Source organism: Podarcis raffonei, chromosome 11 (genome assembly GCF_027172205.1).
Source record: "Podarcis raffonei isolate rPodRaf1 chromosome 11, rPodRaf1.pri, whole genome shotgun sequence".
Lineage (NCBI taxonomy): Eukaryota > Metazoa > Chordata > Lepidosauria > Squamata > Lacertidae > Podarcis > Podarcis raffonei.
In genome coordinates, this window is record NC_070612.1 from 15,209,314 (window position 1) to 15,497,671 (window position 288,358).

At 44.0% G+C, this 288,358-nt stretch overlaps 5 protein-coding genes and 1 long non-coding RNA gene across 28 annotated transcripts; 5 read left to right on the forward strand and 1 right to left on the reverse strand.

The window, feature by feature from the left end:
* Window positions 1-19,242: 19,242 nt before the first annotated feature.
* On the reverse strand, window positions 19,243-82,132 carry ALPK2 (alpha kinase 2). 4 transcript variants are annotated; one of them, XM_053408789.1, is made up of 13 exons: window positions 81,384-82,127; window positions 70,311-70,436; window positions 69,169-69,286; window positions 66,830-68,558; window positions 43,237-46,216; window positions 41,620-41,767; window positions 39,989-40,116; window positions 39,857-39,892; window positions 37,450-37,724; window positions 37,234-37,322; window positions 34,151-34,368; window positions 31,082-31,130; window positions 19,243-20,836 (listed from the first exon to the last, which is right to left on the reverse strand). In XM_053408789.1, the coding sequence occupies exons 2-13, from the start codon at window positions 70,423-70,425 to the stop codon at window positions 20,620-20,622; spliced, it is 6,102 nt and encodes a 2,033-aa protein (XP_053264764.1). In that variant the 5' UTR covers window positions 70,426-70,436; window positions 81,384-82,127; the 3' UTR covers window positions 19,243-20,619. The 4 variants fall into 4 exon arrangements, with proteins under 4 accessions (XP_053264764.1, XP_053264763.1, XP_053264765.1 ...); XM_053408788.1 differs by having other exon boundaries at window positions 70,311-70,441; XM_053408790.1 differs by lacking the exon at window positions 31,082-31,130 and having other exon boundaries at window positions 20,638-20,836; window positions 70,311-70,441.
* Window positions 82,133-88,494: 6,362 nt separating this feature from the next.
* On the forward strand, window positions 88,495-129,264 carry MALT1 (MALT1 paracaspase). 4 transcript variants are annotated; one of them, XM_053408810.1, is made up of 17 exons: window positions 88,495-88,792; window positions 92,283-92,449; window positions 95,983-96,104; window positions 96,926-97,076; window positions 103,044-103,222; window positions 105,318-105,414; window positions 108,219-108,251; window positions 108,638-108,664; window positions 109,683-109,715; window positions 113,721-113,924; window positions 117,818-117,995; window positions 120,364-120,438; window positions 121,318-121,445; window positions 124,254-124,403; window positions 125,746-125,903; window positions 126,080-126,205; window positions 127,634-129,264. In XM_053408810.1, exons 2-17 carry the CDS (start codon window positions 92,359-92,361, stop codon window positions 128,087-128,089), a joined length of 2,208 nt encoding a protein of 735 aa, XP_053264785.1. In that variant the 5' UTR covers window positions 88,495-88,792; window positions 92,283-92,358; the 3' UTR covers window positions 128,090-129,264. The 4 variants fall into 4 exon arrangements, with proteins under 4 accessions (XP_053264785.1, XP_053264783.1, XP_053264782.1 ...); XM_053408807.1 differs by lacking the exon at window positions 88,495-88,792 and adding an exon at window positions 88,900-89,359; XM_053408809.1 differs by lacking the exon at window positions 88,495-88,792 and adding an exon at window positions 89,431-89,661.
* Window positions 129,265-129,266: 2 nt separating this feature from the next.
* On the forward strand, window positions 129,267-203,885 carry LOC128423537 (uncharacterized). The gene is made up of 2 exons (XR_008332790.1): window positions 129,267-130,541; window positions 202,196-203,885. It is a non-coding gene; the product is annotated as an uncharacterized LOC128423537 (long non-coding RNA).
* On the forward strand, window positions 147,901-197,550 carry ZNF532 (zinc finger protein 532). Of its 13 annotated transcripts, XM_053408798.1 has the most exons (11): window positions 151,525-151,795; window positions 152,315-152,442; window positions 154,143-154,207; window positions 169,165-171,531; window positions 183,370-183,551; window positions 184,964-185,140; window positions 188,485-188,647; window positions 191,191-191,469; window positions 194,571-194,683; window positions 196,036-196,183; window positions 196,735-197,550. In XM_053408798.1, exons 4-11 carry the CDS (start codon window positions 169,192-169,194, stop codon window positions 197,227-197,229), a joined length of 3,897 nt encoding a protein of 1,298 aa, XP_053264773.1. In that variant the 5' UTR covers window positions 151,525-151,795; window positions 152,315-152,442; window positions 154,143-154,207; window positions 169,165-169,191; the 3' UTR covers window positions 197,230-197,550. The 13 variants fall into 13 exon arrangements, with proteins under 13 accessions (XP_053264771.1, XP_053264770.1, XP_053264777.1 ...); XM_053408796.1 differs by lacking the exons at window positions 151,525-151,795; window positions 154,143-154,207 and adding an exon at window positions 147,901-148,171; XM_053408797.1 differs by lacking the exons at window positions 151,525-151,795; window positions 154,143-154,207 and adding an exon at window positions 151,247-151,397.
* A 10,000-nt stretch (window positions 203,886-213,885) lies between the features above and the next one.
* LOC128423440 (O-acyltransferase like protein-like) lies at window positions 213,886-220,106 on the forward strand. Of its 2 annotated transcripts, XM_053408564.1 has the most exons (7): window positions 213,886-214,997; window positions 215,107-215,186; window positions 216,354-216,467; window positions 216,990-217,119; window positions 217,522-217,705; window positions 218,240-218,382; window positions 219,395-220,106. In XM_053408564.1, the coding sequence occupies exons 1-7, from the start codon at window positions 214,797-214,799 to the stop codon at window positions 219,515-219,517; spliced, it is 975 nt and encodes a 324-aa protein (XP_053264539.1). In that variant the 5' UTR covers window positions 213,886-214,796; the 3' UTR covers window positions 219,518-220,106. The 2 variants fall into 2 exon arrangements, with proteins under 2 accessions (XP_053264539.1, XP_053264540.1); XM_053408565.1 differs by lacking the exon at window positions 213,886-214,997 and having other exon boundaries at window positions 215,023-215,186.
* A 35,157-nt stretch (window positions 220,107-255,263) lies between these two features.
* SEC11C (SEC11 homolog C, signal peptidase complex subunit) lies at window positions 255,264-269,765 on the forward strand. Of its 4 annotated transcripts, none has more exons than XM_053408104.1 (8): window positions 255,264-255,379; window positions 258,136-258,189; window positions 261,639-261,748; window positions 263,052-263,201; window positions 264,363-264,482; window positions 265,996-266,053; window positions 266,517-266,593; window positions 267,585-269,765. In XM_053408104.1, the coding sequence occupies exons 1-8, from the start codon at window positions 255,344-255,346 to the stop codon at window positions 267,622-267,624; spliced, it is 645 nt and encodes a 214-aa protein (XP_053264079.1). In that variant the 5' UTR covers window positions 255,264-255,343; the 3' UTR covers window positions 267,625-269,765. The 4 variants fall into 4 exon arrangements, with proteins under 4 accessions (XP_053264079.1, XP_053264078.1, XP_053264080.1 ...); XM_053408103.1 differs by having other exon boundaries at window positions 255,289-255,409; XM_053408106.1 differs by lacking the exon at window positions 255,264-255,379 and adding an exon at window positions 256,323-256,341.
* Window positions 269,766-288,358: the final 18,593 nt, after the last annotated feature.

A 288,358-nucleotide genomic window follows, 5' to 3' on the forward strand; every position in this document is an offset into this window, starting at 1 on the left:
GCTTGTTAAAGCACTCTTGAGAATTGTAGCTCTGTTCATGGAATACAGGCCTCCTAACAACCAAATCACCCAGTTCCCAGGATTCTTTAGGGGAAGCCGGGACTGTTTAAAGTGGTATGATACTGCTTTAAATGTATGGTGCAGATGAAGCCTTAGGAAAATCTCTGGAAAAATATCTTTTCACTTAGATTTGGCTGTTAAGGAATCGCTTCTGCAGAACCCCCCATCACTTGACGGGGATTCTGGAGTAAGTTTCAGGCCACACCAGATACCCAGAAAGCCTCGCTATGCCATTTGGATTTAACATGAAATCTAGTGTGTCTCTGCTCTGGGTTGCCTTTCACCTCTGGAGGAGAGGCACATGTCTAAATTCAGCCATGTTGTTCTAATTTTGATCCCACTTCATTATTTACCTTTTCCTTTTAGGATGTCAGGTTTTATATTGTCCTTTTCCGTTCAGCTGTATTTATTCTCCAGTTTATCTCTCATCTCTGGCCCCACTATAATTGCCTCCTCTGCCTGTGCATTCCTCTGGTTCATTGTCGCTAGTTAAAGCTAGTTAAACCTTTTCTTCTGCTCCATGTCCTTGATCTTTTCCTATCCTTTATCCTTTTCTGTGGAACTCTTTATACTCACTGATATTCATCAAACCGCTTATCTTCCACTTAAAAAAAAATGCCTCAAGACTAATTTATTTCAGCTTGTGTGTGTGTGTGTGTGTGTAAAGGGCAGAGCTGTAGCTCAGTGGTGAAGCATCTGCTTTGCTTGCAGAAGTTCCCAAATTTGATCCCCGACATCTGCATGTAGGGCTGGGAAAGAACCCTCCCTAAAACCCAGGAGAGCCACTGGCTCTGTATAAGGCACACTGTTAGTGGTTCAGCAGTAAAACTGCTCACACATTTGCAAAGCTAAGCAGGGTCACATCAAGTTGGATGGGGGACTGCATGTTTAGATTCTTGCATTGTGGGGGTTGTACTAGATGACCCTAGGTGTGCCTTCCATTTCCTGTGAGATAATATGCCTTCTCTTCCAATTCTTAGTTTTTAATTTTTCTTTTTAATTTTATTTCTGTCTAAATTAGGTTGCAATCCCATTGGGCTGGGCCTGTGTTTAATTATTATTATTATTATTATTATTATTATTATTATTGTTATTGTTATTGTTATTGTTATTGTTATTGTTATTATTTTCATTTATACCCCACCCTCCCCAGCCAGGGCAGCTGACACTATTAAAATCACAGTAAAAACATAATGGGGGGACGGGACTGGGACCAATGTTAAATACAGGTTAAAAATGCAATTTAAAATGCAGCCTCATTTTAAAAGTAGCCCATTTCTGCACAATGCCCCATTTGTTTGTTTTTTTAAGTCATTACAACAATAATTGTTCTTTATTAAGGTGAAAAATGATTTACCTCAGTGCTACTCAAAGTGGTGGTTGACAGACAGGTGCCTCTCCGTGAGTCCTTGGCTGCTGGACCGTGGTGATTCCATCATAACCCAGGGTGGGTGGGATGCTTCAAGGACCAGATATGGTACCTGTCCCTGGCACATTGGGGCTGGGGAATTACTAACCCGCCACTTCATAGTTTGAAAAGCACCGATTTGCATGACAACAATAGTCCCTTAATGAAGTGGAAGGTTTGTGGTTGGGTGCACATTTAGATGACTGCGCAGACAGAAAGCTTAGCAGAAAGACAATGCAAGGCCAGGCTCTCTAGACTGCAACTCTGAGCAGCAGAGAACAAGGCCAGAGGGAAGCTCTTCCTCTTAAGAGCCTACTGGATCAGGCCAACTGCCCATCTAGTCCAGCGCCCTGTTCTGACAGTGGCCAGCCAACCAGATGTCTGTGGGAAACCACAAGCAACAACAGATATCCAACTGCCTCCAGCTATGGAGGCAGAGCCAGGGCTTGCCCACCCATGAGGCAAGCTGAGGCAACTGCCTTGGGTGGCAGGATCCACAGGGGCAGCAGATCCAGCCTGCAAGGAATGCATTGCCTGCTGCCGCAGTGGTAGCGATGGCTGTGTCACGCTCCCTTGAGGCCTGATCTGCTGCCTCCTCAGCAGACATTGCTTCATGCTGCGTTGTCTGCAATGGCTTTTCTGTGACTTACATAAATACGTTTACCATTTGTGGTGTGGTTCTCCACACAGCAAACTGAGGAAGTCAACATTGGGGCTAAAACTAGCCATGATGGAGACAGCCACACTTATTGTTCCCTCTCCCTTCTCATCCTTTGCAGCAAGCGCATTACTCTCAGCCTGGTTCCAGTACTTACAAGCAGAGAGAAAAAATGTCTGATATGAGGTAGATAGTGGCAAGGGGAAGCAGCAGAATGGTTAGGGCCCGGCTCTACTGTTAGGCAGGAGTGAGGAGGCTGCCTCAGGTGGCTGATGTTGAAGGTGTGGGGGAGCAGCAGAGAGATGTTGACACTCATGCGGCCTACCCTGTGCCCTCTTAAGTTAGCTCTCAGTTACCCCATCCCCAGAGTTGAAGTAATATTCCACAGCCAGTCTATTCTGGTTCCATAAATGGAATGAGGGTGCCATCTTGTCCTTCTCAGGCAACACAATGCTTTGGGCCAACTCTGTTGGCTCCCCTCAGCTGTGTGCACATTCTGATGGTTGCATCAGATCCCACTAGGCATGTGACTGGGGCTGCCCCTATCACGTCTGGCCCCAGTTTTGGAGGCAGTTCAGTGGATCCACATCCCAGTCAGTTACATCCAGTGCTATCAACATACATGGAGTACAGATCATAGGAAGAAGCCACCTTGCACCAGTTCAGGCTATTTGTCCACTGAACCCAGTATTGCCTTCTCTGATAGGAAGGGGACCTCCAGGTCATTAGCTATGTGATCATTATTTTTTAAAGCAGATTTACCAAAGGGTCTTCTGCATGAATCTCTTCTCTACTCTCAAACTACAGATTCACCCCCAGACCTTTGATTCTGACTTTTCCCCAGTACGTACTATATTGGGTGTGAGTTGGCAAAAGTTCCCCCCGCCCAGTTACACAAAGAGGAAAATGTGTGGTTGGAGCTGAACCCTTGCTGGTGTTTGTAACACAAAGGTTGTCCAGATTGCAAAGAATCGTGTGTCTGTTCCCAATTATCTTTGTTTCAGAAGCATTCCAACAAAAACCAGAAAAAGCCGCCCCCTTCCCACTATGGAATTCTGCTGGCCAAACCTGCTGTATAATAAGGAGAAATTGGCTTTCACTTTCCCCAGCAAGTTTCTCACCTTGACAAGCTTTTCCATTTCATTTCTCGAAGGTTGACAAACACCTCTCTTTTTATTGTTTTCCTTCATTAGGGAAGGAACAAAAAATGGGCACTTAGGAAAATGAAATGCCTGTTCCTTCTGAAAACTAATCATTTTTACAAAATAGCCTTACACCCACAGTGCCACTTTAATCAGGTTAGTTAAATCTTTCTCGCTTTCTCTTCAAAGGGGCTTTTGAAATTAGAGTGAAACACGATTCTGGTGGGGGTGAAGGAGAAAGGGCGGGGGAGCTCTGACACTGATATGTTGTTGTTGTTTAGTCGTTTAGTCGTGTCCGACTCTTCGTGACCCCATGGACCAGAGCACGCCAGGCACTTCTGTCTTCCACTGCCTCCCGCAGTTTGGTCAGACTCATGTTTGTAGCTTCGAGAACACTGTCCAACCATCTCGTCCTCTGTCGTCCCCTTCTCCTTCTGCCCTCAATCTTTCCCACTGATTGGTATACTTATCTCCCACCTTCTGACACCCTTTTCTTTTCCTACTTGCAACAGTGTGCGTCAAGAACCAAGGCTTGACTTCTCCACAAAGCCATGTCAAGAGAAACCCCACAATGCATCTGTGATTTTATGGATCATAACCCACTTTGGTATTAAGACGCAAGAGTTCAACAAGCAAGCAGTTCCTTTAACTTCAAGAAAAAAGCAAGTTCTCTTCCAGGTAACATGAAAGATGCTATTTGTATGCAACATGGTAATGCACAGTATTTTGCCCTGCCTCTTCCCTCCATCCCCCAAAATGGTGGCAAGGGAATGAGCAAGCGTACCCTATAAAGGAGCCAAAATTCTATATACTTCAGGTGTAACAGGTGCCCTAGGAGTTTGCTGCACCAGCTGAGTTTTCAGGGTGTGATGCCACAAACGATGCAATATACTCAACTCAATGCCACAGTTTAGGGCATGTGAAATAATCCAGGCCTGAGTGCCAACTGCGTTTCTGCCACCCTATGTTGAACTAAGGAAGACTTTGAATCAGGCTGGTGCCCGATGTAGGGTTTTAAATCAGCCAATAGTGTGTTGCTGTGACCAGTAAGGTCCTATTGGGTCACGGTCACCAGTCGCATCACCTGAATGGCTGATAGGTCCCATTAGGCATGAACATATCTGTCAGTTTCAGATTATTTTAATTTCTCTCTCTCTTTTTTGTTTGCTACACTTCTATATCAGTTTGTGATGAAATTTCCTCTGCCTTTCTCCAAATATACCCATTTATAGATGCCATTTTCCCCAATGCTTTTTTTTTTTTTTTTTTTTTTGCAAACTGGTGCATCTTTAGGCACATTTTTATCTAATATTTCCATTTCGGAAGACATTATATGGTTGGAAAACTGCGTCACATAATTCGGAAAAGTACCTGACTCATCTTGCTTAGCCACAGGCCCTCCGGGCTGCATTCTGCATCTGTCCCATTACCTACCACAGCCTTTCTCAACCTTGGGTCCCTACATGTTGCTGGACTACAACTCCCATCATCCCTGACCGCTGGTCCTGCTACCTAGGGATGATGGGAGTTGTGGTCCAACAACATCTGGGGACTCAAGGTTGAGAAAGGCTGACCTACTCATTTGGGTTTGGGAACAGGGAATTTAAGGATATTTTCTTCAAAGTGCTTTCAAAGTATCACTGGTTCAGCCCCCCACATCTCTCATTAAAGAACAACCCATCAAAGGCAAGAGAGAGGGCAGGGGTGGATGTTGCCCTAAGTGACATGAGCAACATGTATGGGATCTAAACCAGGGGGATAAATCCTGGATAATCAGCTTGAGATCTAGAGCAGGCTTCCTCAACCTCGGCCCTCCAGGTGTTTTGAGACTACAATTCCCATCATCCCTGACCACTGCTCCTGCTAGCTAGGGATCATGGGAGTTGTAGGCCAAAAAACATATGGAGGGCCGAGGTTGAGGAAGCCTGATCTAGAGCAAAAGAAAGACAAGAGCAGTCCACACTGCAGCATTTTCTTTCTATTGCTCAGTTGGAATATTATCTGTTTCTGAAGCATGATATGTTATAGTTAGGCTGATATAATGGGGAATTATAGTGCAGGGTTGGTTGTTTCTTCCATTGTAAGTTCTATTACTCTGACTTCAGCAATAGCTGTGATTTAACGAGTAAGCTGTGGCTATTTTAGTTTACAACTAAAATGTCATTAAAAAATATTTTAGGGAAAGTGAATGGGCCAGACACTCTACTGTATTGACCAGGATTCTAGAGTCTCCTTCTGCTTCATTTACCATGAGCTACTAGGCTGGGCTCAGCATGGCTAAATTGGTTCCAGCCAAACCACATTTATAGGTTGGAGTCAATTGGTTTATCAACTGTTGACCGTCTAGATTGCCAAGCAGCTTGCATTCACAATGGAAATGATTTCTACCTACAGAATTTATCATGTTCACCTCTTTAAACGTATTCCCTTTCTCTGTTTTATTGTAGGTACCTGTGGTTATAATTTCGGAAATCTAGAGCTGCACGTCTCCCCACTCCTCAGTGCCTCTTTCCTGCTGGAGCTGTGGAGTGTGACAATGGTGTTTGTATCCAATCTGTCAAACGCCATTATCACACTAAATAGCTACTGTTAGATAAGCCATCGGGTTCAGCAGAGGGAAGGAAAAGGAAGAGAATTATTGGAGCAATATATTTTGCGGTGCCAAAATCTCATGCAGTAAATAATACGATCTGCTTTCCTAAAAGTACACATTATGATCCCAGTTGCTTTGCAGAGATGTGTATGACTCATGTTTGTGTTCATGGGATGGAGAGATATTTTAGTGATCAAGCACAAGTGATTATGTACGTTTATTCCTACATTATAACAAACGGCCTACACAACTGTCTTTCTTTCATTTTCGCTCCCCAAAGCAACACTCTAAGTGTTTATTTCACTTATTAACAAGTTAATAGTTATAGCTATTTCAGTCTTGAACAGGAGCTCCATTGTTGTATTGACGTTTGACAAATGAGCCTGAGAATGGAGGCATAATTCCATTTTTGGCGCTCAGCTGTGTACAGCTCAGCTGTATATACAAGTCATCATTTAGTCAAATGCTGAGCGGTATTATTGCCATGTCGTTGTGGGGCTTGGCAGAAAAGCAACCATGATCCTTGTTCATAATTGCTATATAAATATTCCATAGGTGTGTATATTTCACTGAAATCAATGTGAAGTATTTGAAGCACAATGCATAGACAACTTATGCCAGAAACGGAGTCAGAGGTTACTACTTCTTCTCTGCAAAGCATCCATCACCCTGCTCTACTTTGTGATCCATGATGAAAGTAAAAACAGGGTGTTTCACACATTATGCAGCAGCAAAACCAGGTTTGCCACTGAGCATACCCTAAACAGCACTTGCAGCCAATGTTAGCTCTGTGATTCATGTACCTGTATGATAAATGTGTACACTGCTGACATGTAGTCTTTCGTTTTTCCTTTTTTTAGATGTATGCTTAAAGCAAGGGTGGGGGGGCTTGTGGCCAGTGGTTGGGAATCATGGGGGTTGTTGTCCAGTAACATCTGCAGGACTACAGCTTCCCTGTCCCTAGTTTCAGACATCTTAGCTTTACACCCCAAATATATACAGTATTGTGTGAATCAGTCCTCAGCATAGATATCAAAATATTGGTGTGCATTCATTCTGAAATTCTGCCAAAGCAAACACATTCCAACCCTTCTTATTACAGTGGTACCTCAGGTTATGAACTTAATTCGTTCCGGAGGTCTGTTCTTAACCTGAAACCGTTCTTAACATGAGGTACCACTTTAGCTAATGGGGCCTCCCACTGCTGCCGCATTACTGGCGCACAATTTCTGTTCTCATCCTGAGGTAAAGTTCTTAACCTGAGGTACTACTTCCGGGTTATCAGAGTCTGTAACCCGAAGTGTTTGTAACCCGAGGTACCACTGTATCTGTTATGACAATATTGTAGGCCGTAGCTGTTTTAAAGTTCTCAGCTAGGCATCTCTCTTTCTCTCTTCCACCTCCAATGTATTGGGAGCAGCTTCACTATGGTTTTCAGACAGGCACTGTGAAATCAAGGCAATGCCCATGGCCACACCAGCTTAGTTTAAAGCAGGCATCCCCAAACTCGGCCCTCCAGATGTTTTGGGACTACAACTCCCATCATCCCTAGCTAACAGGACCAGTGGTCAGGGATGATGGGAATTGTAGTCCTAAACCATCCGGGGGGCTGAGTCTGGTGATGCCTGGTTTAAAGCTACGGTACAGACACATCCCCTTAGCCTTCAAAGCATGAGAGGATGACCCCTAATGTCCATTCATTTTTCTCTCACTATCTCATGGATGGCCAACTGTGGTGGTGTGTGCAGTATCTGGTTCAACACAACATTTCCCCCTCAAGAAGCTTCCAGAGAAACAGTTGTGAATCCAACAAAGCTCAGCTTACATGACAAGCTTACCATAGCTCCCAAGAACATGTTTAGGAAATAGGAATCCATACTGAAGATGAAGTTGGGCAGAACAAAAACAAATCAGGAGATCAGATTGCAAAGCAGGAGAAAGCGGAGGTATTTTTCACTAAGAGGTGGGGTAGTTTGAAGTCCTCAACCCTGAGCTTGCCAGGACACATCTTTATCATAAAACCAAAACACCTCTTTCCCCTTCAGCCCTCTCCCCTGATATTTATTCTATCTAAGGGGTTAATCACTGCCCCCCGAAGCAGAATTCATAACATGGGGCGGCTGCAGCAGAAGATGAATAATCAAAAATTACTTTTCTAATTGTTCCTTTAATGGATGTCTTTCACCAGTGGATGGAATACCATTGGTGGCTACCCTGTTTCTAGGACCTGGGGGTTTCTTGGGAGATAGTTAAGGGTTCCTCTGGGCGAATCAGAGGCTGATCATAAAAACATTTTCATTACTGACTGTCTTTGGCAATGAGCAGTCACAGGGAAAATGGAGGCATTTGTGGTTTGCATGGGTAATAAGTAGGCTTGACAGACCTTGAATGAGCTTAAGTGTGCCCTAGAATTGTTGATGCAGGAATACACACACACACACACACACACTCCTGGATGGCCAAGACCCAAGTTTGGGGCAAGTACTTTTTGGTGAGGGAACCCCAGCAGAGATTTAAAGTCACAAAAAATGCAGCAAAGTAAAGCATGGAAATATAGGCTGTTAAACTTTTAAAACAGGCCGTTCCAAGGTTCCCCGCTTCCCCCAGCATAGGAAAAGACCTCACATTTGGTAACTTTTTAAAAATGGGCTACTTACAAAATCTTCAGAGCTCAGATTAATGTGCATCAGTCAGAAAACATGCACAAGCAGAAAAACTTAGCTTTGTTACAAAATGGCAGAAGTTCCTAGATTACTGGCTGGTGAGAGTCATATGGCTGAGCTAGACCAACCAGCTCTTGACACGCTGAGTTTCTGGGGTAGACTGGGGGTAGGGAGCATTAGGCTTGATTACCTATTTCCTCCCAAGGTAAGAGGAAGTGACATGGCAGGAAGCCTGGCAGGAAACTTAAGCTATGGTATTAACCCCTTCATGCATTAACTGGACTTAAGCATGTTGGTTATATGAGGCTGGTTATCCCACAAGAATAACCCTCCCAAACCCCTTGCAAGTTCATTGACAGCAGAAGGCTTTAGAAGCTTTGAAATAGTGCATTTGCCAATTCAGATGTGACAAAAAGCCACACGGGCAGGAGAAGAGATTCCTGCCTGCTCTCAAGTCAGGCATTGTTCCTGCAAAATTTACCACACGTATTCATTTTAATTATAGGTGCTGCGTATACTTTCCTTTATTTTGCACTTGAGACTCCAGGTCCGGCCGCCATTAATACATTACTGTTGGCAGTTTTGTCAACACCCCACTGCCTGTCTCGTGTGCAATTTCAGAAGTGTTGTTTTGTTTAATTGACTTCCCTCAAGTCCTTCCCGAAAAGGATGTCCACAGAGCCAATGCTTCTTCCCTTAAAAAAATAATATAAAATGGATCTGGCCTTGAGCCTAGGATGAAAATCAGCACTGCCAGGAATGCCATCTGTCCTATAGTTGCGTTTGCTGTACTTGGGGAGACTGGAGCCCTGTATATTTTCCCATAGCATTGGGAGATGCCTGATGACAATGAATGAGAACTGGAATCTCAGAGCCTTATTCCTCAAGTAATGCAGCTGCCTAGAATAGATCTAATGTAAGAGATGAGGAAAATCCGGCCTACTCAGTGGCGAGTAAGCTACTCTTGGTCATCATGGTGGAGCGACTGAAGCAAGAAACTGATTTCAAAACCAAGAAAGAAGGCCAATTTGAAATCCAGTCTCCAATTTTCAAATCCACATATTTCCTAAACAGGCATGCATACTAATTGGTTGCTATAACAACAGGAAGATGTCTACTTGCCATTCAGTAGAGTCTGTATATGTCGCCGAGGAAAATAACCCCCAAACTCCTGATCCCGCACCCCACGTACATTTTACAACACGCACATGCAACACACATGCACACACATTAAACACGGCCATGTACTAGAAGGCTTAGGTGCCAAGAAATTTCCAGAAGCAAAGATTGGTAGGTTACGGGGCAGAACTCTTTGGGTGACAAAGTCTGCAATTTGTAAAATGAACACATTTGCATGATGTAGCATGTCATATTTATAATGCTTACCCTCAAGAGTAATTTTTTTTTGTCCTGGTTCATTCTCATACATGTTTGATTTGCTTTTTGTATATTTTATATAATTGTTTTAGTGGTTTCAGGTTGTATTTTTATTTCCATGGATATTGCTTGTAAATTGTACATTGGCCATTAGTCAGATGTGATTCCTGCAGTGCAGGAAGTTGGACTAGATCCCTTACAACTCTAAAATTTTATGATATTACTGGGAACATTGTACAACATTAAGGTGGGATCAACAAGCAAGTCAAAGATCAGACCAATGATCAGATAAATACTTCCCCGCCCCTCCATTTTTGTCATCTCTTCATTAATTAATTTATTTACACTTTTTGTGTTAATTCAATATCAGTGTTAATTAGATTATTTTCTTACTGAATGTTATTATATATGTTCTTTTCTTCTTTCTTTATACATATCTCTGCACATATCCATGTGTATATATGGAAATATATTTCCTTTGGCACCCACCTACCAATATATTATTATTTTTTTAATTTCAAAATGTATTGCATTATTTACATGATAATGATAGAAGTTTGGATTTAAAAATAAAATAAAATTTCCTAGCTGCACACTGCTGAGGCACACTCATTAATAATTTCTAGGTATGTAGAATAAACCCAAGTGCTGAAAACAGGATCCATCCAGTGTTTTGTGGCTCACACTGAACAACAAATGCTTTCCCCTACTTTTTTTGTCCTGGATTGTTTAGAACTACCCAGGTTCCAGGTATTAAATGCAAGCATCCTTAGTTGATTTTGCTCAGTAATTATCTCTTTCATTCAGCAGCGAACAGGCAGGTTGGGAGTAAGATTTGCAAAACCAGTGAATATTCTCTTACTGTCACCTATAAGGCCCTCCAATCACCATAAGTTGCACGCCCACATTATTGTATGTACAAGGAACAAAGTATCTAAAAGCTTTAATCACCGTAGTTGCAGGTAATTTAGGGTGTGCTTTTCAAAAAGGCCCCTTTCACAAAAGCTAATGGGAGGAACATCAAGACTGCAACCCCAGCAACCTTTCAGAGCTTGCAGAACGAGCCAAGTGACGAGAGGTTGGTGTGGACTTGCATCAGGTGGGCATGTATTGCTGGATGTGTGTTGTGTGTGCCCAAACTCAAATTTCAGCAGCAAAAACAAGAGGCAAGGAAGCAAGGAAACCCTGAACTTTTTAATTGGAGCTTTGCAAATGCTGAATGGGTGCTTCCAAATTTGGCCAATTTAGCAGGGCACCATAATTGCCGTCCTGCTCTAAGCTGGGGGTAGCTATTATGTTCCATAATGCTGCCATCTCATGTTTCAAAACAACAACTTGGTACATCCAAATACAACATTTAACAAATGTGCCCGACAGTTGCAATACGTCCTGGAGGAAGCCTGCTATTGAGAGATATCTCTGTTGTTTTTAGCTGCATTCAAATCAGCCAATTCATAGGTGGGTAAGTGCATTTTCCTTCCTATTGTAGAGTTGGAAGGGTCTAGTCCAAACCCCTGCAATGCGGGAATCTCAACTAAAGCATCTGTGACAGATGTCCATCCAATCTCCATGAAATGAGAGTCCACCACCTCGAGACCAACTGTCAAAAAGCTCTTACTGTCAGAAAGTTCTTCCTGATGTTTTGTTGGAATCTCCTTTCTTGTTACTTGAATCCATTGGTTTGAGTCCGATCCTCCGGAGCAGGAGAAAGCAAGCTTGTTCCCTCTTCCGTGTGACAGCCCTTGAGATATTTGAAGATGGATATCATATCTCTTCTCAGTCTCCTCTGTTCCAGGCTAAACATACCCAGCTCCTTCGAACGTTCCTCATAAGGCTTGGTTTCCAGACCCTTGGTCATCTTGGTTACCTTCCTCTGCACATGTTCCAGCTTGTCAACATCCTTCTTAAATGGTGGTGCCCAGAACTGGACACAGTATTCCAGGTGTGGTCTGACCAAAGCACTAATATTGCTTCCATTGAACTTGCAGCACTGACGCTCTGTGTTTTAATTTTTAATTTCTTTAAAATGTGCACATACTGGCCACCCAATTTGGAATTTGAAGTGGTGAGTGATAATTGTAAAACCCATAAGATGAGAATGATAACAATTAACACCTAAAAGTAGAATTAAATTAAATCAAATGCAGAGTTTTCCAACATTCAGCTTGCTGGGGGAGCTGAATAATATTTCTGAGCTCTTATTATGCTTTGTATTGGAAACTGTACATATGTGCATGTAAGGTTGATTAGAAAAGGAAGGGGGGATCTTTTTTTTGTACATCTCCTATTATTCGTTCCAATTGTAGGGCTACGTCCTTCAATCTGCCATTTGCTGAAGTTGCCCTTTGGCACGGAGACAAAAGTTTGCACAGAAGCAACCCTGCATTGTCCAGTGCCTTGGCAGATTAGAGGAATATTTGGACAGGATGACTAAAACGTTTGCAAGCCAGAATTGTCTAATTTTCTCTTTGGACTCAGAGAAGCTATTGCAGCGTTTCTGCTTTAAATAAATCATGTGTGCATTTAGTGCCAACTTGGGAGGCTTCAAAAGAGGATGAGAAAAATTCGTGGAGGAGAAAGCTATCAATGGCTACTAGCCACGATGGCTATGCTCTTGTCTCTATATTAGGAGGCTGTCATGTTTCTGAACACCAGTTGCTGGAAATCACAGGATGGGAGAATGCTCTTGTGTGGTGTGGTGTAGTGCTTAAGAGCAGTAGTCTGGTGAACCGAGTTCGATTCCCCGCTCCTCCACATGCAGCTGCTGGGTGACCTTGGGCTAGTCACACTTCTCTGAAGTCTCTCAGCCCCACTCACCTCACAGAGTGTTTGTTGTGGGGGAGGAAGGGAAAGGAGAATGTTAGCCGCTTTGAGACTCCTTAAGTAAAGGTAAAGGGACCCCTGACCATTAGGTCCAGTCGTGACCGACTCTGGGGTGGTGGCGCTCATCTTGCTTTATTGGCTGAGGGAGCCGGCGTACAGCTTCCGGGTCATGTGGCCAGCATGACTAAGCCGCTTCTGGCGAACCAGAGCAGCGCACGGAAACGCTGCTTACCTTCCCCCCGGAGTGGTAACTATTTATCTACTTGCACTTTGACATGCTTTCGAACTGCTAGGTTGGCAGGAGCAGGGACTGAGCAACGGGAGCTCACCCCTTTGCGGGGATTCGAACCGCCGACCTTCTGATCGGCAAGTCCTAGGCTCTGTGGTTTAACCCACAGCGCCACCCGCGTCCCAGGCTCCTTAGGGTAGTGATAAAGCGGGATATCAAATCCAAACTCCTCCTCCTCCTCCTCCTCCTCCTCTTCTTCTTCTTCTTCTTCTTCTTCTCAGGTCCTGCTTCCAAGTTTTCCACAGGCATCTGGTTGGCCACTGTGAGAAGATGCTGGACTAGACGGACCATTGATCGTATCCGTCAGGCTGCTCTTACGGTGTTATGAATTTGTTCCATTAAAAAAATGCCCAGAGAATCTGCTGCTTTGTTCTCTTTGTCTCCTTTCATCTCTGGCCCAACAACATTTGCAAGTTTTTGAAGTACTTACCCAGGTCTACAAATGCTACAGAGACAGTCATATGATGTTTACTTGTTTATACACCACTGGCAATCATCCTTCCATCATACCATATTTGATCAAGGGGAGACAACCATCTGCCTCCAGGATCTAAAATACGGTCCTTTATCTCTGGCAACATTGCCCTTATGTACAATCTTTGTCTTGCTATTTCATGCTTTTGCTTCCATAAAAGCTACTCCATGGGCTGAACTCTTTTTCTCATCTCCAGGTTTCTTCTTCTCTAGTTGTCTTTCCATCTATCCTGTCTTCTCTTTATCTTAAATTTCCCAATCTTTCCCCTTCCTCTTTTTTTATAATATAATTTTTATTATTTTCATTTAAAAACATAAAGTATTACATTATAATAACCATTCTGAAACATTTGCTCTGCCGAGCTCATGACTTCCCTCCCTCCCTTCAGCTGGTTTCCAATTTCTTAATAAATTACATATGCATTTCTACTGTCAGTTTCTGTACTTCAGTACATATCAAGTCCTTCTATTTATCCATGGTCAGATAGCATTTTTATATTGTGTTCAGGCTTAATATCAGTCCTACTAGTGTCTTCACATTTTTGTAACGATCCCTTAAATATTCAATAAATTTACTCCAATCTCTCTGGAATTTCTGGGACGCGGGTGGCGCTGTGGGTAAAAGCCTCAGCACCTAGGGCTTGCCTATCGAAAGGTCGGCGGTTCAAATCCCCGCGGCGGGGTGCGCTCCCGTTGATCGGTCCCAGCGCCTGCCAACCTAGCAGTTCGAAAGCACCTCCGGGTGCAAGTAGATAAACAGGGACCGCTTACTGGCGGGAAGGTAAACGGCGTTCCGTGTGCTGCGCTGGCTCGCCAGATGCAGCTTGTCACGCTGGCCACGTGACCCGGAAGTGTCTCCGGACAGCGCTGGCCCCCGGCCTCTTAAGTGAGATGGGCGCACAACCCTAGAGTCTGTCAAGACTGGCCCGTACGGGCAGGGGTACCTTTACCTTTACCTTTACCTTACTCCAATCTCTCTGGAATTTCTGGTCACTTTGGTTCCGGATCCTCACAGTCAGTTTCGCTAGCTCCGCATAGGCCATCATCTTCATCTGCCACTCCTCAGTCATTGGTAATTCTTGTAATTTTTCACCTTTCAGCTAACAAAATTCTTGCTGCGGTGGTGGCATACGTAAATAGTCTTTGGTCTACTTTTGTAATCTCTTCTCCCATCAACCCAAGCAAAAATGCTTCTATTTTGGGGGGGAAGGTATATTTAAACATCTTTTTTTAGTTCATTATAGACCACTTCCCAAAAAAATTCACCTTATCACAAGTCCACCACATATGGTAAAAATCTCTGTCCTTTTCATTACATTTCCAACATAATTTATTTTTCATCCTATACATTTTGGGCAATTTTACTGGAGTCAAGTACCACCTATACATCATTTTCATTACATTTTCTTTTAAGGCCATACATGCTGTAAATTTTAAATTCTGATTCCATAATTTTGACCACGATTCATACTGGATATTATGCCCAAAGTCGATGGCCCATTTCGCCATTACTTCTCAATCTCTCCTCTTTCTCATCCCTGTTTCTCCTTCATGCTCTCTGCTGGCTCTAATCTTTTCATTTAAACCCTGACTTATCTTGATTCCTTCCGATTTGTCACTGTGGCACTTTATCACGGGAATGCTCTGCCTTCTCCCCAAGATTTGTCCTGTTTCACTGCCATTGATTTTTAACCAAAATTAATTTGTACTCTTTCTAACATTTTTTAACCTATTTCCCCCCTCTTTGATCTTGGCAATTTATCTGTGTTTTTTGTGGTTACCTTCTGCCTCTGTCCCTTGCATGGCTCATATTTTGGGCTTACCTTAGTTGGGGGGCATAGACTGCACTGCTCTATGTAGAGATCTAACCAGCTACACATGTTTGAGAAATATTTAAATGTTGTTGTTCTGTTCTGTTTTAAAGCATTTTTGTTGTACCAATAAGGTTGCAGAGAGCCAGTGTGGTATAGTGATTAAGAGCGATCGACTCGTAATCTGGGGAACCGGGTTCGCATCTCTGCTCCTCCACGTGCAGCTGCTGGGCAAGTCACACTTCTTTGAAGTCTCTCAGCCCCACTCACCTCACAGAGTGTTTGTTGTGGGGGAGGAAGGGAAAGGAGAATGTGAGCCGCTTTGAGACTCCTTAGGGTAGTGATAAAGCGGGATATCAAATCCAAACTCTTCTTCTTCTTCTTCAGTGTTAAATGCCAAGGGATTGTGCTGCGGGAGACTTTCTCTAGTGTCAAAGAAAGAGGAAATATTAGTCAGCTGAGTAAATTTTCCCACCACGTATCTCCCAGAGATCCTCAGGGCAGTCCAGAGCAGCATGTGGGATTGAATTGCTGACAGTGAGACCATGTCAGCTTATAACACCTTTGCTCAGAGACCTGCTGTGGTTGCAGATTTGCTTCAAGGCCAAGGATTTCCTCCATGAAATCTGGGGTGTTAGGGGAGGGGCAGGACCTTTGGTGGGGGACACTTCATGCTCCTCCATCCACAATTGCTTCCTTGCACCCAGCTCTCACCTGTGGCTCCTAGGAGCTGTCAGCATGCGACAGTGGCCACACTCCAGGAATGGCTTCGACTGGCCTGCTAGACCAGGTGAGGTTAGCCGATGGGTCTCAAACCCTCAGTGAGTCAGGGACTTCCCCTGCATGCGAAGACAGGCTCTGGCAGATTGAAAGGACAAGATCAATAGTGGTTCCAATAGTCAAGAAGGTGGTTTCTGCATGTGCTGTAGAGGGAAGTGAGGGGCAGATGGGGCCCGTCAACCTGGGAAGGGAGTCCATCTAGGAGAGGGAAAACTCATCCTAAATTAAGGTTACCATATTTTTTTCAATAACTCCAGGGACACTTTTCAACTTCAATAGGAATGATAGGATTTTGTCAGGGGACTGATTTGTAAATCCGGGGACGTCTGGTAACCTTATCCTAAATCTCCACTGCTTTGCGGGATATCTTCAGATGCAGAAAAGGCTAAGGAGTAAACCCTACAAATCTGGATTGGAGTCCCTAAGACAGTTGGATGGCGCCTTGTATGCCTCTTTCCAGCAACTCCTGCAGTCAAGCTGGTGCCAAACATATTGCTCTGCTTTCCTTTGCACCACACTAGCAAGGCTGAGAGGGGGGTCTTGTTGTCTGGGTAGCCCAGAACCTCCATACACACTGTTCAGGCTTGTGCCCTGGGGAGGTCACATGAAACCCATTACAGTTTGGGACCAGTTTACCTGCAAAATCACCTTACCCCATATATGCCCACTAAAGCACTTTGATCTGCAGAACTGGCAAGTGTTACAGGTGCCACATAATACTTGTTCTGCATTTGAAAGAAACTGTTTTTTTGTTTTTTTTTTGTGGGAGCCCCCAGACTTTGGAACTCCCTGCTGATTGACAAAAAAGTACCTTTGCTGTACACTTTTTGGTGCCTGCTAAAAAAATGATTTGCTTAGGAAAGCCTATCTGAATATATAGTGTGCTGTTTTAATCTGGGTTTTAGCTTATGGTTGATTTTGATTACTTTTCAAAGTTTTACACAGTTGTTTTAAAGTGTGTTTTAAATGATAATTTCATATAACTTTGATTTTTTTGTTTTTGTTTACAATCGAGTGGCATATACATTTTATGAAATAAAATAAATACTTTGTGGAGACTAGATAAAATAACATTGAACTAGGGGGATCCTTTTTAAAAGAAAGAAAAAAGAAACATCCTTTTGTTTGGGAAGTTTGCATGAAATTGATGTGACTCCCTCAAATGCCAAGACGTTCTGAACCAGGTTGATGAGCCCCCACAGCTGGTTTTTTATTATTATTATCCTGCCTGGGAAATGGCTATGGTGCTGCCTATTGTCATGGCAACTGATTGCAGCACTTGTCGATAAAGACACTTGCTAAGATTTTGATTAATGAATCAAACTTGTTCTGCAGCTGACCCACACCTCCCACTGAGGCTTCCTCTCTTAAAATTCTGTCCCAGCAAATTATCCTTTTCGGTTATATGGCAAAAAGGACCAGCTGAAAGGCACAAACAGGAATCTGAAACAGAAATTATTTGTGTATATTTTAGCACATCTGACAGGGATAATTAGTGCACTGAGATGAATCCTATCTCAGTGCAGAGGGCTGGATTAGCGATCTTGAAGGTCCTTTCCAACCGCTGCTTATAGCCATACAAAGCTCTTCTAATAAAAAAGAACCAAATTGCCTCTATGCATAGAGTGCAAGGTCAACAGTGCATTTAGAGCTGCATGTGGAACAATATTCATATGGATTTTAAAAGGAGTTGATTGCTTAGAGCAGGGATGGTGGGGCCTAGTTTTGGTCTCAAATCACAACAGCAGGCTGGCCCTCAATTGAATCAATAATTATGATTAATTCCATTTTTATGAATTGATGCTCACATTACTTTAATGCATTTTGCAGGTCATATTTTGTTTCTGAACGAATGCGTTTGCAGCAAAATTTGAATGGAAATGTGCCAATATTGGGATCCCATAGAAACATATTGCACATGCTGCTTACTTGCTATCCTGTTGAGATGAGCTATTTTGTCAGGTTTGAAGTTGGCACAACTTGCAGTAGCTATTTCAGAGCTGAAGACATAAGAAATAGGACCGGTTTCCTTTGAGGCGCATATGCATCTTACTGCCATCCCTAGTAAACAAGTTTGGGGCTCATGTACTAATTCAAAAACCTGCAAAACCTGTTTCAGACGACTCTGGGGTTGCAGTGCTCATCTTGCTTTACTGGCTGAGGGAGCCGGCATACAGACTCCGGGTCATGTGGCCAGCATGACTAAGCCGCTTCTGGCGAACCAGAGCAGCGCACGGAAACGCCGTTTACCTTCCCGCCAGAGCGGTACCTATTTATCTACTTGCACTTTGTGCTTTTGAACTGCTAGGTTGGCAGGAGCAGGGACCAAGCAACGGGAGCTCACCCCTTTGCGGGGATTCGAACCGCCGACCTTCTGATTGGCAAACCCACAGCACCACCCACGTCCCATTTCAGATATAAGTGTGGGACAAAAAGATGAGCACACTGTCCACAGATAATGCCTTTGCAGCACAACTCCATTAATATAACCCTCCAGACTTGTTTGACACATATTCAATAGGATGACATACTCATAGTATCACAGAATCATAGAAGGGACCATGTGGGTCCTCTAGCCCAACTCTCTGAAATGCAGGGATCTTTTGCCCAACGTGGGACTCAAACCCATAAGCCTGAGATCAAGAGCCCCATGCACTACCAACTGAGCTATCGAGAGAAGTCAATGCTTTCAAGGACATTTAAAGCAGAGGTGGGGCTTTGTAGGCCAGACCTTTATCAGATCCTAGCCTCATGGCCCAAATTTGACAGGTGGTAGAGTCAAAGCCTACCTTCCCTTCCTAATGCACAGGTGGGAATGCGCTGTTTCCCTTTTGTGCACAGGTAGCTGCATCTCCACCTGCCTCACACCAGACTTCACATATGACAGGAAGGTGGGTGTGGTTTCGGGGAAATGTGAACCTCTGGTGGGTCAAGCTCAGCTGGTTAGAGCGTGGTGCTGATGACACTAATTTTGGCCTATGAGCTAGAGGTTCCTCACCCTTGGACTTCAAAGTTTCCTATGAACAGCAGCCAGGCCTTTAGCAGGAAGAAACTGTTGCTGAATTGGTTATCATTAACTGGGGGTTGGGAAGGGTGTTCCTAAAAATGGTTGGCACACTCCTTCACAGCATCAGGCAAATTATCAACATGTTCACAATGCTAAGTCTTGTTTCAGTAGGAATTTAATTGGAGAAAAACATGGAGTATAACAAGCATTATTATTACTGTGCAAATAATTAGGAAACAAAACCATTATTCTAGTACAGTGGTATTGACCTGGAAACTGTCAGTGGGTGAGTGAAATATAGGAAATATCTTAATAGGGCTTCAGATATAATGAAATGAAATACTCCTGCAGACCTACGTACTTTGAAATCCAATGAAAGAAAATGATGTCAGATTTGTAACATCCACTTACACACACACACACAAACACACACACACATTTTGAACAGGCAGTCCCCACCCTTTCCTGCAAGGTTCAAGTCGAGCTTCAATCATGTTTAAAGGCACTAAACCACAGAATACAATTTGCTAGGCTAGGGGTGGGGATTCTTAGGGAAGGACACAGCACTGAGACCTTCAGTCTGATTAACATGGCTCTTATTTCTTTGGTTATACAGTAAGTCTCACAAATACAGCAATAACTCTCTACTCTGCACCATGGAAGCCTTCCCTAACCACTGATGTCACCCACAGACACACACTCCCACAACTCCCACACCCATTTCTCTCTCTCTTTTTCTCACACACTTCTTCATAACAGCCACAGATTAGACAGTTAAAATCATCTAGCAGAGGAAACATGATGCGTTGCTATACAAAAGTCAGTGGAAGGCTAAATTAGGGGTATGTATAAAGGATAAAGACATTGTGGGCTCCACACAGTCCCCAGGTCACCTGGTGAATGCCACTGTGTTGTGTTACATTATATCTTTGACATAACTTATAATACTGAAAACCAGTGCAAAAAAACCCAACAACCCAAATGTCTAAGGCCTGCAGGTGAATCCCTCATATGCTTCATTGCATCCGGCACCTGTTATGCATGTCTGAGAAGCCAGCTTTCGGAAACTTCTAGAAACAGCAGTTCTTCATTTGAGTAAAAAGAGGCAGGCGAAGCAGGTTCACGCATTCCGGAGTGTGTAGCTTTTACCTCACGTGGGTTGAAACGTCCTACATATATTTATATATTTACCTAGCAGCTGAGTTATATGGAAGAAATCTACTAAAAATGCAATTTTCCCAAAAGGCCTAAGTCCTGCACAGCCTTCCAAAAAGAGAGATTGTGCAAATAACCACCACCCCCCAGTCCGTTTAGACAGTCTATGCGAATGGTTATGCTTGGTATTGGGGGTGCTGATCTTTTCAAACGTTCGCGTGTCCTAGACTATCCACTTTCTTCTTGCAGAATGTTGAACGCTCTGAGGGAGCCCCACTGCTGGAGTGTTCGGTTCCAGAAAGTACAATGTGTATTTCTAGAGAGGTCCATTCTACAAAGATGAGAATGAGAAATGTTTCTTTTGGGAGGAAACAAGTTCCTATGTTCTCTTGGCAGTCTGTGTGCTGACCGCAGTTTTCTTTACAGTACTTGAAGTTGGCAGTGCCTTGATTTTGGGGGCTGCTGGCTTCCTCTGCTTCTGACCGCTGGCTTGAAGGGGTTTCAGTCCCAGCATCTCACAGTATTTATTACATAGGTGGAGGACCTTGAACTGTTCAATAAACGAGATGGAGCAGTTACCTTTGAAACCTTTGTACCTGAAGAAGAAGACAGACAGACAGGATTGAAACTTTTTGGTTTCTAAGAGAAATAGGCTACACCTCAATTGCTTTAGCTGAGATTCCTGAATTGCAGGGGGTTGGACTAGATGACCCTCAATGTCCCTTTCAGCTCTACAATTCTATGATTCTATGAAAATGACCAGCTTAACATCTAGCCTCAGCAAAATACAATGGCATGTAGTAAAGGAGATTACAATCGGCACCATCGTCTATAGCAGAGGTAGCTAACCTTTTTGGAGCGCCAAGGGCCACACTGACCCACTGTCAACCCTTGGAGGGCTGTATGTCAAAGTGGGAGTAGACAAAGTGCTAAAGTAGGCATGGCAAGTACTGAAGTTCTCAAGACAGCCTTCCAAAAGACATTAATCCAGTGGGAGAGATTTAAACATGACCTTCATTCTTTCATTGAAATTAAAGGATTTCATGCACTTACACTTGATAAATTGTGTCCTCTGCTTTCGAAAAGAAGGAAAGGTGAAAAAGAGACTCAGGATCCCACCCCCCCACTGTACTTATGCAGAACTGCACAGACAACATGAGGGATTGTTGCTCACATAACCACAAATAATAGTTTGCCTTTCATTAAAAGCAGTATGTATTTATTTATACCTATAAAGGTAAAGGTAAAGATACCCCTGCCCGTACGGGCCAGTCTTGACAGACTCTAGGGTTGTGCGCTCATCTCACTCTATAGGCCGGGAGCCAGCGCTGTCCGCAGACACTTCCGGGTCACGTGGCCAGTGTGACAAGCTGCATCTGGCGAGCCAACGCAGCACACGGAACGCCGTTTACCTTCCCGCCAGTAAGCGGTCCCTATTTATCTACTTGCACCCAGGGGTGCTTTCGAACTGCTAGGTTGGCAGGCGCTGGGACCGAACGACGGGAGCGCACCCCGCCACGGGGATTCGAACCGCCAACCATGCGATCAGCAAGTCCTAGGCGCTGAGGTTTTACCCACAGCGCCACCCTATACCAGTGTTTAACTTTAAATAAATAACTTTACAGATATCTTACAAGAGCTAAACATTCATTTATTCATTCATGTCCTGCCATTCCTCCTGAAGGAGCCCAGTTTGGGAAATCAAAAGTGCATTTGTAAAGCCCCCAGTTCAAACTAAATCATGCTGCAGAATCGCTGCTTGCTCCTTTCTAGTGTTCAACCCAGGTTAGAAAACCTCACCCTGATTATCTCCTTTTTCTTTTCTTCCTCTTTTTTTTTTGGGGGGGGGGGAGTAGTTCAGGTACATTCACCTGACAGAATCAGGGGAAACAGCACAATGATATGAGGGGAACTGTACAAAATATTATCCTGTATCATGACTGAGGGTGCCATATAATCCTTACAGGTTTTTTATGGTGTTAACAACTGCGAGGAATTCTCATCTCTGTTCAGCCTGCCTGCCTGGTTTTAATAAAAATGCTAACAGTTCCCACCCGTCCCCGTGTTTTATTTCCTTGGGTAGGACAGGCCTGTCATTTTGAGCAGCCTTTACTGAATGCAGCTCACCCTAGGAGGTGTCAGTGACAAGGGATCTGCAAATACCCATGCGTGCCCATGGATTCCTCTACCTCCAACCTCAGCCCCAATTATAATAAACAACCTCTTAAACTTTAACATTTTAAAGCAGTGAATACGCCTCCCTTCCATTCTCTTGAACGCCGACTGGAAAGGCTTCAACATCAAAAGTCGTGATTCCTGAGCATCTGTAATCCCGTGCAGTGAAAAGCCACTTAGAAACACATCCTTATGCCAGACCATGATGGAACATGTAATTCCACCCCGGAATTGGAAACGGCTCTTTGACTGATTGCACAGATCTTAATGTTTTTCAAACATACCTTCAGCGTAATGCATTTTATAGGCTCTGCTGCTTTTCTTGCACTCCCACACACGTTTGGTGATGATCTTAGCGATGATGACACTGATGTGAAGCTATTACTGGTGCTGATTGAAAGCCTAAACCATTTTGTGACGCTCCCATCCAGAGCTCGTGAGTCCATAATGCACAGCCACAACCCCCAAAAAAGGCTATTTCAAGAGCTGGAAATGGGGCAGAAGAGGGTGACCAAATAGATCAAGGGGCTTGAGCAACACTCCTCTGCGAAAAATGGTTGCAATGTCTGGCTTCTTTATAGCTCAGGGGGGGAAAGGGAAAAGGGGAGAACACAGCAGAGGTGTACAAAATTAAGCACAGTACAGACAAAACAGATAGAGGGTTCTCCTCTTCCCAACAGATAGAAGGTTCTCCTCTCCCCCCTCATAATGCTAGAACCCAATAGGGTCATCCAACAAAGCCAAATGTTGTGAGATTCAGGATGGACAAAGAGGAATGACTTATTCACTCAGCACACCATTAAATCTGTGGGCATCGCTACCACAAGATACAGTGATGGCCATCAACCAGGTGATTAGGCACATTCCTGCAGGGTAAGGATATCAGTGGTCACGTGCAATGATGGCTGTGTATTATGTCAGGATGGAGGCAGCATATGTACCTTAGAGATGGAGGAGGAACCCACAGATTCCCAATCAGACCCACCCACGCCAACCTATGTCGACCCTTTAGTCCCCCGTAGAATCAGCAGCCATGAGGAAAACCAGCACGGCTTCTATTTTTAAAGAACCTTCCCCACCCGCCATTTTATAATGCTCCATCCACTCAAATCCTGGAGTAGCTGGTGTGCAGGTCTTTGAATCGGAGAAAGCAAGTCCTCATAGAAGGGACAGAGCTCGATGGCATTCCCTTGCTCGAGAGGGAATTCTACAGGGGGAAACATGTTTTTCCCAGAGGGGCAGCTATGTTTGGTCCTTTATGACAAACAGCTGAAATAAGCTGTTTATTACCCCAGGCTTTTGCCATCTAGTCTTTTTTAGCTGCTTCTAAGAGACCATGAGGGACGCAGGTGGCGCTGTGGGTTAAACCACAGAGCCTAGGACTTGCCGATCAGGTCAGCGGTGGTTCGAATCCCTGCGAAGGGGTGAGCTCCTGTTGCTCGGTCCCTGTTCCTGCCAACCTAGCAGTTCGAATGCACATCAAAGTGCAAGTAGATAAATAGGTACCGCTCTGGCGGGAAGGTAAACGCCATTTCTGTGCGCTGCTCTGATTCGCCAGAAGCGCTTAGTCATACTGGCCACATGACCTGGAAGCTGTACGCTGGCTCCCTCGGTCAGTAAAGCGAGCTGAGCACCGCAACCCCAGAGTCGGCCACGACTGTACCTAATGGTCAGGGGTCCCTTTACCTTTTAAGAGACCATTTACCCCCAACCCACTTTTCTGAGTTGGTGGCTCCTTCTTCTACATAACTATTAGAAACAGGAGTTACTGGTGCCAAAGGACCATCAGCGAGGCTCCTGGACTTTCATCACTAATAATTAGCCATAACCTGGCCCAACCCAGGCAAACGTCATTTTGTTTTCACGTTTATGGCGCCAACTCATATTACCTCATGGCAATGAAGCCACGTGGCAGCTTCCCACATGATAAAGGTAATGTCAGGATCCCAGACCATGTGAAAGGAACCTCCTGCCACTCTGCCAGCGATAAACCAGTTTCCCGCAGGGGCAACACTGGTATGAAGAGAAACTGCACAGCAGTTGTCCCATGTATCCTGGGCTTCCAACATTAAATTTCAGGGCAAGCCCTACCATTAGGTAGACTGAGGCAGTTGCCTTTGATGGCCAGTGCAGGAGGCAGGAATTAGTGCAAGGTGCTGGAGGGCAGAATCATGTGTGCCATGCCCTGTGCCCTTAATCTACTGCCCTCAAATGCAGTAGAAAATGCTGCCCTACTGATGGCGCTGTTGTTGTGTTTTTTTAATCAATTGCTGGCTCAGTTAACCACTATATATGGAACAGTGGAGGCAGTCTTGTCCTTCAGCTCAGACAGCAATATGTGTTGAGCCAAGACCTATAGGTGTTGTGAGATGGAGCCATGCTGTAGTGACTCCCATGTGAGAAGATGAGAGGCTATGGCTCCTCCAAAACCATATCAGAAACTCACAGGCCCACATATTGGTTTAGTCACCAAGCCATTGTAACCATGTTAAAAAGGGGTGCCCAGAAACACCAGCCTTTTGTGTCTCTTTTTGTTTTGTTTTTTGGCAAAGGAAAATGTTATTCATCTCCAGCCTTTCACATTCAGCCCAAGTTTTGCTTTAGCACTTGCAAAGCTGTCTGCTGGCCACACTCTACCTTTTGTTTAGGCCTAGCAGAGTGGGCTTGATTAAATATTTGATTAACAAAGGCTAATTTCATTGGCTTAGATTCTCCCTTCCTCCAGAGGACTGAACGGGGATTTTTAAAAAGTTTGTGTGTATGAGAGAGACGCAGAGAGAGTAAAGTGTGCCCTCTACTGAGCTGGAACTATATTGCAAATAATTACTGTAACGAGAACATTGTGACGGGAAACTGACATTACTATTACGATTACGATTGCTATCATCTACTGTGAAGGCTGAAAGCGGGTTATAATAAAAATATAAAACTCATTAATGTTCAAGTCAGCAACTGAGGGAGGAAACCACAAGTAGAAGGATTAACAGAGCAATCTTCTACTCAAATGGTGCCAGGCCAGGAGGAGGTATATGCTGCTCCTATGTGAGCAGGAAGGCCATCCTAGGACACTGTGCTGTCTGAGGTGAAGATCAAGATGGTGCCTCCTCTTCATTCCATGTTCAGAAGCCAACTGGTCTGGCAGGTTAATTCTTATTTCAAGACAGGAGACAGGATAGTGTTCTCCAGTGGGATGGGTTAGGGCCCCAGGACAGGGAGTTGCGTAACATATGCAGCTCTGTTCACCATAAGAGGATGTGGGGCTCAGGAACAACAGCCAGAGGCCTACCACAGCTGCCTCTCATCACCTGCTGCCTGAGGCGGCCATCTCACTCTGCCTAATGGTAGGGCCAGCCCTGGTCAGTGGAATGGATGGATGGGGGGGAAGACACAACCCAGAAAATACAGAGAGAGAGAGAGAGAGAGAGAGAGAGAGAGAGAGAGAGAGAGAGAAGCGTAAAAGCAGCAGAACTCCCTCAGTGTCTGCCTACCAATTCTGTGGAACAGCATCCCTGTTGAGATGTTTTTGCTTTGGCAAGCTTTGCTAGTGGGGTGAAAAGGTCTCTGTTTTAGGTCTTCATTTTGTTCTGTTTTTAAACCTACCCTCAACTGTGGTTTTTTTGTACTATTTTAAACAGTATTTGCAGCTTTATTTTATGGCATGTTTATAAATAGTATTGAGACATATGGGGAAAGTGATTCACAAACTAATAAATAGTAATCAGGAACTGTTTTTGCAAAGATGCCCACATGCCTGCCCACACAAGGAGGGTGCCAATAATAGGATAATAAACACACACACACACACACACACACACCAGCACATATGCTTCCCCACCCTCAACATCTTGCAACATCTTCTTGCAACAAAGTTCAAGGGCCATTCAGGTAGGAAAATACTTTTTTCACAAGCAGTCAAAAGGAGAAGCCAAGACATGCAACAAGGGCAGCCATGGAAACATGTCAATTATCAGCAGCTACCTTTGGTGGCTCTGGTCTGGAAGCAGGAGATGCGAGGTTTAACCTCCCCCACCCCCGGAAGAGGTGGGGAAAATGGCCCCACTCACTTTTTGCATGCCTGGACAAAACACTCTATACTGCAAGTTCCGCAGAGTGGTTGCCTACCCTCTCAGCCACGTATCAGACATATAGGACATTTGCCTTCCCACAACCCTAAGATTCAATCACTGACACCAGGAGGACAAGAGTTGCAGGGGGAGCCAGGTGGAACAGGCTCATGTTTCACATGCAGGAGAACCCAGACTCAAAGCCAAGGTACAACCCTGTACTAATCAAGAGATGAACTCCTTCCCACCATCATTCAGACTCAGTTGACTGGATCAAGAGAGAGACTGCATGGGCCAAAAGCCAGGCTTTTGCAAAGTTCATGCCATGATGCATAAACAAAGGCTACAGTCTCATCATCTGTACCCTGCTCTTAATCTTAAGAGACATGCCACAAAATGAAAATACAACCCCAGAAGCTCAACACTGTACTTGCTAGAGGCTGACTGAGTATTACACAGTAATCAAATAGCCCCAGTTTTTTTATTTTAAAAGTCAACTTCATCCTGTAAGAGCTGCTGAAGCAAGGAACTGTTTGATCAAAAAACTCCAGGACATCTTGCAAGATCTGCAACCAAATTTGGTGCTATTTGGTTTGCAAATTGCTACTTCGAAAATGGTTTCATTCAATTTCTGTTGTGTTTTCATATACAGATACTGTAATGTGAGTGGATTTGTCTCACCAGTATTATTCAAGACATCGGGGACAGGAGAAGATGTGTTTGAAAAGGGCTACAGACGGTGAGAGAACCATCAGCAGAGTAGGTTCCTTTGACATTGTTAAATATGATATGAGAGATAATTTATAGGTTAGGAGAGCAGGGTACTTGTGGCTGATATTCCCCACAGCTTCTTTCCACACAAGTCAGTAAACGTCAAAATCAAGTATTCATTTGGGACAGGTGAATTAGCATAGCAGTCAGCTCCTCAGGGAGGTCTGTTTCTCTTGAGACCAATTTAGAGATCAGAGGTGTGTCACAGAGCTTATTGTGAGAATCCCCACATAGTTGCACCTCATAGGAGGGTCCACAGCCAAGCTCCCAAGTGGAGTCTAAAAATGAAGGTATCTGTGTTGCTTTTATACACAGTGCAAGATATACACCAGTAAGCTTTAGACAATTTTATCCTGGTCAGTATGTGCACTGAATTAAAAATGTTTTTATATACAGTGGTACCTCGGAAGTCAAACAGAATCCGTTCCAGAAGTCCATTCAACTTCCAAAACATTTGGAAACCAAGGTGCGGATTCCGATTGGCTGCAGGAAGTTCCTGCAGCCAATTGGAAGCCACGGAAGTCACATTGGACTTTCAGGTTCCAAAGAAGGTTCGCAAACTGGAACACTCACTTCCGGATTTGTGGCGTTTAGGAGCCAAAACATTCGACTCGCAACGTGTTCAACTGTATGAACATGTAGTAGTTTTTGATTGCTATATATATGCAATTGTTTTAACAGGTTTTTGTTAATATATGCAACATAGGAAATGAAATAAATAATAACATTTAAACCTGAGGAGTTTGCCAAAGCCAAAATCTCACTTGTATTTTTGCAATCCCTCTATTTAAATTTGAATGCATCCTCTGTTCAGTTTGGGACACAGTTTGCATTCCTGTGATGTGAACAATTCTGCCATAAACTTTCTTTAAAACACACACACACAACTGTGGCTAAAATACTGCTGAGAACCAACAGCATTCTTTCCCAGTCAAGTAGTATCTTCCCAGAATTCTTTTCACTGTCTTAGGAAAAGATTAATGGGATTTGGCCATTGCAGGAAATATTGTGCAGAATATTAATCAGTGCGATCTTCTGCAACACATATTGTATGCTCATTAAAAACGTATATCGTCAAAAGGAAGAAAATAAATGGTCATGAATTATTCAAAGTGCTTTGCCTTAATGGCATTTCATAAACCTGTGAACTTACATCAAGACATTAGAGTATCTTTTCCCCCCACTCAAAATCTACCAAGAATACAAGGCAGATGAAAAAAAGGTAATGACCTCAAGAATTAGAAACATTCAAAACTGGAAAAAATATGCACTGGGATAGTGAATTAAGTTTTTTTTAAAAAGATTTCCTTGTTTACTTACTTTAAAAACAAAACAAAAAACCAACAACTTATAACCTACTTAATTTTCATAATAAAGTTAAGTTGGCCAAAAAGAAATCAAAATGTCACAAAAGTATTGAAATATATCGCAACCCTCAATTTGAACACAAAGTCTATATATTAGGAAGCCTGCCAATGGCTCCTAGTTACAATACCTCAGAGGCATTAAGCCCCTCAATACTAGCTGCTGGGAATCACAGGTAGGCAGAGTGCTGTTGTGCTGTGGCTCTCAGTAAGTGAGACTGAGAATGTTATGTATTGAAGTTCTCACCCTGGCCACCAGGAGTATTGTGTATGTAGTTTTCACTCAGGTCCACGTCAGTTATTTTAGGCGGGAAACCCTGGGTTGTTGTTGCTACATTGTTGACAGCCGGCTGCCTATAAAAGCAGGCCGGCTGAGCTGTTTGCTGTTCAGTTTCTGTTCCAGCTTACAAAATAAAGAGCTGCTTTGGAGAAATCAGTGTGTCGTCTGCCATGTCTACTCACTATTCAACAGAGAAGGCCTTCTGCCTGAAGTCTTGGACAGTTGCTGCATTAAGGAGGCCTGCCCCATCCATGAGACAAGGTGAGGCGACTGCCTCAGGCGGCAGGATCCACAGGGGCAGCAGATCTGGCTTCCAAGGAATGCACCACTCAGTGCTGCTGTTGCCACGGTGGCAGCGACAGCTGCGGCACACTCATTGGAGGATGGATCTGTCGTCGTCCCAGCAGCCCCGCCCCCCGCAATGCTGCCTCTGCAGTGACCTCTCAGCAAATAGGAAACACTGTTGATCTCCATACACCCTTGTTCCTGATGTAGATCTTCACACACCCCTTCTTCCCTGGGGGGCATTTGTGGCTTGCTCAGGTGCCAAAATGTATTGGCCCAGCCCTGGCATTAAGTGAGTAATCCTCTCATAAGGAAGAGGTTGCACTACCATCAGATTGGACTCGGGTCTTTGGCTGAATGGCTATCTTCCCTCCTCCTCCATTGCTGTGTACTGTAGTTATGTGATGCAGTTACGTTATTCTGATAATTGGTTGCTTTGTTATGTTATGGTTGTAATTACACTTCTTATTTTATTTTAAATGTCTCTTTGTATCTTGCCCTGGGACCATTTGATGAGCAGCTGGCTATAAATACAAATCCTAATAACTAATAGTAATAAATATATAAACAAACGAGCAAACAAGAGAGACATTAGTCCACCATTACTCTTTTAAAAAATGCAGAATTACATGTTGAAGGCGAGAAAATGGAAAGATCCTCTGAGGAATCATGTTGTTTTGCATTTCAGGTGGCTCCTGGTTTCTAACTACATAGCTGATGGGTTGAATTTTCTTATCCACCCACCTCTGCTTTCACTTGCAAATTAGCATCGTGATTCTCAGTGATTTGCATGATATGGTACTCTGGGCGATTTATATTTAAAGACAAAGCAGACCATTCTGAGTAGACTGCATTACATCAGTGTTTCAGTTTCCTTCCAGCAATGTAAACATTTCCTTTTTCTTTCCTAGTACAGTACATTATTTTATTCTCTCCGCACCCAGCTAGTTTTTCTTGAAGAAAATATTCATAGCTACTATGGATCATTTAAAAATATATTTCCTATCTCCTTTCTTATCTAGAAGAATTTATGTTGAATACATCTTGTCCCCTATTTTACTTTTTTACAGCCTGTATGCAAATTGCTGAACTCTTGGAAGCATATAGAAGATGCATAAACTTTGATGAAGTCTTTTAGGAGTAACCAAAGCAAGGAAAGGATGAAATGAATTTCCCCATGCAACTAGGGTTCTGAATCTTTAGCATAACATGCCACCTCTTGTTTAAATTCATAAAAATGTATTTTTAAAAACCCACCCACACAATTTGTTTTCATAGAATTCCAACAGATCATTTCTTGGTTTAATAGTTTGTTACCTTCGCCCATCGCTTCCCCCTTAATGCTTCCCTTTTATCAAGGAAGCTCTTGATTCACCCTGTGCTGGCTAATGCAGCAAAACTGCATAAAGTATGTGGGTAGAGCTCAGTTTGTGCATTCTGTGCCAGTGCACTGATATTAACTCTAATATTGTGAGCTCTTCATTGGTGAGCCCTGATAATGGATTTGAGCAAAATACTACTACTATATCCTTTGGCTGCTGCTACACACACACACACAAACACACCCCTGTTAGGAAGAATGATGGTTTGTTCCCAGATGGGTTAGGTAGAACATGATATTGTATGGGGGGTGGGGGACAACCAAGAGTGTCTTCAGTGTGTTTATCACTCCCTCTCCTAGAAGCAAACCAATGAGCCTTTTCAAAAGGAAGGTTCCATTAACATTTTATCCACCAGAAGTCAGCAAGAAAGCCCTACTGAAATGCATTTTGCTTTTAAGAGCTGTGGCATAAAATGGATGCTGCGTGCTGCAACCTTCTCTATTAAGTTTGCAATATCACAAGGCTGAGACAACAATGGGGGGAAAACCAGGTCATTAAAAAATGGCGCTGCTTCACTCACCCTTTGGCCTGTGTTGCTATGCCAACGTCGGTTAGTTTCATTCCTACACCTACAAAATAAAACAGCAAGCCGGGATCACACAGGGGTATTTCAGGTATAGAAAAGCTTTATATATTAATGCAGTTTTTGTTGGCTTCACTGGTGATTACAGATGCTATCCATCACACTCTTTGTATATACCGTCACAAATATTTCATTTCTCCAAGGCAGGTTATTCATTCAGCACTGTCATTGAATACAGGTCTACTCTGGAGCATCTCTTCCTCTTACGGCTTATCTACACCTTTTGCCCCACTACTGTGCCTCTTGATGAGCTGCTTCAGCTCAGGAAGACTTTTTGGATCTGACCCTCCACTCTTTGTTCGGTTCTGGCGTCCCAATAAAGATCTGCAGTGGGGATCCTGAATCCGCAAAGATCACAACTCACAGGGTGGAATGCAGTTGAGTATTTATTTATTGCGTTTTTACTCTGCCCTTCCTTCAAGGAGATTCGACTGGGGCATATGGTTCTCTGCCTTCCTCTTTTTGTGTGAGATACCTAGATGAGGGTAAGACACAAGGGAACGGGCCAAGGTCACACAATGATCACTATGGCCAAGTGAGCTCCACAGAACTTCACCTCCTTCTGTTGCGATCACAGAAGTTGTCCCATGCATGGAATGATTCAGTTCAGAATAGTCCAATGTGTGGCTTGAGGGCCACACATGGCCCTCGGCAACATTTGACACGCACAGACCTCACACTGCCTTCCCAAAGCTGGGTAAGGAGGCACTGGGCTTTGGGAAGGAGGCATGAGGACTCTGACAGGGTCCTAGAACCATTCCTCTTCCTTCCCAAAGCCTAGTTGCACTTTCCCAGCTTGGGGAAGAAGGTGGGAGGGCTATAGGACCCTCCCACCTCCTTCCCAAAGCCCAGCACCTCACTTAGGGGGCTATGGGAAGGCAGTGCAAGGAGTGAGGATGTGCATCAAAGTTTGGCCTTGCTCCCCCACCCTCACACGACAAGGCACTGTGCAGCTGCATTTTCCAGGTTGAAAATGGTGGCCCACTTGGTATGAAAAGTTGGACTGTGCTGATTTGGTTGGTCGCAAGCCATTGTGCCCATTGCACCTCGGTGAGGCCTGCTCACAGGCAGAGAGGCACTGAAATCCTGCAGTTCCAACATTGCATTGCTGAAACCTCTTTTTTGCCAAAATGTGACTAGTACAAGACACACTCAGTAATGCAGTTAGGTAATTTTAGACTGTGGACTTAACCATCTCAGAGCAGCCACAACATGGACTGCAGCTGAATGTGGACCAGTCATTGCACGTTGGGGGAATGTGGGCAGGCAAGTGGTTCCAGCCAAGCCCAATCACTGGCAGCAGCTTCAACTCAGCAGTGCCACAGGTGAGAATGGCTCTGTGAGCACACCAAAGAGAGTGCAGGCATTCCCAGGCCAGCCCATTCACTGCCAGTAGCCATAGGAGAGCAGCTCAGTCAACAACTGAAGCAGGAGCTCTCAGCCCAGCCCACTGTGCACAACCCAATTGCTGCCTGCACCAGTAAAACTTCTGCTGTGCTGGCAGAGGGCTTGTTTCCCTTGGGAGTACACCCAGCTGAGCTTGTGTGCCAAAGTCTGAACCTAACAATAAGACCTTGTGAAGTGTAACAGATGAGCTGAAATGAACACTGCACATTTCTTTTTTGAAAAAGAATCTATAATGCTTTCTATCCTCTTTTCAAACCGGTTACCAGCAGTGGAAAAATGTAGGAATTTCTTGCTGCATTTGTTATATTAGTTGAATATAGCACCATTGTGGAAGCTGAATACTTGCCACAGCAGGTAGATAATTCATTTCTTTCCTCTGACAGGAGGTAACACATTCTGAATAAAAAGCACTGCAGCCTTGAGGAGGCTGGAGAAAAGGAAATATCCATAAATCTTTTGACAGGAGTTCTACTTTAGTCAGTGATGTGCTGTACCTGCAGGCATCCAACCTGCAGCAGCTACTGAAGGGGTGACCTGATCGTGGGTTAGTCACACTTTCAGCTTACAAACCTCTACCCAACTTGGGCCCAGGGCAAGAGTCACAGGAAAAACCAGCTGAGCACCAACTGCAACAATAGACTGTGGTGGGGGGGAGGGTTACCAAACTCTTTGTTCTTCCATGTGAACCCAACCAGGAACGTGAAGTGTAGGTGGGTTCCCAGGAGGCAGGACACAGCAAGAACCTTTATTGAACTACATAACTGGGAAACAAGGGACAAAGCAACTGCTTATATACATTCCTGAAAGCCCGGGCCACTCCCACTCCCAACGTGATGGGCTGTCTAAACTTCCAAACTGCGAATCACGTGGGTCACGTGATGTCTGACGCTTATAGAAGCTTCCAGGTTAAACTTAGTTACTGTTCTAAGTGCCACCCTCCATTGAGGGGGGCCTCCTCCCCGCCATACAGAACAGCAAAACACACACACACACACACACAAACACACAAATGGAACCTGCTCTGCTTCTGTGCTGGTCATAGAGCAGAGGAAGCTCTTCCTTTGTAGCTTCAGGCTAACAAAAAAGGAATGCAGTGCTCTATCCCTTCTTTGACACCCAGATGGAATTTCAAGCTTTGGGAAGAATGCCTGAAGGTAGAAGAATTCACTTCCATGCTTGTGCACCCCTAATTTTCATCATACTACACAGTAGCAGCCCAGGTGTTGGGTGGAGCTGCAGAGAGGCCTCCCCAACACCAGCCTTTCTGCAGCTTATTTGGACAGGGCTGGGCAAGTGGCAAGGTCTGAGCTGCATGGATACACTGGTGGAGCAGATCTATCCCTCCCACCAGTGTGGCTATGCAACCCTACCACTGCCATTCCACTCACCCATTGACACCAATGTTGGGAGGATGGCATTACTGATACCGCAGATATGGGGACGGGGCTTTGTCTGTGAGATGAATGGTTTGCCTGACGTCAGCCAGTGAACCTCTGGCTGAAGTGAGGCTTGAACCAGGGACTTCATCGCTCACTTGTCAGCTGCTACACTTCCATCAGCTTGACATCTAACACAGCCATGTAGTGATGAGATGCTCACCTTGCATATCTGTTACAAGCAAGCTGCCACTGGTTCTCTCGTACACCCAGTGCTGAAAGGTGCAGCATTTCTGGCCAGCTTCCGAGTCTCTTCGCAGGAAGTTTATTTCTTTCCCATCCCTGATGGAGTATTTCACGAATTCTCCAATCAGCTCCTCTTCCACGGTCGCATAAGGGACATTGTTCTTGGGCCGATGAACAAGGAAAATAGGAATGATTCTAAAATGAAAACCAATAAATTAGACAATGACACATTATAATCCTAGGCAGCGCTTAAGGCTGCACTCATGAGTCCATGCAGACTGCTGTATTTCTTTCTGTATGTTATCTCTGAGACTGATGGCACATTATAAAATGCTGTCACTCCTGGGGGAACTGCTGTAAGATTTTCAACACGTGTAAAAGGAACACTAAAGGGGCATGAGGGGGAGACCACATCAGGATTATGGTTAAATCAACTACATCTGTGTGGATTTTCCCTTTAAAAAACTACCTCTGCATGGAAATGGAACGGAACTTACCAGTCAACAGATGAAAAACAGAAATGAGCTAGATAAAGGCCATTCCACCCACCCCTAGTTCTTTGTAACATATAGTTTTCAGCTTCGGAAAAGTAGTCTGTGATAACATCGATTTAAAAAAATAAAGAAACATACTCAAGGAAGTGTTTGGAGAGGTCAGGAGGGACACATTTTTAGGAAGAGCTGGAACAGGATTCTTTAGCAAATTACCGCAGCGTTTTTGAGCTGGGTTTCCGCTTGGAAAATCCTTCATAGATATGAGTACAGCTGTTGTGATGTGTAAATAAGAGCCCTAAAGCTATTCCATCATCGCCTCCAGAGCTCAGGCCCAGCACAGTGTGCTCAGATGTGCTGCTCGCATCTTCCCTTTACATTTTCCAGAGGCGACTTCTATTTTTAACTCTGCACTTTCACCTTGTTTGAACCAATATTTTTTTACTGCAGATCTAGAAATGAAGTAGCAGCCCTGCTGAACAGAGAGGGTCGATGCACACAACCAGGACAAACTGTCTCTCTCTTTCTTTGCATTATTGTTGGCATCGGTGTGTCTCAAGAGACAATGGAAGAATGCAAGGGTAAAGTGAAACCGTTGGGAGAGTTACAATGCCTGCTGTGTCGGTGGAGGAATGACATGTTTTATTGCAGATGGAGCAGGTGAAGGCGTCTGCTTTTGCTGTTCCAGGTGCACCATGGCATTTCTTCTCTCTGCGCTCCTCCTAGCATTCTCCTCTGGCTGCTGCTGCTGTGGATACACAACCTCACTGCTGCTTCCAGGAACTACAAGGCAGGGTTGTTGTTGCCAGTCTTCACACCACATTTACAGACATCTTTATAATGCAGAGTTGGTCTGCCAACAGGCCTGGTACCTGAACCCAACTCCCCATAAAGCACATCCTTGGGGATCCTGCCATCTTACATTCTGTGGGCATGAGCAAGTCAGTGTAGCTGTTGCTGAGACAGAAGTGCAAACATGCTGCAAATATGGGCTTGGAAGATCACATCTTTGTGTTATGAGACTCTGTCCTGCCACACATGGCAGGTGCCTATTAAATTTATTTCAGGTTAACCTGCACAATGTATTACGTGTCTCCCCCACTAAGATACTTTTAAATGATTCAGATGCATCTGAAGGAGGTATCTTATATCCTCTTGAAAGAGATGACAAATTTCAGGGATATGCAAGACTCATCCCCAACGTCATGCATGAACAAGAAGGAATTTCAGCGATCACTTCAGGAGGTGGCTATATATGACTATCCTACAGTGGAACAGCAAATCCTTTGAAAAAGATCTGAGGTCATGCTGGTCCAGCATTACAGCATTTAAACGGCGTTTCCTTACCAATGTGAAGGGTTGAGCTGGCGCCCCACAACAAATAATAATAATGATAACGATAATAGTTTGCATTAACAGCAATTTGACTGCTCAAAGTGCTTCAGATACATTGGGTTGTACTCAGCGTAGCACTAAGGAGAATGTTCTGCTGACGCTGCCCCATGGGACAGAGGGCCATGGATGAATGATAATCCAGCTTTTACCTAGGGTTTTAATAGGTCATAAGATTTTATGGTAACTATATCCGTAATGTATTTTTGTCGGTGTCTGTCTTTTGATGTTATGGCCTGTCGGCTACACAAATAAAGTCTATTCTATTCTATTCTGCTGACGCAAAGTTTTCTCTTGCACAATTGAATCTTCACCCCCATGCACCCCCATCTGTTCTGGAGCTCCCCACCAACCCTCCAGAGCAGATTTGGGGGTGACATAGGGCATGCACAGGTAGAGGATTGGGAGGGGAGACCCATTGCACTAGAGATAATTTCTGTGCTAGCATAAATATTTAGTTGAATGCCACCCATTGTTTGTTTCTTGTGTGCATGATGAAAAAAGGATAAGATGACAATCCCTTGCCCTGAAGAGATTTCACCAGAGGTTTTCAACCTTTTTGAGGCCGCGGCTCCCTTGACCAACTACATTATAATGTGGCACCCCTGTGGGGATCAGGAACCTAGTTATGTCACCCCTTGCTTGCAAAGCTGGCAGCTTCTCATCCTTTTTTGAACACCCTCCAATGTCCATTTCCAACAGCAAGGGCTGGTGGACTGGCTGGCTGGGCTCCCTCACCCACTTGCTTGCTTATTCCGAGGCCACCTCAGCTCCTGGCAACCAGCACCTCCTGACCAGCCCCAGAGGCACCATTTGCCTGCGGAGCTTGTAGCCAGGGCTGCTGCAATAAACAGCCACAGAAGCCTTTGGGAGGCAGAGATGCAAGAAGGCATCAGAGGGAGGGAGGGAAGGAAAGAAGGACAGAGGCCAGTATTGCCTGCGGCACCCCTGACTATCATTCAAGGCACCCCAGGGTGCCAAGGCACACTAGTTGAAAACCACTGGCTTACATAATCCAGTATTCAAGGCAGAGGAAATAATAGAAGAAAGAGAGGCTAATTCACTCCTAATTCTCATTCTTGTCCAACAGCATGCATGGAGCTAGGTGTGGATGTTATCCATCACACCATTGTTACGGTTGCAACACACGTTTTATTTTTAAAAAAATGTTACTCACTCAGGCACCTCTCCAAAGCCCTCCAGAGGTTTTGTTTCCGCAGCATATATCTTGGCGTACTCTCTTGCTGTGTTCTGAACATAACATTCCTATATAAAAGAGAATCCAGTGGCATGGCAAGAAAGGAAACAGTTAACACAGTTAACCGTGGCCATAGTTTAAAAGCTTGGATGTCCCCACAGGCCTTGATTACAGAAGGGTACAGCAAGCACTTACCTGCAGTGCCAATTTGTAATTCTTTTTCATGAGTTCATCGTTGTTCCTGGTCCCATATGCAATGGCATTGTGCACTTTCAGAACACAGGGGTGGCCGGGGCCGAACACGGGAACTAAGCCTTGCATGACTTTGCTTCGGAAAGCCTTTCGGTGCACTCCTTCCCCAAAATGCAGCTCTTCGGTTATAATCCTCCCATGCAGGCTGTTGCCGAAATAACTATCACTGATGAAATCTTCCCTGAACATAAGCTCTAAGAATTCAATCTCTTCCAACCCTACAAATATATAAATATGCATAAGACTTCAACGAAGAAACTACATTCTGCTGAGTAAAAAAGTTTATGCGTATGCGCACCAAAGAGAAATCAGCTGGGGGGCGGGGAGGAATCAAACTAGAGGAAGCAAAGGAGACAGAAAGAAGGCTCAGGGGGGGAAATGTATGAGGGCTTCTGGGATTTTTCATGCCCTTCTTAATACTGCAAAATCACATAATTTTTGAAAAGCATTTCTGATAGTGAGAGTTACTATGTAGTGGTTTTTGATATACTGCAAGGTACTGCAAAATGTTAGTACTGATTCTGAGGCTGATTCGTACTACCGACAGATTCGTGGTTGCCATGTATCTCTTCCTCCTGTTGGCCATGTCTTGCTCATGGTATCCACATTTGTTGTTGTTGTTTAGTCGTTTAGTCGTGTCCGACTCTTCGTGACCCCATGGACCAGAGCACGCCAGGCACCTCTGTCCTCCACTACCTCCCGCAGTTTGGTCGGTATCCACATTAAGGTACTGTAATTTTGGCAGTGTGCAAAACTGGTAGATTATGTTCATGGTGAATCAGTCACTTAACCCACATGCCGCAGCAAACAATAATTGGGTGGAACCCCCTAAATCTGTTCCAGAATTTATATGAATAACCTGCTTAACCACCCCAATATCTATAGACCTCCAGGCAGTGCAGTGTTGACATCAACAACCACTATATGACAGCATCCAAAGATAAGAGTTCTTTCTATGATGCTCATGTAGCAAATGAACCCTTTTCAACTTTTCTTCAACTTTAGGGGTATTTTTTTTAGGGAAGCAACAAGTATAGCCATTTACATATATATATAACAGTATATAGCTCTGTAACCTTAATTATATTCTTTTGCTATTTTGTTATTGTAACCTTTTTCTTTTCTTCCTGTTTACTTTAATTCACTGTAATGTTTTCAGTACAAATAAATGACAACTTTAGACTTGGGCAGAAGAGGAATAAACTCTGTGATGAAGGTTGATGTGGAGCTTAAAGCATCTGTGATCATGCATGGAAGCATTCAAGGCTTCAGGTCCTACGTGGATCTTCATTGTTGGAAATGCAGCCTGAACATGCTGTGGGGAAGGCTAATCCTTCTGGCATGTGGTGATGTGGTTGCTGTGTATTCGGGGTCAGGAAATCGGTAGGGAATCTATGGCCCTCCAGATGCTGACAGACCCTTCCATCCCGAACTACATTCTTTACCATTTCTACGACTACCTGGGAGTCCCCTCTTAGCAATTCCATCCATGTATCAAATTCCAATAGCAAAGGCACACAAAGACGCATTTGCAGGTAACGAATGAAAAGCCATGCAACTGTTTTTAAAGGGGACAGAATGATCAATCCTGCTTCTTGAAGAGTCAGAACAACTAACCATCCACTAGACTGAATAAGCTAAAGCTGACTAGCACAATACGTCCAGCAATGATGAAACCTGTTGGCAAAAGTGTTATCTATGTTTAGCACGGGCAAAGCAAAACACATGCTGGTGCGATTAGAGAAATAGCAACATATGGGGAAAGTATTTCTCGTCTCTTAATTCCTTGCCTTTCTCCTTGGGTAGTGTTACATAGCACAAGACTTTGCAAAGGCCACATGTTTGGGCACCGGGAATGCTTGTATCAAAACAGTTCATTGTTATGGTTCCTTTCTCTCAGCAGAGTCCCTGTGGGGCCACTTCAGCTGCTTCAGTTTCAATGGGGCTTTCTGACCCTGCAAGCTAAAGCAGCAACCTTCGCCAAGCGAGTGAGGCAGACCCAGGGAACCATAATGATGGGGAACCTAGGTATAATGTTCCTCTTCAAGACAAAATGTCAAAAGCAGAATGTGGGCTAGGCTCTCAAGGAGTGGCTGATGCGATCAGCGTAGGAGAGCTCAGAATAAGGTGACTCAGTGCTGATGGGAAGACTCTTCATGTATACTCAGACAGACTTTCTTGTACATTACTGCTTCACATATTTCAGGGCAGACATTACAACCATCTCTGTCACTGCGTCCTAACAAGCCCTGGCTCAAATTAGTAACAGCTATGCAGAATATGCCCCAGTACGATTATGACTTGGCACGATTCTCCATAGGTGAACAGGAAGAATTCCATATGGACTTACCTTCAACATCCTGAAGGCTAGAAAGATGTTCCAATACTGCAGAGAGAACAAAAACAACACAGGCAAGGTTTAGACAGTAAAACAGCACCTTTAATTGTGGTTTGTCTTAAGAGACAATATGTTAGAATTTACCTTCAGAGGTCAGGGTAAATTCTGCAGACGCTTTCCCATACATATTCTTCAAGCAGCAGTGGTACAGCCCTTGGTCCTTTTTACCAGCTTGAACTATTGCCAGGGATACTGGAAAGTCATCTCCTGCACTAGAAGAGATGTTAACATTGGAATGTTTGTGTTTTAATACCTTTTCTCCTTAGTTTTTCAGAGGTTTGTGTGATCTCTTTGTCTTCCTTCCCCTCTCCCTCTAGTTCCCCACCCCCATTACTGGAATGTAGGGAAATATGGCCACTGTTATTAGTTATTGCTGCTGGAACAGTAGGCAAGTAAGTGGCTAGGAAGGAGTTATTATTCAGCTCAGATTTAAATCCAAGCTGGGGAAGAACATGGAAGTCATAATACTTGCCTTGATTTTAAAGCAAGCACTATGAGTTGCTGAATCTCATACTTAGCAACATTTCTAACAGATATGGAGTGCCAAATTTGAGTCAGGCCTAAAAGCAAACAAGCATGTAAATAAATGCACATGAATGACCCAATTCCATGTATACATCTGAAGTCACTTGACAGCTATAGGGTACCACACTCACCTATACCACCCACTCCAACAGCATAGGTTTCATATGTTTACAAAATGTGCAAAGGATTTTTTATAGGAGCTATAATCCATAAATGTTCATTTCAAATACATCTACAGGATGCAGTACTTGGTTTTTTTTTAATACTGCTTTTATTGATTTTCAATCAATAAATTTTGAGAAAACAAAACAAGATAAATTTTGAGAAAACAATTGTTACAACAGTAAACCACAAATAACTTGTCCTGATAAAATTACAGGCCATGTGCTGTACTTGTTGAATTTGTTAGTTCTGTTGCCACTGGTTCCATGTGCTCTGTCAATGCTTAGAACGTGTGTTAGAATCCAGGAATCATTTAGGATTAAATCAATCAAGCCCTGCTTCTTTCACTGGTTCTACTGACTAACTGCTCTATGGTACAATAATTTATTGTATCCACAAATTGTAGAGATAATCCACACACACAACCAGTCCTCATCCACCCCTCATTATGTGTACTGCTGCTTGCAGGAGATTCCTACCAATAACTCCTCTTCCTGACAGCAGCACTCCCGTACCTATAGAACTGTGCACATGGCAAGGCTGTTTGTTGCTCAGCCTTTACCAAAAGTGTCATGGGCTTTGAAGACAATAGAACTCAGGATGCAAGAGAGAAACGTGCTAAGAGGAAGGCACGCTCGGCAAATCCACACCACGATCAACTCCCACCCGGAAACCAATGTCCCCACTGTGGAAGGATGTGTGGATCAAGAACTGGCCTCCACAGTCACTTACAGACTCATTGTTAAAACCGTGTTTATGGATGACAATCTTACTCGGCTACGAGTGATCGCCAAAGAAGAAGAAGAAGTGAATGAATGAATGAATGTTACCCAGACAATCTGAAGGTTGTTGAAGTAATCCATTATTACAATATCTCTTCACTAGGTGCAGCTGTCATTTCTCTCCATCCCATGATACCACCAGAGCTTTGGTCATCAAAATTAGCACACTCCCTAACATGCACACTCCCCTCCACCCATCCAAATGGCATTGAAAAGCATGTATGTTTATTGCGTAGCTCTCCTTACCTTCTGTGAACTTGGGCAAGTAGCTTAGAGTCTTTAGTCCATGTAATGGTGGAGTCTTCGTGAATTTCACTAAACTGGCAGCACAATTTGATATTTCCAGAGAGGTCAGGGAACAGTTCAGCTTGGATTTTCTTCACCAGCTTTGGTGCTTGAAGTAAAACACAATTCAGTGAGTGGCTTAAACACATAGTAAAACCTCAGGACCAATTTAGACATTACATGTCTGTTGACATGTCATTCCTGTAAGTTCATTGTACCGCAAATGTAAGAGTTTAAAAATAACAATGATGCATACACCTTGTAGATTGTGAACCATGTAGATTTATTTTGCTTAGGGCTATGGGTTTCTTTTCTGATGAAAAATCAATCAACCTTTTCACTTTACCCTGGAACAGCGTTTCCCAAACTTGGGTCTCCAGCTGTTTTTGGACTACAAGTCCCATCAACCCTAGCTAGCAAGACCAATTGTCAGGGATGATAGGAATTGTAGTTCAAAAGCAGCTGGACATCCAAGTTTGGGAAACACGAGTGAAGCGATTGTAGCAAGCAAATTAATATTCTTCCATAATATTGTTTATTTCTTTATAAATGTTTATTTAAATGTTCTAAGTCAGTGGTGGGTAACCTCTGAGCTTCCTGGTGTTTATTTATTTCCATTTATAAAATCTTTTAAAATATTAGGATGGCGTATGACAACAACTCCCATCGGTGCCAACCAGGATGATGGGATTCATAGTCTAGCAGTACTTGGAGATCCTCTGGTTCCCTAACCCTGTTTTGAGTCCAAACCCTGGCCCTGAAGATGGGAGCCACAGCTTCACACATATGTTCATGTGCCAAACTATCACTAGCCCTGAGTCTAATTAAGCAGCACTGTCCACAATCCAATTAAACCAGAGTGGTTTGATTTAATTCTAAACCACATTTTTTATATTATATTTAATAAAAGGAAGGGCACACAAGATGTAGAGAAAACTAAGCATGTATGCAATAGCTGATTTCTCACAATAACCATTTCATGGGACTGAGACGTCAGATGATAGCAATACTTCTCTTTTGGTAAACAATATTGAATTGGGGAGAGCCCATACTTCAGTGGTACAGCTCATGCTTTGCATATAATAGTTTCTACATTCAATCTCTGGCAGAGGTGCCAGCTTGTGAGGCCGATTAGGGGGGCAATGTCACACACATGACATCACACACGTCTGGCACAGGACATCAAGAGCAACTAGGGGTGGAGCTCAGCATGGTGACCATGGAGACTCAATGGCCACTGGCAGGACTCTGCTTTGACCCTCCTTCCCCTTCATGGCAGTAGGAGGAAAAGGAGGAGCAGCAGCTGGCCACTGGATCCGCACTGTGCTAGGCTCCGCATTTTGCCTCTTTGCTTATGGGACATTGGGGGACCCCGGCCCCTCTCCCTAAAATACTGAGGAGACCAACAAGGGCTAGGCCCCTAGAGCTGGCACCCCTGATCTCTGGCATCTCCACCTACAAAGCAACTCAGAAAGCAAAGACAGGAAAGACCTGTGTCTGGAGCCTAGGAAAATTTCTGCCCAAGGACTGCTGATGTGTAAGGACAATTTAAAAAAATAAATCAGTTTCTAAACTTACCTTTGCTGTCTTTTTTGCAAGGCAGTTTCCGTTGTTCCCTCTTCTCTTCCCTGTGAGTTGGCCCAGCCTCTGTTTTTGAGACTTTTTTGACACAGCTGGCCTGGTTGCAAACATTTTCCTTTGCTTCAAGGCGCGGCTTCTTAATTTGTACCTTTGGTGCCATCTTCTTCTTTACGGTTTCTTGCTTACGCTTCACGTCTTCGGTGCTACTGTGATGTGAGGGTGCCTTGCAGGGTTTGAAGGATTCCTGCGACTTTGTCTTCCCTTCTCCTGCAGTTGCTCCTGAAGTGCATGGCTGAATTTTGACCTGTGGCAGCTGTTCCTGAGAATGATGGCTGTTCTTGGAGGCACAAGGCAAGATGCTGACTAAGTCCCCTATTGCATGCTCTGATGAATTTAGGCTTTGCCTCTCACCATCTGTGAATGCTGTGGCTTGATTGTGACCTATAGATGGAACTACACACTCTCCCACTAATCCCCCTTCAGACACACCAGCTTGCTCACCAGAAAGGACCACGAATGGATGCACAAAGTCTGTAATAGCATGCCAAGAATACATCTGTTCTGAATTAATAAGTGCCCTCATGTAAGGCTCCACTTCCTCTAGGTTACATTCAGTGGGCTTTTGAGTTTCTCCGGCACCCCTTTCACACGGGATTATTTTGGTCTGACTTTCTCTGCCTACATGCTGGTACTCATCCTGTTGTAGTTCACTGTTTTCGTGCCAGGAATGTGTGTGTTCTGAATCGATTAGATTCCTCATATAAGGTTCTACTTCAGTTTCCTCAGGATCATGTGAAATAGACATTTGTCTTTCTCTCTCACACTGGACTGTTTGAGTGTTACTTTTCTCCACCACCCTTTCATACTGATTCTGCCAATGTTCATCCTTATCCTTCTTAACTCTGACTTGCATGGACTCAGTTTGCCTTAGGCTTTCAACTGCCTCTGGTGCATTTGTACCAAACTTTCCTGACACTAGTTCGTTTGTACTACAACCTTCGCATATGCTTTCCTGTAGAATCTGATGCTGAGCACAAATGATTGAATTACCTACCATATGGCTTGCATTTTGATTATCCTGACCTGTACTGTGACACTCATTTCTGGTAATACTTGAAGGCTGAACAGTGTTTAAAGCTGCTGACTTGCAAGGTTCCAATGGAGAACATGCAAAATCCAATCCTAACTCTAAATGGTCAGTAATGCTAGATTTTTTTTCTGATACCGTTTGATGAGAATCTGATGGTGGCATCATATATTTGCATTCTAGGGCAGCTTGCCCTATGCTTGTCCCAAAGTCCCTATTTTCTTCACTCATGTCATTTTCATTGTTCTTGTTTATTTCTAACAGAACTTCAGTGTAGAATCTAACTTTGTATGATGCTGTGAACACTGGTTCTGCTTTGTGCCCCTCTATTTTTTCATTGGCCTCAAGAGCTTTAGGCTCAGTAGCTAAAACTGAACTATGTTCTTCCGTGTGGTAGCTGCAATTCTGTGCATCACATACAGCTTGAACATCTTTACCATTATTGCCTCTCAAAACATGATAAATATCACAATTATTGTCACTTTGAGCTTTCATTTCTGACTCAGTTCCTTTCTCCTGAAATTTCTCTGCAACGCTTTTATCAACCGCCGTAACTGAAAAGTGTTCTTCAGTTCCAAATTGATCATTATTTTTGCCAGAGAAATTACTGGATGAATCCTCTTTCAGTGAAAGCTCAGCAAGATTAGCACACTCTTTTATTCTCGAGTGGCGCAGTGTAACATGAGACTCTTTAGTAGGCATCTCGTCAGCCTGCTTTGCTTTGGGGCCATCTGTACAATGTACAATCTGTTCAATACAAGACAATGGGCTGGGATAATTAGCAGGTAGGCCTTTTAACATTTCTTGGCCACGTTCTAAAGGATCGCCTGGAGCTTCTGTAAGTTTGAATGGAGATTCTACTCTACAAGACTGGAAGCCACCATCAGTCATAATTGTTTCTTCCTGATAAGCAGACATCTGAGCAGATCTATTATGATCAGGCTTTTCCTTTTGGATATGGCTGCTTAATGGATGAACAGATGGCTTTTCTGTTTCGTGTCCAAAGGCAGAGCACAGACACATGGCATCTGTTTCTGCAGGTAGTGCAAGAGAGCTGTTGTCCGTGGTTGTACAGCTACATGCTCCATCTCCTTTTAGCGCACTGCAGTAATCAGTGTGGACTTTCATTACTCCTGCCAATTCTGTGACAAGCTGATTATCTTCTGTTAGATTTCCTGGCACATGCTGCCTAGTGCTTACATCCCTAGCAATGTTCAGCCCTTCAACCTCCTTGGCAGCGTCAGTCCCAGCTGCTGAACTCTCAACTTTGCTGCTTGCGCAAGTGACGTCACAGCCCCAGTCTTCTCCCTCATAAAGAAGCATCTGTAACTGCTCGTGCATGGATGATAAATCAGCATCTCTGACCTCAGGTTCTGCAGCTTCCAAGATTCCCTGGGAATCCGATTTGGACAGATATTGAGCACAGGGAATATCATGGACTGCTTTTACCTCGTTAGACTCACGGGGCTTCCCTCCACAGGCCTTTGCTCTTTCCGTCTGTATATTGGGCACAGACAAAGGAGTCAGAATGTCACATAAGCCTTCTTGCTTAGAAGTGACACTGGGGTGACTTTGTGCTCCAGGCGGCACATTGCGGCTTGCCGTATCGTTCGTGATTGTGAGATGAAGAGTTTGATCCCAGCATGGCTCCCTCTCATTAAGAGTCCCATTGGACACACAAAGGCCAGCAGAGTTTTCCAGCACTGCACTGCCCGTTGGAAATCTGTTTTTGCCACTGACTTTTTCTGACGCTGACTTTCCAGAAGCAGGGCTTCTTACAGGGGAAGATTTGAAAACAAATCTCTCGTCTAATACAGGCTCCGTTATAAATAGTTCCAGATTACCACTGACTGGCACTGTGTTGTCAGAGTCAGCTTCTTGTTGCTGTACCTGGAAGAAATAGGGCGAGGGAAGGAATGAAGAAATAAGACATGTTTATGAATTACGAATTAGGCTACTCAATCAGAAAGCCCAGGTGGGACTGGGCCCCAAAATGATAATACAGTGGTACCTCGGTTTTTGAGTGTCTCGGAAGCCGAACGTTTCGGTTTTCGAACGCCGAAAACTCAGAAGTAATTGCTTCCATTTTCAAATGCGCCTCAGAAGTTGAATGGCTTCTGTGGTGTGTTTTTCAATTTTCTCAATGAAAACTGCAGATGGCCCTTTGCACCTCGGTTGTCGAATGTTTCAGAAGTCGGTCTTCCAGAACAGATTACGTTTGACAACCGAGGTACCACTGTACTCTAATGTGCGACTAACCCCATGATTTATCAACACCCATATTATACCTATTATCCATTCAAGTCAACACGCTAAGGCGTGGTATGTATGAAGTCATGTAGGTTTAACAGGGTTGGCCTTGACTAGGGTGCATGCATAGGGACTGCAAAAATAAGGCCTTTTCAGGCCAACATTTAGCATTTTCAATGGGGGAAATGTAAGCACACACTTTACCTTTCCACTGGAATCAATGAGACATAAAAAAGGTTTAACTTTTGCTAGTTCACGCACCTAGTTTAAAATCTACTATTACTTTAGCCTAAGCCATGCTGAAGTCATATACTGTAAGTGACCAGGGATAGATCAATTGATAATCTTCTTATGCTTTCAAATGATGACTTCATGGAGAAACTCTGGACCAAGTGAATGAACTCACTCACCCTGATCTTGTGATTCCTTGTGGGAATCCCATACCCAGAAGGAGAGGGAAGGTCTAAATCAGGTGTGGGAAACCTCCCCACCCCTGCAGATGTTGTTGAACTACAACTCCCATCAGCCTCAGCAAGCATGGCCAGGGGTGATGGGTGTTGTACAACATCTGCAGTGTTAAATGTTTCCCTCATCTGGTCTACATCTACAAAGCACTGTATGTGGAGAGCATTCCTTTCTTTTGTAGTGACAGGGGAAGCTCTGCTAGGTGAGGTCACATTTCTGCAAATCAGAATCAACATGAGACTCTGGATGAGAGGAGTACTTGTGTGTGCGTTCATGAACCAAAGCATGGCACCTGTTCCTTTTCAACACTGCAGAAGGCAAATGCCCTTTGGGTTGTTAAAGGTGAGATAGCCTAGTTTCTTAGATCAAATTAGTATCCATAGAACATGGGTGGGGAACTTGTAGCCTTTCAGATTCCATCAGTCCCACTCAGCATAGCCAATGGTCAAGGATAATAGGAGCTGGAGTCTAACACCACCTGGAGAACCACAGTTTCCCCATACCTGCTCTATGGCATTCAGTAAAATTAAGGAGCAAATGAAATGTCAATTAAATAAAAAATAAAGCATTTAATGATCAGTAATTCCATTCAGCCACAACAGCTGATAGCTGCAGAACTCCATATGCAGGAACAACGCACTTCTTGGTATCCAATGCTGAAATAACAAGGTAAGACCTTCAGATCAAGTTTATGAGCTTATGGAAGCATATGCTTGGCCACTGGTAGAAGAAATACACTAGGCTAGTTTGTAGTTGGTCTGGTTCAGTAAACCAGTCTTAGTTCTTAGTTCTTATATATACCATTGATTTATAACTCTTACCAGAAGGGACCCCTGGCTATTAAACTTCAGTCAAGAGAGGAACAGCTTTTAAAAAATTTTTCCAAACAGATATAAAACCATGGATCAATTTATAAAGATGATTATTTTTAATCAAATTAAGAGGATTTGGAAACCTGTAATCTAGACTTTGATTTACTGCAGTGATGGTGATCCTATTCCTCTGGTTGCAATACACGTTCCCAAACCTCAGTGTTGCCCACTAAAATATATTTTGGTACATTACTTCACTTGCATTCAGTGAACATAAGCTTATTTTGAAGTCTTAAAGTTCAGTACAATTTAGGGTGTAACTTTATGCACTCTTATGCAATAGCAATTCTCACTAACTTAAATTGGGCTTACTTCTGAGCAGGAACGTATAGGATTGCAGTGCAAGTCAAGTGCTCCTCTGACACTTTTTGCATTGACAGTCACCATTTCAATTTTTAAGATTAGCCTTCTGCAAAATGTCAGCTCCGTTTCTTGTTGCTTGGTACACCCTCTGCCTAAATTGTGCCTAACCTTTTACTAAAATACTTGCTGGGATTTTGCTAACATCATATGATTGGTCTACCCTATACCACATGAGGTGGTAGTGTGAAAAATGAAAAGGGACAGCTGTCTCCAAGTTAGCAGAACTGCTAGATCAAACAGCAGATTGGTAATATGTTCTATAATATATGCTGAGCTCTGTGTTTCTGGCAGTGTCTACCTATATTACTTTAAAAAATGCTAAGTATCATAGTTTCAGTCAGCAAAGTTTCAAAATGTAGAGACAATGCCTTCAGAAGGCTGAGGTTTTGGTGCCATCATGGTTCAGATGAAGAGCAGCAGTTCCTGATTAAGCAGAAAGGATGTGGTCAGCAGAAACCATACATGCTCATCCACCTACCTGCTTCCCATGGTGTCAAGAACATGCTTCTCCCCTGACCTCAGTTATATAACTGAGTTACGTAATTCCTGCCATTATTATTCATCGATGTTATTGTCAAAGCTATGATAAAGAAGTAGAAAAATATTCATCCCTGAACACAGGTGGTAAATGTTGACAAGTGGTCCTGAGAAGCAAGAGTATGAACATACTCAAGGCAACCCTCAGGTTTGTAGAAGTGCAAAAAATCTTCAGCATAAAGAGGGCAACTCCCAACCCCATCAATTTAAAAGGGGACTGAACATGCCCAGCAGGCATGGAATATTTACTGCCGATTGTAAAAGAAAACTGGAAACTGGAATGCACTGCTTGGACTCCTTACAGGTTGTGGCATCTTGAAGGAAGGCATGGCTGGCTAGCAGGATGTCTGAACAAAAGCAGACTATCGGGAAAGTGAGGATACACTGCATCATTAAAAAGGAAACTGAAAGGGAAAAGGCAGCATTTTGGGTCACTGTGCAATCAACTGGATTATTTTCAAAATCTATTTCATCGTGTCTAGCTGTGGCATTTACAAAAACAAGCCTCTTTAGCAGTTAGGCCAGATTTCCACCATCTAGCAAGTGCGCAATTTTATACTAAATTGGCCAGAGTCTAAAAGGGCTGAGTGTGAAATATTTAGCTCTGGCATACCTTTATTTGGGGAAGTCAAATAAATGGTGGAGAAGATGCTCCACCAGTTTATCATCACAAATACAATGCCTTAATTCGTAAGGCGTTTTTTAATACAGGTAGCTTGCACCTTATCTTTATTATACTTGTGCGATCGCAGTTATGTGTAGATGGGGTGGCTAAAAAAGGGGGGGTGGAGGAAACTCACCCTCCATTTGCTTTTCTTCCTGCCCCCTACCACACCTGCAATCACGGGCTTCTTCGGCTTTGGGAAGTAACTGCAAGGGCTCTGGTGGGATCCCAGAGCCCTTGCTCTTCCTTCCCAGAGCTGGGCAAGCAAGGGTGCCAACTCCTGGGAACTGAGCCCTCCAACATCCCAAAAAATCAGGGGGTGGAGAAGGCCAAGCACAGAGCTGAGCACAGCACGGCTTCAGTGGCCAGCTCCTTCTCTTCCTCCTGCCATGGAAGGGAAGAAGGGTTGAAGCAGCCCCTTGCTGGTGGTGGCAGCGGCAGCAACAACAAGAGCTACCGGCCATTGAAGCCACCCTGCTGCCACATTTGGCTTCACCTCCTGGCCCCTCCCAACACCCTGATGTTGTGCATGCAACGTTACCCCCCCCCCATTGCCCTGGCATGTTGATGCCTCTGTGGACAAGCAGCCTTACTCCTTGTAGGAGGGGTGGTTCTAGGGCTGCCTGGTTTTCAGCATTTTTGCATCTACACATTGGCCCTTGTGTAAGAAGCGAGTTACCTGTCTTTGCCTCTGAGGGTATTATTGAAACTGGAGGGCCTCCTATTAGAAGATATGGGAAATTCTGTTCTGCCATTCTCAAACTTGTGAATTTGGTCTAATCTTGGTCTAATCAAGGAGTGAAATTAAGGTTCTCCACAGCTGATAGTTAAGTCAGAACTAAATGTTTCTTTTTTTAAATTCTGTTACTGTTGCTGTTCAATCATGCCTAGGACTGTAGGAATCTCTGCCTAGTGAAGGAAAGGACTCTAAGTTAAAGAGAAAAAATCTTGTTATATTGAGCCTTTCTAGCTCAGATGAAACCAGAGTTATTTATATGAACATTCTTAGTTTGAATAGGTTTAAATCTCTCCTTATTTGCCTCTTTGTCCACCAGAAAGAGTGTCCATGCTGCTACATCTGTATATTCAGTAACTAATCTGTATAGTCCTCCTCCTCCTAGCCAGTTATCACTAAGCAATCTCCTCTGCTGAGAATGAATCAAAAGGGATTTGTGCTTTTGCTCAGAGTCCAGAGGAAAACAGCCTATCCTGTTACAGCTTAATCACACTTGAAATGTGCCTTCTGAATTGAACATGCTTGCAGTATGACTTTTTCCCAACATTGAGGACAGCCTGTTGAAAACACACGGAGTTAATCTGGGAGACTGATCTATTGGGAAACTGAATTACTCAGTCTAATAACATCTTCATCTCATCAAAATAAGAAAAGGGGCACAGGAAGAGATTAGCTGATTGGATTTTCTGAAAGAATATTATGCCATGGTTGTGGAATTTAGCTCTCTAATATTCAGGATATGTGAACTAGCCTCTCTTACTGCCCTTTAAGCTGCACTGTGATTTTTTTGTTCCCTACGATTTTGTCAATGATGTCACAGTGCAACATCTGCTGTAGTGATGTCATGGACGCCCACAAAGAAAATCACAAAGGGTGGTGGTAATCTGATTAAAAGGCAGCGAGGGCAAATGAGCCTTGGACAGTGAGGGTGAAGAACAAAATTGTGCCAAAAAGCTACAGCCAGGAGCAAAAACAAAAGCAGTGCCAAGCATCATCAAGACAGCATAAACATTCAGCAAGATAAATATATAAATAAATATTTTGTTCCTGGCATCCGAATGGAGTGTGCTTTGGGGGGGGGGTGACATAAAACCTCTGTGTTAGCAGCACCTAAGTGACCTCCCCGGTGCACAAAGCCTGGGCAGTGTGTATGGAGGTCCTGGGCTGCCCAGATGTCAGGACCCCTCTCCCAGCCTCGTTGATGTGGTCCAAAGGAGAGCAGAGCAATATGTTGGGCACCCAGCTTGGCTGCAGGAGTTGCTGGAAGGAAGAATAGAAGGCACCATCCAACCGCCTTAGAGACGCTGCTCCAGATTTGTGTAGGGTTTTTACTACTTTTATTTGTTTTTGTTGTATGATTGTGACAGGCAGATAAAGAAATCTTGTACTTTTATCTTGTTATTTATTAATCTAGTAGAAGGCATTGATTCAGTTTAGAGGTTGGTCTGGTTTGCATGTATTGTGAAACCACAGTTTAGTGTAAGCTCATGGACACCCCTCTCTCTTTCTCGCATTTCACACATTTCAGTAGCTTGCTCCCTTAAGATTTATGAGCAAGGGTCAGCAACTTTTTTCAGCTGTGGGCTGGTCCACTGTCCCTCAGACCTTGTGGGGGGCCAGACTATATTTTTTTGGGGGGGGAATGAACAAATTCCTATGCCCCACAAATAACCCAGAGGTGCATTTTAAATTAAAGCACACATTCTCCTCATGTAAAAACACACTGGTTCTGGGACTGTCTGTGGGCCAGATTGAGAAGGCGATTGGGCCGCATCCGGCCCCCGGGCCTTAGGTTGCCTATCCCTGATTTATGAGGCAGAGATATCTCCACTCAGTATTCAAGGAATTGCTTGTCTCAACTATTTACTTCTGTCTTAATTTTCAGCACACCACGTTATTTTCTGCCACGAGAATTCATTTAAAATCAGTAAGAGTCACCTCAGGAGGGACCTCACTCTTGCTACGTTCCAAGTAAGGCCTTCTACATTTCTTGAGGGACGCGGGTGGCGCTGTGGGTAAAACCTCAGCGCCTAGGACTTGCCGATCGCATGGTCGGCGGTTCGAATCCCCGTGGCGGGGTGCGCTCCCGTCTTTCGGTCCCAGCTCCTGCCCACCTAGCAGTTCGAAAGCACCCTTAAGTGCAAGTAGATAAATAGGTACCGCTTTATAGCGGGAAGGTAAACGGCGTTTTCGTGTGCTGCGCTGGTGCTGGCTCGCCAGAGCAGCTTCGTCACGCTGGCCACGTGACCCGGAAGTGTCTCCGGATAGCGCTGGCTCCCGGCCTGTTAAGTGAGATGAGCGCACAACCCCAGAGTCGGACACGACTGGCCCGTACGGGCAGGGGTACCTTTACCTTTACCTTTACCTACATTTCTTGAAGAAGATTGACCTTCAAGGTACTATATCCAGTGCTTTTTTTCAGGGGGTACTCAAGGGTACACAGTACCAGCATCTCTTTTTGTTGTTGTTAAAAAGTGTGGCACTTACTGTAACAAATTCATGATGAGTACCAGCACCTATTTTTCTAGAAAAAAGCACTTCCTATATCTGCTACAGTGGGTTGGATGAGGTCAAGGACTTGCCTATTATCAGTTTCACTGTTCACTGGCTCAAGTTATTGGAGAAAATATATCACTGATCTGTTAAAAAAAAAAAAAGTAGCAACTGATTTGTGTGTCAGAAGATAGATTTTTATTCATTTATTTTGCTTTTTAAGGTAAAAGAGTTCCTGATTTCTTAGTGACAAGCCAAAGGAGCAAACCATATTTCTAAGGCAAATGTGGAAGATACTGTTGGAGAAGTTTGATTATTTTGATAGTTTTGTTTTTATTTTTGTATGTTTTACTATGGTTAATGGTTACTTACTAAAACTGAAACTGGAAATTGGTATGATGGGATTGAACTGGACTTGTAAGTTATTCTACTCATTGATGCAACTGCAAGGCTTTGATAAAGTTGCTTTTTATTGATTTATGCTTGATTTTGTTTTATTTATCATCACATTTGTTGTCTCGTGTCCCTCTCCCCTGCTTTGCACTGTGATGACCCATGGTTATAAGCAGTAAATGTGAACTGAGTGGCATTATTTTCCTATGGTAGCTTGAAATATCAGATGTAATATCCAAATATAAATGAGCACACTGCACGATGGCCCAAATTCAGGAGTGACGTGAATAGCAGTATGTGATACATGCTGGTAAGTTGGTATAACTTACACATCAAGGGTGTGGAAGGACAGCAGGTTGCAGAAAGTACATTAGCCATGGGGAAAGAAGGTAAACAGAATTAACTTCTTATGACATAGCCATATGGAAATTCCCATTTCCATAGCTGGAAGGAGTTGGCGCTAGAGAGAACAGCTGCCTTCCCAGCTGCCTGACAAAATGCAGGGTGGGGAACAAAGAAGGGTCCTTGGGTTGGTGGCAGAGTGTATGATTTGCAGATGAAGAAAGATTGCAAGTAGACAGACTGTGAAAAATCTCTGCCCGAAGGCTTGGAGAGCTGCCGCCTGTACAGAAGAAGCAGTACAGTGGTACCTCGGGTTAAGTACTTAATTTGTTCCGGAGGTCCGTACTTAAGCTGAACTGTTCTTAACCTGAAGCACCACTTTAGCTAATGGGAACTCCTGCTGCTGCTGCACCGCCGGAGAACGATTGGTTCTCATCCTGAAGCAAGGTTCTTAACCTGAAGCACTATTTCTGGGTTAGCGGAGTCTGTAACCTGTAGTGTATGTAACCTGAAGTGTATGTAACCCGAGGTACCACTGTATTTATTTTTTTCTTCAATTAAAAAAATATATTTTCTGGGTGCCTTACAAATAAAACAAAATATAGAACCAAAGAAACGAAAAAGCTGATAAAAGCAATAAAAAGCAGCATACATAAAATGACAATTAAAATGCCTTTGACGTGGGTCATTCTGATGAGAGCTTTGCAAAAGAAGGACACCATCGCCGTGAAGACTCTTTCCCCATTATCACCTGAGATGGCAGAGTTACTAAAATGAAGATATCTGAAGATTATTGTACTGTGCAGACGAGCTTATTTTAAAGAATGATACTTGGGTTTCAGACCATTTAAGACTTCAAAGGCAAGCACCGCCACCATTATTCTTTTTTATACCTTCTCTTATAACTCTGGAACTTGTGGTAACCCAGTTAGATTGATGGGCAGCAGTAGGTTCATGAAAGACTGTTACTCACAATCCATAATTAACTGGTGGAATTCACTAATCACAGTACATAGTGATGGCAACAAATTTAGACAGACTTTTTAAAAAAATGATATAAAGTTATGGTTCTATAGCCATAATACATCAATAGAATCCCCAGTGCCAAGGAGCAGTGTACATGTGAATACCAAATGTTGGGGTTAAACAACTGGGGAGAGCTGTTGCCTTCATGCCCTTCCACGGAACATCTGGTTCGTCTCTGCTGGAAACTGAAACTGAATACTGAACAAGTCAAACATTTGGTCTAACCCCTTCCCATCCTTCCCCTTATTATATTTCTAAGACCATTTAATGCAATGTAACCCAACGCCCACTACCACTGCTTTCTGCTGCGTCAGAGGGGCCAAGTCAGAAGGTAGAAGCATCGCAATCACAGAGGACAGTACTCAGTGAAACATTTTAAGAAGGGAATTGACCAACTGGAACATGTCTAAAGGAAGGCGACCAACCAAAATGGGGGCAGGGTCCAGAAACCAAGTCCAAATAGGAGTGGCTGAAAACACTGGATATGTTTAGTCTGGAGAAGAAAATATTAAGGGGGATGTTGTAGTTGCCTTCAAATATCTGAAGGGCTATCGCATAGAAAATGGAGCAGATTTGTTCTCCATGGTACCTCTGGTTGTGAACAGTATCCGTTCTAGAGGCCCGTTCACAACCTGAAAGGAATGCAACCCGCAGCGGTGTGTCTACATGCGCGCGGGTTGCGATTCACTGCTTCTGCGTATGACATCATTTTGTGCGTCTGCACAGGCGCGAGTGGTGAAACCCGGAAGTAACTCTTTCCGGTACTTCCAGGTCGCCATGGGACGTAACCTGAAGCGGATGTAACATGAGGTATGACTGTACTAAAATGAATGTAGGGGAATTGCAAGGAAGTGGATTTCAACTGAACCTTATTAGGAGTGTTTTAATGGTAAGAGCTGTTTGACAGTGGAACAAACTGCCTCAAGAGATGACGGGCTCTCCATCTCTAGGGGTATTTAACAGAGAATGGGAGGCCATTCTCAGAGTTCATGCAGTTGCATTCTGTACTGCAGGTCATGCACTGAGAAGGATGCTTTGACTAGATGCCTTCCAGGCTCCCTCCCAACTCTTTAATTCTATGACTGAAGCTGTATGCTTCAGCAAGGGCAGAAAAAGTTAGGGCAAACAAGCAAGGGAAAAGCAATAGCGACCAGGCAGGATGCAAGTCCGACAAGAACCTGGGAAAGACTTGGAAATGGTCAGGGGAGACCAAGTCAGAAGAGACCGAGGGAGAAACAAGCAGGTTCAAAGATACACTCAATGTGAAGCACAAAGTGAAGCACAGCCAACAAGTTCTTTGCAGCAGCAACAACCTTTCCGTGATTTTTTTTATAGGAACTATTGTGAAAATGGGGACGCGGGTGGTGCTGTGGGTAAAACCTCAGCGCCTAGGGCTTGCCGATCGCATGGTCGGCGGTTCGAATCCCCGCGGCGGGGTGAGCTCCCGTCGTTCGGTCCCAGCTCCTGCCCACCTAGCAGTTCGAAAGCACCCCTAAGTGCAAGTAGGTACCGCTTTATAGCGGGAAGGTAAACGGTGTTTCCGTGTGCGGAACTGGTGCTGGCTCGCTAGAGCAGCTTCGTCACGCTGGCCACGTGACCCGGAAGTGTCTCCGGACAGCGCTGGCCCCCGGCCTCTTAAGTGAGATGGGCGCACAACCCTAGAGTCGGGCACGACTGGCCCGTACAGGCAGGGGTACCTATTGTGAAAATGGAGTGAAAGGAAGCACAGAATCTCATGGGCAAAACTACAGGTTGTGTGGTCTAGTGCTTTCTTTTAAAAATTAAAGCTGCTTCCGGAAATGGAAAATTCAGTGTCAAGGAAGGGGGTGCTTAATCCTTTTTCTCCTGGTTTTCCACTGTCCAGAATGCACATGCACACTTCTCCAAGCAAGCACCACCAATATTTTGGCATTATTTTAAAGTCTGGCTTGCTTGCATTTCAAAAAATGCTCCAAATCTGAAGATTAAAAGATGGAAGCTACATGGTGTGCTTTGCAACCGAAATGAGATTTGAACTCGTGCCTCCTTAGTTCAGATCTATCCATCCTTGCTGCAACTGGGTTCAGTGATGCCTGACAGACTGATACAAAGTGCAAACAACTGCGATTACAAATGACACTTCATCCAGATCAGAGAAAAGGTAGAAACTCAGGCCTCAGGGGTGTTCTTGTGAGAGGGGAAGGTGAAAGCTTCACCCTAGGGATTGGCAACTATATATAGAGCAAAGGCCCACTCTTGCCATTTTCATGGATGTCAGGGAACTGACATTGGCTCAGAGGCGAGAAATAGAAGGGCAGTTGTGTTACAGGGAGCCTCTGAAAATCTTGCGAAGCAGTTCCTCTTCCGGGGAGGAGGAGAGCCCCACCTCCAGTGGGGAAGAGGTGCAAGGACCAGAGGATGCTAGTGAGAGTCTTAACACCGCTCCTGAGCAAGCCGGACAGGAGGGAAACACGCCCTTGCCATCGCCCATCCTGTGCAGTAGTCTGAGGTGCAGAGAGAGGCGGAGATGGTTGGGGGTAGCAAAACTTTTATGCTGGGGGAGGTACAAAAAAAAGACCACTCCCGGATTCTGCTAGCGATTGAGCCAGACATGAGCTTTGGGGCTCTTCACTGTAAATAGTTTGCACCAAAATAAAGCCTGTAAAACATAGGTCGCAGTCCTGCCTGGTTACTCTCGAGCAACTGCAACAGCACCCGACAACTCCCATCCCCAGTTTTCACCCTTGTCCAGTGTCAGCCAAACCCCTGTAGCTTAAATGCTCCTTAAAATAAAACGCTGCTTCTAATGGGACACCTGTCCTGGATTAGCTACAATAAATCAATATCTGTATTTATTTCAGCTCCTCCAGGGAGATGGACGAGAAACATTTTTTAAATAATTCAAGAGCTTGCTTGAGTGGCACTAAGTGTGAAAGGCAGGAGAAACCAGAAGAGACCTGACTCTATGGGCTTTGCAGGTCCCCAAGGGGCTGGTGTTTGGTATGATCTTGATCTCCAGCCTTCATGCCACATTATGAAAATTAGTAAGTGTGAAAAATCAGGGGTGACACCAGAAAAATATACATATGGGGCTGGGCATAGGGATGGTGGGCAGAAAGAGGAAAGTACATTTTGGCAGAGAGATATTTTTTTTTAACAATTGCTTCATTTCTGAAAGAGAAATAAAGCTACAATATATTAAGGTTACATTGGATAATACATAAAGGATAATACATGACTGTGATCTTGGATTAAGTAAGTAAAGCTATTTTAAACTTACTTCAGAGTGTGATCTGTTTCATTGCATGTGGGTAGAAGGGGGGGAGGGCAAGCTGTCTCAAGCAGTTGGTGTGGAATAAATGAAGGTTTAGTATCCTATTCCTTGAATCAGGTAGTCATTCAAACAGATGAGTCTTTCAGTAGAAAATTTTTCTCTATAAAACAGGACACACATCCACTTCTTCCACCACAGAACAACCGTTTCTGACTGCGTGAACATGTGACGTAGCCTTGTTCCACTCATTATTTCATTTCCTTAAAAGAGCAGTTCTCAATATCTATTTCTTGGCACACTTGTGGAAGCTGGGAATATACCCAACATGAGATTATCTCAAACAAATATGATCAAAACCACTTTTGAGTGAAGCAGAATGGAGAGTGGGATGCATATCCTTTCCAGTGAGAAAAAGGTGTTTGCGTGTTCATCCTTTTTTGCTTCCTTGCAACTCCCTCACATTGTGACCAGCAGAGACCAGCTGTATCTAGAGAGCAATAGCACCTCAAAGGATGTCTGAAAGCAGTCAAAATGAGCTTGCAACAAGGTTGAAGAACACAGCATGACTAGCCTAACAATAACAAATGCTGCGTTTTATTGGGGTGTGTGTTCTTGTTTTTCTCTTGAATATGCATTTTGCGGTTTTATATTGTGGTTTTATCCTGTGAACTGCCCTGAGACCTGCAGGTATAGGGCATTCATTCATTCATTCATTCATTCAATAATAATGTAAAGCCTTGCATAGTAAAATTCTTGACAAAAGATTTTGGGATTAATAAAGCAATAATTAAATTCTTTATGAATGTTCCGTCTGACAGCTGTTTGTTCAGTTGCCCAAAATGATGTATTTGATTCCTTGAAGACAGCTGCCCTGGCTTCTGTCTTAACAGCTATCCCACTTTCTTTCATAATTAAAATTCTTCTTCCTCCCTTGTCCTCATCTAACCCTCTTCTCACTCCAGTCTTCACAGGGTCCCATTGAATTACTGAAGGCTGCCTTTTTGATTGGTTAGAAGGACAGATCCTGAAGCTGAGGCTCCAATACTTTGGCCACCTCATGAGAAGAGAAGACTCCCTGGAATAGACTGGCACAAGGAGAAGGGGATAACAGAGGATGAGATGGTTGGACATTGTTCTTGAAGCTACGAACATGGGTTTGACCAAGCTGCGGGAGGCAGTGGAAGACAGAAGTGCCTGGCGTGCTCTGGTCCATGGGGTCACGAAGAGTCGGACACGACTAAACAACAACAACATTGGAGACAGTCTGCCAGTCCTTAACTTGGTTCGATCTCAATTTCCCCCCCAAGAGGTTAATAAAAAAATATTTGATGTTTTCTCAACCCCCTAGAAAAATAAGGCCACGGTACAAGCTTTTCTTTATGTACCTGTGGAATCAGTGGAGAAGGCTGGTTCATTTGGGCAAGTGGGACACAGTCCCACCAAACACAGTCTGCCCTCAGCCAGCCTCCACCTCCCTGCCTCCTTCCTTACAGCTGGCTGTGTCCTGGCTGTGGCTATCAGCCTCCTTCTTCCCCCCCCCCCATTCCCAGTGTTGCTTTTGTGGAATTCAACAGAGTAGGATGGGGATGGAACCAGAATTAGTTGGCTTTGTCTACTACTAGCCCTGATTCCGTCTGCAACCAGCTCTGGCTGCACCTACTGTTGGACTTCTTGCCTCCCACTCAACCAATCCCAATGAGACCCAGCCTTCATGGTATGGTGTTAACCCATTGATTACCTTGGCAAGTGATAAATGCAATCATCAGAAAGCAACTGGGGCCACCCTGAGGACAAGAGGAACTGAAGCCATTGGTTGGGGACAGTGATGTTTTTAAAACTACACAGTGAAGCAGCATGTGACCTGAGGTGCACTCCAAAATCATTTGCAAGTCACATGGGATCTCAAGGAACAGCTCTCACACTGTGCACAGCTCTATGCAATCCAAAACTTGATCTGGTATATTCTGCAACATTATAAGTTGGTATATTCTGCAACATTATAAGGCATTTTAAGCATGCTCCTAGATCATGTGGTGTACATAACAGGGGTGACAAAGGCGTCTGATTTGGTCCTAAAAATGACAAACAGTGACCCGCTTTTAAATACCTTGGTACACTAAAGCCCTGTCCAGGCATTTGCAATGGGTACACTTGGTACACTATATTCAGGCATTATTAAAATGTGTAAGCTACCACAGAGGGGCAGTGAGGACAAGTTCTTCCAATCAAAATGAGCAGGAAGTCTCAATGGATGTAAGAGACTGTAAACTCACATAAGGCAACGAAAGTGGACACAGAGGGGGGAAAGCCAGTGTGTTCATCCCCACTGCCTCCCCCATGGAACCTTACATGTCTTAATAATGCTTGTGATGGCTTATATTATAATATCAAAGGCTTCGGTTTTCAAATTAGAGGTGCATAACAATGAGCTGGCTGTGGAAATGCATCCACATGGTGCTTTAGTCAGATGTGCAGTCTTCTTCTCAAGCGTAAAGCTCAGGAAAAGCCTGTTTCGTTCCCTTTGGTAACCAACAAGGCTGTGCACAGCACTGATTGGCTGGTACTTGTGACATCCCCAAACTACTTCCCCACCCTCCTTTGAGCAGTTTTTCTAACAATGGTTGCTTTTTCAATAAAGCAGGAAATGTTGCCTTATTAAAGAGAGAGGGAGAGAGAGAAAGGCAGCTTGCCTTAAGCACCAGAGTTGGAGAGTCAGGGAGAACTAAGCATTGGATTTAGAGCAAGTGCACTTGTTTTTTGTGGGGCCAAGCCACTCCCAGGGCTAGCTAGTTCATGAGGCGGGGTGAAGCAGCCACCTCAAGCAGCATCCCCGTGCTAGCTTCTGATGAGATTTCACAAAATCTCACAAAGTGCACAAAATCCTGTGAGAGTTCTGGCAAGATCTCACCAGAACCCGCGATCACTGCCACTGCTGCACAACCTGGGGTAAGGGTGGTGGAGCACAGCAGCACATTTGCCTTTTGCCTAAGGCAGAGAAATGGGATGCACGACCCCTGCTCATGCCATAGCAGAAAACCCTACTGCGATAAGCCTGGATATCTCAATTGGTTAGAGCATGGTTCTGATCATTTTAAGGCTGCAAGTTCAAACCCTGTATGGGACAGCTGCATACACCTGAATTGCAGGGGGTTGGACTAGATGATCCTCAGGGTCCCTTCCAACTCTACAATTCTATGATACTATGATCTTTATTTGCAAGTATATCTGTATGCACCATTTCCTTGGGACAAAGTCTTGGGAAAAAATTCCAAAAAGTTATTCAGCTTGCCGTATTTTTCTGTGTATAAGACGATGCTTTTTGCTAAAAAAAAAAAAAACCAGCAAAAATTGGTTGTCTTCTTATACAGTAGGCGGATAGTGAATGCAGAGGGTAGGGACATGCGATTAATGGCAGCAGCAAGTAGGAGATTGGCAGCGGCGATTGGGTGGGTAATTGGTGGCTGCGGCAAGGCCTGCTAGCCATTGGCTGTGGCTGCAGCAATTGGGCAAGCGACTGGTGGCTGTGGCAAGTGGGCGGGTGGGCTGTTGGTGGCGGCAAGCGAGCAAACAATTGGCAGCTGCGACGAGGTGTGCGGTCGGCAGTGGCTGTGGCAAGCGACTGGCAGTGGCGGGCAGGCGGGTGAGCAATTGGTGGAAGTGACCTCCCCAACCACCTTCAAAAAGCCAAACAACTTAATTTTTAATTTTGGATTAAAAAAAGTAGGGGTCGTCTTATACATGGGGGCATCTTATACACGGAAAATTGCTTTGGTATTATGCCTTTTGAAGCTGTGCCTACATGCAAACACAAATGAATTCTCAGGGAACTTCAATGGACACTTATTATAAAAAGTTAAGGTACACAAATAGCCTATGTGGGTGTTTTGTTGTGTCCCAGAAACTTGTCCAATGGCCAGTTCCCTCTGCATTTCAGTGACACCAATGACCTTTGGCAAGTTTGAGAAATGGCACTTTGTCATGTTAGGCCTGTCATTAACATTACTCTGAACTGGCGACATAGAGTGGGTATATGGTTGATGCTCTCCCAGCAATGCAAATATGTTATGATTCTGAAGCATGCTAGTTTCAGAAGCGCTATCCAATGACTTACTTAAAGCTAGCACCATTGGCTTTTAGGATCTGTGAACATGTGAAGTGCTCTTAAGCGTTCAAAAGCATTTCTGTTTTTAGCTGCAGTTTTATGGGATTTACAGTTGGCTGCATGTTTTAGACTGTATTTTTAGAGCTTATAGTTGCATCTTTTTATTTTAACAAAAAGACAGAAATTTGTGGATTACATCTGTGCAGTGCACAAATGAAGATATTAAAAAGGCTGCATTTTTTGTGGCCTGATGAAAGCCATGTGAAAGCTGAAAGTTTGTTTCTGTCTCTTCAACAAGTTGACACGGTTTATTTTGTCCTTTGTTTCTTTGCCAGTGAGCCATATAGTAAGGATGTTCCAAACAATGACCCAGGTTGCACATCATATTAAGTCATAGTTTAAAATATGCTTCTGCATACTCCTCAATGTTCCAGGAATGCTCCTGCCTTGGTTTGCCATGTCTTCCATGATTACACTCCCAAAGAAAGCACAATCAGTAGCCAATAATTGTTCTTGGTTTATCACACACAGTTTGTTGTGGGAAATCAAACCACAAGCCGATGTTCAGCTGACAGAACAAGCCAGGCTTTTGTCAGTAGCACAGCAGGAGCGGGGACGGACGGAAACAGAGAACTTTTGAGCAGTGTGGACATTCACATTAAAGTACGGTTTGTTTTAAAAAATGGTAAAGTTTAACTGAGCAGCTGTGGGAGGGAAGAAAGAGATATCAGTTCCTGACTGTTATACAATTAATTGTTGTTGTTTATTGAATTTATATACCACCCTATACCTGGGGGTCTCATTGTACTAGATCCACAATGGCTATGTTCATACTTCCCAAGTAAGACAGGGTTGCTGTCTTATTGAAGTTTTTCAGGTATGAGCTAGTGCATGCTGTCAGTCACTCCCACTTCACTCCTCCTATGGCATGGGCAGGAAAACCAAACCATGAAATAACAATTGCCACATTTTCCCATGTATAACACGGCCCCTATTTTTGGGGACTCCAATTTTAGAAAATAGAGGGAGATGGCCCAGAGTTGGGAGGGGGTGCTCAGAGCTGTTGAGCTTTATTTTGGGGGGGGGATTGCTAAATATCACTCACCACTCACCCGCACTAGCGTCTGCCTGCTTGCCAACAGCAGCCGGCAATCGGACACAGTGACAGCCTATCCAGACCAGCTCTTGATGCAGCAACCAATCACCCACCAAATCACCGCTGATAAGCTCCTGATTCAACCAATCACACAACCCTCCTCTGCACTTCCCATGTATAAGACAACCCCAGATTTTCTTATACACAGAAAAGGTTTCCCCTGACGACTGAACCTGGCACTGTAGCTTGCCTCTCCATAAGAAGCCAGGATCATGAGCCAGCCTTGAACCATGGTTTGTTGCTGGCTTACAAATCCTGGCTTGATAAGGAGCTGGCTTACAAATCCTCACTTGAGCAAATGATTCAGCAGAGGAAACACAGCCCAGAATAACTAAGGAGACAGTACAAGAATACTTGGCTAGTTTAGATGTATTCAAGTCTCCAGGGCCAGATGAACTGCATCCAAGAGTATTAAAAGAACTGGCAGATGTGATCTCAGAACCACTGGCAGTCATCTTTGAGAATTCCTGGAGAACAGGCGAAGTCCCAGCAGACTGGAGGAGGGCAAATGTTGTCCCTATTTTCAAAAAGGGGAAAACAGAGGACCCAAATAATTACCGCCCAGTCAGTCTGACATCAATACCAGGGAAGATTCTGGAGCAGATCATTAAGCAAACAGTCTGTGAGCACCTAGAAGGGAATGCTGTGATCACCAATAGTCAGCATGGATTTCTGAAAAATAAGTCATGTCAGACTAACCTGATCTCATTTTTTGACAGAATTACAAGCCTGGTAGATGAAGGGAACGCAGTGGATGTAGCCTACCTTGATTTCAGCAAGGCATTTGACAAGGTGCCCCATGATATTCTTGTAAAGAAGCTGGTAAAATGCGGTCTTGACTATGCTACCACTCAGTGGATTTGTAACTGGCTGACTGACCGAACCCAAAGGGTGCTCATCAATGGTTCCTCTTCATCCTGGAGAAGAGTGACTAGTGGGGTGCCACAGGGTTCTGTCTTGGGCCCGGTCTTATTCAACATCTTTATCAACGACTTGGATGATGGACTCAAGGGCATCCTGATCAAATTTGCAGATGACACCAAACTGGGAGGGGTGGCTAACACCCCAGAGGACAGGATCACACTTCAAAATGACCTTGACAGATTAGAGAACTGGGTCAAAACAAACAAGATGAATTTTAACAGGGAGAAATGTCAAGTATTGCACTTGGGCAAAAAAAATGAGAGGCACAAATACAAGAAGGGTGACACCTGGCTTGAGAGCACTACATGTGAAAAGGATCTAGGAGTCTTGGTTGACCACAAACTTGACATGAGCCAACAGTGTGACGCGGCAGCTAAAAAAGCCAATGCAATTCTGGGCTGCATCAATAGGAGTATAGCATCTAGATCAAGGGAAGTAATAGTGCCACTGTATTCTGCTCTGGTCAGACCTCACCTGGAGTACTGTGTCCAGTTCTGGGCACCACAGTTCAAGAAGGACACTGACAAACTGGAACGTGTCCAGAGGAGGGCAACCAAAATGGTCAAAGGCCTGGAAACGATGCCTTATGAGGAACGGCTAAGGGAGCTGGGCATGTTTAGCCTGGAGAAGAGGAGGTTAAGGGGTGATATGATAGCCATGTTCAAATATATAAAAGGATGTCACATAGAGGAGGGAGAAAGGTTGTTTTCTGCTGCTCCAGAGAAGCGGACACGGAGCAATGGTTCCAAACTACAAGAAAGAAGATTCCACCTAAACATTAGGAAGAACTTCCTGACAGTAAGAGCTGTTCGACAGTGGAATTTGCTGCCAAGGAGTGTGGTGGAGTCTCCTTCTTTGGAGGTCTTTAAGCAGAGGCTTGACAACCATATGTCAGGAGTGCTCTGATGGTGTTTCCTGCTTGGCAGGGGGTTGGACTCGATGGCCCTTGTGGTCTCTTCCAACTCTATGATTCTATGATTCTAAGGAGAAATAAACCATGAGTGGTGTAGGAGAGCTGAAAACAATGCCAATATGTTTCACATCTGGCAACCAATGCACCCCTTTGGTTTCGGATCATGCATGGGTAGACGAGTCTAAAAAGTCCGGGATACAAATTTTCACGGCCCTCTGGTGGCTAATAAATAAGGTATTTAGCATTAACTCTGGAAGTGTAAACTTTTTTCTGACCAAAATAAGCCTCCTGATGTATATTGTTCTCTAGGCACACACACACCCCGTGACATGCGCAAGTGACACCAGCATGCCGTGGGCGTGCCAATGTGACACGGGCATGCTGACGTCACACGCGCCAGCTCCGCTGCCACGGTGGCAAGGCAGCACACCTGGTGTGAAAAGAGGAAGAGATAAGAAATTACAGAAGAGGAGTAATTTCTAAGTTATGTTGTTGAGAGGAAAAATCTAAAATAAAAAGCATTCGCCACTTAAAGTCTCTGGACCAGTAGCTTGTGTCTAAAATGAGGAGACTAAGGAATGTTACCTCCAAAGCCAATGTTGGTACTTAGCTGGAGGAAAGCTGAACTATGGAACTCCTTGCCACAAGGGCATTTCCACTGACTCTGGAGGTAACAGGAATTAGTCTCTTCATTATGTCATTAAATGCCTGCTGATTACGCCAAACTTCACCTTAATTCTGTATTTGCTCTGCCCCTCCATTATCAATTTGTGATTGGCAGGCCTCAGTAATTTTGTGCCCCCTCTGGTGGGCGCTGAGAGTACAATGTCTTGAACCCCCCCCCCCCCCGCTCTAGTTAAGATTTAAGAAATACGACACTAGATTCGCTTATTAGGATTGCTTTTGAACCAGCTGCAGATGCTGAGCCTTTCATACAAAACATTGTCTGCATCCATAGAAACAATTTCAGGATTTAGTCAGCTGCTGCAAAAGATGGTTATAGAAGTACTCTCTTGAGTTCCAATTCTGATTGCAGGTCAGATATGTGAGTCAGTAGTTCTAAGGTTATATTAGCAGAGGCATGAGTGTGTGTTTTTTAATCTAAGTCTTGTGCTATACCTGACAAGTGGTCCAATTTCTTTCCAGCTGTCGTGAGACTATGGTGGATGACTAGTGCTCTGAATCAGAGTGCCGATCACTCACAAACTACAAATTCAGATGCAGGAAAAGGTCATCATTCTACTTGCCGCTAGTCGACGTGGAATAGCAAAACCAGCACAAGGTAGGGAGGGGAATGGGTAAGGCAAAGGTAGTTTAAACACCCACAGCAGGAAGCACCACCTTAACTTTGGTACATTGCTTTCAAGGACTGGCTTCCTAGATGGCCCCAGAAACTGAACTCAAGCACCTAAGCATGCAACAATGGTGAACCAAGGTACTATAATCCAGATCAGCACCCTGGAAACCCCATGTAAGTCATGATGAGCCTGTTTAAATGAACAGCGGGCTAGATGTATAGTAAATAACTAGTAAGGTAACTTTGAGTAGATCAGTGCCCATTTTGGGGTTAGGATAATTGCACAATTGCACAGCAACTTCCATTCTGAAGTTGTTCCTAACTCCAAAGTATTTTGAATTCCACCTGCCCATTTGCTCCTCCACACAGGGTTGAGAAACTTTGGCTAGCAGCAAAGAGAAAGATACTGCTTGAATAAGGCGCATGGAACAGATTCAGTATCAGATTTCTCTTCCCAGCTGTCTACAAGTCCCATTAGTGCTGTTCACTATTATCAAGACCTTCCCACACCTGCCCTCTCTCTATAATTAGGATGGCTTATGGTTTATCTGGGCCTTTTTCAAAACCAGATTTCCTTAACAGCAGTAGCTGTCAATCACATCGGCTTGAATGGTGAAGACTTTCAGGATCCACATTCTGTTAAGACAAGTAGTACTGAAGTACATTAAAGTCACTGGACAAGTTTCTTTGCAAAAGGATAACAGTAATTTTCCTTACCATAAGTGTGGCATTTTCATTTGACGTTTGGGTTCTCTCCGATAGCTCACTAATCCATTTGCTTTCCCAAGGGATTCCTTTTTCTCTTTCTTCACCATGAAATAAACTGATGTGGTCTGAAGCATTCGCTATATCCCGCTTTCCTTGGTTTGAAATACTTTCTCCTTGTCGGTGAAGCAGTGTAGCAGAATCCAAACAACTTCTTTCCATCTGAAGTGTGTGAATTTCAGAGGTGTGCCGCTCTTTAGGATGTAACGAATTTAAAGTGTCTTTTGATGTCTTGATCCGATTGGCTTCAACTCTGGATTTACCTTCAGCTGGTTTCTTTCTCACCTTTGGCAACTGTTGTGAGTTTTTCCGAGAGTATTTGTCTGCAAATCGTTTGGTTACTGTCTCCAAAGAACCACTCAAGTCACAAGAGGAAGACTTCATCGCTGAAATCCCATTTTCTATACCTTGCGAACCGGCAACAGAAACGTCCACAGCAGAGTGACTGCTGCTACTGTTTTCTTCCTCCATTCTAGGACAATCATTTTCAATTGCCATGAGAGTTGCAGACAGCTTGTACTTCTCTTTGTCTTTCATACTGGAAGTTTTACTTTGCTGTTGCCCAACAGTGAGAGTCATTTCTGCTTGCAAGGTTGATGGACTGTATGCAGTGAGGTCGCTCCTGACAGCTACTTCTTTGGATTTTGACTGATGACCACAGAAGCCAATGGTGGCTTCCATAGGCACAGTGTTATCTGACACTTGAAACAGGCGAGGCATTTCACTAAGGAAGTAAGCACACCCATCACAATCACTCCCCGGTATTAACTCATCTTCCTCATCATCGCTTTCCAACAGGAATCTCAGCTTGCTTTCCCAGTTCTTGTACGTCTCCTCTGTCATCACGTCAGAACATTCAAAGTACTCGAGGGAATCATCATCAGAAGACTCATCAACTGTAATAAAGTTTCTCTCCAAGCAGAGCTCAATGTTATTGCTGGCATTTTTAGAGGAATCCCCTAAAAAGCAGATCTGATCTCCCAGAGGGACACTTGTTTGGTTCCCAGACAGTGTGCTGTTTTTCAGAGGTTTACTAAAGCTACCCTCTTCATGTGTCTTGGCATATTCAGTTGTCTGACAAGCAGCTAAGACTTCAGCATTAAGGCGGCAGCTGTCTGTGTGATCAGTGATTTGACTTGCTGGTTGGAAATCCACATCATCTAGCTCGCCTTCAGTAGAGTCCGTAGATGCTTTAGTGCTCTCATAAATAAAGAGATCAGGCATATGCTTGGACATGCCCCTAATGCTGTGATAATATTCCTTTAGATTGGATGCATTTTTAACTTCCATTTCGTCTCCTGAACTATGATTTTCCAATGGAGGACAAGTTTCACATTCCACTGTATGGAAAAACGTTTCTCCCGTTTGCTCTGTAGATAAATCACTAAATTCTGGTGCTGGAGGTTCTGGCGAACCTAAATAGAAGCCACGTTCATGGAGCGAATACTGTTTTTCTGCTAAAGCTTCTTTATTTTCCATATCATCATCTAAAATTTTCTGCTGACATACTGTAACTTCATTTCCTCTGCATGTTTCTATATTCTCTTCAGGACTACAAAGTACATTTTGATATGCTTCAGATTGGTCATCAGAAGTCACTTTAAGAAAAGCTGAAGACTGAGTGGTTCCAAAACAGTTCTTGGCCACAATTTTGTAAACTCCAACTTGTTGCTCTGTGCACCTGTGAATTTTAAAACACGAATATTAAATTTTAATATACAATGTCGGTATTAAATACTTAAACTTCTTTTTTTTAAAGTTGAAATATCCTCAATGGAGAGGTATTCTTGATCTCAAAATGACAAAATGTTGGTCACTTAACAGAAAAAAACACACACTATGATGTTCAAGATAACTGCGGTCAAAGAGTGATGTAGTGTGAGGCAGCCACAGGGAGGTTGCCTTGGGTGCAAAATTGTTAGGGGAACAAAATTTCAACACCCAGGGCTGCCTTTTGTGAGGGAGATGGGGCAGGGATGGCTTTCCCACTCTCCTAATGGCCCATCCTGATTGCTTTGTTTGTTATTATGTTATGGGTGGGTGGGTGGGTGGGTGGGTGTGATATTGCAAACCGCCCTGTAATCCTCGGATGAAGGGTTGTTTATAAATGTAATAAATAATAATAGCAATAATCTCTATGTGAGGTGCTTTACATGATATCCTAAGCCAAACCTTGACTTAGCGAGACTGCATGAACGTGCATGCTCTACCGCAGTAGGCGTATATTTGCAGCCTTTGATTCATTCCTGAACATAGTTGAGAAATCAAGAAATGCTGAGGAAACAAATTACCTAAAGAGATGTAAGACCTGAGTCAGGTTATCCTCCAGTATTTCACAGCTAGAAATGTTCTTCTGTTGACTGATGTCTTGCCCGTTCTTATACCAAGTTACCTCTGGTTTTGGGTTGCCTTAAAACACATGGAGGAGAAAACTGTTATTTCACACTGATAAGCAAATGTTTCTGAACGTAAGGAGCTTATGGACTAAATAAGCAGGAACAACATCTTACATTTGAGCAACTGCACGACTAGAAAACGTTGGGGACGAATCTGTTGCTTGGTATGAGGTATGGACAGACAAGCATTCTCATAAGAAGTAGTCTGACATTATTATTATTATTATTATTATTACCCCAACCATCTGGCTGGGTTTCCCTAGCCACCAAAGTATTATCATATACAGTTGCCATATGTCCTCTTTTTCCAGGACATCATCTTTTTCTGGGGTAAAAATTCTGCCGGGGTAGATTTTTTAAATTTGCCAAAATGTCTCTGGCTATACTTTCTGGATGAGACAGACATAACTGGTGGTTGAAAACTTGCTTTACTCTTCTCTTCTCCTGCCCACTCCCCCAACAATATATCAAAGCTTCTATAGCCTACATATAGTAGGGGTATTTAAAATGAGAGTCATCATAGCATCCTCTCTTTTGCTCTTCAAAATATGGCAACCCTAACGTTAAAAAATAATGAGTACTGCCACCTGTGGCTTTTAAATTTTTATGTAGACCCATGTCACCATTGTGTCATCTGCTAGACCTGAACTATGGTTTTAGGCTCCATACAGATATTGGAAACATAAGAGGTTTATTAAACTGGGTTACGTACCATTTTTCAGCAGAACTCTAAATACAGGCCTGCAACAGGGTTTCTTCAAGTGACAAGAGGGATAAAAGATTCTAGAGGTTGGGTTATACTTAAGAGACCAGTGCACTGCTAATTTACTGTGCCTCAAGAAACACAATCACAACTCTATGTAAAAAGCTCACAAAGTTGTTTGAATTTGATTACTGAGCCATTTCCCAAGGCCATTTTGATACAATGAATTTGTGATTCTTCTGAAAAGTGGTCCTTTCTTTTAATAATATACAACTCTTCTCAATTAAAATTTCAACTAAAACATGTATTTCAGTATTAAGTCAGGGGTGCTTACCAGATATCTTGCAGGAGAACATGGTATCTCCATTTTCTGGCACCGACACAGATGACAAAGTTGATAAAAAATAAGGAGCGCTCTTATTAACAGATGATTCTGAGCCTGACATCATCCTTCGCCCCACTGATCTGAAAGAAAAATAAAAGCCTAAGAAGCACTATGTCTCTCTTTTAAGTGCCAGCTACTGCAATGAAGCGTTTTATCTTCTGTGGCAGGACATGAAATAAAGTGAAAGTGGCAAGCAATTTAGGGCAAAAATCTTGTTTGGCTTCAGCTGCCTGGGCTGCTAGGAGCAATGACTCACTGCTCCATGACTGATATTCTTTTAGTTTCCATTTGTCAGTTGGGGCAAATGATAACACAAAAGCTTACATTACAGATGTTTGTTGCACAGACTATCCCCTTTACCATCTAGCACAGGCTTCCTCAAACTTGGCCCTCCATATGTTTTTGGCCTACAACTCCCATGATCCCTAGCTAGCAGGACCAGTGGTCAGGGATGATGGGAATTGTAGTCTCAAAACATCTGGAGAGCCGAGGTTGAGGAAGCCTGATCTAGCAGATCTAATGAAAATTCATTTGGTTCCCCCATTTCTCTGGAATGTAATGGTAAGCATTCATAACACCCAACATTTCACAGCCACGTACACCCCTATACTTGCAAAACAGGATCTACACAGGAGTGTCAAGCACAGCACTAATCTGTGACAGGTCTTGCCCTCATAAAGCAGTTGCCAAGATTAAAGGTTGCCACCTCCCCACAGTTGCCTATGTCTGCTCCTCCCTAGGGGTTTTTTCCTCCAAGCAATCAGAGACTGCACCTGCATGCCTGCCTTTGCTCCTCCCACTTCATGCCTCTCCTGGTTCTGGGAGACTAGGCGGGAGCGGAGCTTGTCACGGCACACCTGTGCCTCTTCACAAGCCTCACTCATCTCTGCTTTGGGGAGAAGCATTCCTTCAGATAACCCTGCAAGGCTTTGTACTTCCAAGATTCACAACTTGAATTCAGAGCCAGTGCAGATTTTAAGAAGCAAATGTTATATGGTCCCCTAGGCACCAGACCCATCAAGACTCTGGTAGGTGCAATTAACATGGATATTTACAGAGAAATGAGTCCTTTTGTGCCTCACCTAACTGCATCCTACAGTGTGCTGCTCTCCAGCATCAACTATCCCTTGTATTATTATTATTATTATTATTATTATTATTATTAATTAAATTTGTTGTAACAGGGCCAAGGACCATGAAAGGAGCGGGCTGCACAATGTGGCTAAGTAGTAGTCCAGTAGCCCCAAGATGACAGATCTAAAATATGGCTGGATTGCACACACAATTTAAATAGATCATAGAATCACAGAATTGGAAGGGACCACAAGGGTCATCTAGTCCAACCCCTTGCAATGCAGGAACCTTTTGCTCAACATGTGGCTTAAATCCATATGCTCCATGAGCTACCATCAGGTTTTTGAGATAGATAGACAGATCTCTCTATCTAAATAATTTTCACCCCACTTTTCAGCTGAAAAGACTGATAGAGCAACTTGCAATACTAAACCATTTTGTATAAAGAAACCTTGATTTAAGTGTTGCAGAAAGTGCCTGGGGAATAGAGAAAAATCTCAGCAACAGTAAACAAGTATCTCCTATTCGTGTTCAGATGCTGATTAGTCCATTTTATGGTAGAGACCTATAATAAGACTTATTATGCAAATTAACAGCAACACTGACAGTGACAAACCCCTATTATTTTTAGCCAAGCGATAACTCTTTTAAAATAATAATTTAACGTTTGCTCCAGGGTAATTTTCCTAGACAAGAATGAACAAACAGGTAAATTAAGTGTATATGTGTAATTACTCTACTTTGCATGGAGATGTTTTTATACTTGATTGCCAAAGACTGAGAGCTGTTTCCCTCGCCTTTTCCCTCTGTGGAAAACAAAAGGCAATCAAAGCAGCTACTTGAAATTAAATTGCTCCTGTCATTTTCTTATTAGAGGCCTTTTGGTTGTTATCTGATCTTTTAACACATCACACAACCTCTGAAAATACTAACAAGCAGGGTAGAGCAGTGAGAAAGAGGCAGCTGCTTTCATGCAAGGTCTGTAACAGCTACCACCACTATTGGGGACATTTTGCATCTGCATGCTAGTTACTGTAAGGTTACCAGATTTTTTTCAATGAATCCGGGGACACTTTTCACCTTCAGTAGGAATGATAGGATTTTGTCAGGGGACTGATCTGTAAATCCGGGGACCATCCCTGGGAAACGGGGACGTCTGGTAACCTTAAGTTACTGTGAATCGCAAGTTGGGGAGCACATTTGCCCCTGGGTTGTGTTGTGGGGTTCCCATTTTAAACACGAGGCTAGGAGTGGCTGGCATAGATGGAAGCCAAGTTGGAGTGCACTGGCAGGAGAGTCTAGATTGCTTAAATCGGTGTACAGTGGTACCTTGGGTTACATACGCTTCAGGTTACAGACTCCACTAACCCAGAAATAGTACCTTGGATTAAGAACTTTGCTTCAGGATGAGAACAGAAATTGTGCGGCAGCGGCACGGCAGCAGGAGGCCCCATTAGCTAAAGTGGTGCTTCAGGTTAAGAACAGTTTCAGGTTAAGAACGGACCTCTGGAACGAATTAAGTTCTTAACCTGAGGTACCACTGTACCTGCACTACCCCTACCTGACATTTGCCTTGCCCCACACCATCCTGGTATGTGGCAGGTTTCCTTGGGAAGAGGGAATGATAATACTGTATTGGCCTGAATATAAGCCACACTTTTTTTCCAAATTCTGACAGTGAAAAGTTAAAGTGTGGCTTATATTCGCGACCTTCCCTTTCCCCCGACGTCTCCGGGGAGACTTGGGAGCAGCGGGTGGACTGTGCACCTTTGCCCTGCACTCCCAGGCTGCTCTTGGGGGGGGGGAGTGGCGCTTTGCTGGCGACCTCCCCCACCTCCCAAGAACAGCCCAGGATTGTGGGGCAACGGCGCGCAGCCCGCCTGCTGCTCCCAAGCCTCCCCAGAGCTGGGGGGGGGGGAAGGGAAGGCCACAGGCAAAGCAGCGTGACTCCTCCCCCCCAGAGCAGCTCAGGAGTGTGGGGCAACAGCGCGCAGCCCGCCCACTACTCTCAAGCCTTCCCTGAGCTGCCAGAAATAAGGGGGATGGGAGGGGGAGGTCACCAGCAAAGCAGTGCTGCTCCCCCCCCCCCAGGAAGCAGCCCGGGAGCGCGGGGAGATGTCTTTTTCTCTCCCCCCCCCTTTGAATTTTGAAGGTGCAGCCTATTTGCAAGTGCGGCTTATATTTGGGCCAATACGGTAGCTCAGTATCAGTCTACCTACAAAAGTAGCTAACCCTTTTAGGCCCCAGAGTCACATTCATCCTCAGCTGACCCTTTGGGAGGGACTGCTACATGTCAGTGGGAGGTAGGGGAGTCAATGGGTATGGTGACCTCACTCTTGCACATACACTCTCACATGCATGCACACACAGAGGACATACAGCCGCCCCTCCTCAGCTTGCCTGCACATATCAGCTCTGGAGGAGGTTATCAACCCCTCTACTTAACAAATGATTGACCTGATGGTCAGTCACGAAAGGGTACCCAATGGCAGTTCGCGCAAGCTTCTAATATGTAATATTCCTGGTGTCAAGATTCCTGATGTCAGATTTATGTCCATTAGAAATCACAAGACAGAGAAACCAGTAGGAGAACACTTCAGTCTCCCAGGACATTCTATACAAGATCTCAAAGTAGCTGTCTTATTACAAAAGAATTTCAGAAATAGACTGGAAAGAGAAGTTGCTGATTTGCAACTTATTACCAAACATAAAACCATGGAGAGACCTGGTCTGAATAGAGACATTGGATTCTTATCTCATTATAAGATAATGACTTATTATGGGCCCTAAGGAAGTTAGATTGGCTTCAACCAGAGCCAGGGCCAGGGCCTTTTCAACTCTGGCTCCGGCCTGGTGGAACGCTCTGCCTCATGAGACCAGGGCCCTGCAGAATCTGACTTCTTTCCACAGGGCCTGTAAGACGGAGATGTTCTGCCTGGCCTTTGGCTTGGAGCCAATTTGATTCCCTCCCCCTCTTTCTTTTTCCTTTCTCCTCCTGTGATGAAGCAGTATTTTAATATTTTAATGTTTCAATATTAAATGTTGTAATTTAATCTTGTTTTTAAGTTGTATTCATTCAGCTTGTTTTTATTATTGCTTGTTAGCCACCCTGAGCCCAGCCTTGGCTGGGGAGGGCGGGGTATAAATAAAAATTATTATTATTATTATACATGATAAAGCCATCTCACCCCTTGCTTTTTCCTGCAAGACCAATTGCAGTCGTTAACAGTCGTCAACAGGTTTACCACACCTATCAGCCAATCACCCATTCCCACCACCCTTCTGAGTAATACCCCTCCCCACCCTCTCACTATAGATAAGGGTCTGGTGACTTCTGGTTCAATGTATCTGAACTGTGCATGCACATGAAAGCTCATACCAATAACAAACTTACTGTAGTTGGTCTCTAAGGTGCTATTGGAAGGAATTTTTAAATTTTGTTTCGACTACGGCAGACCAACACAGCTAAGGAGAGACTAAAGTTGGTAGGATGGTGTCCCATTTGCCCAAATGAATGAGCCTTTAGGAGAAATGGGCAAATGGTCAATTTGTCAAAATGGTTTCCCTCCCCTTTTCATTATTTTGCTGAATCAAAGAGTCTTCCATGAACATGAGGACACCGGCTGCATACAACCCATTATGTTCTTATAAGCAAGGATTGCTGCACCAGCATATCCTGACAATCTGTGGCATTCTGCTAGCTGATCATATGCCATTGAAGGCTTTGTGCCTTTGCATTAGCATCAAATCTATTGCATTCAACCAGCTATAGCCATTATCAGCGCATCTGGTTTAATGGCAGCAAGAAACACACAAAGCGTTGAGTGGCACACAAATGAAGAAGAAAAACCAGGATGTAGCAGGTGTGATCTGATATCAGGTGCTGTAGCATTCTCCCATGGTCTCATGTAACAGAATTACTGTGATGAGCAGGGGGGAAACATAATGTGAAAGGATGTGAGATAAATAGCCACCTTAGAAAATATAATTTGAATTTATTAAGGCCTGCAAGAAATGCAGGTATGGCCTCCTCACTTAAGGGAGTAATTTTCTGAAGATAAGAAAATGCAATGGTAGAATGAAGATGATCAGCAATCAACTCAACTTAGTTTTTACAGGTGAAAATAAGTAAGGGGTGGGGGGAAAGGTAATGCAGAATAAGGATATCATAAAGGAGCAAACTATACACATGTATGCATAATGAAACCCCAACTTTAAAAATGAAAGCAGCTGCAATTTTGAGTCGAGATACAGCAAAGTACAGAGGGAGATGGAAGAAATGAATCACTCTCAGAGAGAACAAAGGCAGATACAGGTTTGCATGAAATCTGCATATACTAATTTAGACATAATTACACTATAATTATTTCTAAATTACTAATAATTCAAAATGTCATTATTTCTAAATTACTAATGACTGTAATTTTTAATAAAAATATGGTACACCTCACTTTAGTGAGGAAGAATTTGCCCAGGTGACCTTTGTGCCTGCTTCCTCTGCTCTCTAGGCAGTAACCACTGATGGGCAACTTCAAGGCTCCCGCTGCTCTCCCAACTTTCGGGTAGGGCTGGGCGATATCAGCTTTTCAACATTGTGGTGTATCGCCAGCCAAACATTGCAGTTTGGTGATATACCGTTGTCAGGGGCTCAGGAGCAGAAGCACAGGGGAGAGAGGAAATGGAGAGCGAAGGGGAGGAATCCGAGGGCAGCGTAGGGGAGTATGACAGTGACCCGAGAGATTCCATGAGCTTCTCCAGCGAATCAGAAGATTCCCAGAAGGGGGCGCCGATGGTCAGGGCAAGGGGGGTCCCAGGGGGGACGCACCAGAAACAAGGGGCCAGCGGGGACTCCCAAAGCAGCAGCGGGGGATCAGGACCAGCTTCCCCACCAGAGCGTAGTGGGGGGGAAGAGTCACATGTGTCAGGACCAGCGTCTCCTCCAGCGGGGAGAGAAGATGAGTCAGGGCTGACCACACCTCCATCGGAAAGTGGGGGAACGGAGGGGAGGTCAGTTTCAGCTAGCCTCCCCGAAGGGGGGAGCAGTGACAGCAGCAGTGCAACGGTCAGGAGGAAGGTTGCAGGCTGGGCGCGTGCGCCAAGTTCAAATGTACAGGCGCGCGGGACAGCAGGAAACCCGGATTGGGAACCAGGTCCTAAAGCCTGCCGGAGGGAGGGGGAAGATTCAGGGGACTCAGCGTCAGAAGAGTCTAGGAAGGGCGAGACCCCGACGGACAGGCGGAACCAGAGGAGGAAAGAGCAAAGGAAGAGGTGGAGCAAGGCTAGAGTCTTAAACTGGTGTCTGGGGGGAGGAGATTCAGACGGAGCTTCAGCGGTCTAGAGTTTGAGACGTAGGGCTGCACGCTGCGGCTGTGAAAGTGAAAATGAACTTCAATAAAGACTTTCGTACTTAACAACGAAGCGGCGTTGGTCCTTTGTGAGCTGGGACCTCGGGCAGCTCTGACAACCGTGATGTTGAAAAAACAAGATGCATTGACCTCTGCCCATGAGACACCGGGTGAAACTGACCCAGCTCTCAACTCAAGAGCTGAGCCAATTTCACCCAGGCACTCATGGGCTAGGACAATGCAGCTTGTTCACTCTGCTCAGCTGGGGCTCGGGAAGGTTCACCCTCCCCAACTGAGACATGCATGCGGCAGGAGCAGAGGGGCTGCTTTGCGCCACTCAGCTGGGGGAGTGAATGTTCCCCCTCCCCAGCTGAGAGAGCCCCGGTGCTCTCCCTACTTGCATGCAAGCAGACGGAGCAATGGGGCTCCTTTAACAGCTTGCTGCGGGGAACAACAATCTCAGCAGTTTCATGGAGCCCCCACCCTGCTGCCGGTTCGCGGGAGCCAGTGCGGGGCCGGGGGCTCATTTAACTGCTTGACTGAGGCAAGGGCAGCTGCACAGTCCTCAGCCAAGCAGTTTAAAGATGCAGAGGGAGGAACAAGTTGTATTGGCGCCTCGCTGATATAGCTCGTTTCTCCCTTTGCGGCATATGAGGGCAGAGTGGGATGGCGGTTTCACTCAGCATATATCGCTGGTGAAACTGCTGCTGCTCCTGGAGGAAGGAACTCTTGACTCCCTCCAGCAGATGCTGCTAGCAGAGGGACTCAGGAGCGGTGGCAGTTTCACCAGTGATATATCGCTGAGTGAAACCGGAACCACGGTTTGCTCCTCATACCGGTCCTGGGTGATATATTGATATATCGCCCAGGCCTACTTTTGGGTCTTTATCTTTATATGAGATATGGCCTGGTGAGCCCATTGAAAAGAGGGGTGTCCTCTGACAGACCTTCAAACAGAGGACTATCTTCTGTAATGAAGGTTACATGGATGTCCTATAGGAAAGAGAGTTTCCATTCAGCCCGTTTCATTGCCACCCCTTTCTGTTCAAAATGGTTTTTCCCTCCAATGCCCCAGGATTCCAAATGCCTAAAAACATGTTTTAGGAATCTGGGAAGGAAGAGCACGTATGCAGTGGCAATTTGAGCAAAAGGGGCATCTGCAATATGGTTACACATTCACACATACGGTATGTGCTATTCTACTCAGTAGAGTAGCTTTCCAAGACTGTTTTTTTTTAAACTACCCAGTCAGGCCTCTGCTTCATACCTTAGTTTCTATGCAGTGTATAGTTTTCCTTTGCAGTTTTACAATTATGCAGATTTTTTTAGTATGGGGATAGATAATATTTAAGAAAGCCATGGAGATGAAACAGTATGGTTTGTGCATTCATGCACCACAATAAGAATACTCACATCTGACAGAATTTTGAAGCCTGGGAACATTGCAGTCTGGGAGCAACGAAGGAACTGGCACACACGGTTGCAAATAAAATGGCAATCTCTTGTGGTGGTGCTTCGTGCAACAGGAGAACGGCTAACATCACATTTAAGAAGGGAAATGATAACAGTAACCCAGGCAACCATAACCCTCAGTAGAAGGGCACAGGGTCTGCAGTGATATGGCTATGGAGGAGCTTTAATCCATGCAGGTGGTGCAAAAGAAGCGAAGCTCACATGAATTCTAGAGCCTGGGAAATGAAGAGAAAAGGCACCATGCGCATTTGTCCCGGTTTGTGCCACCTGCTGTTTTAATCAAGCTCTGGCAGCTGCACCCAATCATTCAAACTCCCTCTTATACACACCAATCATGCTGGTGAAGGGTGCTTTGTACATACGGTATTCTTGCTTCCCGTTGAGGTGAGCTTAGAAGAGAGCAGCCTAGCCCAAAGGCTGAGAAAAGCAAGCATGTGTTGCTTGCTCTCCCTTGGATTGTACAGAAGCAGCAATTCGCGCTATTCATATTGTTCAAGTTGCTTTTCTTAAGTGCTCAGAGTGTCCTACTTTACAGAGGGCAGTCCTTTATTAGAAGGGCTCTCAGAGGGCATTCCTTCCTATCTGAAGGACTGTTTGGTCCAAGTCCAATTTCATGGTAACAAAACAGGAGGGGGGAAAGCAGGGGTATTGCAGGTGTACCTGAACAGCAAACCAAGTAAGCACACAGATAGCATCTGGTCATACCTTTCCCCACTGTGGTAAGATGTTTCTTATTTCTATTAAAATATAATATCCTGTTCTGGACAGGATTGTTCTCCCCTGGAAGGAGCGGGCCCACAGTTTGCGGTGACTTGGAAACTTCAATCAGTTAAAAATGCAGCATTTCAATTGCTGGGTTGGGTATCCTTCAGATCTCATAAACAGGATGCCAATTCATTTCCAGGCCCAATTCAAGGTGCTCACATTACTGCTTAAAACCCTAAACAACCCAGGCCCCGAATACCTGAAAGATTGCCTCCTTCCCTACAGAGGCTCTCAGATGCTAAGACTGGCCACTGCCCTCAGATGTTTGGTGGGTGGTGGTCCAGGAAAGGGCATTCACTGTGGCACTCGCTTCCCACCGAAGTGCTTCTGGCACCTTCATCATACAGGTTTTGGAGAATGCTGAAAACACACCCGTTCACCCTGGCTTTTGACACTTGAGATGCATATTTTTAGGATCCACCTTATTTTATATTGTTTTAAAACTGTTTTTAATATTGCATGATATTGTGTTTCAATATTAAAGTTGTGTTTTAATAGTCATAAACCACCCTGGGACGTTGGGGTGAAGGGCAGGTTAAAAATTGTAATAACCACCACCACCTTCGGTGGGGATAGGTAATGTATTCCAACCCTTGTTTCATGCAGGAATCTTGCAATTGCAGCATCCCTGACAGGTGGCTGACCAGCTTCTGCCTAAGTACTTCCCGCAGAGGAAAACCCACCACCTTCCAAGGCAATCTCTTCCACCGGATCACCAAGGCCTGGGTTCAAATCTTTGCTCAGCCATGAAGCTCACTGGGTGATTTTAAGCCACTCACTTCTCTCAGCCTCCCTTACTTCATAGGGATGGTGTGAGGACAAGATGGGAGAAACTCATATATGCCATTATGGACATAGAGAAAGGATGGGGGAAATATAAAAATGGAAGTATGTTCATACATATATCACCTAAGAGCATATAATACATATATACTCGGAAACACGTTTTGAAACTTCAATTTCTCCTGATTTAAGACCAATAGTGGGCTAGCGATATGGTGCGGGTTGGGCTGAGTTGTTTGACATCAGCCTTCTTGACATTACATGCTCCTGCTGCTTACTGAGAGGTAGAAGGGGAGGGGCAAGGCAGTGGCCGCTTAGTGTGGTGTCGTATGGATGCAGGGGCAGAAGCAGCAGATTGGCTCTGCCACTGCACCTGTACCAAGTTTTTGCTGTAGCAGTACAGCACTGGGAAGACAAGTCAGCAATGCAGCCCCACTGGTTGCTACTGCATAGGATTAATTCTGAAAACTATTTGAGCCAAACTAGGTGAGATACAGGAAACTCAGGAGCAATCTCCTGATAGTTTTTAACCGAAATGAAGCTGCAGTAGGATATGAATTTAATTGTAACAGTGGGAGGCAGAGGTGCTTCCCCATGGACCATTTCTCCAATCAAAATTGCCAGCAGTAGTTTTTCTCTTTCCAGGGGAAAACATACAAGGATCATACTCGGAGCTCATTGCAACCAAATTTCAGTAAATAAATAAGTAAGTTGGAAAACTGCTCTCACTTTCTCCTTGTCTAATCTAGTTTGGTCTTAGCTCTGGACAGAAATGAGACATTTTAAGCACTGGTGACTTAATTATTTAAGTCAATGGTATTTTTTTCCCAGCAAACTCTTGCAAAAAATCTAGTTTAAGTTTAATGTATTTTTCCTAACCTTATTGATCGGTGGTAATAATTGTTGATTAATTTAGACAGGAAAAGCATTGCCTATGCAGATTTTAGTTTAAAGAGGAGCTAATGAAATCTAGTAAATCACAGACACATGCTGATCTTGCTTCCATCTATTTTTAAATGTTCATCACGTAACTGTATCCGACGTATTCAACATGTGCAGTTTCTCTGGTCTGCATTTTGGGTATGTAGTGTACACATTCTATATATTAGCCACACACACTCACGTCAACAACTATCTATGATAATTCATTAGATATTTCATATAATGAGGTAGACACACTGTAAACTATTTTTCCAATGCGATTACAAACATCCATAACTACGGAGATAGTCGGCATTCTTTATGCACGGACCAGGTTTGCCAATTTTATTTCAGTGTTTATCTCCTAAATATATTATTCGGCACTTAATTTGAATAAAAAGGTATGGGACATTATTTGAGGACACCCCCAAGCGCTGCACACGACAACTATGAAAGGTTAGTAAAGCCTAGTAAGGTAAATAATTTACCAAAAGTAATATAATGAACAGCAATGCTGGTTAAACATGTGGTTTAGGGAAATATGAAAATGAAATAAATATGTAGCTATCTACACATCCTAAGAAAACAGAGAATGCAGATACAACTTTACAACAAGGCTATAAACTCTTCGCCAGCTGAAACAGCAAATGTGCATACTTACATCGTAAGGCTCTCCTCGGAAGGGCTTGTGTGACATAGAAAGAAGGGTAACTTGTTTCCCTCTACTGTGGCGATATCCCAAGACAAAACCAAGTTGTAAGTAATTCCCGCTTGTAGCAAGCGAGGCTGAAAATATCAGTGTTGTTTTGCTGGGTCTGATCATATCACAGCGATCAGTTAAGGGTGGGTTATTTCATCACAAGGCAGCAGGTGATTCTTCCCAGGAAGATCTTGGCGGGAGACTCTGGGCCTGGAGCTTCAGATCACATCTTCCCCTGTCAGGACTCAGGATACATAAAAAAAAAACACCCCGTGCTTTTTAATGGAAAAATAACGAGGCATTAAGATTATTACGTTTTGGAGCTCAGTACCTCAGTTTTAGTTCATAGGCATGTTCTTAGTTACACATCTGCTTTCTCAAGTAGAAATTAAAAGCCATTAATCCCCTCAACATCTCTAGTTGCCTGGGAAAGATTCAACGAGAGGGTTTTGTGTTTTTTAATTGAGACAGGTGGGAATAAATGGGAAATCCTATTAACTCAGGAAATTAACGAGACTTAACTGTTACCAGCGGAAGAGAATGCACTTTTAAGCACTTGTATGGAAATCAGTGTTAGTTCCTGGAGGGTAAAATGGGCACTGAAGATATTATATAAGTCAGGAGAATTTAGGCAAAAAAAGAATAAGCATATAATGGCACACCTAAAATGAGACCATCAGAAATGTTTTGAATTCTCTCACATATGTGTATGAATGAGAGATGCATTTGTGTTTGTCTATGTGAGGTGAGTGTGTGCAAAAGAGTGTGGTACAGCCACCTTGTGTGAATTCTGCCATCAGGATCAACTGCACATGGATGCTCCATGGTAAGCTTGAGGTTGACTGTATTCTCCTTAATGTTGTTTTATGTCATGTCCCCATGGCAGCCCTGAGATCTTTTGATGAAGGGCGGTATATAAATTTAATAAATAAATTTTAAAAATGCCCTACATGGCATCAATTTTGTGACTGATGACCACAGCACTTTCTCAAAATTCAAAATGTTTGCACTGGTCCAAAAACACAGATGACTCCTGGCCTACATAATGCCTCAAATAATCCTAGCTCTTGGCTAAGGCAACATTCCCCAAAGCTCAACCAGGAGAATCCATTGGATTAGCCTCCCACCACTCCTCTGCATCCATCCAGCCAGTCCATGACAATTTCTGCCTTGAATATTCATCTTGCACTCCCTTCCCTTTGAGTATTTCTGACAATGGGATCTCACCCAGTAGTTTCCTAAGCTTTTTCAAATTGGCCTTCTTAAAGTCCAGAGAACATCTCTGACTACTCAGCTTCCCCTTGCTCCTGTATCATGAAGCTGAAGAGGACACAGTCACTTCCCCCCGAGGTTCCCAGCACTTCCACTTCATCAAGCAGCTCCTCCGTGTTGGTGAGGACCAGGTCCAAGACAGATGATCCCCTTGTTGCTTCTTCCACCTTTTGGGAAATGGAATTGTCACCAAGGCAATGGAGAAATTTGTTGGACCTTACATTCTTGGCAGAGTTTTAGTTCCAACAGATACTGGGGTAGCTGAAGTCCCCCGTGACTATATCTCTCCTTTTTGAATTTTTTTTTTATATAAGATATTTATTAAGATTTTTTATAAAATTACAATAAAATAAAAAAAGAAAAAAGAATAACAAAAATACAGAGTAAAGAAACTTTTTTTTAAAAAAAGAACACACATAAATTTTCAGTTACTTATTTTCTTTTAACTTGTTTCCCGGACCTCCTCATACCTCCCTTTTTTGTATTCCACTCCAAATTGTTAGTTCAGCAAATCCTTACCATTATATTATTACCTATTTATAATCTTTTTTTTTCATATTCTCTTAAAGCATTACAGCTGGAAACCACTTAATTTCAATCCAACATCATTCTAACACTCATTAATTTTACAATATTTCTGTAGATAATCTTTAAATTTCTTCCAATCTTCTTCCACCGACTCTTCTCCCTGGTCTCGGATTCTGCCAGTCATTTCTGCCAATCCCATATAGTCCATCACCTTCATCTGCCATTCTTCCAAAGTGGGTAGATCTTGTGTCTTCCAATACTTTGCAATAAGTATTCTTGCTGCTGTTGTAGCATACATAAAAAACGTTCTGTCCTTCTTTGGCACCAATTAGCCGACAATGCCCGGAAGGAAGGCCTCTGGTTTCTTCAGAAAGGTATATTTAAATACCTTTTTCATTTCATTATAGATCATTTCCCAGAAAGCCTTAATTCTTGGGCACGTCCACCAAAGGTGAAAGAATGTACCTACAGTTTATTTGCATTTCCAACATTTATTGTCGGGCAGATGATATATTTTTGCTAGCTTGACTGGGGTCATGTACTACCTGTATATCATTTTCATAATATTCTCTCTTAAGGCATTGCATGCCGTGAATTTCATACCTGTGGTCCCCAACTGTTCCCAGTCAGCAAACATAATGTTATGTCCGACATCTTGTGCCCATTTAATCATAGCAGATTTCACCGTTTCATCCTGAGTATTCCATTTCAACAGCTCTCCTTTTTGAATGTTTGGTAAACTGCTCTACAAAGGCATCATCCAAGTCTTCAGTCTGGCTTGGAGGTCTATAGCAGACCCGTAAGGTCACTGTTGTTTCCCTCTCCTACCATTTTTACTCCATACTCCTTCCATGCTCCAGGTCATGGATCTCTTCACACGTGTACACATCCTTTACATATAATGCTACACATCCTCCCTTCCTAATAGGTCTATTCCTTTTGAATAGCTTATGTCCCTCAATTTCTACATTTTAGTCATGAGTCTCATCCAACCAGGTTTCAGTGATGCCTATTAGGTCGTATTTGCCATCCTGTTTTAAGAGCTCCACTTCATCTTGCTTGTTTCCCACACTCTGTGCATTAGAATAGAGGCAACAGAAAGCATGAGTCATTCCCTCCAGCTTCCTTCTTGCAATTTCTTGCCATTTAGCAGGTTTCTGAAGCACCACCTGAGTTTCCTGTGCATCAATGAAGTGATTATCCCCAGTACCAGGTGTACTGTTGTCTGCAATATTGCCTCCCTCCTCCTCAGGATTTAGTGTAAATCCTGATGTCATCCTCTTGATGTCATGAACTGGTTGGATGCCAAGGAGTCGTGGGAGTGCCAGCTGGGAAACCCCCAAGGGAAGAAGGCTCAGAGCCCAGGGATTGGTGCTGGGATGATGATGAGTAGTCAGAAGGAGAAGAGGGAGAAGACTGGGAGGAACAGATGTTGGAAGCTGAAGAGGTAACAGGGCTTAGTGAGCAGGAAGAGGCTGTGGTAGAGAACAGTCCAGAATTAGAGGCAGAAATGGAGGCAGAGATGAGGCAGGCTGCTGAAGAATCCAGGGAGTCTCCCCCTCCTGCTGCAACCAACTCCCCTCCCCTCTGCACTATGAGGCAGGTTATGTGGAGTGTCGATCAGTAGCCTTCTGTGTTCCGACTGTAAAACACAGTTGAGCTTTAACAAAAGATATTCAGCTGAAACGGAATCTTAGCTTTTAATCAGAAATACAAAGAAATGTTGCCATTTAAACAGCTAGCATGATGTACAAACCTCATAAAAGAAAAGGAAATAAGTATCCTGCCTCTGCTTGATTATTTTCCTCCTTAATCCTCTACACTAATCTATCACACTCAATAGGAAAACTTGAAAGCCTAATTACCACCCCATTCACTTCCCAGAACAAGGAATTTCAAATTACTCTGAGATTTGGCAGATGACACATTTGACCCTGCTCTGAAAAAAAGGCAGGGTTGCACCAAATGTTTCCCTGCTGTTGCCCAACTACCTGTAATACTCAGCTAAACTGCATCCAACCGTAGATTATTATCATTTTTCGTAGATGCAATATTTTATTTTAAGGACATCCTTCTCTGCAGCAGCTAATTCATTAGTCTATTTAATATATTGATATACCACTATTCATTATAAAAGTCTACGGTGATGTCCAAAATACATTAAAACAACAATATGTTTAAATAGTAAATGCAGCAATTTACAGTGGAATTAAAATCTAGGCATTAAAAGCATCCAACCAAAGCGCAACACATTTAAAATCTATTTAAAACATAGTTTCTTAACTTCCCAAATGAAATCAAGGTATCCCAGTACTGCAAGCCTACAGTTGTATGAATGAGCTTCACATATGACTGCCATCCTCAAAGTCCCAGCACCTGATAACTGGACTATAGAATCTAGTTATCTTAATTCTTAACTCTTAAGAAGTCTTAACTATTCAAATACTAGAAGCATATTATTGGAGTCATTGTCTGTCTAATGTAACACTTCATTGCTCATACAACTGTGAACACTCAGTTGTGCAATAAAGCAGCTTATCTAAACAGTTTGTAAGATGCAAAAGCCAACATCCACTTAATTAGTTATTTGCAAGGCTAAGTGCCAGTTGCTAAGATACGTTGCTGAACGTATATAGCATTGCCAAAAAGGTTAATGCAGCCAGTGTCGTAATATTTTAGCGCACATTAGTTCATGTTTTCATTGTTTGCATGCCAAAAATTCCTCACCCAAGTGGAAAGTGCTCTGCTCATGGGTACTTCAGAACAGGAGAGGAAACATTTAAAAGAGGATGGCATTCCTAGAAGAGGGTTTCCCGAAAACTTTCTATGCAAATTAGGGTAATCTGCATTGGAAAATTTTCAGCTTGCATCATAACATTTTCTGGCGCCATAAGGAGTGATCTAATTTAGCATGCTTATTTTACTTGTATTTGCTAAACAAAGCTTTTAAAAAGCACCCCATGATATTTTGTTTTTGTCCCAATGGAAATATTTGAGGGAGGGGGTGGAATAAAGCACACTTAATATGGTTTAAATGCCATGTTCTGTGGACATTTTTTATTGGATTTTTTATTTTAAAAATTAAAGACAATAGGATGTACTCCCATCATATTGTTTAAATTTAAGGGGGAAATCCACAAGGTACTGAAACAAGCTGACACACTAATAAATTTTAGTGCCCAAAGAAGTGTGCTTGATTTGCTAATTCACACACTTGGTTGCTATAATCACCTGAAAAACATTAATTACAACTTTGAAACTGTCACGTTTGCCTAATATTGTACTTTTGGCATCCATTCAATGTTACTAATGAACTTCTGTTACCAGAATGAAAGAAGCAAATCAATAGGGGGGAAGACACATCGCAGCTCCTGCACAAGAAATGGCTTTTGGGCAACACTCTATGCACGTAGTGTATCTGAATTAACCATTTCCTTATTAGGAATGTGTTCCCCAAATGCCCTTTCCCTCTGTCTGTCTGAGCAGCTTTTCCCAACCTGTTGCCCAAAGAATCCTGGTATCTATTATTTACCTCCCACAGAGCTACAGGTCCCAGCACCCTTAAGAGATTACAGTTCCCAGGATTATTTGCAGCAAATCATGTGCTTGTAACTCCATCAGAGAAGCTGCCAAAATTTGTGTGACTGTTTTGGGCTGGATGACACCTCAGAGTCCCCTCCCAACCAAGTGATTCATGACTGTGTTTCTGTGAATGGATTTTCCTGTGAGTGTAAGTTTCTCAGCACTCTCTTTTGTTAAGGAGAATAGCTCACTTCCAGAAACTCCCAGAAACGATTTTAGAGAAGTGGGCATGTATTTTCTTCCCTCACCTTTCCTCTCCCCTAGTTGCAGATGAGGTCGTCAAGCTGCAATGCATGCAGAAACAGCTCTTCGATAGAAAGAAAGAGGGGCGCAGGTGTCTCCCCATGTGGGACAGCAGTACTGTATCCTGGAAAATGAAGGAAACCAGAAAGCAAGGGAGAAGTGCTACAGCCACCGTCTCTACAAAGGGATAAATGGGGAACCAATACAACTTGATTTTTGAAAGATAGGGTATTCGGAAACGGGTGGAAGTGATAATAAAGGCAGTGCTATTTTTCTAGAACGCCTTCCTTGTTCTCTTACAATGGCAATAATGCCCACCTGAGAGGTGCTGGAACGGAGTTCTCTGTGAACAGAAGGACTGCAATGGTTCCTAGAGGTTTACAAAAGAGGGAAGTCATCAGTGTTGTATGTAAGAACTAATGAAGCGCACCAATGGACTCACAGAAGTTCAGTCCAGTGCTTTAAAAAAACTACTATAATGCTGCACTGGGGCATATGAAATAATGAGAGAGTACTGCACCAGCGAGCATAAGAAAAGTTTATTTCTTATGCAACTAAGTTGCACACATCTAGGATAGCTGAACAGGACTCCGGGTCAGAAGGTTGGAACCAGGCCAGTCTTAAGACGCAGGACATCTAATATTAGAAATGAAGTACTGGGTAGAGGGAGAATCTGGAACAAGTTGTGAGAAAGTCAAGAGAGTCACAACCATATAATTAAAAAACAACAACACACAACTAGATGGCAATCCAGGAGCCAGTCAGACAAAAGCTTTTATCTGAGCTGAACAAGTCAGATGGAAAGAGAGCTGAGGCAAAAGGGAGAACCTACTAAGAAACTGAGTGGTGTTTGTGTCCATTTTCAAGGAGGGCAATTTTGCAGGCTGAGAGGCTGTATACTGGCATGGAAAGACATTGAGGATAGAAGCAGGGCATTGAAATCCTACAAGGGGCAGCAGGAAGCATGAGGCTTCTATCCTATACACTCAACTGGGAGCAAGACCCACTGTACTCAGAGAACTTGCATCTGAGTAGGCAGATGTTGAGAATCACAGTACAGTGGTACCTCGGGTTAAGTACTTAATTCGTTCCGGAGGTCCGTTCTTAACCTGAAACTGTTCTTAACCTGAAGCACCACTTTAGCTAATGGGGCCTTGAGCCGCCACCACACGATTTCTGTTCTCATCCTGAAGCAAAGTTCTTAACCCGAGGTACTATTTCTGGGTTAGCGGAGTCTGTAACCTGAAGCGTATGTATTTAAGCATATGAAGGAAAACCACCGAAGATAGCAAAATTGGGTGCTGTGAAGTCTGCTTCATATATTGCATTTTAGTGAGCTACGTATTGCAGTTTCAGCAGGTCTGAATGCAGGATTTTTGTTAGGGAGGGCAGGCCTTTTGTTTGGTGGGCGGGGCAGAACCTCAGTTTGCTATGTATTTTTATTGATTTTTTAGGGGGGCAGCTGCCCCTCCCTATGGCTACACTCATCTTAATGTACAGTACTAAAACTGGGGCAAGTGTTATCTGTTTCACAACAGACTTCACAGAATCTTGTTTCATAGAGTCTTGCCACATCCAAGAATGGCCTAAGGCACTTTAGTATACAAGCAGGAAAGCACGGCACTCTGCAACATTTCACTGCACAGGTCCAAACCTATAATGCATTGCTTATTATTATTATTCCTACCACCAACACGGCACCTTGAGGTCCTTGCAGGAAAGGCGGGACGCTGCTAGAGAGATAGGTAAATGAAAATGAAATAATAAAAAATATGCACGCATTAACCCTCACCCCTCAGCAAGGAAGCAGGATGTCTGATTTTGGAGAGGGGCCACACAGGTGCCTCCCTCCAAAGCCTGGCAAACACGAACTCCCCTCTGAGAGGGGCGGGAAAGGCGCGCGAAATTTCGGAGAGGCGGCGGCGCGGCCTGCCTGCCCCGGTGTCGGCTTCCCCACAGCCTGGAGAGGGCGGGCGGCTGAGGAGAAGCGAGGCGAGGCTCCGGCGCGGGGCCTCCGCGGGCTTCCTGCTACGACGGGGCGGGGATTTCCTGAGGAGTTTCGCGGCGCCTTGCTTCCCTTTCGCTTTTTGCACGCAAAGTCCGAGGGAAAAAGAAGTCTTTCTGAGGGGACGAGCCTCCTCCACCGGCACCGGCATGGCGGGCTCGCTGCCGCCGGCCGCCCCTCTGCCCATCCACCGTCTCGAGGAGCCGCTGCTGAGGAGGCTGAGCGGCTCTCTGGACCGGGCGGCTCCGGGCAGAGGCTGGAGGGACTTGGCGCAGCTGGCCGGCAGCCACCGCGGCGTGAAGCTGAGGTGAGGCGAGGTGTAAGGGGTGCGGGGACCTCGCTGGTGCCTCAGGCCGTCGAGGGAAAGGCAGGCCTCTCTCTCTCTTTTTGCGAGGCTTTCGGGCGCCACAGGAGTCTTCGTCGGCTGGCCTGAAACCCGTTTGTGGGCGCTTTGCGTTGATGAGGAGGAGGAGGAGGAAGACGCTCCCCCAGCGATGCTGGATGAGGAGACTCGGGGCAGGGCGAGAAAAGTGCTTCCTCGCACACAGTTTAAACAGTGGAACTCGCTGCCACATGACGGCCGCCCGCTTGCATAGCTTTTAAGAGCGGGTTAGAGAAGGCTAAGCCATATGAAAGAATCTTTCACATGTGGTGGACGTGTAAAAGGGTAAAAGAGTATTGGAAAAACTGTAATTTATAATGAATTTTTTTGGGGGGTGGGGGGGATGTTTTTAAAAGCACTTTCCTAAAAAAACACACAAAGAAAAACCAGAGTTCTTTTTGTTGGGGATAATTCAGATGGAAATTCCCAGGTGTCAAAAAAGGTTATTTATGTACGCCACTACTGCTGTCCATCTTTCATTAGCCCCAGAATGGGAAAACGAGCGAGGTCCCAACCAAAGAAGAATGGCAACTTAAACTGATGGAATATGCGCAGCTTGTGGACCTAACATATAGAATAAGAGAACAAGAAGAACATGCGCTTAAAGAAGATTGGATAATGTTTATTGAGCATGGGGGGGCATTGTGTACACTTGAAAACGTCGGCAGCAATAAGATAAATTCAACAGTGTGAATAAGTTTTGATGGATGTAATAATGGAATTCTGAATGGTTTAGTTTATGTAAAACATTCAGGGATTTATGTTATGTTATTCAAAATGAACCATGGAAAGAGAAGAAGGGAAGTCATTGATATTTTAAGGTTGTTTAAATGAAAATTCTAAACTGTAAAACAGAAAATTTAATCAAAATTATATATATGTGTGTGTGTGTGTGTGTGTGTGTGTGTATATATATATATATATATATATATATATATATATGAAGGCTAAACTAAAACAGAAAAGTGCCTGCACATTTGCAAAGCTAAGCAGGGTCCGGTGCTCAAAAGGATATGTTTGCATGATGCTCTTGAAATGACTGTTTTGCTCATAGCTGAGTTAATGGGGGGGGGGGAGAGAACCGCCTTCCCCTAATCAAAATCAATACAGATCTGAGGTTCTGCCCTCAAAAGCCTCCACTCCCCACAAAAATGCTGGCTACACCAATGACTAAGTTCACTTCTATATCCTGCATCGTGGACCCCCCCCCCATAGTGCTGTTGTTGGGCCTTCTTTACAGCCACAGCAGGCACTGTAATTCTTCCAAATGTGCATTTCTGCATTGACTCCTGAGACAGACGGATGCCAACCCAACAAAAATAATAGATTGGCTTTCAAGAGGTGGGACCAGGAGGAAGATCAGGCTCTCCAAAGTTATCTCAAACCTCTTCACTGTTTCTATGGGCTGAAAGAAGTGATAATGGGGTTTGGGTTTTCCTGGAAGGATTTACACCACAGTATGTGTTTCGCAATGGAAGACATGTCCCTTTTAGGAATGCATGCTTTCATAAAATGAATGGGCAACATAATAAATGGACAAAGCACAAATCAAATTAGGCAACTGGAAGGGGTGCAACAGTGGCCAAATCTAAAATCAAAGTTGTAATTAAATTTTTTTTGGGGGGGGTGTGGCAGCTATATATTTATCTGCCCAGCTCTTCAGGCATGCTAAAATTGGTATATTAATAATTTTCAGTACCTTTCTCCCTTTAATATTTAAATAGCACATGAGAAGTGTGTGCTATTGAGCTGTCATGTCTTAACTTATTTCCAAGTATTCCAATAAAAATAATTTTCAGGTGGATCTTGGAAAAGCAGACAGTAAAAGTAGAACAATAGAAAACTTCATTGGAAAGTGATGGGGGAAAGACCTGACAGTACAGGTAGAAAATAGCCATAGCAGCTATCTTTTAGGCTTCCTTTAATGGGATTTTGAATCAAGGCAGCATTTAAAGGATAACATATTGGACTCTATGTTTCTTCCCAAAGGAACCCATCATGATAAAAAATATAATCAGCTAAACACAATTATTACATTTCATAGAATCATAGGATTACAGAGTCAGAAGGGACCCCAAGAGTCATCCAGTCCAACTCCTTGCAATGCAGTGTATTTATTTCAACAATTTCATAGAATCATAGAGTTGGAAGGGACTCTGAGGATCATCCAGCCCAGTGGTTCCCAAAGTGGATGATACCGCCCCCTGGAGGGCACTGGGACGATCGGGGCGGGGGCGGTAGTAGCCTCTGGATGGCAGGTTTCCCACTTCAGTTTGTTCTGTTGTCCAAGATAGCCAAATTGTGAGCAACAGTATTCTGATACTGGGATTCATAACATTGCATGAATCCTTCATCAAAGTAAATATACACTCTCTAGAAATGAGGCTAATGATAAGCTGGAATATTATAGACAAAAGAGTTAAGTAAGTATGGGGCTTAAAGCATCACTGTAAATACAGAGTCATATTCTTGTTAAAAGGAACCGAGAAGTTGTATTGAGGAAGTGTTTGATATAAATAGCTGGGCAGTCTACATTCACATATTTCACTCTAGCACCAGAACTCGTTTTTGAGGCATGTTCTAGGGGAGAAAGGTTTTTAGTCCCATAATTAGTCATAGTCATATCATAGTGGGATGTGGGTGGCACTGTGGTCTAAACCACTGAGCCTCTTGGGCTTGCTGATCAGAAGGTTGTCGGTTTGAATCCCCGTGGCAAGGTGAGCTCCCGTTGCTCTGCGAGATGAGCACTGCAACCCCATAGTCGCCTTTAACTGGACTTAACTGTCCAGGGGTCCTTTACCTTTCATAATTATATGTTTTCTTTTTTATATTTTATGATTCTTTGCAGTTCCCTGGAATTGGAACAGTGTTCTCTCCAAGTACTGGAGCCTGAAGGAAGTCCGAGCTGGAGTCTTCTTCAACTAATGGGAGAGAGAGGTTGCACTGTGTTGGAGCTGACAGAATTGCTGCAGGCCTTAGAACACACTGAGGCACTTCAGTGCCTCAACCCCCCAAGTGAGTTTATGGTTCTGCTAAATCTGAGTTATGTGTTATGTTGAAAATTTGGAAAGTGGCTTGGCTCTGCTGGTTCAGAACTTGGGAGGCTTCCACGAACAGGCAAGAAAATATTGGAGGCTAAAATCATAACTGGGAGGGAAGGAAGGGAGAATGGTCAACTTTCTCCTCTCATTTCCAGTTACCTGTCTTGTTTTGGAGCTATCAAAGTCCCTTCAGCTTCACCTGTTGGGAGGGAGACTTTAAAGGTCTACATGTGCAGACTCAGAGTCAGGCTACTTTTATGCTAAGTGCAACATTTTCCAGACTGGTAGCCATTTTAGTCTCTTGCAGCAAGAACAAATACAGTGGTACCTTGGTTTATGAACTTAATCCATTCCGGAAGTCCGTTCTTAAACCGAAACCGTTCTTAAACCGAGGCGCGCTTTTCCTAATGAGGCTTCCCGCTGCCGGTGCCCTTCCACCATTTGGATTCCGTTCTTAGACCGAGGTAAAGTTCTCAAACCTGGACACTACTTCCGCTTTTGTGGAGTTCGTAAACTGAATCATTCGTAAACAGGACTGTTCTTAAACCGAGGTACAACTGTATTGGCAAATATATTATGGAAGAAGATTTTGTGGACCACAATCCACCTCACTAGATATGTAACCTGGCAATCCATGACCCAGTGTACTTAGGGTATGCTAAAGACAAAATATAAAGCAGACTTTCAGAAGCCAGGGTTCTGATGCAGTGAGCTGCCACAAAGGCAAATAAGTATTTAGGATGGGGTGGAATGACAGCTATACGAGTCACATGAAAAGTAAAGGTAACAGCATTGGCCCATAAGAAAAATCCCATGCATATCAGGGCAATACGTTTGTCAGGCCAACCACAGTATCATGAAATAGTGTGCAGGCTTTTGAATTCTCCATACCTCTTCATCATGCAAAACAAAAATGGTAAATAAGGCAGAGTGGGGGAGTTGACTGCTTGTAAAGCCATGAGTCTGTGTCTTGAAAGAGTCTTAATACAGAATGTGGTAGGAAATAGCATGCATGCAAATTAGGCTCTTTTAGTTGGCAGCATATCAGTGTAGCATCTTGCCTTAAGGTGTTGAGTTGGCCTTGTATGCAGTGACAGCAGTGTGTACTGGACCTCTGGTGTGAAAATCCATCACCTTTATTGGAGGTACTGTAGAAACCCCTTGTTTTAGTCCAAGGATGCATGATGGACAGGAGGACATGGAACATCTCTCATGTGAATTTTGGCTCCACAAAGCCGTCTTTCTCTCCCCCTCCCTTTTTAATAATATAATTATAATTATAATTTATTACTTAGGGCTTTACCATTTAAACACCTAGTATCATAGAAAACACCTTGTTGTAAAGTAACCAATGCTAAGTTTTCTAAATATTACCAGTTGAGTCTTAAAACAAGTTAAACATTGTCACGTTATCAGAAACCAGACATTAAAATCTGTTATCAATAACCAAACAAGAAAGAGAAATAAATAAAAAGTGGGTGGGGCAAAATCGCTTCCTTTCTTCTGTTAGATCACATAAAGAAAAATTCGCAAAACGTTGCCATTCATAAAATTTCTTACTTTATATATTTCTTGTTTCAAATTAGTTGTTCTGTATGCGACTTCACATGCCTGTTTGGTATCATTTGTTTATATCTGGAAATAGAGTCAGATTGGGGGGGGGGGAATGTGTCTGTGTGTTTAGTAACACAAAAAATCAAATAGGATGTACAGATCAATCAAAGGCAAATAAAAAAAAACTGTGACTGTGAATGAGTGAAGTACAGAGATTGTTTACATCTTCATCTTCAATATTAAAAAGTACCGTATTTTTTGCTCTATAAGACTCACTTTTTCCCTCCTAAAAAGTAAGGGGAAATGTGTGTGCGTCTTATGGAGTGAATGCAGGCTACGCCGCTATCCCAGAAGCCAGAACAGCAAGAGGGATTGCTGCTTTCTCTGCGCAGCGATCCCTCTTGCTGTTCTGGCTTCTGAGATTCAGAATATTTTTGTTCTTGTTTTCCTCCTCCAAAAACTAGGTGCGTCTTGTGGTCTGGTGCGCCTTATAGAGAGAAAAATACGGTAAATACAAACCGATGGGTCAGAATTTACATCTAAATGAAATCAGGTCAAAAGCCATTTTAAAAGTAGAATTGGTTGGGGAAGAGGGCAGTCTGAAACATGTCTAGGCCAGGCAAAAGGAGAATCCATCAGCATGAAGGCAAATGCCCCCTCCATAGCGATGCGTGAATCATGAATGGAATTTTATTTCACAACAGAATAAGATAGGTGTGCCATGCTGGTTGATTACTTTAGCTATGTCAGTTCAAGCTACTCTGTTTGTACATCTGTGTATACACAAAGGATGGGGTTGCTTATCAGCCACAGACCATTAAGGTGAATGTGGCTATAATGTTGCCACTTTGCAGTAGTGCTGAATAAAAACAGGTGCTCCTTCTGAGAGTTCTATAACAGCAATCCCATCAAAATTCCAGGCAAATGAGAAATATTCTGCTTGCATATGTTGACATTGTAACCTTGACTGTGTAGAGAGCAAATTGAATTTAATGACCACCTGCCAATGCAATATAGAGGTCAAAGTCTTCATTGTTGTGATTTTATTCACCTTTGTTGGCTTAAGGTCTTCGTTGGCGCTGTGGTCTAAACCACTGAGACTCTTGAGGTTGCCGATTGTAAGGTTGGCAGTTTGAATACCTGTGACGGGTGAGTTCCCGATGCTCTGTCCCAGCTTCTGCCAACCTAGCAGTTCGAAAGTAAACCAGTGCAAGTAGATAAATAGGTTCCGCTAGGGCGGGAAGGTAAATGGCCTTTCCGTGCGCTCTGGTTTCCGTCAGTGTTCCATTGCGCCAGAAGCAGTTTAGTCATGCTGGCCACATGACCCGGAAAGCTGTCTGTGGACAAATGCTGGCTCTCTTGGCCTGAAGCAAGATGAGTGCCACACCCCATAGTTGCCTTTGACTGGACTTAGCCATCCAGGGGTTCTTTACCTTTTACCTTACCTAAAATATGGGCAGTGTTCTCATAATATTTTAATTGCATGCATAGAGATAAGAACCTAGTTAACTACCCTTTAGCCGCGATTCTTAAGTTCAAGCTAGCATGGCACGGCTCATATGTCATGTAAATCCATAGTTAATGTTTAACTGCAGTTTAGTGCAAACAAGCAACAAACATGCTGCTTTAAAGTCTGTGATTCTGGCCACACGAGAGGCTTGGGCTTGCTTTGTCATCTGAACCCGGCCATGTGGTTTGTTTCTCTCTAGAGATATTCCCAAGGTTTGTTCTTGATTTACCACCCATGGTTTGCTTGGGAGTACCAAACCTCCAGCTTGGGTTCGGCTGGCACAATGATATCAAAAGCCACTGAGATGTCAAACAACAGAAGTAACAGGACTTTATTCTCAAATTGTCTTGCAAACAATTCACAATTACGTTAATAATAAAACATCAAGTGTAAATGGTTCAATCTTTTGCATTAAACATGACTTGTCTTTTCTTTTTTTACAGGTATAATGATAGTTGTAGAACCAGAATCTCAAGCTGTTCTATCTGGCCAAACAGTGAAGCTAAGCTGCTGGGCAGCTGGTTATCCACTTCTTCATTATCAGTGGTTCAAAGAAAACAAAGCGGTAAATCAATTTACAAGGAAGCTCTGGGAATAACGGGTGTGTTGATAAGTAAACTATGAAGCAAAATGGTCATCATTCTTAGCTGGTAAATAAAACTGCTAATATCATAATGCCATTCTGCAAACGAATGGTGAGATCATACTTGGAATGTTGTGTACAGTTCTGGTTGCTTCACCTCTAAAAGGATATTGTAGATCTAGAAAGGATTCAGAAAAGGGCACTCAAAATGGCCAGGGAATTAGAGCAACTCGCCTATAAACATTTGGCCTTTTTCTTTTTGAAAAAGTGAGGTTTATTCAAGTACAAATGGTGTGGACAAATTGGAAATACTAGTACTCATGGCCATCCAAAGAGGCTGAATATTGGAAGATCCAGGATAGCCAATATAAAATAAATCATTGCACAGTGCATAATTAAAACTATGGCATTTCCTGAACATGATGGAATTCCCTCCTGCAGGCTATCAACTTGAGTGGCTTGAAATTCTTGATGAATTCTTTGAGGATAAGACTTTTTTAAAGCTATCATTGGCATATTTTGCCTCTACTGGCTTGCTTCTGAATGCCAGTTGCTGGAATATCATGGGGAGAGTGCTGTGGTATTCAGGTCCCACTTCCAAGCTTCCTATAGAGTCTAGTTGGCCACTTGGATAACAGAATGTTGGACTACATGGACCTTTGGCCTGATCCAGCATAGCTCCTTTAATGTTCATATGTTAAGTTAATCTTTGATTATAGTTCTTGTATGAAAAAGCAAGTACTATTGTGCTTTATCCTCCATCGTTGCAATTTGCATTTTATTTTTTTTTGTTTCTAACTCAGGTTCCACGTGGCAATACCCAAGAACTGGTGCTCAACCAAGTAAGTGCAGAGGATGCTGGTTTTTACATATGCCGAGTAAACAGTGACTATACTTACCAGTTCAGCCAGTGGGCACAGCTCGATGTCTGCGAAATCCAAGGAGCTTGCCATGGTGAGTTAAGAAACGTATGTCATACAATAAAAGCATTCTGCTGCGACGATGATGCTTTTGGGTCTTTGCGGCCAATGGGTTATGGCTGCTTACGTGTTACTGTTTTTTCTTCTCTTGGTAATGATTGTGAAGAATGTCTCAGACCGGCGTAGAGCCACTGATGATGGAATTTTCCTCCTGCTCTATAGTTCCTGCTTCCAGAAAGTACAGGTGCTCCTGTCCGTTGTTCTCCATGCCTCCGTCTTGAGAACAGGATTGTTCCCCCCTCTTTTTTCTGCTTTGTTTCAACTTGCAGCCACTTCCTATAAGTAGTAGAATCAAATGGAAATGCTTTTCCTGAGGCTTACCACCTCACTTAGCAGGTGCAGAGGGTTAATGTTGTGCATAATGTTAAAGGTGCAGAGGGTAAATGCCCACATAATAAAAAGCCGCTTGTCACGAGTGTGGCCTTTGCCTGACATCTTAGCTTTCTTTGTGGAGGGAGGTATTTCTGCATTAGGGAAGCATTCAGACTTGCCACCACCTAGAGCCTGAGGTGATTCAGTCTATAAAAAGCATAGCCATTTGATTCCACTGGCTGCATAAAAGGGCCCCGAGTTACAATTAAAGTATATGTTCAGATCCCCTCCTACCCTTCAGTCTCTTTTGGTCTTCCCTAATCTAGGGCTTATTCAGCTGCTCAGTCAATGCAAGTCCCAAAGTCATTTTTGTGATATTTTGTGATAATCTTTGCATGATTTATTGTTCTCCCCACCCCAGTCAGCCTCTGCTTGAGCAGGCAAGCACACATACAAATAGGACCATAGCTCAGTGGTTGGGACAACCCAGCCAGATGGGCGGGGTATAAAATTATTATTATTACTATTAGTGGTAGAGCACCTGCTTTGAATGCAGAAGGTCCCAGATTCAATTTCTGGCATCTCCAGGTAGGGCTGAAGATGAGTCAATAGTATGATACCATGATCTTCATGGAATGGTTGTGAGGCATTGGGAAGAGATAGTTCACCTCTGTCAAAAAATGTATTCAGTATAGATATATTCTCCCAAACTGAGAGGGGGAACGTGCAGGTTCAACCCCCCCCCTCAAATCCCCACAGCCCTGAAAAACTACGAGTGAAACATTCACAAAATGATGGTTTATTGTGGAGAGGGGTACTTTTTACTATGGCTGCCACTCAGTTAAGGACTGGGTGAGTATTCTTGCACTCAATAAAAAGAGGACATTTAAAGCAGCTATAGTGGAGTAGATAGAGTTGTTACAGTCAGCATTCAGTAGATGAATTTGACAATTGCAGTAGCAGAGAGAAATAATTGCATTTCCCCTCAACAAAACATAGCCCACTGAGTGCAGGGGAAATGTGATACCTTGCAACAGAAGTACAAACTCGAGGGAGGATGTCTAGACTTTGCACGCTGTATTATTTGTTATTCTCATATGCTACCTTTTCTTTACGAAGCTCAAGATGATGGTGTATTTCCTTCACAGCCTATGAGATAAGATGGAGAGAGGGGGAGGGAGGGAGGGAGAGAGAGAGAGTTGCCTCAGACTACATAGTGAATTCTATAGCCAAGTGGGGATTTGAGGCGGAATTTTCCATTTCCAAATGTTACAGACCTAGACACTGTGGGTGGTATCCAGCTAAGTTTTAATCAAATTAGACCCACTGAGATTAATGGACATAGCTTAGTCATGTTCATTAATTTTAGTGGGTCTACTCTGAGTAAAGCATAGCTGTACCACAAGGAAAACTAAGAGTATATTTATTGCTCCAAAAACTTTCCGGAGAGGTCCTGAGAATCATGTTCTGTGAACTTGTTTCGGTTTCACTAAAATTGCTTGAATCATCCACAGCCGTAATGAGCATTTTCTTCTGCAAGGTTCCCTTTTTCCACAGACACCAGACTACACTTCTGGTTTCATAAGGTTAAGTTACTTCCCAGTTCATAGTACACTACCCTGGAAAAGTTATGATTAATTATGCCAAACTGTTCCGTAATTCGTGAAATTTTGATGGCGTTCCCGGCATCCAAAGGTCAATGAGCCACCTTGAAACTGCACAGAGAAGAATCTATTATAAAGCAGTACATAATTGTAATTTTTGCAGAAAACTGCAGTAGTATTTTGTGTGTAACATTATACCAGGGAAGTATGCATATGAGGAACACAGTAATAACTACAATGCAATTCCAAGGGAGCAGGCCATGACCCTGGAATGAGCCATCCTACCCCAGCTGTTTATATTATTGTCATCACTCTCCTAGCACTATGGTTTGTGCTCTTCAGTCTTTTCTGACTACCTGATTTTAAAAGAGGATTTCGTATTATTGTCAAACTGTTTATTATTGTCAAACTGTTCTGACGTTACACTGATTTTTGCATTTATGCATGTTCAAATGAACTACAGTTAAGAAAAAATGGGAGTGCTATAAGACTCCCCCAGGAGGAGAGTTCAGATGCTATACGTTTCTCTCTTTGATTGAAAAAAATTAAATTTACAATCTTTATAGACCATTTCTATTAACATTAGATGTCCTTCTGATAATTTAAATAGCTACATTTCCAGGGGCTCATTTGAATTGAAAAGAATGTCTCGATGTCATATGGCATTTAATTTATTCGGCTTTCTTAATTTTTATTATTATTAATTGAATTTATAGCTGAAGGAGCCCATAGAGACCAAAAGATTTGCAGTCAAAACATTTCCGTTACTAATAATAATAATAATAATAATAATAATAATAATAATAATTTATTATTTATACCCCGCCCATCTGGCTGGGCCTCCCCAGCCACTCTGGGCGGCTTCCATAGAAACCAAAAATACAGTAAAATATCACACGTTAAAAACTTCCCTGAACAGGGCTGCCTTAAGATGTCTTCTGAATGTCAGGTAGTTGTTTATCGCTTTGACATCTGCTGGAAGGGCGTTCCACAGGGCGGGCGCCACTACCGAGAAGGCCCTCTGCCTGGTTCCCTGTAGCTTTGCTTCTCGCAATGAGGGAACCGCCAGAAGGCCCTCGGCGCTGGACCTCAGCGTCCGGGCAGAATGATGGGGGTGGAGACGCTCCTTCAGGTATACTGGACCGAGGCCGTTTAGGGCTTTAAAGGTCAGCACCAACACTTTGAATTGTGCTCAGAAACGTACTGGGAGCCAATGTAGGTCTTTCAAGACCGGTGTTATATGGTCTCGGCGGCCGCCCCCAGTCACCAGTCTAGCTGCCGCATACTGGATTAGTTGTAGTTTCCAAGTCACCTTCAAAGGTAGCCCCACGTAGAGTGCATTGCAGTAGTCCAAGCGGGAGATAACCAGAGCATGCACCACTCTGGCGAGACAGTCTGCAGGCAGATAGGGTCTCAGCCTACGTACCAGATGGAGCTGGTAAACAGCTGCCCTGGACACAGATTTGACCTGTGCCTCCATGGATAGCTGTGAGTCCAAAATGACTCCCAGGCTGCGCACCTGGTCCTTCAGGGGCACAGTTACCCCATTCAGGACCAGGGAATCCTCCACATCTGCCCGCCTCCTGTCCCCCAAAAACAGTACCTCTGTCTTGTCAGGATTCAACCTCAATCTGTTAGCCGTCATCCATCCTCCAACCACCTCCAGACACTCACACAGGACCTTCACCGCCCTCACTGGTTCTGATTTAAAAGAGAGGTAGAGCTGGGTATCATCCGCATACTGATGAACACCCAGCCCAAACCTCCTGATGATCTCTCCCAGCGGCTGCATGTAAATGTTGAAAAGCATGGGGGAGAGGACAGAACCCTGAGGCACCCCACAAGTGAGAGCCCAGGGGTCTGAACACTCATCCCCCCCCCACCACTTTCTGAACACGGCCCAGGAGGAAGGAGCGGAACCACTTAGGAGGTCAGAGCATGGCTCTTCTTCAATCCTCCATTTAATTCTTTCTCCTGCCCCTATTCTGTGTTCAACATTTGTGTCAAGGCATGATTAGCTGTTAAGCGGGGCTTGTTAAGCTGCGTATGCCACACTGATTAATTGGTAACAGTAGAAGATTGGGAAAGAAGCATGTGTGCATACGGTTAAAAACACCTAAGAGATACGGAAATATTGTTCACGTTATTTGTGAAAATCGGTTTAGTTGTGTGATGGATGAACTGACGTGGTAGTAGTGAATAAGAGAATGATCAACAGGAATGCCTCTGGGAAAGAACAAATAATTCCTTGGCTGGAACCCAGTTACCTGGCTTTTGGGCACATCTTGGGGAATTTTCTGTTTTGAATATTTCCTGTTTTGAAATTATTTGTATCGTGTATATAACGGCTTCAAGAGATGTCTCTAAATATATCTCATGAAGCCATTACACGCACAAAGCACCTAGTAAATTATTTTGGTGTCTTCTATGAAAGCAGCCTTGTATACGTGCAGAGCACATAAATTGTTGGACCCCCCTTGAACACAGTCTGCCTGCTCTTCGTGTCCTATAAAATGAGAGCATCTGGAGCTGTAGGAAGACCAGAGAGTTTCAATGCATGCAGTACATGATGATGTTGAACCTTTAATCCATAGCCCTTAACAGGTTAGGTGGCAACTGCAGCATGTGTCTGGGTTGTCTAAACCTTTTAATCCATGCATGCTGACACATGATTGATTGACCACAACAACTGAGTTAAAAACTTCTGACAGACCTTTCTCTGCTTTAATGGTACAATGTATGCACTCTGTAGTGCCACACATTCAGTGCGCACATAACATCTTGCTAGCTTATGTTTGTGCATTAGAAATATTTGGCCACAGAACCTTAGTTTTCACTTCGTTTTGTTTTAAATACACTTAGGAACATGCATTAATTAATTCCAGGTTGTTGTTGTTGTTATTCAGTTATTGCATTTATAGCCCACCTTTTTCTCAAGGTGGAGCTCAAGGTGGGCTTACATGGTTCTCCTCCCAATCAAGCACTTCTGATACCACTCCCATTCCTGGGTCTGAAGTGCAACTCCTTCAATGTACTCCTCTAGAAATACGCAAGCGACCTGTGAAGAAACAGGAAGACTGATGCTATTCCCTTACTGTCAGTGGCATTGAGCTGTGTAGAATGAGTCTCTCTCTGTGTTACGCAGATTATATTTGGCAATGCTTTAGCGTTAACAGGAAATAAAATGCAGGAACTCAATGTGAGTTTCTCAGAACGCCTTGGAGAAAGAGGAGGACGTCACTAACTTGAAATAACTTGCTGTGCAGGGTTCTGATCTTTACTTTTTAAAAAAACTTTTCAATTAGCTTATCTATTAAGGCAAGATATTCAATAGTTAATGCAGTTTGAAACCTAGGCTGTGGCTTTTGCTCTGTAGGGTAGCAAGAGGACCCTTCCCCTGTCAGCTGATTTCCTATGTGAGCCTCCTCCCCGCTCCCCCTGAACCCACCCTCACAATCTCTCTTCCACACTTGCTGTGGCAAATGGTTGTTGTCGGCATCCATCTGTCTCGAGAGACAATGGAGTGTGTCTCCAGGGGTGAAGTCAAGCCACTGTGTTAGCAGCAGCAAAGTGACCTCCTCAGGGTGCAAACCTGGGCAGTGTGCATTTATATCCTACCCTTCCTCCGAGGGTGGCAAATGCACAAAAAAAGTTATAACTGTGCTATTAAAAAACAAAATATATTTTAAACAGTTAAAAGCATCTTTTAAAATGTGCTTTAGAAAAGCAACTAGGAAGGGGTAAGTGGCTGTGCAAGGTGGTGAGCAGGGAAGCAATGAAACACTCCTCTTGCTTCTTCTCCTTCACAAATTTTGCAGCTCCCCTTTCTTGGGTCTGCTGCTAAAAAGAGGTAGCACATGTTCAAAATCTGTTTACTATCAAATCGTGAACGTTGTTGTATTTTTAAATTGCTTTTATATCAGCAAGAGGTTTTTTTATTATAGAAAGCTGTATATTTTTACCATCTGTTTTTACCATCAGCTGCTAAAGAATCTCAAATTCCCTTTCTTAATCTTGCATTTAAGGAAACTGTCTGGATTTACCTGAAAAGAAAATACATATTTACATCCATCCACAGTGCCAAAACCTGCTAGTGGGGGAAACATTGAGTCTTCAGTGCGGAGCTATAGGAATCCCTATGCCACAATATCAGTGGTACAGAAATGGATCTCCACTGCCTAATGGTGATAAAAAGGTCTATACGGTGAGTCTTAACTCTTTTGCCTTTGTTTGTTTGTTAGAGTTATTGCCATAAGTAATATTTCCAGCATGGCAGGCAGGAGTTACACAGCAAATACTGTAGCTGTATACGCAATACTATTACCATAAAACTAAAAACATTAAAATCAGGGAAAAAATCCAATAGCAGCTATCCACATCGCAGGACCTGATAAATTCAGGTATTTCCAAATGCTTGCAGAAAAAGATGAGTATTTGGTCTATGGCAGGCAGGTCCAACTCTCTAGAGGCTGCGATCTACTCACAGTATAATAAAACTGGCAGTGAGCTACTCATAGTATATAAAACTGGCAGTGAGTTACTCATTGTCATTGCCAAGAGTTGTTGAGCTTTGGGAGGGGGGGATTGCCCTGAATCGCTCATACAACAATATGTCATCCTCCCTACTTCAAACATTCTGCCACTGCGGAATGGGAAAAAACTTTCAAAACGGTGACGCTGGCAATGGGACATAGCGCCAGGGGTGGGGCGCGGAGCAATTGATCAGGAGCACACAGGCGATCACTTTTTTTAATACCGAGATCGATATGGAGCACCTGTCGAACACGGTCAACCAGTTGAACATGTCTGGTCTATGGCAACCAATGAGGGAAGCTGAATCTCCTGGAGGCGGGCATTCCGTAGCTGGGATGCCACAACCGAGAAGGCCCTGTGAAACCAGCAGGGTCCCCTTTGCAGACCTTAATTGCCAAGATGGCATTGAACCTAGTAGCACACCGTCAGCCAGTGCAGTTTGCACAGAATGAGTTTTATGTGATTCTGGTAAGACAAATCACTTAATACACTAGCAGCTGCATCCTGCACCAGCTGCAACCGCCAGACCATTTTCAAAGGCAGCCCCGTGTGGAACATTTTACTAAATTGACAATGAACCACGTGGTAGGTGCTTGTCTCCCAGCCATTTTGAGGACATTGGATGCAAGTGAGGGAATATTTTGGGTGATGGCTGCTTGTTTGTGGAGCTCGCTTTCCTGAGAGGTCCTTCAGCTGCTTTCTGGTTGCCTTTTAGCTGGGACCAGCATGTTTTTATGTCGGTCTGCTTTTATTATGAGATATATTTTATTGTTGTTAGGATTGCTTTTAATGGCTGTAAGCGAGGGTTTATGTGGGATGGCTGGTTCGGAATATAATAGTTTTACTACTCTTTCCATTTTAATATTTTTAATTGTACATTTTAATGCTTTGTTTTTAAAATGTCTTTTCCATTTTTTCTGTACTCTGCTTTATAAAAAAATACATCTGGAAAGGTGGCCTGGAAAATAAATAATAAATAAATCAGTGTTATCCAATTTAAATTAAAAGCCGCCTGGAAATAAATACTTTTTAAAGCATGATCTTGAAATTCTATGTATAAATGAAGATGTTCTTTAACTTCCTAGTGCTCTTGTCATTAGCATGCTGATAATATCTGCTTGAATCTCTTTGGAGTACTGAACTCTGAAGCGAGTTTAATTGCATGTATCTTATTTCCTAAGGTATTAACTGGGTGGGTAGAGGCAGCACACAAGGTCTTTAATAGTTCATCGTTACTTCAAATTTCATGTAGAGCTAGATGCAATCCTCCAACGCAGTGACCTATGCAAATATATCATTAGTTTCATGTAATGTTGGTAACAGATTTGTTCTTGGACACTAAAGTCTTATTTTAGAAAACTCTTCTCTCCCTCTTAAAATTCATATAAGATGTAGATTTCCCCCACCCCTTTGCACCCCTGTAGTAGACTTAAGACAGCCCACTTATTAGGATAGGTCATGAAAGGAGGATTCAAAATCTGCAGATCTGAATCACCTCCCCACAAGATAGCAAAACTTGTTGGTTTGTTTATTTTAAAAAAAAACTTGCAAAAAATAACATAGAACATGTGCCAGTTGTCTGTGTTAAGGGATAAAACAAAGGTTTGCCACCTCAGTGCTTAGATTTCAGAGCAGACGATTTGGGACGTCTAAGCACAGTCTTCTAGAGTTTTTGGGTATACAATTTTTTTGTTAAGTCTTGATCTTAGTACTGATGAAATTATTGAGAATGCAGTTTAAGTATATCCTACCAGATATCCTTCTAGGTCTCCTGCATAGACACCGAACACCAAGGTACATATTGGTGCCGTGTATACAACAACCAAGACAATCAAGAAAGCAGGAAGATAAAAGTCGTTGTAGGTAAGAAACTTCTTTATTGGGTGTAATAAACAGAATCTGGCGTTGAGTGCTCATTAGTGAGCACTGCTCAGTGACAAACTTTGCTACCTCCGTTGCATCCATACTTTGCTGTCCAGCTTTTCCTGGTAGAATGGGGTCTTTTACATTCTGGCCTGAAAAAATATGGTAGAACCAACGTTGGCTCACCTCTGCTTGTTTGCAAAGCATTTTGAGGATAAAATCGCTTTCATCTCCTGGGGCCTTGACTCCACTGTTTCATATATTTCTTTATTTATAAAAAAAATACATACTGCTATTGATTTTTTAAAAATCACAGTGCTTTACAACATAAGAATGACCTCCTGGATAAGGCCAATGACCCAACTAGTCCAGCATCCTATTCTCACAGTTGTCAGCTGGTAACAACAATTGTATGTAAAACCATACAATAAAAGCTACATATAAAGTTAAAAGAAATCGGCTAGCTATTGTTGGCAGGCGTTCTCTTAATGCCTGCATAAGCCTAGCAGAATATTAAAGTTTTCTGCAGGTGTTTAGAAGTTCAATGGAATCTGCTGGAACTCAACTGATAGAGTATTCCACAGTCCTGGGCCATTCTTCTTGTCAGATGAGCCTCACCAACTCAGGGAACAACCGATGATGATCTCAGTGATCGAGCTGGAATGTAAAGGTTCAGGTACCCTGGATGTAAGCTGTTCAGGGCTTTGTAAATTATCACAAGGACCTTGAATCTGATTTGGTAATAGATGGGCAGCCAGTGCAGATGCTTTAACAATGGTGTCACATGTTGCTCTGTTGTGTTGGATGAGTTTCAGTTAGTAAGACCACTCCTTAAGAAATTCGCCATAGATTCAGAAAATCTAAGTCTAGTTTCCAGGCTCAGTTCAAAGTGCTGGCTTTGGCCTATAAAGCCCAATACCCCAAGGACCGCTCTCCCCACAGGAACTGAACCAGACCCTGTAATCATTATCTGATGCCCTTCTTCATGTGTCCCCTCTGCATGAGACCTGGAGGATGGCAACATGAGAATGGGCCTTTCATTGGCTCCCTACTTGTGGAATGCTCTCCCTGGGCACACCTGGCACCATCTTTAATTTTAGATGCCAAGCAAAATCTTTCTTTAATCTGGGCTTTTGGCCCTTGATTTGAAGGGTTTCAGGTATTTGCAGCTTCTTTTAATGGGGCAGGACCTGTAACACATGGGCTTTATCTGCATAGTTTTATTTTTAGGTTTTATTGCTTTTGGGGGGGTTATACTTTGCTTTAGTGCTCGTATTGTGTTTGTAAATCGCTTTGGGTCACTTTTTTGAGGAAAGCAGCTAATAATAATACAGTTCAGTACATAAACATCAAGAACTACTAATGAGAAGTTGGATCACATATGATTCGCATAACACTTTTTTTCTGGGACATGCTGTGATACGCTGTGTACATCTCAAAACTTGACCCAAAGAAAATTAACATATGAAACCTTTCAGGCTCAACCTCTTGATGCTGAACACCACCATAGTAGCCACTCTTGCAATTATAATAAAGATTTTTGGTATGATCCTCTTTCACTTACACAAGTTTATGACCTTGTCGGAATTGCTTAACCTCTGTGTTCCTCCAAGCTTACTCATTTCTGAAATAGACTTGCCAGCAGCATCATGTGCATATGAGAAACTTGACGCTTCAGATTAGCAGATAGGATCTCTACATCACTTATCAAGTTTCTAAGTCTGCTACCCATTACTGTATAACAAAAGTTAATTTGAGTTCCTAAGACTTGTTCACATTCACGAAAAGTGTGTATGTGATTGGTGCCATAATCCCTTCATGCTGTTTTGAGTAGTCAAGTCGGGACAGCCTAAAAAACTAATGTTGTGCAGTTCGCTGAATTAAAACAATTTCCCTCATTTTTGCTTTCATTTAATGTTAACCACAAAAGGAGGCTTATAATTCAGTGTATTATGTGTCTGTATATACTGTGCAGGCACAATCAACATAGGATTTGACTTAGGAGGTGACATTAAGTGGTTATGGACAAGAACTTTAGTTCAAGATTGATCATATGGATGCAAGTTTTTTATACGTCGTATGTTGTAACTTGCTGTCTGGCTGTGCCATAGAGAATGTCAATAGGTAGACCAATGATGCATCTGCTACAGAATGGAGGTTGGGTTTTTTCTCCTCTGCAACGTGTGTCTTGGCTGTCTTACTTACTTACTTGTGAGAAGGTGATATATAAATATTTTTTAAAATAAATACAGTGGTACCTTGGTTTACGAATTTAATCCATTCCGGAAGTCCGTTCTTAAACCAAAACCGTTCTTAAACCGAGGTGCGCTTTCCCTAATGAGGCCTCCCGCCGCCGGTGCCCTGCCACCATTCAGTTTCTGTTCTTAGACTGAGGTAAAGCTGCTGGGGCTGACGTGTTGGAATCCAAAAGCATGGGGGGGGGAGCTGTTCCCCAGGTCTGATGTACATGTGCTTGTTCTTTTGATTTCTTTCTATTTGTGGCATGCTGTGATCTCAACAGGATTATCTGTAGGGTACTATTGGATGGCTTGTTTGCCCTTGGACTAGAGGTTTTTGAGCACATTTTGGAAGTGATTAGTTACATGATTCCATGCAGGATTAATTTGGCAGCATGCTTTCTTGTGTATATCAACACAAGGTTCAAAATTATGTATAGTAGCAGCCGAACAGAACGATTGCCTTAACGCTACATTGGATTCTACATTTTCTTTATAAAACATGATTGTCATAAATGCAATCAAGAACTTCATTTCAGTATTCTTCTTTTTTCCTTAAATCTCAAGGTGGAAAATCTATTGCAGTAGAATGCTCTGAAGGTAAACTCAGCCAAATGTTGTAGAGCTTATTGATGAATTCTGCATGCTGGGAATTCAGGAGATTATGGGATCTGTCGCTAATAGAATTGTGCACTGTGTTGGACCATAATGCTATATACAGAGCTGATGTAACATAATCTCATATTTATGCATGAGCTTCTCATTTCTACCTTACAACTTCCACTGCATATTGTTTTCTTTCACTCTGAAGGTGGAGCTGCTTTATCTGTTTATCATGTTAAAGGGATCATCATGAAATGTTATCAGTAAACATTACTTTCCTTCCATCTCTGACTTTGTTAGATGTAGCAAAATCCTGCTCTTGAATCTCTGTTAACATGCTTCTCAAATACATATTTGTTACAGTTTTCTGTTTTCTTTTTCAGAGGACTTAAGTGGCCTTGGAGGGCCTGGTAAGTAAAACATACTTTTTAATTGTGCATAAGTAAAAACATAAAACAATCAAAAGGACTTAAAAGCTAAAGAGCACAAGACCAAACAACCAAATTTAGATTTGAGTTTGTCATTTCAAGACCACCTGTTCACGTGCATGTCAGCCATAGTTTGTTCATTCATAAGCCCTTCTAGAATATAGTTGGGAAAGGTGGTATAAAACTGAATCTGTCTCATTGCTTGAGTTCGCATGCAGTTAATGATGTAGCTTTGAATGGCCTAATGTCAGATAGGTACGATGACACCCATCAGGTGTTTGGTAAATCTGTGGTATCAAATAATGACTCCATTAGGGATTGTGCCAAGCATTTTGTTCCCCAAAAGGTCATGTCAATCCTTCTCTGGCTAAAGGAGCACATGTCTGCTTTTTGCCAAGCACTACTGTAGATTCCAAAATACTCCATCACATTATATATTTGGTGGGTTACGTGCATAGGAATGGAATCATTAGGAATTATATATTGCTTGCATAGAATATTTTCTGTGCCTTGATACTGCAAGCAGTGCAGTAGTAGTAAAACATCCTTTTATATAGCATGGAGACAAGGGTTGGTTATCTCGCATCTTTGTGTAGTTTACATCAACAGAGGCCTACTCTTTCTCTCCCATCTCCCCCAAGCAGAATCCCCCTGTCTGTCACCAGTGCAAATTTATCTCTTGCAACATGGTTGAACATAAGAGGATTGAATGGTGATGTACTGCATGTTTTCAGGATTGTAGCCTGTTTGGTTTTAAATTGTACTAGAAATTAGAATACGTGAAAATTCTGTGAACCACCCTGAGATCTTCAGATGAAGGGGGGTTTACAAATGTAATCAATAGAATTAAAAAAATATACAAACCACATTGTGAATGAGAAAAATGATGCAAACATATTTAAAATGTAAATGACATGTAGGACCCAAGCTGAAGAACATTTTCATTTGCAAAATATGTTGACAACAGAGTGAACCTTTTCATTCATTATTTTTTTAACAGATCTTAAAGAACCGTTGTCTGAAAGGCAATTTGGTGAGTAATTAAATTCTTCTTTAGAAACATGGGTATAATCTAGAGCAGCCTTCCCCAGTCTGGTGCTTGCCAGATGTTTTGGACTATAACTCCCATAATATCTAACTCTGGCCGTGCTGGATGGCTGATCTAGAGAGGACTAAATTGGGGGAGGCTGATCTCTCAGTTTTCAGTACTTTGTACTCCATTTGGGTAACACTTCCACTTTTTTATTTGAAAGAAAAGATTTACTTGGGATAGAAAGTTTTGTGAACCAAAAAAGAAAAAAATTCTGTGTGCTGTAATATTTCTTCTTGAATTCCCCTTTAGTACTGAGTAGGTGGTACAAAAAAACCTCCCAGACCTTCATGTTTAATCAATATCTGTTGTACTCTAACTAAAATCTATTAGCATTGTTTGGTTTTTGTGGTAGTACATGAAGCATTAGGTCCTCTGTGCTTTGGATTGCACACACCCATTTTGCACTCGTATGTGGGAGCTTGCTTAATAGTAAATTCTTCTCCACAGATATTATTAAATGACCAGTTAAAATAGTGTTGCCCCGCTGAGAAATACATGTGGGTCTTTTGTTGGCGCTTTCATAATTCTTTGAAAATTGGGAGAGAGACCTGTAAAATTGTGAGGAGTTTGAAATTGGGCTTAAATACATCAGTGGGTTTTCACGGCTTTGTTTTAATTGTAGAGCTCCTAATGGCTAAATTAAGCAATGTCTCTTCAGTTTCTTTGCAAGCAAGGTTAATTTCTTGCTTCGTTGCCCAACGTGAGATTTGGCTTCCTGTAGAGGGTGTTTGAACCCCTCCTGGGAAAGTTTCAACTGGAATTAGATTGTTTTCTTGGCATAGAACTTTCTCGATAAAAGAGATTAAAGTATAGACCTGTACAACAATAGGTCAGCTCATTCTGTTAGCACAGCAAAATGCAAGCCATTTGCGTGATGACAGCATTTCCATGCTGCATGAGAAAGGTCATTGCGGTGGGGAAGTATATTACGCTTGCTGCTGGACTGCTCCAGTTAAGCTGTACAAATTTATCTCTTGTGATGGAATGAAGTTGCCTAGACTTGCTGCTACTGATTATTAGTACCTCATCAGATTTTCTGGGCATTGGTTCTGCAGGGACCATCCAGCAGCAACATATGATTGACATTTTCAGTATTGGACAAGGCATTTAGGGCTCATCCATGCTTAACTTTTGCCCCATGCTTTCTGGTCACAGGTATGTGCTTTAAAGCTCTGTATTCAAGCTCTCTTTTTTTGGTCCCGGCACTTTCCCCACGGAAACATGCTCTTTAATGCTGCACACAGATCACTCCTTGCTTATTCCACAGTCTAACAGTTTATGCATCACTTCAGGGTGGGAAGGTTATGTACCATATCCAATGAGGTTAATCCGAAGCATGATTGTTGCTGAATCCATAGATTGTCGCAGTAAGGAGCTTGTTTTTGCACAGAAAGCTCTTGGGGCCAAGAAAAGTGTGGACTTGTGCCTAGAAGTGTAGCACAAAAGGATAAGCCTGCCTTTGATCTGAAAGAAAGGTGACCAGAATGCCTGCAGGGCAACTGTGTTCCCTTCCCTCTCCTTTGCCCCCCACCCCTTAAGCTCTGATCAAAGATGATAGCAGCATGGTGGGGAGAGACAGCTGTTGTAATTACATGGTTTAGGGGCAGGGAGAGAGAACATTAGGACACTGTGGGAAAAATGTTCCAACCTACTCTCCTCTAGTTTACGATAGATAACTCCTTCCCCCTTTGTGCACCCTTCACCCAGAGACATATTTACGGGAGGACAAGTGGGGCAAATCTCCAGAGTGGTTAATTTTAAGGGGTGGCGTTTGCAATACTAGCAAGACTCTGAGCTTTCATTTAAGAAAAGAAAGTTCACAAGGCTACATGTTAGCTGCTATCCCCTATCCCCCTGCAACTTCTGTGAAATGAGCTAGCCTAACTTTGACTGCTCTACGCCACTGACAAACAGTGAAGTCAGAGCTGTGAGTTGAAGGCCTTTGTGCAGGAGAGAAAGTGGAGCAGCCACAGTTAAATAGTTTCTCAGCGGCAGTGGGCTCAAATCTCTTCTTCCCAGGGGCAGTAGACTCTACAAGTATACCTCTGCCTCCACCACAAATGGTAGAGTTACATATGACACGAGAGGGGGAGAATACGTAGACCAGTATACCACAATCTAGCGTAGAGATGGAACATAGGTAATACACAGGCTGTGCACAAATCCATTGGTGATTTCCCCCTTCAGCGCATCAGAAAAATGATATATGGGACAGAAATCGCATGTTGAGATTTTCTGTTCCTTTCAGGGGTAGTACTGTAGAAAACTACATCATCTTACTGGTAAAGGTTTATATGGAATAGATGCAGGTTTTGAATTGTATATGACCAAATCAGTGCCCTGGAATCTACTCTACTGAATGTCTGCCAACATAGCTAAGAAAACTGAATTTGAAAACACAAGGGTTTTAGACTTCCTAGGCAAAGTGGAGCTTAGAATTTGGAGTTTGTGTTCTAAGTTTCAGGAAGCAAGGAAAGAACAAATGCATAATGTATTCAAGTAACTTTTACTCAGAATTTAATGACCATAACTAATTAGGTCAATTGATTTTAATAGGCATACTTTGACTAAAAGTTAGTTTTGAATTCTCAAATTGAAGCAATTATTTTTGCTGTCTTCTGCTTATAAGAAGACAGGCAGCCTGCAGATTGTTTCACTAATTTACAGTTTCTCTTGGGATAAGAACAGCTCAAAGATATTTTGCTGTCAGTGTAAATAGACCTGTATTAATGACTCTGTGTTGTACCAACCCATTAAACAAGTGGTCATTGAAACCTTGAGAGTGTGCAGTCATTTGTAACTGTCTCTCTAAAATGGCTTTCATTGTGATAGAGCTTGGCAGATTGTATTTCATCTATAAATGATCTGTTTATTTCTAAAGCTACAAGTATAAACAGTAAATTAAGTCCAAGTTAAAGAGATCAGCTTATGATAGTTCCAGGAAAGCTGTCAAATCTTATTATGATAAATAAAGTATGTGGTTCTTTTAAAAAGCATTTATTTCAAACTGACTAGATAAATATACAGTGTTAAAGGAGCTATCGATACCTAATATTCTCACTTCTGATAACTTGGCAAACCATGGTAGAATATGCTTAACAATGGTATCGTATGCTGTCTCAATTGGTACACCATGGTTTGTGATTTGCCAAACCATGATTTGAAGTGGGTTGTAAACTACAGATTGTGCTACCTATGCTATGGCATAGTGGCTGAATTGACAATTCATTGCTTCACCTCCTGGAGCCATTACACCTAAAGAGGTAAAAGGTAAAGGTACCCCTGCCCGTACGGGCCAGTTGTGACCGACTCTGGGGTTGCGTGCTCATCTCGCTTAAGAGGCTGGGAGCCAGCGCTGTCCGAAGACACTTCCGGGTCACGTGGCCAGCGTGATGAAGCTGCTCTGGCGAGCCAGCACCAGCGCACGGAAATGCCGTTTACCTTCCTGCCGGAGCAGTACCTATTTATCTACTTGCACTTAGGGGTGCTTTCGAACTGCTAGGTGGGCAGGAGCTGGGACTGAACGACGGGAGCTCACCCCGCTGCGGGTATTCGAACCGCCGACCATACGATCGGCAAGCCCTAGGCACTGAGGTTTTACCCACAGCGCCACCCGCGTCCCTCTAAAGAGTGCTAAGCACATTTAAATCATGGTTTGCCTATACACTTGGAAGTTCAAGCCATGATTTGGGTAATAAACTATGGTTAGCAGAAGCAATGACTATGGTGACTTAGTTTAGACTCCTTGCCCTCCACCACTCTGGAATATCCCATTATAAGACATAACAAACCCTTACACCTTTTCAACATGGGGAGTATTAAACGTGTAAGAGATGATAATAATATTGACTGTGGAGCATCCCGTGGCCCAACTCTGAAAATGCTGTCTCTTGGAATGATTTATACTGTCCTACAAAAATTCTGTCATGTTTTTTGCTTTTGCAGCGGTAGACAAAGTAGCGCTGCTGATGGGAAACATGAGCTATTATAATCATCCTAAGCTCAAGGCTCCATTAGTGGATGTTTATGAGCTGACCAACTTGCTGAGGCAACTGGACTTCAAAGTGGTTTCTTTGCTGGATCTTACTGAACCTGAGATGCGGAATGCGGTAGATGAGTTCTTATTGCTGCTGGACAAAGGAGTATACGGTAAGAACTAGTAGCATGACAGTCTGTCAAATTGATTGTTAGAATGTACCGTATTTTTCGCCCTATAGGACGCACCAGCCCATAGGACGCACCTAGTTTTTTTGGGGGGAAATCAAGTAAAAAATTTTTATTTCCCCCCCAGGTTTGCGCAGCCATCCCCAAGCTAGAAGAGGGAGACGGAGCGCTCCGTCTCCCTCTTCTGCCTTCAGGGACAGCCTCTCTAGCCTCCGTGGGGCAGCGGCTTGCCCCGCTGTCCCCCGAGCTTGTGGGGCTGGCGATGAGGAGAAGCAAGCTTGCTTCTCCCCACCGCCCGCCTCCAAACCAGGTCGGGGAATAGCGGGGTGGCGGCGCTCCGCCTCACCGCTATCCCCCGAGCTTGTGGGGCTGGTGATGGGGAGAAGCAAGCTTGCTTCTCCCCATCGCCAGCCTCTAAACCAGGTCAGGGAATAGCGGGAAGGCGCGCTGCGCCTCCCCGCTGTCCCCTGAGCTTGCGGGCTGCAGGCTGCTGCCTGCAAGCCTTGCGAGCCCGCGGGACCTCCCGCCGGGCTTGCAAGGCTTGCGGATAGCTTCCTGAAGCCTGGAGAGCGAGAGGGGTCGGTGCACACTGACCCCTCTCGCTTTCCAGGCTTCAGCGAAAGCCTGCATTCGCCCCATAGGACGCACACACATTTCCCCTTCATTTTTGGAGGGGGAAAAGTGCGTCCTATAGGGTGAAAAATACGGTACTTTTTAAATATTTCCATTTCCAAATTACCTTGTCCTATGCTCTTAGTAGACCGAGGCCCCTCGTATATTATGTAACCATTATATAATTTTTGTTGCCTGAAAAACTGGAACATTCAACATCTATTAATTTGAGATGCGCTCCAAGATAGACAGACAGATATGTTATGTTAAGCTAGAACATTATTGAGACCAAACATAAGAAGCTGCCATAAACTGTCTTAATAACACCAAATATTTATTTTTCATGAAAAATTTTTATTGCGGGGCCAGGCAGTGGTTTAAATTGGATGAAGTTACTGCAACAAGGGGAAATTACTGAATATTTTCTTACTTACTTACTTAATTTCTATCCTGCCCTTCTTCCCAAAGCAGCCCATATTGAGAATTTCTTATTGATCAGATGGCTTATGCTTGTCTCATTTTGTGCTGGCTGGACTGACATTCAGAATGCCTTCCACGCTTTATAGGCCTGAGCCAAAGGGTCACAATGACAGGAAGATTTATTGGAGCAGCAAAAGTGTCCGCAGACTTTCTGACGGCAGCATACTTTCCCATTCCCTTTTTTTAGTGCTAGCTTGTCGGGCACCTTTGGGTCAGTTTCAGCTATAGATTTACTGCTGGGCACTGATGACGTCTCGAATCACAAACTACACCAAAATATGTTGACTTCAACTTTCCCTTTTATTGATGTCTTTTTCCATTGTAGCAAAATATTTTAAGAATTCCAGAAGATAGCACAGCACAATCTGAACACTCTTTCCACATCTAAAATTCTACACACCCATCTAAACCACGTAAACTAGGGCTGAGCGATAACTGGTTTTCAATATTGTGATATATCACCAGCTGAACATCACAGTATATTGATATATCATGATAATTGAAATAAGGAAGGAACTACTACACAGAGGCGAACAGAACAATGTCCTGGCAACTGCTACTACTTAAGGATCTAAAATGGATAAATGAGCCAAAATGAATCCAAATGAGACTTGCTTTTTGGATCTGGCTACCAAATGGTGGTAGTCAGGACAATCTAAAGTACGGTGATGAGTCACAGTGAATACAAATAATCTGGGACTGCCAGCAGGCCTACTAGGCAGCAATGGCAGCGGCAGAATCAATGATGGCGGGGGAGGGGGTAGAAGCAGCGGCAGCCTGGCATCAGTGGCACAATAATCAGCAGCCTGCGAGGCCTTGCCATGGCAGTTGTTGGCAGCAGAAGCAGCGGCAGCAGCCTGCAAGGCCTTGTCATGGCAGTGGCAGTAGTGGTGGCCTTGCGGTGGCGGCAGGAGACAGTGGCAGAAGCAGAAGTGGCCTTGCTGAGGCAGGCTGCCACAGCTTTTGCCATCACCTCCCACTACCGCCAGGAGGACTTGCAGGCTGCCACCACTTCTTGCCACCATAGCGAGGCCTCGCAAGCCCCACTGCTTGTGTCGCCATGAGGCCTCGCAGGCTGCCACTGCTATTGCCGCCACCTGCCATCACCACAAGGCCTCACAGGCTGCAGCCGCTACTGCCGCCATCTTGACAGCATGCAGGTTTTTTTCTCTTTTTGTTCACAAAACTTTCTATCCCAAGTACATCTTTTCTTTCAAATAAAAAAGTGCAAGTGTTAACCAAATGGAGTACAAAGTACTGAAAAGTAATTAGCTCAAAATATTGAGCTTTCTGATGGTCTGTCTTAATGCATGCTTGGTGGAATACCCAGCTTTACACATATTTCAGCAGTGTTGAAACAAATGCACTGGCTATTAGCTACTAAAGTTGTTGACATTTGAAACCTTAGGCAACTTGCAACCAGGATACCCATGAAGCGCCCTGCTGGATCTGGCCAAAGCCCATCCAGTTGAGCCTTCTCACAATGGCTAACCAGATGCCTATGGGAAGCCCATAAATAGGACTTGAGAGCAACACCTTTCCCCTACTTGCAGTTCTCAGCAGACCACCACTTCCCCTGGTGAAGGGAGCGCCCACCTTCTGGAATGCCCTCCCCTAGGGGACGCTCAAGGGAGGTAGACAGTAGTAACCTTTAAACACCTTCTTAAATCACACATGTTTACTCAAGCTTTCCTGGATTCTTGACTGAATTAATCTTAATTAGCTGTTTGTACACCACTCATTTTTGTGTGTGATATATAGTTTAGTGTTGTTTTTGACTTGTTTCCCCAAACTAGTTTTAAGGAAATTTTACTTGTATTTTATTCTTGTATTTCTTTTGTTTTTATTTAACCCAGTTCTCTGTGTGCATGTAACACTTTTGCACTCAGCTCCTGGTCTGTGTTTTAACAGTGGGGATGATGCTCGTTCACTGTGCCAGAATGCCCTAGTTTGCTGTTATAGCCCAAAGTAGGTCTGGCTCTTAGTTCTTTACAGTTTATGAGTAGTGAACAGAAAGAGAATTGCCTCAAAGATTCGTTCTTTCCAGCTTCGTTGATACTATTCTATCTTTTTTCACATGAGTGGATGCTTCCTGTTTTGGTTTTTTGCATTTTTGAGTAGTGCCCTTTGAATGTTTGTGGAACATGAAATAATGCTTTATTGCAGGGGTTGGACTAGATGAGCCTCCGGGGTCCCTTTGAACTTTACAATTCCATGACTCTGATTGGATAGGTAGAGAACCTGTGGCCCTCTAGCTGGACCACAACCCCCAGTAGTCCTGACCATTGGCCATGCTGGAGCTGATGGCAGTTGTACTTCGACAACATCTCAAGGAACATAGGTTCCCTACCCCAAAGTTTCTGCATTTTGGGGGCTTACCTCCATACCCAGAAGGACTTGTCCTTCTTGTAGATGCTCACAGTGCTCACCATGATATTTCATCACCTGGTTACTCCCAGAAAAGTGTCATTTGCAATGCAAAGTGCAAAACATAAATGCGCAGCTGCTGCTTTCCTCACTTCAGTGTGTTGTATAGTAAAAATGTGCCACTATATGTGTATAGCAGTGCACAAGGCTGTTGCTCACCTCATTCCAAGAATGGGGAGATTGGAGCACATTCAGCACCTGCTTTCAGTAAATCCACTGCCCCACTTACGGCAAGTGTGATTTTAAGACTATAGAAAACTGCCTTATTCTTGTTTTCTTTGCAACTTAATTTAATTGAATTAGTTTGCTTAATATAATCGCTAAAAGCTATTTTAACTGTGTGTGTTGTTTCTCCCCAGGGCTATTATATTATGCTGGCCATGGCTACGAAAACTATGGTAATAGTTTTATGGTTCCTATAGATGCCCCAAATCCCTATCGAGCCGCAAACTGTCTGTGTGTACAAAATATTCTCAAACGGATGCAAGAAAAGGATACTGGCCTCAATGTATTTTTACTGGATATGTGCAGGAAAAGGTATGTAATTGCTTTCATCACCTCCCTAGTAGATCAAGGCTCAAGAAGCCATGTTGGCGCTAGAAAAACAGGCAAATGGAACAGCTGAGAGGTTAGCTTTTATTAACTCAACCATCTGTATGCAAGTGTCACAACCTTTCCGTTTTCTTCTCCAGGCTCGGGAGAGTGAAAGCAAAATAACAGGGAATAAAATAAACTTGCTACATGGTCATGTTTGACTTGTTGGGTCAGTCTCTGGGAACAAAGGAGGGCATGATTCGCAATCCAGATAACGGTGGTTCAGATAAAAATTCTTTTCTTCCCACTCAGAAAAAAACTGTTTTGATTACCACACGAAAGCAGAGATGGGTAGCTTGTTCAAAATACTGAAAGCTCCTTTCTAACAGATGAAGCTGACATCCTATTGACTGGGAAGGTGGAGTGTCAGGCTGGCATTTTTTCCCTCTGAGATCTTGCCGTGATAGTATTTCCCTGCTCTTCCTCCTCCCAGCTAGTAGGGAATATTAGCTAGGAAGTGATAACAGCTTTTACTTCAAGCCCCTCCCAACTTTCCTGGGCTATTATTATTATTCGTTTCATTTCTATACTGCTTTATATTGTTAAGAAAACATCTCCCAAGCAGTTTACAACACACTGAAACATCAAATAAAACAATCCAAAATAAAACATTACTGAAGAAAGTCATATATAAAGCATACACTCAAAGCAACGTAATTAACAGGAAACTGAAATATTATTTAAAAGATTTCAAAATAAAACATTGCTTCAGGCAGGCCTGAATCTTCAAAGTTCTGGTCAGGCAGATTCCAGCTGCTTTTCATGTAAGTGTAACCAGTAGCCCTGTTCTAGGTGTTGTTCCATCCAGTCATCGATGCCAAAGCAAAGCATTTTTATAGAGCTTGTGCACCATTTTGGGTTTGGGTGCTTCGTAACAGCATCACCACCCTTGGCCTAACTCTAGAGAGGTTTCAGGGCAAAAAGCATGAGTGTGGGGTCTTTTTCTGCCAATGAGCATGGGCAAGTGTCAGGGAACTTGGATGCCTGTGGTGGGTGGTGCCCGAAACAAAAGGCAGCTGAGCAGCAATTTCTTTTGTACATTTCCACCAGGCAAAAACCAGAGGTTTCTACACCTGCGCATCTCTCCAACAAGGCAAGCAAGAGGCATTGATCACAGTTCAAGGACATATTCCAGCCAGGCAAAAGCACTCAAGGAGCAGGCAGAGCGGAGCCAGTGAGGGGGCAAGGCCTGGGCTACATTTGGCCCCTGGGCCTTTGGTTCCCCAGCCCTGCCTTTAAAGACTAACAAAATTATTGTTAGATAGGATTCTGTGGGACAAAGCCCACTTCATTAAATGCATAAAGTGGTTACTCAAGCAGGCAAGGATATATACCCTGGATACAGACAGGAAATGGAGGGGGGAAAGTAAATGTAAGAGAAGAGATGCAGTAGGTGTAGCTAGAGATGTGAAGACCCATAGTGGAAAATGGGATCAGGGGCCTTTTCTCTAGGCATTTCAGTACCATGCAGAGCACAAATGGTTGAAAGAAATGAAAACTGGTTTAAATTTTGTATTTATCTTCCCCTTTTTTCAAACAGTTTGCAGGGTTATTTTCTGCTCTCCAGAGTTTCTCTTTTTCACTGTGGTCCTTAAAGAGGGCTTTGGGTTTTTATTTCTGGGCATTTCAGGGCCAAGATGGGCTTCTCAAGGCAGTTCACAATATATACAGTCATAAAACAGGTTAAAACTCAGGTGTACATAATGAAACAGTTCGTTTCAAATCAGTGGCAGCACTAAGAACACAGACTGGCATCATTGTCCATTAAAAAGCAGGTGCAAATAATTCTTTAAAGCCCATTTAAAACCAACTCTTAATGTATATAATACTGAATGGCTCGCAAGACTGATTCAAGTTCTGTACTTTAGGGCAGTGATGGAAACCTGTGGCTCTCCAGATGTTGTTGGACTTCAACTTCCACAATCCCTACCCATCAGCCATGCTAATTGATGCTGATGGAAGTTGGAGTCAAACAATATTTGGAGAAAAACAGGTTTCCTGTCCCTGATTTAGGACTGGGCTCTTAGGATAGAGGGGAGACTTTTATGCAACTGCAACATGAGCAGCTCATGAATGTGGAAGGAAGCACTTTGCACTGATTCACCAAAGCAAATTTGCTTAGTTCTCTGTTGCTTGATTTGTTAAAGGAAGTGATGGAAATGGCAGAATTTGGGGGGAGGGGGGTTATATAGAATTTTCTATCTGTGTAATAATGTCATGGCTTTGGATATAAAAAAACATTTTGTGTTATCCTCAACTTGCCCCAGATTCAGGCTGTTCTTCTCATTTTGTATTCTTACATTTATTAAAGGAATGAATATGATAATACCGTCCTCATCTTGGATGCCCTGAAGGTTACAGCTAACATTGTTTTTGGATACGCCACGTAAGGCTAATTATTGTACCTGCATATTTTGTGTGTGTGTGTGAACAGAATGATTGTGTTAATGTGTTATGAGCTAACCAAAATACCCCTCAGTATAGAGATGGATAATAAAAAGACAACAATCTGCTTGTGTTCCAGCAGACCTTTATATATCTTGTGGGCACATTACATTTGAGAAAATCTTTGAGTTGTATTCAGGTTTAAGTAGACCCATTTAAATCAATGGCATTCAAGTTAGTTATGAGTAACATAAGACCCAGTGATATCAGTGGGTCTACTCTAAGCATGATTTAAGTCCGGATTGAACCTTATGATTTCATTTTTGGATCAACTTTCAACCTTGCATGTGTGTGCCTCTCCCACTTCAACACAACATAAACATGGTACATTCCTTTTGCTGTTTTATCTGAGTGCAGCATCTCCCTGACCACTTGACCGAAAACCCAGTTCAAAAGGCTGATTGGGGTGATAAAAGGAGATTGTGCATTCAGATAAATGTGATGTGCCTCATTCCATTAATTGGGGAGTTGAGAATTCTTACCTGATTTTAACACCTGTTTTACAGACAAGATAATAGGCCTTGCTCTGGTGTTATATTCAGGTAACGGACCAGATCAGGCCCAATTGCCTTCTGGATCCTAGCAAATTGTATCCTGGCGGTGTAAACATTTCTGAGCAAGCATTAATATTTATTAACGTTTCTTGTAAAAGTATACTTTATTTGTATACTTTATTGTGAAACGTGAACTGATTTTTCAGAATCCTGTAAAGTCCTTTTTCTTTTACTTTGACAAAGCAACATTTTTGCCCTCTGCTGTGCTGCGGTTATAGTTTCCCCACCCATCTTATGCCTCTTGCTGTTGTTAATATGCATTTAAGGTGCCAAGGAGCGGAAGCTTTTGAAATTCAGCAGTCTGGCTTAGCCAATGGGATTTTCATGAAGTTCTTGAAGGAACGCTTGTTGGAGGACAAGAAAATTACTGTGCTGCTGGATGGTGTAGCAGAAGGTAAGGAAGCCCTATGAGAAGTATACCTGAGCCACTAGGGAAGTTTGCTTGATTGAGAAAAGTGTGGTGCAGTGGTTAGAGCAGGGGTGGGGAGCCTGTGGGTCTCCAGATGTTGCTGGACTACAACTCCCATCTATTCCTGAAAACATTGCCATTGGTAAGTGATGATCAGAGCTGTAGTTCAGCAACTTTTGGAGGGCCAAAGGTTGCCCACATCTGAGTTAGGGGGGCTGAGTAGAACTAGGGAGACTCTGGTTCAAATCCCCACAGAGCCACAAACTCACTGGGTGACCTTGAGCCAATCACTATTTCTCAGCCTAAAGGTTAAGGGACCCCTGACCATTAGGTCCAGTCGTGACTGACTCTGGGGTTGCGGCGCTCATCTCGCTTTATTGGCCGAGGGAGCCGGCATACAGCTTCCGGGTCATGTGGCCAGCATGACTAAGCTGCTTCTGGCGAACCAGAGCAGCGCACAGAAACGCTGTTTACTTTCCCGCCAGAGCGGTACCTATTTATCTACTTGCACTTTGATGTGCTTTCGAACTGCTAGGTTGGCAGGAGCAGGGACCGAGCAACGGGAGCTCACCCCGTCGCAGGGATTCGAACCGCCGACCTTCTGATCGGCAAGTCCTAGGCTCTGTGGTTTAACCCACAGCGCCACACGCATCCCGCGTCTCAGCCTAATCTACTTCAAAGGGCTGTTGTGTGGATAAAACTCCTTGATGGAAAGGCAGAATACAAATGCAGTGAAGTGTAAAACATTTCATTTGCACATTTGAGGCCTTCGGAGCAAACTGTGTGTTATGCACAAATGCATGTAAAAGCTGTTTTGATTTGGGGGGGGGGCGGTTTACAGCCAAAAAGCAGCCCTGAGAGTCTATAATATTTTTTAACAGAAGTTGAAAGCAGGGGCAAGGTATATGCACACCTATGCTTCACTCTTTCTTTTCAAACTCCACCCCCCCCCATAGCAGCTCAAACTGCTTGTTCCTAGATGAGGATAAAGAACAAATGTACACCAGCCTTTGTAAATAACTGTTTTGGGACAGCTATGTCTGTCAGCTGAAATACAGCCTGATCCCCGTAACCTTTACTTCCTTGAGATGAGATGAATGGCCTGCCCCAGTGCACCCTGTGTTTCCTACTGGTTCTAGTCAACAGAAACTGCCAGCAGAGGATGGCTGTGAAGACAGCCTGCTGGCAAACAAGACAGGCTCCTTTTCCCCCTCCCTGAGGAGCAGCCTGACAGGGCAGATAGAAAACAGCTGCTGGCCTCGAGAAGGTGTCAGAATTTCTTAGAACTCGGGAGAGAAGCATGGGGGTGGGTGGAGGGTGACTGGGCAAAAGGCAAGCAGGAAGAAAATGTTTGTGGGAGACTGGAATGGCAGGTTGACAACAGGGAGAAATGTAGACTTTGTGTAACCAATGCCCTGGGTGGGAAACTGAGTGGAAGGAGGCTGGAGCCTAGTGAGCTGCAAACCATACCTGAAGAAAGGTAGTTCTCTTGAGTTCCTGAAGGGAGTGGATGCTGACACAGACCTCATTCAGAGGACTCCTTTGCTTCAATGTGGTCCTGGAAGCGAAACGCAAGAAGGTCCCCGTCCCCCCCCCCCTTTTCTGCGGAAGGCAGAAGTGAAACTGCCAGACAAGGAGCTGCCAGATGGCAATAGCTGGATGCCTAAGTATTCTTGAGTGGGACCGCTGGCTGACTATTGGAGAGTGACTGTGTACAACCCTAATTCAGGGAGGCTGCCTTCACGCCAATCAAGACGTACTTCTGGCATTGCTGGGGGTGGGGGTAACTATTGGAGTGTGCTATAGCACTTAATCCCTAATAAAAGCTGTGAAATGAATTGTGTCCATATGCAAAAGAATAACAGGGCTGTGGGAATGGTTGTGTATGTGTGTGTGGCTTTTTGATGTACCCCTGCCCTTGGAAGCACAACGTATAACAATACTACTAACACATTGGGGTAGAAAGGGGGGATCAAATCAATTGTGCATGTTTGCTTTGTAGGCACAGAGCGATAGATGCATCCAAAATGGTGGCATTGTTTTTTAAAGGCATACTTTATCTCCTTTCACAGCCCCAGAACACTGCTTCCAGCCAAGATAGACAGAACTAGGCGAGATGAGCCATTCGCCGAAGGCAGTTCCTTATATAGTAAATTCATTTTTTTAAAGTTGCTGAAGCGATGTTCAAAAACTACTACCGCTGCAGAATTTCCTTATGAAAAAGGCGGCTATGTAACAACATTTTAAAAACAGAGAGAGTACAAAGGTGTACAAAAATGCATTAAAATTGTTTAAGGATGCTAATGATGTGGCTGAAAATAGATGGAGAACCCCAACTAAAAAAAAGACAACTGTTGGAAAAGATTATCAGTCTAGCTTATCTGTAGTGTAAAACAATTGGAACGTGTATTCTTGTAAGCAGAGTGCTGCAATTAAGAAACATGTCTTTTCCTGGGAAGGATTTCATTGACTGGGGGATCTATGCCTATGCATGTGGGAGGGAGAAGATGAAGAAACTTGCCACGCAGCTTAATAAATGTTTGGGTCATAATGAATGCTAAAAGAGCAGGGGAGGCGGAGTTCTCATGGAGAGGAACTTGGACGGTATGTTCCGGACTGTAGTGAATTTTGAACAGCCAGGCTTGAATGCCCCTTTGAAATCAGGTTTGTCATGGAAACGCTGACACAACAATAACCATAGCAACATGGTGGCTCTTCTGGAATGTAGGTGCTTTAATTAGAATTTTCAGCAGCTTTGGTTCCCAGAAAATGATTTGCATCTTTTATTTTTAGATATGGGCAAGTGTCACCTTACCAAAGGCAAGCAGGCTTTGGAGATTCGCAGCAGCTTATCTGAGAAGAGAGCATTAACTGATCCTGTTCAGCAAACAGTAGCGTCGGCAGAGTCATTAGCGCGGAATCTGCAGTGGGCAAAAGCTCACGGTATGAGTGAAGATGCTGTTCAAGTTGATCTATAGCTCCCCATGTCCCAGGGTGTGGGTGCACAACAGCCTTATGTACATACTGAAATAACTTGGTTTACCTCCCTCAAATGGTTCATTTCCCTAGGTTATTTGTTCAAGGATAGCTAACCTTCAATGGAATACTTGAATACTGCACTCACCCTTGGCAAACTTTCCAGGGGCTGCATGCCACCAGTGGGTGTGGCCACCCCTACTCTTGCACTCACATGTGTGTACACACACATTCAGGGCACCTTCTCCAGTGGAGCCCCACACCCAGCAGATCAGCTGAAGAGCAGGGCTTATCATCATCCCCTCTCCGTTCATCAAATGATCATTCTAATATGCATGGGTTTGTATCCCCATCAAGGTTCTGGGCTGTGCAGAGAGTTCTACACATCTCTGTCAACCCCAACATCACCTCTGTTTTGTTCCCCCGCTTTTTTGCTGCCACTAAAATCAGTGGAGCCTTGGTGGGGTGGGGCTCATTATTTTTTTCTTAGCGGTCAAGCTCCCAAGCCAAACACATTATTACATTTGTATATCCCCCCCTTTCCATACAAAACATCCACAGTGGTTAACAACTATAAATCCCACAACAGGAAATAGCCAGTTCACAAAACAGTCAGTCAGTACAGTGATACCTTGGGTTAAGTACTTAATTCGTTCCGGAGGTCCGTTCTTAACCTGAAACTGTTCTTAACCTGAAGCACCACTTTAGCTAATGGGGCCTCCCGCTGCTGCTGCACCACCGGAGCACAATTTCTGTTCTCATCCTGAAGCAAAGTTCTTAACCCGAGGTACTATTTCTGTGTTAGCGGAGTCTGTAACCTGAAGCGTATGTAACCCGAGGTACCACTGTATTATAATGATGAGGGGACAGTGACATCCCATAGCCCAGGGGTGGCTAACCCATAGCTCACATGCACCCAGGTATATGAAGTGACCTTCCAGGCCCTCTCCCCATAGCTTCATCTCCTTATCTGCTCAGCTAATGATAACTTGTAATTCATTTCATGTGTTGCTAGTAAAGTGAAGGAGCAAGATCCTCTCCAGTAAAGTTACTTATCATTTTAGGGCAATAGCAGAACTGTTGATGGATGCCAGGAGGAGATGATCTGTGCAAAATGTATGAAGGAGTCTTGAAGACTGATTATAATCTGCTCCCATTAGTTTGTAGATCTCCTAGCTACTGAAATTAATCCTGATGTTCCAATCTGGATAATGACTAAGTACAGCATGAGGAAAGATGCAATTTCCCCAACTAATTTTGAAGGAGAGCATCTGTGTATTACCACTAATCAAAATGTGTTTGTTTCCAGAACTTCCTGAAAGCATGTGCCTTCAGTTTGCCTGCGGTGTTCAAATTCAGCTGGGTTTTGCAGCAGAATTCTCCAATGTCCTGATTGTCTACACAAGCATAGTAAAGAAGCCTTCTGAAATCACTGTTTGCAAAGCTTACGTTACAGATTTCCCCCTCGTAAGTTGGCATCAGGAGCTTGGTATCAGTTTATTCTTTACAGGATTATAAATAACATGAAATTTGCACTTTGGCCAAAACCCACATATTATATGACCTGGCAGCTAGAGGGTGGTTGTGGGTATATAGCTTTTAATCCTATAAGTTAATTTCTGCTTTTTAACAAATTTGAACAGGACTTGGATGTCGACCCCAAAGGGGCAAACAAGGGGACTCCTGAGGAAACTGGAAGCTACTTGCTGTCAAAGGACTTGCCAAAACATTGTCTCTACACTCGAATAAGTTCTCTGCAGAAGCTAAAGGTCATTTCACATTACTTTTGTCTCACAAACTCATTCTGTTTGGCACTTTTACATCAGCTGCTGCATGAAACAGATTGCATGTTTTACAGGCCCACACCCGTATTGGTAGCCTCCAGTTACTACTTGCCCTTTGAAATACCTCAGCATAAATGTATGATTTCCCTATGGATGCAGCTTTGCAGGTTAAGCCAGCAGAGAATTATATGCTAAAGGTCTTCAGTCTCGAAAGGTTCCGAGTCTAGATTTCTGAATATGGCTTCATGGATATTGGGGAAGGGCAGCAGGCTGCAGTAGGGGCTTTGTTTGTGTCAAGGCTGAGGTGGTGGCAGGTTCACAACTGCTTTGCTTTCTTGCTGCACCACTAAGGTCCCTTCCAACTCAGTTCTGCGATTCTAAGCTATCGGAAACAAAACAAATCAGGGCTCCGATGATGGCTGTGGCCCCATTTGCACTATACATTTAAAGCCACTTTATCACACCACTTTAAACCTTTGCTGCTTCCCCCAAAGAACCGTGGGGCTTGTAGTTTGCTAAGGTCACAGGTGATCTTAGAGTCCAATTCCCCTCACAGAGCTGCAACTCCCAGTGTGGTTTTGTATCAGTCCCTCTTCCCAGAGAACTCTTGAGAACTGCAGCTTTGTGAGGGGGAAGAGGGATCTCCTAAAAAAACTCTCAACACCCTTAGCAAACTACAGGTCCCAGGAATCATGACTGTTTTGAAGTGGCACGAGGCTGCTTTAAAGGCCTAGTGCAGATTGGACACTACTGTGAGGTGGGAAATAGGGGACCAGGAGCCAAATCTGACTGGGCAATGAGAATGTACTGGGTGAAGGAACTATTCTGATCAGTATAAAACTGCAGTATGTGCCATTGGAGTGAGGGTGGAATCTACATGATAAAAAACAGCTGGTGTCCCTTGGCTTATACATCATCCTAAATGATGAAGATATAGCAAGTGCTAAAATTGATTTATTTATTTTTTGAGGGGCAGACATGCTCATCTTTTGCTTTTGTTTCCCACGAAATGCAGATGTGCCGTTAATTCAGTCAGCATACAAAACTGATTATGTTAGTGAGAGTATTGGAGTTATCTGTGATGCAAAAAGTAGCTTCTTTGTGTTTAATTTTTGCAAGTTCCATGTGGAAGGCAAACTCTTAACGTGGAAAGTGGAATATCTTTAGCGGCCGGTGTAACAGTTGCTTTTAAAATACAGTGTCTGTGTGCTGACAGCAAAACGCTAGAAATAGGTTTCCAGCGCCCCCCCCCCTTTTTTTGGTCCTGTGAATTTGTGTAATTAGGAGACAAAAGCACTCTGATGGCAGTGAATGCTGCATTTGATGTGAATGCCTGCATTTCTTTCTTAGGGCATAACAGCTGCCATTATTATTAAGATTAATGATGAATTTTATTTTTTTATTATTTCACAGGAAGACTTAACCTTCACAGTTTGCCTGCACTATGAATACGCAGGAGTAGATGATGTTGTGGATGAAAGGAAGGTGGTTAACATTGGCAAGCCGCTCATTGCGAGACTGCGCATTCATCAAGGATACAGAAAGAATAGTTGTTTCCACAGCTTCTGCGGGCCTGACGGGCCTTGTTTCGCCCACTCGCCTGGTGCAGAGGCAGCTGGATATAGCCCCTCTCATCACACTCACCAGCCACATTGTTATACAGGTTTCCCCCAGCAAAGCCCTGCTCACTCAGGAAGTGTTTTGCAACCGGTGAGATGCCAGTGCAATATGTCTCCAAACAGGTTGGTCGCATGGACACCAACCTGGTCGTATCCATCCAATTCGAACCAAAGCAACGTACCTGTGGAGACGACAGATGAACTGGAATCTGATTTCTCAGGAAGCTTGAGGCTGTCTCATCAACAGTAGTCGAAGCTTCTGTGTGGCAGTTTAGCGGCAACATTCCTCAGGCAGCGATTTGCAGTGCTGCTTGTGTATCTTGGATTTTGGGGAAAGGGCATTAATAGGTCTCATTGAATTATTTAGCCAGGACCCCAAGTTGTTGGGATTATGAGTTGGCACATAGGTACTTAAGAAATCTTCTTGGACCACAGGAAATTCCCAGTTATTTTCCCTGATAAGGAAACTGCAGGGCATGTTGCAATACAGTAGTAAGAAAGAGTCTGATTGACTTCAAGCCCAGCTATTTATCATGGGAGAGTATGTGTACAGTATTCTCTTTTAACATGTTGAAAACAATTGGAACTGCAACAAAATGTTGCAGTGTGACGACGGTCTGCCTGTCCAGACTTCCAGCATTTCTACCCCCCCCAAACATTTTCCACCCTCTGCTCCCTAACAGTCAGCATTCCATGAGGCATTGAGCACGTATAGTCCTGTATTGGGTGGGGGGCTCACTCCCTTGGCGTTTTCACCTCTAGAAATTTTTTCTATACAAACTTTGGGGTTCCTCAAGTCTACTCATACCATCTGCATGGTGCTGCTGCTTTGGCTACATAAGCAATGACATAGCCTGAGCACTGGAAGTAGAGCAGTGGTTGCTAGACACTCCCCCGCCCCCGGGGATCACTTGGAAAATGCTGACGGTTTTGGTGAACTACATAATGATTTTTCTGCCCATGATTTTTAGTTGTATTTTTATTGTTTCTTTTATTTCTTCCGCAGGCAACCCCCGATTTGCACGGGGGTTGTCTTCCTGCCCCTCTCCCCACCAATACGTCAACAGAGTTTGCATAAGGCATAAGCCCACCCCATTGTACCCCTGATCTGCCCTCATGTTCTGCGTAATTGAACATGTGCAAAATGGTCACTGCCTGTTGCTCTTTTTTTGTATTAGCAACTTGCATCCAAGTTGCAATCAATACAATAAGAAATGAAATGCAAGAAAAATGCAGTTAAAAAGCAATTTGCATATTTAATATAAACATTCCATGGACCACCTGAGTAAAGCTCATGGACCACTGGTGGCCCACCAACCAGAAGTGTGGGGACCTCCTGACAGAGAGGGGATGATTTTGGAGGATGGCAGGATACCACTGGGTATCTGGTGCTTTCCCTACATGTCTAGATGAATGCATGGGAACTGAACGGAATATTGCTCTCATTCATCAATGATATTCTTATTTCTGTCCTCTGGAAGTTCCCGAACCTTTCCTCCTACAACAAGCACTGTATAAACAACCTTTGATTAAATAAAAGCACCTGCAGAATTTCTGGTCATTTGGGAACCAGTTTTGTTTTACATGATCAATGTCTGCAATTAGTTTAAAAGGGTAGGAAAGAGATTTTTGTGTGAGATTATAAATGCACCCCAGCCTCTTTAACAGTCAACAAGAGTGAATCAGCTTTACAGGTACTCCTCCTCTCATTTATACTGTCATTTTAAAAGCCCAGCATTATTATTAGTTTGTTCATGATTATACGCAAGGCAATAAATTCCTTTTTAAAAATATTTGTATATATGTACTATATTCAATAAGAATTTTTTAAAAGTTCAGCATTCCATTCTCTTACGTGACTAAAGGGCCTGTGGTATGTTAAATTTAGACTCTTAGCTGCATTTCTGGGGGAAAGGAATACTAGGCAAACTGAGGCAATCTATCCAAAACAATGCTAACTAAACATTAGACTTTATTCTAGATTTCTGAATCTTAGCACTGTGGAATTTTGCATGTGCTGGCAAATGTGCAGGAGAATTATGATACGAGAGGCTTAGCTGTATTAAGGGGGAGACAGTCGGGAAGTGGTTCGGAAAGTCAGTAGACAGCCATTGGGACTCTAGGAAGCAAGGAGGAAGAGAAGCCAAGGAACAACAGCTTGCAAGGTTGCAGGTAAGTAGACACTTGGGACGGAGCAGATAAGTCAGTGGCAAGTCAGTCTGGAGACTGGAGAAGATCTAAGCGGTGTCTAAGGAGCGAAGGTCTAAGAAGCTGTTGGGAGTGGCGGGTGATTTATCCAGAAACGTGATTTAGTTATATTTGTTTTAAATGTTTTGTTGATTTTATATTTGTTTTTCTTGGTGGTTTTATGTATATTTGTTTTTAATTGATTTGTGTATTTTAAGTCATGGTTTATATATAATTTGACTTGTATAATACTTGGGAGAAATTTTTTGAGAAGTGGGTTCGTACATTTTCTAAATAATTGTCGGAGGAATTTAAAGAGGTGTTGTATACAGTGGTACCTCGGGTTAAGTACTTAATTCGTTCCGGAGGTCCGTTCTTAACCTGAAACTGTTCTTAACCTGCAGCACCACTTTCGCTAGTAGGGCCTCCTGCTGCCGCTGCGCCGCCGGAGCACAATTTCTGTTCTCATCCTGAAGCAAAGTTCTTAACCCGAGGTACTATTTCTGGGTAGCGGAGTTTAACCTGAAGCGTCTGTAACCTGAAGCGTATGTAACCTGAGGTACCACTGTACCTGCCTTCCCTCTGATGAACATTCCTTCTTTTGCCACCCCTCCTTCCATGCCACTCTTCTCCTCTCAATGTGCTTGGGTCTGGGCTGTATCTTTCTGTCTTCCTGTGCTTGTAAGTGTAGTCATAAGAGGCTACACTGGCCAGCTTTAGCCATGCAAGAAGTTGGGCAGAGAAACAATGACATGTGTCAAGCACTGCAGCCTCAGGGATGTTTATACATCATATCCCCTTACCTTGTCTGATTACAGTTGGCCCAAGCCCTCTCCTTGATTTTGTTCAAGACCCCTATTTATAATTTCTGAGGGGAAGAGGTTGTTGAGAGTGAGGAAGAGGCACTTGAAGAAGAGACTGGATGCTGGAACAATATTGGGTGTGACCCAGGAATAGGACTTGCATGTCTGGTTGCTAAAAATTAGGATTCCAACTTGCAATTCAGGGCAGTTCATGGACACTGATAACTCGGGCAATAGGATGCAGATTGCATGTATATGTTGTTAGGCTTTCCAGCTTGTGGTTCAGAAAACCCAAGTGGTTTTATTAAGAAGAGGAGGGAGATTAACAATGCAATCCTATGCAGATCTGCTTGGAAGAAAGTCCTGTGGAGTTCATTTGAACTCCCAGGTAAATAATAATAATAATAATAATAATAATAATAATAATAATAATAATAATAATTTATTATTTATACCCTGCCCATCTGGCTGAGTTTCCCCAGCCACTCTGGGCAGCTCCCAATCAAGTATTAAAAACAATACAGCATTACTGTAAATATTAAAAACTTCCCTGAACAGGCCTGCCTTCAGATGTCTTTTAAAAATAGGATAGCTACTTATTTCCTTCACATTATGTGCAGGTTTGCTGCTTGAGTTAATAAGAGATTTGTTGTTGATGGTAAAGGCAAGTTTTAAATGTTCCGTAGTTTGGTAGTTGTCACTTTCTGAACTGGCCCCCATTAAATACCTTTACATCTTCAGACTAACGCAATGGTTAAATATTTCCAAAATGATCTGGTCCAATGGGAAGCCCTTTAAATGGCTCCTATGCATTTCCACAGCCTCCTAAGTGGCAAAGTTTTGCAGAAATGGAGTTCTGTAAACCCAGGCAAACCATAGGTCCACTTAGATAAGTATTGTTTGCAGCAACTGGCATCAGCCATCCAAGGTTTCAGACATAAATCTTGCCTGGAGGTGTCAGGGGTTGAATCAGACCTTTCATATAGAAATTGTATATTCAAGCAGTGAATTATGACCCCTGAATTTGAGCAGGGAGGAACTATACTATGTGACGGATTTAGGTGATATCCAGGGCAAAACCTTGTGAGCTCCTCAGAAAAAAAGGGTTGTCTTTTCATTTAGATCAGGACAAACTTCTAGCTTTCATGCTTTTAGGTGGAACGTAAAACCATTAATGAGCAGTGTACGTTTTGTGACAATGCAGAACTTAAGAGGCTGCTATGCAACTGGTCTGATAGCACTGCATCACCAGATGCAAGTCGATGATGCTGTCCTTTGCTTTCAGAGCAAAAGAATGGCTCTTAGAGGCACTTCTCCATCTCTAGTCACAATCAGTTCAAGAGGCCCACACACGCACACTTGATTAGTGTGGAGCTTGCATTGCCATGGTAACTATTCTCTTCACATACTTTTTGGCACTTGGAAAAACTCATTGGTTTCTTCCCACGATCTAAGAGATTGGAGCACTGTTCAGTGCCCTTGCAAGATTAGGTCTGTAATGATGGAAACAAAGAGATTGCTTCTCTCATGACGGACCTTAATCTTGCACTGCACTGAACTTCCTGCTCTAGTGAACCCTGCAAGCCCAATGGCCAATATTTATTGCTTGTAGCCATAGGCCATTGCAAATGCAGTAAAAGACCTATTAGCACAGGCATAAAACATGAATAAGTATACACTCTGCTTAAAATGCAATCAAGATTGAAACTTCCTGGGGTTAGATTTAGCTTCCTCAAATTAGCAAGTCACTAACAGTTTGTTGAAAGATTCTCACTTGGATTTTCTTTGCTGCAGTTGCATATCTTGCAGTTTGATAGTATATGTACTCCTATGGGTTGGATAACAGGTCAGTGACTCTGTTTTGCACTGGTCACCCACTCCATTGCATGCAATATAAAAGAATGGTTTCTTTTCTAGGACAGGCATACAGTGGGCAGTGCAATGAATGTTATTGGCATCATCTGTCTGGAAAGACAATGGCAGGAAGTCAAACCGCTGCGTTAGCAGCACTGAAGTGACTTCCCCAGGGCACATTTAGTCTCTGGCTAGACTAAAAACAAGCACATGAACACCTCTGTGCCCTAGCTACACCATGCATGGATTTTCTATATCATCACCATATGCTATGAGCCCCAGCCTTCCTCAAAGTTAATGTGAACCGTAAAGGCCTCCAACCCTCTCCAGTTTCCCATCAGCTGCAAGCTTGGCAACTTTGCTATCTCTGATTGAATCTGTGTTTTACCTCCACAAATCACCGCGTTTGCTTTGGGATTCAAGCTCCATCAGTATGGTACAGAGGATGACAACCATACACATTTCCAGAGAGAGAAATGGAATCCTTGTAAGAGCAAGCTTATTATATTTTACTTGCACTAAGGCACCAGATGTTCTTGTGCATTGCCTTCCGTTCTCAGAAGGACGTGCATAGGAGATGATAATGGGCGATTGCTTTTCTCTGTGTTCAAGGCAAAGATTTAATCAGCTCCATAGAAGTATCTGTCAGCTAGCCAGTTATGAGTTATGGTCACAGCTGTTGTACCATGGCCAGGAATATGGGAGGAGTCCCCTTATTTTGTGATTGTAAATTGCTCTAAACTGTTTTCAGCATTGTGTTTTAACAAGGCAGGCGTTCTTGTTGTATATTTGTAAATTCATATTAGAAAAATACACAAAGGTTGCTTCCAGACAACTTGTTTATTGAGCATTCATCCTGATTTGTTTGCAGGGAGATTAAGACAACGTTGGCTATTTAATAAGCATAAGGTTAGATGACGTTGCGTAAAGCGAGTGTTACTCCACACCTTCCAGTGCAGTCCCCCTTTACTTTCCTTATCACAAAAAGTCTGATCTTTTGTGAAAGTAGCTTTGTTGCTCAAGACAGCGTGGTCAACTACAATTATAGAATCATAGAATCATAGAGTTGGAAGAGACCACAAGGGCCATCGAGTCCAACCCCCTGCCAAGCAGGAAACACCATCAGAGCATAAACCAGATTTGCCAGTTTGTGACTGGGCCCTCCTGCAAATAGCAACCGTCTGGAAGTGGCCCCTCCTTCAGAAGGAAGTCAGATCTGAGAAACACTGCCCCTGGCACTTTTCATCATTTAGGAAACTAAGGAGTAATGCACAGTCGTCTTTTTCTGAGCTGTAATTCTCAAACCACTCGCTACTTTTGACTAGAATACTGTTTCCTCTCTAATAAAGAACAGTTGTTGGGTAATTATAATGGTTCCATCTTTTTATAACTGTGCACTGTGCTGTTGCCACCACCCTGGGACCTCATGGTGAAGGGTGGGTAATAAATATACATGGAATAAAATAAATAATAAAAATCAAGGGTAATTTAATTTAAAAATTAACAACTCTTAAATGTGCATGAGCTCTCTGAACCCAGTAATCCACTGTTGTGAGTATCAAATGGATGTGTGGGATCCATCTAAGTCAGGTGCAGGTTCCGAAAAAGGAATCTAGTGCCAGTTATGTGATCCAGTCTGAAACTAACATCCAGTTCTTTTTGTTGTCCGCTTTGTTTGGTATGGTTCCTTTTAAAGGTTTTGTTTTATTTCACAATGTTTACTTGAAGATTAATATCCCATTTCTTTCATTTATTCTTTTGGGGTGGAAACTGCTGTTGCTTAGAGAGCCAGTAAGTATGCAGTCTGCCTCTGTATAATCTAAAAGCAAATCTGTAACAAATAATCTGCATCCCCTATCCGGAAAATTAATTTCCATATTAAGTTTGGAGCTTGCAACGCACTGAAGTGGAAAGTAAAGAATGATGCACAAGATTTTTGACAGAACACTGCCTCCCAGTTTTATTGGTTTAATTTTTCCTAATGACTAAAACTGACACATTTCCCAGCACCACCAGAAGGTATTTAGTGAAATTACAGAGCTCTAATCGACATTAATACACGTCAGTTTGTTAGCATATAAACTGAGTGAGTCCTGGAATTAAATTGTGAAGCTGGTGATCTGAGAGATAAAACTTTTGTTCCCCATCCCACGTCGTAAAGGTTCTGTCATCTATAGTGTAAATTTGAAATATCCTTGCTGAGGACAGTTTTGCCGATGTTGCTACAAGATTTTGGCTGAATTTGCATGTCACGCGTAACCATGTTCAGGGCGATGTGCAGGAGTGGGCTACAATGAGACCCCAAATTGTGTATTCCCTTCTCCTCTGCCCGCATCACCCAGAAGAGTTCAGAAGCTCCTAAACCTACTTTTGGTTAGCAGCGGTTAGTTATGTCATCTGAAGTGGCAATCTGGTTAATATTAACCATGGTTAGCATGAAACAAGCCAACTTCAAACCATGGTTTCTGGAGCTGGCTTATTTGAACTAACCATGGTAAACAATAATTACTGTTCTGGGCTTGGATGACAGGAGAAGCTGTGGTTAACTAAAATGGAAAGGAAATCTTCTGAACTCTTATGGGTTGCATGGAAGGAAGGGATGGGACTGAGAGAGTGGGCAAACCCAAGGTTCACTGTGTCTCATTCCTGTTTGTGCACACCTTGCTAAAACCATGCTGTGTGGCACAGCCAAAGAAGATAAATGAGATCAGCATTGGGAGAATTAGATCAAAGTAATTTCCACATCAGCCTAGCTCCTCTTACCTAGTGAATGAAATCCTGAGAGAGCAATCCTGACAAGTTAATTCTGATTTGATGGCTGAAGTAGAGCAGGACAATCAAAACAATAACAAAATGTAAGACTGCTAGTTAATCCTTAACATTTGGCATGGAAAGTATCTCTTAGCTATTCATGAACGCTGTGTACATGAATCAGAAGTGAGATGGGCCCTTCCCCAGATGTCTTGCAATTTGCATTAGGTTCAGTAAGAGACAAAAAGAGTTCAGGAGAGTTATCTAGCAATAAAATGGTATTGGAGCATTGTTGCTTTAACATCTATCGATTGCCACAAATCAGATGTATGTGGCAAATGGTAAATGTGGCTAGGTTTTATCTTCCGGCCTTTCACTAGGCGGAAATGGTTCGTTTTGCTGAATTTGTCAATACTATCACACATCGTTAATGACTAAGAACATGTTTTGTTTTAATTAGAAGTTTCTTATACTGTGCATCAAGAAATATTAAGACTTTTTTATAACAATTAAGCAATAATAAATCAAACAATACAACAAGAGCACTTAAAAAACCAAAAACCCTGAGTAATTGACCATATGTTTATGAGATACTGATAACACCCTTCCTCCTGTTTTCTCAAATCTTTAAAAACACTCTTTTCTTTCCGCTGAAACCTCCCCGATCCATCAGATTTCTCCCCCACTTTGCATGACTTTTCTTTTATACAGCCACTCTTCAAAAAATAATTAACACACGATGAGAGCCAGTGTGGTGTAGTGGTTAAGAGCGGTAGTCTCGTAATCTGGGGAACCGGGTTTGCATCTCCGCTCCTCCACATGCAACTGCTGGGTGACCTTGGGCTAGTCACACTTCTTTGAAGTCTCTCAGCTTCACTCACCTCACAGAGTGTTTGTTGTGGGGGAGGAAGGGAAAGGAGATTGTTGGCCGCTTTGAGACTCCTTAAAGGGAGTGAAAGGCTGGATATCAAATCCAAACTCCTCCTCCTCCTCTTCTTCTTCTTCTTCTTCTTCTTCTTCTTCTTCTTCTTCTTCTAACCATTTTATGCCCCATGGAATTCAAGGAAGATAATTAAAGATGGAGGGGGGGCATAGGACAGGCAAGAGGAAGTACAGTGCATTGTAAAACTATGGAATTTGGGGTTTGTTTTGAGGTGGGGGTTGTAGCTGGGGTTTTTGGTATATTTTAGATCTTATGATTTATGAGGAAATCGTTCAGTTTGTGTATTTTTTAATGTTCTATTTATTGTTTATGACTACTTTTGTTATGTTGTAGTTAGGCGTTTTTTCATCCATTCTGTAAGCCGCCTTGACCATGGTTTGAACTGTGGAAAGGCAACATGCAAATAAAATTATGCATTATATATACAATTTGCTGCCACATTGTGATGGCTACCGAGTTGGATGGCTTTAAAATGGGCAGCAACAACAGTGGCAATAATTATATTAGCACAAGCTTGGAAGACAGAAGAAATACCAATGAAAGAACAATGGCGAGGGAAACTTACAGAATATGCAGAACTGGCAAAATTAACAGATAAATTACATGAAAAGGATAACAAAGATTTTAAAAGAGAAGGGGAACAATTTACAACATATATGAAGAGACAACATAAAGAATTGGACTCACTGGCAGGGTTTGAATAAACAGACACAATTGTATATAACAAAAAGTAAGACTATATGTATTGGGGAAATTTTGGGAAACAACACACAGGGAGAGTAATATGGAAATAAAACAAAATGGGAATATGAGGGAAGTCCAGGGGAGGAGGGAGAGGAAATATGGAAAATTGTTAGAGAAATGTTAGAGGATGTATATATAGAAAAACCAATATTCTTTAAAAAAACAAAATGGGATTAGGCAAATCCAGGGAGGGTCATCATCAAATTGCTACTAGCCAAGATGGCTGTATATTACCGTATTTTTCGCACCATAGGACGCACTTTTCCCCTCCTAAAAAGCAAGGGAAAATGTGTGTGCGTCCTATGGAGCGAATGCAGGGGGGAGGCAGGCGGGAAAAGCCCCCAAGAGCCGCACACAAGCTCCGTGCGCTCTTGCGGGCTTTTCCACAGGAGGGAGAAGGGACTGACTGGCCGCATCAGTCCCTTCTCCCACCTCCCAGAAAAGCCAGGAGAAGCCGCGATCTCTTTAAAGGAGTTGCGCGGCTTCTGCCGGTTTTGCGGGAGGTGGGTGAATTTCCCCACTTCCCAGAAAAGCCAGGAGAAGCCACGATCTCTTTAAAGGGGTTGCGCAGTTCTGCGGGCTTTTGGGAGAGGTGAGGGAATCCCCCCACCTCCCAGTAAAGCCAGGAAAGCCCTGCGCAGCGTCTCCTGGCAAGGAGAGGCTGCACGGGGCTAAAGGGGAAGCCAAAACAGCGAGTGGGATCCATCCCGCTTGCTGCTTTGGCTTGCTCCATAGCTGCGCGTAACCCCTCCGGCAAGGAGAGGCTGCACGGGCTATGGATTCTTTAGCCCCATGCAGCCTCTCCCGGGAGGGAGAGGCTGCACGGGGCTATAGGGGAAGCCAAAACAGCGAGCGGGATCCATCCCGCTCGCTGCCTTGGCTTCCTCCATAGCTGCGCGGAACTCCTCCGGCAAGGAGAGGCTGCACAGGGCTATGGAGTCTTTAGCCCCACGCAGCCTCTCCTGGCAAGGAGAGGCTGCACAGGGCTAAAGGGGAAGCCAAAACAGCGAGCGGGATCAATCCTGCTTGCTGCCTTGGCTTGCTCCATAGCTGCGCGCAACCCCTCCGGCAAGGAGAGGCTGCACGGGGCTAAAGGAAAAGCCAAAACAGCGAGCAGGATCCATCCTGCTCGCTGCCTTGGCTTGTGCCATAGCCGCGAGCAACCCCTCTGGCAGGGAGAGGTTGTGCGCAGCCTGTACGCTGCTCTTTGGGGCTGGGGGCGGATTTTTTTTTCTTGATTTCCCCCCCTAAAAACTGGGTACGCCCTATGGTCCGGTGCGCCCTATGGTACGAAAAATACGGTAATTCTGGTGCTAGAGAACCATGCTTCCAAATTATTAATCTACGGAGCAACACTGCTATTGTTCTCATGACTTCCTGGGTGACATCTGTTTGGCCACTGCACTAAACACAATGCTCATCTGGATAGGTGTTAAGTTTGATCCAGCAGGGATCTCCTGGTAGGTGTGCAAAAAAATAACAAATACCAGTTCTGAGACACAAAGTACAAATGTGGTTGTTCCCAAACTTTTCCACTAGAGGGTACTCATTCCACATTAATTATACCAGAAAGTAAATATATGTTCTGAACTTCCAAATCTCTTGCGATTGCTCCCAAACCTATGGTCCGTAAAACCTCATCAGGTGCCCCGTGTGCAGTTATTGAATCTTTCATTTCTTATAAAGAATATTGGGATGCGGGTGACAATGTGGTCTAAACCAGTGTTCTCCAACCTTGGGCCTCCAGCTGTTTTTGGACTACAATTCCCATCATCCTTGACCACTGGTCTTGCTAGCGAGGGATGATGGGAGTTGTAGTCCAAAAACAGCTGGAGGCCCAAGGTTGGGGAACACTGGTCTAAACCACTGAGCCTCTTGGGCTTGCTGATCAGAAGGTTGGTGGTTCAAATCCCCACAACGAAGTGAGCTCCTGTTGCTCTGTCCCAGCTCCTACTTACCTAGCAGTTTGAAAGCATGCCAGTGCAAGTAGATAAATAGGCATCGCTGTGGCGGGAAGGTAAATGGTATTTCTGTGCGCTCTGGTTTCCGTCACGGTGTTCCGTTGCACCAGAAGCGGTTTAGTCATGACCCGGAAAGCTGTCTGTGGAGAAATGCCGGCTCCCTCGGCCTGAAAGCGAGATGAGCGCCGCAACCCCATAGCTGCCTTTGACCGTCCAGGGGTCCTTTACCTTTATCTTTAAAGAAATAAAAGGTGTGATGAAAAATACAATGGAAAATAATACAGCATCTAGCACAGAGCAATACAATTGCCACAATTGGTAGGGGGGAAATCATTAAGTGGGCCATCACAAACATCAGCAGTTTTATGTGGGGATATTCCAAACTTGATCTATTCCATTGGTCTTTGGCTGGTAGAAGACCCCTCTCTATGTGCCATTTTAGGCAATCGTGGCTGGTGTTCTTTGGGATTTGTAGGCCAGAAGACAGGGAACTTGACAGTAGCTGGTGCCAGAGCAAATGACAGGGGGGGGGGTCAAATCCTTGTCAGGAACAAGCTGGCAGGGTTTATATTTTAAATTTCTTTTTATATTGCCCTGAAATCCATTTTTCTTGTTAGAGTGGTTAGTAAAATTTTTAAAAATAAATGGATAGTAAAAGTGGTTAAGCAGTTACCAGTCTTCCTTGCATGCATATACCAGCAGGGCTACTACAGTGATATTTAAGATGCATTTTGAGCAGCTGTGCAATTAATTAGCTAGCTCCTAGATGTCGCTGTTCTACACACTTGGAAAAAACACTTCTTCAGCTGTGATCAGTTCTATTATTTTCTTGGTTTAATTTCCCCTGCTCCCCCCCCCCCAACACACACAGAGGATAGAAATGGAATTATCTATTATTTACACACCATGAGCTTTTTAAAGAGTTTGGAGAGAAATATCCAATTAGTTTGCACAATGTCAGTCCAGCAGTTCCCGAAAGACTGCAATCTACGGTTTTCCTTTTCTTTTTTCTGGGATGTGGTTAGATCCTTATTCATATTGGGGGCGGGGGGAATTCATTCAAAATTAATCTTCACCAGAAGACAGTGGCAGAGAATCATCACCTCATGGCAATGTTTTCCCGTTTGGGGGGCAAAAGGGAAAGGAAAGATGAAGTCCTATTGAGCAAACCACAGTTTTATGGGGCTTGCCCAACTTTTTCACTATTCTAATGAACAGTACCAGCGATCTTCAACTTGCCCAGGCCAGACACGCACCTCTGACTTCAAGCCTGGAATATGGGACCCACTTTCACATATCCAATTTTGATTTCTACATAATAGCACTAACAAGGCACATTATTCATCCTAAAATGAAAATTCAGAAAGTTCATAATGTTACCTTAGCACTGCTACTAAATGAAAATCAGTGGGGTCTTTTTGTTTTTAAAGATCCAAGTGTCCCTATTTTCCAGGGATAGTCCTAGATTTACAGAAGCCGTCCCTGCTTCTGATTTGACCCCAGAATTTCCTGCTTTTCCTTAGGACATCAGCAAAATGTTGGAGGGTATGGTTATGCAACACCTGAGCCAACCTTTAGATGACATCTGAAGGCAGCCCTGTATAATGAAGGTTTCTAAAAATGTTTTACTATGTTTTTATATACAGTCGTACCTTGGTTGTCGAACGGAATCCATTCCGGAAGCCCGTTTGACTTCCGAAAACCAAGGCACGGCTTCAGATTGGCTGCGGGAGCTTCCTGCAGCCAATTGGAAGCTGGGTTGGATGTTTGGGTTCCAAAGAATGTTCGCAAACTGGAAAACTCACTTCCGGATTTGCAGTGTTCGGTAGCCAAAACATTTGAGTCGCAAGGCGTTGGTATGACTGTATGCTGGAAGGTGCCCAGAATGGCTAAGGCAACCCAGTCAGATGGCTGGGGTATATATAATAAAATTATTATTATTATTATTATTAAATAGGACACCCCTATTTTCATTGGAGAAATGTTGGAGGCCTTGCTGCACACATATTGAGCATGTGTAAATGGTGGTTGCCTGTATTTATTGCTAAATGTAAATTTTAAAATTAGAAAGTGCCTTGAGGACCCATATAGCAATGGAGACGAGGATAAATTTGACCTGAACAAAGGTTCCCCGCTGCCACCCATATATTCCCAGCTGGCAAAATCACCCGACGGCTTTAGCATCGTGTGGGCTTGGCTGTAGAGAGATGACATGCCATTAATATAAATGATACACTCAGCAACCTGTATGTAGAGTTCAATGCCAACCGTTTCCCTTTATGTTTCCATGCAGGTGAGCATACAGGGCTTAAATAGCTGATGACAGTGCCATCTGCAAAAGGCTAACGGCACGCTTATTAATCAGTATGAGCTGCTATTTAATCAGGCGTGTGTGCAATGAATTATTCAGTGGTGACCGGCATATCTTTAATACATATTAAGAGAAGCAAAACCGCACATCTGGTACAACAAAGAGATGTGGAGAAACTGGCGTTTTCAAGTTTTCCTAAGCGGATGAGCCTGATTAGACAAGGCATTAATTGTGTGTGCACTTAACACTCGCCGAATTTGAGTCATACGTTCAAAGGCCAGGTAATTGTCCTAGAAGAGCTTGTTCCGGAAAAGTTTGATTGTAGAGTTAAAGGTATCGAAGGAATCAAAATGATACAATGGGAGCAGCAGCATGAAATCTCGTTTCTAAAATTGCCACCACACTCCTGCACTCATGTTTCCACCTCAGAAATTCGCCCTTGAACACTGGTTTCGCAGTTTGAGGGTGTGGATTGCGTCCAATGTTATTCATTCCCCAGAGCAGACCCATTGAAATTAATGGACACAAGCATTGCTTTTTTTGGTTTAAAAAAATGAGGTGCCAGTATTCATAACTTGAGAAAAGTGCCAAGGAGGCCAGCACAAAATGGCTGCCACAGGGAGCAAAAAAGGGGTGATAGTATTCTGTACTGATGAATACCAACCATGACAAAAAAGCATCAAACATGACTAATAGAGGTCCATTAATACTTTGAGCAGAACGTATTTTGATACAACCCCATGTTTCACAAAGAGAAACATCTTCTTAGGAACGTTGGAAGGTATGAAAGAACAGTGTAAAAAGGAAATTTTGTGTGTGAGAGAGGTTTTTCTATAGGCCAGAGCTGGCTCCAACATTAGGTAAAATGAGCTGGCTGCCTCAGGCAGACGATTTTGGATGTTGCGAAAGGGAAACATATATACTTTTTCCTGCCAGGGAGTGGGAGAGCACTCAAGTGGTCTTCAGCTTTGACCAGCCGTGAGTGCTACCCACCTTGACTTGTGGTTGGGCATCATTAGCTGCTTGGTCTCAGGAAACAACATGTCCCGGGACAGTCCTAAGTGGAGCTGGAATGTCTGTTCCCGGCACAAGTAAATGCAGGGCCGGCTCTACTATTAGGCAGAATGACCTCTTCAGCAGCAGATCCAACCCACTGGCTATTCCTCCAAAGTCCCCAGCCAAGCACCTCTGTTGCAGACTAGAGTTGTGCACATCGCACAGCCTGCTCTGCAACCCTTAAATGTGCTTGCTATCTTCAGGTTTCCTGGAGGATATTGTGCTACCTTCCTGTTAGCGGATTTGTAGTAAGATTCACTTGTAAATTTGGTGTAGGACACTCAAGCTTGAAGAACTCCTGGCTAAGTGAAATTGCACAGACACCCACCTTACTAATCTTCAGGTGTGTGACTAATAATTTCTTGCTTATTTTAAAGTAATCTTTGGTTTTGTGATATTGTTTTGCCATTTCATTTTCTGTGTGGCTTGGTTTTCTGTACACCACATGGAAATGTCCATGATTAAGTAGTATATAAATGTCTTATCTGCCAGTACAATTGACTTCTGCACATGGATTTGAGGTGTGTGTGTTCTTTTCTCCTTAGCCTCAGGCAGCAAAATGCCTTGGGCCAGTCCAGTCTATCATTCTGCAACTCTAAGGTTTGCTGTTTGCTATTACAGCAGGCTTCCTCAACCTTGGCCCTCCAGATGTTTTTGGCCTACAACTCCCATGATCCCTAGCTAGCAGGACCAGTGGTCAGGGATGATGGGAATTGTAGTCTCAAAACATCTGGAGGGCCGAGGTTGAGGAAGCCTGTATTACAGTATATCAGAGTGCTGCCCTCTTGAGGCTGAATAATTTTGTTTTCAGGGACCAAGATCAGAACTCTAGAGCAGTAGTGTTCAAACTTCCTACATTGAGGGAACCCATGTATGCATCAACTCATCTGCCAAGAGACCCTTGAATATATGTCACAGAACCTCTGCTCATTCAGAGAATATTCTAGCATGTAGTTCCCAAATCCCCCCTCCCCTCCATGGACCACTCAAGAGATTGCCAAGGGCCATAGAATCATATTGTAGAGTTGGGAGCCTGAGGACCACTGCAATGCAGACTATGCAGCTGTTCCATGCTGGGATTGAACCTGCAACCTTGGCATTATCGGCACCACGCTCTAACCAAACGCGGCTGACCACTTAATGATTTTTCTGCCTATTACTGTATAGCAATTGCAATGCGCCATGCTAGATGGTTTTAAACTGCGAAAATTTTCATTGCTGCTCTTGTTACATGCTGTATTTTATTGTATTCCAAATAATTCAAACCTTAATGCAATAAAATGCAGCGTTAAGAAATAACGGCAGCAATTAAAATACAGTTAAAAATCAATATTAACTAAGCTGATGGATGTGCCATATTGTCTTCACCACAAATCCACGGACATGTTGCAAACCACCTGAACGAAGATTGGCCCATGGACCGCAATTTGGGAAAATCTGTTCTAGTGTGCACATTCTGTTCAAAGCACTGGCCAAAGCTTTTTGGTCTCACTGCCACCGCAAATGTACTGGGAGTTCATCCTAAAAAGGATTGGTCATGTTTGTGATCCACTTTTCTGTTGTTATGAAACAGACTCCATAGAGTTCTTGGCTCACCTCACACTTACGCACTGAACAGCTCTAGGTTGCTGCTTCCTGTCTTCACACCATACCCTTCAGTGGTGTAGCGTGGGTTGTCAGCACCCGGGGCAAGGCAAGTAATTTGCACCCCCTAACCTGAGTGAGCCAGGTAGGGGCAGAGTGCTGTGAGTGCGAGCGCGCCCCCCCCAGATGTTGCGCCCGGTGCGGCCGCCCCCCCCTGCACCCCCCACGCTACGCCACTGATACCCTTTACAGGGGGAGATCGGTAGTTAAGGGCAATCTTGTCTTTTTCCGAAATCTTAGAAAGTAATACAAAGTACATTAAAAATCATATTAAAGGCCTCTCACAAACAGTAGTGAATATATTGTTTAAGTTTGTAAATAATAACACAACGCTGATTGCTTTGGGAACATGCCCCAAGTTAGCAATTAAGCTTCTAGTCTACCGCTGTTTTAATAAAAGTTTTAAAGATGCTTGATAGAAATATTTTTGACTTCCAGGTAAAATTTAATGAAACATACACGTTTGTTAGTCCACCAAAAATGCGGGGGCAGATGAGGTGAGGGTTTTCTTTCTAAAATACAGCTTCGAGAAAGGTGCTGCTACTAATAAACTTGTGTGTTTATCTGACATACTGAAATGGGGAAATTTAAGGGTTTGGTTGTCTAAAGACTCCTTTTTAAGAATTGTTTTAATTTAGAGTTCAAATGGACAACAATATGCTCATTTACTTCACCTTCCAAAATGACTCTGTTCCCACGTTACCTTGGCCCTGGCTGCTACCCAAGTAGTAAAAGGGAAAGGGAAAGGATCCGTAGGTGGTTAAATCCAGTCGAATTTGACTATGGGGTGTGGCGCTCATCTCCGCTTTAAGGCCGAGGGAGCCTGTCTTGTTATAAGAATTTAAGGTGTCAAATATAGAAATGTTCATAAATGTACCAGGCAAACACATGCATAAATATATAAACCACATGTCTGAAACAGTACAGGAAATCAGTCCTGAAACCATTTTGACTCTCCCAAATTGACCTCAAATGTTTCTCTGCAAGGAGGAAGGAAATGGGAAAACCTCCCCATTGTCTCTTTGCTCACAAATCCTGTCTTAAGGGCGTATCTCTGTATGAATAGGGTGAGCCTGTGACCTGGATTCAGGAACTCAGTATTTACCATCACAAAAGAATGGCCAGACTGCCCAAGTAATGCAACCAATGACCATTATCAGGTCCTGGCAGACAGAATTTCTGCTGTAGACAGCCTCTTCAGTGATGTATGTATGATGTATTGGGGGGTGGTCTTGGGCTACAGGGTGGGCAATTTCAAAAGTCTATATAAGAGCTTGCACACCAGCGTTCTGGTGTCCTCCTCCCTCCTGCATGTTGGTGAGCGAGCACCCTGTTGCAACAGTTTAATAAGGAACAGGCTTACTAGCTGCTTTGCTTCTCAATATTCTCTGGTTGGCCTCTGTTATTTTCTCCTACCAATAGGGAACCCACGTAAGGACGCTATACAGGCTCTTGGATACCCCATAAGGGAAAAAGGGCAGATTTTGTTTACAGCAGTCTGCAGACAGCTTTTCTGGGTCATGTGGCCAGCATAACTAAACAGCTTCTGGTGAAATGGGACACCGTGTTGGACACAGAAATGCTGTTTACTTTCCTCTCGCAATAGTACCTATTTATCTACTCATGGTGGTATGCTTTCGAACCACTAGGTTGGCAGGAGCTGGGACAGAGCATCGGAAGCTCACCCCATCACGCCAATCTGAACCGCTGACCTTACCCAAGTATTCCTCATGGTCGCATTGGGTCTGACGGAGTCTCATAATAGTTAGGTATTGATAGAGAAACAGCTTTGAGTAGAATATGGTCTTAACTCAGAGGTGGGGAACCAGAGACCCTTCAAACGCCCGTCATTCCCAGCCAGCATTTCCCTCTACTGCATGTGCAGTGACCACCTTCTTGACCATTGGACCCACATTGATCTCACCCCCTCAATGTGCCAGAGCCTATCTTCACATGCAGAAAATATCCCTAACTCATTGAAGTTTTGAGACAGACTGGCTTCAATTTGCAGATGCAAATTACCTGTTAGCAAATCGGTAATCACATGCTTTTACATGTAGACGGTCCCAGCGTCAATCTTCAGCTTCTCCATTAAGAAGGGTCAGGTGACAGGAAAGAACCCTCTCTGCCTGATCCCCTGGAAAGCTGCTAAATAGGACAATATTGGGCAAAATTGGCAAATATGGCGACCCGATGCATGGGTATAGCCAGGATTTTTGTTAGGGGGGCAGGCCTTTTTTAGAGGGGGGGCAGAACCTGTTTGCTATGTATTTGTATTGAATTTTATTGATGGGGGGCAGCTGCTCCCGTCACCCCCCCCACACCCATGTCCTGATGCTAGGAATTTTCCTTGGCTCCTAACGCATGGTATGCATGCAAATATGCCCCCAAGAGAGAGAGAAAAATGCACCTATAGAAAGAGGGGTTGGGGAAATGGGCACTGCATTTATGCTATGGAAAAACAGGCAATGCAGTTCCCAGAACAAAAAAGGTGTTGACATGCAGATTAATTGCAAAAGCACTGAGAACTGCTGTGATGCATAGTTGATGGATGCTGCTGCTTTGTCAGTTAAGAAAACCTAATTTTCCAAGAATACAGATGCTTATCAGTGAAGTAGTCAAGAGACTCACTTGAGAATGGGCCAAGAAAATAAAAGTGAAATTGTTTCCTTGCCTCCATGGTGCAGCGTTGAAAAAAATATCGGCATACATGTGTGTGTGTGGGGGGGGTTAAATCAAGGGTTTAAAATGTCTTGTTTTTATTGAGCCACATGAATTATGCTCCCAAACAAAGACATCCTTATGATTTTAACACTGGCACATTTGCTGTATAAAGCAAGGTAAGAGTGAACTAAGATAAACCCTCCACAGAAGCAGGTTGTTAGCAGCAAATGTGAGCACGCTTAATGTGGACACGCCAGTAAAATTAGAACCAGTGGTGGGCTAGCTCACATACATTATTCTTCTGCCCTTATTCCTCAAGACTTCTTCATGAGGCCCAAACTAGGGATGAAGCGAAACCTGCTTCCATTTTCTGCTTCGTCATCTCTATTTGCTCCCATACCAGATTGTTATTTTAATCTTTACACTAGACAGAGCCTTTTAAAAACAGGGCACAACTGCCCCGCCCCAAACCCCCAAGAATATCAGTCTGAGGAAAATCCATCATTCTTTGTTCACCTGAATTATATATCCATGTTTGTTATGTACGTGGATGTGTGTGTATCTATCTATCTCTCTCACCTGTCTTCCAACCTAAGGTATAAAATATAAAATTATTCAGATTTATACTACACAGGCATGTCAGACACACACATTTTAATTGAGCTTTACCTCAAGGAAGGTGGGTGGAGGGGAGGGGGGGAACCTCTTTACTTTTGTTTCCTTGTCAGCCCAACTCCGGCCTGCTCAATCTAGTTTCCTCAGGAAGGTTGCAAAACGCAACCAGCATCGCAGTCCCTGCACATTGCAGCCTTTTTTTCTTCACCTCAGGAGCATCGCCTTTTCTTCCTTGCCTGTAATTAAAACATGCCAGGGGAGGGGAATGGCTTTTAACTCCTTTCTCCACAAGAGGGAACCCCTGATTTCTAAAGTGGGGGGGTGGGAGAGAAGCTTCTAGAGACGAACCACCAATAAAGGGGAAAAAAAATAAATTCCTTCCTTCTCTCCCGCCTCGCCTCCGTTTTCTTCACACCCTGGTGACAAGTTTTAAATTGAATCCACAGGGGAGATCTCTTCCACCCACCCACCTACCCAACCCCAGCCATCCATCCATCCATCCCTTTTTCCAAGCCACAGAGGCATCCCCCACCCCCACCTTTCCCCCTCCTAGTCCTTGCAGGAGCCTCGCGCGCGCTCTCCCCCTCTGCCTGCCTTGCCTGCCATTATGTGCAACCATCTTTTTTAAAGCCAGGCCTCTCTCTCTCTCGCTCTCTCTCCTCTCTGCAGGCTCCTCTTGGCAAAGGAGAGAGAGCAGTGAGCTCTTAAACATGTCTGCCTGAAAGCACCCCTTGCAGGAACAGCCCCTCCCCGGGTGGCAGCACACTGGCCTCTTGCCCAAGGCTACCAGCAGCAGCAGGTCTGTTTGCATGGGGGTGTGAGCAGTTTGCATGCGGTGCGGGGAGAGCCGGGGAGAGAGAGAGGAGAAAAAAGGAGAGAGGCGGTGGTTTTTTTTTGGTGGCGGTGATGATGATGGTGCTGATTTCCCTTCCTTGCCTCTTTTCTTTCCCACCCTGGTGGGGCCTCTGCCTGATGCACCTCCCACGGGAGAACCCTTTAAAAAATAAAATACACAGGACATGCTATTTTAACACCCCCCCTCCCTCCCTCCCTCCTGGATATTTGCAGGAGCTCGCAAGGGAAGGAAAATCCAAAAGCAGCAAACGCTTAGTTCCTCTCCGGAGCTGCCGCTGCAGCGCCTACACGGCATGGAAAGGAGGAACCGTCCTGGCCGGGTGGTGGTGGTGAAGCGAGGCAAAGCTGCAGAGCACTTGCAGCAGCCGCGCGGGAGAAGCTAGGGAAGGAAGCCGGGGCTTGCCAGGCAGGAAGGCCGCTGGAGCCTTTCTGCAGCCCGGGAGCTCGCCCGGGAACAGGCAAGGCGCCTGCTAGCTGCTGCTGCAGCCGCCGGAGATTAGGCCTCTGCCGCGCGCTGCAGACCCGGGAGAAGGGATTGCTGCCGGGGGCATCTCGGAGCTGGCCTGCATCGCCAAGCCTTAGGAGGGAGGCCTTCTCCTGGCTAAATTCCAAACGCCGTTGTCTGCTTTTTAAAAATAAATAAAGCATGTGTGCTTAAACAGCCCCCCCCCTTTAAAGTGCTTTCTTTGCAGCCGGATATGGGGCCAAGCGATTTTCCTGGGGAGGGCCTTTCTTTGTGTGCGTGTCTCTTAACGTTAAATGCATTAGGAGGCCATGTCCGCTCCCTGCTCCCCACCCCCCGGCCCCATGCACACAGCCCATAAGTGGGTATTTCTTGCGTGCGGAAAGAACCCGCAGGAGACTGCAGCACAATGGCCTCTTCCATGTATACCTCCTGGGCCTCTTTTGTTTTTCCAAAACTGGCGCAGCCTCCTGCTCTCGCCCGCGGCGCCCTTCCTGGGCCTCTTGGTGCAGCGCAGGCCTGCGCGCTTTTACCCAGGATTTCTGCAGTGGCGCTTACTCCCAGGTAATGGGTGCGTAACTTTCGCAGCCCCAATTAGGGTGGAGCTGGATTGAAAAGACCCAGAGGCCAGGAATCATTGTCTTGCTGTCAGAGGTCGCTCACACCTTGAAGGCATCCTTTAGTAAATAGGAACAAGAAAGGTTGCTATGTTGGTACATAAAGGCGAGGAGGAGTGGGGAGGTGCAGTTGAGCAATGTTTGGGTTGTATCCAACCCAAAAGTGTGCCACTCAATGAAGTTAATGCCCAGCTATGGATTTTGGAGTTCTTAGTAAACATGATTTTCTTGCAGCAAGGGGTAGTAAATCTTACTCACTGAATGTTGCACCAGTATGGGAGTAGCGAAAGCTATGTTACTTGTGCTTCTTCGGAAGGGGGTAGGTTTTCAGTGTTCATGTGCTGCCAAGATAACAAAAGGGCCTCACCTCTGTAGAGATCTTAGGACTATAGGTTAGCTACCTTATACTAGGCTAGACTTATTTGTCCATCTAGACCTGCCCAGTCTGCTCTCCAGCAAAAGCCTTTCACATCACCTGCTACCTAAACTGGAGATGCCAGGGACCTTCTGCATGCAAAATGTGTGGTTTGCTGCTGAGCTGTGTTCCTTCACCTAGGAACAATGGTGAGGGACTTTTGAGCAAGGGGTGGCAGCATGTGACAGAGTATGGAGGGAGATGAGGAAGAGTGTGGTAGAGAAAATGTGGGTAGGATCCACGTTGTTGAGAAGAAAGTGGGGGTGGGTGATAGTGAGATGGTACCAGGAGGATCCTAGCATGATCAGGTCTTCTGGTGGTTGGGCAATGCAGAATTCCATATCTTCCCAGTATGGAAGTAGCCAAGCTGTTATAGTATGAAACAGAAATAGGAGGGAAATAAGATAAGATAAGGAAGTTGTAATTGTGACAGGATGGTGGAGACTCCTGTATTTGTTTGCTAGCAAACCAAGTCAATGGTAGTTGCTCTGTTCTAGGGTTGCCAATAAGCTATTAAGAAAATTTGAGCCTTCTGCTCTGTGACCCACCAGATGATGTTGGACTCCAACCTCATCATCCCTGCTTGTTGACCATACTGGCTGGGAATGATGGGAAATGGAGTCCCAACAGCTCAGCTTCCCCATCCCGGATTGAATGAAATTGACTAATCCTTAAAAAAGCCTATGCAAATACAAAGAAATTGGTAAAAATGGTTTTGAATTACCCTCATGGGCAATTCAGATGTTGTTGGTTTCCCATCTGCCCCAGTCAGAATGACCAATGGCAATGGATGATGGGAGATGTAGTCCTGCAACACCTGGAGGAAATGATCGAACATGGCCCCCTAAGGTTGTTAAAGGCAGAGGTTGGAGCCTGTGTCCAGGGGACGTGTGGAAAACCATGGTTTGGTGTTGCACTTTATGCCGTAGCATCCCTCATTGGTCCATTAGGGTGAATGGGGCACTGCCTCCACCAACCTGAATCAGCTCTCAAGCCAGCCCACTCCTGCCTACCTGCCTGTTGTGATTTCTCCTCCTCAGTCTCACTGTTGACCTTGTAGACCTCAACGGGCAGGAGGATGAAGGCAGAACTAGAATAGGTTGGGTCTCTCTGCCTTTGGCTCCCTGCCTTCCATCCCACCAACCCCAGTGGACTCCAGCATCCATTTGCAAAGGATAGACAGCTCTTCATGAGGATGGAGATGTTGGCAGGTGAGGGAAAGGCCTTGTTCTTCAATCACCTTCTAGTGGGGGGGAAACACTGTCTCCACAAGGCCAGGGTTTTAGATATGTGTTGCTCTAACCACCAGGATGGGTTGAACAGACCCATAATAAGAGGTTGGACTGGGGCAGAGGATTCCTTTCAGCTTCCCCAAACATTGCAAGGACGGGTTGGTTTCTGAGTCAGGAAGCCTTGCTTTGAAGATGCCCTGGCGAGGAGGGCAGTAGGAGAAGCGATGGCTCTCATTAGAAGCATCTTATTCTCTTGGGGAGCCGCGATTTGGGGGAGGGGGGGGGACTCTGCTTGGCAGCAGCCACCCTCTTGCTCCTCTGTCCGAGAATCCTTTGTGCAGCAAAAGGAGATCCTGTGGGGATTTCTTTTTATTTTTATTGCGGTCTACTCTTTTGTTAGCTACAGACACACACACAGCTTTTCGGCCAGGTTTCTGGGGGAGGTAAGTTGTGGAGGAAGACGAAAAGAGGAGGCTGGGGGTGTGATGCTGTTGTGGTGTTGTGTGCTTGTGTAGGGAGGGGGAAAGGGGGTCTGCGATTGAAAACAGGAGGGCACCCAGGGCAGAAATTGCCCTTGCACCAGAGAAGAAAACAACCCGAGTCCCTCTGATTTTCAGGGACTTGTTGGCAACTCAGCGAGGGTTGCCATAGCTTTTTATGTAGGGTGACCAGAACCGGCTGAAACTGGTTTGAGGCAGATCAGCTCCTGAACACAATGCAGTCATTGAGCTACTACAGTGGGAGCGCTTCCTCCCTCCATGGCAGCCAAAAGCAGAGGATCTTGCAGAAAGATACCATCCCATAACAATATGTGAATGCACACTTTAGACACACAGCACTGGTATGTGGCTACTGTAATAGTCATAAAGGATTCTGTGTATCTGTGTACATATTTTCAGTAACTGAGATTACGTTTGGCTGGTTCATGCCTTTTTTATCTCCTTTTTTTTTTGGTTTGCTTTTGCTGAAGTAATGGACAAGAACAGAGATTTATCACCCTTTTTGTAAAGGAAAAAAAATGGTTTGCTTTGCTAGGTGGCACACTTGGATATGTAGGTGTTGGGTTGTGGTGTTTTTGTTTTTTCCAGCTGCACAAAATAAAAAAAAAATGGATTGAAAGATTTGTATTTCTATGCTTATGAGTCAGGATTGCTGCTTTTGCATGCTGTTTTGTATTTACAGGGTGCTGCTGTCGTTTCTTTTCAGGAAAGAAAATAGCATTATTAAGTCTATATGTCTCTCTGTGTGTTGTGTCACTGTTAAAGGCCAAGAGGAACCCTGTGTGTTGTTGTAGAATTGCTCATGAAAGCATTTTCCAAAGAGGCTTAGAAGGCATTCTCTCTTCTTTTTCTCCTTGCAGGCCTATTGATTGGGGCTGCCTTTAACCCTTTCAGGTTTGCAGTGGCTATGCATCTGTGGTTGCATAGCTGATCATTGGCATTAAAAAACCTCAAAACAAAAATCTTGTCACAGGCCAAGGTACACAAGGTGAGCTATGGTATTATTTGACTATGATCACAATGGCATTGAGGAACATGTATGCAGAGCCTGAATGCAGTGTTGTGGTTGCACACCCAGGCACCTTGGTGGGAAAAAAGCAGTGGTCTAAATTAGGCGAAGAAACGCAATTAAATTTGTCCAGATTTAATAGGATTAAAGCTATGGTTTATATTGATAGCCAGGCTAACAGTACTGCATTTGTTTGGTGTACAGTACCTTAAAGGCAGGAATCCTCTTTCCTCTGCTGATTCATAAAAGAACAGGCCCCTGTATGACAATCATAAATCATGGACCACATGGTAGAGGGCTGTTTTGCATTACTGGCCCATTGAACTTTTATAATTTTCCATCTAATCATCAAAAAAGTGATGATTTCTTATGTCCTTCCTCTTTCGGCCAAACTAAATAACCTTGTCCCTTTTCCTTCTCTCTCGTTTTTTTTTTTGAGAGGTAAGGGAAAGGAGTTTTTGAGGCAGACATTGAGTGTGTGTACAAATGCCAGATAAGTTATGCATTTTGCTTACTAGATTGTATATTGTAAATGGAGGCTTTTGCAGTCCAACAGAGAGGATGCTTTTTTTAAAGGTTTTGTGTAGAACTCCAGTGGATTACTAGTAGCATGAATTACAATACTCGAGAATTAATTACATACAAATAGGAAACCGGATGGACAGTACATCAGCTGGTAAGGAATGTCTCCTCCTGACTCAAGGCTTCAGAGCATTAGATAATGGATAAGATTTGTTTTCCTTCCTTAAAAAATAAATGTGTGCTTGGATTAGAGCAGGCATTTTGCATCTTCTACTGAAGCTGGAGACTCAAGAGAAAGGGAGCGGGGGAGGTAGGAGAAAGCAATAATGAATGTGGCAAAAGGAAGAACAAAGGCTCTCAGAGATTATATTGGAGCACTAAACATTTCTTTGCCTTTGGGGGTTCTGTGGCTAGAAAACTGTGACTTCCTAAAACAGGAAATCGTCAGGAACGCTGGAATTTTTACGTGCATTATGATGTTTCTGAAAATCCAGCCTGCCCTAGCTGGCAGCTGGTATTATAAATCTGCAGTCATGGAAAAAAAAAACGGGGGGGGGGGGGATGTGCGGAGAGAAGGAACCCAAATAAAGATGGAGGATAAACAGTAGGATGAAAAAAATTGTCCTGATCTAGTTTGAAATTTAGGTTGTCCATTGTATTCAAGCGGAATAAAGTAGACAATCTTAAAAGCCTTGGGAGTATTTTGATTGGGTAAGTTCCATGGAGGCTGGTGACAGGCAAGGTTGGCTGCATTTAGAGGGTGACACAAGCATTAAGGAACCTCTTTATTTCCTGATTGTGCTGCAGATGACATAAGGTATTTAAGGAATAAATTGCAGTGTATTGAAAGTTGCATGTGGTCTCTTAAAGCCTGCAGACATTTGATATGGAGGTGTGTTTTTTTTAAAAAAAACACCCACCAGGTATACTGTTTTGTGCGTCTCAGATCTGACAGGGCATTAAATAGCTTGCATGGCTGGGGGTGGGGAGAGGGACAACTGTGCTGTGATTCCATTTTTGTGCGTTGAATTTAATGTCAATATACAGTGGTTCAGTGCTGGGCTGTAGATAATGCTGTTTTAGGCAGCACCAGCCCATGTAACATAATGGGGAGAATATGGATGGCTAGTCTGCATTTGGGTCTTTCTCCTCCCTAGGGTCAGCTGAGATCCCTGGGGTTACATGAGCTCACCTTTCTGCTTTGTAAGGTTTTTATAAAACTGTAAGTACTAACACTTCATTTTGTGGCAGTGTTCTTACTGGATTTGGGGTTTGGAAGAGGCATTGCACTATGCATGGATATGTGTGTCTGTGTCGTGTGTGCGCTCTCTCTATTTTTTTTTCTTACTGCAAAGCATTCCTTCTTTCTTTTCAGTTACATTTTGTGCTGGAACTGTTTGCTGTAGCTCAAGAAACTCGAACAGATAATTGTTTATGATTCTTTGGATGTTTCTGTATAATATATTCAAACATTCTGTTCTCTGAGAGATTTTTGAGGATTGGGGTTTGTGTGTGTGTGTGTGTGTGTGTGTGTGTTGTGCCACCCACCTTCCCACCCCCTGCACATGTAGGCCATCATTTTAAGCTGAAAATGCAGATTTTCTTTTTTATTTTTTTTGAGAGCTGGTCTTCTTAGGAGGAGCTCATGTTGGAATCTGCTTCGTAGCTGATTCTGAATCAGTTCATGGCTTTTAGGTCTTCTCGGAAATAAAGCAATTTGCTTTGTCTTCACTGGAAGTGTTACCCTGGGTACACATAGGATATTGATTTGTCTGTGCAAGTGTGAAAACGTTGACACAAACATTTCCAGGGCCTACTTCTTCCTAGTTCACTGGGATTACGTGTGGGTGTCTTGAACAATGAATTGCCAGTGCTATCCGTTCACCACTGCTGCAGCAAAGGAAATACTCCCCTCCCCCCCAAAAACCCCCAACCCCAGTGTAAATAGAATACTATTTCTGGGTCTAAATAATCCCATGGGTGTGACCAACTACTTTGACACATGTGTGAGAGTTTTCCCAATTTCCATTCTAGTAGGAACCCTACTCTGACTAGGAGATGGTTCCTGATGGTCTCCTGACTTTCAGGAAGGAGCCTGAGCTTTAGAAGCCCTTAACATGGCCCAGGATATTAGTAAATGGCAGAAGTAAATTATCCTTTGAGTGCTCCATCAATCTGATATTCACGCCAGGGATGGGGGACCTGTGTCCCTCTGGAAGTTGCTTGGACTACAACATCCGTCATCTCTGATCCAGCGTAGTAGGCCTGATGTTGTAGTCCAACACCATTGGAAGAGTTGCAGATGTTGCTGCAGCAGCCTCGCCCAGCATTGCTAGTGATGAGGAATGATGGGAGTTTATAATCCAACAGCATAGAATTGTGGAGTTGGAAGGGAACCTGAGAGTTGTCTAATCCAACTCCCTGCAGAGCAGGAATCTCAGCTAAAGCATCCATGACAGATGGCCCTTCAACCTCTGCTTAAAAACCTTCAATGAATGAGAGTCCGCCACCTTTTGAGGGAGCCCATTCTACTGTCAAACAGCTCTTACCGTCAGAAAGTTCTTCCTGATGTTTAACATCAGGAGGGTCACAGGTTCCCTATCCTTGTTGTTCGCCAGGGGTAGTCAAAGTGGTGCCCTCCAGATGATACTTGACTACAACTCCCACCATCCCTTTCCATGGGCCATCCTGGCTGGGGCTGATGGGAGTTGCAGTCCAACATGTGTAGGACACTGTGTTAGTTATCCAGTGTGATGTTGTGTTGCATTTGTACCTTGCTTTTTTATGTGCATTGTACATCACCTTGGTATCCTTGTCTGAAGGGCAGTTGAGAAATATTTCTAAATCTTATTTTGTTTAAACTGGTAACATGCATTGGCAATTTCTGCTAGAGGGTTGGTGCACATGCTTTGATTCTCTTCTTGAAGGTATCTGCACACAGCATGTACATCAGAATTGACAACCTGAATGTGTGAAGCAGTTTGCACCAGGTTATTGGTTCAAGGAAATATCTCAGATAGGGCTGGTGAAGCTGAGAAGTGATCAAAAGCAATGCAGCACTTGGGCGTTGAACCCTCTTTGGTTTGAATGTATTATGGCTTTTCCTCCTCGCATCTTTTTTCAGTTTTCTTTTGCATTTCTTTAGATAACCCGCTTTGCGGATATACAGAGTGACTTCTTGTCCGTTTGTTTCTCTTGATGTTTCTATAATCACAACTGAAGCTAAAGATAGGCAAAATTTTCTGAAGTTTAAGAACCCCAGACCCAATGGGCATGAACCTCAGCGGAAGCCCTGCATAAAAACTTATTCTTGTGCAGGAGCCTTCCCCAACCCAAATTGGCTTGGGCAGTGGTAAGAGAACCCCCAGAACAGTACGTGGCGGTGGGGGGGGGGAGCAGATCTTTCCATTTGCTGGCATGGAATGTTGTAACAGCACAATGTTCAATTTCAACAAAGTGCTAGAATACTCCTGACACTCTCGTTGCCTGAAAGCATAGAAGCTTTGATGTTGGCATCCAGGAAACCGAAAGATTTCTTTAGTTCTTTATATGCAAGCATCTAAAAACCACCACTGAAACCCCAGAAATGGGTGCCTAGGAGTTGGGAGCGTGCATTGCAGTGTCACAGCCTCGCAAGCCTTGGAGGTCAAGCCCCCCTGTGTATTTCCCCCTACATATTATGTTGTTCCATTTTAGTAGAAGGTTCCAGATACTAAGAACATCGAAAGAGTCCTGCTGGGTCTGGCCAAAGGCCCATCTAAATCAGCGCTCTGAGAGCCAGTGTGGTGTAGTGCTTAAGAGCGGTGGACTCGTAATCTGGTGAACCGGGTTCGCTTCCCTGCTCCTCCACATGCAGCTACTGGGTGATCTTGGGCTAGTCACATGTCTCTGAAGTCTCTCTGCCCCACTCACCTCACAGAGTGTTTGTTGTGGGGGAGGAAGGGAAAGGAGAATGTTAGTCCAAACTACTCTTCTTCCTCTTCTCCTCCTCCTCCTCCTCCTCCTCCTCCTCCTCCTCCTCCCAAGAGCCAACTGGATGCCCATGCGCAGAGATGAAGTCCAACAAGGCTCTCTCCATCCAAGGTCCCAAGCACATGGTATTCAGAGTCCTACTGCCTCCCAACAGTGGAGGTGGAACATAATAATCATGGCCACTGGCCACTAATAGCTTTATCTTCCACAAATTTGTCCATTCTTTTAAAGCCATCAGAGTTGGTGGCCACCACTGCTTCTTAGGGCAGCATTTCCATACTTCCACACAATAATAATTATTATTTTAATTATTATTATTATTATTTATTATTTATACCCCGCCAATCTGGCTGGGTTTCCCCAGCCACTCTGGGCGGCTTCCAGCAAAGATTTAAAATACATTAAAACATCATTCATTTAGAACTTCCCTGAACAGGGCTATCTTCTAAGTGTTAGCTAGTTGTTTATCTCTTTGACATCTGATGGGAGGGCATTCCACAGGGAGGGCGCCACTACCGAGAAGGCCCTCTGCCTGGTTCCCTGTAGCTTTGCTTCCCGCAGTGAGGGAACCGCCAGAAGGCCCTCGGTGCTGGACCTCAGTGTCTGGGTAGAACGATGAGGGTGGAGACGCTCCTTCAGGTATACTGGACCGAGGCCGTTTAGGGCTTTAAAGGTCAGCACCAACACTTTGAATTGTGCTCAGAAACGTACTGGGAGCCAGTGTAGGTCTTTCAAGACCGGTGTTATATGGTCTCGGCGGCTGCCCCCAGTCACCAGTCTGGCTGCCGCATTCTGGATTAGTTGTACTGTGTGCAGAAGGACTTCCTTTTTTCTGCCCCAAATCTTCCAGTGTTCAACTTCATTGGTTGACCACAGGTTCTAGCATTGCAACAAAGGGAGAAAAGAGTTTCTATCCAGATTCCACTTACCATGTGTAAATCTCGTACGCCTCTAACATGTTCCCCTTTACTTGCCTTTTTTTCTAAGCTAAAAGGCCCCAACTCTTCTAACCCTTCCTCACAAGGGATTTGTCCTTTTCTGAACTTTTTCTAAAAAGGTAAAGGTAAAAGACCCCTGACAGTTAAGTCCAGTTGTGGACGACTCCGGGGTTGCGGCGCTCATCTCGCTTTACAGGCCAAGGGAGCCGGCGTTTGTCCACAGACACTTTTTCCAGGTCATGTGGCCAGCATGACTAAGCTGCTTCCGGCGCAACAGAACACCAAAACCAGAGCAGCACACAGAAACACCATTTACCTTCCTGCTGGAGCGGTACCTATTTATCTCCTTGCACTTTTTGGCATGCTTTCAAACTGCTAGGTTGGCAGGAGCTGGGACAGAGCAACGGGAACTCGCCCTGTCATGGGGATTCGAACCGCCGACCTGATCAGCAAGCCCAAGAGGCTCAGTGGTTTAGACCACAGCACCACCCACGTCCCTTCTCTGCAATATTGTTTGCTCAGACCTGTACACAGCATTCCAAGTGCAGGCTCGCCTTTTTATTATTATTATTATTATTATTATTATTATTATTATCATCTATACCATCCTTCATCTAGAGATCACAGAATGGTTTGCAATATAAAAACACAAAAACATACTTTTAACGACAAACAAAAACAATATTCCCTCCTGAGTATTATTATTTATTAAATTTCTATATTGACAACTGCATTCTGCAACTCTGTTCTCACGATTCTTCACGATTCTTGGAAGGGACCTTGAGGATCATTTAGCCCAGCCCACTGCAATGCAGGAATATACAGATGTCCCATACGGGGATCAAACCTGTGACCTTGGTGCTATTAGCAACATGCTTCACCTTTTTGCAGTTACGGCACACTGGACCTTTCTGTTTATTCCACGGCTACTAAGCATACTCAGGTGTCTTTGGTGAGGACTTTATCATAAGCTTTGATACATATTTTTTCTTTTCTTTTTGGCTGGACTACAACTCCCATCATCCCATGCCTTTCATTGGCCATTCTGGATGGGGCTGAAGGTGTCTTTTGTCATCTGGAGGGACAGAGTTTCCTCAGCCCTGCTACTTAATCGTAAGAAGATCCTTTTTTAAAAAATTATTTTTTAAACTTTATTTACAACATAGTCCACAACATACTCATACATACAAACAAACCCACCACCATTGACAATTTAATTATCAAAATTAAACTCCACTTACACAAAGAAAACATACCATAAAAATAAAAGACTTCCTTTATCCTGTAAATGGCCTCCTATTTACTTCTTGTATACTGTTTCTTTTGTATGTGATTATTACAATTTTTCCTAATTGGATCAGACCAAAGGTCCATCTCATTCAGCATTGTATTTCCAGCATGGTCTGCCATCATCCCTGACCACTGGTCCTGCTAGCTAGGGAAGATGGGAGTTGTAGTCCAAAAACAGCTGGAGACCCAAGTTTGGGAAACCCTGCACTAGTGCATCTAATGTTCTTAAGTATTTGGCTTCTGAACATGGAAGTTCCATTGAGCCACCGTTGCTCAAATGTTGACAGACCTTCAATTCCTACCCCCCATTTTAAAGTCATTTATTTGAAGCTGAGAGAGACCCATCGCACCCCAGTGCAACCTACAGGACAGTAATAAGGTAGTCCCTTTCCCCCCAAGATTACAAAGACACCACGGGAAAGGAAATCAGAGGAAACAAGCTAACCCAGGCACTATATATTGTCTACAAACTTACTTTAACAGGAATCGAAACAGGAAGAGGAGCCCAAAGTTGCTACTGTCTCAGCAGAGCTGATGGAGAGGCCCTTGTTTTCTTCTTTTCCTCTAGTTACCATACAGCCTGACGGAATCTAAGCTACTGACCATCATCGCATCCCCGAGAAAGTTTTCTTCTAGCTCTCTTCAGCACAAACCTCAGTTCTCTGTCCTCCATTCCGTCTCACCCAAGACATAGCCCTCCCTGCTTGGTAGCTTGGCTTGAGATGCTCAAAGTGCCCCTGCAGTCGTCTCCTCTTACTGGCTTTGACAGATGATGGGGAAAAGGAATGAATGTGAAGTCTCTTTATTGCAGTGCTTCTCAAACTTGTTTCCTCTGGGCCGCACTTTCAGAATAAAAATTTGCTCGCACCACACCGAATTTTTATATTGATAAGAAATAACGTTGGAAAAGGAAAACAACCAACTCCTTGATTCATAACACAGAACACAGCAACTTTATAGTATGATCGCGGGACAGCCAGAAAGTATGAAACAATGCAGAATCATTCCCACAAAATAATTATAAATGAGCCTCTTACACATGAACTTTAAGGATCTATAAACTCAGTGAGAGGTATGAGCTTGCTTTTGCCGGGTCATCTCATTTATATTAGGTCTAATTTGAGACAAACCCTCATCTGCTCATCAACACAAATGGGCCTTTCTCTTTTCTGATCTTCCATATTTGTCGGGAGTTGAAAATTCCTGTGTTGTGGAGAACTTTCATAGAATAGCCAGTGCTCTGGAGGAGAGCTGTGGATACTGGTTCTAGTTGTATATCCATGCTGCATTGAAATGTTTAAATGTTTCTTGGATTGTCCTTGAACCTTCCTGCCACACTTGCCATCCTCTCCTGCCACACCCTTTGAGAACCATTGCTCTGTTGGGACACATCTATAGCATACATTTAAATTACATGGCTTTCCCCCAAGGAATTCTGGGAACTATAGTTAGCTAAGGGTGCTGTAAACCATAACTCTGGGAGGGGTAAGCTACAGTTCCCATGATTCTTTGGGGAGAAGCAGCATGCTTTAAATGTATGGTGTGCATGTGACCATTTGCGCATTTGGAGCATGCATAAAGCTACCTCCCCCTCCCCCAGCTTAATTGTTTTCCTGCTCATTTCGCTCAGTATCGGAATTATTTGAGAGACTTGTGCAACTTATTGACCAGAACTTGGCTGCCCCGTATGTATTTAGGGGGGAGGGAAACTGTAGACCCCTTAATCAGAAAACTTTCTTGACTGTTGCACATAATAAAATTATCAATGAGACGCATATATTTTCAGCCAGATCTAGATAACTTAATTATATGTCTGAGTAGGCTTGATGATAATGCATCACTGGTTAAGATTTAAGCCGCAGTCAGTTTTATATAATGACGGTGTTGCTTTGACTGAGGATGTGAGTCACAGACTCCGAGACTGCAAGGCATGTTGAAGACATGCATCAGGCAGAGGCCCAAACAGCAATGTTGCCTTGGGTCCTGTCAAGGAAGAAGGTGGGGTATAAATAACTATATAATAGTGTTAAACCCTTGTAACTTCTCCCTTTTCTTGAATTCCTGCAGCATCTTTAAAAAGGCCCACGTCTTTCAGAAGTTAGAGGACTACAACACCCATCCCATCATCCCTGATCATTGGCTGTGCTGGCTTTTAGTTGATGGGCTGTGGAGACCATAATTTGTGGAGGGCATTGACTACTAGGCCACCTATACTTTAGGATCTGGAGATGCTTACTAAACCAAGTTCCATTGAGGGCCTAGTGATAGGAATCATTATTCGGTCCATGTTCTGATGCAGGAGTTTCCCAGGGGTCTCTGGAGCGTCTCATTGGGGACTTTTGGATCTAGTTCCAGAGTTAAGTGTCTTGCTTCATGCCCAACACATGCAGAGAGCAGCTGTTACATGCAAGTAAGAAATAGATATTTGTTCAGGCAAATAATGGTGCAGGTTTGGCACAGACACAGAGTTTGGGAGTCATGATTCAGGAATCACACAAGATATTCAGAACTGGACGGAAGCAACGAAGATGTCTCAACAGCTTCCATGACTTGCTCACCAAGCTTTTAAAGACAAGGCATGGCGTGCTCACTCAAGAGACTCGCTCAGTTTGCAAGGATGTCAGGGTTGCAAAGTGTGTGCTTCAGAAGTGAGTCCCGATTGCAGAAATGGCACCTGGTTCTAGTCAGCAATGCTACACCCTTTTGTTCGGGCTCCTAATCAGTTGATGACACTTCCTGAGTTACCTTCTCTCTGGGTTGCCTACAGGCTTAGCCTCCACTGAGACTTTCCTCTCTGTAGGGGAGAGGAGTGATCATCCCTGCTCCCCTTTCCAAAGTGGCTGAAGTTGAGGCACAATGAGCAGAGCCCCTCTTCCCATCAAATGCCCCACCCTCTGTTTCTCCCCACTACTGCCCTTGTGTCGGGGCCTGCAAACCCAGGAATGATAGTCGTGTCCAAGAGGGACTCCTGCAAAGTAGCCTCTGCCCTGATCCACTGTCCCTCTTTACACTGTCTCTTTGGGAATAAAGACAGCTTCATCCTTTGAAGCAGAGTCTACAAGGCCAGCAGGAGATTAGGACAAGGGTTAACCACGTTGCATCCTGGAATTTCAGGGGAGGCAGGAAATGATGTAGACACAGGCCAAGTGAGTGTCTGGTTGCAATCTGTCGAGGGTGATCATAAGCAGTTGTGTATATAAAGCTCTGCCTCACAGCTGGCTTTCGTAATTCTGTTCCTGAGGGAGAAGGTGGAGCTGGTCCAAGAAGGTTTGCAACAGACTTTGCTCCTATTCTTTCTCTCTGCGCAAGTTTGCGATTTGATCATCCTCAAGGGCGATTTCGAAAAGCATAGTTAAGGGGCATTGAGAAGACGCCAAAAAGAATTGGGTTAAAGAGGCAGCCCTCTTTTCCAAGCTGTGTTTTGTTTGATGGACTTGAATCCATCAAACTACACAGTGCAGTGCAAACACCGCAGTTTCCCAAATGAATTAGCCAGACTGTCAGCACTGGGCTGTTGGCAACAAACATAAGCAAATCTGGATTCCTAGGTAGATGGTCTCTCTATAGGATTGGACGGTGGTGTCCCCAGAATCTGCCAAGTGTGATTTGTCAAGAAGCCAGAATCTTAAATGCCTGCAGGGTTGAAGCATTGAGCAGAGGCTACAGTTGCATCATACAGAAACCAGGAAAAGAGACGCAAGGTTGAGGGCTAAACAACATGTGGCATTTATTTTATGAACGCGGTAAACATGCATTTTCTCTCTCTTGAATGTAAATGGCAGCTATAGGCTGAGGAACACCTGGGCCTGTGTTGGAACTGTTTGTCACCTTACTCTGTAATGCTGTTGAAAATCCCTACTCAAACCCCTCCATCTGAATGCTCCCATCGCTTCCTGGAGCATTTTAACAGAGATGGTATATATGCATTGTACCACACTGCTTTAAATGGTTCTTCTTTTAAAAAAGAAAAAGGGAACTCTTGGACCACCCCATAAGTAATGCATTTTTGCTGTTGCCAGAGCGTGCATTGATAGATTCACCTTTGTTCTGATGTTCATGGGTCAGGGGAGGCAACTGATGCAGGCATGTTGACTCCAGAAATGAGAGCGAATGGCTTCCTTCTCCCATTCCTTGCATGCCAGAAGATTCCCAATTGGCCTTGACCTGCCCTCTGCATGTCTTTGACTGCAACTCCCAGCTGTGCTGGCAGCCAACGGATGGGTGTTGTAATCCGAAGCGTCTGTAGGCGTAAAGTTGGGAGAAGGCTGGCTTTGACCCGACTCCGATCTAGGTGCAATTTAAGATCCTTCCTCTTCCTCCTCATCGTTTAACACCACAGGTAGGTGTGTTCTGTAGTCACAACCCATTAGCAAACGTATTACCGGCTGCAGAGATGGGCAAATAGAGACTGAAGAGAAAAGGAGGGAAATGCTAGTTAAATGCTCGCTTTTATCGTTTTCATAAAATATGCATTTGTGTGATATCAGCTCTGGCTGGCTTGTGGTTTTGGAGGAGAGCAGTGGTACTTCTGTAAGGTGGTGAAAAGGGATGAGTGTTCGATAAAATCCATTTCCCCCTTCCCTGCCCCCTGCTGCCTCCCCCAAAACTATATGGGCTGATTTACACAGCTCCCATGACCTCATGTCAGGAAGTGAGCTGAATCAATCCGGGTTGAGTTACTGAGCTTGATTGTTTTCAGTGATTCACCAAGAAATCAAATTCAAGATGGCCAGGAGGGGTGGAGTGGGGTGGAATCACCAGGATATGTTTTCCTGGTACATGCAGCTTCCCCCTGAACTTGGAACTTCCTGACCTGTACTTCTTTTAATTCCTCTTTTAACTATTCTACACACTGTTTAACCGTCTTTCTTTCATTGCGATTTTCTCTCCATTGCAATTTTACTTATTAAATTTATGTCTTGCTCTTTTTCCCAAAGGAGCCCAGTGACAAAACATTAACAACAAACATCTTAAAGATAATTCCAGTACAGATACAGTCCTGGGAAAGATCTCGGCTTAAAAGTCTTGATGAAGTTTTAATTATGGACGCTTTTAACGTTTTGGTGGAATTGTTTTATTGTGTATTTTGATTATAGATTATACACCTGCTTGTGGGGTAGAAGAGCTGCAAAAAAAATCTCACATCTGGCAACCAGTGCGCCCCTTTGGCTTCAGATAGTACATGGGTAGAGGAGTCTAAGAAGCCTGGGACACAAGTTTTTCATGGCCCTCTAGTGGCTATGCTGGCTCTTTTACCAGAATTAATGTATCTGGAAATGTTTACTCAATTCTGACCAAACTAAGCCTCCTAATGTATATTATGCTCTAGGAAGTTAAGTTTAGTCAGAATCGAGTGAAATATATTGACATTATTTTCAGTTCCTCCTACCCCACTATGACAGCTTCCTAGGTTCCTATATACAGTCATACAGCCACTTTAGGTTGCGTTTTTTCGGGTTGCGGACCACTGAAACCCAGAAATACTGGAACGGGTTACTTCCGGGTTTCAGCAGTCACACATGCGCAGAAGCATTAAATCTCGCTATGTTCAGAAGCGCCGAATCGCAACGTGCGCAGATGTGGGTTGCGAACACTGCGGGTTGTGAACGTGCATCCCGCACAGATCACGTTCGCAACCTGAGCGCCCACTGTACTGTATTGTGTTTTCTTTTTGGATGCTACAGTTGTCAGAGGGCCCAGAAGGCAGAATTCCCTGAACCCTGTGTTCCTGGGTTTTTAAATCTCTTTCCTTGGAGAAATCTAGGACTGCCCACAACTAGGGACAATTGAAATGTTGCTTACTTCCAGCCAAAGGGTGTGATTTTTAAAAAGCTCCATACCGTGTACAGCGTTCCAACTCCATGCGATTTTTGGCATTTGCCTAGTCCCATGCTTTAATTATTTAGCTAACTCTTCAGGGCTTTCATCCTTGAATTATCTTGGAATCTGTGGAGCAACACTTTTAATAGAATTTGAATTTGGGGTTGTTGTTTTAAAATAAAAAATAAAATAAAAACCCCTCCAGGAATGGCTAGCTTGTGGCTGCTTAAAAGGATATTATTTCATAGAGGAGTTTTTTTTAAAAAAGAAAAAAATATATTTTGTGCATCTTATACTGAGTTTGTGCTTCAGCAAATGTAATTATGATAATCTAGCTTTTGCAATAATCTCTGAAGAAGATAAGATGCATATCCATTTGCAGCAACTCAGCTGAACGAAATCTTTTCACTATTTCAAGATTAGTGACTGGTCTCAGCAGTTTGCCTAATTTAAAGGCAATAAATAAGAACCCATGAACTTTTGGAAGAAAGTGCCTTGGTTTGGCGAGGTTTGTATTGGAAAGATTTAGAAATTGGATATAGGGATAATAAGTGGATAAAAAGTGACTTGTTCGCTGTTAACAGGGCTTTTGAGTCATTGGTTTGTGAATGCTAGTGATCCCAGCATTTTATTTTGCCATGTGAATTATGACTTAAGGCAATCTGAATGCCTTTGGTATTCAGCTTATTTTACTACATACTTATGATAGATATAAAGGGACACGGGTGGCGCTGTGGGTAAAACCTCAGTGCCTAGGACTTGCTGATCATAAGGTCGGCGGTTCGAATCCCCGCGACGGGGTGAGCTCCCGTCGTTCGGTCCCAGCTCCTGCCCACCTAGCAGTTCGAAAGCACCCCTAAGTGCAAGTAGATAAATAGGTACCACTTTATAGCAGGAAAGTAAACGGCGTTTCCGTGTGCGGAACTGGTGCTGGCTCGCCAGTTGCAGCTTCGTCACGCTGGCCACGTGACCCAGAAGTGTCTTCGGACGGTGCCGGCACCCGGCCTCTTGAGCGAGATGAGCGCGCAACCCTAGAGTCAGTCACGACTGGCCCGTACGGGCAGGGGTACCTTTACCTTTACCTTTATGATAGATATAAAGAGATTTCATAACTGGGTTTTTTTTGTTTTTTTTTGCTTCATACTAGCCTCCTTGTGATGTTTCAGCTGTATCAAAAGTGACTTTAGTGCATTCTCAGTCGGTTTTCGGTTCGGTATTGGATCACTGCATTAGGTCGATACAGAGGTGCTGTGAAATTAACACTGTAGGCCCAAACTGGAATTAGAATTACATTCTGTGCCTCCGCATTTCTAGAGTTGTTGAATTGCCTCCAGCGATGACTTCCTGTTGGGTTTTGGTTTCTGTGCTTTTACTAGCTCTCAATTAAATCCTCTTGATTTCTCGTGTATATTTTGGGGCTATTGTGGGCATATTAGCACAGTAGTACAGAGATGATGTACCTGGGCATCCGTAAGAGAGTTCTTAACACTCTTTGCACCCTGGCACTCCCAGGGGGTCAATAGGAAGACCGATTCAACTGGGATCTGTATCACTAGGATTAAATTCAGCCTTGAATAGCCAAATGGATGGTTAGCTGCCAGCTCCTGCTGAATATGGAAAAGTAGGACTCTTGTGTAAAGGTCCAAGGCACCGATGTGGAATGACAGATACTATAGGTCAGGTATGGGGAGATAGTTATCTCTCCCACCCTTCATGGGCCAAGCTTGAAAAGTGGGCAGAGCTGCCTACCTGTCAGTCACAGTGACATGCCCTAGAGCAGGCATATCCAACTCCCAAGAGACTATAATCTACTCCCAGTATAAAAAAACTGACAGTGATCTACCCCTTGTCATTGGAGGGAGCATGCATGGAGTGGGTGGATTGCCCAGTTATTGAGCTTTTGGGGGGAGGATTCCACAGAGTTTTTTAGCTCCCGCCCATAACTTTTTGTACATGATAAGGACCCCGTGATATACCAGGATCAGCTGGGGATCTACCGGTAGATCATGATCTACTGGTTGGACATCCCTGCCCTAGAGGCCTGAGATTTGGAGAGCAAATGGCAGTTAACATGCCCACTCTGTAAATCTTGCCTTTGGTTGACTGCTTCCAGACATGCCGCTATCCATGAACAGGAAGCTAGCCCGTTCATAAGCTCGGTGTTGGTGCATGCAGCTCATAGCTGTCAACTTTTCCCTTTTCTTGCGAGGAATCCTATTCGGAATAAGAGAATTTCCCTTTAAAAAAGGGAAACGTTGACAGCTATGATGCAGCTTGAGTAGTCCTTGCTTTGCTCTCCCTTCCTAGAAGGGAAGCCAAGAACAGACCTTGGTTTCCAATCATGGTTTGCCTTGAGAAGAGCAAACTACAAACACTGGTTTGCACATAACACTGTGGTTTGTTTCCCCTTTATAAGAAAGGAGCAAAGGGCAAGGTGCTTGAGCTGTGTGCATAACCATCGTTTATGGCCACCGTTACGTGTGAATGAAGCCACTGGCGACTTGGGCTGCTGGTTCTGAAACACAGTTTTGGAGGTACATGGAAGACTTTCCTGGGTATTTCCACCCTGTAGGCTATCACGTTTTTATATTCCACTATAATTTTTTGGCTATCCATCAAGAAGGAGCAGCAAGGGGAAGATTTGGTACTTCTGTGAAACCCTTTCCACCCCTTTTTCTTGTAGGCAGAAAGCCTGACCCTCTGTGAAAGAATTCCTGGCTGTTCTTGAAGACGTATGTCTATTCAGTCATGTTTCCTTCTGTGTTCAGAACTGAAAATCGAATACATTTTTTTATATTAAGTGTTGCCCATCATTCTTTGTTTTTTTCCTGATCAAGAGTTTTCCTCTTGAATTTTTCTCTTGCACGAGTTGTCATTTATCTGGAGACCTGTGGGTGTGTCCCTTCTGTTAAAATTCACATTCCCCCTAGCCCTGTGGAGGGTCTCTGCTTTGAGACTATCCACCTGCAAAGTGGGGGGGGGGAGAGAAGCAGTTTCCCCAGTAAATATCAAATCCCTCCCCCAATCTACAACATTCTAACTTTACATTACCTGGATATTAAACTGATCCCCACATATTACCAGATTCAGAATTGTGTCTCATCACCAGACCATCACAAAGCTAGAACTAAGCAAAAGGGTGCTTCGTATCTGTAATGAAATTAACAAAATCTAGAATGAATAATATTTTCACAAACCTAAATAAGATTGTATAAAAGTGTCAACACACCTCAAATATTGACTCTTCCTATCAAAGAGGCAGCATTAAATCAGTGTGTATGGTGCTGGGCAGAAACAGCTTTTTTTAGCATAGAGAAGATAGGCTGCTCATGTTCCACTAGAACTTTAATGATGCCATATATGCTCTAAACTCGGTGGAAAATGTGAATGGAATGTTTTGATGGAACTCCATAACATTTTCTTGACGCTCTGTGCCTGTTCTCTTCCATGCTACGTCCAGTACTGCTATGATAACTGAGATACTGATCTTTTGTGGATGAAATGCCCTGGAGTTTTGGTAAATAACTAGCACTGACATACTTTGCTCGCCTCTTATCCCTGTTATTGAATTTATATACCACCCTATACCCAGAGGTCTCAGGGCAGCTCACATAAAAATATCACAGTATATAAAATAAAAATAAAAGCAATAACCCAATAATACCCCTCCCCAAAGAACCACATTTTAAAAGGGTATGGGATGTTAATCAGGTCAACCAAAGGCCTGATTAAAAAGGAAAGTTTTTGCCTGGTGCCTAAAGGTGTGTAATGAAGGCGCCAGGCGGACTTCCCTGAGGAGAGCATTCCACAGACAGGGAGCCACTGCAGAGAAGGCCCATTCTCACGTTGCCGCCCTCCGGACCTCTCAAGGAGGCGGCACATGAAGGAGGGCCTCAGAAGATGATCTCAGGGTCTGGGTAGGTTCATATGGAAAGAGGCAGTCCTTGATAAGAAAGGTTTCCCTTGCAATTTGCTTAAAAAGCAAAATTGTTTCCTTACTTGCAAGTCCTCAAAGTAATTAGAAATCCTTCAGAAAGTTTGTGTAAGTTTCTTGGCAGAACGAAACAACTTTAGTGGGCTTCATTTTCCACTGGTGTGGGTATTTTTTGCATGTTAAAAATCACAGTACTGATAGGAAACATTTCTATTCATTTTGTAGATTTGCTTCTAAGCCATTAACGTGACCATGGGAGATATGAAGACCCCGGACTTTGACGACCTCCTTGCGGCATTTGACATCCCAGATATGGTTGACCCTAAAGCTGCTATTGAGTCAGGACACGATGACCACGAAAGCCACATCAAGCAGAATGTGCATGCCGATGACGATTCTCACGCACCATCGTCGTCTGATGTTGGCGTCAGCGTCATTGTGAAAAACGTGCGGACGATTGATTCCTCTGAAGGAGCGGAGAAGGAAGGTCACCCCTCTACAGGCAATGGCTTGCATAATGGGTTTTTAACTGTTTCGACTCTAGATGGTTACAATAAAGAAGACTGCAAATCTCACAAAGACGAGGGCTCTGTTTCTGAGACAACACTGAAAGAATCTACCTTCAACCAATTTAGCCCTATCTCAAGTGCTGAAGAATTCGACGACGATGAAAAAATTGAGGTGGATGACCCCCCTGATAAGGAAGAGATGCGTGGGAGCTTCAGAGCAAACGTACTGACGGGGTCCGTCTCCCAGCAGGATTATGAGAAATTAAAGGTACTTGGAGGGGAAAACCTGATGAAACCTGGAATTGCAGGTTCCGGTAATGCCGATAAAAATAAACTTGTTAAAAGAGACTCAGAAACAAACTCTACGCCTTTGGGTATGTACGAACCCTTTAAAGCGAGAAAAACAGATGATAAGCTACACAAAGAAAATCCCGAAAAGGTACATGAAAACCGGGTACTTGATGGAAAAATAGGCACCGAGAAAGCGGAAGCAAACCTCACCAGTGTTTCACAGTCGAAAGCAAAGTCATCAGCAAAACTCTCCTCGTGTATTGCTGCCATTGCGGCACTTAGCGCTAAAAAAGCAGCAACAGACCCTGTGAAAGACCCACAGTCTACTTCAAGAGAGCCGTCTCCCTTGCCAAAAGATATGAATGAAAGCCCTAGGGCCATTGACAAATCACCTGAACCTCAGAGTCTCATTGACTGTGCTAAGAAACCCTCCGTTAAGCAACCTGACAGTCCCCGGAGCGTATCGAGCGAAAACAGCAGCAAAGGGTCTCCACCGTCACCCGCAGGCTCGACACCAGCAATCCCGAAAGTCCGCATCAAAACCATCAAGACATCGTCTGGCGAAATCAAGAGGACGGTTACGAGAGTGTTGCCAGAAGTTGATTTGGACGGCAGCCGCAAAGCAGAACAAACGGCTTCCATGGTGGCGTCCATGACTTCGCTGCTCTCCTCCCCGACTTCCGCCGCAGTCCTTTCTTCTCCCCCTCGGGCACCCCTTCAGCCGACGGTCGTCACCAACGCCGTTGCGTCCGCAGAACTCGCCCCGAAGCAGGTCACCATTAAACCCGTGGCTACTGCTTTCCTTCCGGTGTCGGCTGTGAAGACAGCAGGATCCCAAGTTATCAACCTGAAGCTCGCAAACAACACGACGGTGAAAGCCACCGTGATATCTGCTGCTTCAGTGCAGAGTGCCAGCAGTGCCATTATCAAAGCTGCCAACGCCATACAGCAGCAGACTGTGGTGGTGCCAGCGTCCAGCCTTGCCAGCGCAAAACTCGTGCCAAAGACAGTCCATCTTGCCAACCTTAACCTACTGCCTCAAAGCGCTCAGGCCACCTCCGAACTCCGCCAGGTGCTCACCAAACCTCAGCAGCAGATCAAGCAGGCAATAATCTCTGCGGCGGCTTCGCAGCCTTCGAAGAAGGTGTCCCGGGTCCAGGTGGTGTCGTCTTTGCAGAGCTCCGTGGTCGAGGCTTTCAACAAGGTGCTCAGCAGTGTTAACCCCGTCCCTGTTTACATCCCGAACCTCAGCCCCCCCGCCAACGCCGGCATCGCTTTGCCCCCGCGTGGCTACAAGTGTTTGGAGTGTGGAGACTCCTTTGCCCTTGAAAGGAGCCTGACGCAGCACTACGACCGGAGGAGCGTGCGGATCGAGGTCACCTGCAACCACTGCACCAAGAACCTTGTTTTCTACAACAAGTGCAGCCTCCTCTCTCACGCCCGCGGGCATAAGGAGAAAGGGGTGGTGATGCAGTGCTCCCACTTGATTTTGAAACCCGTCCCGGCGGATCAAATGATAGCTTCTCCGACAAGCAATAGTTCTGTCGCCTCGTCCGTCCTTCAGAGTTCTATCGGGATGGGCGCCCATACTGTTGCCAAGATACAGTCCAACATCACCGGAGCAGTCATCTCGGCTCCTGCAAGCACACCTGTCCCTCCGGCCATGCCCCTGGACGAAGACTCGCCAAAGCTATGCCGGCATAGCTTGAAGTGTCTGGAGTGCAACGAAGTTTTCCAGGACGAGACGTCTCTAGCAACGCACTTCCAGCAGGCTGCAGACTCAAGCGGACAAGTACAGTATCTTATATTTAAATTCCAATGTTCCTGGTACTATGCAAAGGAGATTGAGATGTGCTTCCCCTCCCTCTCCCCTTTATAAATGTGTGTTTTCCTTGGCATCCTTTTTTCTGGTCATAACTTTTATTTTTTAAGTGGCAAAAGATTGAGAAAAGTAAATTTAAAGTGGGAGGGAAGCAAAAAACGGCTTTTTGAGAAGAAAAGTGCTCATAGGAATTCCTAAGTAGTCCTTAAGCTACTTAAACATAATAACGAGGCAAAGTATTTCAACTGTTAAGTGTTCCATAGCCTGGCGCCTTCAGAAGTTGTTGGACTATAACTCCCATCAGCTCCAGCCAGCATAGCCTGTGGTGGGATAGGAGTTATAGTTCAAATTTGGAAGGTACCAAGTTGCGGGAGACTGCTATGAAACAGTTTTCTGCATGCTGGTGGAGAGATTCAAATTTCAAGGGTTCTGGTTAAATGCTCAACTGTGAAGGAGGCCATTGAGGTTACTGGTGTGTTACTTTTCTGGGGTCTGGAAGTAGCATGGTTCCTGATAGAGAACTTTCAGTCCATATGTCTTTCTGCATGTAGCACTCTCATACAGACTTTGTTTTTCTAGTGGTGAGTGTGCATGTGCACGGACATGCGCACACACATGTTCTGTATCTATCCTGATCTGCTCCAGAAATAATTTGGAGGCATCTAGAAAAGACTCCAGATTTTGTTGGGTTTAATCAGTCCCCCCCACCCCCGAAATCTGCATTTTCCAAATTTAATTAATTTGCATTTTCCAAAATGGTATCAGAAACAAAACACAGTTATCCAAATTTTGCATTTTGGTTCTTCAGCCAAGTTATGTATATAAAAAATGCATAAACTAGGCTAAAATGTGCCTAAGATGTGCAGATAGATAGATGATAGATGATGATAGATAGATAGAAAGATAGATAGATAGAACCTATAAAATGCATTATATTTGCAAATTGCTTTGCAAAAATCATGTGTCACATAGAATTGTATACAGAAATATGGCTATTAAGTGGAATTCACACTAAGATGCTGGACATATGTGTATATATATGTGTGCATATATACACAAAGAGAGAGACAGACATTTTGCAAACTGATGTGGAGAAAATTAGGACTGGAAAATGAGAAAGTGAAATCGAAAGGTTCATGTACATCCTTATGTACAATGGATTTTGTTGAATTGCTACCCTTTTAATAATTTGCCAGTTGACAGACACAATCTTTGCTTTGTCCCATCGTCCCCCCCCCCCGTAATTAAATTTCCTGCATGAAGTTTCCTTACCATATTGGGCGCTTGCCTTCTGAGCTTTGTTAATGTGTGACGGCCATGGAAAGACATGCCTACCATGGTTTGCAAGCCTGTGCCAAAAATACTGCTGAAAAGTGGTGATTAATAGGTCTCATTTTCTGCTCCATTGTAGCCTGTGTGCTTAATACTGCTTTTCATATACAGTCAAACCTCGGTTGTCAAACGTAATCTGTTCCGGAAGCCTGTTCGGCTTCCGAAACGTTCAACAACTGAATCGCGCCTTCTGATTGGTTGCAAGAGTTTCCTGCACTCAGTGGAAGCTGCATTAGATGTTCGGCTTCCGAAAAATGTTCTAAAAAACCGGAGCATTTACTTCCGGGTCTTCTGCATTTGGGAGCTGAAACATTCCAAAATGGAGCCGTTTGGGAGCCGAGGTTTGATTGTACTTACTGACCGTTAAAGATTTATCGTTCTTCCCCGGTGGCGGTCTGTGTATTTTACTGCAGCTGCAAAGATACATAGTGAAGTATCAAAGTAAAGCACAGGCTTGGTCTTTCCCCAAAAATATAGTTTTGCAAAAACTAAATCAAAAGGTTAGGAAGTTTTTTTAAAAAAGAACCAATCCAGCTAAAACAGGCCAGCTATCACCATACTTTTCGCTCTATAAGACGCACCAGACCATAAGACGCACCTAGTTTTTAGAGGAGGAAAACAAGAAAAAAAATATTCTGTATCCCAGAAGCCAGAACAGTAAGAGGGATCGCTGCGCCGCGAAAACAACGATCTCTCTTTCTGTTCTGGCTTCTGGGATAGCTGCGCAGCCTGCATTCGCGCCATAAGACGCACACACATTTCCGCTTACTTTTTAGGAGGGAAAAAGTGCATCTTATTGAGTGAAAAATACGGTACATATTAATATCTAAGTCCTTCCTAAGCATTGGTCGAGCTGTGATGCCATGGAATTTTGACAAACATTTTAACTGCTCAAGTAAAACTTAGAAGAAAGAAGCCTTGGGGCAGAAAAGGCTGTATACTGTTTGATAGAAGAGGCGCAGAGAGTTTAGATGTGTGAGCCAGCGTGAACTTCTGGTGTCCTGTTTCTGCTCATGAGTATTCGCTCCCCTTTCTGGTGTGGGGCAAAATGAAACGAAATTCTCTTAGGGATAGTTCCTCAGTATTCCCTCTTGTGCTGTTGGGTGTGGAGAGGCAAAGAGAGCTGCCTTCAAGACAAGCTGAATAGGATGAACCTGCCTGCACATTTTTCGCAGTATAACATGGTTATCTGCAGAGTGGAGCAGCCCGTTGCTTGGGCAGCCATGCCAAACTCTGCGCATATGATCCTTTAGGGCTGATTCCACTCTTCAGGTACATGTCTGTGACGGATATTACAGCCAATAAGACCTTGCTGGCACCCTCTGTCAAAACGGTTAAAAAGCTTCCAAATCTTGCCATTTCTTCTAGTGTCCTTTATAAAACAACACAGTCCCTCTCAACATGTGTGCAACTTGACCCAACGTTTATCTCCCAGCCCTATAGTTATTCTACTCTTCCTCCTCTCTCTGCGAGGGATGGCATCTCTAAGGAAACCTTTAGGATCTTGGCCTAATAAGAGAAATGAGGAGTGAAACCTAAAGAATGGCACCAAGACACACACAGTTTCAGTACAGTGGTACCTCTGGATACAAACGGGATCCGTTCCGGAGCCCCGTTCGTATCTAGAAGCAAACGTAACTAGCGACGGCACATCTGCACACGCACGCGTCACTTTTCGCTGCTTCTGCGCATGCGCATGACGTCATTTTGAGTACGCATGTGCAAGCTGCAAAACCCGGAAGTAACGCGCTCCGTTACTTCCGGGTTGCCATGGAGCGCAACTCGAACGCACACAACCCGAAGTGCATCCATCCCGAGGTATGACTGTACAGTGGTACCTTGGTTGTCGAACTTGATCCGTTCTGGGAGTGCATTCGATTCCCGGAACCATTTGAAAACCAAGGCGCAGCTTCCACTTGGCTGCAGGAGCTTCCTGCAACTCAGTCGGAAGCCGTGTTGGACGTTCAGCTTCCAAAGAACGTTTGAAAACTGGAAAACCACTTACTTCTGGGTTTTTGGCGTTTGGGAGCCGAAACGTATGACTACCAAGGCATTTGAGAGCCAAGGTACGACTGTACTGGTTTTGGAGCAGTGGTTTACAGCAGTGTTCTCACTGTTCTCACTGTTCAAGCATTCAGATGAATGTGTAAAGGCTCACGTTTTTGTGATTGGGGCCATGTGCACTGGCTTCACTACCATGAAACCCCACCTCCCTTTCTCCTGACTGTATCTTTCTCTGTTGCCCATAAGAGTCAACAGGGGGAATCTCACAGTGTTTAGCTAAATGTAGTTGAAATCGCCCCTTTCATCCGGGTGATCATTCGGAGCATTCTGTCTGTGGCCACATGAATGAGTTAGAATTTCCCTGGAGATTTTTGTGCTCCATGCAAAGAAATGTTGGAAGAGGAGGGGACAGGATGGTGTTGCATACAGATCTTGGAAGTGGGGATGGCATCTGTACCCTTGCACCTCTGCACACTTTGAGTCCTCCTGTGTTGTTGAAGAAGGTTACTGCTCTCACCTTTCCAGGAGATCATAGATTATGCGTCAGTCAGAGAGAGGGGATAAATACCTCCCCTGAAAGGCTCCCTCATGACCCATATTCTCCAGAAGAAGGGATGTGCATTCATCCAGTATTGTAAAAGTTTGTGGGAAAGAGTTTGTGAGTTGTGCTAGCTAGATCTGCTGTTTCTGTTTGGGTTCTGAGCTCAGGTTATGGTGCTAGTAATATTTGTTCATTTTATTTCATTTAAAACATTTCTGTGCTGCCTGTCCCCTTGAGGAAGGATACCTATTTTAAAAGCTCACACACCAGGCAGTATCATAACACAGTATAAAATGTGGCTGGACCAGGCAGGACTAAAACCAGAATTAGATATTTGCAAAAGCACAGTTAAATAAGTAGGTTTTAAGGAGGCACTGAAATAAAATCGGAAATGTCACTTATCCAAGTTAAGTGCTACAGTTGGAGAATAACTTGATCCCAAACTTACGGACATAGAAAACTGCCTGGGATTTTTAGTCTGTGATTAGCAAATACCTGATTGATGAGCAACTGGGACAGTGCCTTCTTCGTGGTGGTGCTACAGTTGTGGAAGTCTGCCCCCTCATAGATCCTGCAAGCATTCCTTCTGTCCCATTTTTATATGGCGCATGAACACATTTTTATTCCAGAAGTTGTTTTGCGATGGACTCTGGATGTTTTCATTGGGCTTTGCTTTCTTCCTTTTCATGCCACCTTTCCATCAAGAAGCATTCCCAGGGCAGGTTACATCATTCACGTAAAATATACACCCTTCTGAATACCAGAGCCCCTTCTGCACCACCAAAATCCTGGAAGAAGATGTGGCAATGAAGGCTGAGCAATGCCAGGGCCAGCTCTGCATCTGAGGGGAGTTATCTCCACAACTGGTGGCAGTGCTGGGTTTTGCAGCCGAGAGTATTTCAGTACTTCATTCATTTTTTATTTTGCATTTTATTGTTACGTCTCCAAAACTGCTTGGGATGTGGGTGGCGCTGTGGGTTAAACCACAGAGCCTAGGACTTGCCAATCAGAAGGTCGGCGGTTCGAATCCCCGCGATGGGGTGAGCTCCCGTTGCTCGGTCCCTGCTCCTGCCAACCTAGCAGTTTGAAAGCATGACAAAGTGCAAGTAGATAAATAGGTATCGCTCCGGCGGGAAGGTAAACGGCGTTTCCATGCACTGCTCTGGTTCGCCAGAAGCGGCTTAGTCATGCTGGCCACATGACCCGGAAGCTGTACGCCGGCTCCCTCGGCCAATAAAGCAAGATGAGTGCCGCAACCCCAGAGTCGGTCATGACTGGACCTAATGGTCAGGGGTCCCTTTACCTTTACCTCCAAAACTGCTTACGTTAAAATGAAAATGTATGGTATTCAACTGACTTTTGTGCTACTGCAAGGGTTAACACTAGCACAAACAGACACACACTTACCCCAGGTGTCACACGCTGTCCCCAGATCTGTTCTAGAGGGGTGGGGGAACCCTGAGAACAGATTTAGAGGGTACACAGGGGAAGGACAGAGTAATTCCGTTGTGCAAAGAGAAATCCTTGTGCCAACAGAATCTGAGACTTAGCGCACAGTGAGCTTGGAAAAGCAGGACATAAACAACTTAAATGAATAGATAGATCTCTTCTTTTATTTCTCTAGGTCATGAATCATGAATGAAATTTATTACGGTCAGAGACCAGCTTGAGAAACACAACTGGAACTACAATCCCAAAAGCAAAACAAACATTTAAAACAATGTACAACAATGGATTTTAAGTTTAAAAGTGTGATAGGCATATAAACACATAAAAACTTTAAATTAGACTACCTTAGAGAAATGACCCAAAATTGCCCGTGGATCCGGGTTTGGGAATTTTCTTAACAAACCAGATTGAATCGGGGGATGGTCTGCGCCTACAGATCTGTGCGCAGAATCTGCCGACAATCCGGGTCGTGTTGTGGTCTTTGCCTAACAGAAGAAGATCAAATTTTTGCTTTACCGGGAGGTCAGCAAGCCTCACCAGCAGGGGGTCAATGGTTTCTCTACGTGCCTCATCGTAAAAGGGACATCTAAAAAATATTTGTTCAGGGCTTCCTATATCCCCCTAGTTCTCTAGGTCAAAGAGCAAGAACATTTTACATGAAATACATAACAACAACAACAAGTTCATTCAAAAAGAAGATAATGTATATCATAGAATCCTAGCGTTGGAAGGGACCATGAGGATCATCTAGTCCAACCCCCTGTAATGCAGGAATCTTGAACCCCTAACCCTGAGATTAAGAGTCTCATTCTCTACCAACTATGTAGCTATGTAGCTATGCGGCCAAACAATCTTCAGGAGAATGATGTAGCTAAAACCACTGATGAACAAGCATAGCCAATTAACATGGCTGTGCTTCAGATGGTGAAACAATTTGTCCAGTTAACTGCAGTTAACAAACCAGACTCTGGCATGGTAACTAGATCTGTAGCTCATCAGTGAGAAATCCATATTTTACATTATGTTTACTCCTACAGTTACAGAGAGGGAGGTTCTAGTAAACAGCCTTTGCCTCATCTCCTGAGCCAAGATATATCTACATATGAGTAGGGGTGGGAGAGAAATATGATTCATTTCACATTTAAAAGCAAAGTTACCTAGTTTGCACTTCTGAAACCAATAAAATAACTGGAATGCTTCTATCCTTTGAAATCTACACTCTCCAAATTTTGCTCTGCAGTTCTCCAGCCAAGTAATGTTTAGATAGATGTGTATACTGGGGTTAATTGTGCACGCAAATGCCTATGTTAGTGAAAATAACATACAAAAGTGAATTATATTAGGGAAAATTTATCTGCAAAAAAATGTATATTAGGCAAAATTCACACCAAAATGTCGGTGAATTAAAACAAACAAATACATTGCAAACTGATATGGGTATGTAGAGAACTGAAATTGAGATTGGAAAAACAATAAACAGAGGGAAACAAAAATTTGTAGATTTCACCCATCCCTGTACATAAGGTAGATTCATTTGTGTGTGTTTTCAAAAGTGGTTTGTTCATTATCCAGAGCTCATGTTGCTCAGGATTTTTAGTCATATCATTCTCTTGTGGATTGTTTGGATCCATGTACAGTATATTACTCTCTTCTTTTTTGGACTCTTGGGACAGTGTGTGTGCGCATTGCATTAGTTTTGGTTTATGGGGCAACCTGTGATTCTAGATATACTGTTGACAATAAACATCAGCTGCTTTCTGGAATTGACTGCATACTTTATTTAGGGTTTACTCTTGGGGTTTGGGGGCTCAAGAATTTGGGCTGCCTTTTTGTGCCTTTCTGTTGCCCGATTCCCAAGTCTGAAGAGCGGTTTGCTTTGGGAGCGGAAAGGCTAAGAGAAAATGTGTATGTTTCTGTCCTGAATATACTTTTGACATCTTGCTTTCTAAAGTAGAAGAATCTTCCCCAACCCTTTCCTGGCTCTGTTGCAAACTGTGATCAAAGCAAGAGTTGGTCCCTACAGTGAGTATCTAGGCATTTCCAAAGCTGGCTAGCTAGCTGCTCCTGTTTAGAATGAAAATTTACCAGGGGATTAAGAGGCTGTGGAAGATGAGGTCTCTGCAGTGGAGCTCGATTATGATTTGAACTTCTTAAACGAGCCAGCATGTGAGATAGCGGAGCCTTTTTGCAAGCCGTTCACCACCAGTAGACAGTAAACTAACCCCCGTTTTTCTTTCTAGAAATCCTATGTGATAATAGTTGCTAATCTTAATAAAATCCAGGAAGCCAAATCAGAGCAAGGGCCATGCTGCCTGCCATCGCTCTGAATGTACGAACACTTACAAATTTTGAGGAAGGGGAGATCAGCCAAATGAACAAAATAGCGTGAATGGGTTGCAGGAGTGGAGTTTATTTGTAGAAGTAATATTTACCACCCTTTGGGGCTTATGTCTTATATATTGGTAGCTTTTAAAATCAAGCAATACCACTTTTGGAAATATAGAATTCGTCATAAATTGTGTAATGCTTTTTTGTAAGCTCAGAATGTTAATATTACCTCTGGTTTACTTTTCTTATTTGTTTGTTGGTTTGTTATTCATTGATATGAAAGCAGAACCACTAACACACATGATTATATTTTAAATGTAAAATTCAGCAAGGAAACATTTCTGAGAAAAAGAGAATTTACAGTGCATGTTCAGCTTTAGGCTGGGAAAAGCAAGAGGCAAAATAAAATATTGGCTCAGATCCCAGCAAAAGAACTGAGTGGCTTCAGTTGCTGATGCGCACCCCCATTCCCAGCAAAAGGCACATCTGGCCAATTCGGTGTAATGTAGATCGGGATGTGCATATATAGATGCAAATTGTTCCTGGCAGAGCACACTCTTAAATCTGAGCTTGTACACATCTTGTGTGATTTATGAATTGGTTATAATTTCAAACAAGCTAGAAATCTCTCTTTTTTTTAAAAAAATAGCTAGCTTCTGTGGCAAATTGTACTTGTGGAGCTGAGTGAAATTCCTTCCAGGTTGCTAGGTTACCCATGGATTAACTGCAGTACCTCATTTATCTCTTCTTTCCAAACTGAAAAGCCCAAGCACACGCAAAACATTCTGGTTTGCACCTACTTTAGGCCTCAGGTGGGGCAGGGCTTGTATTGTTGAATACTCCCTCAATCCCTACATGTAATAATGAACTAGAATATCTGAGAGAAATGTGTGGCACATGTCTCTCCGAATGTTAGTTCGTTGCATATAAGGCATATTCCCTCCCTCACTCCTCCCCTCCCCCAGTTGATGGTACCTTCCAAAATTCGACCCCTGAAAGTGTGAAGTGATTCAGTCCAGAACTGCAGAACCTCATAATGGCGAACTCAGGTGGTTAAGTGCCGACAGGATTGGAGGCCACTGGGGAACAAGAGAGGAAGGTTGCAGCGTTGTGATGGGATTCCTGAGGTTTGCAGGTATATAAATTTTGGTGGACATCCCCCTCAACCTTCCAGTGAAGACTGAGCATGCTCGGTAGTTGCAGAATGTCGGATATCAGTTGGAAGGAGTGCTTCTGTTAGAGGGAGGATATACTGCAACATTTTGCTGCTGCTCCTCTCATGTATGGGTTTTATGTATTGGGTTTTAGGCCCTGCAAGCCTATGTGCATTGACTCAGAAGAAAGCCCCACTGTATCTTGTGGGGTAAGGCTGCACCAGCAACATACATTTAAACCAGTATCGTGCTACTCCAAGCAGTCATGGTGGGGTGATTTAGCAACCAGTTTTCCAGGGAGCTCTGGGAATTGTAGCTCTGTGTGGGGAAAGGGGGGGTCTCTTCCAGCCAATCTCAAAGCCCATAAAAAACGACACCCAGGAAATCCGTGCCTATTCAAAGTGGTATCTTAACTGCTGTGTTGTTGGGACCTACGCATGATTAGGATTATATTCCAAAGAGGTGAGTCTGATACTGAGGGCTAGTGGGGAGGGGCAGATAAAAGACTAGACAGTGCTGCAAATTTTCTCTTGCCCAAAATTAAAATAGCTTTATTTATTTGTTTGTTTGTTTGTTTGTTTGTTTGTTTGTTTGTAGAAAAGGCAGCAAGGGTCAACATTACATTCATTGCTGCTGTACTCTCTTGTTCTGTTTTCTATACTGCTCTTTCCTCCAAGGTTCTTAGCATTGGTATGGACATAGGATGTTGATGCAGTAGTGGCACTGTGCTCTAAACCACTGAGCCTCTTGGGCTTGCAGATCAGAAGGTTGGCGGTTCGAATCCGCACAACGGGGTGAGCTCCTGTTGCTGTCCCAGCTCCTTCCCACATAGCAGTTCGAAAGCACGTCAGTGCAAGTAGATAAATAGGTACCGCTCTAGCGGGAAGGTAAACGGCATTTCCGTGCACTCTGGTTTCCGTCACGGTGTTCCGTTGCGCCAGAAGCGGTTTAGTCATGCTGGCCACATGACCCGGAAAGCTGTCTGTGGACAAACGCCGGCTCCCTTGGTCTGAAAGGGAGATGAGCGCTGCAACCCCATAGTCGCCTTTGACTGGACTTAACCGTCCAGGTGACCTTTACCTTTTTACCTATTGATTCAGTCTCCCATCCCCAAGGAATAACCGGACTCAAAGCTTGGGGAGATGGAACTGACCAATGGGGTTTGTGAGGGTTCACGAGCTGGACCAGACAGAACTGAATTCAAAACCCTGTTCAGCTTCCTGGCTGATCTTGAGCCAGTTGCTGTCTCTCAGGTTAACCAATATTGTTGTATGGATGCATAACACCACCCAGAGCTCTGGGGGAAGAGCAGTATGAAAACGAAATCAGCATAGCCTGATGTAGATTTGTTGTGGGTGCCATGACACCCCCACAAATCTTTGCAACCCATCCGCAAACCTCATTTGCTACAGCTGTGGATCAGGGTTTTGAAGTGACGATGAGTTATGAAAAACAGCTCATTCCTGCTGGGTTTTTCACCGTCCCTAAAGTTTCTGATTTCTTCTTGAATAAAAAGGGAGCCTTCCCCCACCCCCCGACTTGCCCCATGCCTTTCAATACAGTCCGTAAAGCACATGATGTTTCATTTACAACTTAAGCAAGAGAAGGCAAGGTTCCTCCTTTATGGAGTTTAACCCTTCAGGGTTGCATCTAACAATGACTCTGCACAATGAAGTGGAATGATTTCTGCTTGTGCAACATAACTTTCCCTTTCCTCCACCTGCGCAACCCCCCCCCTCCAACGCCCCACCCCAACTTTGGTGGTTCTCCCAACTGGCCCGAACAAATTACAGGGGCTTGGAACTAACGGAAAAGTTAGCAAAATATATCGGAACTCTACACAATCCGAAAAAGGACAACTTTTCTAAAGTTTGGCATCCGTTTGTTGAACCCATTAAAGTTAAGGAACATGATTGGCAGCTGCCCTCTTCTCATGGGTTCCTTTGGAAAAACATTCTTGGATAACATGCTGACGAAAGACAATTGACTGGAATTATAATGTCGTTTTTTGGAATACTCCCTCCTTTCTCCTCGCATCCTTCCTTCCCTTTGTTTTGCTTCCTTGCTTTGATTTCTTTTCCTTTACTCTCTTCTTTATTGTTGTCATTATGCTTTTTAATGTATGAGAATATGGAAGCAAAGGAAGGGGAGGGAGGCTGGGAGAAGAGAGGAGTGAGAGGTGAAGGGACACATCTTTGTATGAGACAACAGTTAAGATATATTTGTGAGCGGATCATGAATTCTTCTTTCTCTATCGCTTTTCTTTTCTCTTTACAGTCATACCTCGGGTTAAATATGCTTCGAGTTGAGCATGTTCGAGTTGCGCTTCTCGGCAACCCGGAAGTAACGGAGCACATTACTTCCGGGTTTCGCTGCTTGCGCATGCACAGACGCTAAAAATGACGTCACACGCATGCGCAGAAGCGGTGAAAAGCGACGCGTGCGTGCGCAGACGTGCCGTCGCTAGTTACGTTTACCTCTAGATGCAAATGGGGCTCCGGAACAGATCCCGTTTGTATCTAGAGGTACCACTGTATTATTTTTTGGGTGCAGATTAGCTTGTCTTGTATTGTGAAAAAATGTTAACAAAACTTTATATAGAAAAGAAAAATGCAAAGCAAAGGAAGGAGAACGTTCATAGCTCAAGCGGAATGACTTTGTTGGATTCAACCCTTAGGTTCTAATCTAATTAGAAGAGAAGGAGAAAGAGTTGCAACAGTGAATGTGGTTAGCAAATTCAGTTACCTGTACTTTACAGGATATAACGCACCTGTCCTTTCTTAACCTGGACCTAAGAGACAGGAATTCAGTTTAAAGGAACAGTGGTGTAATGGGTCCGTTTTATTGCTTTGTCTTATCCCTTTTAACTGAATGGTACTTTCTATGATGATGATGATGAGGATGATGATGATGAGTCGTGACTACCTTTATTAAATGTTATCGTGTGCCCAGGGCAAACAATTGGCTTACCATCTCATTTGTTTCCGCTTTATTGTGTAGAAGACGTGTAGTATATGTCAAATGCTGCTTCCCAACCTGTGCAGCTTTGCATCGCATCAAAGAATTCATCAGCACAAATCGCCCTACACGTGTCCCGAGTGTGGTGCAATCTGTAGATCGGTACATTTCCAGACCCACGTCACAAAGAACTGCCTGCACTACACTCGAAGAGTTGGATTTCGGTCAGTATAATAAAAATACTTTTGAGACTGTGAAGTGGTATGCTGTATAAAGTTTCGAAAAGCCAAAACTTCAGGGGAAATGGCATATTGTTAGTGCCACATAATTATTCGAGTACTTTTTTTTTTTAATACCTGAATCTACAGGCACATAGCAAGGGGCCAAATTTTAAAAGCTTAGTCTTTAAACAAGTTTCAAAATCTGTTATATGCATATTTCGGAATAATCATTATGGTATTTTGTGGTAGCTCATCCACTTGATGAGGATATTTTGAATTGACTCTCAACATGCTCTTCTAGAACAAGTTCCATGAGTAAATTACAGATGGAAATGATATGTGGGAATAAGTTAGCCACATAATTTTTCCAGGAGCAAGATGCAAAAACCTCCTTTCTTTGGCATCTGGCCACTCTAGCTGTACAGCATCTTCAAGCTTCAAATTTTGGGGATGACATTTCCATTAATATTGGTAGGTTTGTTAAGGCAGAGCTGCTCAAAGTATGCAGGCGACTTCGGCATGGCTCTGACCTATGCTTTTGTTCCACCTATGAGTATCTTTGTGGCATGATATCAGAAAGGGAGAGAGGGTCACAGGGGTTTTTGTTTTATCTTTTGCTTCTTTCATCGTGAGACTTTTCCTGCATGCAGAACAGAGCTGTCGGCTTCTTACCAACCTTGTACAGAGGAAGATAAAATCCTTGGTCTGGGCCACAGTCCTTTGGGCCCTGTGCCCCAGGGTTGAGAATCTTTCAGTGATACAGTGGTACCTTGGTTCTCAAACTTAATCTGTTCCGGAAGTCCGTTCCAAAACCAAAGCGTTCCAAAACCAAGGCGTGCTTTCCCATAGAAAGTAATGCAAAAGGGATTAATCCATTTAAAAACAACCCCTAAAACAGCAATTTAACATGAATTTTACTATCTCATGAGACCTCTGATCCATAAAATGAAAGCAGTATTCAATGTACCGCAGTCACGCAATCAATCAATCAATAGCTGATCTGGGTTCCGCACAGTCACAAAAACAAAACAGAAAAGCCACAAAAACGCAAAAGAAATAGCAAAAGCAGAGAGACCTCAATGTAAAACTTAAAACGGAAGCGTGGCACTCAAATCAGAAGCATAACACTCAAAAGGGAGGATGTTCGGCTTCTGGAAAAAGTTCGCAAATCAGAACACTTACTTCCGGGTTTGCAGTGTTTAGGTTCCAAGTTATTTGAGAACCAAGGTACCACTGTACTTCGAAAGAGTAGCATACTGGAGACATTTTGTATCCTTTATTTGTTCTGTGTACAGTTATAGCTGTGTCCTTGGCCATTTTCTACACGCTGTAGAAGGATGCTAGCACTTAGACCCTACGGTGTTGAGTTGCACTGCACAACAGAAAACATTGACATAACTCTCCATCTCTTGCAGCTGTGTCCATTGCAATGTGGTATACTCTGATGTGGCGGCGCTCAAATCCCACATCCAAGGTTCTCACTGTGAAGTCTTCTACAAGTGTCCCATTTGTCCAATGGCATTCAAGTCGGCGCCCAGCACTCATTCCCACGCCTATACGCAGCACCCTGGAATCAAGATAGGGGAGCCCAAGTAAGCAGCTCTGATCTTTGCATCCTACTTGACTTAACTATTGACTTGCAAGGCTACGGTTATCATGCTCAGAAATGAATGTTGCGTGTCATGACCAGAACTCCCCATATGCTATCAGAGAAGTGGGGAAAGTCCTGGCAAGAGCTGGTTCTCCTACTTTCCACTGTGTTTCTAAAATTAAAGGACAGGTGCAATATATAAATGAGACAAAAGAGCAGCATGTTCGACAGCATGTGCTTAGAATGCTTAATTCAAGAAGGTTATGAGTGAAATTGGTCAGAGTGTATGGAGCACCCTGCTCCCGTGTAACTGAAAAAGTTGCACAGAGATCCGTTTATTTTTAGCGTGTTGAAAAGGTCTTGCGTCAAAGCAAATTTTAGGTCACGTTTTCCCACACAGAGCTGACCTTTCAAATAGGGATTTTGCAGCGGTTGAAGCCTCGCTGTTTTCTTTTTTCTTATTTTTTAAAGTTTTTATTATTAAAATAATTCAGTATTAATACACACATATTGCGAATATACAAGCATACATTTCATACAATCCTTAAAAATCATCAAACATACCTACACTCAGATAATTCCTTTTCCCATCACCATCCACCACCCCTCACCCCACCTTTGTGTTAGACTTCCAGTCTGCTCAGTTGCAATTTCTTTCCACTTCTAATACTTTCTTTCACACACCTTTAACCTAATTTCATGCTCTTTTTTCTATTACACATTGTTATCTATCTTATTTAGTATTTCAGTATTTAAAACGGAACTTGTTTATTCTAATAGGAGTTCTGATTTTTCAATATGGTTTTGCAAGTATCCTTTAAACACCTTCCAGTCCCTGTCTATCTTCTCTTTTGAGATCCTTCCAATTTCTCCCATTGTTTTGGATATATTGTAATACTCCAATAATTTGGCAAGCCACTCTGTTTTTGTCAGTGTTATACCGAAGCCTCGCTGTTTTCCTCTCCCCAGATTTCTCATATTCACTTCAGTACTTCCTTGTTGATGGTCTAGGGCAGGGGTCAGGCTCTCTAGGGCATGTGGCTCTTTTACACCTTTGCCGCGGCTCCGGGGCGGATACTAGCGAGGGGAGGAGGCGCATTGTGCGCCCCGACACTCCCCACTGTGGCGGGCGCTGTACTGGCTGTGACGTCGCATGGGGGCGGTGCATGCGTTAGTCACGCACCGTCCCGACGTCACCTTCCTGCCCGCTGTCAGATCGTGGCTCCGGAGATATATTTGCTTTAAATGTCGCAATGGTTTTGCGGCTCCCAGTTTTTTTTTCTTCGGAAACGGGTCCAAGTGGCTCTTTTTGTCTTAAAGGTTGCAGACCCCTGGTCTAGAGCAGTGATGGCCAAACTTGGCCCTCCAGCTGTTTTGTGACTACAATTCCCATCATCCCTGACCACTGGTCCTGTTAGCTAGGGATGATGGGAGTTGTAGTCCCAAAACAGCTGGAGGGACAAGTTTGGCCATCACTGGTCTAGGGGAACCTGTTTCAGCCCAAGGGTATGTCCCCCTTATGGACAGCTTTCCAGAGGCCACACGTCAATGGTAGGCAGGGCCAGAGGCAAAAAAAAATATGGGTGGAGCCAGAGGTAAAAGTAGGCAGGGCAATGGGTACAACTTTGTACGACAGGCTACATTCCAATTATGCACATACAAACATATATACACATATCTTCATTCTACATGCAGACAGGAAAAAGGCAGTTCATAGGCACATTCCAACCAGGCAAAAGAAGCCAGGCAACATCCCTTGAGGGGGGGGCCAAGGAAGAGCCACGAGAGGCCGGAAGCCTCCCCCCCCAAAAAAAACTCTGCAGTTTCCTGCTCCTTAAATAGGGGTATCTGTGCTCACTCCAGATGCAAATGGCCATTCCTCTCCCAAGGGAGCACTCTGTGTGAGAGAATGATAAGGGTCATTTGGACTTGAAAGGAGTAAGAAACAAGATTCAGGCTCCACTTTTAAGTATGGAGGTCTGGCTGGAAGAAACATGGACCCTATTGGACTAGTGCTTCTCCGAGATTTGGGGTTTAATACGAAGGACTTTCAAAAAAACCGGCAGAGAGGAACTGAGAGAGAATTAAGAGCCTCGGACGTGAGATCTCCAGGCTGATAGTAGATTGATTGATGGACGTCTGTTAGGGATTGAAACCGGGAAAGGGGGGGGTGGAGTTTGGGAATCCAAAGGGTGTATAATTATAATCTGTTTGGTTTTTACTTTTGCTATCTGTTTGAGAATCGAGGAAATCGTGGAAGGGAATTTAGGCCGACTTTAGAAAAAGGTTTTAAGAATAAGCACTGATGTATTATTATTGATGTTTATAAGGCAAAATTGGTTTTTTAAATGAACTAAATATAAAAAGGTTAAAAATTAGGGATAAGAACTTGTTGAACCAACAATTTGAATTGGAATACAAGAGGGGGAGGTGTGGGGAAGTCAGGGAAATATGTTATTGAAAATAAGGATTGTGAATTCTATGTGTTTTTAAACTTTTTTGTTTTTTCTTTTTTGATTTTTTAATGTGTTACAAGGGAAAATCTTAATAAATATTTTTTATAAAAAAAAAGATAAGGGTCTTTAATAGAGAAATCTAAGCATCCTTGCTAGATTACATTTCCCAGGGTTTCTTAAGTCAGAACCGGTATGCCGCTGTTATAAATGCATAATGCAGATAGAGCATCTACAATGCATCTTCATAGAAAAAGGAGGAATGTGCAGAATGAGAATTTAATTATTATTTTTGCCGTTCCTTTCAAACGTTCCTCCGGCTCCCTTTGATGTCCCTCCAATTCTTCAGCTGAATTTTGCTCCGGGTGAAAATTCAGTGTCAGTTCTAATGATAAGTGGCTGGTAATGCTTCCCTTATTAGGAGCAAGAGTCCTTTGTCTGCGTTTATGGAAAGGCACTGAAACCACCAAGATGATTTACAGCCTCAAGGGGTCGTTTGAAAGCCCATTGCCATGCAAGCACTACTTTCAGTTCTGCAAAGGTTGTTCTTATGAACCTTAGAAATGAAAACGCCGGATTGCCACTGAGTGACCTACATATCTGGGCCTTTTCGGGTATTGCTTCCGTGCATTGGGCTTATGTGTGGTTAGCTTCACCTACAATTTCACACTGCCCTGTGAGGCAGTATGAGGTAGTGGTTAGAGAGCTGGATTAGGACCTGGGAGACCAGGGTCCAAATCTCTACCTGCCTGCTTTTCATTTGTAAGCCCCTTTGAGCAGCCCCTTTGTGGGACAGAAAATTGGGGTATGGTCTTTTGGAATAAATGAAATGCCACAACAGACGGACGTTATGTCTTCAACTGCCTTTTTCTGTGTGTTTTTCTTTTAAAAGGATAATCTACAAATGCTCCATGTGTGACACAGTGTTCACCCTGCAGCCTTTGCTGTATCGCCACTTTGACCAACACATCGAAAACCAGAAAGTGTCTGTCTTCAAGTGTCCAGACTGTTCGCTTTTGTACGCACAGAAGCAACTCATGATGGATCATATCAAGGTGTGTGGGCTTCGTTTGGCAACCATAACGGGGAGCCACCAGAAGTAGATGAAAGTAGGTGTAATGATCTCTGGCAGGCAAGCAAGCCTGTAATGTAATGACTCTCCGGCAGTTTTATGCACGTTTATTTACAAAGAAGACACACCCAGAGCCCAGCTTCTTGCCTGCTTGCATTTGCAATAGTTGGTCGGTCCTCCCCACAGGAGGAAGGACACCAAACTCCCGCCTTTCCCCTCTTGCCCTTCCGTTGTCATCTGATCTTATCCAGACGCCTAGAATGGGGACTGAGAGACTGGCCTGCCCCATTCCCCACTCCCACTTGACTGACTCAGACCTCTGCTTATCTGCTGATTGCCTAGCAATGCTCTGGTTGCCTTACAACTCCTCCTCTTCTTGAGAGCTAACAGAGTCTTCCCCAGGAAGGGGGGGGTCAAACTGCCCTTTCTCGACTCTGTCAGCCAGTTCTCATCTGCAGAGTCAGACCCTCATTCACCTAGTTCGATTTCTGAGTCTAACTCTTCCCCTGTGCTCAGGGCGGTGGGCACGTTCCTGACACCAGGTTAGATGCCCTTGTAATCACAAGGGAAGCAGGCTTGCGAACGATAAAACTGAACGCGTGAAACGGCATTATATTCTAGGAACCAGGTCACTAAACTGCTTAACCCAGTACTGTCTACTCAGACTGGCAGCTGCTCTTCTCCAAGTCTCAGAGCAGAGGACTTTCCCAAATCTTTGAACTGAACAAAGCCTGAACCTGGACCTTATGCCAGGGGTGCAGTGCGATGCCTTCCAAATGTTGTTGGCCCGCAGCTTTCATCAGCCGCAGCCAGCGTGGCCTGCAGTCATGGATGATGAGAGGTGTCCCAGCCTCTGCGCTATAGTACTACGGAGTTATGGCCGCTCCCTTAATCTGCATAGTTTCTAAACTTCATGCAGATTACTATGAAGTTACAGAATCCACTTTCAGAGACTTTTTCTTTCTCTATATTATAGGTTAAACCCCCACAAAATTTTTCTGCAGTGGTGTTTTGAGGCTGACTACTACTTCTGGTAGGGACGCAGGTGGTGCTGTGGGTTAAACCACAGAACCTAGGACTCGCCAATCAGAAGGTCAGCGGTTCGAATCCCCACGACGGGGTGAGCTCCCATTGCTCGGTCCCTGCTCCTGCCAACCTAGCAGTTCGAAAGCACGTCAAAGTGCAAGTAGATAAATAGGTACCGCTCCGGCGGGAAGGTAAATGGCGTTTCCGTGCGCTGCTCTTGTTCGCCACAAGTGGCTTAGTCATGCTGGCCACATGACCCGGAAGCTGTACGCCGGCTCCCTCAGCCAATAAAGCGAGATGAGCGTCGCAACCCCAGAGTCGGTCACGACTGGACCTAATGGTCAGGGGTCCCTTTACTTTACTACTTCTGGTAGTTTCATTCCTTTGAACTTTGGTGTTTATAATGATATATATATATATATATATATATATATATATATATATATATATATACACACACACACACACACACACACACACACACACACTAAGGCATTAGGCAATCAGTAGCCTTTTCCCACTGGACTTCTGCTTTTAAGCTATTGGCTTTACCGCAGTGACTTTCAGCTTGTGTTCTGGGCAAACCCAGGGATTCCTTGGTGAGATTTTTATCCGTAGCGGACAACCTTGACACAATATAAGGGGAAAGGCTAGTCTAGAACACTCCCCCCCCCCGACATGGCAGCTCTCTCTGTGCAAGGTAATGGCGGGTAGGGGGAATTCAGACATGCAGTCCCCCATCTTTGAAGTGGTACAGTCCAGCTGTGTCATGTGGTTTTTGCTGCCTCCGTACATTGGCCTATGGGTGCCATGGATTCGTGAAACTTAATCTACAAGCATTTATTTTATTTATCACATATCTGCATTCTGCTTTTCGTCCAAGGAGTTAAAAGTGGCTTTCGTAGTTCTCCTCCTCCCCACTTTATCCTCGCATCAACCCTGGGAGGCTGGCAGTGAGTGACTGGCCGAAGGTCACCCAGTGACATAGCTGTCAACTTACAGATTTGAAAATAAGGGACCAGCAGCCTCGAAAATAAGGGATCAGCAGCCAAAATAAGGGATCAACAATTACTTTGATGGAATACATATTTTGTTGCATGCAAATGGCTTTAGATACCTATTAGGTCCATAAATTACCATATAGCATATATTCAACACAAAAAAGCAACAATTTGTTGTTGACAAAGGACAGCTGGACATATAAAGGGCCCCATTACCTTCAGTAGCTTATTTAAGGGACATCATCAATAAGGGACAGCAGCGGGGCATGGCGCTGGGATAAGGGACTGTCCCGCCAAATAAGGGACGCTTGACAGCTATGCCCAGTGAGTTTTGTGGCAGAGTGGGGATTTGAACCCTGTTGGCTTCCCAGGTCCTAGTCCAACGCGCTAACCACTACACCACACTGGCTTCTCCAGCCTTCTGCCTGCTGGTCATCGCACCTTTTATTCTCTCTAGATAGCAAGTACCACCTTGGTTTGTTCTTTCTTTTTGAATTAGTCTATGCACGGGACGCTGAAAAGTGTCGAGGGGCCTCCGAACCTGGGTATCAGTTTGCCGCTGAGCACGAAGCCCACCACTCAGAACTCGGTCAGTCACAACAAGGAAGACTCCAAATCCGTCAACGGGACAGAAAAGACAGAGAAGAAGTCCCCCTCCCCTGTGAAGAAAGCAGAGCCCCAGAAAGTCCCCAATCCTGGCTGGACGTGTTGGGAATGTGATCGCCTGTTTACTCAGAGAGATGTTTACATATCCCACATGAGGAAAGAACACGGAAAGGTAAATTGCGGGTGTTGAGCGGAGAATTAGAAGATTAGATCTGGGCCGTTTTCAAGTTGTTGACGAAGCTGTTTAGCATGGAAAGAATTCGTCCCCGTTAGTCGCCCACCTTGCAACCAAACCAGCAGTGAGGTTTATTGATTACACTTGCCTGTTGCTGAAAAGTTATTCTAAAAGATAATACCCCACCCTTGGCAAAAAATAAATAAATCCCTTCACCATGGTGAAGCCCAGGACAAACTGACTGATGTCAATTCTGCATTGCTGGAATGGGCTCTTCCTCTCTTTCTAAGCCAGGCCAGGCAGATTTGATTGCATTTTAAGTAACCAGCCATCACACAATTTCAGCGGAAAAAAGGCCACTATTTAGTTTTATGTAAGCATAAATCTAGAGAACAAATAAGATCATGCATGCTAAAAGGCACAGGGTTATGGAGGGAAATAAAATACAAATCAACACAATGGATCAGCCTGGTTTACATTTCCTACAGCGCTGAAGGGAGAGTCAACGCTAGAAATTTTCGCGAGTATGTTATTGCCTAGATCCATTAAGTTTTAAGCGCTTTTCAAAGTGTCGCCCACCAACTTGGATGGCTTTGAAAGAGGGTTAGACTAATTCGTGGAAGAGAAGGCTATAGAACACCACCAGCCACAATGGCAGTGATCTCCCCTGCGCACTTGGAAGCACATTGCTCCTGAGTGCCGTTTTCCTGGGAGTAACAGTGGGCAGACGGCTGTTGTTTCAGGCTTCTCCTAGGAATCTGGTTGGTCCCTGTGAGAGCCGGTTGTTCGCCTGGTCAAACCATTGGCCTCATCCAGCACGCTGTTCTTATGTACTTAAAGCCGCTGCGATGAATTAACATGACAGGCGTGCTCTGATTAGTCGGTCCGATTGAGCAGAATGTGTCTGATCCTATTTTTATGCATTTCGAATAGGAGTACAGTCATACCTCGGGTTGAATGCGCTTCGGGATGAGTGCGTTCGAGTTGCGCTCCGCGGCAACCCGGAAGTAACCGACCGTGTTACTTCCGGGTTTTGCCGCATGCGCAGACGCTCAAAATGACTTCATGCGCAGAAGCAGCGAAAAGCGACGCGTGCGTGCGTGCGCAGACGTGCCGTGGCTGGTTACATTTGCTTCTAGATGCGAACGGGGCTCTGGAATGGATCCCGTTCGCATCTAGAGGTACCACTGTACAGCACAAAGGGCTTGCAATAAGTTACTTGGACCAGTGGTGTGGGGAGGTGCAATAAACAGAAAGGCCCCCTGTTCTTACTCCTCACAGATTGGTTTTCCTAGGCTCTGTGGTTTAACCCACAGCGCCACCCACATCCCTGGTCCAAAAACGAGTTTGCATGTTCCGGTGTTAGCTTCTTGGCTCCATCTTGGCCACATGTAAAAACCTCTATTTGCTTTGTTTGCCATGATTAATAAACCTTTAAGTTTATTCTTTCAGTCACCAGTCTTACTAGACTGTTTCCTTGGTCACGCTGCTGCAAAATATGTACCAAACTCCAAGCAGGGTGGGCAGGCAGTATGCTCAGTGTGGACAAAAAAGGCACCTCAGAAAAGGAAGAGAAACAGAAGTGGAGAGAGGGAATGTAATGGAGTGTCCTGAAAGAGCACTGGCCGCCTGGAACCGTGAGCAGGAACACTCCATACTGTAATATTTTCTGGCAAGTCCCACTTCTCTGAACTAATAACAGTCTTATCGACTCCAACCTGCTTTTGGCTCCCCCCTGCCAACGAGGCTTTCAGAGTAGTAAAATTAAAAAGAAGGAAGAAATTTTAAAAGCTCATAATTTTTCATGGTTGATGTTCAGCACAGACCCCTAGGCAGGAGTAAAACTAATAAAAACCATGTCAGTTTTGCTGCCTTGGGTAGAAGGAGAGAGAGACGTGAGAGAAAGCCATATGGGAAATACCGCGAAAATGTAATAAGCTCAGAGGTGTTGGTAAAGACAGAAGAAAGCTCGTAATAAGCAGGCTCTCATGGGTAGAGATGCTATAATGAAACACCCATGTAGCAGCTTTCAAAGATGGAAGCTGAAATAAAGCAGTGTGTGTGAATTGTTCCAGAGTAGGATAAATTCTCGGATACGGGTCGTTGGTTAAAATGTTTTACTGCTTCTTGGGTCATTTATGTAGGTCATCATGCAGCAAGCCTTGTTCAGATCCACTCGCTGCTGTTTATCATTTGTGTTGCGAATGGCTACTAAAGAGAGAGCTGTAAGGGGTTGCCTAGCAACCTTGGGTTTGGCTTGGGCCTAGCAAGCTCGTCAGCCAGGGGCGAGGAATGCCAGTGATGGATCTGTGTCCCACAGGTGGACTGGTTAAGAGCATCACATAACTTGCTGGACACAGACCTCCTTCCATTGCGGTCCAGCAACCAGTTAGACACTTCTGGGACTCACAGAGCAGCGCAAGAACTGCTGTATGTCCTCAGCATCTCATACTCCAAGGCAGGCTTCTCCTCCTGCACATGGAGGTTCCATGTATCCGTCATGGCTCATAGCCATTGGCTAGTCCCCACTTATTTTGGATTGGGGAGGGGGGACAGACACAATGGTCCATAGGTCTTGTGAGTCAAATATCAGTTGTGTGAGCCACCTGTTCAGGAAGATCTGAGCACAGGGCATGGAAATAATGCACATGTATCCCTCCATATGCTGCTCTGCATTTAACAGCTGGCTTTTGTGTACGACGCCATTCCTCCTCTCATTAGCTGATTTCCATTTTGCCTGGTTAATTTCCCCCACTCGATTGACTTCTAGGGGGCTAGGCAGAGCAGCTGCAACTGGTAATTGCAAATCTGGGAAACCACACAAGTAGGTCTTTCAAAGCGTTGTGTTTGTAGAGCCATCAGGCTACCTATACTGGATCAGAATTAGCAAGGGGAAAGTGGCTTCCATTGCTTTCTAGAAATAATTCGCTGTACAACCCAGCCCTGCTCCCTCTGGTGGACACATCACGTCATAACGGTGCCCTGGGATGTGCCATGCTCGCGACATTGCTTTGTTTAAGGTAAAGTGTTAAGTTAACTGGCACATATCATAATGTACCTCCTTTTTAAAAAAACGTTTTGACTTCCTTTCTTTAAAGCAAATGAAGAAGCATCCTTGCCGACAGTGCGACAAATCCTTCAGTTCCTCGCATAGCCTTTGCCGCCACAATCGCATCAAGCACAAAGGCATTAGGAAAGTTTATACCTGCTCGTAAGTTCTGCTTTTTAGAGTTCTGCGCAACTATGTTCGTTATAATAATTCTTAGACCTTTTAAAAAAACAAAAACAAACCTGCCCTTCTCTTATTGAGAGGCCAGGTAGCATATCTGGAGACAATCTGCTCACATTTCAGCCTACTCTTTAGAGAAAATGAGTCTCCAGCTGGAGCCACACAGTGTTCTTCAACCTTTTGGTCCCCAAATGTCGTTGGACTACAATGCCCATCATTTTCAGCTGGCTTTGCCAGTTGTCAGGAATGGTGGAAGCTGGAGTCCTGCAGCATGTGAAGACCCAGAGTTGAAGAACAAGGTTCTACAGAACCCCGTGCTTGTCTGTCATGTAAGACTGCCTGCCACAGAGGAGGGATAGCCAGCACGGTGCCCTGCAGATGTTCTGGACTACAAATCCCATCATCCCTGCCATCAGCCATGCTGACTGGGCCCCATAGGAGCCCAGAACATCTGGAGGACTCATTGTGGTCCCAAACATCTGGTGGGCACCACATTATGTACCCTTGGTTGTAGAGGATTATGGGACAATTGCCAAAGTGCGTTCTCAGCACATGCATGGCGACAATACTGAAACCAGAAGTGTGTCCTGGAATGCACCCAGCTGTTTCCTAAGACAGCTTGTTGCTGGATAAAATAGGTAGCAGCAGTCAAGCTGCTTTTTATGCATCAAATAAGTTAAAATGGCCTGGGTGTATGTATGTGTAAGAGAGAGTGCTCCTATTGTTCTTCAGGTTGAATCCAAGTAAAACGTGTGTGTGTGTTTATTAAAGATTTACTTGTGTTGCAAAACAAACAAAGGAAAGTACATATAGCATCTCCATTTTCGGTTCATAGAGTCTTTTCCACAGTTTGTTTACATTCGCCAACCAAGTGCGATGTAATCCCATACATCCTAGAAGACAAAAGGAAACAATGGGTGCAAATGGAGATAGATAACATCGGAAAAAGCCCTCCTTTAGTGTACCCATTCCTCCAAAACAAACCAAGGAAAATTCCCACAACACTAACCAAGTTCAAGGAAAAAGCAGGAAAACTAGCCCCATTCCAACTAATTACCTTGGCCTACCATCCATCCTGCATCCCCAAACCTTCCAAATAAAGACCTGGCAAGCTCAAGGCCTATATTGCCTCACCGACTTTTACAAAAGTAAATTATATTTTATAATTATAATTTTATAATTTTATATGAGTACACCCATTGAAATCAGTAAGATGTGAGTTAGCCATGTTCATTCATTTTAATGGTGGGCACTTGAGCACCTGTGCAAACACTGTTAGTACCAACTAGTTGATCATAACTGTTGATGATCTGCTATGCATTTTATTCATGCAGGCACTGTCCGGATTCAAGGCGTACTTTTACCAAGCGGTTGATGCTCGAAAAGCATATTCAGCTGATGCACGGCATTAAAGAGCCCGATGTGAAAGAGATGACAGAATCCAGCAATGTAGGACAAAGCGCAGTAAAAGAAGACGCGAAGGTGAGCTCTTATTTGTATGCAAGTCCTGGTCTTTAAAAAGAAACATGGAATACCAGCTGAATAAACTTCTGTGTCCTCTCAACAAATCAGAGTTGGGAAACTTGAAGCTTCTTTTGTCTTTTGAGGGAAAAAGTGAAGAAAGCACTTTGTGACCTGCGTGTGTGCAGATGCGCGGGTTGTGGGTTGTGAACACTGTGGGTTGCGAACGTGCATCCTGCACGCATCACGTTCACAACCCAAGCGTCCACTGTAAATAAGTAACAGCCATTGTAAAACCTGTCCTCTGTGTCGGATACACCACTACGTTTTTGAAAGCCATCTAAGGTAGTAACCATCACCACCCCAAACACATACACAAACTTTGGCAGAGAGTTCCATAAGTTAAATTGTGCCTTGTGTCAAGAAGTGCTTCCCAGTTGGCTGATTCCGAACACAATCCTTAGCTCAATACACACACTTATTTCTAGTGCAGAAGCAGTGAACATTCATGAGAACAGCTACATGATCATAGCTGGGTTGTTTATTTTAAAACTGATTTGTTCCAACTTCAGGTTCCCAGTCCAAAGCGTAAATTGGAAGAGCCTGTGCTGGAATTCAGGCCCCCTCGAGGCGCCATCACTCAGCCGCTGAAGAAGCTAAAGATCAACGTTTTCAAAGTCCACAAGTGCGCAGTCTGCGGCTTCACGACCGAGAACCTCCTTCAGTTCCACGAACATATCCCCCAGCACAAATCTGACGGCTCTTCGTACCAGTGCAGGGAATGTGGCCTCTGCTACACCTCCCACGTCTCCCTCTCCCGGCACCTCTTCATTGTACACAAGCTGAAGGAGCCCCAGCCCGTCTCGAAACAGAATGGGTCGGGGGAAGACAGCCAACAGGAGAACAAGCCCAGCCGCGAGGAGGAGTCGTCTGACAGTGCCGTGTCCGACAGGAAGTGCAAAGTTTGCGCAAAGACCTTTGAAACAGAAGCGGCCTTAAACACCCACATGCGAACACATGGAATGGCCTTCATTAAATCCAAAAGAATGAGCTCGTCTGAAAAATGACCCGCCCCTCCCTCCCACCCCACACGCATATCCCAAAAGCGAGAGAAAGAAGAAGAAGAAGCCTTCTCTACTTCAGAACGTGACTGACCTTTCTTTCTTTCATTCATTTTTGGTACAGAAAACCTGCCACACAATGGAGATAACAGCTCTTCACACGCTGTTGCAATATATTCTGTACTGAAAACAATATCTTCTTCACCTCATCGCTAGAGAGAGAGATATATAGAGAAATATATATATACATAGATATATATAAGCCCCCTAAAGACTTTTTTTTAAAAAAAAACACTCCACGTGAAATAAAGCAGTATTTGAGTTGAACAGAGTTTGTATATATTTAAACAGATAATTTTTATACTCTTTGTTATGTGTTGGTATTGGTATTTAGTGGGAAATCCTTGTTTCGTTTTGTTTTTCGGTTTTGGTCAGTTGTTTCTGTTTTTTTTCTGGACAGCAAGTTCGTTTTAAAACAGAGTTCTTCATATTAGGGCATTGCTTAGGTTTCCATTAAACCGCTTCGTGGGGGTGGTCCCTTTCTGATGTCACTAAAACATCAAGGGAACACGCCCGTCTGTCCCATAACTCTATGATCATGCTAGAGGTCACATGGGAGGAGCCATGATTCCCCCAGCTCTTTTCCATGTTACCATCATCCTTCCTGGAAACCGTGGTTAATTCTGGCATGGTAAGGAGCTGTACCATGTGCCATTGGACTGCCACACGATCTAGAGCTTCTGAAATTGCCAGCGTTGTGTGTGTGGAAACGTCGCACATTGTGGTGGCTCACACACCTAAGCATTGAAGTCACGAGGAAGCCTACCAATATATATACATCCAGGGGAGGATTGACAAAACTGCACTAGAAAGCAAAAGTTAAAAGAAGATAAATGAAAGGCAAGTCGCTTTTTTGTTTGTCTGATTGCTTTGTAGTTACTGAGTGGTCCACTGGATTTATGCCCCCAAATAATGTTCTTAAAGATCAGGAGGATTTAGAATAATTTTATTATGGCCTCTTGCATGAGGTGCTTTTTTGGAAGATCTTCCCGTATTAATGTGAGAGGGCATTTCCGTGTGTAGACAACACATCGGCTACAGAACCCAGCTGCAGTTTCCTGCAGAAAAGCCCTTCGAAATAATGGGAGCTGCCCCAAAGCGCTATCCTTCCTTTTCATCGCTGCTTATGTGTAAGGAATGCCCTGGAGGGTCTGTGCTGCTTGTGTTTTAAGCATCATGCTCTTTTGCTCTCCTCCACTACACTTTTGAGAGAAGTTCTTAGACTCTTTCGAAAGCCCTGTTGAGGTGCTTCAGTATTTTGCTGCTTAGCTGCTCCCAGTTAAACAAATATGTAGAGTACTGTGAATTGAGTTTACAATGGTGGAGAGGCAGGGAGAAGGATCGTGTGCCGTGTCATTTCTTAAACACTACATTGAAAAACCCATGAAATGATGTATTTTTTGTTTGACGGAGAAGGCTGAAGCCTGGATGCTTGCATAATATGGTAGGCGGCGCCAGTTTTATGTCAGATCAGGTGCTTGGAGGCGTAGGATAAATTTGTAGCCCCCCATTGAAAAGCTAACACCCTGTAGGTCAGACTATGCCTCCATTTAGCCCAGTATTGTCTCCTCTTGTTTCGCAACAGCTTTACCAGGATCTCAGGCAGAAAAAAGGGTCTTTTCTGTCACCTGCTACCTGATTCGCTTTAACTGAGGCTGCCAAGGATTTGCTTCCCTCTCCTACAGTTTTTGTTTCCGTTGCTTATTGAAACATAGACTAGATCGGACACCAAAATGCACAACCAGGAATCTGGGAGGCTTCCTAGAGCTGCCTTCCTCTTCTGGGTAGAGTTCTGCAAAGAGCGCTCAGTCCCCACTTTCCCATGCTCACATGGGAAGTCTTAAAGCAAGGAAAGGGATTTGGACAGGTGGGTAGGGCAGCCCACCTGTCCATCATATAATTGACAGGGGGGTTTGCCCTGCCCACCTGCCAAAGCTGGCACAGTCCCATCAGTCTCAGCCAGCAAGGCCCAGCCCTGGGAGATGCTGAGCCAGTGTGGTGTAGTGGTTAAGAGCGGTAGTCTCGTAATCTGGGGAACTGGGTTCGTGTCTCCGCTCCTCCACATGCAGCTGCTGGGTGACCTTGGGCCAGTCACACTTCTTTGAAGTCTCTCAGCCCCACTCACCTCACAGAGTGTTTGTTGTGGGGGAGGAAGGGAAAGGAGAATGTTGGCTGCTTTGAGACTCCTGAAGGGGAGTGAAAGGCGGGATATCAAATCCAAACTCTTCTTCTTCTTCTTCTTGAGAGTTGTAATGATCTGGACCACAGGGAAGGCTGCTCTAAGGATCGGGCCGGTAGTGTGACCACCACAAGACAGTGAGCCTTGCAAACCATGGCGTTCTTATAGCAGTTCCTGTTATGTGATTTGGCAATAGCATGGACTGTGGGAACAAGAGGGACTTAGTGCAGTGCTGTGTGTAGGAAGCAGCCGTGCTTTTGAATAACGGTTGCTGGAAATCACAGAAGGGGAGAGAGCTCTTGTGCTCACCAGCATTTGGTCGGTTGCTGTAAGAACAGGATGCCGGACTAGATGGGCCATTGGCCTGATCCAGCACACCCTTCTTCAGTTCTTAACATATTCAGCAGTTCGGTTGCATAAACAGTATTCAGCAATTGTTATGAACAGGGCTTGGTACCTGTCACAAAATCCTGTATCGTTTGAAATACCCTTGCTTTACTCTTTTTAAAGCAAGTCTCTAGTTCTCAGAGGATGGCTATTTAATTCTCAGAAGCCAAAGGACAGTATGAACAGGATTTCCGGTGGATAGGCTCTAGCCACTAGGAAATGGTGCTTCTGTGTATAGGGTGGTTCTTTGCCACTCGCTGTGACTAGGAGAGACATTTTAAATCATGCAAGGTATATGAGTATATGGAGATGTGGTTAATTTGCATAACTTACACAGGTTGCAGAATTCAGTTTTTGTTAATGCAGCATAGACATAGTGCAGGCCTGAATTTGTGTGAGCTACGCTTGACCCTTCATAGCAAGCAATGGGACTTGCCTCAATGGTGCTGTGTTTTAATCTGAGGCCTGAGTGATCTCTGAATGATTGGTGAGCTTCTGAGACAGGGTGGCCAAACAAACTATGATTGAGGATGGGCACTGGAGTCATATGTGATGCCAAGCCAGATCTACAACAAACCAAATGTTCATAAGCTAGCAACTAACCATTGCTTCAGACTGTGTTTTGCTGGTAGAAGAAAGAAAAGGAAAACCAAAGTATAGTTAAGCTGCTGGGCAGGCTTCACACATAACACTATGCCATTGTTCAGGAAACCATGGTTTAGCATTATGTGCAAACCAGGCCAATGTTTAATTGTCTTTGAGGATGGTTCTGGTTTGCAATGGTTGGTTTGTGCACTTGGGAATACATAGGAGTGAGCTGATTTCTAGTGTGTTCCTCTGAATTGGCCACCTAGTGAGTTTCAGCTTCATGTGCCCTTCCTTCCTCACAGTCTCTTGGTCTCGCTCTCCAATTAGTCGAGTAAAGTTTTGAATTCTGAACTACACAGTTACTATTTTCAAGGTTGTTTGTCTTCTGGTTAACACAGACATAAGCCAAGCACCTCCCACCGGTTCTTTTTGTTGCTTTCAGCTTGTTTTAGCCTCTCGGTTTACATATATGAGGAAGAGATGCATTCAGGTGCAAGCAATCGCAGAAATATGAACCGAGAGGTATGTTGCCAAGGTGATAGATGGAAAGGGTACTATTTGAGCACTGTGAGTCTTTTTCAGAGCGCCATCATATAGTCCATGCTGCATCACATAAAGATGAAGGACCATGAAGCACTCCGAATAATGAAACCGTTCTATACGTGAATAATACTACCTACATAGTAGTTCTAATTTTGCAGGTAAAATGTAATTTCTTTTTTAAAAAAAATGAAAAAGAACGAGGCCTGCTGTGTAATTCACACAGCTCATAGATTTCTTAAAGGTTCTGGACAATACCAGCAATTATAAAATGTTTTGAAATATTCAGAGTGCTTCACATAAATTATCTCAGTAATCCTTACAACAGCCTTGTAAGGTAGGTCAGTATTATTATTATTATTATCATCCCCACATTGCAGATGGCTGCATGTGCGTGGACAGAGCTCATATTTAAGGCAAGATTTGAACGTGGGGTTTCTCAGCTCATAGTCTTAACCCTCTGCACTAAACGTACGCTCTCGTCTACTCTGAATTGCACCCAGAGTCTCTTGGGACAAATAGTGTTAGCTCAGTGTTATGCAGTTCCCAGAGCGCCCAAATTCTCTACCAAAATGTGTTACGTGGTGGAGTATTTGAGATTAATGGGGAAGCTGGTGGCCTGTATTTAAAAATACACACCACGTTGCTAGATCTCATGGTTATGGAGTTAGCAAGGATTTGTAGAAGGTTGTCAGTGGTTTCCAGCCTCAATGGCTTTGCTCTGTCACCATGGTTGAAGCCAATAGTGCTTCTGGATACCAGTTCCTGGAAACTGCAGAAGGGGAGAGTACTCTTGTGCTGGCAGGTTTCCCACAGACATTTGGTTGGCCGCTGTGAGAACAGGAAGCTGGACTAGATCTTAAGATCTTCTAGTTTTATTTTCAGCATTTAAGGCAGTTTTCTCCATGCATTTGTCCATGCCGCACACTCACATCCCCATGCAAGTTTTAACAGACACCCACATGACTATTCTGTGCCTCTTACAAAAAAATCAGCCCCAAGATGCCTGCAAAGTACAGTGGTACCTCTGGTTACGTCCTTAATTCGTTCTGGAGGTCCGTTCTTAACCTGAAATTGTTCTTAACCTGAAGCACCACTTTAGCTAATGGGGCCTCCTGCTGCTGCTGCGCCACCAGAGCACGATTTCTGTTCTTATCCTGAAGCAAAATTCTTAACCTGAAGCACTATTTCTGGGTTAGTGGAGTCTGTAACCTGAAGCGTATGTAACCTGAAGCGTATGTAACCCGAGGTACCACTGTATATATAAGTCAACTTGCAAAAAGTGCAGCTGGTGGCCACGAACCAGGTGTCTGCAGTAATTAAATGTTCAAACCGCCGCTGGTGTACCCGTTTTCTTCTGGGCTGGCAAATGCTCCGTACGGAGCCCTCATGTGCGAAAAGCTCCCCCTGGTTTGTGACAGAACATGCACCTGAGGTGCTCTGCGTACAAGCCAGCTGCACCACATTGTTGGATTTGTGTGGCTGTTAACAGGAGACACCCCTCGGAGGCAGGTAAGCAATCTTGCACTATGTGCTGATACTTCCTGCTCCTCCGGAGGCATAAACCTGTTAATTTAGCACCTTTTGATTTGCATTTCCTAAACACTGTCAATCTCCTCAGTGGAAAGTTTGGTGCTTTTGGAGGTGGGGAACACCTCAGAATGTACCTTCTATCAGTAACTCGTGTTTTTATGGAAGTACAGAAGAGGTTCCATGGCTGCCCTTCTTACACTAGGTTGGATTTTTGTGGGTTGCTTTTATACCACATATGTATTCCCTGAACCCAATTTTGTACTTTTTTAGAGGGGGGGAAAAACACATTGAAAACAAAATGTTCAGTGTATGTACGTATGTATGTATATATAAATATATATATGTATGTATGTATGTATAGGGGGAGAGAGAGAAAGAAAACTGCATGATTATACTGTAGTTAAACGTTCCATTCTTGAAAACCAAGGGAAGGAGTCGCTGCTCTCGGGAATTATACATTTTGTCCATAGTTACTTGTATGAAGACACATGTTGTATGTAAATAAATGTGGGGTTACCCCTCCCACCTCTCTTTTGCCCCTAAAGAATTGTGATATTCTGTTATTTATTGAGCAGAGGAAATATTGATCCACTGGTGTCCAAAGGGGGCAGTAGCTGTGTTAAGTCTTTTGCAGCAAAAAAATATCCAAAAGCCTTGTGTGGCACCTTAATCATAAGTTGCCAGCTTGGAGGTTTCCAGATGTTTTGGCCTGTCATTCCCATCAGCCCCAGCTGGCATAGTCCATACTGGCAGGGGGGTGATGGGGGTTAGAACCCATAGAACCGGAGAGTTTGAAGGGACCATGAGGGTCATCTAGTCCAACCCCCTTTTGCCCAACGTAAAACTCGAACCCACGACCCTGGGATTTAAGAGTCTCTACCGACTGAGCTGTGGGCCAAAACACTCTGTTGGCAAGAAAGCCGTGTTAGCCTTTAAGGTGCCTCCAGATTCCTTGCCATCTTCTAACATTTTTTCCGGATATTCTGTCAGAAGCAAAACGAGTTCTCAGTAGTTGAACATTATTTGTTCTTCGCTTTGTTGATGATGACCAGTGAATGCTTGTTATTCGTTTTCTCCCTCTTTTTATACTCAACAAATATCGGGAGGTTATCGGGAACGTCTTGATTCTACCCTGTAGCTGAATATGCAGGATCCTGTTACACTTCTGTCAGTGATGTATACTAGCTTGTCACTGCCTTTTAAAACTTTTTTAAAAAAAGAAACTGTGTACCTCTTAAAGCCTCACGCTTGTCGATGTGCACTTTTTGACCTGTGTAACAAATGGGCAGTCACTATGCAGTGATGGTGTTTTATTTTGGGGGGTTTTTTTGTACAGAGTGAAAGGAATAATAAAGGTTACCTTTTTATTACAAGACTCTTTCCATTGTTGTTGTTTTGTTTATATTCATAGAGTTGGAAGAGACCACAAGGGCCATTGAGTCCAACCCCCTGCCAAGCAGGAAGCACCATCAGAGCACTCCTGACATATGGTTGTCAAGCCTCTGCTTAAAGACCTCCAAAGAAGGAGACTCCACCACACTCCTTGGCAGCAAATTCCACTGTCGAACAGCTCTTACTGTCAGGAAGTTCTTCCTAATGTTTAGGTGGAATCTTCTTTCTTGTAGTTTGGATCCATTGCTCCGTGTCCGCTTCTCTGGAGCAGCAGAAAACAACCTTTCTCCCTCCTCTATGTGACATCCTTTGATATATTTGAACATGGCTATCATATCACCCCTTAACCTCCTCTTCTCCAGGCTAAACATGCCCAGCTCCCTTAGCCGTTCCTCATAAGGCATCGTTTCCAGGCCTTTGACCATATTTGTATGGCCTTCCCATTATCGCAGTCTTCCAAGACAAAACGCTGTTCTAAACCAGAAGCTTTATCCCTGCCACCACAATCAAGTACATTTTAGGCAGTCAAATGTGTTCATTCAGATATATTCTTGAAGCTGGTCTGTACCTTTGTGTGTAATCCTATGTCGAATTTTCGGAAGTGTATACTTTCGCGATAGTTCTGAAATTGGGGTGAGAGAGCACCATAGAAAGGTAACAATCACCTGCCTTGATCTCTGTAACAAATTGCAGCAGGTGATTTTAAAAAGCACAGAGGAAGTAAGCAGGACATCCAAGCTGAGAAAACACTGAGGCGCAAAGAGCCTTTTTCACGCTATTTGTGCAATTTCCACAGCATTGCATCTGTTTTGCAAGGCAAATTGATCCTTTTTCAATTAAGACACGGTTGCCTTGTCTTCTCACCTAAGGCAAGTGGCTTGAGGCCCTAATATATACCGCCAGCCCTAAAGGAAGAAGTCTAGAGGTAAACGAGGTGTAGAAATGGCTTCTGGGTTCAAACTCCTCCTGCTTCTTTTACTGCCTTATGCTTCTGTTGCAATAAATATAACTCTTGGATGTTGGGAAGATGTCACAGAATTCCTTTCTGACCTGAATGCAGAAGAACCCAAAGCTTACGCCGTAAAGAGTAAGTAGAATTTTTAAAAAGTGTGCTTGCTTGAGTTTTCTTGGCCTGTTAATTTATTTGAAATATGTATCTCCACACCTGCTAACCGGGATTCTTGATGTGGCTTAAAATGTATTTCAAATACATATAATTAAAGTGGCAATCGGGATATTCGCTGTGGTGGTTGGAAAGGTTATGGTGAACAGCAGGAAGACCAACAGTAAATGTAGCCAGAGCCGATGACAGGCAGAAGCAACTAATTTTAGTTTTGTACCCCAATCTTCCAGCTGAATTCCACAAGTAAGCTACCATCTCACCCCTCTTAGCAACTCTTTAGCCCAGGCAGGAATGCTTTCTGGGTTCCAAGGCAAATTCTTAAAAGGGAAACAGAGATAGCATCGGGCTCATCCGTCACTCCCCAGAAACCAACTCCCTCTCATACAAAAATGTAGCCTAGACCGATGGCCTAGGTGCATGCAGGGTTGGACTAACCCTGAGGCTCTGGCAAAAATGCTCTCAAGACGGCACTACCCAAATTTTATGAAGTTTATTATCAATAAAAAAGTAAGGAAGAAGACAAGCAGAAGAGGCAGAATGATGCTTCAAGGAATCTTTCAGTTTAAATCTATCCGAATACACCTGCTTACAAACAGGCTTCTGGTCTACTCACGTGTAGCAGTCATTGGATGGGATTTGTGGGACAGGGACCATTTGGCCACAGTCCATTTTTAAGAGGTTTGGACCCAAGTGGGACTTGTCTGACAACAGACTGTGTCCTGCCAGTCGCCAATAATGTCATTTTAGGTAGACTGACACCTTTTGGAAGTTGGGGTGTGTGTGGCCATCATGGTCTTAATTACTACCAGAATTCTCCATCTCTTTGCCGGATGGAAGAATTTTACTGGCATTACTTTTTCATTGCAGTCGGGTAAGAATAATCACCCAGGTGATGCATTTTCCTACACAACTATTAACTAGGATGGAATATCAGTGGTTGTCTCCATCTCTGCCTGTGTATTCAGGGAGAGGCATAACTTCTTCTCTAAGGCAGATGTAAGAAATCAGGGCTCTTTGTTACACCCTCAGGCTAATGCCAGCTTTGGGGAACCCATCCTTAACTACCATGTCCTAGGGTATCATAATGCAAGTATAAATAACCAAATTAGTAAAAAGTAGGACCGGATGGCACTGTGGGTTAAACCACAGAGCCTGGGACTTGCCGATTGGAAGGTCGGTGGTTCGAATCCCTGTGACAGGGTGAGCTCCCGTTGCTCCTGCCAACCTAGCAGTTCGAAAGCACGTCAAAGTGCAAGTAGATAAATAGGTACCGTTCCGGCGGGAAGGTAAATGGCATTTCCGTGCGCTACTCTGGTTCGCCAGAAGCGGCTTAGTCATGCTGGCCACGTGACCCGGAAGCTGTACGCCGGCTCCCTCGGCCAGTAAAGCGAGATGAGCGCCGCAACCCCAGAGTCAGCCACGACTGGACCTAATGGTCAGGGGTCCCTTTACCTTTACCTAGGACTATTCCAACCAAAGCATTCGGCAGAGTAGCGGTGGGTGCAGGCAGCTGAACCCTCTCATTTCCCCCCAAATGCCTCTGGCCCCCTTCCTTTCATTGCATCCTTCCTTTAGTCAGTTTCTGGGTGGACCATGTGTAGTTTGCCCGGCATCCTTGCTTTGATTTTACAGTGTACGATTCTGTTGGGAAACCTGGCAGCAATGTCCTTGGTGGGAATGTGGACAGACTGGGATCTTACACTGAATGCATTTCTGCTGAGGCACCTTCCGGAAGATTCCGAGGGCAGTACTGCAAACTCCAAGTACAGCAGGTGTGTGACCTACTTTGGGTTGGCTGAATGACTGTGTTGGAAGGGCAACTCCCAAAGGTTCTTCAGCAAAAAAAGAGAGAGACTCCCATGTGAAGACAGAGGTAAAATTGGTGAAGACAGAGGTAATATTCTAAGGTGAGGATAAGTTACCTTGAGGAATTTCATAGGTGGAAAGTGTCCTGTCTCCTCCTCTCCGCACCCTGTACTCCTTAAAAACTGCTCTGGAAGGTTGGGGCACACGCTGACTAATGTGGAATGAAGTGGGGGGACTTCTAGGGGAGAGGGTATAATCCAAAATTAGGCAGGAATTCTAAAATAAATTAAGGAAGTTAACAGCAGTCGTTATCTCTGCTGTTTGTTAGAGCTCTGCTAAATTAAAATCTTAAATACCTGGTCTCAAATGCCTACTCATACGTGAGCAAAGCACTGCCTTCTAGGCTACAGGTTTATTCTGAGGATAAAAAGCTCAGGATACAAATGGAATTCATACCTAACTGGCAAGTCCTGTAACTTTTAATAATTATACAGAAAGAAGGATTTTTAGCAGGCTTTCCTACTTTGACTTCAGCCCCTCAGACAGCTCATTTTGAGTGTCAGGGAAGAGCAGCGAATTGTTAGTTTTTTTAATTTACTGGGGTTGCATTTTTACTGGCAGGGAGTGGGCAAGGGGCACCATTTCTTATTGCACCACAGGCAGCAAAATGTCTTGGGCTGTACTTTTAAACCCCAGAGCAGATCTGTAACTGTCCCTGGATGCATGACGCCTGGCCTCTGGTGAATCTTCTTGTCCCGCTGATGTGCAGAATCTCAGTATTTTTCAAGTTTTGCCAGAATGCCCTTGAAATCAGTGCATCTAGGGTATCTACTCTATTTGCCTACTTTTGCCAGTATCCCTTTGTTGTTGTTGTTGTTTAGTCATGTGCGACTCTTTGTGACCCCATGGACCAGAGCACACCAGGCACTCCTGTCTTCCACTGCCTCCCGCAGTTTGGTCAAACTCATGCTGGTAGCTTTGAGAACACTGTCCAACCATCTCATCCTCTGTCGTCCCCTTCTCCTTGTGCCCTCCATCTTTCCCAACATCAGGGTCTTTTCCAGGGAGACTTCTCATGAGGTGGCCAAAGTATTGGAGCCTCAGCTTCAGGATCTGTCCTTCCAGTGAGCACTCAGAGCTGATTTCCTTAAGAATGGATAAGTTTGATCTTCTTGCAGTCCATGGGACTCTCAAGAGTCTCCTCCAGCACCATAATTCAATAGCATCAATTCTTCGGCGATCAGCCTTCTTTATGGTCCAGCTCTCACTTCCATACATCAGTACTGGGAAAACCATAGCTTTAATTATATGGACCTTTGTTGGCAAGGTGATGTCTCTGCTTTTTAAGATGCTGTCTAGGTTTTGTCATTGTTGCCTAGGTTTGTCACTGCCAGTATCCCTATTTTCTCTTAAACCTATTGCAACAAGAGAACTGAAAAGCATTCTACTTCTTAGGATGGAATTGATTACTACAATGGATTATGTGCCCCCAGTTCCTGCCACGAAGAAGAAATTACGGCACTGGCTGTGCTAGGTAAATTGACTGTGATTTTGTTGTTTGTTGCTGTATAACATCTTGTAGATGAAACTTCTGTCTGAAGATCCAATGTGTGTGGATTTATGACTTGAGTTCACACACCGTGTTAAACTGTCACTCATGCTTTTTAATATGAGTTTTATTATTTGCAGATTAAACAAAGAAAACAAAGGGGGGAATTATTAAAGAAAATAAAGAAAAGGAAATAATATATGGAGAATACTAATAGTAACCATGAGCCACCATCCATTCACACCACAGACACATTAATGTTAGTACATGCATCTGGTAATTAAACATATATGTTTGGAGAGAAACAAACTACGGGTCTGCATTCAGATGACATGACAAGCCAAGGGTTATGGTTTGTTGCTCCTAGCGCAGCCCGAAGCAGAATAGTGCAGACTTCGTGCACCAGCATGATGTCCATAAACCATAGTCAAACCTTGTTTGTGGTTTAACATGACATTACAAACAGGCTAGAGTGTGTACGTAGATGGATCTACTTTTGCTCTCCTTTTGCTCCCGTGTTTACTATCTAAAAATAAATAACACCCTATTTCCACAGATAGCTGTCAGTTTGCATTTCTTAGTACAGAAAGTATTGATCGGATGTGTAGAGATCTTTCCTGTTCTGCTTAGTTCAAGAGGGTTCTGGAAGGTTTATTTCTATGTGAAAGAAACAAGCGGAAGGTTTCTGGTGTTTGGGTTATTCCTTCCGAGAAGCCGAGTACAGCTGGTTTAAACTGGTTCTGTTATCTCTTCTGTCAGGGTCATGCTGACTATATTAAGGAGAAGGAGCCTGGTTTTACTTTCTCTTTCTGTCTCTTTCTTCTGGTGTGGTGTTCTGTATGCTTAGTGTTAAGGTTTAGTCTTATTATAAGTTCTTGTAAGTTTAAGATAAGTCTAAGATAAGCTGCAACTGGATTTCTTATGAACAGTGCCAATCCTGAATTTATTGGATTTGTGACCATTATGCTCATTTCCCTTCAGTAGCAGCAGTGCTTTTTTTCTTAAAAAATGCTTAAGGGTACTCTCATTTTCCTACTCATATTGAAATACCGCCCCCAAAATGAGGCCAAACTTAGATTCACAAAATGTTTAGGGGTACGAGTACCCCTGCGTCCCCCCATTAAAAAGCAGTAAAGCTCTGCTGGATGAAATACAATTGCCTCTGGTCTATTTTTGGGAATCCTACAATGTGCTTAAGTTGTTACTCCTATTTTTCTTCCTTCTCATTTTTCATTGGCCTCTTTGTTCTTTACAAAGAACAGGAAAAACAACATTATAAGTACTTTTGAAAGGGAGAATGGATACTTTCATTTTTCCGATTGCACTGTATGCTAGCCTTCCCCATCCTGTCACCCTCCAACGGCTGAAGAACTCCATATCCCATCATCCCTGACCCTTGGCCATGCTGACGAGGGTCCTACAACATTTAGCAGACCTCAGGTTCTAAGACCTAGGTCACTGTTGGTCACCTGCAATTTGGCCCTTAAACTGACCTCTCATGGGCTTATACCAACTCTGTTTCTTCCATATTTCTGCAAGGAAGGTGAAACAACCAAGGGAATGCATGTGAGAGATTCATTTCCTAAGGCCTCTGGAAGTTTATTATTTTTGGGGAAAGGTGCAGTAAAACCTTTGTGCCGAATAGAAACGCTTTCTGGGACTTAAAAGAGCAAATGTTTCCATTTACTCCATTGAACAAGCTGGTAAAAATTGTGATCACAAAAGGCTCCATTGTCCTGACCGTGAAATTATTAACTTATTCTTCCTTTGACAGGTGTATTTAAATTCAAGACCATCTCTTTCCTATTGCCTTTTCCGTCTCTGTTCGCTGTGAATTCAACGGCCTCGTTCCCGACTGTGGCCAGATGCGCTAAGAACCTCTTCCCTATTGATGTGTTTGTAGTGGTTTGTTTGTAAGTACTGAGGGCAGACGTCTCAGTCCAGCCGTGAAACTGACCCTGAACACCGTGCCTCTCAGGAGCGAGAGTCGCTCTGCAGTAATGAACTTCTATTTCCCTTCCAGGTTCGTTAGCGTTTCCTTCATCATCTTGCCAATCATCGGAACCATTTACACCGCTGATGTATGGGAGAAGGCTAAGCGCGATGAATTGCCATCGGACGGTTTGCCTCCTGCAAATTACGGGAGCACATCTTTTGTTGCAAGAGATGCAAGCGAATCAAAAGCAGAGAGGAAACATAGTCATGAACCTGTATCAGAAGCGCTGGCCGCATTTGATGGTTCAAAACAAAGTAGGGATTGCATTATTATTAATGGTGATTTTGGTAATTATTTTTATGGCACCTACTGTGAGCAGGTAGCATCACAGAGTGCGGGGCGTGGGGAGGGCAGGTCTCCGTCCCGAGGAGTTTACAATCTATTTTGAGATAGTAGGAAAGGCAACAGAGGGAATCAAGGACAAGGAGGCGGGAGGAAGCCAGCCCTGAAATCTTCAACTCCCGCAGGGTTCATTTGGGTTCAGGTTCAGGATAATTTTAGGAGGACTAAAAGTTCAGTTTCAGGTTTCTATTTGGAAATCTATCCAAAATGAAAGGTATTGAGTTGTATTCCGTGTAGCACCAAAGAACCATCTCCATCTCTCCTCCACTCGCACCCCTCCCCCAAATCTGTTCTGAGTTTCTCCCCCCAACCCTCCTGAGCAGAGAAGAGGGAAGTCCTGTGGGGCTAGCAATAATCTTTGCACAGGCTTCCCCTTTGCAAATGGATGTGACTCCAACTGCAGCCTATGTAGCTGGAAGAAAAGCGCTGTTGTTTGTTTTGGAAGCTGTTTGTCCATTAATTATCCCCCATCATCTGCCAGTCTTAAAATGTGATCCCATGCATGTCTACTCAGAAGTAAGCCCCACGGAGTTAAGTGCGTACATGCTTTCGAAAAAGGACTATTTATTCACTCTACATGGCAGAACACGTATAATCTACATGGTATAATGAATTAATTTCTGCTGCTTTAATATTCTTAGGTACCTTGGACTGCGTTCTGAAGTGTTTTTCCTTGCAAAACCATCTCCCAGCCATTTGGCTGATGAAACCCTGTAAAGAAGTCTCCTTGTCTCTAAATGGTATCAGAGCGCTGAGTCTCTTGTGGGTAATTTCTGGGCATACAAGTCAAATGACAGCATGGCAGAATTTAGGTAGGAGCTGAAGCTACAAAGGCAGATATATTCCTGTTTTAAAGGAAACACGGTGTTCTCTAAATGAACTCACTACTCATTTCAACTGCTGTTTTATTCCATATTTGACACTCGGGATTGCGGTTCATGGGCTGTGACTTGCTGCTAAATAGCCCTGGCTTTGGGTTTTTTTCTTTTTTTTGACAGGGCGATCAGTTATGTAGAGGCAATGAGATTTGTTCAATAGAGAGTTGTAAAGAACAACGAGAGTCCTCACTTGATATATCTCATTCAGTGCATTTCACATCTTTCCTGGGTCCTTTAAGAATGATTATAGAGAGGCTGAGCTGCTATTTGAACTGGAAAGGACCTTTTCAGTGACCAAACCAAAACTTTGTAATTCTCTGCTTCAGAGAGAAGAATCTGATGTTCTTCCCCCACACTGTGGAAGACCTGTTTGCTTCTGAACTTTGGTTGATAGGATTTCACAGCTTTCCTCTATTTCTCTCTGTGTGTTTCTCTCCTTCCCTCGTGTGTGTGTGTAATTTCAGAGGCAGGAAACCTGTGGCTCTCCAGATGTTGCTGAACTCCAACTCCCATAATCCCCATCCACTGAAGCTGTTAGCCCGGGCTGATGGGAACTGGAGTACAACAATATCTGGAAGCCCGTGAGTTCTCCTCACCTTTGAGATATAGTGTGTTTCTTTGTCTTTCTTGGCTGCCTTGGACATTTTGGAAATGTGAGATATAAATGTTGTAAATCAATAAAATTTGGAAGGGTTTCCTCAACATACATTCTGTAAAAGAAGGATTAAGGACACAGCAGTTAAGAACTTCGACAAGAACTTCATTGTCTATCTTGAACAAGAACAAACCAACAACAGGACACTGCTGACTCAGTGTCCCAGATATAACTAAATCTAGTTCCATCTAGTGACACCAGACACATGCCAATTTTCATTCCAGCACCTCAGTCTTCAAGGAGGACGATCACACTACAGTGTGTTTTGTTTCATTTCTTCCTCACCTTTGAATGGGCACAGGAGGTTGTGTGATTGTTTTCTGGGTTGCCCCAATTTCAATACAATATTTCAATCTTCAAGACAGGCACACACACTCATCCCTTTTAGCTGGAGAGGAGCAGCAGTTCTAACATTTCAAAACATCCTCTGTCTAACAAATAGTTCCTGTAAATTTCCAAGAGACATGAAAACGTCAGTAGGGTACTGTATTTGCAAAGCCTGAACATTCAAAGACTCATTATTTGAACTCCTAATATTTGTAAACTGCTTTGGAAAGGTATTAAGTGAGAGGAAGGGAACTTATTTTTTTAAAAAAACCATAGGCACAATTGGACCTGATTTGTTCCATGTTTCTCTTCGTTTGCAGAGATATGCTTGAGTTAAGTAGATTTCCAAATATCTCCTGACTGTTTATCTCTCTCTCTCTCTCTCTCTCTCTCTCTCTCTCTCTCTCTCCCTTATATGTTACCACAGATAACGAGTTGGAATGGGAAGCTAAAGTGCTTAAAAGCCCTCTTTACGTATTTTCTCTAAGTGGACCATTTTATTTAGGCGTTGACACATTTTTTCTCATCAGGTAAGTCAGATGTTAGGGGATGCGGGTGGCACTGTGGTCTAAACCACAGAGCCTCGGGCTTGCCGATCAGAAAGTCAGCAGTTCGAATCCTCACAACAGGGTGACCTCCCGTTGTTCGGTCCCTGCTCCTGCCCACCAAGCAGTTTGAATGCATGTCAAGTGCAAGTAGATAAATAGGTACTGCTCTGGCGGGAAGGTACACGCCGTTTCTGTGCGCTGCTCTGGTTTGCCAGAAGCGGCTTAGTCATGCTGGCCACATGACCCGGAAGCTGTCTGCGGACAAACGCTGGCTCTCTCGGCCTATAGAGCGAGGTGAGCGCCGCAACCCCAGAGTCGCCCGCGACTGGACCTAATGGTCAGGGGTACCTTTACCTTTAAGTCAGAAGTTATTAGAAGTTTTTCTCCCTCTGTTATATTTTTAAATAAAAATTAACCATCTAACATCTCATGGCGGTGAAGCTTGCAAAGTCTATAAAGGTGGAACATGAGACTTATTCCCTGGTAATTATTTGAAGAAGCATTGGACAACAACAGGTGTTTTATTCATGCAGGATCTGTAGGACAATAGATCCTGCTGGTAGTCCATGCTGCCTGGCTCTGCTGCTCACCTACTTGACCTCCCCTGCCCCTGGGGGAGCAGGCGCCTGGCAGCAACAGAGGACAACAAGCCCAGGGCAGACTCCATGGAGGGAGGCCAGATCTGCTACCCATCTATCCAGAGCCTGCTGCCCTGAGGCTTGCCCCTATGGGATCCCTTGCCATAGGGATCACATGGGACTGCTGGTGAGCTCAGACAGCCAGGATTGCGTGGGATCCCTGGTTGTTTGAACTGGCACCTTCACCACCAACTACTGTGCTCACACAAACTGCGCCCCCTCCTTGTCCATGTTTCATGATGTCTGAGGACATATTTTTCAACAGGATTTTGAGTCAGTTGCTTATTACATTGTGATGTCTACTGTGTTTTTTTTTCTTCATTAGGGCTATTTCGTTTTGGGCATTACATCATTATAACGCTGTGTGTTTTCCTGTATTATTGCATTTGAGATTATTTTTAATTTTGGGGGGCTTGTTTTTGTTCATCACTTTGAATACCTCTGTTTGGAAAGGAAACTGAAGGACAGGCATTTTAGAACGGGCGATTAAACCGCCGTTCTTTTTCTCCTCAGTGGCTTTTTGAGCTGCCGGTCCTTTTTGAACATGTTGAATCTCTCTGAAAAACGGATCACCTTTCGCCTCACAGTAAAGTACCTAAGGCGCCGATTTTTCCGGTAACTATTTGTGAGGGTTTGATCCATGTTTTTGCTATTTATTTTGCATTTCTGTTTTTGTGGCTTTTTTGTTTTGTTTTTGTGACTGTGTGGAACCCAGTTCAGCTACTGATTGATTGATTGTGTGACTGCAGTACATTGTTTATTGCTTTCATTTTCTGGATCAATTGTCTCTTTTTGCATTACTTTCTGTGGGAAAGTGCGCCTTGGTTTTGGAACGCTTTGGTTTTGGAATGGACTTCCGGAACGGGTTACGTTTGAGAACCAAGGTACCACTGTACTACTAATTACTCCAGTTTGCTATTGAGCTGGGCTTGCAAAGGAATGCAGGGATGAAGTTTAAGAGAAGGGAGTCTGCTTTGCAAATGCAATCAGGTTTGAATTTGTTTAACAATGTGTTGAAAACTGTGTGCCTGCATGCAACCTGATCACATCTACTCTTGTGTTTGTAGGCTTCAGCCACTCCATATATATTCCTTGTGCCTTTTAATCGGTTTCTACTCTGTCACTCCTTGGGGGACATTTTGGGAGCTCTCGAAACTCGAGGTTGATAACTGTAGAAGAACGTGGTGGGCCAACCTACTGCTGATCAACAACTTTATCACTGGGCAAGAGTCAGTAAGTCTGTACGATGGACTATTTATTGGGGCATTGTATCATAATATATATTTTAAATAATATATATTAAAAGTATGCATTTGTCTTCCCATTCCCACCCCGTTTTCAGTGTAATGGATGGACGTGGTACCTTGCAAATGATTTCCAGTTTTATTTCACAACACCTCTGCTGGTCTATATTTCCATGAGGTGAGTATTTCTTCGGCAATGAACATCCACCATGAGGTTTCCTCATAATTTATTTATTTGATTTATTTCATTTCTATACCACTTTGTATTTTCAAGAAAAACCCTCAAAGCGGTTTGCAGCATATTAAAACGTCAACAAAACAATCCAGAATCAACTATTTCTGAAGAAAGTCAAATATAAAGTATACAGTCAAAGCAACATAATTAACAGAAAACTAAAATATTATCTTAAAGATTTCAAAATAAAACATTGCAAAGGAAGTCAACTACAGAATACATATTTAACAAAAAGTTAACAAAAAAAATTCTAAGAAAAAAACACCATTGCTAGGTGAAGTCAAATATAAATAGCACATTTAAAACAGGGTGTGGGGCAAGGAAGAATGACAGTTTCCAGAAAAGCCTGCCTAGCCTTCTGCTGTTGCTGCCACCAGAGGGATCTAAGACCCCTCCACCCCACATGGGAGGCACGGATCAGAGTCCTGCTCATCTGAGCCTCTTGGGCTTGCCAATCAGAAGGTTGGTGGTTCGAATCCCCGCGATGGGGTGAGCTCCCGTTGCTCTGTCCCATCTCCTGCCAACCTAGCAGTTCGAAAGCATGCCAGTGCAAGTAGATAAATAGGTCCCGCTGCAGCAGGAAGGTAAACAGCATTTCTGTGCACTCTGGTTTCTGTCACGGTGTTCCGTTGCGCCAGAAGCTGTTTAGTCATGCTGGCCACATGACCTGGAAAGCTGTCTGTGGACAAACGCCGGCTCCCTCAGCCTAAAAGCAAGATGAGCGCCGCAACCCCATAGTCGCCTTTGAGTGGACTTAACCATCCAGGGTTCCTTTACTTTATCTTTTAGCATCTGTATCTCTGTGAATTTGTTTTAGAACATGAGAAAACTGTACCAAATGGGACCCATTTGGTCTGATGCTTTGTTTCTTCCAAGCTGAATGCCTGCCTGTGGGTAATTAGAGTGTGAATTATTTTGCTTCCCCTTGGAAAACTAGTATTACTTCAGTTATAACAGGGAAATACATGCTCTCTCAAGCAACTCTTTGAATATAACTTTTTGTTATTAAGTGTTTTATCATTTAAATGAATAATATAAAGTCCCCCCCAAAAAAGGCCCCATCTGTTGTTTATATTTCTATTTTTGCTTATATTTCTATTATTTTGGCAGGAGCAAGCAAGGAATTATAATTCTGGGGACTTTGCTGTTCCTGACGACTTTTACAGTGACAGCCCTGCTGTCATTGATCTACAGGCTTCCTGTTGCAAATCCTCGTGATATGAGGTAAGGTTCTGGAAACTTCCCCCTTCAATAATAGGTCACAATAATATGCTGGGAGAGATCCAAAGTGCAGTCAGGAATCTAATTAATCAAGAGAAAGTAACCCTCTGCATGCTATGGGGTATGTCGGAGGTTCTTGAATCTTTGGAAACAGAAGTTGGAATGGCACCCTGAGAAGAAAATTGCCCTTAATGGAGATGTCATCTGACTGACTCACTTCATCTGCCTAATGTGTTTTTCTCCCAACCGATTTTTCAAAAAGGCAAAACCTGTGAATTTTGAGAAGCAAATAAACAGGTGGTGTTATCACACTTCCTTTCAGAGCAGAAGACTTGGGTTATGCCACGTTCGTTAACAGCAGCAACATTCAGACTTGGTTCTCATATATTTTACCTCAGGAGAATGGTTCCATCGGAGTCATTTGCCAAATGTTTTTAGTTAGGAATAGTTATCAGTTAATGCTCTTTCTCTCCTTTCAAGCCTTCCGTATAATCTTTTTATAACCTGTTTCCAATATGCTTGCAGGAAAACGGCCACTGTGATGTATTTCGCAGAGTATTACTCAAAACCTTACTGCCGATACGGTCCATTTCTAGTTGGCATTCTTCTTGGGTTGTACATGAACCAGCAGCAAACCCCAGTCCTAAGGAGCAAGGTAAATGGAGGGCGTGTTTAACAAACATTTGGGAACCTATCTGCACAACAAAATGTGTATTGATTTTAAACCATTTTAACTGCGGTGGCGTCCTCCAAAGAAATTTGGGACAGGTTTGGTGAGGTTTGTGTCATATTCCAATATGACCAACAATCCTTTTCAGAATATCTGGAACTCTGCATCCCTCCTGAGAATGCATTTGTTGTTGTTTTATTTCTGATCCTTTCCCCAAGTTTAACACCCACCCACCCACCCACCCCCTTTTTTAATTTACAACAACCAGCTGGTCTGAACTGGCTAACTCTTTTGTCAAAACCCATTAGGAAGGTGGGACCAGAGTCAGGTGGAAATGTCCTAATGAACTAAGATGCAATCAAACATCTCGTTCTCGTGTTTCTGCAGGTGCAGGCTTCCATTGGATGGCTTTCTGCAATGTTTTCCATGTTTATGGTAGTTGCTTTGGCCTATACGTTACAAGACCCCCTCGACTACTCACCTGCCACAGCCATTTACCAAGCTACTCACCGGACACTGTGGGCTATCGCTGTAGGGTGGATAATTTTTGCATGCGAGGAAGGCTATGGAGGTACTCTACAGAGCAGGAATGGGGAACCTCACGCCCGGGCAGTGGGGCGAATGTGACTCTCAGAGCCTCCTCATCGGGCCTCAGGAGTGGGGATTTGAACCTTGGTCTCCCAGGTCCCGATCTGATACTCTAACCACTACACCACAACTGGGTCTTTAAAGGTTTGTTATTTGCTGTGGTCTAAACCACAGAGCCTAGGGCTTGCTGATTGGAAGGTTGGCAGTTCGAATCCCTGCGACGGGGTGAGCTCCCGTTGTTCGGTCCCTGCTCCTGCCAACCTAGCAGTTCGAAAGCACGTCAAAGTGCAAGTAGATAAATAGGTACCGCTCTGGCGGGAAGATAAACGGCGTTTCCGGGCGCTGCTCTGGTTCGCCAGAAGCGGCTTAGTCATGCTGGCCACATGACCCGGAAGCTGTCTGCAGACAAACACCGGCTCCCTCGGCCTATAGAGTGAGATGAGCACTGCAACCCCAGAGTCGTCCGCGACTGGACGTAACGGTCATGGGTACCTTTATCTTTATCTTTACCTTTTAGGTTTCATCAATTGGATGCTTTCATGGGGCTTCTGGTCAGTGGTTGCCAAAATCAGCTACGCCTGCTACTTGGTCCACCCAATGTTGATTTTGTTGTATAATGGACTTCAAGAAACGTCCATTCACTACTCGGACATGAATATGGTGAGTGATTAAGGATAGATGGATCTGTCAGTTTTGGTTCTCTTCAGGATCTCGATTTTCCAAATTTTCAATTCAGTTCCTTGCATTTCTGCAGCAATTTGAATTTTTTTGTGTTTGTGTGTGTGTGTTTAAACTTCTCTTGAAAATTTGTCAGCCTTTTAGTGCAAATTTCACATTTTTGTGTGAAGTTTTGCCAAACACACACATTCTTTCAAAGCGTTTTCTATAATGTAGTACACTTTGGTATGTTATTTTCACTAATATATACACTTTTAAGCACATTTACACTAGTATGGTTTTTTTTGGGGGGGGGGGTGAGCACATTACTTGGCTGCAGAACTGCATTATGATCAGAGAAAAAAACCAAAGCTCTGTCTCTCCCATAGCTTGCATTAGCCTGCATCCAACCTAAGGCTATGCAGTTCCTGGAGAGGCTTCATTATCACATCTTTCTCTGGCTCTGCCTGGGAGCAAAAGACGAAGAGGCAACTCCTTTTCAAAATGGAGATTTGAAATTGAATACCTTAATCACATGATCTAAGGCTCGGTTATCATATTTCAAATCCGGAAACAAAACTTGTTGACTTTTTTTGCAACCCCCTCCCCCCCAAAAATTGAAGGTTTATGAAAAATTTTACTATGAAAGTCACCAAAATAACCACACTTCTGACATGGGTTGCCATACGCCTGGGTCTCCCCATACATTTAATCAATTTTTGGAAATTCCGCCTGGACCCAATTTCCGAAGTACGAATCCTGGATATGTCTTGGAAATGCTGGACGTATGGCAGCCCTATCTAAGGTTAAACACTCAGATGAGAGCTAGCAGAGAACTCCAGTTGATTAATTATCAACCTGTTAAAGCTCAGCGAGCTTCAGTATGCTTCAGTGGCATGTCCCAATGTTAAACCCTTTCAGCAATATGTATACAGCCATTCTCCATTTCAGTGTGCAGTTGAACAATTATGCTTAACAGATCTGCCCTTATTTCCATTTGCACTTATCTTTTTAGTTCTATCTGTTCCTTGGACACTGCCTGATGACGTTCATGGTTGGGCTGGCATTGACGGTGATGGTTGAGATGCCTCTGCAAGCGTTAAGGCGGGCTGTGCAACGACAAGTGGTTCAGCTTTGAAGGAGGAAGCAGGAAAGGTGTGATGTCTTTAACCCTCCCCACCATACCCATTCCCTTCGAAGAAGAGGCCCTTCTGTTGTGCTCCAGAAGAACTGTATAGTGATGAAGATCTGAACTTTTGCACGATGAAGATCTGAACCAGGCTCTTCAGGAGTGATGTGGCTAAGAAATTTCAGAATCTGGAATTAATGGTCTGGCCAGGCCTCCCCATTAGATGGCCAATTGTGAAGCACACAGCTAACACCCCTCTTCTCTTCATTGCCGCTGTTCCATGCTTTGCAACTACTTCTACATTCCTGCTTTGTTACAGTGAACAAATGGTTTACCAACCTTAGTTAAAAGAAAAGAAATACTCTGAGCCCATGCAGTTCCGCATTTTAAATTCACTGAAATCAGTTGTTCCTAAACATTTTTGGGCCTCCGCCCCCTTGGCTCCATAAACTCACCCCCAGTGCCCCCTGCCCTATAAAATGCATTATAGTGGTACCTCGGGTTAAGTACTTAATTTGTTCCGGAGGTCCGTTCTTAACCTTAAACTGTTCTTAACCTGAAGCACCACTTTAGCTAATGGGGCCTCCTGCTGCCGCTGCACTGCAGGAGCACGATTTCTGTTCTCATCCTGAAGCAAAGTTCTTAAACCCAAGGTAATATTTCTGGGTTAGCAGAGTCTGTAACCTGAAGCGTATGTAACCCGAGGTACCAGTGTATTCACAACAGCAGTTTGCACGACCCACTAAGGAATATAATAACACAATAAAATTCAAAACAGTAACAATTAATTTTATCCAAAATCCAATTAAAAATATTTAGCTTACTGATTTCAACAAACGAACACTATCCAGTGATGCCAACTTTTCAGAGTCTGAAAGTCATTCACACCTCCAGTGACCTCCCCACCTGCTTGCGTCTTAGTGCCCTCCCCTGTATGGGAAATGCACCCGGGAGACAAAAATGTATGGAGGAGTTAGTGATCTGACACGGTTACCCTTCCTGCCTCTGTTCCTTCCCACTCCCTCGCTCTTGTTAAGTTCTTTGATGGTGTGAGAACAGTCTTTAATGTCCTGAGAACGTTGGGAGGAGGTGAAGTCCCACACACAGCTGCCTTAATCAGTTGGGGAGGATAATGCTGGGTACCTTCTTTGATGTTGGACATTGTTTTGAGAAAGTGAGGCATTGGGAGGGGGTGGCTAATGGATGATCTGCACGTAGCCAGTCTTGGAGAGCCAGTGTGGTATAGTGGTTAAGAGCGGTAGTCTCGTGATCTGGTGAACCGGGTTCGCTTCCCCGCTCCTCCACATGCAGCTGCTGGGTGAACTTGGGCTAGTCACACTTCTCTGAAGTCTCTCAGCCCCACTCACCTCACAGAGTGTTTGTTGTGGGGGAGGAAGGGAAAGGAGATTGTTAGCTGCTTTGAGACTCCTTCGGGCAGTGATAAAGCGGGATATCAAATCCAAACTCTTCTTCTTCTTCTTCTTGGAAACCACACAGGCTATCTATAAAATCAGATGGTTTGGGCAGAGCTTCTTGAAAGCTTGTGCATGTACTGATCGGCTGCAGGGCCGTGCAAACTGAGGCTACCTGGGGGAGTCACTTTGCCGCCTCTTGAGGGCTTCAAGTAGCAGATTGAAGTGCTTGCTTGATATCCTATACATTGCCTGCTGTTTTAGAATAAAATATTTAATCTTCGCACTCACTTGTGTATTTTGTATTGCTTCTGAATCTCATTTTAAAAGAGCTACCTTGCCTTTGGCAAGACATCCCCCCAGGTAATCCTAACACCCCTCAGTAGGGGATGTTTCCTCCCACTTTAGGAACCCCACAATTTAAATCACAGCACCCTCCAGGCTACAGGAATCAAACAGGAGTTTGCTCCTCTTGACCTGATGCCAATAAACACATTGCCTTGGGAATAAATGGCATTTTGTATGTAGAACCATAGAATTGTAGAGTTGTAAAGGACCCTAAGGATCATCTCAGACAACCCCCTGCAAGGCAGAAATATGCAGCTGTCTCATGGGGATCGAACTCATGTAGAAAAGGTTAATATATATTTTTAGAGTAAAAATATCAAAATGGGCATCTTGAAACCAGGTACACACTTGGCTGGTCATCCCGACTATCTATCATCTATCTATCTATATCTATCTATCATCTATCTATCTATCATCTATCATCTATCTATCTATCTATCATCTATCTATCTATCTATCTATCTATCTATCTATCTATCTATCTATCTATCTATCTATCATCTATCTATCTATCTATCTATCTATCTATCTATCTATCTATCTATCTATCTATCTATCTCTATCATCTATCTATCTATCTATCTATCATCTATCTATATCTATCTATCTATCATCTATCTATCTATCTATCTATCAATCATCTATCTATCATCTATCTATCTATCTATCTATCTATCTATCTATCATCTATCTATCTATCTATCTATCTATCTATCATCTATCTATCTATCTATCTATCTATCTATCTATCTATCATCTATCTATCTATATCTATCTATCTATCTCTATCATCTATCTATCTATCTATCTATCTATCTAATCTATCTATCATCTATCTATCTATCATCTGTCTGTCTGTCTGTCTGTCTGTCTGTCTGTCTATCTATCTGTCTGTCTGTCTGTCTGTCTATCATCTATCTATCTATCCACAAGAGGAAAGAAAGAAAGGAAGGAAGGAAGGAAGGAAGGAAGGAAGGAAGGAAGGAAGGAAGGAAGGAAGGAAGGAAGGAAGGAAGGATGCTATAGGGACTAGCACAGGCACAGGCAAACTCAGCCCTCCAGATGTTTTGGGACTACAGTTCCCATCATCCGTGACCACTGGTCCTGTGAGCTAGGGATCATGGGAGTTGTAGTCCCAAAACATCTGGAGGGCCGAGTTTGCCTATGCCTGGACTAGCATCAGCCCCAGAGGGCCCTTGTACACTCATCCTAACCCAGGTGCTGATGACGATTAGGCAACTTTGTAGAGGCTCCTAGCCATGATGGTTGTATCTTTCCCAATAGCAGTCGCTGGAAACCGCAGGAGGGGAGGGTGCTTTTGTGCCTGGGTCCTGCTTGCGGGTTTCCTGCAGGCATCTGGTTGGCCACTGTGAGAACACGTTGCTCAGTCCCTTGGCCTAATCCAGCAGTTCTTTCACAGGCCTGTTTGCTGCTGCTGCCCCCCTAATCACCTGCCACTCTCTGGGTGGTCATTTTGGGGTCTGTGCGGCCCTGGACTTTGCCCAATCTACATCAGTCCTCTTCAGTTCTCCTTTCAAAGTTCTGTCGCCCATCCTAACTGGCTTTGGAAATATATACAGCTTAGTGCATATTTCAGCTTGTTTTCTATTTAAACGTGGGTTGCTTTGGCGAAACAAATAAAACTAAAACAAGTTTCTCAACTGCATTATTAAGCATTCCCTTCTCGCCTCCCCAGAGCCAAGCATTCCTGTGAAGGTCAAACTTTGCCCTTAGGTTTTCGCATGTGGGATCAACTGGGCACAATCTTCTCCCATGTGCTTAGCCTGCATCGATTGGAGGTGTGAACAGGTCAGTGTGGACTTCAGGCAGTGAGTTGTCAAGGAGGCAGAGTCCTGATTTCCAGCTTGGTGTTATCTTTTTCTCTGGCTGGGTGGAGTTTATATTGAGCAAAACAAAAGTCACCTTTACTTACTGTTAACGGAGAAATCTGAGGGCTCCCTTGGACAAAAAAACAAGGACACCAGCCAGGAATACCAGAGCAAAACAGCAGCCAGTAGGCTTGGTCTTGATTGAAGACTGTCGCGACAGGACTCCCACCTGCCACCAGGTGGAACAAGATGGAAGCTCAGAACAAAAGAAGACCCCAACTTTTATTAGCTACTAATCCCCCAATCTACACCCCTGGAACTACATCACAACTACATGATGACTACATCATTGATACATCACAAAAAGGAGGGGTTGCGGGAGGGGTTTGTGGAGGTAACCTGGCTGGTCCCTCCTTTCTCCCTCCCCATGAGTATTTTCCAGAGCAGAAAAGGGGAGCAGAAAAGGCGAGCTGGCAGTTTCCTGCCCCCAGAGGGAAGAGCTGATCACTGTCCTTTGTTTCAGTCCGTGTTGAATCCACTCCCATATGCAAGTTCTTTGTGTCCTTCATGGTCTTCTGTCTGGGACCATCAAGGTTGGCATGCCAACTGGGTAGGGCTCCTGGGTACATGTTGGTACGCTCAAGGGATTATGGCTGTCCTGTATCAAACCATCCCCTTTTGATAGTCCTTCCTTCATGGAGCAAAATAAAAGTGGACTGGTGTATATCCAATGTACGGTTGATTTTCTATGAATTTATAACAGAAACATCGCGTATGTCGTGTATGAGTGTGTCGAGTTTGTACAAACTAAATGATGGGGGGGAGGGGCTTCCTGCAACATTACATAGGAAGATGCAACGGCTTCTATATCCCTTCTTTTGGTCAGCCAGTTATGTGGCCAGTGCTGATTCAGATACTAACCCAATGGCCTGTGCTGCACTGGGGGCAGACTTTGGTCTTTCAAATTTCAGCGGCAACCTGTGCAAGGCCAAAATTTGGCACACCCACCCTTCCCTTTTGCTCTGCTCAATTGTGTAGTTGCGATGCCCTGCAGTGCCCCCTAGGCTTAGTGCTCAGTGTGGCAGAACTGGTTGTGCTGCCCCACACTTTCTCCTCCCTAAATCTGGATAATTCCCTATGCTCTGAAAATCCAAATAGGAGAGATATGTGACTGCCTTGGGAATTTTGGAAACACCATATGGACAAGGGGGAATTAAAGGTGGCACTAGGGCAGGCTTCCTCGACCTCGGCCCTCCAGATGTTTTTGGCCTACAACTCCCATGATCCCTAGCTAGCAGTACCAGTGGTCATGGATGCTGGGAATTGTAGTCTCCAAACATCTGGAGGGCCGAGGTTGAGGAAGCCTGCACTAGGGGTTCACAATCTGCATTAAGCCAAGGTATGGACGGGCTCTTCATCTGAGCAGAACCCACAGCTGAAGCTGTTTTCTTTTATTCTTCATAACTTCCCTATAGGTAAAGGGACCCCTGACCATTAGGTCCAGTCGTGGCCGACTCTCGCCGACTCTTGCTTTATTGGCCGAGGGAGCCGGTGTACAGCTTCCAGGTCATGTGGCCAGCATGACTAAGCCACTTCTAGCGAACCAGAGCAGCGTACAGAAACGCTGTTTACCGTCACCAATGGAGGCTAAGGAAGTCAAAAAACTTAATATGGAATCTAAATGGCCAAAATATTGGGAAATTATAGAACAAGAAGGAGGAAATGTGAAATTACAGAGCTATGAGAAACTGAAGTCTAAAGTAAGAGATTGGCTTCATTATTACCAGATAAATGAAGTATTTAAACAGGACAGGAAAATTGGCTTTCAGGTGGAAAAGTCAAAGTTAGAAACAGAATTGTTAGAACCCAATACTAAGAATTTGTCTAGAATGTACAATTTGCTATTGAAATGGAATACACAGGATGAAATGGTTAAATCAGCTATGATTAAATGGGCACAGGACATTGGTCATGACATTATGTTTGATGACTGGGAACAGTTATGGACCACCGGTATAAAATTTACGGCATGTAATGCCTTAAGAGAGAACATTATGAAAATGATTTATAGGTGGTACATGACTCCAGTCAAGCTTGCAAAAATCTATCATGTGTCCAATAACAAATGCTGGAAATGTAATGAAACTGAAGGTACTTTCTATCACCTTTGGTGGACGTGCCCAAGGATTAAGGCCTTCTGGGAAACGATATATAATGAAATTAAGAAGGTGCTTAAGTGTACCTTTCATAAAAAACCAGAGGCGTTTCTCCTGGGCATAGTAGGCCAATTGGTGTCAAAGAAAGATAGGATGTTCTTTATGTATGCTACAACAGCAGCAAGAGTGTTATTAGCAAAGTATTGGAAGACACAAGAACTACCCACACTGGAAGAGTGGCAGACGAAGGTGATTGATTACATGGGACTAGCAGAGATGACGAGCAGAATCCGTGACCAAGGGAAAGAGACGGTGGAGGAAGACTGGAAGAAATTTAAACTTTATCTTAAAAACTCCTGTAAAATTATTGAGTGTTAAAATGTCATGGGTAAAGTATAGCAGATTTGCAGCGATAAATGATTGAACAAGAGGAAAGAAAAGGGTTAAAGAAAGGAATCAATAAGTAATTAAGACCAGGGGTTGCTGAAAAAATTTAAAACAGGGATGCAGAAAAGGGAGGCATGGGGAAGTCGTGGAAATTGGGTATATGAAAAAATTTATGAAATTATACATGTTTATATGTTTGTTTGTTAGTGTTTGTTGTTTGTATTGTCTTATATTACATGTTGAAAAACCAATAAAAATTTTATATATATAAAAAAAGAAACGCTGTTTACCTTCCCGCCAGAGCGGTACCTATTTATCTACTTGCACTTTGACGTGCTTTCGAACTGCTAGGTTGGCAGGAGCAGAGACCGAGCAACGGGAGCTCACCCCGTTGTGGGGATTCGAACTGCCGACATTCTGATCGGCAAGTCCTAGGCTCTGTGGTTTCACCCACAGCGCCACCCGCGTCCCTATACTTCCCTATACTTCCCTATACCCTGCACTAATATTTCTGAAAAGCTGCTGGTTGCTTTCCTAAGAGCACTTCTGTATGGTTTCCCCTATTAAACGTCTGCCCTCCACATGTCACTGAAGTGACCATTGGCCATGATGTCTGGGGAGCTGGAATCACACACACAAAAAAACAACCTCTGGAGGTCATTGCATTGGTATTTTCTGTTATTATGTACATATAGATTAAATATTCTGGAGAATAAAGTTCTTTTCTTAGCTGGAAACAAAACGCCCAGCTCTGATTTAAAAGGCAGAATAATTTGGCTTCGCTAAATGTTCTGCTCAGTTCATGCTCCCCCCAAAAACATGGTTGCTCATCTTTGCAAATGTCACCTGGATGGAGGAATGCAAATGAGCTGCGCAGACAGAATCCAGTTTCATCCAGCGGCGAAGCAACTTCCCTTTGCTTTGGGTGGGCTTTCATAACAACTAATTGCATGTCCAAATGTACATAAGGTGAGCAGTGAGCTGAATTGCCCTTGCCCCATTATGGCTGGAAGCACAGTCCTCTCCATGGGGTTGGGCTACCTGCACACACCACTCAACCCTCCATCGAAGTGGAAGTTTCTTTGGGGAGGGGCCGTAGCTTAGTGGAAGAGCATGCATTTTCCCTGCAGAAGGTCCCTGGCTTGATCCCCAGCGTCTCCAGGTAAGGTTGTCCCCAGTCTGCAGTTCTCAGTCATATATAATGAAATGAAAAGGATGTTTAAAATAATGTTTGCAAAAACAAACAAACCCAGAAGCTTTTCTTTTGGGAATTATAGGGACAAAACTACCTAAATTTAGACACTTATTCATGTATAGTACTACAGTGGCAAGAATGTTACTTGCCCCAAAATAGAAAAAAGCAGAAGTCCCAGGAAAGGCAGCCCTTTTTAGGGAAGTTTTTGATGTTTGATGTTTTATCGTATTTTTAATATTTTATTGGAAACCTCCCAGAGTGGCTGGGGAAACCCAGCCGGATGGGCAGGGTATAAATATATTATTATTATTATTATTATTATTATTATTATTATTATTATTATTATTATTATTTAGAAGAATAATGGATACAAAAACTTATGGAATATGCAGAAATGGCAAGACTTACAGGAAGAATAAGAAATCAAGATTACAAACTTTTCATAAAAGAATGGAAATGGTTTATTGAATATTTACAAATGAATTGTAAACAGATAAGAACATTGGCAGGATTATTGTAATAGCCTGCAGTTTCATAAGAGCATATATGAATAAATGAACAAGTTAAGCTAATTTGGATATGCAGAAGATATTGAAAATAAATTTAAGGAACTGCAGAAAGAGGGGGAAGGAAGTCAAGTTTTGAAATGTCAAAATGATTGTAAAATCAGTGAAATGTATAAACCTGAAAAGTATAAATAATAATAATAATAAAGTCCCCAGTTGGCTGCCAGTCAAAGTGCATGAGGGGTAGGCATTGTGGTACCCAGCGAGCATGGCCAATGGTCAGGGATTATGGGAACTGAGAGTCCAACAACAGCTGAAAGGCACCACATTGGCAATCCCTGACATAAGTAGAACTGAACTAGATGTGTCAATAGTTTGACTTCTGTTCAAGCTTCTGTTCCTAGTTTGGACAGGGGTCAGAATGTTGATATGTTGACCCCAAGTCTGTGCATGCAAAGTAGATGCTTTACCACTGACCAACAACACTTCTCTGATCTGCTACCATCCTGCACACAATGTTACATATGCTCCTTTATACGCACATTGTAAGGCAGTGATCATAAGGTACGCAATCTTTGTATTGGTGGGGCTGTCGACTAAGGAGTTTGAAATTAGTCCCAACATCCAGCAATGTGTTCTCCACTATATTTCTTCCCTCTGTTCGCAGAATCCATGGCACTCTCTTTAATTCTTTGGCGTGTGACTCAGCACCTGGAAACGGCAACTTTTAATTAAGGCTCAAGAGATTCGTTTGACATGGGTGGAGATCAGATCAGCTCTCCATCTAACATTGATGAGAATAACCTGTGTAAACGTTCCCTCCGGATCAAGGAATGGATGCTTCTGGGTAGATGTGCAGGTCTAGTTTCAAGAGCCAAAGGGCAGAGGGATGGAATTCCTCCTGGGATCCGATTCTCATTTGCAGTGCAATTCTAGAAGCAGCTAATGTTGCCTCACTACCTGGATGGATAACTTATTGCTGTCTGATTACTTCGTCTATGAATTACAACAAAACGAAGGTGGTGGCAGGAGCAAGGCAGCAATAAATCACACATAGTAAGTGAAGTTAACTCTTTATTAGAAAAACAGGATCTGCATAGGGATGCCAGGCCTTAATAAGCACAGCAATTCATATTCAGTAGGTTTTGCCCCTATGAGGCAGTTGCAGAGACATTGGAAGTTCCCTGCCTTCCACAGCTGCCTAAGTCCTCTCCTCTCCAGGGTTACCCCCAAGCAATCTGAGACTGCACCAGCATGCCTGTCTTTGCTCCTCCCACTTCATGCCTCTACTGTTCCTGGGAGATGAGGGGGAAAGGGTCACAGCAGGAAGGAGAGACACCTGTGCCTCTTCACCAGCCTGACTCCTCTCTGCCTCTTGGCCTTTCTCGTCCCCCTCTCCTGCTTCAGCTTCTGCCTCTGGACTTCTCTCTGCCACAGACTTCCCCCCTCTCACAGCCCTGTTACCTCTTCAGCTTTTGACACCACCTCCTCCCAGTCTTCTCCCTCTGACCACTCATCATAGTCCCACCACCAATTCCCAGGCTCTGAACCTTCTTTCATTGTGGATTCTCCAGCTGGTTCTTCCCATCATTCCTCTGGGTCCAACCAGTCCATGACAGATGGTTAAATAGGGCACTTTCAGTTGTTGTTGTTGTTGTTGTTTGAGATGGACTAGACCAAGACCGAGAGCTGGACCATAAAGAAGGCTAAAGAAAGTAGAACTGATGCTTTTGAATTATGGTGCTGGAGGAGACTCTTGAGAGTCCCATGGACTGCAAGAAGATCAAACCTATCCATTCTGAAGGAAATCAGCCCTGAGTGCTCACTGGAAGGACTGATTCTGAAGCTGAGGCTCCAATACTTTGGCCACCTCATGTGAAGAGAAGACTCCCTGGAAAAGACCCTGATGTTGGGAAGGATGGAGGGCACAAGGAGAAGGGGACGACAGAGGACAAGATGGTTGGACAGTGTTCTCGAAGCTACCAGCATGAGTTTGACCAAACAACGGGAGGCAGTAGAAGACAGGAGTGCCTGGCATGCTCTGGTCCATGGGGTCACGAAGAGTCAGACACGACTAAATGACTAAACAACAACAGCAACAGACCAAGACCCTGTTAATTCACCCTTGGACACTTGGTCTTTGATTTTAGTATGTTTCAGTAAGGTTTAAAGTCTTAGTCTTTAATATGTTAAATACTGAACTGTTTTAATGCAGTATATTTTTAAGAAAAATTGATCTGTTTCTATTATTTTTCAAAACAGGTCAAGTCACCCTGCTTTGTTTCTTTGTAAGCAAATCAATTTGTGCCTTTGGCATGCATAAACTAGCGCATAAGCACGTTTAAGTGTTGCTCCTTTAACAATGTAGAGCTCTGGGCTACTTATGATGTAATTGGGCCAGCACTGTTCCGTTAAGGGGGCAATGCACCAAAATCAGGTAAGGACAGCAAAATTACAATATCCGGTGTTGCTCCTACTTCACAACAGGGGCTCATTTTCAATTTGCAGATAAAAGAGCTGCAGATGTCTAAGCAACAATGGCGTAATGATTTGTGGGGCGGAAGAGCTCAACGAGAGTGGGTCATGAGACATAGCCTGTATGGATGCAAACTGCTACTTTAGTGCAAAAGGAAACCGAGGTTGCAATCCTATGCACACTCACCTGGGGAAAAGCCCCAAGAAACTCAATGCATAGGGTTACACTGTTAAATGCTTGGAAAAGGATTGCAACAGCATCAAATCTAGGGATGGAGGAGAAAATGTATTTGCATTTATGGACAAAACCTATCTATTGTGCACTTTCTGAGACAATTATGTCACAGGCTTTGAGATGAAAAGGCTTGAGATGGGTAAGCTTATTTAAGCATCGTGTATCCATGCCAGTCAGAAGATAACTGATTTGCCTAGAATTAGCTTTATGTAAAATCCATATAAGCAGTGATTAGATCAGGGGTTGGCAAACTAAGGCCCACGGGCCGGATCAGGCCCAATTGCCTACAGGATCCGGCCCGCGGACTTTCCGTGGATCGGCATGGGGATTCTGTTCATTTGGGCTGTGCTATTTCCCCCCCCCTGCGCCATTCCATTTTTACCCCCTCCCTCACACACACACACAACAGCGGCGCCTCCTCCCTCCCTCCTCCTGGCTTCTCCCCGCCCTGCCTAGAGGAGGAAGGGGGCTGGGCTGAGCTGGCTGAGTGCCATTTTAAGCAGCCCCTCTCCAGAGCCAGCCCTTTTGCGCCACTCATTTTCCTGCCGCCGCTGCCCTGGTGTTCCTGTGAGCAGAGTGAATGAGCTCCCTCTGCCAACCCATGAGAAGCAGCAGTGGCGGTGGTGGCAGCAGCCCCTGGGAAGATAAGCACAGTGGTTGGGGCTGGGGCTGGGGGGGTGGGAGGAGGACTACTTGCCCCCCTCGCCTGTGCTGCTTCTCCAGCCCGCCACAAGGTCTGAGGGACAGTGGACCGGCCTGCGGCTCAATTTTTTTGCGAAGCCCTGGGTTAGATGGTCATCTGTTATGTATGATCTAGTTGAGATTTCTGAATTTCAAGGGGTTGGACTAGATGACTAGCAGGGTCCCTTCCAACTCTACCATTCTATTATTCAAGCTGTGTCCGAGCTATGGAAGCTGACTGATGTTTAAACTCCTCCTTGAAAGGAACAGACTTTTGAGAACAGTGAGAGGCTGAAGAAGAGAGAAAGGGGGACATCAGAGCCGAATCTTTCCCCCCCAATCTCTTTAAATATGGTTTGAGACAATGAACGTATACTCCAAAGGCGAGACAGCCAAATGAGAAAATGGAATATTTGAAGGCAGGAACCAAAGGTTATATTTAAAAGAAAAGGAAACTCCCATAAGGTCATGAAAAGGCCAATTTTTAAATTTTTTTTGGTACCAGCTTACTTTGTGACGTAAGCACTTGCCCAACTTTTCCATGTTGTTAAAGGTACAGAGTTTGCTCGCTTTCCCCATGTTGACAGGAAAGCTAATGAGACTACTTGTGGAGTAAGGTATTAATTAATCCTGATCCATTTACTGAGCATTTACTCATGCATACCTTAGCCTATCATGGGTCCCAAAATATGCTAGTTAAACAACAAAAACAAACCACCGGTGTTCGCTATGTGTCCTGGGATTTTGGAGTGCCAGTCGTATTTAGTTTAAAAAATAATTTCCTACAATTTTCTGACCTTTTCATTCTGTTAATATTACTTCCCCTCTGAGCACCAAGAGTACACACTTAGATGCCAGACCAATAATGGGGCACTTAAAAAGCTACTTTGTTTAAAACCATTCACAAATATTGGGATATGCTCGGAGTGGATTTCGCTCTATTTGCATTTCAGATTACTATTAAAAGGTTATCTGTCTTAAGCTCCCACAAGGAAAGTAGAAGGGATGAGAGGAGCAGAATATGGTTGCAAATGTCTTGTACTTTGAATACCAGTCCACCTGCTTCAGAGACACACCATATGCAGGCTGTAGTGAAAGCAAATAGAAGGTGAAATGTCTGGTCTCTCCACCCCCGCCCCACCTCCCACCCCACAACTGTTAATTTCTTCCTCTTCTACTTAGGAACTAAGGAATCTGTCCTATACTGAGACAGACTGGTTCATCCAGCTGTATAAATGGCTTGTTGTTGTTTAGCCGTTTAGTCGTGTCTGACTCTTCATGACCCCATGGACCAGAGCACGCCAGGCACTCCTGTCTTCCACTGCCTCCCGCAGTTTGGTCAGGCTCATGTTTGTAGCTTCGAGAACACTGTCCAACCATCTCGTCCTCTGTCGTCCCCTTCTCCTTGTGCCCTCCATCTTTCCCAACATCAGGGTCTTTTCCAGGAAGTCTTCTCTTCTCATGAGGTGGCCCAAGTATTGGAGCCTCAACTTCACGATCTGTCCTTCCAGTGAGCACTCAGGGCTGATTTCCTTCAGAATGGATACGTTTGATCTTCTTGCAGTCCATGGGACTCTCAAGAGTCTCCTCCAGCACCATAATTCAAAAGCATCCATTCTTCGGCGAGCAGCCTTCTTGATGGTCCAGCTCTCACTTCCATAAAACCATGGCTTTAACTATACGGACCTTGGTAAATGGCTTAGGAACCGCAGTACCTCAAGGACCATTTCTCCCCATATAAACCAACCTGGACTCTGTGATCATCCTCTGGGGCCCTTCTTCATGTGCCTCCTTCACAAGAGGCCCAGAGGGTGGCAACATGAGAATGGACCTTTTCTGCAGTTGTTCCCCATTTGTTCCCCATGGAGCTTCACCTGGTGCCTGCATTGTACATCTTTAGGCACCAGGCAAAAAACGTTCTTCTTTGACCAGGCCTCTGATCCCAGAGGCAGTACACAGCCATCATGATTAGTAGCCATTATTGCTGTTGTAGTTATTTAGGCAATCTTTCAGAGCATAGCCCTCAGAAGGCAGCTTACATCACCATGAAAATAAAATAACAATAGGAAAAATCAACATTACAAATATGAAATGTTCAGGTGTTGTTGGACTACATATCCAATCATCCTTAACCATTGGCTGTGCTGGCTCAGGCTGCTGGAAGCTGATGTCCAACAACACTGGGAGAATATCAGGTTGGAGAAGATTGGCATAGATCGTGGATCGCCTTATAGAGCAGTAGAAAATCAATTCTATTGAATCTGGAGTTATGATTTCCATGGACTTTGTAGTTATTCAGCAAATTACATTCAAAACTGCATTATAAAGGTAAAGCTAAACTGCATTATAACTTCTTGCCTGCTGGCGTGAGGAATAACAAGCTAAACCAAAGTTTTGCATTGTAAGAGTGAGCAATGTTAGGACCCAGACAGACTATGGTTAATCTTAACTATGGTTTATTCAAACAAGTCAATTTCAAGTGATAGTTTATGAAGCTGGCTCCCCCACCACCACCACCGGCAGCAGCCACAGCTAGGATTAACCATAACTTAGGTTTTGGACAACATGCTAAACTGTGGTTAATCTGAAATTGGAGTGAAAGCATCCAGTCTCTTTCTTACAGTCACAGCGGATAAGGAATGGGGAAGGTGAACATTCTCAGGCAAGAGGGCATGGAGTAAGGAGGTGAGTTGGTGCTGATCTGGAACAAGGCATGTTCAGGATCCTAATTAGTGCTCTCCCAGAGATTCTTGATATGAGTTCAGGACCATGGCTAGCAACCTTGCCAGTAGGAGGCAAGTCATTGAAATTGAATTGAAATACTTTATTGTCCCTTGTACAACTTGTATACAGTGAGATTACACGAGCACCCCCCACTCAGCTCTCTTAGTCTTAATTCCCCTCGTCTACTGACACACACACACCAAACCCTGTTGCCCTGTTGTTATCTTTTCATTCAGCAGCCTAACAGCCCACGGATAGAAGCTGTTCTTTACCCTGTTGGTGCGACTAATCATGCTTCTATACCTTCTGCCCGAGGGCAGGAGATCAAGAAAGTGCCGGCCAGGGTGTGAATCATCCCTGATAATTTTCCTCACTCTCCTGAGGCATGTTCTTCTGCGATGTCATTCAGCGGATTCACGGGACAGCCCATAATATCTTGTGCTGTATTCAGCACCCTCAGTAGGCACTTCCTATCAGTTGATGTCAAACCAGCGTACCACACCATGCTGCAGCATGAAATGACACTTTCTATTGTGGACCGGTAGAAGGAGATCATCAAATGTTGGTTGACATCGTTATCACAGCCTGGGACAACTTGTGGCTTGACCAGGGAAGTCCTTCTGGAAACTCCCTCTTTCTCAAATGCTGCAGCAGGCTCTCTTACAGAGCCCACATCATGTCTGCAGTCTCTTGCCCCTTCTTGGAGTTGAAGGTTGGAACAGTGATGACCTGGTTGGTGAACTCCTCCCAGGACCTTCCCATCCTTAGAGGGACATCACTTTGCATCTGAGGAGAGTGGCATTTCCCCAGGTTTTAGCAGATGGGATGAAGGGTCCTTCTCAGAGTTTTTGCTGCTGGAGAACAGAGTCTCTGAAGTCCATGATGCTGGGGAAGCTACATTTGTTCTTCTAACACTAAACCGTGGCTTATTGTTCCATCCAAATGCAGCCTCATGTCTGCCACCTTAGGTAACCAGGTCTAAAACCACCAGACAGCCCAAGCGTGGAGAATGACCTGGTTTCTTTTGCTTCCTTTAGGATATGTTTGCTGTACACTTAGAGGAGGAAAATAAATGATTTCCAGTCGTAAATCACTAGCTGGACTAAATTGAACTTGGTAGTCATAAATGTGTGCCCGTAATGCAATTCTGTGGAAGCTTTCGCCGCATTTGCTAATGTTATAACTCCTGGGCTGCCTCTTTTGTATTCGCTGATTCCAATATTGTTAGACTTATAAAGATGCACTTAACATATTAAGCAGAGTTCTGCTTGAAGCTCTGCGGTATAACTTGTAAGCCTGGCATGGCCATATTAGTAATTGGGGTCAATGGGGGAACGTATTTTCTGCTCCAAGTTACTGCCACTTTCTCCCACGTTAAAAATGCAGAGCAGCTCCCAAAGGAGGCAAATCATCCATAATTGAAGGACATTCTGTCTCAGGCTGTGTGAGCTGCTCACTCTGTTTATGCACCATTTCTGCTTTGAGGAATGAATGTTATCCTTCTTTGTATGCACATAAAGAGCCAAGGGATTTACAAGGGGGCATCTGTCATGCCCACAAGAACCCACGCCTTTTCCAAGATCCTTGCAAACTCCTGAAACCAGAATCCTGCACTCAGGGCTGGCCCTACAACTAAGAAGGCTGAATCAGCTGTCATTGGCAACAGATGGCAATAACAAGAGAGTGATCCCTGCTGTACAAGTTCCGCAGCCTGCCCCATGCCCTTGGGTGAAGAGCTGTGTCCTGTTGCCAGTGCTGAAGTAAGATTCACTGCCAGCCCCCTTAGCTTTTGCACATGGACTGCTAGAGGCACCACCTTTGCCGCAGGTAGCAAAATGCCTTGGGCTGGCCCAACCCACACCCCCAACATGGCTGGAGTGGATTGTAGAATCCGGCACTGTGTTAGGCCCTGCCAAGCATGCCTCAAGGTGGCAATGATGTAGCAGCACAGCTGTTTCCAGAGTAGTACCTGCAGGAAAGCCATCAGGTCCTCCTGGGTCTGCTCCAGAAATGTTTCTGCCATGATTCTGAAGTTCTGGCACAGATTTTGGTTGGAAGAGCATTCTGGAACACACCTACTGATTGGTTCACCCTCATTTGTTCAGTTTCCCTGATCAGGGATGGGGAACATGTAGCCATCCAGAATGCGTTGGACACTTCTCAGCTTCTGATTTGCTTTTCAACCTGAACTCCTGCTCTGTCCTATAGTCTTGACTTGCTTCATGGGTTCTTCTTCCTGTTATTTCAGTCTGCTTCCACCTTTTAACTCAGACTGCTGCCCACCCCCCTGATGCAATTCACAGGAAGCTGGAACATAGGACATAAGAAGAAGAAGAAGAGTTTGGATTTGATATCCCGCTTTATCACTACCCGAAGTAGTCTCAAAGCGGCTAACATTCTCCTTTCCCTTCCTCCCCCACAACAAACACTCTGTGAGGTGAGTGGGGCTGAGAGACTTCAGAGAAGTGTGACTAGCCCAAGGTCACCCAGCAGCTGCATGTGGAGGAGCGGAGAAGCAAACCCGGTTCCCCAGATTACGAGTCCACCGCTCTTAACCACTACACCACACTGGCTCTCTCATAAGTCCTGAGTCAGGCCTTTTGGCCCTTCTGGCTCAGTACTGTCTGCACTGACTGGCAGCAGCTGTCCAGGACATTCAGAGGACATTCCCGGTCCTACCTGCAAATGCCAGAGCTTGGACCTTCAACATGCAAAGCACATTTTTTACCCACTGAGCTGCAGTCCCTCCCCCAGCCAGGCCTTAGGACATGGCCAAACCAAGGCCATGTCCTCTCCCCCAGCCCTTGTTTGGTGACAGCTCAGTGGTTGAGCATCTGCTTTGCATGCAGAAGGTCCCAGAGTCAATCCCCAGCATCTCCAGGTAGGACTTGGCATGTCTTTGTTGTTCATCTCTTTCTCACTCGAAAGATGCCATCCCTGTTCTGAACCAGCAATGTGGATGGATTCTTATCCTAACTAGCCTTAGGGGTGCAAAGTCATCAGAGCAATAAGACAAAGGTTAGGCCTGATGGAAAGGTAAGGAGAGGGGAAATGCAGCAAAGGTAGAGGAGGAGGATAGGGAGGAAGGATGTAGAACAGGCTTCCTCAACCTCGGCCCTCCAGATGTTTTTGACCTACAACTCCCATGATCCCTTGCTAGCAGGACCAGTGGTCAGGGATGATGGGAATTGTAGTCTCAAAACATCTGGAGGGCCGAGGTTGAGGAAGCCGGATGTAGAAAGTCATGGTCCTCTGCAGTCTGTTGGGGGAAGAGCACTGGGCATCAGCAACAGGCCATGGGCCATCACAGGGTTCTCATCTGTGTCAATGGTGTTTTGCCTGACGAGGACAGACCTGTGGCTTCACCTCCTTTATTCAAAGAAAATCTGGGGTACTATTATTATTTCTCTTATTCGCAACTTCGCCAGCCACACAGCAGGCTGCGTGGTTCTCCAGCTGTCACGTGCTGAAACTCCGTCAGCCTCCTGGCTTCTTATCGATGCCTCGTTAATCCCCCACATTAAATATCCAGAAGCGTAAGTGATGCATTCAGTGTGTACAATGAGAGCAACTGATAATTGTGGGTTTTAAAAACATTTGACTTGGTTGTATGTAAAATTGAGGATTAAAATTTGGCGAAATGTGAAGGGTGGGTGATGCTGGGAGAGTGGCAGCGTTAGAGAGGGAGGAATGTATATTATATATTTATACAAAAAATATTCTAGGGGTTTTATTTTCACCCTCTGCATGCTGCACCAGCGAGGCTGAGTTGTTGATTACTGGGGCCAGATGTCAGACAGCAAGGTTCAAGGCCATGTTAGGGAGGAATGTGTGTACGGTATTTTGTCTGGGAGGAAGCAAGATCTGTTTTTCTCAGGCAAAGGGTTACTCAAGAGGTATCAGAAGGAAATGTTTGAAAATTGTTGAACGACTATTATCGATAGATAGGAGAGGATTTGCTCTACTCGATTATTTTGAGGACAGGTTATAACAATGTATAAAAGCAATAGCAAAAATTGGTAAATGAACAGGTGGCACATAGGGAGAAGGGATGAATGTATTTTGAAATGCTAGTTGGAAAAGTTATTTTATTGGGGGCAGCAAAGGAGGGAGGAAAATAGAGGGGACATCTGGGGTGGGTGGGAAGTCAACTTTTAAATTTGTATTGAATTTATATTAATTTGGTGACAACTTGTTAAAAGTTATGGAATATCAATAAAAATAATTGGGGGAAAAATGAATTGGGCAGACACAGAGTGAAGCCAGCAGTTTTTGTTATACATGTAGAGTTTAAAGCTTGTACACTCTGACCCATGAGTTTCTCAGGCTTCCCCATTTGGCCCACTAGGATATTTTGGCCGTACCATGCCAACATGATGTCGTATATGATGTCAAGTCTGGGGCAGGATCAAAACATGGCAGGTTAAAAACGAAGTCTGCAGGCACTGCCAATCATGTATATACTGCTGAGAAAAACAAAAGTTAAAGGCAAAAGAATTAAGAACGAGCATCAGTGGACCATGGTGGGGGAATATTGGATCATCAGTACATTGTCACTAGATGTCATAGTGGCATTAGATGATTGACAGGTGGCAGCACCACCCACCTGTCAAAATTCGCCTTTGAGAAACAACTTCTCTGCACCGCTGGTATTCCACCCTGGTTTGGTGGCTTGGAGTCATGGGTAAGGGCCTTCTCTCGATTTTACATTGTTGTTGCTGCTGCTATTGCTAGTAATAATATTTCTAGCAGGCCTACAACAGTTCAAGCAGCCTGCTTGGGTCTCTGTTTGCTGCTTCTGTAAGCTTTACCACTAAAGATCCAAGCTCTGCAGATGCCCCTGCCCCTTTGATCAAAACCTATTCGAAACTGAACAGCTTTGGGGGTTGCAGATCGCTTAAATCTGTCTCTGGTCCTACAAATATCGGCTCCATTCACAGCTTCTGCCATACCCACTTCTCTGAAGTGCTTCCAGTTTCAAATGAATCCATGGTTTGAACTTTTCTCATGGTGCTCTGTGATGGCCGTGACTTCTGACACCATGTGCTGTCTTCAGCTGTGCATGTAGAAACCGAGTTAGTGGTTTAAAAAGCTTTATTTCAGGCAAGGCCTGGGCATAGATCAGTCACCAAGTTCTCCAGGCAGGTGACACCTCTGAGTCAGCTCTCCTGGAGCAGTTCCTCTTAAAGGGGGCAGGCATTTAGTTGATGATACATACATTATTATTGTTGTTGTTGTTGTTTAGTCGTTTAGTCGTGTCCGACTCTTCGTGACCCCATGGACCAGAGCACGCCAGGCACTCCTGTCTTCGACTGCCTCCCGCAGTTTGGTCAAACTCATGCTGGTAGCTTCAAGAAGACTGTCCAACCATCTCGTCCTCTGTCGTCCCCTTCTCCTTGTGCCCTCCATCTTTCCCAATGTCAGGGTCTTTTCCAGGGAGTCTTCCCTTCTCATGAGGTGGCCAAAGTATTGGAGCCTCAGCTTCAGGATCTGTCCTTCCAGTGAGCACTCAGGGCTGATTTCCTTAAGTATAGAATCATAGAATCATAGAATCATAGAATCATAGAATCATAGAGTTGGAAGAGACCACAAGGGCCATCGAGTCCAACCCCCTGCCAAGCAGGAAACACCATCAGAGCACTCCTGACATATGGTTGTCAAGCCTCTGCTTAAAGACCTCCAAAGAAGGAGACTCCACCACACTCCTTGGCAGCAAATTCCACTGTCGAACAGCTCTTACTGTCAGGAAGTTCTTCCTAATGTTTAGGTGGAATCTTCTTTCTTGTAGTTTGTATCCATTGCTCCGTGTCCGCTTCTCTGGAGCAGCAGAAAACAACCTTTCTCCCTCCTCTATGTGACATCCTTTTATATATTTGAACATGGCTATCATATCACCCCTTAACCTCCTCTTCTCCAGGCTAAACATGCCCAGCTCCCTTAGCCGTTACTCATAAGGCATCGTTTCCAGGCCTTTGACCATTTTGGTTGCCCTCCTCTGGACACGTTCCAGTTTGTCAATGTCCTTCTTGAACTGTGGTGCCCAGAACTGGACACAGTACTCCAGGTGAGGTCTGACCAGAGCAGAATACAGTGGCACTATTACTTCCCTTGATCTAGATGCTATACTCCTATTGATGCAGCCCAGAATTGCATTGGCTTTTTTAGCTGCTGCGTCACACTGTTGGCTCATGTCAAGTTTGTGGTCAACCAAGACTCCTAGATCCTTTTCACATGTAGTGCTCTCAAGCCAGGTGTCACCCATCTTGTATTTGTGCCTCTCATTTTTTTTGCCCAAGTGCAATACTTTACATTTCTCCCTGTTAAAATTCATCTTGTTTGTTTTGGCCCAGTTCTCTAATCTGTCAAGGTCGTTTTGAAGTGTGTTCCTGTCCTCTGGGGTGTTAGCCACCCCTCCCAGTTTGGTGTCATCTGCAAATTTGATCAGGATGCCCTTGAGTCCATCATCCAAGTCGTTGATAAAGATGTTGAATAAGACCGGGCCCAAGACAGAACCCTGTGGCACCCCACTAGTCACTCTTCTCCAGGATGAAGAGGAACCATTGATGAGCACCCTTTGGGTTCGGTCAGTCAGCCAGTTACAAATCCACTGAGTGGTAGCATAGTCAAGACCGCATTTTACCAGCTTCTTTACAAGAATATCATGGGGCACCTTGTCAAATGCCTTGCTGAAATCAAGGTAGGCTACATCCACTGCGTTCCCTTCATCTACCAGGCTTGTAATTCTGTCAAAAAACGAGATCAGGTTAGTCTGAAATGACTTATTTTTCAGAAATCCATGCTGACTATTGGTGATCACAGCATTCCTTTCCAGGTGCTCACAGACTGTTTGCTTAATGATCTGCTCCAGAATCTTCCCTGGTATTGATGTCAGACTGACTGGGCGGTAATTATTTGGGTCCTCTCTTTTCCCCTTTTTGAAAATAGGGACAACATTTGCCCTCCTCCAGTCTGCCGGGACTTCGCCTGTTCTCCAGGAATTCTCAAAGATGACTGCCAGTGGTTCTGAAATCACATCTGCCAGTTCTTTTAATACTCTTGGATGCAGTTCATCTGGCCCTGGAGACTTGAATACATCTAGACTAGCCAAGTATTCTTGTACTATCTCCTTAGTTATTCTGGGCTGTGTTTCCTCTGCTGAATCATTTGCTCCAAATTCTTCAGGTCGGGCATTGTTTTCTTTATCGGAGAAGACTGAGGCAAAGAAGGCATTGAGGAGTTCAGCCCTTTCTGTGTCCCCTGTTTGCATTTCACCATCTTCTCCTCTGAGTGACCCCACTGTTTCCTTGTTCTTCCTTTTGCTACGAACATACCCATAAAAGCCTTTTTTGTTGCTTTTAACCTCTCTAGTATGGATTGTATGGATTGGTTTGATCTTCTTGCAGTCCATGGGACTCCCAAGAGTCTCCTCCAGCACCATAATTCAAAAGCATCAATTCTTCGGCGATCAGCCTTCTTTATGGTCCAGCTCTCACTTCCCTACCATCAACCGGGCACTGGACATCAGAATTAAGACACCAGCTGTGCCCTCATCCTGCTAATCTGAAGACAACGCAGGAAGGAGAGGGAGGGAGACCAGGTGGTAAGGGAAAGTGACATTTAGGAGTGATTTAGTAGTAGGATTAACGCCAAGTATCAAAAGGCAGGCGTGAACTAGAGAGAACACTCCAAAGGTTTAAAAGAAGGGCAGGCAATAAGGCGATACGGTAACACTGTATTTGATGTCCATCTTACACGAAGTCTACTCAAGGGATATTTCTTTAATAGCAAAATGATGACCGTCTGCTGCGTGTTTAACATTGCGAAGAGTAGAAAGGAATATTGAAACGAAGGACGGAGTAAATCAGAAGGAACTGCAAAAAACAAGATAAAACAACACGACTGGAAACAGGCCCAGTGGAAACATAGAGAATAAATACCACATAAAAAAAAGGACACTTCGTCTCAAGTCGGTGCTCCAGCTATGGGCATGCCTTAGTCATCAAATGCCATAGCACTGTTGTTTCTTCAGGGTTTAGATGCGACTCTGCAGAATGACTCCCTTTCTTCTGGCACACAAGTCGAGAACAGATCGTCTTCTCACAATCAGATTAGGGTATTCATATCCTAGTCCTGAGATCACCAGCAAGGCACCCAGTGGGGGGCAGTGGAAGCTCTTGAGATCTTCCCCTGGTACCCACACATTCTCTTAACCAGGAGGTGGTGAGAGAGAGGTGAAAACGACATAGAACTGAAGGAGGAAGTTGGGAGAGAGACACTCTTTCCTACTTCCTTGTTATGTACTGAGTTGAATAGGATCCAAAATGCAGCAGTCTGATTGGTCCTAGAACAATAGGATTCAGAATGCAGCAGTCTGATTGGTCCTAGAACAATAGGATTCAGAATGCAGCAGTCTGATTGGTTCTAGAACAATAGGATTCAGAATGCAGCAGTCTGATTGGTCCTAGAACAATAGGATTCAGAATGCAGCAGTCTGATTGGTCCTAGAACAATAGGATTCAGAATGCAGCAGTCTGATTGGTCCACATAAGCCACCCAATCCAGCTCCAGGTGGAAGTGAATCCGCAACTTGATTGGCCTCTAGGAGAATCCCGGAATTACCTAGCCAATCACATGGGGCCCATTGTGTAAATAATGTATATAAAGCAGACATTCTGGGGGAACTTCCATTCCTCCTCACCACTACGAGCTGAATAAAGAGCATGAAATCCACACTTGACTCAGAGTATATTTCATTCCTCTTTCACCTCTATGTGCATTTTCAAGGCTCAGATTAATTATTTTATCCAAATCCCTTGGAAAAGTGATCTATCCAGAGTCCTGCTAGCCTCGTCTCTAATCTGCTTCATAATCCTGAGGTTTATGCATTGCATTCCTGTCTCTGCCTGTACATATCTGTTTGGAGCTAACAGACAGCATTGCTTGGGAATACAGTAATAGGAAATGATTCTGGTTGCCCTTTTCTGAACCCCCCCAACTTTTCAATATATTTTTTGAGGTGAGGGGACTCTCAAGAGGTCACACCCACACCATCCATTTAAAGCACACATACTACTCTGTCAGGGCTCCCCACCACCAAGAATCCTGGAAACTGTAGTTCACCGAGAGTGCTGCCCTCACAGAGCTACAATTCCAGTACCTTTAACAAACTACAGTTCCCAGGATTCTCTTAAAGGGGTATAAATGTGCTTTAAATATATGGTGTAGACATGGCCTCAAATAATCAGACTCTCCTCTCTCCCTCCAAATCGGACAACCAAGCAAAAAAAATTCTGATTTATTTATTTATTTGCTTACACATACAGTATACATGCAGCAGTTTGTGTCAACTTGTCCAATGTTTTGTTTTTTTAAAAAGAATTAACCTACAGGGGTCTGTTTTCTTCCATTCAGTAGGCAACTCTTATTTCTCATTTGGAAAATATGGGCAGTTGCTGTTCTAGGATTTTGGCACCAAGCAGTGACACACATCAGTGGAAATGCCGCACAAACAAACGGTGGATAATAAAACACAGGCATCCACCCTGAGAAGCTGGAGGAAATTGTATGGAGGTCAGGAGAGACCATTTCTTTGTGTTTCCAAGTTGGGAACAAAGTGCTCTTCCTCTGTAACGCAAGGCTTTTTGAAGACAGTCTGAACATGCTGCATTTTCGCAAATTGCTCTTACAATAATGAGAAGCTGAGTCAGACACCTTGTACCTTGGACTAGTTTCCAAAACTGTTGTGAAAATGCTTGCACAAGAGTTTTACACAATGCTCCTACAGTTGAATTCTGCAGCCGTTCTTGTGTGGCCACATAAGCAGGCAGATGAAACGTGATTTAATGTGCACTTTCTCACACATTTCTTGAATGCTTCACAGGCCCAAACAATGGCAGGAGACCATCCCAGTAGCTCCTGGAATTTCTGTGTTAAAGTAAGTTGCCATGCAATAATGTCGCTGGAATGGACTAAACAGCTGCCTGACTCCTACGGATCTTGCTGGACTACAATTCCCATCATCCCATGCTAGATGATGGGGCTGATGGTGAGGCATCTGATCATAGCCTGCATTTTTAATCAAGGCTTATATTTTGATCAGATTCCTGTATTCTAAAAATGACCTTAAAGAAATATATATTTGTAAATGTTTGTATCTCTCATGCCAGGCAGAAACCATACTCTGGCAGCTGTTTATCTTCTTGATCAAGGGCCCCCTGATTTATAGCAGTGTCTCAGGGTTGTAAAAGGAAATTAAAGCCTGGGAACAAAAGGTCACACTGACCATACAAATTATAGAATACAATCAAGGTTGCAAAAATAGTAATTAATTATGATGCCTCCCATTAAACTTGAGCCACATCTTCCTAAGGTTAAAAGGGCAAGAGCTAATACAAACAGCAGCTGGCCAAGGGAAGAGGTCTCTCTCTCTCTCTCTGAAACTGCTTTGAATCTTTAGAATTTAGCTTAGCTTTTACTAAGTTCCCTTTCTTCTAAAAAACTATATATGTATGAAATATATTGGCTTAAATGTAATTATGCAAAGGATTTAGAAAGTAAGAAATCATAGAATCATAGAAGAAGTTGGAATAGACCATGAGGGCCATTGAGTCCGGACCCCTGCCAGACAGAGAGACGCCATCAAGAGCACTCCTGACATATGGTTGTCAAGCCTCTGTTTAATGACCTCCAAAGAAGGAGATATTTCATTGATAATGTGTGGGAAGATGAACAAAAGATCTGTTTAGATAAAATTAGCCACCATCTGTTTTGGAGTGAATAGGGCAATAGGGCAAAAGGTTATTTGGTAATTAAGGTGCCTTGTAGAGGTTAATGGCTATTTATTTGCCAATTATAAATAGAAGGAAATATAGCTCTTTGTCTCCCATAAAAGGTAATAGGAAATGGGTGTATCTTTTATGATTGGTTCTAGCAAACAGCCAATAGGAATTTTAACCAGGCTGATTGGACAGAGGCAGCCAAAGGAGGAGCAAGGGGGCTGAGCTGAGGGAATATAAGTGCTGGCCATAAGGGCAGGAAGGCAGGCCAGAGCTTGGTAACCATATACCACTGTGCCTCTCATTTATTTGTCTGACAAATAAATTATTATTTTAATTTCTCTATTGCTGCGTTGAATATTTCATTCCAGCTAAGCGTTAACCACAAGCAGGGTGCTACATTTTATGGTGCCTCTGTGACTCGGATAAGTGGTCTGCTGGAACGCAGCCCCTTCGCCTTACTGGGCAGGGTACAAGAGGGAGGACCACTAACTGCTTACCCAGCGCGCACTGGAACATTTTTTCCAGGGGAACGCAGAAGTCTCGTCTGTCTGATACCCTGCTCACCGACGGCGACGGACCGGGGGGAACCAGAGAAATAAAGAGGGATCCGCTAAGGGTAAGTGCACAAAGGGGTTTTGGCCCTCCAATTAATTGGGAGGAAGAGAAGTCTTGATCAAACTTCTGCGTCTCAGTAAGGGGAAACTGAGTACGCTACATGGCTGGGTACATCAGATGGTGATCTGGTGTAGGGAAAAGGGAAAGGTTGGGAGGTAGAGTGTGGTGAAGTATCCAGCGCATTGTATGTGTGAGAAAGTACAACCTGAGTGTGGAGTGGGTAGTACTTCGGTTCCCAGTAAGGCGACTTCACTGGGCAAGGAACCCCACGAAGCGAGTGTGTAAGTGACTGAGTGGATACTTCACAGGGCCATACAATGGGAGTTGGAGGTTCAAAGGGGGAAAATACACCTCTTGAATGTATGTTAAATAATTTTAAGAAAGCCTTCTCAGGGGCATATGGAGTCAAAATGACGCCAGAGCGCTTGAGAACGTTATGTGAATTAGAGTGGCCGAAACAAAATGCTGAATGGCCATCTCAGGGAACCTTTGATATAAATTTAGTAAGCAAACTTTGGACTAACATCGCCAAAGAAACGGGAGGATGCCCAGAACAATTTTCATATATAGATTCTTGGCTGAGCACATTAAATAAAAATCCTCCATGGATAAGGGAATGCAAAGTCCAACGATGCAAATTATTGGCTGTAAAAGCCGAAGCTAGGAAAGGAATCTTGCCAAATAAACTCAAACCCATTTTTGAGGGACCAGAGGAAGAGGTGCTTCCACCTCCACCCTATGCTCCACATCGAAGGGAGCCTAATCCAAATACTCCACCAGTTGTAACCCCAAGGCAAGAAAGTGGAACGAATAATGGGGGTGGAGTCACAGAACTTGATTCCTTGATAGATTATGATAAATATCTTCAGGAGGCCTTGGAGTCCTATAATAAAGCCCAAGCAGAAGTGGTTATTCCACCTGTGAGTCCCAGTAGAACTCCATCTACAGTCTCCTTTAGTGGACCAACTAATTGCCCACCCCAAACCCCTGTACATCCAAATCCTAGAGAACTATTACAGAAGTTACAGGAAGACCTTGATCGGTCAGCAAGCAATACAGCAAGGCGTATAAAGCTGCTAAAAGAACGCCTTGGGACAGATACCATCCCCTATGATTTGAGGCCCCTAGAGCAAAGCGAAGAGAAAGGTCACGTAGTAGCCCCTCTTAGAAGAGTATTTGATGCACTTGAGGAGCCTGTGCTGGTTAACGGGCAACCCGGACCACGGCCACCTCGAACTTCGACCCTCCAGTACATTCCATTCACAACTACGGATCTGATGAATTGGAAAACACACACCCCATCTTTCGCAGAAAAACCTCAGGCTATGATGGACTTGGTGACTTCAATAGTAAATACTCATAGTCCTACTTGGACAGATTGCCGCCAACTCCTGAATACTCTGTTCACCACTGAGGAAAGAAGAGACATAATTGAAAAGGCACAGATATATTTGCGTGAGCAGGCTAGAGTGGGAAATATTTTTAATATTGACCGTCATCTCCAGGATAACTTTCCTTTGGAAGATCCTAATTGGGATCCAAACAATGCAATTCACCTGGCCAGGCTTACCACCTACCGCCAGACGCTTGTGCAAGGTATCCGCAGGGCATGCCAGAAGCCCACTAATATGTCTAAAGTCTCAGAAGTAGAACAGAAACCAAATGAGAGTCCGGGAGACTTTTTAGAGAGGCTGCAGGAAGCCTATCGTATATGGACTCCTTTTGACCCTGAAGCCCCTGAAAACAGCAGAATGATTACTGCTACATTTGTGGCCCAGTGTGCTTCTGATATTCGTAAGAAAATTCAGAAATCAGAAGGATGGGAAGGGATGCTGATGAGCCAAATCATGGCCATTGCACGTCGAGTTTATCGGAATAGGGATGAGGCTGAGAAACAAGAGAAGAAGAAGTGGCAGAAGGAAAAGATGGTGATGCTAGCCACAGCAGTGAAGCAAGACTACCGCCCTTTAAATGGAGGGAGAGGGCGGGGAAGGAATCCACCACTGGGAAGGAATCAATGTGCGAATTGCAAGAAGGAGGGTCATTGGAAGCGGGAGTGTCCTGAACCCCTGAGGTTGGAAGAAGTACGCCCAGGCCCAGGCCCAGGCTCCGGCCCAAGAAACCAGGGACGGGGACGGGGAATGATCCGAAATGGAAGATATCAGAGACCTGGACAAGGACAGAGTAGAGACAATTTCATTGGACTGGCAGAGGAGGATTTTACCCAAGACTAGGAACGACCGGACTCCATAAAGTTAGGCTTCCAGGAGCCCACGGTCACGATTCAATTAGGGAGCCATTTAATAGACTTTATGATTGATACTGGGGCTGAATACTCAGTACTCCCAGAACTATTGCAGAAAAAGGCATCCAAAAGTGTAGTCATTAAAAGTGCCACTGGTCAGTCAGCTAAGAGGTCTTTCCTCCAACCTTTGGAATGCCAGATTGGGGGACATCGTTTAACCCATCAGTTTTTGTATATACCTGAGTGTCCAATACCTCTCTTAGGTAGAGATATGCTGTCCAAATTGCAGGCCCAAATCACCTTCACTCCTCAAGGTCCAGAAATGAAACTGCCATCAAAGGCAGCAGGAATAATTACCCTCTCAGTACCTAAGGAACAATCATGGCGCCTAATGTCAGCCCTGCAAGTCCAACCCACATTGGATACAGAATTAAACAAGCTCCTCCAAACCCTACAGGTGCCACCAGGAGTATGGGCCGAAAATAGCCCACCAGGAATGGCTAAGAATATAGCTCCAATTGTAGTAACCCTAAAACCTATGGCTACCCCTGTATCTGTAAAGCAATATCCTTTACCCCGGCGAGCAGCAGAGGGCATCCAGAAACATTTGGACCGCCTATTAAAATATGGTCTGCTTAAGCCCTGCCAATCAGAATGGAACACACCCCTTTTGCCTGTTCGGAAACCTGGGACAGATGAATACAGGCCAGTACAGGACTTGAGGCTCGTAAACCAGGCTATCGAGACCTTGCACCCAAATGTACCAAACCCATATACCCTGCTGAGTTTGATCCCACCAGAAGCAACATTTTTTACTGTATTGGACTTGAAAGATGCATTCTTCTGTTGCCGGCTGGCACCACAGAGCCAACCTATATTTGCCTTCCAGTGGGAAGACCCTTTGACAGGAACAAAAGGCCAGCTAACCTGGACAAGATTGCCCCAGGGATTCAAAAATTCCCCAACTTTATTTGGTACTGCCTTGGCGAAAGATTTAACAAGTTACCCCTCAATACCTGGAGAAAAGGTGGTTCTGCAATATGTAGATGACCTTATACTAGCGGCAAAGGATTTTGATACCTGTAAAGAAGGGACAGAGGAACTGCTCCACTTGCTCTGGGAAGCTGGCTACCGAGTTTCCCAGAAAAAGGCACAGTTATGTTTAGAAAAGGTCAAATATTTGGGCTTTGACATCTCACACCAACAACGAGCATTGAGACCAGAGAGGAAAGAAGCTATTTGCCTTATTAAGGAACCTACCACAAGGAAACAACTCAGAGGATTCCTGGGAACAGCAGGGTTTTGTAGACTATGGATACCTGATTTCAGCAGTCTGGCCAAGCCCTTACATGAAAGCACTCGAGGTGCAGAAAAGGACCCATTCGTATGGGGACCTGAGCAGCAACAAGCCTTTTTAGCTATCAAACAACGACTTATGGAGGCCCCAGCCCTTGGACTGCCTAATTCGGAAAAACCCTTTCAGCTGTATGTACATGAACAGAATGGGATTGCAGCGGCAGTCCTGACCCAGAGATTAGGAAGTTGGAACCGTCCAGTAGCTTATTTGTCAAAACAATTGGACTCAGTAGCAAAAGGATGGCCTCCATGCCTAAGGGCAGTAGCGGCCACTGCAAGCCTTGTCAAAGAAGCTGATAAATTTACCTTTGGCCAGACGATGTATGTGAATGTACCTCATGCTGTTCTGACACTTATGGAATATAAGGGTAGTTATTGGCTAACAAACCCAAGGATGGCTAGATACCAAGGCCTATTGTGTGAAAATCCCAGGATTCATCTACGAGTAGTGAATATGCTCAATCCAGCAACTTTGCTGCCCCTACCAGAGGTAGATGATGAAGAATCACATGATTGTCTCCAAATAATGGATGAAGTTTATTCCAGTAGACCCGATCTGAAAGATGAACCATTGAAAAATCCAGATGTTGTATATTATACTGATGGTAGCAGTTACCTGCATGAGGGTGCCAGACGAGCAGGATATGCTGTGGTCACCAATGAGGAAGTTGTGGAAGCTGAAGCTTTGCCTGCTGGCACCTCAGCACAAAAGGCTGAACTTATAGGTTTAACTAGAGCTCTGCAATTGGCAGCCGGATGTAAGGCAAACATCTATACTGATTCTAAATATGCCTTCTTAACCCTGCATGCACATGGAGCTCTATGGAAAGAAAGAGGTCTAATAGGAGCCCACGGGAAGGCCTTGAAATATGGACCTGAAGTAGAAATCCTGTTGGAAGCAGTATGGGCTCCAGAACAGATTGCTGTAATGCACTGCAAAGGTCATGGACGTGGAAGGGATCCAATAACCAGAGGAAATCATGCTGCTGACAAAGCAGCCCGAGAGGCAGCCCAAAAGCCTGTGGGAGGATTTATAGCAGCCCTCATACCAGAGGTAGTTCCAGAAGAAGTTAAACCTCACTATACCCCAGAAGAGAGGAAGTGGGCTGAACAGGAAGGGGCGATTGTGAAGGACGGTTGGATGATCCTGCCAGACAATAGGATTTATGTACCTCATCACCTAGCAGGTACAATTGTAAGAAATTATCATGAATCTACTCACCTTGGCGGTACTGCAACCAGAGAGAGTCTCAGTCGGAAGTTGTATATTATTAACCTATCACAATTAGCAACTTGCATTTCCCAGAAATGTGTTCTTTGTGCTAAAAACAATCCCAGGCAGGGACCGGTACAACCTCCTGGAATCCAACATGTGGGATACGTCCCCATGGAAAGCCTAATTGTGGACTTCACAGAGCTGGTCCCTTCTAAGGGATTCAAGTATCTCCTTGTGTTTGTAGATACTCTTACCGGATGGGTTGAAGCTTTTCCCACCAGAACTGAAAAGGCACGAGAGGTAACTAAGAGACTCCTCACTGAATTGATCCCAAGGTTTGGATTACCTAGATGCATTGGAAGTGATAATGGGCCAGCGTTCATTGATCAAGTAGTACAAGAAGTATGTCGAGTCCTACAAGTGAAGTGGAGACTGCATGCAGCATATAGGCCTCAGAGTTCAGGGAAAACTGAAAGAATGAATCGGACTCTGAAAACCCAATTGGCAAAATTAACCCAGGAAACAGGATTGGGATGGGTAGATGTGTTACCCATAACACTGTTTCGTGTTCGGTGCGCACCCACAAAAAGACTTAAGTTGTCACCTTTTGAGCTCCTGTATGGGAGGCCGCCCTCCTTTGTTCAGGATATTCCAGCTGACCTCAAACAAATAGGAGACTATGTGACACAGGGACAAGTGCAATCTCTCTCCCGTGTTTTTGTTTCTCTTAACAGGTGGGCCCTCGAGCGCACGCCGTGCAGCATTGCCGAGCCGATTCATCAGTTCCAGGCTGGCGATAGCGTATGGGTGAAAGAGTGGAAACGCGATCCACTTGCACCTAAGTGGCGTGGACCTTACACCATCTTGCTCTCTACTCCAACAGCGGTGAAGGTAGCTGAGGTGACCCCCTGGATTCATCACTCCCGTTTGAAGAAGTCCGAAGGCAGTTGGACGTGCAAAGGTGACCCCTCTAATCCTTTAAAACTGACTCTCTCCAAAAACCCCTGTATCTAGCCCTACGGGGAACGGGCTAGGTCACGGGCAACATTAGACGACCGGCCTGCTGCAGCCACAACCTGGAAGCTGGCTGACCTGCGCACGCCTGAAGCTTGAGGAGCGTCTGAACCAGCGATTGTAAACGGGAAGATTCTCTTATACAATTGATTGACTGCCCCCCCTGTGGAACAATTATCAGAGATATTACTCATTGGGGATCCTTGGGACATATGTTTTGGTCTTGGTGGTTCCCCATTTCTGTCACTGGGGGAATTATATTGGGACTAATATTTTTTTGTTATCACAATAAGGTAATCTTTTGTGGAAGGAATGCATATACTAGACATCAACATGATTTTATTATTAATCCTGATCCCTTGGGAAGGGGAAGGGTCCTTGAATTTGAGCAAATTTGCTAAATATGGATTCCGCCATGACCACAATATGTGGGTAGGCTTAGCTGAGATGGTAGCCAATGTTACAAATAGGACCAATTGCCTTGTTTGCTCTCTTGGGCCAGATGATTCAGAGGGAGGTATGCCCTTATTACCAATACCATTAAATGCCATTGGTATGGTAAGCGAAATGCCACACCAAACAGAAGTACAGAATTTCCCCGGATGGAACTCAACTAAACCAATACGAGTTATACCTGTACAAGGGGAATTCTGTGTACATAAATCATCAGAGGCAGCTGATTCTACCATGATAGGCTCTTTTCATTGCCACTATACTTGGGATTATATTAAGAATAGTCAAACCTGGGCAAACGGTACTACCTATCGAACTCGGAATACCTTGCCCTGTGCACCTCCTTTTATTCATGCATGGAAAATGGTGTGGAACATAACTATGACAGAAAAAGGCAATCTAACATACTGCACTGTGAGCTCTATGCCCCTTTTGATATTTCGCCTTATGCACTCCACGTACCAAAAACCTCAGACCCGATGGTTGTGGTGGATATGTGGAGAATGGGCATACAAGAAACTCCCTTCCAAATGGAGTGGGACTTGTTTCCTGGGATGGGTATTACCACCAATGTGGATTATGCCCACTAGTTCAGCCAAGCGTACACGAAGAAACGCTGATATTTCTCATATAGCAGGAGGAAGTACCCAAAGTTGGAGCGATACTGATGATTGGCCACCAGAGCGCATTATAGCCTATTATGAACCTGCCTCCTGGAATCCTGATGAGCTCATACAAGGGGCTCGAGATCCTATTTATAATCTAAACAGAATAATTCGATTACAAGCAGTAGTGGAACTTGTAACCAATGCAACGGCCCAGAGTTTGAGACTTATTGCACAACAGTTGGATGAAAGTAGAGCCGCCATTTTGCAGCTGAAAATGGGAATGGATTATGTACTTGCCAGGCAGGGAGGCCTATGTGGAGTCTTGAACTTGACAGGGAATGCCTGTTGCTTTAACATTTCTGATAATGGTGAGGCAATCCGTGTGTTGGCCACAAAGATGGAGAATATAGCACATGTCCCAGTACAAACATGGGAAGGATGGGATATGGGATGGCTCACCAACTGGTTACCAAATGTCGCAGGACTCAAAGGGATACTATTGTCTTGCTTGTTTTTCTTGACGGTAGTAGTAATGGTTTTGTGTATGGTGCCATGTATCATTTCATGTTTTAGAAGTACAATTAGCAAGATGATTTCAAATGAAACTTTACCTCATATCATGGCCCTATACAGAGCTTTACCTCAGGAATATGATGAAGATCAAGCTATCAAGGACACTTGGGAAGGTCCTTGAGCTTGAAAGGGGGGAATGAGGCATCTGATCATAGCCTGCATTTTTAATCAAGGCTTATATTTTGATCAGATTCCTGTATTCTAAAAATGACCTTAAAGAAATATATATTTGTAAATGTTTGTATCTCTCATGCCAGGCAGAAACCATACTCTGGCAGCTGTTTATCTTCTTGATCAAGGGCCCCCTGATTTATAGCAGTGTCTCAGGGTTGTAAAAGGAAATTAAAGCCTGGGAACAAAAGGTCACACTGACCATACAAATTATAGAATACAATCAAGGTTGCAAAAATAGTAATTAATTATGATGCCTCCCATTAAACTTGAGCCACATCTTCCTAAGGTTAAAAGGGCAAGAGCTAATACAAACAGCAGCTGGCCAAGGGAAGAGGTCTCTCTCTCTCTCTCTGAAACTGCTTTGAATCTTTAGAATTTAGCTTAGCTTTTACTAAGTTCCCTTTCTTCTAAAAAACTATATATGTATGAAATATATTGGCTTAAATGTAATTATGCAAAGGATTTAGAAAGTAAGAAATCATAGAATCATAGAAGAAGTTGGAATAGACCATGAGGGCCATTGAGTCCGGACCCCTGCCAGACAGAGAGACGCCATCAAGAGCACTCCTGACATATGGTTGTCAAGCCTCTGTTTAATGACCTCCAAAGAAGGAGATATTTCATTGATAATGTGTGGGAAGATGAACAAAAGATCTGTTTAGATAAAATTAGCCACCATCTGTTTTGGAGTGAATAGGGCAATAGGGCAAAAGGTTATTTGGTAATTAAGGTGCCTTGTAGAGGTTAATGGCTATTTATTTGCCAATTATAAATAGAAGGAAATATAGCTCTTTGTCTCCCATAAAAGGTAATAGGAAATGGGTGTATCTTTTATGATTGGTTCTAGCAAACAGCCAATAGGAATTTTAACCAGGCTGATTGGACAGAGGCAGCCAAAGGAGGAGCAAGGGGGCTGAGCTGAGGGAATATAAGTGCTGGCCATAAGGGCAGGAAGGCAGGCCAGAGCTTGGTAACCATATACCACTGTGCCTCTCATTTATTTGTCTGACAAATAAATTATTATTTTAATTTCTCTATTGCTGCGTTGAATATTTCATTCCAGCTAAGCGTTAACCACAAGCAGGGTGCTACAATGGGAGTTGGAATCCAACACTTGGGAGATCGCAGGTTCCCCACTGCTGCTTTTAACCTACCCATTGAAGTAAAGCACCCACTCGCCATCAGCTCCTCCACAAATCTGTTAGCCAAACTCCAGCGGGGGCCATATGATCTGCATAAAGTTTATTCCAGAGTGTTAAGTTGTGGGTGAACATATTAGATGACACAGCGATTCTTCAAACAGCTCTTGCTTATTCACAGGCCAGAACAGAACTGAACTGAAGGGTTCAGACAGCCTGCTTATATAGAGCTCCAGTACAACATAACTGTAACAATTTTCGAAAACTATCCAATCACTGAACGTCACTTTCGATCCCTTATTTGCATAACTATCTACAGTATCCCCCTGCTGGCCCAGGGTGAGAACTTCAGTACATAACACAGAGGAAGTGCAACAAAACAACTCTTGCAAGTGAGCCAAGGCACATGGTGTAGGCAGTCGGTGTGTGTGTGAGAGCTGCAGACTGAGGGGGGATACATTCACATTTCTCTGTCCAGGCATTGGGACTTTCCTCAGGCAATACACCTCACCCGTTGTATTTTGCACCGGCCCTTGAGTGTTTTTTGCCTGGCTGGACCGTGTCCTTCTTGCTTGCATGGATGGAGCATAGAGAGGTGTTATGTACTGAAGTTCTCACCCTGGGCCAGCAGGGGGATACTGTAGATAGTTTTCACTCAGGCCCACATATGCAAATAAGGAATTGAAAGTGACGTTCAGTGATTGGATAGTTACAGAAAGTTGTTACTGTTGCATTGTAGTGGAGCTCTATATAAGCAGGTTGGCTGAACCCTTCACTTCAGTTCTGTTCTGGCCTGTGAATAAACAAGAGCTGTTTGAAGAATTGCTGTGTCGTCTGATATGTTCACCCACAACTTAACAAAAGGGTTGTGTGAATGTGGAGAATCTACCTGCTGGTGCAAAAGCGAAATTCACATTTATTGAAATTCACCCATTTTTAGCCCTTGAACAGAAAAAAAATGGTTTTCCACCCGTGATGTAGGGAAGAGAATAAGGCCCAAAGAGAAAACCCTCCAGGTTGCAGTTTCTGGTCATGCCGAGGGAGGTGAGCGTGCTTGAGGACTACCACCTTGCATTTTATATTTGACACCTCACTATCAAACGCCTTCTCACTAACCCCGCCTCCTCCACCGGCGTCATTCATATCCGTAACGCTGATTCTGCATCTCCCATTCTAACACGGCATCCCTTAGCCCCGCCTCCAAATCCCAGCGATGGCTCAACTTGCCACGCCTTTTTACCGCTCGCTTACCTCCTCTAAGCCCCGCCCCTTTCTTTTCCCCTCTCGCCAATGAACGACGTCCACGGTTTAACAGACTCTCTCGAATGCTTAGCCGTCCTAAGTACCGCCTGACGCGAGTATCCGAATCTGCTTCCCTCGAACCCGAGTCGAATTGGTTCAGCGCGGCGGCCCTGTACCGTGGCTGGTTAGTTTTTTTTTAATAAAATAAACAAATAAACCTCAGCTCTCCTCCCTCCCTGTGACAAAAGATCGGTGCTTTCAGGCACTAGCGCCGTCGCCAAGACAGTAAACGGAAAGGGCCCCCTCTCCCCGCGCAGCTGCATTCTGGGAGACGTAGTTCTCCAGGCCTCCGCTGCTGCACCGGGATCGCCGCGAGAGGGGAAAGCGGCGGGACTACAATTCCCAGAAGCCTGCGCGAAAAAGCGTGAGCCCTGTGCCTTTTCCCACCTGGGCCAGCTGCTCTGGGGAATGTGAATGGTCTGCGGCGGCGGCAGGGAGGAGGCTGCTGCTGTGAGTAGAGGTCTCGCGAGCCCCTCTCAGGTGGGGCTCATTTGGGGAAGGGGGCTCTAGGGGAGGGGCTTCTTCCAGCAGAGCCTTGGCCCCCCTTGCTTGGCGACCCTCCTTACCTGCTGGTAGGAGGAGGGACACACACACACACACACACACACACACAAATAGGGGGTCTAAAGGGTCTAATTGCCAGGCTGCAATTAAGTAGGCTTGCTTTTGGAACTCAGTGGAGGCTGGGGGCTCGCAGTCTTATATATCTATATTTGCACTGTTTTCAAAAACGAATTAATAATAATAATAATAATAATATTTAAATTACCAGTCGCTTTATTTTGCAACCTAAAGTTGGTCCTTGGGATAGCATGAAACTCTTAAATCTCAGGGTCGTGGGTTCGAGTCTCACGTCGGGCAAAAGATTCCTGCATTGCAAGGACCAGCTGACCCTCGTGCTCCCCTTACAACGCTACTTTTGCATGATGCACCCCAAGCGTATATGGGGGTGGGGTGTTGCTTTCCCCTGCTCCTCCTCATGGTGCTTTGTTTTGGGCTGCCAGTTGGTTCTGACTCTCCAGCCTAATCGTATGGCGTCTGGACATCACCCTGCAACAAGGGGTGAGCAGGGAAGACTTTTGCAACTCGTAGACTTGTAGGGGTAGAAAGGGCCAGGAGGGTCATCTCGTCCAGCCCACTGCAGTGCAGGGATCTTATTCCCAAGGTGGGTCTCGAATCCACATCCCTGAGATTGAAAGTCTCATGCTCTACTCTTTGCTCTTGGTCGTTTTTCATTTCCTCTATAGGAACAGCTCTGCTAGATCAGGCCAGCGGCCCATTCAGTCCTGCAGCTCGTTTTCACATTGTCCAACCAGATTCCTGTGGAAAACCAAGGAGCAGAACCATGAGCACAAGAGTATTCTCTCTTCCTGTGGTTTCCAGGAGCTGCATTACTTCCTCCATCTGTGGAGGTGAAGCATAACTATGGTGGCCAATAGGAATTGATAGCTCTTTCCTCCACGGATTTTCCCCAATCCTCATTTAAAGCCACCCAAGTTTGTGGCATCCCTGTCTCTTGGGGGACACTGGAGGACATTGTTCATGCCACCCCCTCTCTTGCCACACACTGCTGCAAGGGTGTAAAGGCTGAAGAATACCTAGTGTGGTTTGAGAGGCATCAGATAGACATCCTTGAACTGTTAGTCTTGCAAACTTTGATGTGTGAGCCCAAAGTGATTTCCACTGCAGTTCTCTGCTGCTAAGTTAAAATGTTGGAAAGTGTGTGCTAACTTCTTAGATTATAAGGATAGGGGAGGCCAGAGCTTAGTGGCAGAGCATGTGTGTTGCAGGCAGATGGTTTCTGGTTCAGTCCTTGGCGTCTTCAGATAAAAGGAGCTTAAATAACAGGTCTGGGGGAAACCCCTGTTGAGCTGCTGTCAGACTTGTTAATACTGTCCTAGGCTGACTAAGCATCTCCAGTTAAGATACGCCAAACCTGCGAAATTGAAATGAATCTGCATTTTGTACTACATGCAAGGTGTATTACTCTTTTGTAGTAATTTTGGAAGCATATATTGTGTGATTTGTGAGGTTTTCATACATATATCTGTTGAACAGTATGAAGTTCTGGTTCCTTAGCAACTCTCCTGCCTTGCTGGCCTGGTGTCATGTTAAGTAACATGAAATGCTTCTGTCAAAAAGCAAACACTTAAAGAAAATATAGTTGCTTCTAAAGGGGAAGTGTAGTAGTTAAGAAACTGAATTAAGAATTGGGAAGCCTGTGGTTTGAATCTCGCCTCTGCCAAGCTGGTGTCCTTCCAGATGTGCCATACTACAACTCCCAACAGCCATGCTCACTGTGCCTGATGGGAGTTGTAGTCTAACACATCTGGAAGGGCACCAGGATGGTGAAGACTAGAATAGGTGGTCTACAGTATGAGGGCTAACGATACAAGATTCCCTGAAAGGTAAGTCAATAAGTATTGCAGCTAGATAATGCACGTGAAGCCCTTTGAGCAGTTGAAAGCAACAATTTATTAAAGTTGGCTAGGGGTGTATTTGAAGGCTGGGGAAGCTGTGGCCCTCCATGTTGTTGGACTACAACTCCCATCATCCCTGACCATTTGCCATGCTGGCTGATGGGAGTTGGTGTCCAACAAGATTTGGAAGGCCAAAGGTTATATATTCTTGTCCTAAGTCTCTCCATACAATTGATACCAGAACGAGGGTTGCAGTTCAGTGTTCACTACAACCTAACCATACTTTTTGCCCACATCCTTTCTGTGAAAGATACACCTGGTAGAATTCACAGCTTTGCACTTCAACCTAGTTTAAGAAAAGGGGACATGGGTGGCGCTGTGGTCTAAACCACTGAACCTCTTGGGCTTGCCAATCCAAAGGTTGGTGGTTCGAATCCCCGCAATGGGGTGAGCTCCCGTTGCTCTGTCCCAGCTCCTGCCAACCTAGCAGTTCAAAAGCACAACAGTAGATAAATAGGTAACGCTGTGGCGGGAAGGTAAACGGCATTTCCATGTGCTCTGGCTTCCATCACAATGTTCTGTTGTGCCAGAATTGGTTTAGTCATGCTGGCCACATGACCTGGACAAATGCCGGCTCCCTCGGCCTGAAGCAAGATGAGAGCCGCACCTCATAGTCGCTTTTGACCGGACTTAACTGTCCAGGGGTCCTTTACCTTTTACCTTACCTTACCTAGTTTAAGAATAACATTTCTCTCTCCTTCTCTCTTTCTGTTATCGGCTCCTCAGAAAGCTGCAGCCATGGATATATTTGGTGACCTGCGGCGAATGAACAAGCGCCAGGTAATAGAAAAGCACAACTACAGTTTGTCTTGTTGCCTGCAAGACCTATATATGTATAAACCTTTATAAAAGCAGTTGCATATTTAAAAACAGAAGGCCATCCAACCTCTGTTTAAAAACCTCTTTGGGAGGTTGTAGACTTTCCTTCATTGGAGGTTTTTAAACGGAGGTTGGGTCTATCAGGGATTCTTTAGTTGTGATTTCTGTCTTGCTGGCGGTTCATGATGTTTAGGTTATTCCTTCCGAGAAACTGAGTACAGCTGGCTTAAACTGGTTCTGTTATCTCTTCTTTCACGGTCATGCTGACTATAATAAAAGGCCAAAAGGAGCCTGGGCTTCACTTCCTCTTTCAAGCTCTTTTCCTTCTGTTGTTGTGTTCTGTATACAGTGTTAAGGTTTAGTCTTATTTTGAGTTTAAGTTAAGTCTGCTGCAACTGGATTTCCTATGGACAGTGCCAACCCTGAATGTATTGGATTTGTGACCATGATGCTCATTTGCCTTCAGTAGCAGTAATGCTCTGCTGGATGAAATACAATTGCCTCTGGTCTGTTTTCTGAGAATCCTGCAACGTGTTTAAGTTGTTACTCGGCTAACCATACAAATATATGTATTCCAAACTATACATTGGATTCTAGTCTGGATCAATATTGAGCAGAATTCCATGGCAGGCTTCTTATTCTGGAAAACAAGAGCTGAAAAGGGTTTGTTTTTCTACTCTTCAGAGAGCCAGTGTGGTGTAGTGGTTAAGAGCGATGGACTCGTAATCTGGGGAACCAGGTTCGCTTCCTCGCTCCTCCACATGCAGCTGCTGGGTGACCTTGGGCCAGTCACACTTCTGTGAAGTCTCTCAGCCCCACTCACCTCGCAGAGTGTTTGTTGTGGGGGAGGAAGGGAAAGGAGAATGTTAGCCGCTTTGAGACTCCTTAAAGGGAGTGAAAGGCGGGATATCAAATCCAAACTCTTCTTCTTCTTCTTCTTCTTCTTCCAGTTTCTTTCCTTTCATCCTCCATATTTAAAATTGGTGGGGTTGTGTGTCTGTTTCTCCTCACAGCTGCCCCAAAGCATCTTAGGAACAAATAAATGCGGACCCCCCCCCCTTCGTCATACAGGATGCTGAGAGATAAAATAAGGAAGCCTGGAAGTGCTTGAGAGGAGAATGTTTTGATGGAGGAGAGTTGTGGGTTGTGTGCAAAGAGGATGTAGAACACAGCTTTTCCTTTTTTTTACATTTCCGGTCTCTCTTCGGGTGGGTGGGTGATTGATGAAAGGATGATTCATCCAACCCAATTGGTGTCTTAAGGATGTAAGTCAAGTGGAGCTTCCTTTTTGAGGTTAAGCAGTTCTTCCACCACCTGCCCAGCATATAATCCAAGTGTACATTTCACTCCCCACGTCTTGGCTGGAGCTTTTTGTCAGCTTTGTGGCGTCACGGGGAATGTGGGGTGAGCCTGTTTGCATGACTATTTCACTGCATGTCAAAATCACAGATCCACTTGAGCACCTAGTCTAGGGAAGGGCTAACTTATAGGAACACCAAGTCAGGCTGCTGCACCATTGAACTTAGTATTATCTACACTGGCCAGCAGCAGCTGGCCAGAGTTCCAGTAGGGACATTCCCAGCTTTCCCTGGACATGTCAGGAATTGAACTGGGCTGTTCCAAATAATGTTTGTATTTGACTAAGCTATGCTCAGGATAGAACCATTGAAAGTTAGTCATCTCCATTACTTTCAGTGGACAGTATCTTAGAGGGTGCAACTGTCAATTTAACCCACAAGTAGGAATGAACATATAAGCAGCAGATAACAGATAAATGAACATTCGAGACAAAAATGGGTGAAATAAAAGACTACCTAGAATGCCAGGGAGAGATGGACTGGGAAGTCTGAGGATAAGGGATAAATGATGGATATTGTATGATGTATATATAAGTTGTAAAAATGCATAAGCAACGAAAACCAATAATTTCAATGGACGCTGTCAATATGAAGTACTTCTGCTAGTGCAAGCTTTTCTTCCTGTGCAACAGAACTTCCTCTCCCCCTCCTCTCTCAGAGCCCTCACCAGATTTGCTCTGGAGGGTTGGGGGTAACTTCAAGAACAGTTTTTTTGGGGGGTTGGCGGCGTATGGGCAGAGGAGAAGGGAAGGTTCAGTTGTTCAGGCCCAAGTCCTTGTGCTAACGGAACTAATTCACTAGACGCCACCCAATGGGTGGTTTTATATTGATTGATTATTTAATTTCTATACCATTTAATATATTTTAAATCTCTCTAAGCGGTGGTACTCAAAAAACTGAAGCAGCAACAGTCATCATAAACAAAATATTACAAAAGCACACAGTTACATATAAAAATGTAACATTAATAAACAGTTTTATCTATAAATCAATATCCATTCATTTTCCTCCCTTTCAGCCACCATATTCTCACCCAGGGTCCAAACAAACCCTAGCTCAGCTGCTTTTTATTGTGTTGTGTTTTTCTCTCTCTGTGTATTTTTTTTAAAAAAACACTGTATTATTTTAACTTTTGTGAGCAGAGTACATATGTTTTTGGGTGACTACAATAAATCATGGAGGGTGAAGGTAAAAAAATGTTCTAATTTCTCTCCCCGCACCCCCAGCCTCTGCCTTTGAACAATTTTACCTGTTCTGAAAGAAGCCAGGAAAGGAGGCCATCCTTTGGGTTCCTTTTGAGCACTGTACAGCTGCCTTGTGCAGGCAGGTGAAATATGAGTGCCCTACTTTCCCCTCTGCACTGATCTACTTTCCCCCTCTCTGGTGAGGGCGGCAGTGTTGTGGTCAGTGCACCCCCCCTTCCCGGCAGTCTGTTTTTGATTGCCCTGTTTTGTGCAACCCCACCAAGCCGCCTGTTATAAAGGCACAGCGCCCTGGGGAGCCTTCACCTCTGTCGAAGAAGCTCAATGTGTGTCTGTTGAAGATAAAAAGATCCTACAGTATTTACATCTCAGAATGTGCCTCCCCTTTCCTTCCTGGAAGCAAACAATCTCGACCGTTAATAGGTTTCTGCATTGGTTTGGTTCTTTCAAGACTAGCAGCTGTGGCCATTTATGTTTCTGTGCAGTATAATAATCTCTCCCCCTCCCCAAACATAGAAGTGGGGGTCACTGTGACTTGTAGAGCTGTAAAAGCACAAATGTGGGTTACTGGAGTCCAGTCTTATCAGGAGATTCCCTTGCCTTGGCGCCTCCTTTCACACTTGCTTCCTCGTTCCTTAAAAGTGTTTGGGCTGTGCCATTCACACCCAAGCTAGTTTTCCCAGCTCTGGAGCTGGAACAATCCCTCTTAAGCCCAGTGCATTCTGTGCTAGTGCAGCCTGTGCTGCTATAACATCAGGAAATGAGAACCCTGCTGGCATCTGTTGGCTTGCTTGCTTAATCTCAGGTTTTTGATCTGCTTCTTTCCACTTATCTCTTCCCTTCCTTACAGCTCTATTACCAAGTCTTAAATTTTGCCATGATTGTGTCTTCGGCGCTGATGATATGGAAAGGCCTTATTGTTATCACTGGGAGTGAGAGTCCTATCGTTGTAGTGCTCAGGTATGCCTATGTTACATCAAATCCGTTGCTGGGTTAGCGAGTGACCCATAGCTTATGCCGCATTCCTCTCCTAGAATAGTATCTGCAGATCTTGGAAGGAGACCAGGATGTGTGGTTTCTGCAACTGTTGTCTGTCTGATGTATATCCTTAGTTACGTTTATTCAACCTGTGCATCCTGTACTACTAAAAAAAAAGTCCCAAAATTATTTACAACCAAAGTAAAAAGTACAATAAAAATCACATAAGCTTGATTAAAAATAGATTTAGTCCCTGCCTATGGCATGCTCTCTGGGATGTGGGTGGTGCTGTGGGTTAAACCACAGAGCCTAGGACTTGCCGATCAGAAGGTGGGCGGTTCGAATCCCCGCGATCGCGTGACCTCCCGTTGCTCCTGCCAACCTAGCAGTTCGAAAGCACATCAAAGTGCAAGTAGATAAATAGATACCGCTCCAGCGGAAAGGTAAACGGCGTTTCCGTGCGCTGCTCTGGTTTGCCAGAAGTGGCTTAGTCATGCTGGCCACATGACCCGGAAGCTGTACGCTGGCTCCCTCGGCCAATAAAGCGAGATGAGCGCCTCAACCCCAGAGTTGGCCATGACTGGACCTAATGGTCAGGGGTCCCTTTACCTTTACCTTATGGCATGCTCTCAGTCAGTCATTTTATTTGTACGCTGCCTTTCCAGAGTTAAAACCATGCTCAAGGCGGCTTGCAACATATAAAAAAATACATAACTGCAAACACAACAAAAGTAGTAATAAACAAATGTAACATCAAGATGTACACAACCAAATTGAGCAATTTGCACATTTTTTTTTATTTAAACAAAATAAATATGCAAAAAAATTAACATCAGCACTCCCCCCCCCAACAAAAACCCCAAACAACACTGCAGCCCAAGAGTCTCTTCAGCAGCCTCAGCTTTTGTAGCTGGAGTCAGTCAGGGCGCCCCCCCCCCAGCCAGGTGGGAAAAGTCCTGCAAGGCAGGGAGCAGGTTGAGCAAGGATTCCAAGTCTCACAGCCAAGGGAGACCTGCCAGACACTAACCCTTGTCGTCATTTCGTTTCCAGGCAAATACATTTGAAATGTATTTGGGCATTGTGGGATATAGTGCATCTTGGAATGTGAAATACGTCACCTGTCAGATATCAGGGTATGGCTTCAATAGCCTGTGAACATAACTGATTTTTCTTCAGTTACCACTGTAATAGTAATTTTTAAAGAAGAAATCTAGTACCAAGCTTCCTCCCCAACAGAAGAATGATATCGACTTTTAAATTCCTGTTTCTCTTCTTCCCTTTATAGTGGCAGCATGGAGCCAGCCTTCCACAGAGGAGATCTGCTGTTCTTAACAAACTTCCGGGACGACCCCATCAGGGCCGGGGAAATAGTGGTTTTTAAAGTCGAAGGCAGAGATATTCCGATTGTACACAGAGTAATCAAAGTTCACGAAAAGTAATGGCAAAAACAATTCAGTGCTGTCACTGGTGTAGTCATCTTGCTTGGCTGTTAGAATGCAGAATGCTTAGAAGGAATGGAGATTTGCATTTGAAGTGAAATTGGGAGGGTGAACTGGGCAGGAAATACTTGGGCTAAATGAAGCTAAATGTACATTCCTTAATTTAAAAAAGGACGTATTTGGTGCATGTATGTATTGAATGAGTGCTGTCAATGCAGTCAGCCTCAGCTCTCCAAATTATTGGGTTTCGAAAGCACCTACAGCACTTTCTTTCACTCTGCAGCTGTTCAACCGCTTTTTAAAACATCAGCTCCATAAAGTGGTTCATCACAGAGGACTGCAGACGAAGGGGTTCCTTAATGCAAATGTGCAAGCTCTGGGAAAGGAGGTCATGGCCTTTTTGCTCATCCCCAGGCATTCTGCTGCTTCCCTGTACTGAGCTAAGCATGGCTTGGCTTAGTGTGTGGTTCAAACCCAGGCTTGTGCTCCAGACTTAATCACGTGCTGAAACCAATGTTAGGAACATAGGAGGCTGCCTTACACCAAGTCAGACTATTGGTCCATCTAGCAGACTTAATGTACACTGACTAGCAGTGAGTGCTGAGAGGTTCAGCCAGGGAGTTTGTCCCTATGGTTTGCTCCACCAGACCTTTTGGATCACAGCTTCCCTCTGCCCCAGCCAGCATGGCCAGTGATCAGGAATTATGGGAGTTGTGGTTAAAAAATATATGGGCAGAACACAATCCCAGGCTGCTGCCTCTAGCCTAGAGAATGTAAGTCTGGTTGCTATTCCCTCAAAGCTTTTCTGAATTGAAACGACCTCTTTCTTGGACCCCAAATTTCTTGTTACTTTCACATGTGCAGGTGCCTGTTTTCCAGATCAAGAAACACTCTTATTTCTCTTTAATCACATTAGGGCAGGCATCTAGTAACTAAACAGATAACTCTTTGTTTTGCCCAAAGTAAATTATTAACAGCCCGGGGAGAAATAGGTGCTTAGGTCTGTCAGTAAGAGTCAGAAATGAAGGTCTCGATATTTATTAAAAGGCAGCAGGAAGGGCAGATTGGTACCTTATCCGTTCTGTTTTGCAAACATTCTAATGGGCGACTTCCAGGTGTGGCTCCACAACGCGTTTGCCGTCTTGTTGTTTTGGCAGGGAAAACGGCAACATCAAATTTCTGACCAAGGGTGACAATAACGAAGTTGACGACAGAGGCTTGTATAAAGAAGGCCAGAACTGGCTGGAGAAGAAGGACGTTGTCGGCAGGGCACGAGGGTGAGTGTGGCTGCAGGGTGGGCTGTGCTGCCCCTGAAATGAAGGGCAATAGGTGGGTGACTTTTGAAAGCAGGGCTGAAGCAGAGCTCTTTATCAGGAGTGGGAAGCCTTTTTCAGATCACAGACCCCGTTCCTTTCTGGGCTACTACCTGGGGGCAGGCAGGACCCAGAAACAAAAGCGGTCAGAGCAAAAAGTGTATTTTTTTATCATTGTATGAAGGTCTAGTTTCTACACCAGGGTTCAGCAACCGTTTTCAGCCGCGGTCCCTTAGACCGTGTGGTGGGCCGGACTATATTTTTTTTTGGGGGGGAGAACGAATTCCTATGCCCCACAAATAACCCAGAGATGCATTTTAAATAAAAGGACACATTCTACTCATGTAAAAACACACTGATTCCCAGATCCGGCCCCCGGGCCTTGGGTTGCTTACCCCTGTTTTACACCCTCAAGTGCCCTTCTCCCTCCTGCACCCAGTCAAGCAAGAGGCATTGTCAGCATTCACATACTGATTTCAGCAAGGGAAAAATACTCAGGGAGGGTTCAAAGCAGGGCTGGTAAGGAGAGCAGCCCGGGGATTTTCCTGAGGGTCAGGTAGAAAGGCCTGGAGGGCTGCATCTTCCTTCCCACCCCTGCTGCAGAGGCATTCTGTGTAGACTCAGAATGGACCTCTTAGGGTCATCTAGTCCAACCCCCTGCAATGCAGGAATCTCAGCTAAAGCATCCGTGGCAGGTGGTCATCCAATCTCTGCTTAAAATCCTCCAAGGAAGGAGAGTCCATCACCTTCCAAGGGCTCTTACAGTCAGAGACTTCTTCCTGATGTTTAGTTGGAATCTCCTTTCTTGTAACTTGAAGCCATTGGTTCAAGTCCTACCCTCCAGGCTAGGAGAAAACAAGCGCTTGCTCTCCATCTTCCATGTGACAGTCTTCTAAGATATTTGAAAGTAGCTGTCCGATCTCCTCCCAGTCTCCTCTTTTCCAGGCTAAACATGCTGAGTGGACTGTTTCCCCCCCGTGTCAGAATTTCTGATTTCTGTGGGAAAAAATCTTTCCACGCACGTCTTAATTGCACTGCCGTATTTGCCTTTGCCCATGAATATTCTGCTCTCATTTGCACCTCGCAAAGCTTTCTGCAGTGCTACATAAACTATTATCTGTCTTGTGTGCATTTACTTTGCTCAAAACAGCGCTTGTCTCTCTGGAGAGAGGATGTGGGCTATTCTGGGCCAACTGAACCCTGACTTCCCAGCCATTACATACATTCAGATGGACTGTTCGTTTTCGGCCTTTATTTATTCTACTTCTATCAGTTTTAGCCATCAGATTCTCAAACTATACTAGCCAAAAGGGCTAGAAACCTTTTTCTCCTTTAATGATGAATTCTGATATTTGAAGGTCCTGAGGCTTGCACCTGGTCTGGCTTAAGAAAATAAAAATAAAAACATAAAATGCTACATTAAGTCGGGCTATTTTGAAATGACTTTATGCTATCCTGTTTAACCTCCACGAATCAGGTTTTTGCCGTATGTTGGAATGGTGACCATAATCATGAACGACTATCCAAAATTTAAGGTAAGTAAAGATTTAACTCTGGGGCCAATAACTTTTTTGGCAAGGAAGCAATTCTTTCGCCAACCAGTCTGCAAACTTGCATGAACAGATTCCCTGGTAGAGAGAAGATTGTGCTTAGAATATTTTATCACGCCTACTTCCTTTTGCCACTAAAGGCTCATGTTTCAGATATGGGATAATTTTGGTCTGCTCACAGTGGGTTCAATGCATTGGCAGATTTATTTCATAAAATTTATACACCGCTTGATGGTAAATAAGAAAAACCAAATGCTGATGCAGCAACAGCCAGTATCATTAAAGTGAATGGGAATTATGCAAAATTACCAATCGTCTGTTGTGTAACTCCCATTAATTTCAGTGGAGTTTGTGAAGCAGAGGTCCCTAGCACCCGACTGTCAATGTACAAAGCCTCAATTCCCTGATTTTTTAAAACTATACTCAAGGAAATGTTCGCCTTATGCAGATATCATTCCCGTTTCATATTTCTGAGGGCAGCATCTTACTTTGCATCAAGGACCATGTTGGAGAATTTTTGCGAGCGTGAGTATTCAAATAGAGCAGTGTTTTTATTTTTCCTGTTCTCAAAACGCCACAGAGAAAACTAGCCATGTGTCACATTTACAAATAAGCTTTTTATTCTTTTTTGTTTCGCTCAACAGAATGTTTTTAAATTCCCGACAATGTTGCTATAGGCAGTATTAAAATAAACCTTGCTTTTGTATAGCTGTAGATATAATTTCCACACATAATTAGTCATGCGGTAATACTTTGCGTTCTGCGACTCGGTTAGATTTCAGTTTTAATCATTATTTGAAACACACCAAGAGTCAAATATTAGATCTCTAATCAAGTAAGAATACATCTACATGCATAAGTATATGCACTCTTATTCACAGCCCCATGTGCCCTTCAGTGGCGCCCAGAATTCCTGCTCCGTTCACTTCAGTCATGCGTGCAGCTTCACTCACGCATAGGGATGTACATAGAGTCTGGGTTTATTCATAATTGGAAGCCATGGCTCATTTAACCAGCCATGAATGAAATACATTGCTTCTCCAAAGTTAGTCTGTTTCCAGCTTCTTTGTAGTTTAGTGAGCATCTGGTGGTTGAATCACTTTTAAGGATGGGTTCACACATAACACCAAACCATAGCTTTTTAAAAAACCAAACCAAACCCAAGGTTCATGGTAGCAGTTTGTGGTTTGTTGGCAGTGAACAAACCATAGTTAAGCTTTGGGCAGGATTTGCACATAATGCCGAACCATGGTTTAATAGACCATGGAATGGTAAACCATGGTTTAGTGTTATGTGTGAACCAGGCGAGAGTGAATTACTCCACTGGAAGGGATATTGGCCAATCGGGAATTCACATTCATTCACATTGCAGACAATTTCGACCTATCCTTTGCTTTTCAGAAACTGGTGCCAGTACTATATTGAAAACTTATTCTGATATAGGATCTGATTTGTGGCATCTGAGATGCAAAGAGTTATGTTAGATACTAAAGTAATCTATATGTTTTGTTTGCAGTACGCTCTCCTGGCTGTCATGGGCGCGTATGTCCTCCTGAAACGAGAATCATAAAAGACTGAACATGGAACTGCCTTGCGCAACTCTTGAGCGTAGATATACAAAGAGATACTAATATATTTGAACCGTCCCTGTGTCTGTACAAAATATTTCATGGTCCGCAGACAATACTGTCCCAATGAATTTTCCTGTCCGTGCCACAATCTTAACCCATTTTTTTGTGCATAAGTCCTACTGGTTGCATCTGAACGAACCTCTAAGTGTTCTTACAACTGGATCACAAACACTGTCCACTGGTATTTTGTTTACAATATTGTTTTGAGTTTCTTCATGTTTTCACGGTTGCTTTTCAGCAAGGCATATAAATGGGCAGAATGACTGGGAGGGAGGGTTCAATATCATGGAAATTTCAGCGCTCAGGGTGGGGCAGGGGGCTGGTTAAACGTTCCAGAACTAGGCCAAACATCTAGGTGAAACAGATCTTCACTGCATGGATATGGTTGCTTGGAAGCATTTTAGACAGTAACTCAATGGCGTTTGAGTCTTGAGTTCCCTTTGGTTATATCTTAGCTAAGAAGCCCATTGATGAAGTTCTCCCTGTGCTGTTTCAACCCTGTTTCACTAGGCATTTTTGTCAAGCCACACATAGTTCATTCTTGTAAGTAGGTTCACCAAGTACTCCACCATCCTATCACAATTCTTCTGATTATATATATAGTGACTCGTTTGTGAGAGGAGACTTTTCTGTCGCAAAATTGTACTGCTGGACTGGGCTTGTCTGAGAAGAGCAGGTTAAGTTGACAATCTTGGCTCTCGGTGGCTGGAGTTGAGCTTGTGTTATTCTCTCATAGACGAGGAAGAGCCCCATGCAGATTCATCAAGGTGCTTCTGCTCCTCCCTGGGTAGCACTGTCATCTGCATCATTCTGCCCACAAGAACTTGGACCACACACAAGGTGTAGATGCATGAGAAAATTGTCACCAGTAACCAACCAGGAACATTCCTGTGTTTGAAGACACCCACACCACCTTGTGCGAATTAGCGACAGATGCAGCTCACGTCTTGCAGTCTGTGATCCACGAGATCCTAAACCTCTGGAAGACGGAGCAGGTCCACTCAAGCCTGCTGAGAAGCTGATGTGGCATCCCAGGATTTCAGTGTACATCACTGATCTCTCCTTCCCCCAGGAGTAAAGCACTGGGTGAGGAGGATCAATATACATGCTTACTAAACAACCCAGAAACACCACATTCTGAGCTACATGACATGCAGTTGTGCACATGTGTACATCTTCTGCAGACTTGCTATTTCTCTCAGGAGCTGCTTCTTGGGGTAGGGGGAAGGAATCCCATAGTTTGGAGGACACTCCAAGGCCCAACTCTTGAGAAAAACCTGGATTGGGACCAACCAAAATGTGGGGAACTTTTGGGTCACCTGGAACTCTTGGTTAGGCGAGATGTCACCCAAAACTAGGTGGTAGGATTGAGTTGGAAAGGAAAGGCAAAACGTTGTATCCACGAGGTAAAATAAAAGGCATTACCCAACCAAGTTTTTCTCTTACGGACCAAAACTTTTGCTTTATAGTGTGGAAAGTGATGCTGAGGTACGAGTATTATGGATTGCTCCAAGATTCACCTGTAGAAATTAATAGACCTGCAGAAATGTAGCATAAAGAGCTTTCTTGTGGGTGATTTAAGCCTGTCCAACAGTTGTGGCTTGTTCCAAATCTCTCCCGGAAAATGGCATTTTGTATCGGTGCTCAGAATCTCCGATTGTTCACACTCTCCCATGTTAAGAGCACTCCTGCCCATTTTTGGCTTTTTACGATCCCTTCATGGCCTTAGAGAAGTCACTTTAACAATGTGAATAATATTTGTGTGTGGGTTTTGTTGTTTTTTTAATCTTGAAGAATACTTTTGCCTTTCTGCATAATCACGGTTATAAATGTTGTCCGCTCCACGAATCTGCCTGCCTTTAAAAGTAAAGAAAGTTCACTGTTACGAAGATTTGTGACATCTGTGTGAAAGGACCTACAGAAAAGCATTAAGTAAAAAGTGGAAGTTCAGCTGGGTCTTTGGGACATGGGACATAATAAATGTGGTGGCCCCGAAAACATCTCATTCATTTGTCTTATCATGCTATGCAATAATATCATTAAAGACTTGCTGTCTTGGTCTATGATTCACTGTGGTTATTCCCCCCACCCCCATTTCCTCTGGAGTCATCTCTGCTTAGCTCTTTATAACCATAAATGATGGTGATGATTCAAAAAGAAACCCAGTTACAGCCCCCTTCCCCTCCTCCCCTTTCTGTACTTTTAGGCCGGGGGACGGGACAGAAGAGTCTTGCTTGTGGACTCCCCTTGAGTACATGGTCGGCCACTGTGAGACCAGAATACTGGACAAGACGGGCCTTTGGTCTGGATCCAGTAGGGTTCTTCTTATTGTAGAAGCATAGAATTGTAGAGTTGGAAGGGACCCCAAGGGTCATCTAGTCCAACCCTGAGCAATGCAGAAATCTCAGCTAAATCATCGGTCATGGTCTGGTTCATGGGCGATCGAAGTCCTGGCAGGGGACGTCAGGACCGGGGGCAAGATGGCGGGGTGGGAGCAGGAACGGGGGTCCAGAAGCCAGGATTCAGGAAGCCAAGGGTCTGAGGGTCAGGAAGCAAGGAGTCACGAAGTCAGGGGTCCAAGGAGTCAAGGGTCCGAGGATCAAGGAGTCAAGGGTCCGAGGATCAAGAAGCTGAGGTTCAATGATCAGGAAGCAAGAAGCCCAAGGCAGGAAGCGTGTTGCTGTGGCAAAGAGCCGAAGGGAAATGCTGACCTTATATCCCTTCGCAGCTCTTGCCTCCAGGTGCTGTGAGTTACCACTCGGCCTCACCTGTGCAGCCGTGCCTTGCCTCTTCAGAACAACCTTAGGAAGGCCCCAATCCTGCAAAGTCCTATTGGTCACAGGGCCTGGCTCCTGCACGCACACCTGACATCATCCATGACAGATGGCCATCCAACCTCTGCTTAAAAACCTCCAAGGAAGGAGAGTGCACCACTTTCCGAGGGAGTCTGTCCCAGGGTCGAGCAGCTGTTCTTACTGTCAGAAAGTTCTTCCTAATGTTGAGTCAGAATCTCCTTGGGGATGTCCTCAGAAATAGTCAAAAATCCAGAAGAATGTGGTGTTTGGCTTCCTTGACTGAGGCGTCTACTACCAGAACTCTCTCATCGCAGGACCATGGACAGTTCCGAGTTGGCAGTTTGCTGAGGTCATATAACCCTTCCCAGTTCACTCTCCCTGTTTTCTTTGATGGTGTATGCAGCATTTATTTAATCATACTATTGGTTAGTCCATAAGCAGTTTTCTAGGTGATGGGAAACTTAAAGTGCAGTCTATAACGTCGGCAAAGAATGGGCATATCAGTCGGAAGTTAATGCAATAGCAGCAAAATAAAAAGACATTAAGAGAGTGACAGAAATAGTATTTCAGGAGTTAACCTTTTATGTCATATATTTGTACATAGTGCTGTGCCTGAGTACATGTCCCAGTGGTCAGGGATGATGTAATCCACCAATAACGGAATCCACCAATTCCCCATCCCTTGTATAGAAAGTAACAGATAGATAGTAATCTTTTTTTCTGCCTGAACTATACTGTTGAAAGCTGAAGCATATACTGGCTTTTTAATACTTTCCTGCCTTCAAACAGAAGATCAAACAGAAGTTCTTGCTTGGCCAAAATAAAAATATTTTTTTTTCTTTAATTGAATAGGTGCCTTTCTTTCCCAGAGGCTGTTTTCCACTAGATGCATCTCCGAACATTTTTTGAAAGGGGCCCCTCCCTAGATCCACAGCCTTGCAGATATCAGCAGAGGACCTGGCAATACCTGAGCTGAGAATGAATTTCAAGAGGAAAGCAATCCTGGGTTGGGTGGTAAATTTTGGACAGCATGACCCAGCCAAGACTGCCCAAAGCGGGAGAAAACGCCAAGGTTATAACTTGGCTGACATTTACGGCTGCCAGCATAGCTTCAGTTCTTCACACTGTCCACTGACAAACTCAAATAAAGATGTTTGATGAAAGGCATTGGTAGTTTTAACTCTACTTTTTACTTCTGTGTTGATATCAGGGTTGTAGTTGTCCAACAGGACTAATTTTAAATGGGTGCCATAAGCACAGTACCTGCCCCAGGAATTTGGATAAGACAACCAGCCTATACCTATTTTGTCACTTTCTACATGGCTGCCACCAAACACATGAGAGAATGGACATTGCATACCCAGCAAGTGTCCTGGAAATATTGGGACTTTGAGAGATTTATTGCAAGCGAAGTCTGCTAATAAATCTTGAGCCCACACGCTTCCTCTGGTGTGAGCTTTGCAGAATACACAATGTCGTTGGAAGCCGATTGAAGTCTAAATGCTGTCATTCTGGACAATAAAGGAAAAAAGGGCTTGAAAGCTACAACTAGTGTTTATTGTAAAGGTAAAGGACCCCGACAGTTAAGTCCGGTCGCAATCGACTCTGGGGTTGCGGCGCTCATCTCGCTTTACTGGCCGAGGGAGCCAACGTTTGTCTGCAGACAGTTTTTCCAGGTCATGTGGCCAGCATGACTGAGCCGCTTCTGGCAAAACCAGAGGAGTGCACGGAAACGCCGTTTACCTTCCCACTGGAGCGGTACCTATTTATCTACTTGCACTTTTGACGTGCTTTCGAACTGCTAGGTTGGCAGGAGCTTGGACCGAGCAATGGGAGCTCACCCTGTCGCGGGGATTAGAACCGCCAAACTTCCGATCAGCAAGCCCAAGAGGCTCCGTGGTTTAGACCACAGCGCCACCCGCGTGCTAGTGTTTATTGTAGTAAACCTCTGTTACAGTATAAACACTGATGGGCTGAGGCTCAACCAATCCTTATCTTACACCAAAGTATAATAACACACTCTGTGTATGCTCAGGGACTAGCTGTTCTCTGCAGGCTGTGAGGGGGTGTGAGATATTCTTGGCAGCATGCCCAGAATATCCCACAGGGACATCCTGTTCTTTTCCTGCAAGATGTGGGTGCTGTGATCTCATGTGGTTTTTGCTCTGAGATCAAGCCCTGAAAAAAACTGGGGGTGGGGCCATGATGATCTTGTGTGGTGCAAAACATGTGTTTCTGGGCATTGTGAGCCCTGAAAAATAAAGTGTGTCTTTGGGGCTCAGTGACCTTGCACAGGTCACATGACTTGTGCAGGAGCACGGACAGGAAGATGCACATCCCAGTTTTGAGACTCAAAATTATGGAGGGATATGACATTGGAACACATTGGTTCCTGAGACAAGGACAGTAGAGATTTTAAGAAAGACTGGGAACCATTCATGTTATATCTACAGAATCAATGTAAAGAAACGGACTCACTTGCAGGATTTGATTAAACACTTGCAATGAACAAAACAAATGTAGGAAATAGAATGAGGGTGTTAAAATGATAAGAGAATAATAATAATTATGTTTTTAAAAGTTTTAAAGAAAAATAAATAACAAATAAGCTGGGAGAGATAAGATGCCAAAAAACCAGAAGAGGAAGTCGAGGAGGGGAGGGGAAAATTGGGGAATGGTATTTTTGCTATATGTTATGATATTTTGATGTTAAAAAATGTAAAATTTCAATAAAAATTATTTTTTGAAAAGGATTACATTGGTTCCTTCCAAATGGCCTTCTTCCAGCCTCCTGCCCACCTTTGGTATAAATTTAATTTCAGAATGGCTATTGAAACACATTAAATTCAGAACACTTTCACGTTGGGTATTTTTGGCTAGGCCCTCAAACCTTCCTTGTGACCCTGCTAGATTGAGCCAATCCTCCTGTTCTTGCGGTAGCCAAACAAGGCTTAAGTTCCCATAGAAGCTTTGCAAGGGAGGAAGGTAGGGAGAAAACCAGAGAAACTTGGCTGCCCCACTGTGACCCTGCCCCACTTGCACCCCACCCCTGGTCTAGCAGCCGCCAGCTGCCACTGGGTGTGGATAACTGGCTGCGACGGAAAAGATGGTATCACCCAAGCAGAAAAAGATATCTACTGCAGCCGTTCCTATCTATTGATTACAAGCCGATTGCTTTACGTGCCAAATCACTCTCCCGCGTTAATAGCAATGAACTGCTATGTATTGTGTGGCTGTTCAGATGAATTAAAGCATCATCGTGTCTGCAGCAGAGGGGGAAGGAGAAGTCCACAGAGCAGATAAGACAGTGTATACTTCTGACTCACCCTTCACGCAATTTATGTTTTCATATTTATTGCCGATTAGCCTTATTGCGTTTTATGCTGAAAGAGACTGTCATCTCCCTGTGTGTCATAACTTCCAACGTTCCACGGAGATGTCCCACATCCTTTATAATACTAGCCAAACAAGACTTGGTTTCCTTTTTTGCATTTCCAGTGTGCAATCAAGTATCATCCTGGCAGTTGATATCATTTATATGTTTATCATAGACCACATAAGGATATCAGAAGAGCCTGCTGGAGCTGGCCAATGGCCTATCTCGTCCAGCATCCCAGTGGCCAACCAGATGTCTGCATGGACCAGTTCTCCTGCACTGGGCAACAAGATGAGTGGGGAGAGCGCTGCAGACCCCCCCTGCAACAATGACTTAGAATGGAAGGCAGTGTGTGCAATGTGCGTGCATGCACTAAATTTTGGCATTGCACAGGGTGCCATGGAAATTTGGAAGCCCAAAGTCCATCACTGGAGAAAGTTGCAAGAAGGACCCACCCCCAAGAACACTCAGCCTTCTTGTGATTTCCGGAAACGTATTCACAAGCATTCCTTCCCCTGACTGTGGAGGCAAAGGATTGTAGTCATGGCTAGTAGACACGGATAGCCTCATCCTCCACAAATTTGCCCAATCCTCTTTTAAAGCCGTACAATTTTGTGGCCATCGCTGTCTCTTGTGGAAGGGAGTTCCGTAGTTTAAACTATGCACCGCGTGAAGGACTTTCTTTTACCTGTCCTGAACCTTCTGACATTGGGTGTCCACGAGTTTGAGTGTTATGAGGGGCAGCAGGGGCTTCATCCACTTTCTTAATGACTAACATAATTATATAATTATAACATAATTATATGGGACGCAGGTGGTGCTGTGGGTTAACCACAGAGCCTAGGGCTTGCCGATTGGGAAGGTTGGCGGTTCGAATCCCCACGACGGGGTGAGCTCCCGTTGCTCCGTCCCTGCTCCTGCCAACCTAGCAGTTCGAAAGCACGTCAAAGTGCAAGTAGATAAATAGGTACCGCTCTGGTGGGAAGGTAAACGGCATTTCCGAGCGCTGCTCTGGTTCACCAGAAGCGGCTTAGTCATGCTGGCTACATGACCCTTGGCCAATAAAGCAAGATGAGCGCCACAACCCGAGTTGGTCACGACAGGACCTAATGGTCAGGGGTCCCTTTACCCCTTTACCCTTTACCTTTAACATAATTATATAAACTTCTGTCATGCCAGCTCTTACTTGCCTGAAAATGTCCAAATGTGGAGAACTGAATTTAAGTTAGGAAAACTGAGAAATTGAGAGAAACCAAAACTGACACGTTCGCCCAGTCCTAGTGGAAATACAGAAAGCACCCACTATCTTTTCTTCCCAGCAGGTTCTATGGCTGGATCCACATTCCGTAGAGTACTAAGCTTAGAACAGTGTCTTGTGAGCTGCCCTGGAACCTGTGCTGTGTGGGTTGTAAACGACGAGAACCGCTTTGTATACTATCGTCCACGCATTTTCACCCAGCCCCCAAGAGAAACAAAATTATTTTTTGACATTGCATAATTCAGGGGTGGAAAACCTGCTGCTGACTCCCAACTCCCATCAGCCCCAGAAAGCATAGCTTATGGGTCAGTGATGAGGGGAGTCAGATTCCAACCGTGTCACGAGGCCTACAGGTTCCTCACCTCAGGTGTAAAACGGATCCCAACCAGACCGTAAGGAAACCACCACTGTAAACAATAGTTTTCCAAATAAAACAATAAAAAATCTCCTCAGATTTTTTTCCTTCTATCGATCCAGCTTTTTTGTTCTCCTCAACATCATGACTCAGAGCATGTTTTCCACATCCTCACTTTCTTGGCACCAGAAGTCGTCATCACCATCGCTGCCACTACCGCCATAGTTTGTGCTCCAAAGTCTTATGAGGTTCACAAATCATGTCTAAAACTTCATCTGGGAACCCAGCTGTCAAATGGTGAAGCCCATTTCTTAGACGTTTCTGCTTGCATTGAGTGACCTCTACTGACTTGCCTAGCCGCTCTCTCTAGGCCATTAGGCTTTGTATTAGCAGAAAGAGTGAGTGATGGAGGAAGAACACAGTGGATGGTATGCCTTTATTTTCTGGTCTCTTAGTTTAGGAAGACTGAAATCGTAGCAGGTCTCTCCACCGCCGCCACAACCCCTCACCGGAATGCTGCAACATTTAAGCTGAATAAAACATTTCCTTTATGAGCCGGGATGTGTGATCCAAGCCAGGAGTTGTCTCCGACTAAGTTCTACTCAGAGTAAGCCCACTGAAATGAATGGACCTAAGTTAGCCATGTTCATTAATTTTCAGTGAGTAGAACTAGCAATGGATACAGTTCCTGGATCCTAATGGGAGTTTGGAAACATTACCCTGTGGTCCTGCTGTGGTCCCAATTGATCCAGGGCCTCTGTGCCTGCTATTTGCAACAGAAGGAAAGTTTTAATTTGCAACGATGGAAGGTTCAGGGCCTCTGATCTGGACCAGAATTGCACCAGGGGGAAATGGGTTGAAGCCGCAACCCCTCCCCACAAGTCCCAATCCAGATCGGGGACTCCAAACATGCTATTTGCTTTTTTAAAACCCATTCACACGATTGCTAGCTGTGTCCATGCTGCCATGTCTAATTTGGCCCTTGCATTCAGGTATCATTGGAACGGAACAAGACCCAGTCTAGTGCCCAAGTCGTTCTTCAAAGGAACTGCTGCAGAGATCATTCCCCTTCTGGGCATCATCTCGACACCCAACTCTTGCCCTCTGACGCAGTTATGGATAAAATTATAGCATGGAGCATATTGATCCCAACTCTCATCCATTGGAGTTTTTCTCAAATTGCTTTGCCACCTCCGTAGGGTTATCTTTTTAATTGAAAACCACTTGTACCATTTACTCCTTTCTGCGTTTGTGCTTTCCGCTATTGCAGGAGTAGCTTGGCACTGCATCATCACCAATCCACAACCCTAGAAGAGACCCTTCAAACAGGTTTTTCATCCTGAGGAGTAACACAATGGAACGTTTCTGACATTTCTTGACATACATCCATTACCACTGTATCCTTTTAGTCCCTGCCATGCTTTTATTAAATTGGTGGATAAGGACCCTGGAAGATCTCTTGGTGTGCGTCAGTTTTAGTAACCAGATAACTGGTTGCAGATAAACATGACCAGCGAGCATTGCTCTTTTCCTTACAAACTTGTTTCCTCCACTTTGCCACTGTGTATATGCGTTTTCCTAAGAGGGCAAATAGCAGCTGCAATGGGGACGGGTAAGCAGGGAAATGGTACTGTGAGGGGAAGGTTAGCTGCCTTGCTCCTATGCCCTTGCCCTACTAATCTGGAGAGCGAGAGAGCTTCTGGCCTTTTTACTATTGGAGATGTAAGCGATAATGTATTCTACTCTACTGCTCTTGAAGAGCAAGCATAAACTCTATTGAGCTCCCAGTAGTTCTGTTTCCAGGCTGTTTGGCAATGATTTGCTGCCTGCTTAGCCCCCACCCAAGACAAAATCTCTAATTATGGGCTTGACCAGATCTTCTTCTACAAGGCCACACACTTCTCGTGATCGCTAGCAGTGGAAAAGTGTTTTATTTTCTGAGTTTCAAGTCATAATCAGACAAATGGAAGGGATGATGGGTGCAGGTACTCTCCTTGATGGAAAACCACTCTTCAAAAAAAGCGCTGATTAGGGAATAGTGTTGGCTTCCATCAACTCTTAATTTTCCTGAAGGCTTTTGCAAAACACATTTTTCTCTGCTTCTTTTATTTCATTTTATTCCTGTTTTCTGAATTCAAACTCACCAATGACCCTTTCATTTTCTAGAAGTGTATACCCCCTGGGTTTATTCTCCTTCTTCCTGTCGCTTTCAACCAATTTGCTCATTCTGCTCTTCTCAGTATTCACTATAAAACGTAGTGCATATATACCAGTGGTGATCTCCTTTCTCCTAGCGCTTTTGCTCGTGGAGCCAAAATGGCACCACGCACACTGGAATTATCACCTGTCGGTCGCCTTGAAATGCAGAGAGACTTTTGCAGGGGACACCTGCCCACACAGAAGACCAGCAGGGAAGAGGAATGGAATGGAGGAACTCTAACCAGCCTTGAACAGCAGCACTCCATGCTGCTACATTTTGTTGCAGGCCTACCCGTGGAACAAATTTCAGCTTTTAAATACATCATTCAATCTGACCCCTATGGGGAAGAGCTGTCACTCAGCAGCAGAGCATCTGCTTTGCATGCAGAAGGTCCCAAGTTAAATCCCTGGCATCTCCAGGTAAAACTGGGAGAGATACTTTGGAATATTTTCGGGAGAACAAAAGGCTAAGGAGTGAACCCTACGCAAATCCAGAGTGGAGTCTCAAACAGGTTTGGATGGTGCCTTGTGTGCCTCCTGTCGTGGAATTCTACTCCATATTGATCCAGAGCAGATTCCAACATATAGTTTGTTGTTGTTGTTTAGTCGTTTAGTCGTGTCTGACTCTTCGTGACCCCATGTACCAGAGCACGCCAGGCACTCCTGTCTTCTACTGCCTCCCACAGTTTGGTCAAACTGATGCTGGTAGCTTCAAGAACACTGTCCAACCATCTCGTCCTCTGTCGTCCCCTTCTCCTTGTGTCCTCCATCTTTCCCAACATCAGAGTCTTCTCCAGGGAGTCTTCTCTTCTCATGAGGTGGCCAAAGTATTGGAGCCTCAGCTTCAGGATCTGTCCTTCCATTGAGCACTCAGGGCTGATTTCCTTCAGAATGGATAGGTTTGTTCTTCTTGCAGTCCATGGAACTCTCAAGAGTCTCCTCCAGCACCATAATTCAAAAGCATCAATTCTTCAGCAATCAGCAGTCCAACTCTCACTTCCAACGTATAGTTAGCAGAGTAAAAACTTAAATACGTTGCGGGATTCCCCTCCAAAATAGACCAGAGGCAATTAATATTTCATCCAGCAGAGCTTTACTGCTTCTGAAGGCAAATGAGCATCATGGTCACAAATCCAATATGTTCAGGATTGGCACTGTCCATAAGAAATCCAGTTGCAGCAGACTTAACTTAAACTTACAATAACTTATAATAAGTCTAATCACTATATACAGAACACCACACCAGAAGGAAAGGAGATAGAAAGAGAAAGTGAAACCCAGGCTCCTTCTGGCCCTACTTTTATAGTCAGCATGACCTTGACAGAAGAGATGATCGAACCAGTTCAAGCCAGCTGCACTCAGCTTCTCGGAAGGAATAACCCAAACACCACGGATCTCTTCTGCTTGTTTCTCTCACACAGAGAAGCTTCCAGATCCCACTTGAATTAATTAGAATAGGAAAGATCTCTACACATCAGATCAATTCTCTCTGCACTAAGAAATGCAAACTGACACGCCTTCTGACAACTCCTGCCGCCATGCTGGTGCCAAATGTATTCCTCTGCTTTCCTTTGAACGATAACAAGGCCAAGAGGGGAGTCTTGTCTGGGCAGCCCAGGACACTGCCCAGACTTGCGTCCCAGGGAGGCCTCTTAGTTGCTGCTAAAGCCATGGTTTGACTTCACCCACAGAGGCGCACTCCATTGTCTCTCGAGACAGATGCCAACAATTGTTTCAGAAACTGTGGATCTGGTGGGGTCCCCTTGAAACATGAAACGAACTGAATTGCTTAACTATCAGCACTTCACCCTAGTCATCATTCGCCTGCCCTTGTCTCAGGTGTCATGTAATCATTAGCCACAACCTTTATCTCTTTTTTGCACTTCTCAGATCAAATAATAACATATAACCAATTTGGGAGAACGCTTTAAAAATCTAACCAGTCCTGCTTTGTCTGGTTCTTCACCACACCACATCTTTGAGATGTTCAGGGAAGTTTTTAATGGTTGACTTTTATTGTGTTTTTAATATTTTGTTGGGAGCTGCCGAGGGTGGCTGGGCCAATCCAGACATATAAATAATAAAATGACGATGACAATGACAATGATATCAGAGAGGACATTACAGCAACGAAATAACAATGGGTCATATTGTTTTAATTACTAAGTGCAGTGTTGGTAAATGGATCGCTGATACATAATGGTCATTCTAGCTCCTTTCCTTGTTGATCAGTTTTAGTTTTTGTAGTGGGCAACTGCCAACAAAATCCAATACGTCTCTCACAAAGCAAAGTTCCCTTAGGCTGTTTCTTTCCAAAAAGATTGGTTGCTCTCTGTTTCCTTCAGAAGTGCCCCTTGCCCTCAGACAAATATTTTTGAAACTGAAGGCAAGATTGATTGAAGCTGGTTCAGGTACACAGTTCTACACGCACGCACGCACGCACGCACCCACCCCAAAAATCATCCTCACTGTTTCTGACATTCAGGCTGGGACAACTGTTGCTTATGTAACAAAACTGCAATAGCCATTGATAAGGGAGAGGTTTCCTTGTGGGGAAAAAGGTTTGCAGAACTATTTTTTTTAAAATTGGCACTTAAAAAAAACAAAAACCTATAGGGAACCCCCAAAACACTCTAATCACAGCTAAACATGTCCAGTGACCAGAATGCTCACTGGCAGCTGAGAGGGTAAAAAGAAAACAGGAGGGAGGGGAACCGACCACAGTGATTGAAATCCTGATTTGGGGTACTCCATGCTGCAATATTTTATCGCAGGTTCCACTGGCCCATAGTCACGTTTCCACTTACGGACGGAGTCTGGAAAATTGAACATCTAAGAAGCAAAACAAAACACTTCACCTGATCTTTCAATATGTGATTACCATTCACTCCTGCATTTTCAAAATACAGTGGTACCTTGGTTCTCAAACGCCTTGGAATTCAAACAACTTGGAACCCAAACACTGCAAACCTGGAAGTGTTCTGGTTTGCGAACTTTTTTTGGAAGCCGAACGTGCTCTGTTATGAGTGTTATGCTTCCAATTTGAGCGCCACACTTCCGTTTTGAGTGTTACACTGAGGTCTGTCTGTTCTTGCTATTTATTTTGTGGTTTTGTTTTTGTGGCTCTTTTTTGTTTTGTTTCTGTGACTGTGCAGAACCCAGTTCAGCTACTGATTGGCTGCTTGTGTGACTGCAGTACATTGTTTATCGCTTTCATTTTATGGATCAATGGTCTCGTTAGATAGTAAAATTCATGTTAAATTGCTGTTTTAGGGGTTGTTTTTAAAAGTCTGGAACCAATTAATTCATTTTGCATTACTTTCTATGGGAAAGCGCGCCTTGGTTTTGGAACACTTTGGTTTTGGAATGGACTTTCATAACAGATTAAGTTTGAGAACCAAGGCACCACTGCACCCACCAACTGTCTTCCAGAGGTGAAACACATGCACTTTTCCTATTTGTAAGAAAGCATTTGGCCAGAAACTTTTGGGGTTTTTAAAAGGACTGCTTTATATAATCTTTATCTGTAGGAAAATGTAAAAGCTTCCCACAGTGAGCTTCTTGAGCACGCCTGACTTCTGAGTAAATGCCTGCTTTGTTTTTGGCAGAGAGGCTGCCACAGGTGTCATCTGTCTTAAGGCGTTGCTTGCCAAACTTGAGCAAATCTCTACCAAGTACATCTTAAGAGATACCATCTGGCGCTTAACCTTGCATAAGGCAGGCCCTTAGCAGAAAACATCAGGTCCACTATTAATATTCCATTCATTCCCTGAGGCCTTAATTAGGTTCAGAACTTCCAATATGGCTTCTGTGCACTCATACATCCCAGCGGGACAGCAAAAAAGACTCTCTTTCCAAACTCTCAGCAAAGTTCTGTGATTTGTGATAGAGTTGTGATAGGAAATGAAAAATGTTGGACAGAAGTGAAAAAAGATTTAGAAATTTGGTCAAACTTGAAGCTTTCCTTGTTGGGTCAAATTGCAGCTATAAAGATGAATGTTTTGCCTAGAATGTTGTTTTTGTTTCAAACATTGCAGATTGTGGACAAAATGGATTGTTTCAAGAAGTGGCAGAAAGATATTTCTAGATTTGTCTGGCAGGGCAAGAAGCCCAGAATAAAATTTAAGATATTAACTGATGCAAAGGAAAGAGGCGGATTTGCCCTGCCAGACTTTAAACTTTACTATGAATCAGCAGCATTCTGCTGGCTGAAAGACTGGCTGCTTCTTGAGAACACAGACATTTTGGACCTAGAAAGTTTTAACAACGTTTTTGGTTGGCATGCATATTTGTGGTACGACAAGGTTAAAGCACATAAAGCATTTAAAAACCATATTGTCAGGAAAGCATTGTTCAATGTCTGGACAAGATACAAAGATTTATTGGAAAATAAAACCCCAAGGTGGTTGTCACCAATGGAAACGAAGGCTCAGAAAAAGCTCAATATGGAGGCCAAATGGCCGAAATATTGGGAAATTTTGGAACAGGAGGGAGATGGACTAAAACTGCAGAGCTTTGAGAAACTAAAAAACAAAGTGCGAGATTGGCTTCATTATTATCAGATAATGGAGGCATATAATTTGGACAAGAAAATTGGCTTCCAGGTGGAAAAATCAAAATTAGAAACAGAACTGTTAGAACCCAAAACTAAGATTTTGTCAAAGATGTATAACTTGCTGTTGAAATGGAATACTCAGGATGAAACGGTGAAATCTGCTATGATTAAATGGGCACAAGATGTTGGACATAACATTATGTTTGCTGACTGGGAACAGTTGTGGACCACAGGTATGAAATTCACGGCATGCAATGCCTTAAGAGAGAATATTATGAAAATGATATACAGGTGGTACATGACCCCAGTCAAGCTCGCAAAAATATATCATTTGCCCGATAATAAATGTTGGAAATGCAAAGAAACTGAAGGTACATTCTTTCACCTTTGGTGGACGTGCCCAAGAATTAAGGCTTTCTGGGAAATGATCTATAATGAAATGAAAAAGGTATTTAAGTATACCTTCCTGAAGAAACCAGAGGCCTTTCTTCTGGGCATTGTCGGCCAATTGGTGTCAAAGAAGGACAGAACTTTTTTTATGTACGCTACAACAGCAGAAAGAATACTTATTGCAAAGTATTGGAAGACACAAGATCTACCCACTTTGGAAGAATGGCAGATGAAGGTGATGGACTATATGGGATTGGCAGAAATGACTGGCAGAATCCGAGACCAGGGAGAAGAGTCGGTGGAAGAAGATTGGAAGAAATTTAAAGACTATCTACAGAAATATTGTAAAATCAATGAATGTTAGAATGATGTTGGATTGAAATTAAGTGGTTTCTAGCTGTAATGCTTTAAGAGAATATGAAAAAAAGGATTATAAATAGGTAATAATATAATGGTAAGGATTTGCTGAACTAACAATTTGTGGTGGAATACAAAAAAGGGAGGTATGAGGAGGTCCGGGAAACAAGTTAAAGGAAAATAAGCAATTGAAAATTTGTGTGTTTTTAAATTTTCTTTATTCTGTATTTTTGTGATTTATCTGTTTTTTCTCTTTTTTATTTTATTGTAATATCTTAAAAAATCTTAATAAATATCTTATAAAAAAAGAGTTGTGATAGGAAAGAAAACACGATAGCTTGTTTTCATTTATTTATTTGTATCCTATGCGCATGGTGGTGCAGGGATGATGTACAATAGGTGGGACTGAGGGGGCTGGACTTTTCTTGGAGCAATGCCCTTATCTGAGAGAGACAACATTCCTTCATCTCTCTCTGTGTATATTGAATAAACTATGTGGTAAGAACTCTTCTTGTTTTTCTGCTTCTTGGCATCTCACTGTGAGAGGGAGAGGATTCCCTGAAGCCTTGACAATGGGCTCGTTCCAGACGGAGTACTAGAAGCCTTCTTTTTTTTAAAAAAATATATAATTTTTTAAAATTCATTTTTCTTTTTCATTCATTACATACATCTCAAATTCTTAACATTTACTATATATTCCTCCCTCCCTCCCCTCCAAGACTTCCCCAACTTGCGCTTCTGGTTTGTCTCTATTTTCACCCACTTTGCTATCTCTCAACAGAAAAAGTTATTAATAACATAACATCAAACCTAAAAACATAAAAATAGAAGTAAATACACCATCCTATTTCACTATCTTCTAAACATTTTCTGATGCTGAGAATGTGGATGTTTATTTAAATCCTGCCATCAAGTCTATTGACTTTCTTTGTTTCTGCAAATATAATATGAATGGTTCCCAATCTTTTTCAGAAGCCTTCTTTCTTTAGCTTTATGGTGCAACTCTGGACAACAGCTTTCTAGATTTTCTAACTATTCTTCAATCCAGAGATGCTCAGGGAGGTTGCCAATAGCATCCCTATGAAGCCTCAGAGTGCCCCAAGCATAGCTGTCAAGCGTCCCTTATTTGGCGGGACAGTCCCTTATCCCAATGCCATGTCCCGCTGCTGTCCCTTATTGATCATGTCCCTTAAATTTCCCGGGTTTCAAAGGAAGCAGCTCCTCTCCCTCCCTCCCTGCTGGCCAGGGAGGAGGGAGGCTCCAACTGTGTTGCTTGGCTGCGTTGCTCACCCAATAAGAAGTCTAAGAACAACTGGGGGGGTGGAGCTTGCATGCCTTGTGCTGATCAAATTGGCTGCGTTGCCTGGGGACTCGCCTTTGCTCAGTGTTTCCCAGTGGAGAGGTGACGGTGGTTTTCCTTGAGGCTTGGTTTGGCTGCTGGCTGGGCTTTCTGCCTTTGGCTCAGAGGGGCTCATAAGTTGAACATACCTGTGCCCGGAAAATCCCTTATTTTGGCTGCTGACCCCTTATTTTTGAGGCTGCTGGTCCCTTATTTTCAAATCTGTAAGTTGACAGCTATGGCCCCAAGTTTACCCCTTGGTCATGTGATGTTAAGAGTGGTTCCTTTTTCTGGGTACACAAGACCTCCGCCATGGGCATAAGATGTTATCCTCACATACTGGTTCTGTGTCATGGCGACCCCAATATTTTCAAACTCTAACTGCAAATCAACATGGTGAAAGAAAGCAGTTTCAGTTTCATATTCATCTGATTTTAATAAACCCCTCATAGAGAAGACTCTATTATGTGGCAGAAATGTAAAGGAAGGAAATAAGAGCACAAATAATGACAATTTGATTATAGAAATTAATATCCATAAATGTCTTCCTGATGCAGGAAGCTTGGTTGTGTCGCATTCTGCCTAAAGCTAAGAAGGAAAAGGTTTGAAAATTAGAGCTAACCATCAGTTAGTTGTACACAGATGTGACTGCAATTTATTCGCAAGAAGGAGAAGTTGTCTCAAAGGAAAACAGCCGAGTCATTTAAAGTGAATGAGTGTGTTTGTTGCACCTGGATTCCCTTCTAGATGCTTAGTAACACAGAATAAATTACTATGATGGAAAATACAGAATTATGGTGGTGTATCTATACAAACTGATTTTGCAGTGTATAATTAAAGCATAGAAAAGAAGCTGTATGCATGCATTTATATTCAGGTTATACTCTTTTTTCCAAACTACAAAATACAGGGAGACGCTGTATGTTCAGGATGCTTCTGCCCTGGTTTCAGCTCAGAGGCTCGTGTGCACAGAAGAAACAAACCTCTGTATGCAAGCAGATGTTGCGAGCCCAGTTCCTCTCCCAGTCTTGTTTTTGGGAGCATTACAAAATTGGCGATAGTGCCGGACAGCTGTTCAGAATGAGGCTCTGGGGAACAGGAGTTAGTCTTGCCTACTCAACCGCTAATCAGTATGACAGGCATTTGTTTCACCAGGATCCATTTACACAGCCCCATTGCGAAGAAAGCCTTTGAGTACAGTGGTACCTTGGGTTACAGACGCTTCGGGTTACAGACACTTCAGGTTACAGACTCCACTAGCCCAGAAATAATACCTCAGGTTAAGAACTTTGCTTCAGGATGAGAACAGAAATTGTGCGACAGCAGCAGGAGGCCCCATTAGCTAAAGTGGTACCTCAGGTTACAAACAGTTTCAGGTTAAGAACAGACCTCCAGAACGAATTAAGTTCTTAACCAGAGGTACCACTGTACTGCCTATGTCACGGGTAGGCAAACTAAGGCCCAGTCGCCTTCTAAATCTGGCCCGCAGACAGCCCAGGAATCAGCGTGTTTTTACATGAGTAGAATGTGTCCTTTTATTTAAAATGCATCTCTGGGGTATTTGTGGGGCATAGGAATTCATTCATTTCTCCCCCCAAAATATAGTCTGAGGGCCCCCTGCTGAAAAAGTTTGCTGACCCCTGGCCTATGTGCTCCTATTCACAAGATCTCTGTTAATGTTGCCATTTTAGAAGCCTTCCAGGAGCTGCCGCAATCTTTGATGTGGTTAAGGGATTCCATGCAATGTTTCTTCTTCTTGACCAATCAGCTTAGAAGTACCCAAGCAAAATGTTGGTTATAGACCTACATGAAGGAGGGTGCTCCCCATCCTGTCCAACAATTGCAATATTTGTCGATTTCAGTCATCTGATCATTCATCCATCTATTTATTGATTGAAGAGCATTTGTAAACTGCTTAATTTTATTATAATTTCCTAAGTGGTGTACACCCCCCACCCCCATCATTTTAAAAATACAGCCTAAAACCAATAAAGCAGTGATATAAAAGCATATTATCACAGAATCTTAGAGTTGGGTCATCTGGTCCAACCCTCTGCAATGCAGGAATCTCAGCTAAAGCATCCATGACAGATGACCATCCAACCTCTGCTTAAAAACCTCCAAGGAAGGAGAGTCCACAATGTCCTGAAGGAGTCTGTTCCACTTCCGAACAGCTCTTACTGTCAGAAAGTTTTTTCTGAATGTTTAGTCGGAATCTCCTTTTTTTGTATCTTGAAGCCATTGGTTCTCCAGAGCAGGAGAAAACAAGCATGTTCCCTCTTCCAGGTCGAAACAAAATTTAAAAATTCCTTCCAGTAGCACCTTAGAGACCACCTAAGTTGGTTGACTACGGCAGCCCAACACCTACCTCTTGCAGGTGACAGCCCTTAAGATATTTGAAGATATCAAACATATAAAATAGGGTCTGATTCAGGTTAAGGAAAGCCTATTCATTTCCCCAACACGACTTGCTTTCTGAAAAAAATAAAATTAATAGAGTGATCGTTGGTTGGGGAAAGCACATGTGAATTGCCCCATCAATGGTGTTCTTGTATTTGTAAATGTATTTGTGTTCTTGTATTTGTGTTCTTGTATTTGTGTCCTTGTAAAAGCATAACAAAACATCAAACATTAAAAACTTCCCTGTACTGTGCCTTCCGATGTCTTCTAAAAGTTGCATAGTTATTTATCCCCTTGACATCTGATGGGAGGGCATTCCACGAGACAAGGGCACCGATAGAGCAGTGTCTCAACTTTGCAGAACTACAAAGAACTGCAGCCACGACGCAGAGAAGAATTTGGTGCAGATTTAATAAGGGAAGCAACGTGCTGGCGAAGATACTGCCAGGATCCCCTGGAGCAAAGTTGCCTGTGTTTCTATGCAGAAGAAATGTGTTGGTGAGAGGCGGAGGGGAGCACAAAATGAAAGATGGGTTTGGAAAACTAGATAACATCAACATACAGGGGCATGTGGTGGGTGTCCGCAGAGGTGTTCCCCGGTATCTCTCAAAGGCTCCAGGCGTAATAAATGCACGCAGGATACAATAACAGAGTGCACGAGGCTTCATCAATCAGAGGCGAGAGTGTTCACGTGTGAATATCCCTGGAGTTATCAGCACCAGTAATTCTCCAAATAAAGAGCCCCTTCCCCCTACTTTGATAAGGGAACAGAAGTCGGAGGCCTTATCAAGTCTCACCAACCAGAGGGGGAAACAAAGATTCCCACTTCATTTATGGACGAGGAGGGTCCTGAAATGGGGAGGGGGAGATGGAGTTTGCTTTAGACGAGGCAAAGCATGTTTCATTCCCATTGAGAGCTTTTGTTTGTTTGTTTGTTTCGTGAATAGGGGAGATATGAATGAATGGCACAGGGCAGAGCAGTGAGAGGGAGGGCTTGCGCATTAATCAGAAAATATCAGGAGCTTGCAACAGGGTGCGTTTGATGTGCAAAAGGAAGAAGGAGAAGAGGCTGCCGTGAAATCTGGCTTCCCCTCAGAACTGGTGCCAGGCCTGTAATAAATTATAAAAACATCACCACCGAGAAGACGCAATCTTGGAGAAATTAAGCGCAAAAATTAAGCATGAAATTAACCAAGAGAGGAACTGTTGGAATGGGCAAGGATTTGAGGCTAGATGAAACAAAATTGCACCCCGGTCACCCTGGACTTGTGCCCTGTAGTCTAGCTCTACCACTGCATGGCCGTATAAAATGGACTTATACGGAACTGAACCTCTGGTCTGTAAAGCTCAGCACTGTTTGACCTGCCTAGCAGCCCCTCCTCAGTTTCTCAGAGGGCATTTCCTCATTGTGCCCCAGAAATCCCCACTTAGGGCTGCATCTGAGACATTATGTAGCATGCAACGAATGCGCTGTGTTGAGCTACGGGCATCTTCCCTACCATTCAGCAGAGGGGACAATATTGAGCAGCTGGCGGTGGGCTTGGTAAATGGGAAAACCTACATACATGCTTTCCCAGCAAGAAAGGCAAGTGTGATCTGCAACAAACAGTTGCAGTGTAAACTCCCTCCAAATAG

Excerpts from the sequence above, each read along its gene's own strand:
- LOC128423440 (XM_053408564.1), top strand. The coding sequence starts at position 214,797 with ATGCAACCTGATCACATCTACTCTTGTGTTTGTAGGCTTCAGCCACTC. Across the intron at positions 216,468-216,989 it reads GCAAATCCTCGTGATATGAG|GAAAACGGCCACTGTGATGT; the intron begins GTAAGGTTCTGG and ends ATATGCTTGCAG. Across the intron at positions 217,120-217,521 it reads CCCCAGTCCTAAGGAGCAAG|GTGCAGGCTTCCATTGGATG; the intron begins GTAAATGGAGGG and ends GTGTTTCTGCAG.
- ZNF532 (XM_053408796.1), top strand. The coding sequence starts at position 169,192 with ATGGGAGATATGAAGACCCCGGACTTTGACGACCTCCTTGCGGCATTT. Across the intron at positions 185,141-188,484 it reads ATCAAGATAGGGGAGCCCAA|GATAATCTACAAATGCTCCA; the intron begins GTAAGCAGCTCT and ends TTCTTTTAAAAG. Across the intron at positions 188,648-191,190 it reads TCATGATGGATCATATCAAG|TCTATGCACGGGACGCTGAA; the intron begins GTGTGTGGGCTT and ends TTTTTGAATTAG.
- MALT1 (XM_053408807.1), top strand. The coding sequence starts at position 89,202 with ATGGCGGGCTCGCTGCCGCCGGCCGCCCCTCTGCCCATCCACCGTCTC. Across the intron at positions 89,360-92,282 it reads CACCGCGGCGTGAAGCTGAG|TTCCCTGGAATTGGAACAGT; the intron begins GTGAGGCGAGGT and ends GATTCTTTGCAG. Across the intron at positions 113,925-117,817 it reads GCTGGACAAAGGAGTATACG|GGCTATTATATTATGCTGGC; the intron begins GTAAGAACTAGT and ends GTTTCTCCCCAG.
- SEC11C (XM_053408103.1), top strand. The coding sequence starts at position 255,344 with ATGGTCTGCGGCGGCGGCAGGGAGGAGGCTGCTGCTGTGAGTAGAGGT. Across the intron at positions 258,190-261,638 it reads GGCGAATGAACAAGCGCCAG|CTCTATTACCAAGTCTTAAA; the intron begins GTAATAGAAAAG and ends CCTTCCTTACAG. Across the intron at positions 266,054-266,516 it reads ACGACTATCCAAAATTTAAG|ATATCATTCCCGTTTCATAT; the intron begins GTAAGTAAAGAT and ends CGCCTTATGCAG.
- ALPK2 (XM_053408789.1), bottom strand. The coding sequence starts at position 70,425 with ATGATGTCAGGCTCAGAATCATCTGTTAATAAGAGCGCTCCTTATTTT. Across the intron at positions 46,217-66,829 it reads ATGAAAATGCCACACTTATG|GTACAGCAACAAGAAGCTGA; the intron begins GTAAGGAAAATT and ends TATTTCTTCCAG. Across the intron at positions 37,725-39,856 it reads TAGCCTTCAGGATGTTGAAG|GGTTGGAAGAGATTGAATTC; the intron begins GTAAGTCCATAT and ends ATATATTTGTAG.